General features: G+C 37.4%; 2 protein-coding genes, 1 long non-coding RNA gene and 1 other non-coding gene across 21 annotated transcripts; 3 read left to right on the forward strand and 1 right to left on the reverse strand.

Moving 5' to 3' along the window:
* LOC100622535 (leucine-rich repeat-containing protein 9) lies at positions 15,251 to 130,411 on the forward strand. 14 transcript variants are annotated; one of them, XM_021062222.1, is made up of 34 exons: positions 15,320 to 15,440; positions 21,435 to 21,549; positions 21,898 to 21,962; positions 22,222 to 22,440; positions 31,124 to 31,264; positions 32,097 to 32,160; positions 32,464 to 32,534; positions 36,062 to 36,244; positions 41,235 to 41,390; positions 46,839 to 47,035; positions 47,966 to 48,097; positions 55,356 to 55,532; positions 55,868 to 55,985; positions 60,315 to 60,447; positions 62,281 to 62,403; positions 63,029 to 63,144; positions 66,167 to 66,373; positions 73,225 to 73,344; positions 77,867 to 78,058; positions 79,212 to 79,337; positions 80,989 to 81,123; positions 82,142 to 82,319; positions 84,368 to 84,588; positions 92,310 to 92,432; positions 97,617 to 97,747; positions 102,450 to 102,558; positions 103,227 to 103,366; positions 108,099 to 108,235; positions 114,233 to 114,450; positions 116,292 to 116,360; positions 121,901 to 122,041; positions 126,322 to 126,466; positions 127,964 to 128,132; positions 129,050 to 130,411. In XM_021062222.1, the coding sequence occupies exons 3-34, from the start codon at positions 21,915 to 21,917 to the stop codon at positions 129,087 to 129,089; spliced, it is 4,479 nt and encodes a 1,492-aa protein (XP_020917881.1). In that variant the 5' UTR covers positions 15,320 to 15,440; positions 21,435 to 21,549; positions 21,898 to 21,914; the 3' UTR covers positions 129,090 to 130,411. The 14 variants fall into 14 exon arrangements, with proteins under 14 accessions (XP_020917910.1, XP_020917893.1, XP_020958384.1 ...); XM_021102725.1 differs by lacking the exon at positions 21,435 to 21,549 and having other exon boundaries at positions 15,303 to 15,440; XM_021062226.1 differs by lacking the exon at positions 21,435 to 21,549 and having other exon boundaries at positions 15,303 to 15,440; positions 121,958 to 122,041.
* On the forward strand, positions 159,148 to 200,553 carry PCNX4. 4 transcript variants are annotated; one of them, XR_001306411.2, is made up of 12 exons: positions 159,153 to 159,629; positions 169,662 to 170,406; positions 173,186 to 173,365; positions 173,457 to 173,971; positions 174,218 to 174,318; positions 174,444 to 174,566; positions 178,055 to 178,415; positions 181,061 to 181,164; positions 185,411 to 186,447; positions 187,102 to 187,288; positions 189,387 to 189,530; positions 198,517 to 200,553. It is a non-coding gene; the product is annotated as a pecanex homolog 4 (Drosophila) (transcript). The 4 variants fall into 4 exon arrangements; XR_115698.4 differs by lacking the exon at positions 189,387 to 189,530 and having other exon boundaries at positions 159,148 to 159,629; XR_001306413.2 differs by lacking the exon at positions 169,662 to 170,406 and having other exon boundaries at positions 159,166 to 159,629.
* On the reverse strand, positions 202,261 to 219,427 carry DHRS7 (dehydrogenase/reductase 7). Its single transcript, NM_001244160.1, is given in 7 exon segments — positions 202,261 to 202,492; positions 204,892 to 205,107; positions 206,327 to 206,449; positions 208,491 to 208,730; positions 209,627 to 209,733; positions 212,265 to 212,417; positions 218,957 to 219,427. Coding segments are annotated over 7 exon segments (1,020 nt in total). The 5' UTR covers positions 219,090 to 219,427; the 3' UTR covers positions 202,261 to 202,444.
* On the forward strand, positions 219,264 to 278,960 carry LOC102157689. 2 transcript variants are annotated; one of them, XR_002335512.1, is made up of 6 exons: positions 219,264 to 219,400; positions 232,893 to 232,986; positions 235,798 to 235,964; positions 247,915 to 248,012; positions 256,259 to 256,486; positions 278,868 to 278,960. It is a non-coding gene; the product is annotated as an uncharacterized LOC102157689 (long non-coding RNA). The 2 variants fall into 2 exon arrangements; XR_002335513.1 differs by lacking the exon at positions 247,915 to 248,012.

Genomic DNA, 284,090 nt, shown 5'->3' on the forward strand with positions numbered 1-284,090 from the left:
AATCAATATTGTGAAAATGGCCATACTACCCAAAGCACTCTACACATTCAATGCAATCCCTATCAAATTACCCATGACATTTTTCACAGAACTAGAACAAACAATCCAAACATTTATATGGAACCACAAAAGACCCAGAATCGCCAAAGCAATCCTGAGAAACAAAAACCAAGCTGGAGGCATAACTCTCCCAGACTTCAAGAAATACTACAAAGCCACAGTCATCAAAACAGTGTGGTACTGGTATCAAAACAGACAGACAGACCAATGGAACAGAATAGAGAATCCAGAAATAAAACCTGACACCTATGGTCAACTAATCTTTGACAAGGGAGGCAAGAACATCAAATGAGAAAAGGAAAGTCTATTCAGCAAGCATTGCTGGGAAACCTGGACAGCTGCATGCAAAGCAATGAAACTAGAACACACCCTCACACCATGCACAAAAATAAACTCCAAATGGCTGAAAGACTTAAATATAGGACAGGACACCATCAAACTCCTAGAAGAAAACATAGGCAAAACACTCTCTGACATCAACATCATGAATATTTTCTCAGGTCAGTCTCCCAAAGCAATAGAAACTAGCAAAAATAAATCCATGGGACCTCATCAAACTAAAAAGCTTTTGCACAGCAAAGGAAACCCAAAAGAAAACAAAAAGACAACTTACAGAATGGGAGAAAATAGTTTCGAATGATGCAACTGACAAGGGCTTAATCTCTACAATATATAAACAACTTATACAACCCAACAGCAAAAAAGCCAATCAATCAATGGAAAAATGGGCAAAAGACCTGAATAGACTGTTCTCCAAAGAAGATATACAGATGGTCAACAAACACATGAAAAAATGCTCAACATCGCTGATTAGAAGAGAAATGCAAATCAAAACTACCATGAGATATCACCTCACACCAGTCAGAATGGCCATCATTAATAAATCCACAAATAACAAGTGCTGGAGGGGCTGTGGAGAAAAGGGAACCCTCCTGCCCTGCTGGTGGGAATGTAAACTGGTACAGCCACTATGGAGAACAGTTTGGAGATACCTTAGAAATCTATACATAGAACTTCCATATGACCCCACAATCCTACTCTTGGGCATCTATCCGGACAAAGCTCTACTTAAAAGAGACACTTGCACCCGCATGTTCATTGCAGCACTATTCACAATAGCCAGGACATGGAAACAACCCAAATGTCCATTGACTGAGGATTGGATTGGGAAGAGGTGGTATATATACACAATGGAATACTCCTCAGCCATAAAAAAGAATGACATAATGCCATTTGCAGCAACCTGGATGGAACTAGAGAATCTCATCCTGAGTGAAATAAGCCAGAAAGACAAAGACAGATGCCATATGATATCACTTATAACTGGAATCTAATATCCAGCACAAATGAACATCTCCTCAGAAAAGAAAATCATGGACTTGGAGAAGAGACTTGTGGCTGCCTGATGGGAGGGGGAGGGAGTGGGAGGGATCGGGAGCTTGGGCTTATCAGACACAACCTAGAATAGATTTACAAGGAGATCCTGCTGATTAGCATTGAGAACTTTGTCTAGATACTCATGTTGCAACAGAAGAAAGGTTGGGGGAAAAAATATAATTGTAATGTATACATGTAAGGATAACCAGACCCCCTTGCTGTACAGTGGGAAAATAAAAATTAAAAAAAAAAACAATATTAAGATGTTATTTGCCCTTCACTCTCACTTTCACATGAGGGCATAAGGCTACACGGTCTGAGATTCTATAACATATTGACTGCAAAAGAAGACAGGAGAATCCATGCATCTTCCCTCACATCAGACACTAAGAATTTTCTTTCTTTTTTTTTTTTTTTTTTTTTTTTTTTTGTGCTCTGTCTATAGCATGCATAAGTTCCCAGGCCAGGGACAGAACTGTGCCATAGCAGTGACCCGAGATGCTACAATAACAACACTGCATCATTAACCACTGCACCACAAAGGAACTCTAGACAGTAAAGAATTTTTAAAACATGTAAAACAATGCTTTGTTTCTCATTAAAGTTTTTCTTTCTGAAAATAGTTATTTTTTGGAGTTTCCACCGTGGTACAACAGGATCAGCAGCATCTCTGCAGAGCCAGAACACAGCTACAATTCACCCAGCACAGTGGGTTAAAGGATCTGACTTTGCCCCAACAGCTGCAGCTCAGATCTAATCCCTGACCCTGACCCTGACCCCGACCCCTGACCTGGAAACTCCATTATGTCACAGGGCAGCCAAAAAAAAAAAAAAAAAAAGAAAGAAAGAAAGAAAGAAAATTCAATTATTTTTCATAAATACATGTTGTTTATGTTAACATGAAGTGTTTTTTATTTATTTATTTTTATTCTTATTTTTTTGTTTGTTTTGTTTTTTTGCCTTTTCTAGGGCTGCTCCTGCAGCACATGGAGGTTCCCAGCCTAGGGGTCTAATCAGAGCTGTAGCCACCTGCCTATGCCACAGCCACAGCAACATGGGATCTGAGCCACATCTGCGACCTACACCATAGCTCACAGCAACACCAGATCCTTAACCCACTGAGCAAGGCCACGGATCAAACCCACAACCTCATGGTTCCTAGTTGGATTCATTAACCACTGAGCTACGACGGGAACTCCAACATGAAGTGTTTTTTAAATTATTTAATAAACATGTTTTACATTTCTGAGTTGTAATTTTGAATTAAATGGTAAATATCAATTGGCATTTGATACAAAATAACTCAAAGAAAAGTTCTTTGGGGTCCTCAATAATTTTTAACGGTATAAAGGAGACTAAATGTTTGAGTATAGCTGTCATAACTAAGAGAGTTTTGTGGTGAAATTCTAAATTAAAAGCTTTCTCTGGTAAATTGCTTTGATATTTGAGAAAACTGGAAAATATTGGGAAATTCTACAAGTTAGTCAAATGTATTATTATTACAAAGAAAATAAACACAATAAACTTGTGATTTGAAATACCTGTCACTCATTACCACTGCTCATCAATGTCTGGCATAGCTCTATGTGAGTCACTGTATTTATGGGTCAAATAACATTCCCCATGCTTAGCAACTCATTTAAATTGAACTAAGAAATAAAACTCAAGAGAAAAAAAATGCAAAATCTAAGGATATTTTTTAAAGCCCTGAAAAAATAAGCCTTTTTTTTCTTTAAATGGAATATCCAATAGGAAAAATTGTAATGGCAATTTAAAGAACTGCAGCATTTGAAACAAGGTTTGCAATGAATTCAATGATCACTTAACTGAATTAAGAAGAAGTAAAAAGTAATATGTGAAGAATTAAAGATATAAAGTGCATGTCAGGAAAGGAGAAATGTCTACAATTAAAGAACACAAAGATCTCAACTGCAATCATTTCATTCATCCTCTCTTTTCCATTCACTGATCTACAACTTTAGAAGCTTAAGTCTTTTCTCACTTATTTTCCCACTAAACCCAATCCAGGAGCTGCTGAAATAATTCTAAATGAGAATCACAACCATGATTAAACTTATCAAAAAGAGTTTGATGTGGGAAAGGCAATTGGGATTTATTTAAAGTCATTATTTTTGGCCAAAAAAAAAAATGAAAAGATCCTCAACATTGCCAATTATTAGAGAAATGTCCACCAAAACTACCATCTGGCCGGTATCACCTTATGCCAGACAGAATGGCCATCATCAAAAAGTCTACAAACAATAAGTGCTGGAGAGGGTGTGGAGAAAAGAGAACTCTCCTACACTGCTGGTGGGAATGTAAACTGGTGCAACCACTATGGAAAACATTATGGAGATTCCTCAAAAAACTAAACTTAGAACTACCACTTGATCCAGCAGTCCTACTCCTGAGCATCTATCCAGAGAAAGCCATAATTTGAAAAGATGCATATGCCCACACCCCAAAGTTCATTGCAGCACTATCCACAATAACCAAGACATAGAAGCAACCTAAACATCCATTGAAACAGAAATGGATAAAGAAAAAAAATTGTATTGGAGAAATATCTATTAAAAAATAATAATAAAAAAAGAAAAAAGATGTGGTACATGTATACAATGGAATATTATTTAGCCACAAAAAAGTATGAAATAATTCTATTTGCAACAACATGGATGGTCCTAGAGATTATTATACTAAGTGAAGTTAGACACTGAAAGACAAACATCATGTAATATCACATACACGTGGAATCTAAAAAAAGGATACAAATGAACTTATCTGCAGAACAGAAACAGACTCACAGATTTTGAAAACAAACTTAATGGTTACCAAAGGGGAAAGGTGGGAGAGGAGGGATGGACTGGGGGTTTGGGACTATGTAATCACTATGTTATACCCCTGAAACTGATATACTATAAATTAACTATACATCAATCAATGAATAAATAATTTTAGAAATAAAATTATATATATGGTCCATATTTTAGTTGTACGAAACAGGACTGATCTAGAATATGAACTTTTTATTATGGGAATCAGTAGCTGTCTTCACTGAAGATCAATAAAGACAAAGAAGCTAGCATCTATAGCACTTCAGATTTAGGTCAGGCTTGGAGGTAAACGTTCTGCCAACAGGGATTCTTAAAATGAGACTGGAAGATTGCTAATGTATCTTTTAAAGAAAGACTAACTTGGATTATTTTTAATGTGATTCTGTTTAATGGTCAAGGTCTCTGAAGTACCATAATTTAAAAACTACCTCTGGTAACTCTGATACAAAACCTACTGTCGTAGGTAAATTCTTCTGTATATTTATAAATGCATATATACAAACAAAAATACTTATGAAATAATATCATTATGTATGTATTAACTTTTATCATGCTACTAATATCTTCAAGGGCATGAATGGCTTATTTTTGAGGTCCTGGATCTGATTTAACAAGGTCATTTAAAGGTAATTATAATCTCAAAATATTGTAAATCAACTGTACTTTAATTTTTTAATGTAAAAAAAGGTTCATTAAAATCTAATGTTCAGTTTGGTGTTCATCCTATGAATGCACAATTAAAATTCTGCTTCTACTCAGGTGTTGTTTGCAGGCTGGCTTATATAATGATCATTCTGGTATAGGTAGCAAAATGGTGCTGGCCACAACTAGTAATTATCTCAGTTCTCCGTATTTAATAACAGTGCTACACCTCTTTCCAAGACCTCTTGTCAAGTGCACAGATATGCACATTAACCATGGTCTGTAAAGCAAATCAACTGTTTCTACTAGCAGGCTGCCTCTAATTTCTACAGATACTTTCATTTTTGTGTACCTGTGGCTAAGAGGAAGACCTGTAGTAACAGTATAGCAAACTTTCACTTTTCCACAATGAAGAGTTCCTTTTTCTGAGTAATGGAATACTCTGGCATTTTCAGTGTCAATACACATTTTAAATTTCAAACATTTGGATTATACAAACATACATTTAACCCAAACTACACAATTAGGTTTTAAAAAGCAGGTAATACCCCTTTCTTTCTTTCCCAAGCTTGGAACCAACTGAGAAATAGACATGAGGCAGACAAATGGAGATTAAAATATCAGCTTCAATACTGGAAAAGTCATTGAGAGAATGGATGTATATCTGTAGAGAAAGGCTACTAGCATCCCCTATTTTCACTAGATCTTACAAGAGCCCACCCAGGGAAAGTCTGGGTCTATTCAGGAGATTCACCTAAGCAATTGCTGGGCAAACAGATGAAATGAGGAGCAAATCTCCTGTGGTAGGTTGGCAGTGAGGGTGGGGGTAGGGAGCAGGTTCTCACACTTGCTCTATTAACTGCTCAAAAATTTTATTGTAAAATACTACAGATGGAAAAGAAACGAGGATAAATCTATACAGTCAACGCAGGCCTGGTTTGGGGCATGTGGGGACATGTGGTGGTATAAAGGTTGTGAGGACAGCCACTCTCTCTACACAGTGCATGTCTGTGCACTTTGCCTTCCCAGCATTCAATATTCTGGTAGGAATATCTTCATCTTCCTTCAAGGTATCAATCCTCTTATAGCCCCTGAGATTCTGGTGGGCCTGACCCCATCCCTCAAGCCAGGCCAATTGGGGCATTCTAGTTGAGCATGTGACCCGACTATCTGCCAGGATACTGGAATTTGCATTGAAGCTGCTAGGGAAAGAGGTACCCTCTTTCTGTTAGGGTCCTTGAGCTGGCAGAATGTAAGCCTGGAGCTATGTGGAAATGTTCCCCTCCAAAAAATAAGCAAACAAACAAACAAAAAATGAAGTAGATGAACACAGATCAGAATGATAGAGAAATTCTGAGTCCAGATATTATCATTTGAATGAATCCTGGGTGTAGAGCTTTGCCTAAACCTATTCCTTTCCCTGGACATTTTATCTGTTGCTTGTGAAGGCCAATATTTAAAAAAAAAATTCTTGAACAGTTAAATTGGATTTTCTTCACTTAATATCAAAAAGATATTAAGGTGAATAAACTCTGTTGCCAAAAAAAAAATTTTTTTCCCTAGAAACCTAAAATGGCGCCAGAAGAGGAATCTTTTCCAGATAATTGAAAGAGATTCCAGTTATCCAATTGATAAAACCATCATTCTTAGAGTGAACTATCATCTTACTGTTAATTTGTTTACCAGTTTTTTCAGGGAAGGACAGTGAGAACATGAACATTTTTACCAAGGGTGCTTGTATTCTAAGGAAAATAAAGGGATAAAGAAGCTAATTTCTTTGTCATTGAATTGGCTTGTGGTTAGAGCTTGATAATTTGCCAGGATATCTTAACATGACTGATTACTAACAGAATCTGAAGAACTTTTTAAAATATAAATTTGTAAACCTCACTCTAAACCTACTAAATGACATTCTCTGGACATGTCCTTAGAATCTTAAAAACATTCTACAAGTGATTCTAACAATCAGATAGATTTGCCAACAATCAATAGGTTTACAGTCTATTTTGGTCTAGACTACGGTGGTAGTTCTTTGCCCTGGTGATATTCATTCACTAATTTTTTCATTCAGGCATTATTTTTGGGTTTCTACTTTGTTACAGTCCATAAGAATGCAAGGATGAATGCGATGTAGCCCTGACTCATCAGGATCCCAGTCTGGTTGAAGAGACTCACAATAGATAAAGGTGCTACATCTTTAATGGAAGCAAGAACCAAGATCTGGGTGCAAGCTGGGAAGAGAGAACAGCTTATTCTGATGGGGTACTTAATGAAGATATTGAAAATGATTTGTAGGATAGGCAGGCAGGTAGGGGAAAAGCGCTTTAAGGGCCTAGGAACTAGTGGATACAAAAAAGTAGAGTAGTACAAGGTCACACAAAGTTCGGGAAATGGTAAGGTGTGGCTAGAGCATTGCTGCTAAGTGGGTTGTGGGGATGAGGAAGCAAGAGGTAGTCTGAGCTTGTGTTTTATGAAGTACTAAGAATTTTGGTATTTTCTTGGGTGACCCTACTGATATACGTAAGCCATAGATCCTACCACCTTTATCCCCTTATCTTCCTCATGAAGTCACTTCCTTCCACACCCAGCTTAAATTGCAAATCACTATTAACCTTCCTGTGAATATACTTTCAACCTATCTGACCTCTTTCACTTTCCTGCATATACATTTGGCCAAATTCAGCTCTTCCCATCCTCCATGGTAGCACATACACAAGCTAACACTGGATGGAGAAATATCACAACCACACTGGCAAGTGTCACTTAAATTCCTGATCCCTAAACTCATAAGAAAGTAATACTGTTAGGCAATCATACTCTGTTGCCCCAGTCCACTCACTCACCTGGATCATTAAATCATACTTTTTTCTCTCTCATCAAACCTCAAAATCTTCCCAAATTCTTACACTCAGGTGACCTTCCTTCTACTTCACTGAGAAAACTGAAACCATGAGAATATGGCTTTACACACCTCCATCACCACATACACCTACCTGCCTACTTCTGTGCCACGCTCCTCTACCTGGTCTCCTGTCCAGCTCTTAGCTAGGACTAACCCTGTGACCTGTGCACATCCACTTTCTCTCAACTCCTCAAGGATGTTGCAGCAACCATTCTCCTTCTATCTCCTGGACACTTTTTGGTCCCCATTGGATAGCTCTCACCAGCCTAAAAGCATACTATTATTATCCCATCTTGAAAAATACTTTCACTGACTCTACTTCTCCTCTAGCTCATGCCCCACTTTTCTTCCTTTCATAGCAAAACTCTTTGAGTTTTCTGTAATGTTCATGGTCTGCAATTTCTCTCCTTCCATTCTTCTTAAACCCATTCCGTAGTCTTTTTTGGCAGCTTCGAAGACCTCAATTCTCAGACTTTATCTTCCTTGACATATCATCACTAAATTTCCTTCATTTGGCTCTATAATATCTTAACTTCTGGTTTTCCTCCCACCTTTTTGTCTAAGATTCTTAGTCTTTGCTGTTTCTTTCTTGTCTCTCCTAACTTAAATATTGAAGTGTCCCACAGCTTAGTCCTTTAGTCTCTTCTCTTTTCTACCCACATCTACTCTTTTGGAAATTTCATGCAGTCTAATGACTTTAAATACCATCTTTAGGCTGATAACAACCAAATTTGTATTTCCAGCCTGGACCTCTCCTGAACTCCAACTTCTTACTTAGCTTCTCTACTTGCATGTCTAATAGGAATCTCAAACCTAAAATATCCAAGTCTATGTGCTAATATCTTCCCACCCCCTAAAACTTGTTTTATTTGCAGCTTTTCCGTTTCAGAAAATGTCATGTCCTTCCTACAATTGCTCAGATAAAACCCTTGGAACTATCTTATCTTTCACACCCTACATCCAGTACTGTATCCTCTTCCCCAGGCATCATCATGACTCATGTCTTGCCTCTTTCTAGTCATTACTCAAATATCATCTACTAAGAGTGGCCTTCCTTGGACATCTGATTTGAAATTGTACACACACACACACACACACACACACACTCTCTCTCTTACACATCTTGTCTCCCTTCTCTGCTTTACTTTTTAACTATTTTGTTCACTAATTGTATCTCTAGTGTCTAAGAGATTGCTTGGCACACAGGGGAAGTTTAATAAATATATGCCAAATGAATGTATGCACAAATGAACAGACATTAAAGGATGATGTGAGAGAGGTCTATCCAAGCACAATCTTATCAGATCTGGTTTTTAAGACCACAACCCTGGAAGTGATGAGGAAGATAGGGTAGTGAGCAGAGATTAGTGGCTAAAAAATAATTCAGAGGCTATTGATAAGAGAAATTACATCCTGAACTAAGGCAGTAATGTAGAAATAGAGAGAAGGAAATGAGCTGGACCACCTGGGGTAGGTTCTAGAAAAGACAACCAGTCATGGTGTGTATAGGGATGTTATTATGAGTTAACCTTCCTCATAGGTTTGGTGATACCTTTCTTGTCTCTGCCTGACTCAAACTTGGCTCTGCCCTCAACTCTGATCTTATTTCTAGCTCTATCTGCTCTGGATCACTTACTGTATGTATAACTTTGGGCAAGATACTTTCCCTTCTTAAGAGCACCTACAATTGTTTCCTGGGGCCGTTATAACAAATTACCACAAACTGGGTGGCTTAAAGCAGAAATGTATTCTCTCACAGCTATGAAGAAAGAAGTTTGAGATCAAGGTCATGCTCTCCCAGAAGGGTGTCAGGAAGAGTCCTTCGCCTCTTCCTGTTTCTGGTGTTTGCCAGACATCCCTGGCATTCCCTGGCTCGCAACTGCATCACTGTAATCTCTGCTTCTGTCTTCACATGGTTTTCTGTGTGTTTGTGTCTTTACATGCCATTCTTATAAGGACAGGCATTGGATTTAGGGGCCACTCTAATCTAGTATGACCTCATCTTATTACAACCATAGAGACTGTAAATCCAAATAAGATCCTATTGTGTGGTTCCACGTGGACTTGAATTTTGAAGAAACACTATCTTCCAGAGAAAGGTACTGGGCATTTAGAGTAAATTATCATTATCAATTTGGGTTTTATAAATCACAGTCTTCATACAGCACTTAGTTTGCTTAAAGTGGAAGAAACATGGAATTTCCTGTAAGTTTGCAGACAAAAAATTATTTGCTAACTTCTTGCTTCCCAAAGAAAATGAAGGATGGATAAGATGCTAAGGATGTTTTGGAGGCTTAATACAAGGTGATCAAAATATGAGATTGAGATTGTTTATATAAAGCCCTTAGCATATCACTTGCTATTCAAACATTTCACAAATCTTTCTTGAACACTTTCTGTGTGACAGCCACTAAGTTAGATGCTGGGAAGACAATGGGAAATGAGAGAAATGTGATTCTTGCCCTCACAGAGCTCGAAGTCTAGTGGTAGAGGCAGACAGTAAAAAAAACAGCAAAGATAGGTGTAAGGGTAAATACAAATTCAAAAAGAAAAAATTAATTTTTTTCTGGTATAAAATTAATTTTCTCTGGTTAAAGAGACTTTTCCTCCTCTTTTTTAAGAGCACTTCTTTAGAATACCTGTAATGGCAAATTCTCTCTCTGTCCCTTTTAAAAACCTAAGCCTCTTGTGAACTTTATAGCCCAGGAATGTCTTTCTCAAGGACCTAGGAGCCATGTTTTTGAAATAGAATCATCAAGGAAGATAACGTCAAAGAAAACCAGAGCTACAGAGAAGTTAACGACGGGAAGGTAAATTTTACTTAGGAACTATTGCAATAGGGGAAGAGAGACCTGAGTATAGAGCTCCACTCTGAATACAACAAAGACAAGCGAGGACAAGACAAGGAGCAAGGTTAGGAGGGGTCAGTGGATAAAATATCGCTTAGAGGAAACATCAAGGATAAGGGGGTTTCTGGCTGAAACGACTTAATAGGATTATTAAGAAAAGCAGACCAGGATGGTAAGATATTGAGGGTGGAGGAGGAGATATTTGATCAGATGTCATGGATGGGAGATTCCCCACTAGGATATCCAGCAGGATTCTTGCTAAAACTGGTCTTACAAAGCCAAGAACAGGGCTCAAGGGTGAGGCCTAATCAAAAATGACTCAAGGCAGCCTTACTAAAGTTTAATTAAAGAGTCTTTCTCCATAGCACCCCATCTCCCAGTTTCTGTTAGCGGGTAAGAGCTAACTTCAATGAATATCTTGTTCCAAAACTACCTCTGCTATAATAAATTCATATTATGAGTTTATTTTTCCTTTGGATAAAGCCAGTTGGCTAGCACTGATGATGACCCAATTACCAGGTGAATTTAGGATGAACAATGACTAATGATGCTGCCAAGTCCTCTTGTTTGAGGCATAGTTATCATTTGAGAATACATATGGGATGGGTTGCATCTGCTTGGCTATATAAAAGGGTTAGGTTCCTTTCTGTCTGCCATCTCTGCAGGGAAGTACCTGTGATACAAATCATATTTCAGTTTAATGCTTATTCAGTAATACAACTTTTTTTCTTTCCTTTCTACCTTTGTGGAGAGGTTTTCTGGGTCGCCAGGATATTTTGGTTTTAATAATATTTCCCCAGCAAGGGGAATAAGAATTCTCAAGCACTATTAGTGGGAAGAAAACCTGGGACAGCCATTCTAGAGAGTTATCAGATGGTATTCAGTGAAGTATGTAAGTATGTTTACCTTTTGCCCAATAATTCTATTCCTGGCATATGTCTCAAAGACATTGTCCTTAAGATACCTAGGTGCCCATCACTAGAGGAACAAACAAAAAATAAAACATGGTAGACATACATTATGGAATATTGTACAGAATATAAAAACAATGAACTACATGAACACTCAAAAACAAAGATAGATCCTAAAATAGCACTGAATGAAAAATAATCAGAATACAATTTACAGCACAGTAACTTTTACATAAATAAAAATAGTGCTGCCTGTTTTTCAAAAATAAATGCACAACTCAAGGTTTATAAGAAACATAGATTTGTGCCTATTATTGGGATGGGGGTGGGACTGGATAGAAGATAAAACAAGGGCATTATAAGGATACATGATGATAATGTTCTCTGACCTGAGGAATACAATCAACTTTTTGAGCCTCGGGTATAAATAAGAGACACAAGGAAAGAAGGTACAGGGAAGAATTTTCCCACACAAAGAACTGGTCAGCTCTCTAGTGAATTAAGACCATCTCTGCTTAAATTCGCTGTCTTTCAATGTGCTACCTTAAAGGATAAATCCAAGTAGAACTAGGATGGTAAAATGAGGAGGTTATGTTTTCTAACATGGAGTTAAGTTCCTCTTTACAATTCCATTCTCCATGTTTTCTAACATGGAGTTAAGTTCCTTTTTACATTCCATTCCTTTTAAGAAAAGCTTACGCATTATTTTAACAAATCATGGACAGAGATTAACATTTTTTAAGATAGACTCATTAGACATAGCATTCTGGGAGTTCCCATCATTGTGCAGCAGAAACAAATCCGACTAGGAACCATGAGATTGCGGGTTCAATCCCTGGCCTTGCTCAGTGGATTAAGGATCCTGCATTGCCATGAGCTGTGGTGTAGGTTGCAGACGCAGGTTGGCTCTAGCATTGCTGTGGCTGTGGCGTAGGCTGGTGGCTACAGCTCCGATTAGACCCCTAGCCTGGGAACCTTCATATGCCATGAGTGCAGCCCTAAAAAAGACAAGAAGAAAAAATAAAAAGAAAAGAAAGGAAGAAAGAAATAGCATTCTGTTGGTCTAATTAAGCTTTATTTCATGACAACTCCTAACTTTTAATTGAATAATATATATTCATTGTCAGACATTAGTAATAAGAGGGCCCCTGCTTATATTATAAGCACCACATAATTATCTCTTCCACTACCAAAGTTGTGATGCCTTCCTGTTTTCATGATATATTAAATTCAAACATGTGACGGTGAATCTTCACAGATAATCTAATAAAATCATTAACTGAAAAGTATTAATTTCCATGAGGATCATATGTCAATATGAATATAAAAATTAAATTAGCATTTGAAATCTCCAGACTTTTGGTTCTCCAGAATTAAAGTTGAAGGCATTACAAAGCCAGATTTTAATTAGATGTCTCTACTATTTGCTACCAATAAGAAAAGAGTTTTGGGGAAATCAACTTAACCACCAATTCAAAAGGTTTTAATTAACAAAGATTTTCTTATTTAGGTCTATAAAGTCACCTCTATTTTGTTTAAATGATTCTTCTTTAATCCAGGTGGTGACACAGTAAGTATGCCGTAAACAGTACTGATGTACATTCCCAATTGTTTTCAGGTTCAAGATACATTTATCCATAAATAGAGCGGATTTAAATTTACATGTTTTAGCTTTTTTGTCGAGGAGTATGAACAGAGAGATGAATGAAAAGAAGTATTATTTCACTTAGAATGTTTATTTTGCTTGACGTTTAGTGCCTTCAATTTCTATTATTTCTTGTACAGACACATAACTTCACACCATAAAGAAGTTTTAAAATGAGAAAAGGAGATTAACAAGAATGGTAACTGATTCTGTATTCTTCCTATGGTTTTAACTGTAATCTCCTTTTGCTCCAAACACCACCTGGAATAAACTAACAACAGGCAATTCTTCCTTTAAGAATTTAAGGACAAAGGCTTTAGTTTGGCAATTCATCAATGGCTATCAATCTGTACAGGAACTCTGACTCAACTGCTGACCAAATCCTTGAGCTTTACCTAGAAATACATTAATAGAATTACTCCTTTATATAATATAAAGAAAACTGTGTTACATCTCTTCCCATCTTTTACTGGTTGGGAAAGTCAACGGATTACTAACATCAAAGTAGATAATTTCTATATTTCAATGTAAAAGAGCTGCATCTCTCAAAATGAGAAGATTGATATAGATAATTCACCTAATTGATTTCTGACCTGATTTCTTAACCTAAAAGTTTAAATTTCTAAACCATGGTTTAGACTTTACACTCTAAGGTAAAAATTTACCCGGAGAGGTCGTCTTGTTCAACTAAATTTTCAGAGATGATAATAATAATAGTATAAATATCAGGTTTCTTGGTACTTTTTTAAACCCTAAACCACAATATTAATTTTTAATTAATTTTAGATGGAAATTGAAATTTCTATTTTAAAAAAGGAGATATAAAGTTCGTTTATCTTCTATGTTTACATACATTAACCAACGGTCAATATTACAGATAAAAATTTTGAAATGAAAATATATTAAAAAATCTGCACTCTATTTTTCATGAGCAAGTTTTAAATTATAGTCTGTTGAATGAGGCAGCCATCTGGTGATGGAAAAGAGTACTACAGACATTATTTTGCAGGAATAAATATTCTACACAAATCAACTTAATCTCAAAAAATATAGTAGTCCTGTCCAACGGAAACATAATAGAATCACATATGTAATTTAAAATTTTCTAATCGCTGCTTTTAAAAGGTTAAAAAAACCTGTAATTTTAATGACATTTTTATTTAACCCAGTATATCAAAAACATTATCATTTCAAAACGTAATCAATACTTTTTTTTCACACTAGGTCTTCAAAATACGATGTGTGTTTCATAGCACATCTCAGTTCAGACTAGCTACATTTCACGTAGTTGTGGTAAGCGGATGGCTACCATATTGGAGAGTGCAGATCTAGGGAATGAAACGAAAGCTGGAGATACTTTGATTTGCCTAAGTTCATTGATTTCCCAGCCCTTCTGTCCACTCTTAAAATTTCCTCCCTCTCCCTCTTTTATACTTTATTTTGTAAAATTTTTTTGTCTCCTGTATATTTTGGAATACTTAAATGGCCCTCAAAAGCCTGTCTGTGAAGACAGGAAGATCTTAAGAAGGTCCATGTCTTCTACGCAGGGTACCAGGGCTTTTGTCTGCTCTGCCTTTCGATTCGGCTGGCTTGGAGCTCAGCGACTTCGGGCCACACTCAGCTACTTTGAGGGAGGGCAGAGGAGGCGGCGAGCCGCCAGCGGACGGCGGCACTCGGAGGGCTGGGGTCGGTTCCGGCCATCTGCCTGCCTTGTGACATCACAGCGCCAGGACTTTGGGGTTCAAGTTCAAGGAGGCTCCGCTCTTCCCGGCCACGAAAGTCAGAGATTTTCAATGCGAAAGAGTCAGAACTGGAAGAGGTAACGACTCAAGCCGTTGCTTCAGGTCCGGCGAAGGCAGGTGAAAAGATGCACGCAGGGACCAAAAGACCGGTGAGCGAGAAGCTCCCCACCAATTCCCAGGAGCACCAGCGGGTCTTCCGGGTGGACCCCTACCTCTGCTGATTGGTTGGAGCTCGCCGCCACGTGATCCAGAAGCGGGTCGGCCATCGCTTTCCCCTCCCCTTTCATCCCCTCCTCACTTGGAGGTCGCCGGAGGCGGAGAGTGGGTTTCCTAGGCAACCGCAGCGGGTAGTATGTACACACTAGGCCCCAAGGATACAGAGGGTGTTGTGCCTGCTGCAGCAAGACAGGGATTAAGAGGTGGGAGTGGAGTCTGCTGTCTCGGATTGCTGCAAAATCCATCCTCTCTCTGAGATAAGGTGAGTGATTGTCACTTGGTGGCCTCTGGGCTTATCTCACCTGTAGGCAGGCGCCGGGGGTCCTTTGCTCCCCTCTCCTCCTTCTCTGGCCACACCAGGAGGAAGGCAAGAGAGAAGCAAAGTTAAGGTCAAAAGACCCCGGTAATGGTGCAGTGTAAATGATGATAATGAGATAGTAACGTGGCTTTATCTGAGCCAGTCTAGGTTATGGGAGCAAAGCTGAAGAGGAGGAGGAGAAGGAGGGTGGCCCACAGCCTGTGCAGCCTTTACTGAGGGAATGATGCACTCCTTGGACAAACTTGATACTGCTTACCTAGAGCTGGAAAGGCATTTGTTTGGCCCATCGGTAATAATGGATGGATTTGGATCCCTTTATACCCAAGGGAGGAAATAATTTGACCACACAGGGCTTCTAGTTTGTAGAAAGGAAATTTGATTTTTCTCACAATGACACCCTCCTCAGCTCTCATGGCAGAGAGAAACATGGTCTTGTAGAAATGAATTATTGTTATACTCTAATTGGTCATGTACAGAAAGCATTTCTTTAAGTTGTATCATACAGGACCCTGTGGCATAACAATTAATTCAAACCATTAAAAAAACAAATTTTTATGAAACACCAAGCACTGTGATGGGTCCATTGTCCTTGCCTTCAATGAACATGTAAGGGGGAAAGACCTGGCAGCATCACAATACAGTGGGACAGGTGCTGTATATAAGGGCATATGCAGGCCTTAACTGGAGTTATGGGAGGAAGAGAATTATTATAATACTACTAGAGAGAATTAAAGTCTTCAGAAGATCCTTGACTTAAATCTTTAAAGGTTTTATGTCCATAAAGTCCAGGGAAAGTTAGGGAGGGGAAACAGTATGTGCCAAAGTACAGAAACATCCCAGCCGTTCAGAGAACTATAGTTGTGACCTGAGCCTGAGGTGCTCTTGGGAGTTTGTGGTTGATGAACTTGAGAGGTAGGCGGGAGTTCGAGTTTGGAGACTGTGAATACCTTCCAAGGGGAATAGTGTGAGTGGATTTACCTTTCAGGAGGTGGTTGTCACAGTAGTGTAGAGGATGGATTGGCAGGACGTGGGACTGCAAGAAAGGCATCAGTTAAGTTGAAGTGATGAGAGCCTGAATCAAAGCAGAGGCAATTGGATAGAATGGAGGGGGGAAAAAAAACCTTGATCAACATTTAAGCAGTATATGAAGAAAGATTCAGTGAGTGAGCAAAAGTCGGAGAAAGAAAAAAGAGGGGTTGAGCATGAGTCCTAGGTTTCTGACTTGGATGATTAGAAGAATGGTGCCATTTACCAAGAGAAAACATGTATTAGGAGAAGGAGGCTGGCTGGAAAATATAATGAGTCCAGTTTTGGGCAAACTGAATCTGAGACACTTTCAGATAGAGCTTTCCATGTGGGTAGTGGGACAGTTGCACAAAAAAGAGGAAGATAAAAATTAGCAATTTTTCATCAAGAACGAAACGATTAATCATAAAATTAGGTTTTAAATACAAGTAGAGAGAAGCCAAGGAGAAAAAAATCATACCAAAGAAAGAAAATTTAAAGAGTCACCAGCATCGGCAAATTCCAACTCAACCTCAGATTAAGTTGAGAGCTGACACATGTCCAGTGTCTTTGGCAATTAGATTATCGTCGACTTGGAAAAAGAAACTGCGGTGGCTTAAGGTGTCTCCACTGAGATTGCACTGAGTTGAGAACTGAATAGAGGTACTGAAGTGTTGCTGATTACTACTATCTTCGCTAATGTTTGCTAATGCTAATATGATGCCAATGACTTCTATCTAGAAGTTTTTCTGTAAAGGGATCTAAAATCAGCTATTCATAGAATACAGGATTGGAGAACTTTAAAAAAAAAAAGATAGTAATACTCTAACATTCACATTTGGAGAGAAAAGAGACCCTCAGAGAAGGAAAGATGGGAATAAATGAAAAGGAGGAGGATTTGTCAGACCAATGTTCTGAAAGAGACTGAAGAGGATGAGATAGGTACACAGGAAAAGGGATTCATTTCGGACAAGAGAAAGAATACTTTTACTACAACAAGAATCAGAAAGGGAAAAAAATAGAGTTGACCCTTGAACAACATGGGGGTTAATCCACAAATAACTTATAGTTGGCCTTCCTGTCCTTGGTTCTTCTGCATCCTCAAAGATTTAACAAGGCATGGACCATGTAGTACTCTAGTATTTACCGTGGAAAAATACCCACTTTCAATTCAACCCTCATTGTTCAAGTGTCAACTGTATATTTTAAGAAATAAGGGAATTTAAGGACTGTATATCCAATGGCATAACTATTCTCTGTGAATATGGGGACAAGATCATCTGCTAAGAGAGAGAGAGAACTTGAGAAGAATGGTGAAAGGTTAGAATAGTTCTGATGTCCTGAATCCCAGATCTGTATCTTTGGTCTTACTCTCTAGGAGAGGAAGTTGAAGAAGAAAATATAAGCCTGTTGTTGAATCCAGCTAAAGTTAGACGCCATGCATTTGTAGTGCCTTCAATTCACATGTCTAGTTGGTCATGTGAAATATTCCAGGAGCACTCCAGAGCTGAGAGCAGAGGTGTCTGGATCAGTCCAGGATTTGAGATTTGAAGGGTGAAAGCTATAGAAGTTCCTAGTGGCTCCTGGTTCCCTGAAGGAGCTAGAGAAGACCTGCAGTTACTTACATGGGTGGGCCCTGAAAAGAGCTTTCCCAAGGTGCAGGAGAGTGGTTACAAGCTGAGCGTCAGGACACTCACTTGTTGATGGAATCAAAAGTCACTTTGGGTCCAGTTGTGACTAGAGAAAGCATGTGAGACTTGTAAATACCATCATTCAGATGTAGTTATGCATAATTTCATAACTCAGATGTATTTATGCAAATTATAGAATTTGGGGGTTTTAAATTAAATTTTGTTTTGCTAATTAACTATTGAATTACAATAAGGTTTTTCCTAAGGGCATTGGTGAAGATAAATTGAAGGGAGAGAAAAGGCAAGTATCCCAAATATGCATAATTCTCTATCAAGAAAAAGTAGTCTCCTTGAATAAATGGAGAGTTCTATCTTGTTCTTGAGGAAGACTCAATACTGTAAAGATGGAAGTTCTCCCTAAATTAATCTTTACAATCAAATCTCAATCAAAATCCCAAGTGAATTTTTAAAAACTAAACGCAAAATAGTCATAAATGTTTGGGGAAAATAAATACGAAAGAATAACTTGGAAATTTCCAAAAAAGAAAATGAGGTGGAAATTTACAATATAAATCACAGTGATTAATATAGAATAATGCCACAGGAATAGATAGAGCTAAGGCAAAACACAAAAAGTCCACAGTTAACCTCAAGCGTATGTGATAATTAAATGAGTAATGAAGGGAGCAGTTTGATATCCTTAGATGGGACTAGAAAACTTGGATCATTATTTGGTGACTTTAAGGGTGCTAAAAGGGGGCATCTTGAGTGGTGGTAGGAAGGCTTTTCCTTTGGTGCTCACAGACATTAAATATAGGGGCTTCTCTTCCAATGGGAAGAGGGACTGCAAAGCCCCCCTTTACTTGTGGTGCCATCCAAATGAACCTGAGGAGGGAAAACTGTGCCCTGCTCTCTGTATGGGCCTCTGATGGAATATCTAAATTCCTTCAGGTAGTTCTTTGCTAAGTGCTCCCTTGTTTGGCCACTCCTATGCTGTGAGATCTGGGGCTTGTCCAAGAACAAGGTAAAGACACAGATGCCAACTGGAAGCAGGGAAGGAATAATCAGTATTATTGCAGTACGGATCCATCATCTCACCACCGCTCCCCATCCTCACTACCATCACCCTATTCCAGCCACCATCCCTATGTTTTTACAACTGCTTCTTGACTGACCTTACTTCTGCCCTCAATCCTTACAGCCTATTTGCAAAAGAGTAGCTAGGTTGATCCCTTTAAAAACCTAACACAGCTTGTGTTATTCTTCCATTCAGAATCCTCATTTAGCTTTCCAGCTTACTCAGTGAAACCCAAAATCCTCATGAGAGCTTACAAGATAGCACCCCATCTGGCTGCACAGTACCTCTCTGACCACACATCCTACCAGTATCCACTTCCCTCACTAGGCTCCAGCTACATACATCATTTTACTTGCTATTCTACAAACATGCCAGGTATACTCTCTCCCTACTTTGTTTGCCTTTGTTCTTCCCCCTGCTTGGATGCCTTTCCCTCAGATTCTTCATGGCCCATACTCCTCCATTTCCCACAGTTCTTTTCCATATGCCACCCTATCAAAGAAATCTACTTTTTTCTCCCACATCTATCATTCTCTAACTGGTAGCTATTAGTCCCTTAATGCATAAATGAATGACCGAGTGAATGAGCAGATATTCCAATGTAGTAGGATAATTTTCTGGCTGTACTTTTCTCTGGTGCTAGCTGAAGTCCCTTCCTCAGCATAGTGGGGCAATGTCCCCAGTATACAAAGCCTGAATGCAAATATAGGCTCTTCGCAGTACCCTGATACAGATCTCAAAATCCTTTGATTTGCTCATTCTGGATGGTCCGCAACCACTTTCTTCCCATTTACTCCTGTTCTGAGTTTGGGGGATTTTTTTTAGGATGGTTTTGTAAAATTTTTTTCTCTGGTACCTTGAATTTCGGGCTAGTTTATACTGGTGGGCTTTTCTCTCAATCTAATGCCATCTGCTTTATCTTCATTCTAAAGACCTTTCTCAACATCTTTGGCCACCAGTGCTCTTATCCTAGCACTGCTACATGTCCCTTTCTTATTTGCCTAGCTCTTTAACCATTCTAGCAAGACATGGGGAGAGAAGGTAGGTAAACGCATAGGCTCAAGTCATCATCTTTTTTTTCTTAAAATTTTAATTTATGTATACACTACCACGTGTATATAATTTTGAATAAATGATTTAAAATAAGCAAATACTTTAAAAAATAAACATTTAAGTAAAATTTCCTTAAGTATAACATACATATAGAAATCACATAAATCTTAATTAGATATCTAATTTTTTCTCTCAAAGTGAATTAATTCCTTTAACTAGCACCTAGATCAAAATAGTTATCTTCATCAGCACTCCAGAACCCATTTTTTACCTCCTCCTAGTCAATCATCCCTGAAAGGTAATCACTATCCTGACTTGTAATACCATAGATTTAGTTTTCAGATTTTATAGGAATAGAGTCATGCAGTATATTCTCATCATGTATGTGTCTTTCTTTGCTCTACATTGTGTTCGTGAGAATCGTCCATGTTGTATACAACAACAGTCTCTTTCTCATTCCACTCCTGGGTATAAACCCCAAAGAAATATGTACCTATGTCCTACATGATAAAAAATGTCCAGGGAAACACTATTTAGCTCTAATCTAGAGACAGTCCAAATGTCTACTAGCAGCGGAATGGATAAGTAAATGGTTATGTATTCATACTATACAATACTAAACGTGCTTTTTTAAAGTGTAGGGTTTTTTTTTCCAATTTTTTGCCTAGATCCATTTCTGTGCAAACTCCCATGCCTACTATAACCACACCAGCTTTCACCTGTATCTAAGGTAACTCATGTTAACATCTTGGTATGTATCTTTACATATTTTCTCCCTGCATATACATAATCATATACACACATACATATCTCTCTACCTATATCCACACACACACAATATGCACACACATATTTGTAGGGGAGTTATTATAAAAAGTAAGATCACAATAAACAAATACATACCATTTCTACATCTTGCTTTGTCATGTCTGCATATTAAAACCATGCTTCCTATATTTTAAAATTAGTATATTTCTGGAATAATATAATGACTATATTAAAATTATGAAAAATTAGGTTAAATTTTATTGAAGCTATTTAGGTATTTAGTAGTTCATGTCATCTAAAATGAAGAAGAAGTTGATCAATTCATTTTAATATACATTTATTACCATGCCTATGGTATATCACCAAACCCTGAGGATTCTCTTCTTTGCTAACTGTTCTTAGAGAACTGTGTTCAGATTGGGACACCACAGTATAATAGGAAGAATGAACTGGAGCTGGTTCAAGGGAGAGAAACAGGAATCTTTCTAGTGAGAGAACTAAAGGACATGAACTGGAGGTAAGGTAAAGGTGCAGACAAGAGATGATTATGTTCTTCAAGTATTAAAGGCTCATGGTATGGAAGAAAAATTATACTTGCTTTATTTGAATACAAGAAGTAGAATGACAGCGAATGGGGAGGAATTAATGTAGAGACAGAATTAAACTCAGAATGAAAAATAATTTTCTAACGGAAAACTTCAGAGACAGATTGGACTGCCTTGGGGTCCAGACATAGTTGGTAATATATTGTTGGAAAATTTTAAGCCACGGATGGGTGGTTCCACCTAAGTAGTTTTAAGGTCCTTTACAATGATACAGCATGGCTCTAGTATTTATTTTATTTCAACTTTTCATTTTCCTCAAGAGACATATTAATGGAAGATGATTGAATGTGAAGACCTAAACCAAGAAGAAATAATTAAAGAACTGGTGAGTCAAAGCCAAGTTTCTTTTCAAATACATTTGTAAGAATATTAAATGGAACATTTTTACACTCCTTTCTGGAGCTTATCTACAGATTTCTTCTACTCTATAGCCTCTGGAAGTAGGGGAAAGTCATGCACATACTACTTTTCTTTTTCTAAGTCAAAAATGACGTCAGTGAAACTGACAGTTTATAATTTCTAATGGCAAAAATAATTTTTATTATCTTAAATAGGTAATAACCCAGTTTCTTTTTTAAAAACAGTGTTTATGCAATGGTTTATCTTATGAGATGATCGGACAAAAAGGATCAGACACTTCAAAATTGGAAATGTTTTTCTCAGGGTATCCTCGTATAGTTGGATTATCATTATTTCCTAATTTAACAAGCCTCACAATTGTTGCTCAAGATATAAAAGAAATTTCAGGACTAGAGACTTGTTTACAGCTTAAAGAACTTTGGATTGCCGAATGCTGCATAGAGGTGAGTCTAAACATAACCTTACATGAAGTATTTCTGCTGAATTCTTTGGCTTTAGAAAAATAATTCATTGAAATATATGCTTGAGGCATGGATCAAAGTAGATGAATTCATTCATGATGAATTGCAATAAAACCCTTTGCCCAGTAAAACAAGACAAACAGAAACAGACAAATGGACAAAATATAAAAATAGATTTATACAAAGAAGAAAATAGAAATAAAGACCCAAAACACAGACACTATTTTTTAGGAATCAGAACAGATCAAATAATACCCAATATTGCTTAGGAGTGGAATTGTTCACTATGACACTGTTGGTTGTGTGAAAATTATAATATCTATATTGAAAAGCAATATTAAAAAATATTTCAAGAGCCAGAGAAAGGTACATAACTTTGACTCAGAAATTTTTATTCTAAGACTTTTACCCTAGAGAAGTAATTAAATAGCAGAAAAAAAACGTAGGCATAAGGTTATTTGTTACAATATTATTTATAATAGTTAAAAACTTGAAAATGAATATGCTACCCAGTCATTTCTAAAAAAATTATTATAAACATAATGAAATATTTTGTAATTATTAAATATTATAATTTGAAAGATTATGAAAATACTTTAGATGGCTATAAATTTAAAAAGCCCCATAAAATTGTATAATCATATACAAATAGGTATAGAGTTGAATACAATTTAAAAACAATATGAAAATTGCAAATAGTTGTATTTAGGTGGAAAGATTATATGTTTTTTAATTTTAGTTCATTTTGCTGGGTATTGATTTTGCAATCTACTCTGAAAATTTGATTTTTTTAAATTTATAATGATATTTATTTTTTTCCATTATAACTGATTTACAGTGTTCTGTCAATTTTCTACTGTACATCAGGGTGACTCAGTTACACATACACATATACTTTCTTTTTTCTCACATTATCATGCTCCATCGTAAGTGATCAGACATAGTTTCCAGTGCTACATAGCAGGATCTCATTGCTAATCCATTCCGAAAGCAATAGTCTGCATATATTAACGCCAAGCACCCCATCCATCCCACTCCCTCCCCATCCCACTTGGCAACCACAAGTCTGTTCTCCAAGTCCATGAGTTTCTTTTCTGTGGAAAGGTTCATTTGTGCCAAATATTAGATACCAGATATAAGTGATATCATATGGTATTTGTCTTTCTCTTTCTGACTTACTTCACTTAGCATGAGAGTCTCTAGTTCCATCCAAGTTGCTGCAAATGGCATTGTTTTGTTCTTTTTATGGCTGAGTAGTATTCCATTGTGTACATATACCACATCTTCCTCATCCAATTATCTGTCAGTGGACATTTGGCTTGCTTCCATGTCTTGGCTATTGTGAATAGTGCTGCAATGAACATGCGGGTGCATGTGTCTTTTTCAAGGAAAGTTTTGCCCGAATATATGCCCAAGAGTGGGATGGCTGGGTCATGTGGTAGTTCTATGTATAGTTTTCTAAGGTACCTCCATACTGTTCTCCACAGTGGTTGTACCAGCTTACATTCCCACAAACAGTGCAGGAAGGTTCCCTTATCTCCACACCCCCTCCAACATCTGTTATTTGTGGACTTCTTAATGATGACCATTCTGACTGGTGTGAGGTGGTATCTCGTGGTAGTTTTGATTTGCATTTCTCTAATAATCAGGATTGTTGAGCATTTTTTCATGTGCTTGTTGGCCATCTGTATATCTTCCTTGGAGAAATGTCTGTCTATTCAGGTCTTCTGCCCATTTATCAATTGGGTGGTTGGCGTTTTTGCTGTTGAGTTGTATAAGTTGCTTGTATATTTTAGAGATTAAGCCCTTGTCAGTTGCATCATTTGAAACTATCTTCTGCCATTCTGTAAATTGTCTTGTTGTTTTCTTTTTGGTTTCCTTTGCTGTGCCAAAGCTCGTCAGTTTGATTAGACCCCATGGATTTATTTTTGCTCTTATTACTGTGGCATTGGGAGACAGACCTGAGAAAACATTTGTAAGGTTGATGTCAGAGAATGTTTTGCCTATGTTCTCTTCCAGGAGTTTGATGGTGTCTTGTCTTATATTTAAGTCTTTCAGCCATTTTGAGTTTGTTTTTGTGCATGGTGTGAGGGTGTGTTCTAGTTTCATTGGTTTGCATGCAGCTGTCCAGGTTTCCCAGCAATACTTGAGGAAAAGACTCTTTTTTCCCATTTTATGTTCTTGCCTCCTTTGTCAAAGATTAACTGACCATAAGTGCCTGGGTTTATTTCTGTGTTCTCTATTCTGTTGCATTGGTCTGTATGTCTGTTTTGGTACCAGTACCACACTGTCTTGATGACTGTGGCTTTGTAATATTGCCTGAAGTCTGGGAGAGTTATGCTTCCCACTTGGTTTTTGTTCCTCAGAATTGCTCTGGCAATTTTGGATCTTTTGTGGTTCCATATATAAATCAAGAACATATTGTTTGTTCTGTGAATTTCATAATTTTGTGAAAAATGTCATGGAAAATTTGATAGGGATTGCATTGAATCTGTAGATTGCTTTGGGTAGTATGGCCATTTTTACAATATTAATTCTTCTAACCCAGGGGCGTGGAATATCTTTCCATTTCTTTACATCTTTTTTTAATTTCCTTGATTAATGTTTTATAGTTCTCAGCATATAAGTCTTACCTCCTTGGTCAGCTGTATTCCCAGGTATTTGATTTTTTTGGGTGCAATTTTAAAAGGTATTGTATTTCTATATTCCTTTTCCAGTATTTCATTGTTAGTATACAGAAATGCGACTGATTTCTGAATGTTAATCTCATATCCTGCTACTTTGCTGAATTTGTTGATCAGTGCAAGTCGTTTTGGGGTTGAGTCCGTAGGGTTTTCTATATATAGTATCATGTCATCTGCATCCAGTGACAGTTTTACCACTTCTCTTCCTATTTGGATGCCTTTTATTTCTTTTGTTTATCTGACTGCTGTGGCTAGGACTTCCAGTACTATGTTGAATGACAGTGGTGAGAGTGGACATCCTTGTCTTGTTCCAGATTGTAGTGGGAAGGCTTTCAGCTCTTCTCCATTGAGTATTATATTTGCTGTGGGTCTGTCATAAATGGCTTTTATTATGTTAAGGTATGTTCCCTCTATACCCACTTTGGTAAGAGTTTTTATCATGAATGGATGTTGGACTTTGTCCAATGCTTTTCCTGCATCTATTGAGATGATCATGTGGTTTTTGACTTTTCTTTTGTTAATGTGGTGTATGACATTGATTTATTTGCATACATTGAACCATCCTTGTGCACCTTGGATGAATTCCACCTGGTCGTGATGTATGATCTTTTTTATATGTTGTTGGATTCAGTTGGCTAAATTTTGTTGAGAATTTTTGCATCTATATTCATCAAAGATACTGGCCGATAGTTTTCTTTTTTGGTGGTATCTTTGTCTGGTTTTGGAATTAGGGTGATGGTGGCATCATAGAATGTCTTTGGGAGTGTTCCTTCTTCTTCAAACTTTTGAAAAAGTTTAAGGAGGATGGGTATAAGTTCCTCTTTGTAAGTTTGGTAGAATTCACCTGTGAAGCCATCTGGTCCTGGACTTTTATTTGTAGGGAGTGCTTTTATGACATATTCAATTTCATTTCTAGTGATCAGTCTGTTCAGCTGATGTATTTCTTCTTGATTCAGTTTTGGCAGGCTGTATAGCCTCTAGAAAGTTGTCCATTTCTTCCGGGTTGTCAAATTTTTTAGCATACGATTGTTCATAATATTCTCTCATGGTTTTTTGTATTTCTGTAGTATCAGTTTTGACTTCTCCCTTTTCATTTCTTATTTTGTTTATTTGGGTTTTTTCTCTTCTTTTCTTGATGAGTCTGGCCAGAGGTTTATCAATTTTGTTTACCTTTTCAAAAGAACCAGCTCTTGGTTTTGTTGATGTTTTTCTATTTTTTTTTTTCTGAATCTCTATTTTACTGATTTCCTCTCTGATCTTTATGATTTCCTTCCTCCTGCTGACTTTAGGTTTTGTTTGTTCTTTTTCTAATTAATTCTGGTGGTAGGTTAAGTTGTTGATTTGAGATTTTTCTTCTCTTTTTAGGAAGGTCTCTATTGCTATGAATTTCACTCTAAGCACTGCTTTTGTGGCATCCCATAGATTTTGAGTGCTTGTGTCTTCATTATCATTTCTCTCAAGGCATTTTTTAATTTCCTTCCTGATTTCCTCATTGACCTATTGGTTTTTTAGTAGCATGTTGTTTAGTCTCCATGTAGTCTGTTTTTTCTCATTTCTTTTCCTGTGGTTGGTTTCTAGTTTCATGTATTGTGGTCAGAGAAGATACTTGAAATAATTTCTACACTCTTAAATTTGTTGAGGTTAGCTTTGTGACCCAGGATGTGATCAATTCTTGAGAATGTTCCATGTGCACTTGATAAGAATGTATATTCTGATTTTTTTGGATGTAATGTCCTGAAAATGTCGATTAAGTCTAACTTTTCTGTTGTTTCCTTTAGGATCTCTGTTGCTTTATTGATTTTCTGTCTAGAGGATCTGTCCATTGATGTGAGTGGGGTTATAAGTCTCCTATTATGATTGTATTCCCATCAGTTTCTCCTTTTATGTCTGTTAGTATATGTTGTAGGCTTCTGGGCACTTCTATAGTAGGGGCATATATACTGATGACTATAACATCCTCTTCTTGAGTGGATCCATTAAATAGTGTCCATCTTTTTCTTTATGGTCTTCATTTTAAAGTCTGTTTTGTCTGATATGAGTATTGCAACCCCTGCTTTCCTGTCTTGTCCATTGGCATGAAATATCATTTCCCATCCCCTCATTTTCAATCTATATGTGTCCTTTGCCCTAAGGCGAGTTTCTGGTAGATGGTAGGTTGAAGGTTTTTGCTTTATTATCCAGTCTGCCACTCCGTGCCTTTTGATTGGAGCATTCAGTCCATTGACATTTGAAGTGATTATTGATAGATATGTATTTATTGCCATTTTAAACCTTGTTTTCCAGTTGATTCTTTGTTTCTCTTTTCTTCTTTTTTTGGTTGGATGATTCCATTTGTTTTATGCTTGAGTACTTTTCTTTTCAGTGTTTGTGAATGTAATGTTTGGTTTTGATTTGTGGTTGCCCTGTTTTTTAAGTATGTTAACCCCTTCTTATATCTGCTTGCTTTAGCCTGAGAGTCATATAGGCTCAAACACATCATTAAATAAAAAAAGAATCTGTATTTTCTTACTTTCCTTCCCCACATTGTATGATTTTGTTGTCTTTTTTTTTTTTTAACATCTTCATGTTTAGATGTGTATGCTGGCTTATTTAAGTGAGTGCTTTCCAATTGTGGTTTCCTCCTTCTTAATTCTTCTTACTTTTTATTTTTAAATTTAGAGAAGCCCTTTCAGTATTTCTTTTAGAATGGGTTTAGTATTGCTGTACTCTTTTAGCTTTTGTTTGTTGGAGAAATTCTTTATTTCCCCTGCCATTTTAAATGATACTCTTGCTGGATAGAGTATTCTAGGTTGCAAATTTTTTCCTTTCAGCACTTTAAATATTTCTTGCCACTCCCTTTTGGCCTGTAGTGTTTCTGTAGAGAAACCAGCTAAGAGCCTTATGGGGGTTCCCTTATTATTAACACTTTGCTTTTCTCTTGCTGCCTTTAGAATCCTCTCTTTAACTTTTGCCATTTTTATTATAATATGTCTTGGTGTGGGCCTGTTTGGGTTCAACTTGTTTGGGACCCTCTGTGCTTCCTGTATCTTGATATCAGTATCCTCTAGATTTGGAAAGTTTTCAGCCATAATTTCTTCAAATATATTTTCAATCCCCTTTTCTTTTTCTTTTCCTTCTGGAATTCCTATAATGTGTAGATTGGCCCACTTTATGTCATCCCATAGGTCTCATATTGCTTTCATGTTTTTTCATTTGGTTTTTGGTCTGCTGTCCTGATTGGATGATTCCCATTATTCTATCTTCCAAATCACTAATTCGTTCCTCTGCATTATTCATTCTGGTCTTTATTGCCTTTAGCTCAGTTTGCATCTCTGCAAATGAATTTTCTAGTTTTTCTTGGCTCTTCCTTATATTTTCTAGTTCCTTTCTAAAGGAATCTGCATTACTGTTCATATCCTCTCTTAATTCCTTCATATTTTCACTGTCTCCCTTTTGAACTCAATGTCTGTCAAACTGCAGAGGTCTGTTTCATCACTGACTGCTTTAGGTGAATTCTCTTGTTGCTTTAACTGCGAATGGTTTCTGTGCTTCTTCATCTTGCTTGTGTTTTTCTTTTTCTGTGAGTTTGGGGAAGCCAAACTGTAGTCTTGTAAGGCTACTTCTATGCAAGAGTACTACCCCTTTGTATTTTTCAGGGGGGTTACTATTTATTTTTGGTGTGGGAGTTTGAATGTTTGCTCTCTTTTTCTTTGGTGTGAGCAGGCTATTATCCCTAGGATGCTCATTGTGTTTTCAAGGAGAAGGAGGCAATGGGTAGGGCCAGCAGTCAGTGCCTGGTCACTGGGTTCTCAACAGCAGCAAGGACCTGCAGGAAGGTGGCACAGGCTTCTCCTAGTTGCAGGGCCCTGGGATGTGGTAATGAGCTCTAGGAAGATCTCCAAGGTGAACAGAGCATTTGGCAGTAGCAGCAGCAGGGTGAGTGAGTTCCCAAGGGAGTGAGAGCAACAACAGCTTGTGTTCGATTGCAGTGCCGTCCTCTGAGGTAACTGGAACCATAGGTGGTGCCTGTTCAAGGACCCCTAGTGGTAGCAGGCCACGACTGCCTCTGGCGTCAGTGATAACTGTGGTGGTTTCCCCCTACCACTTGTAGACCATGCATAAAGAAACCCGTTTCACTTAGCCCGCATAAGAGGTGCTGTATAGGCTGCTCCTAGTTGCAGGATCCTGGGAAGTGACAGAGATCAGGTGTGTGGGTATTGCCTGGAGTGTTTGTCAGGGGCAGCAGCAGGGCAGGTGTGTTCCAAGGGGTGTGAGAGCACCAACAGGTGGTGTTTGGTCACAGTGCCCTCCTCTGTGGTGCCTTTGAGGTGAATGGGCTGCAAGTGGTGTCTGTTCATGGACCCCTAGTGGTGGCGAGCCACTCCCACCTCTGGAGCCAGAGATAACTGTGGTGATTTGCCCCCACCTCCTGTAGACCATGCAAGAAGCACCTCATCCTGCCACCCCCACAGGAGGTGCTGCAGAAGCTGCTCCTAGTTGCAGGTTTCTGGGAAGGGACAATGATCAAGCGTCTGGGCACTGCCTAGAGTATTTGGCAGTGGCAACAGCAGGATGGGTGTGCTCCCAGGGGAGTGAGAGCAACAAAAGGTGGTGTTCCGTCACAATGTTCTTCTCTGTGGTGCCCTCTGAGGTGGTTGGGGCTGCAACTGATTTTTGTTCAGGCATCCCCAGTGGCGGTGGGCCACACCCACCTCTGGAGTCAGAGATAACTGTGGCAGTTTGCCCCCACAACCTGCAGACCACATAAGAATTACCCTGTTCCACTTAGGCCACGCAGGAGGTGCTGCACCAGCTGCTCCTAGTTGTAGGGTCTTGAGAAGGGACAGTGACCAAGTGTCTGGGTGCCACCCAGAGCATTTAGCAGTGGCAGCTGCAGGGCAGGTGTGTTCCCAGGGGAGCAAGAGCAATAGTATATGATGCTTAGTTGCAGTGCCCTCTTTTTTTCTTTTTTGTCAACCCCTGAAGTGACTGGGCTCCACTCACAGGCCCCCAGTGGTGGCAAGCCATGCCTCCCTCTGGCCTCTGAGACAACCACTGAGGTTCGTCCCTGCCACCTGTAGATCATGCAAGAGGTATCACATCACACTTAGCCCCCCCATGCCCTTAGCCCACACAAAAGGTGCTTGGCCACCTGTAGCCTGCACAAGGAGTACCCAGTCTCCCCTAAATGAGCAAGAGGCTTCTTGCCAACCGTAGCCTGTGGCAGAGCCACCCCGCCCTCTAAGAGCCCGCAGGCACACTCATGCTCCAGTGCAGGGAGTTTCTTATGGTGGTCCTCCCCACCTCTTGCCTCTCCTGGGGACCCGAACCTTCTTCCAGCTTCCCTCTACCATGGCATTCCCCTCCCTAGCCCATTGTGTACCTTTCCCCTGCCTGTGGCACACTGCTCCTTAGCCCCTTAGGCTGTCTCCATACTGCCAGCACCAGTCCTCTCCCTGGGACTGACCTCTGGAGCCTAAGTCTCAGTGCCCAGCCCCTGCCCGAGCATCTCAGGCTGTGGTGTCCTGGCTGGTGGTTCAGATGATCTGTGCGGCTCTCACTCTGCTTTGCAGTTCTCAGTCCAGCTGCTGCACTTTTCTCGGCAACTTGGAGGTCCCTCTAACTTGGCTGATCTTGCCGTCAGTTAGGTGGCTTCCCAGGATGTGGGTTCCTTTTCTCCTTCACAGCTCCCTCTCAGGAATGCCAGTCCCATCCTGATTCCTTTCTCTCTTTTTCTTTTGTTCTACCCAGTTATGTCAAAAGTTTCTTGCCCTTTTTGTAGGTTTAAGTTCTTCTACCAGTATTCAGTTGATATTCTGTGTCAATCGTTTTACATGTAGATGTATTTTTTTGATGTATCTGTGGGAGAAGGTGAGCACCACCTCTTGCTCCACCCCCGAAAATTTGATTTGTAAAGAATGTAGTTAAAATCTACTTTATTGAAGGGATTAATGCAAAAACATAAGTTAACACTATTCAGTCTCCCCTCTTTCTTTTTACAGAAAATTGGAGGTCTTCAAGAATGCAGAAATTTAGAAAAACTGTATTTATATTACAATAAAATTTCTAAAATAGAAAATTTAGAGAAATTATTCAGATTGGAGGTTCTTTGGCTGAACCACAATGCAATTAAAAACATTGAGGTAAGATAAATTCAGTGCTTTATATGTAAAATCAATTATTCCTATGCAAGTTTAACCACAATGTCCAAGAAATATCTGTAACTAGTTTAATTATTGTTAAGAAGAACTAATGTGTATGTAGCATAATATAATATATAGAAAACTTCAGGTGTTCCCATTGTGGCCCAGTGGGTTACAAACCCGACTAATATTCAAGAGGATGAAGGTTTAATCTCTGGCCTTGCTCAGCTCACAGTGTTGCCATGTGCTGTGTTGTAGGTCGACGAAGTGACTTATATCCCACACTGCTGTCTGTTGCTGTGGTGTAGACCAGCAGCTACAGATTTGATTTGACCCCTAGCCTGGGGACATCCATATGCTGTGCATGTGTGCCTAAAAAGCAAAAAAAAAAAAAAAGGAAAGAAAAGAAAAAGAAAAAGAGAGTGAGGGAGAGAGGAAGGAAGGAATGGAATTTTGTATACATTTTCTTCTCCACCATGTCTGGGAAGTAAGGTGTTATTTCTTCTTTGAAGGTTAAAAAAAATCCAGAGAAGTTTTATATATAACTTGCCTCAGATTATAAACATATTCTGTGTGATATGCTTTGTTCTTCTTCTGTTCTTCCTCCTCTTTCCTCTTCACTCCGCTTCCCATTCCCTCCCCCTTCAGTAATTCTCTCCGGGTTCCAGAGAAACAGAGGTGGCTGCATTGAGACACCCATTTATTTTTGTGTTTGTGAAGTAAATGGCACCAAGTGCTGAGAACACCTGCACAACTAACCAGACAGCTTAGATGATTTATAAATATAGATTTTAATGATTTATTCTAAATTATGTACTGTCTAAATTTTTAGGGCTTACAAACTTTGAAGAATTTAAGCGATCTCAACCTTGCTGGAAATCTAATAAGCAGCATTGGTATGTACACTTTGATTTGGAATATGAGACAGTATTATGGTAATTTTTATCAGAATGAAAAGTACAGTCTTAGGTTTCTTTCTCTTAGACTTTTTTGTATATCTTTGCAAAGCATTTCTAAATCTCTAATTATGGGATGTGAAAGTATTATACATTGATCAGTCAGTAGTTACTAATCATGCAGTGTTACCATTAGTCTTATTTATATGCCAGAAAAGATGGTCATATACAACTAAGAAACATGACAAGATAGGAGCAGGAGGTAAAATAAGAAATTTAATTTTTTCTCATTTTTTTTTTAAGGTCGATGTCTTGATCCCAATGAAAAACTGGAAAGATTAAACCTTTCTGGTAACCAAATATGTTCTTTCAAGGTATGTTTAAGTGGAATAATTTATTTTTTTTAATTTATCAACCTGGATCATAACCCTCTTATTGCAGAAAATGGACTAAATATTCCCATTTTAAAAAATAATTTAATTGTTGTTTTGGACTAATCAGTATTCCTCCCAGAAATTTTAGAATAAGCTGACTAAACTGGCTCTGATGATCTGATACTATTAAAACCAGACAAATAACTATTTACTTGGCTTTTAGGATATCACTTTCTTTTAGTTCTCCTCTCATCATTCTGGCTACACCTCTTCAGTTTTCTTGGTTTTCCTCCTATTCTAGCATCTAAAATATTAATTTTCCCAAGTTAGTCTGAGATCTTTTCTCATTTCTATCTGCATCCATTCTCTAATCACATCATCTTATAACTATAAATACCTTTTATCTACTTATTACTCCTAAATTGGTATCTCTGCTTTCACTAGCAACTACCCAGAATGACAGATATCTCCTAGCCTAACTCAAACTGATTTCCCCTCCACCCTATCTTCATCTCCTACAGACTTCTCCACTTCTCTAAATGGCATCTCCACTCTCCTAGTAACTTAAGCCAAAATCCTCGGAGTCATTTTTGACTCCTCTTATTCATTCACACCCTATATCCAGTCCATCAGCAAATCGTATTGGCTGTACTTTCAGAATATGTCCAGAATCTGACCATTATGTACCACCTGTATCACTATCGGCCTGGTTCATGACACCATCATCTCTTTCCTGCACTAATGGAAAAAGAGCCTGCTAACAGTTCTCCCCTGTTTCACTACGCTCAGTCTGTTCTCCACATGGCAGCCCATTCCTTTAAAAATATGTCAGCTCAAATCATTCTTCTGCTCAAAACGCTCCCTTGGCTTCTCATCTTTCAGAGTAAAAGCCAGTTACAGTGACCCACCAAACTCTTTAATCTAGTCTCCCTAGTGTCTCTCTGACCATAGTTTCTGCCATTCTCCCCTTTGTTTACTCCATTCCAGCCACTTTGGTCTCCTCACTGTTCCTTGAATATATCAAGGACACACACCATAGGGCCTTTGCACTTGCTAGAATATTCTTTCCCCGTACATCTTCATGGCACCTCTCATTTCTTTTAGGACTTTATTCATATGTTATGTTCTTAGTGACACCCTTCCTGCCTAATTTAGGTAAAATAGCAACAGCCTCTCTTATTCTCCCCAACCTGAAGCATTCCTATCACTCTTCCCCTTTTTCACTTCTCCTCTTAGCACTTATCTACAGCCCTTACTAGAATACACACTCCATGAGTACAGGAACTTGGCCTGTTCTGTTCACTGCTATATCCACAATGCTTAAAGCAGTACTTGACTTATAATAAATCTCAATAAACATTTGTGAAGCACATATATGAGAGAGAGAAAAAAACAAATAAGACAATGTTTATGTGGGTAAAAATATTTGAAAGTGCATATTCAAACATTTCCTCTAGACAATATTGAAGAAAGGTAAGTAGATTTACTACTATAGAAATAATTTTGAATTGATCAATATTAAAATAGGCATTCTTTTAACCAGAGAAGAACATAAGAAAACAAAAAGCAACAGAACAAAGCAGAAATGTAATACACACTTTGAAAAGAAATTTAAATAAAATTTAACATTTTTGGTCAAATTCAAGAGGAAATCTTTGATGTGAACACTGAAGGGTTAACAGATTTTCAACAAGCATTGTAGGGGTTTTTTCCTATAACACAGTGGGAAGTAGGCATCCCAAGATGAGAAAAACAATATGCACAAGCATGGAGATAAGAAATCAAGGGATTTATTTGAGTAACATCAGCATGAAAGATCAAAAGGAGCTATGAAAATAAATTCAGAATGCCGTAGGAGGTAACATTTAAGCTAACAAATGAGACATAAGCAGGAGAGTTAACCTAGGGAAAGAATATTTCAAGCAAAGCTGTGAAGGACCTAAGTGGTAAAATAAGTAAAAAAAAAATAGAAATTCTCAGTGTCTGGAACAGTGAGAGAGAGAAACATGAGTGGAGGCTGCAGAAAAGTGCAGAATGCTGGGAGGATAATGTATCGCCCTGCCATGAAGATGTGCTAAAGTTCATCTCATCCTGGCCAGCCATGACAGCGTTGTGGTGGTAAAGAGCACAGGCTGCATAGACAGAAAGGTCTTTTACTTCTGGCCCTGCCGCAAACCAGAGGCAGCACAATACAAAGGTAATATGAAGTCGAAGTGAAATAATACAAAGCTCTTAAAATAATGACTAACACACAGTAAGCACTCAATAGATAAGCTATTTTATTATTATTACTATCAATTTAATTACATTAACCTATTTCAATTTTCTCATCAAAAGAATAGGAATAAAAATGATTGTGAAGATCCACTGTATGGCATTAAATTAGAAAGGCTTTCTGTAATCATAATGGTTACATCTCATAAAAACATGATTCACAACTTCTGTGCCACTTTCCATCCATTCCAGGTACCACAAGACTAATTTTCAGTGAGATGTTGTGGATAATTGACAATAGGGTATAATAAATTCTATAATAAAGGTAAGCCCAGTGGCTAAGAGACTTCATAGAGAGCATCTATGGGGGATGAAGGCCTAGGGGATGAAGATGATACCTAAGTTGAGTCTTGACAGATTAAGAGGTAAAATTGGGGTGAAGTTCAGTCCACTAAAAGGCATCAGCGTGAATGCAGGTCTAAAGATAAAATAGGATCTGGCACATTCTGAAACTTCAGGTTGTCAGGGTTTAAATAGAATAGACAAGATTAGAGTTGAGCAGGGGCCAGATGCCAAATAAAGGAAGGTGTAAACAATGACTTAAACTTCAAGGGAAAAGATGTTAAGGAGACACATTGTTCTGGAAGTGCATTATCAACCCCTACCCTGAGAGGCTGTGAGGAAAATGAAGCCCTCAAGAGAAAGCTAGCTAGCTCTTAGTTGCCCTTAATAGGCAGAAAGGAAATTTACAGAAATATACAAACAAAAAAACTCAAACCAAAAAACCTAAGAATCGGTAGGTTCAGTGGTAATTATAACAGGACAGAGGTCGCATAGCCTTTGGTGAGAGGAGCGGACCTGGAGACTGAGGAAGATAGCAAGCAGTGTTCCTAGATGGTCAGTGTGAAGAATGATGAAGGGTGTTGCAGACCTACAGCCTTGTTACTACTTGGGCTCTTGTTCGCAAAGGGACTGCGCAGAGAAGGAACAGTGTCTTAACGAGTAAATGGGCTCCAAGGTTTACTGTGGAATTCATGGTTTAGCAAGTATTCTTTGGCCTTTTATATTTAAAGGTTATATGCATGGTTATATAGAGTCTGCTGTTTAATTATTGTTGATCTATTTTTCATGTATTTAGCATCTTTTTCACTAGAGAATAACATTTTATGTATTTAAATCACCTCAACATAGTAAAGCACATGATTAGAATGCATTATATTAAATTATGGGTGCTCTTAAAAAGTTCAAATGCCTCCTTAAGAAATGGACAGTTGCAATTAATTAACTGACCATTATTTTTGTTGTTGTTTTAGGACCTCACCAACTTAACCAGGCTGCGTCACTTAAAGGATTTATGTCTGAATGATCCTCAATATAAAACCAATCCAGTTTGTCTGCTATGTAATTATTCCACACATGTGTTATATCATTTGCCTTACCTTCAAAGACTTGACACATTTGATGTATCAGCAAAGCAAATCAAGGAACTGGCAGATGTAAGTGCATCCCTAATCAGATATCTGTGAGCTAACTTTAATTGACTGCTTCTTTCTGGCTGTGTCAACATGTGGTAGGTAGTATTATCTTGTCAGTCTTGTCACCAGTTCTACTTTTGCCCAATGTGCTGGATATTTCATACAAATGAAAACATTAGTACTAGAATCTCCATTTTTATGACAGTACTAGAAGGTGAATAGAAAGCATTTATAATGTACACAGAACTTGAAGAAAGCCTAAAAAATTATCATGAGTGTTAAGAATAATTGAACTAGGAGTTCCCGTCATGGCACAGTGGTTAACGAATCCGACTAGGAACCATGAGGTTACGGGTTCAGTCCCTGCCCTTGCTCAGTGGGTTAAGGATCTGGCGTTGCCGTGAGCTGTGGTGTAGGTCGCAGACGTGGCTCGGATCCCATGTTGCTGTGGCTCTGGCGTAGGCCAGTGGCTACAGCTCCGATTCGACCCCCAGCCTGGGAACTTCCATATGCCATGGGAGTGGCTCAAAGAAATAGCAAAAAGACACACACAAAAAAAAAAAGAATAATTGAACTATTGATATATATATATATATATACACACACTATATACACACTATATATTATATATACTCTATTTAGGCTTTGTTTTCATAATATGAAATCAAATTAAGCCCAAGTAAAGTAGAAATGAAACAAGTAGTAACCTCCTCTCATTTGGAATATTATATATCAAAATTAGCAAGTATCCATGGTTGAATATGCCAGGATTAGCTAGATTTTAATCTAATTAAAGATGTTTTGTGATTCTCTGTAAATATTGATGGATCTACCCACACTGCCAAAAATCTTAAAGAGCTCTGAAATCTTGAGGAGAGCTTTTGCTGGGCTGCCACTAATTGTCAACCTCCCAGTATAGGGGCTACTTTGACATGAGGTCAGAGATTTTATAATTTGAGTATAGAGTTTGCAGGAATCACCATGTTTATTCCTATTCGTTCCACATTATATTTCTACCACTCTTTCTAGTCTGTTGATTCTCATTTGTTCATTCAGTAAACCATTCAGTAAATAGTTTATGAGTATCTAGAATGTGCCAGGCATGTAGATGCCCCCACATGAAGCCCTCTCATCCTTTCCTTGTGACTCATCCATCATCTCAACATAGATAAAGAATGTCTTTATTGGAGTTCCCACTGTGGCTCCGTGGTAACAAACTCGACTAGTAACCATGAGGATGCTGGTTCGACACCTGGCCGCGCTTAGTGGGTTAAGGATCTGGTGTTGCCGTGAGCTGCAATGTAGGTCGCAGATGCGGCTTGGATCTGATATTGCTGTGGCTTTGGTGTAGGCTGGCAGCTACAGCTCTGATTCGGCCCCTAGCCTGGATGTGGCCCTAAAAAGCAAAAAACAAAAAACAAAAAAAAAAAAAAGAAAAGAAAGAAAGAATGTCTTTATCAACTTGTTTCTCTTCTCTTGCTAGCCTGAGCATTGATTCTCAAGTTCCATTCTCTCTTCTATTCTCTCAAAACTGAGACTATCCTCTCTCTTGCCCCAATCTAAGAAGTGAACTATCTTGTAATATTGAGTAAAGGGCTAGGGTTCTTGTCTACCAGCAGGTCCTCCATTGGGGAATCAGAGAGGAGTGTCTTCCCTAACAATATTAAGTCAAAATAATGGCAAAACTTTGCAGTGACAACCATGTCTTTTAAATTTCCATGATCATTCCTATAGTTTTTCATCAGGTACTTTCTGCAAAGGTGCTTCACTAAATTAATTGGCTGATTGATTTATTTAACAAATACTTAATGCCTCATTACATTTGAAGCACAGTTCAAGGCACTAGAAATGGAGTGAAAAAGACAGATAAAACCCTTGCTTCCTTGGAGTTTACATTCCAGTGAAAGAAGACAGATAATAAGCAACTAAATGAGTAAACAACTAGTATGTCAGATGGTGATAAGTGCTGTGGAGAAAAATAAAACAAGGGTGAAGGAAACAAGATTGTTGGTGGGGGAAAAAGAAGGATTATTGGCTCTTTAACATGAAGTTGTTGGGAAAGGATTATTAAGGTGACATTTGAGCAGAGACCTGAAGGAAGTAAGGGAGCAAGCTTTTCAGGGATCAGCAAGTACAAAGACCTTGAGCAGGAGCATGCTTCTCATATCTTAAGAACAACAAGGGCATTAGTATGACTGGAGCTGAATAAGTGAAGAGGAATGAAAGAAGTGAAAAATGAATACTGGAGTGGTGAGGGCAGATCATGTGAGACTACAGAACGTTGTAAGGACTTTGGCTATTCCTTTGGGTGATATGAGGCCACTAGAAAATTTTGAATGGAGAAGGGACAAGACCACTTATGTTTCAAAAGGGATCCTTTTGGATAATGAACTAAAAGGATTAGGGGGAAAAGCTGAAAGCAGAGACCAGTTAGATTCCAGAAACTTGGATGAGAGATGTTGATGGTTTGATAGAGGATGTTATAGACAAGGTAGTAAAAAGTAATCAGATTCTAATAGTAGTTAGAAGGTGGAAACCTTCTGGATTTGCTGATAGATTATGAAGTATAGAGAGGAAAAGTAGAGAATAATTTCAAGTTATTGGCCCAAGTAACTGAAGGAGGGAAGGAGTTGCTATTTGATGAGATGAGGAAGAGTATAAGAGAGGAGTACGTTTAGAAGGAAGAATCAGTTTAATTTTAAACAATAAAGTTTGAGCAATCTTTTAAACATCCAAGATGGATATATGAGACTACTATTTAAGAGAGTTGCTTGGGTTGGAGAGATAGATACTGGAATTGAAAGCAGAAGGATGGTACAAAGCCAAGGACTGGATGAGTTACCAAGGGAATGGTGTTGATAGGGAAGTGAGTCACTTGGATAGGTAGGTCCTGACTAACCACCAGGAGGCAAACAAATCAAGAAACACAATTTGCCATTTCCTTAGTTTTATCTTAGTTGTACCTGAGAAACAATCTCTTCTTTTTTTAATTTTAATTTTTATTAGAATATAGTTGATTTAACAAGTTGTGCCAATTTCTGCCATTACAGCAACGTGACCCAGTCATACTTATACATGTACATTCTTTTTCTTATATTATCTTCCATCATGTTCTACCCTAAGAGATTGGCTATAGTTCCCTGTGCTGTACAGTAGGACCTCATTGCTTATCCATCCTAAATGTAATAGTTTGCATCTACTAACCCCAAACTCCCAGTCCATCCCACTCCTTCCCCCTCCCCCATGGCAATCACAAGTTTGTTACCTATGTCTGTGAGTCTGAAACAAGATTTTCTTGATCAGGACTTTTTAGTCTGTTAATCATCACCCTAAACTGTTCCATGTTATAAATGCCTTATTTTCTGCAGAAGAATTTAGTGATTTCAGTTTCAGAATTTCAAAATATGGGTGGGAAAAGGGATTCTTTTGACTGTTCATCATACCATATATTTGTTTCCATTCCATCTTCCTTTTTTTTTTTTTGGTCCCACCCATAGCATGAGAAAGTTCCCCAGGCCAGGGATCAAACCCAGGCCAGAGCACTGACCCGAATCACTGCGTGATAGCACCAGATCCTTAACTGCTGTGCCTTAAGAGAACTGCCTCCATTCCATCTTTTATACCAAATAATTCTGTTGGGATCTTGACTATCTACTAAATAAATTACATATTATTTTTTTTCTAACTTTTTTGAGGTATGGATATCCTGATAAAAAATGCCTTCATTATTTCAGGTAAATAGTTAAAACTGGGCCACATTATAATATATACTTGATTTGTTTATTTTCTTCTCAGCTAATTCTTTTTGACTAATATAACTCATGAGTGCCATTTACCTGGTGTATTTCTTAATGGCGGGTATAAGCAATTTACCATGATAAACGTTAATAACTGCATGATACACTGGTTTTAAGGAATTCAAGATAACTGGATTAGAATTGACAGTTTACTAATTTGCTCAATATAAAACAAGTTCACTTAGAGCATCCTTTTATAGATTTGAAAAAATTACATGAATTCCTATTTCACAGTCTTGTTTTTAAACAATGAACTGAATAATTTACATTTGCTTTTCTTCCTATTTTTTCCTGGAAAAATTATTTTTCCCTAAATTAATCAAATAGGAATATGTGAGCTTCAGTAGTACTACTGCCTCATTAGCTAAATGATACTATTTTGTAAACTGAATTTTTTTTTTTTTGTCTTTTTGCCGTTTTCTTGGGCCGCTCCCACAGCATATGGAGGTTCCCAGGCTAGGGGTTGAATCGGAGCTGTAGCCACCGGCCTACGCCAGAGCCCACAGAAACACAGGATCTGAGCCTCGTCTGCAACCTTCACCACAACTCACGGCAACGCCAACTCCTTAACCCACTGAGCAAGGCCAGGGATCGAACCCGCAACCTCATGGTTCCCAGTTGAATTTGTTAACCACTAAGCCACGATGGGAACTCCCTGAATTTTATCTATAGTCTCTAAGTTGTCATCCTGGAAGTAAATGTACATATGCATGATGCTTAAACTATTATCTGCAAAGAAAATCTTTGACATTATATATTTTGCTTATTAAATTTAGAGAAATCAGTTTCCCTCATGGCTTAGTGGTTAACAAATCAGACTAGTATCCATGAGAACATATGTTCAGTTCTTGGCCTCACTCACTGGATCCAGAGTTGCCATAAGCTGTGGTGGAGGTTGCAGACACAGCTTGGATTCTGCATTGCTATGGCTGTAGTGTAGGCTGGCAGCTACAGCTTTGATTCGACCTCTGGCCTGGGAGCCTCCATATGCCACAGGTGCAGCCCCAAAAAGACAAAAAAAAAAAAAAAATAGAGAAATCTCCGTAGCCATTATCATTTCAACTAATATCATAATCAGTAAAAATGCAAAATTTTTTTAAGCATGCAAAATTTTAAACTGTTACATACAACATATCACACTCATATATTACCATTACTAATTACCTGTAATGTTTTTTGTTTCAGCTAATGTTCTGGCTTTTTCTCACTTTTAGACCACAGCAATGAAGAAAATAATGTATTACAACATGCGCATAAAAACTGTTCAAAGGCATCTTAATGAAGACCTTGAAAAACTGAATGATCGAAAATGTAAATTACAGAAGTTGCCAGAAGAACGAATAAAATTATTCAGCTTTGTGAAAAAAAATGTAAGATTTAATACTATAAAATTTCAGTGACCATTTAAAATCAATACCAAGTTTCAAATAAGTTTGCCCTGAAAATGTTTTGATTCTAGGTGTTTAACTAAGCTTCATTCTCTGCTTAGAAATCTGCAATTTAAAAAAGGTTTAGGCTTATTACTTTATAAAGTTTTTAAATGCAATATAATTTAACATGATTCAGCATTATAGAATCTATTAGATTTATTTCACCACATTTTTATTTTTTTTAATTTGCTTTTTAGGGCCACACCCAAGGCAAATGGAGTTTCCCAGGCTAGGGGTCTAATCAGAGCTATAGCCACCGGCCTATGCCACAGCCACAGCAATGCGGGATCTGAGCTGCATCTGCGACCTACATCACAGCTCACAGCAACACCAAATCCTTAACCCACTGAGTGAGGCCAGGGATCAAACCGGCAACCTCACGGTTCCTAGTCGGATTCATTTCCGCTGAGCCACAATGAGAACCCCTTATTTTACCACATTTTTATTAGATACCAACAGGCTGTGCTTAAAATTCATTTTCTTGTCTAAAGTGCTAAAATATTCCTTTACTAAGGTGTATAGAAAAACACCTATTAAGGTGTATAACATGGTGGAGACTTTATAACAAGCTAACTTTAGTAGTTATATGTGCTTTTTTATCTAGAATAAATTGATTTCCTTTACTAAAAGTAGATTCTGAAAAATGAAGGATTATTTACCTCAAAACAGAACTTTTTATATATAAGAACCTATTGAATTTTTTAAAAGTATGAGAAAATAATGACTTATTCAAAAAATGATGTTACAAAGGGGAGTAGGGGAACTGGATCCTTAGTTTACTTTACCAAAAGTAAATACAGTAGAGAGAAAAGAATCAAATGTAAAAATGAAAACATAAAAAAGCTAAAGATATATAGATTAATATATTTAACTGATCTCAGCCTGTCAAATAAGAGAAATACTAGAAATCCCAGGGAAGAGGAGTTCATGTTGTGGCGCAGTGGGTTAAGAATCCAACTGCAGGAGTTCCCGTCGTGGTGCAGTGGTTAACGAATCCGACTAGGAACCATGAGGTTGCGGGTTCGGTCCCTGCCCTTGCTCAGTGGGTTAACGATCCGGCGTTGCCGTGAGCTGTGATGTAGGTTGCAGACGCGGCTCGGATCCCGCGTTGCTGTGGCTCTGGCGTAGGCCGGTGGCTACAGCTCCGATTCAACCCCTAGCCTGGGAACCTCCATATGCCGCGGGAGCGGCCCAAGAAACGGCAAAAAGACAAAAAAAAAAAAAAAAAAAAAAAAAAGAATCCAACTGCAGTAGCTCGGGTCGCTACAGAGGCCTGGGTTTGATCCCTGACCTGGCACAGTGGGTTAAAGGATCTGGTGTGGCACAGGTCACAACTACAGCGTGGATTCAATCCCTGGCCCAGAAACTTCCATATGCCTCGAGTGTAGCCATAAACAAATAAAAAATAAATCCGTAAAAAAAAATCACAAGGAATAGAATTTAGATTTGATTGAAAAAAAGTAAAATGCTTTGTACTAAAAAGAATCATTAATTAAAATAAACAATAAATGACAATCTGAAAGATTGTTTTCAGCTAACATGATGGACAAATGTGGTATCTTTCATATAAAGATGCTTATAAATAAAACAGGACAAAAAGTAAATATCCAAATAGAAAAATTGAAAAAAATACATAAACTATCATTTTACAAAAGAAGAAATAAAAACTGACAAACTGACTACTTCATTTGAAACAAGGTATCAATCTGATTATTAATTTCTTAATATGAAATAACATAACAATCAACCATTTTCACCTATAAATTTGTCATAATATGACACATGTTAGTACTTTGCGTGGTGAATGAGTGTGACACTCATTACATCATTGATGGGAGTGTAATCAGGTCATATATATTATCAAGAGCCTAAAAATGCTCGTAGCCTTTGACTCAGTAAATTACTTCTAGCACTCTATTCTAAATATTTGGATAAATATTTATATACAGGGATATTCATCCCAGAACTATTAATAACAAAAAAATTGGAAACTACCTAAATGTTTAAGAAAAGAGGAAGACTTCTTCATTCTTAAAATAGAATAGTATGTAGCTATTAAAAACCAAGTTTTTGGTTTTTTTTTTTAAGAGTTAGGACAATGCTAACTTAATTTTTTTAATTTTTTAAGTTTATATGATTTTTATTTTTCCATTATAGTTGATTTACAGTGTTCTGTCCATTTTACTGTACAGCAAAGTGACCCAGTCATACATATATATTCTTTTTTCACACATTATCCTCCATCATGTTCTATCTCAAGTGACTAGATCTAGTTCCCTGTGCTATACCAGCAGGATCTCATTGCTTATCCACTCCAAATGCAATAGTTTGCATCTATTAACTCCAAACTCCCAGTCCATCCCACTCCCTCCCTCTCCCCCTTGGCAACCACAAGTTTCTTCTCCAAATCCATGAGTTTCTTTTCTGAAAAACCAAGTCTTTTAAATATATTTAATACTCTTTCTAAAATGAACAGGTTTAAATTCACTTTATAATCAGAAAGATATTCTTAAAGTTAAAATACTAACACTATTTAAGTTATTTGAATACAAATCACAGGAAAACAAGTATATGGAAATCATTTTATATCTTCCATTTTCATGTGCAAATGGATTATTAATATGTGAAAAATAACAGCTATAGATTATATAAACTATGGACATTTTTATAAAATATGCTTACTTAGTTTTTTATCAGCTGGATATAACCATTATAGAGAAAGGAGTACAGATACTTAGCAAATTTGTATAAACCTCTCTGTGTACAGTACAATTTATCCTGAATACAAGGCTGGGCTTAGTGTGAGGCCAATGAGGTACCCACCCTGGGCCCAGAATTTAAGGGAAGGCCCCAAACCTCCATAATCAAGGTAAGTTATATACTTTAATATAGTATTTAAAAAAAAAATGAATGCCAAAAAAGTCCATTATGAACAAACCCCCCCAAATATCAAAACTTTAAAAAAAGACACTGCTATGCTGAGCCATATAGGAGACTAAGGCAAAGAGAAAAATGTGCACCCTTATATCCATGTTTTTGTGTATTTTTATGTTAATTTTTCCAAGAATATCAAAGTAGTTGAAAAAATATTGAAAAATTTAAAAGTAGGAGTGATAATAACTTACATTATTTCAAGTTTAAACATTTTCTTTGTACCAAAGCCAGCATTTTTTCTTTTTTTTTTTAGGGCCACATATGGAAGTTCCCCAGCTAGGAGTCAAATTGGAGCTACAGCTGCCGGCCTATGCCACAGCCACAGCAACACATGATCTGAGCCATGTCTGTGACCCACACTGAAGCTCACAGCAATGCCAGATCCTTAACTCACTGAGCAAGGTCAGGGATCGAACCCCCATCCTCATGAGCCATGACGAGAACTTCCTAATTTTTTTTTTAATTTAATTTTATTGGAGTAGAGTTGGTTTACAATGCTATATTAGTTTCAGGTATACAGCACAGTGAATCAGTCATACATATAAATATATCCATTCTTTTTTTCTTTCTTTTTTTTTTTTTTTTTTTTTGCTATATAGGTTGTTACCAACTATTGAGTAGATTTTCCTGTGATATACAGTAGGTCCTCACTAATCGTCTGTTTATACAATACTGTGTGTTATTCTGTGTTCTGTCAATTTTCTACTATACAGCAGGGTGACCCAGTTACACATACATGTATACATTATTTTTTCTCACATTATCATGCTCCATCGTAAGTGACTAGATATAGTTCCCAGAGCTACACAGCAGGATCTCATTGCTTATCCATTCCAAAGGCAATAGTTTGCATCTATTAACCCTAGACTCTCAGTCCATCCCACTCCCTTCCCCTCCCCCTCGGCAACCACAAGTCTGTTCTCCATGTCCATGAGTTTCTTTTCTGTGGAAAGGTTCATTTGTGCCAAATATTAGATACCAGATATAAGTGATATCATATGGTATTTGTCTTTCTCTTTCTGACTTACTTCACTTAGAGTCTCTTGGAACAAGAGTCTCTTGTTCCATCCAAGTTGCTGCAAATGGCATTGTTTTGTTCTTTTTTTATGGCTGAGTAGTATTCCATTGTGTACATATACCACATCTTCCTCATCCAATTATCTGTCAATGGACATTTGGCTTGCTTCCATGTCTTGGCTATTGTGAATAGTGCTGCAATGAACATGCGGGTGCATGTGTCTTTTTCAAGGAACGCTTTGCCCGAATATATGCCCAAGAGTGGGATGGCTGGGTCATGTGGTAGTTCTATGTATAGTTTTCTAAGGTACCTCCATACTGTTCTCCACAGTGGTTGTACCAGCTTACATTCCCACAAACAGTGCAGGAAGGTTCCCTTATCTCCACACCCCCTCCAACATCTGTTATTTGTGGACTTCTTAATGATGACCATTCTGACTGGTGTGAGGTGGTATCTCGTGGTAGTTTTGATTTGCATTTCTCTTAATAGTCAGTGATGTTGAGCATTTTTTCATGTGCTTGTTGGCCATCTGTATATCTTCCTTGGAGAAATGTCTGTCTATTCAGGTCTTCTGCCCATTTATCAATTGGGTGGTTGGCGTTTTTGCTGTTGAGTTGTATAAGTTGCTTGTGTATTTTAGAGATTAAGCCCTTGTCAGTTGCATCATTTGAAACTATCTTCTGCCATTCTGTAAATTGTCTTGTTGTTTTTTTGGTTTCCTTTGCTGTGCCAAAGCTCGTCAGTTTGATTAGACCCCATGGATTTATTTTTGCTCTTATTACTGTGGCATTGGGAGGCAGACCTGAGAAAACATTTGTAAGGTTGATGTCAGAGAATGTTTTGCCTATGTTCTCTTCCAGGAGTTTGATGGTGTCTTGTCTTATATTTAAGTCTTTCAGCCATTTTGAGTTTATTTTTGTGCATGGTGTGAGGGTGTGTTCTAGTTTCATTGGTTTGCATGCAGCTGTCCAGGTTTCCCAGCAATACTTGAGGAAGAGACTCTTTTTCCCATTTTATATTCTTACCTCCTTTGTCAAAGATTAATTGACTGTAGGTGTCTGGGTTTATTTCTGGGTTCTCTGTATGTCTGTTTTGGTACCAGTACCACACTGTCTTGATTACTGTCAAAGCCAGCACTTCTTATCATTTTACTTTGGCTATAGTAGAAGCTAACTCATTGATAATATTTTAAAAATCTTTTTTTTGCTTTTTATTATCAATCAAGAGAATTGCTGTGTTTGAAGTATTTAATATTGTCTTTCACTTAGTCAAGAGAAATTGGCTGACTGAACCCATACCAGTGTCATAATCACATGCTTGCTATGTTTTATGAATTTTAGCTTATTTATTATCTAGATTTCTACTTTACTAACTTAAGTTAATAAATAATATATATCACTAAAAGCTTTTGCTCTCTGGCACAATGATTTCAACAGTTGGAACGGGAACTGGCTGAACTCAAAGGATCTGGCAAAGTGCACAATGACAGATCTAATAACAATAAAGTAACTGAGCTTGAAAAATCAAAGAATGGTGAAACTGTCACAGAAGAACCAAGCCTTCAACAGAAGATAGTGACCAAATTAAATGCCCTGAATGAAAGAGTAACATTCTGGAACAAAAAAATAGATGAGTATGTTCAATGAATTATCTAGTTGTTCAAATCTGGAACGTGAGGGAATTGAATGTTCTGACCATTAGTTGAATTCAGTTCTCTTCTTTAGGAGTGGAAAGAATTACAGTGTGAAGTAAAACATGAAATGTGTCTCCAGTTCTTAGTAGAGATAAGCATCACTGGTTCAAATCTAGCCTACAGTGTTTTGCAGAGGCAATATACTAAGAACAGTGAACTTCCTAGTGGCTTCTTGTCACATCATTACCATCTGCAAACTAAAAACATTTAAGTTTTTTTTGTTTTTTTGTTTTTTTTTAACATTAGCTGCTACTGTTGCAGAAACTCACAATATAGATGAGATTGGGCAAAACACAACAGTTCTTTGGAATCATTTAGAAACAAACTCAGGTTGATTATCAACTAGAAACATAAAGCAAGATGACTTAAAAATACTGTGAATTTTCTTTTATTTACTAGGGCACTAAGTGATAAGTTAGTTTGCCCTATAATAATACTAACAAAATGATAACTAACATTTATTGAGTTTTTACTCTGCCAAACTCTTTGCTAAAAGATTTATATATATATTTATGTATATATATATATTGCATATAATCCTCAAAAAAGCCTAATCAGTTATAGGTAATATCAGTACTGACATTTTTCTGAGAAACTGAAGCAGAAAAAAATGTTATGACTTGTCTAAGATATGAGAGCCATACATTTCAGAGCCAGGAGAGTCTTTTAACCTTCACTTGTTCTGAAGTTAACAAAATTTGAAGTGCTGTTAATTGCCAAAAATAGAATGTCTTTTACTTGGTTTAACTGTTTGGTAACACCAAGCTTTCTCTATTCATTGGCAAAAGCCTTACATTAGCTTAAAAGAAACAATCATGAATTTTAATGTTGTGTTTTTACATCATTTGAATAGCTTTTTTTTTTTAATAGAATTGAAGCAATTTATCGTATTGAAGTAAAGCAAAAGAAGAAAAGTCATAGTTTATTGATCCCATTTTTGTTAATTGAGTTGGAGACTGTGGGAAATATCCACTTTGAAGAAGGCACTCGATCGGATGACTGGTAAATCTGTTTGAAATTTAGTTGTAGCTTTAAAACTAATTTTAATTGCTTAGGATCATCAACCAAAATATCAACTTGTAAAAATCTTAAAATGTCCCATTTTCAAAACACTTTCCATATAGAATATTCATCCACTGAAAACTGGCAGTCACCTACTTTAGCACCTATACATTTCTTTGTTTATTTACACTATTGCCATGAGCTAACCCTTGAAAACACCCTAATAGTATTTCTTTGCTCTTTAGTCAATTTCCCTTTGCCCAATAGCAGAATATAATTTAGAAGTTTACGGCCAAGTATTAATTTTATGTATGTTTATACTGTTTATTTCTGGACTGAATATGGCCCTGGATTCTGAGTAGTGGGTGAGACGTGAGAGCAGAGAAGGAATAGCAAAGCAGGATTGGCAATTGTAGGCTTCAAACACTGGAAGAGGCTGCCTATTAAATTTCCAGGGGAGTCCATGATCAAAGTCAAACCAGTTGTCTAGAGCTAGCTAGAGTCAGGGAGCACACAGACTTAATGAGCTAAAACAAGGCATACACTGAAAAACCAGAAATTCAGTGAAAAGCCCATCTGGATGGAAATGGGGAGAGCCACCCAAAACAGAAGCAAGAAGCAGGTATCCACACTTAAAATCAAGGCTTACTGGTAGGCAACAAAGAAGTGGTTGTGTTGCCTCAACTAGAGGGTGCAACCAAAAAAAAAACCAAAACAAAACAACAACAAAAGATCCTTAAAAAAGAAATCCTTTGCACAAAAAATATCATAATCATAACTTTCACACTTCTGAAATCACTTTCTCCAGATTAAGAGGCCTTAGACTGAACAAGCCAAAGACTGCCCTAGAATCCTAGAAGCATACTGCAAATTTGGGTGTGTGGAAAGAAACCAGGAAACATATAAAGCTACAGAACGGACTTCATATCACCACCCCAGAGGATGGTTTTACTCGCAGTCAGTGTTTTTAAAAAACACTGCTTCTGTGGAGTAAAATGCAAAACTTGCAATAAACTTTTTGGAAAGAAAAACATGTGATTGTAATGGGTTACTTTAAACCAAGCCTCCTGATTCTATTAGATGTGGCTCTAATTCACCTCTGTGAGTAAAGGTTCTGAAGGGCTTTCGGAGTAATTTGGTGGAAAAGTGTAAGGCACTCTGCCCAAGGCAGAAAGGGATCTTTTAAAATACTGTCTTTTGTACCAGTACATCCATTTACCCACCACTTACCACTGTTTGCTTCCCCACTATATTTGATTTTTATGTACAAAGGTATAAAAGGTGTTCATCCCAGTTCTCATGCAAACAAGTAGAGGCCTTGATTTTTCAAGTATAAGAACTGAATGAACTGATTTTTCAAGTATAAGAACTCTCTGCAGGATGTATGCATAATTCTACAGTCTTTCATTCATATTCACTAAACCTACACAGAATTGTTTTTTATCATTTTGTTTCTTTTTAATGCATTGCAAAACAAGTAGATTAGTGAAAAAAATATGTAAAACAAAATAACTAAAAAGTCATTTAAGTAATTATTTCAGCCTGATAGTAGTTAGATATCTTTGATGGACTTTGATAAGCATTAACAATTGTCTACTTGGTTTTAATAAGAATAACGATCCATTTTAAGGTGAAAATCAAATACATGTTGGAGGAATTTCAAGGACTTTTTGTTACTTTTAGCATACTACAAACTTGGCCACCTGAGCTCTGATCTTTTATGTATATTAAGAAATAACTACAAAAGGGCTTTAAATTGCTCTGAGTAGTACATATCTAGTTATTTTATTAAACACTGACTTTAATTAATATTTTTTAAGCCAATGATTTAGCACTTAAATAAAAGTACTGGAGTAAAGCTAGAATTAAAACATAAAGGTTTTCTATCAAAAAAGCCTATGTTTATTTCTTCAGTAAAAGAGTACTGCAGATCTCTAATTGTAAATCACTGAATATTTCTTAGCTTCATTTCTTTTATGAAAAAAAGGGCTTTATTTTTCAGTTTTAAAAAGTCCTTATTTTACAGAGACTTGCTTGTTGCGTAGATTGTTGGCACTATAGCATTTTCATTACAGATCATATGCTTTACCTATGTATTGCCAAATGAGTTATCTATTGACATCAGAGAACATTTATCAAGTGGGGACTCCAAAGCATCAAAAATACTGTCCTTGTGCTTGAAAAGCTTCAACCTGGTTATAGATACATGGCATTTACTATTTAAAGAAAGAACTTTCAATCACCACAAAACAATATATGTGACTCTGCAAGCTCCTTGAGGACAGACAGAATGTTTCATGTGCCTTATAAGTCATTACATCTAGCACAGGGCCAGCTAGATTCATAACTCAATAGGTAACTACTATTGCAGTCTCTATATCACTTTATATAGATACTCATTTAACAGGTTCACTTTTGTCTATAATAACTTTCAGTAATTAATCTGACTTTATATATATAAACATTCCATGCTGTACTGTCTTAGGGAGCTATAAAAATGTAGACTTGTTTTATACTGTTTTATCTTTGGTTTTGATATGGTTTAAGTCAGCAAGTCAGTTAACAGTAGTTATTAATTCTTGTTTAGGATTTTGAAGTGCATTTTAATAGATTTTAGTAAGCTGCAGCCATTTAAAATCATGTGCATTCTACATTTGTTAAATGGGTGCATCACTTGTATATTAATGAGCATTTGTAGGTATCTCTCTGTATAGCTGAATATCTTAGTCAATGATGTATATCACCACTATGGATGCTCACACATTCAGATCTTATTGAGTGAATGAGGACACCCAGTGAAATGAGGGGCCCCCACTCTCCTAACCTCTGCAGTTCTGGATGCTGTTAGCTATCTATCCCTTCCTTGTAACGTCACCTCTCTAATTTTTTGTACTTAGACATTTCCTATTTTCTTTTTACACTCTCCCTGACAATATTTTCTACTCCTGCACTTTCAAAAATAACTTATAGTTATAATCTCTCTCCTTTACCCCAGTCCTAAATTTCTCCCTGTTTGACATTTCTAGGTGAATGTCCAACTGGCAAGGCAAACTCCAACACATTTAACAGGGAACTCAACCATAAAGTAATAAAATTTACAGTGGGGCTAGAGTCAGAAAGCCTAGGTTCAAACTCTATCTGCATAGTCTTGAAACACTTATTTAACCCATCTGAATGTCATCTGTAAAATAAGAAAAATTAAAATCTACCACAAAAAGTTACTGCTAGGATTAGACAAGGTAATGTGAAAATACCTAGTTCTTAATCTTTTTGTTTTTGTTTTCCTCTTTCTGCCCACAGACCAGTCCTTCCCTCTCACTTCTCCATGCCTGTCTGTGGCACTACCATCCTCTTAGTCATGGAGGCACAACAATCACTGAAGCCCTTCTTGACTCCATTCTCTTCCTCATCTCCACATCCAGTCAATCTAAGACTCACAGCTTCTCACCACAATATCTCTTGCATTCATTCTCTCCTTTGTAACCAAAATCACCTGCACACGGGCCCCCATGACTTTTCTTTTAGATTATTGCTATATCAAGCACAGTCTTTGTGTGTAGGAGGCACTGGGAATTCACTGGCCAATGAGCATAGATACCTAAATATTTTCCCATACGGTCCCGTCCTACACAAAGAGAACTCTGGTAAAAACAAAACAAAAGCCTCTGTGGCAACCTGTTACCTTCCAAATTACATTCAAACTCTTCACCCTGACATCGAATGTCCTTCACTGTAGCTGAACTGTGTGTGCCTCACTGCTGTTGGAATATACCTGGAACACCATCACATAAGTGGTTTTATTTTTTGTTTCCTCACTCAGAATGCCTCACATTGTCAACCCTCTATCATTGCCTGTCAAAACTTTATCTTCAAGGCTGACATCAAAAGTCATTCATTGTGAAGAATTTTCTTGTCATCTCTGTCAGCTATAGTCATCACTGTTATTATTATCCTTTTTGAATCTTCATAGCACTGAGTTGTATCTCATCTACATTATACTGTTTTACTTTTTTACCCATTACTTTTTCACTCCGTTGGTTTCAATGAAGATAGATACTGCATCATTTTAATCTTTGAGTCTTTTCAACTTTGTTCACTTGCTCAGCATTCATCCACTGAGCTTCTACCATCAGTTACATTCTATACTAGGTGCTAGTGATAAAAGTCAAATAAGATAGGAGTTCCCGTCATGGCTCAGTGGTTAATGAATCTGACTAGGAACCATGAGGTTGTGGGTTCGATCCCTGACCTTGCTCAGTGGGTTAAGGATCTGGCATTGCCATGAGCTGTGGTGTAGGTCGCAGATGCAGCTGGGATCCCGTGTTGCTGCAGCTCTGGTGTAGGCTGGCAGCTACAGCCCCAATTGGACCCCTAGCCTGGGAACCTTCATGTGCCATGGGAGCAGCCCCAGAAAAGGCAAAAAACAAAACAAAAAAAGTCAAATAAGATATAGTTCCTGCTCTCATCAAGCATGCAATCTGGCATAGAAGACAATGATAGTGAAACAGTAGTAAGTGCTAGGATGACTGTACATGTGGAGAATGTCAGAGGGGCCAGCTATGTGAAGATCAAAGCAGAATGGGGAAGTTAGAGGAAGTTTTCTGTATAGTATAGTACGTTTGAAGAACTCAGGAGTTCCACATGACAAGGGCCTGATCTTTAAGGGTCTTGTAGGTAGGGCTAGGTCATTTGAATTTTGCCCTTAAATCTATGGGAATCCTTGAAAGAAAGTTATAACAGATTTCAGTATTTTTTTATACAGAGTCCTAGAGAGTCATTGTTTCAAGATTTAAGGTTCAGACTAAAATGTGTATACCTCAAACCAGTACTGACATGCTCCCCAGGGCATGTAGCACATATTCAGCAATGCTGTGACAAGTTATTCTCCATGAGGCATTGATAATATTGTCTCAGTACCTCAGCACAGATCTGTTCTCCTTCCTCCAGCAGTATTCCAGCCCTCTGGATGAGCCAGGTGACTGAATGAGTTGCTTTACTTCTGTGCCCCCAGGTAACACAGAGCCCTTGTCCTCTTAGCACTATCTTCAGGATGCTGGGAATTCCATGTAAGGAAGGGATCAGCTGCTGAATTTCCAAAGAAAAGCTCTGTGGAAGGATCACACTACTTGGAGTTTCCTGTGCCATTCCTGGCTCTTGCATTCCTGGGAGACCAGGCTAGAAGCTAGGAACTGTCCATTCATTACTTCAGTCTATTCTTGATTACCTCCCAGGGCAATTCTTACTTACTCTTTTGTTACCATGTAACAAAAACCTTATCTACATAAAATGCCTACAACACTAGTTTCTATCAGAGCACAATAATAATAGTAGCAGCAATAATTATAGTGCAAGCAATAGTGAGAGCTTCAGTGGTTCCAGGACATGTTATTTAGAGGTGACTTGGACTGATTCTAGGCCCATCCAGAAAATGATCCCTCTATATATGAAACTGTAGGTTCCCCACTTCACATGATGATCTGGTTGTTACCCAGACCTCTGAACTAGCTAATGACATCATGCAGGATTACAACACTATTTCTGTCTCCTATATCAGACAATGAGCTCCTCTGGGATTAGTTTGGTTTGGGCAGTTTAAATATCAACTCTAGGAAAGGATTAAATGGGCAGCTCCTAGCTGCACTGGTTCAGTTTTGCTGGTGAGAAAGGCACATGCTCTAAATAAGGAGCGTAAATGTTAGTCTTAGGGGGAGATAACGCATCTGGAAGCTCACCTATGTGATCTTAGCCCACACCCATGCTCAGGCCCTGGCTGATTATCCCAGTGAGGACCAGTCATCTCATTCAAAGGCAGATGTATCCCATATAGGAGCACTTAACTTCATTTTCAAATTGATCCATTTTTTTCCAAAGTTATTTTTATTTTTATTTACTTTCTTTTCATTATGGTAACATTGGTTTATAACATTATATGTTTAATGTGTACATAACACTTCTACTTCTGTATACAGTGGTGTGCTTACCTCTAAAAATTTAGTTTCCATCTGTTAGCATTCAGTTGGCCACTCCCTAAATCTCAAATTAATCTAAATTCTGTGCTACTTTAAAACAGGGCCAGAATTATTGTGAGCATGGTCGGGTGAGGGCAGCAGAGAGTAAATGAGCACTTAAGTATGTTTTCTTGAACGCTTCACAGCAGACTCCAACTTCTTCAATTCTTTTCTCAAATATCTTTTCTGAAAGGTCTTACCCAAGATCTATCTTGTATTCCCCACTCCATTCCTTGTCCTTAGCCACTTTCTTCGGAGCAACTATCAGTTTAGATTTTATGTCTGTCTTGTTTATTTTTGGCCAAGTCTCTTGAATTATATGATCCATGAGAGCAGAGACCCTGCCTCTTTCACTTCTACATCCCTAGTTAGGAAGTTACTGCAATAGTCCCACTGAAAGATAATGGTGAATTTGACTGGGGAATAGCAGTGGCAATGATGAAACAGGGTCATAGTCAGGATGTATTTTAGATACAGAGCCAAACAGACCTGCTAAAGAGTTGGATATTAGTGAGGAAGAGAAGAGGCAAGGTTTATTACTGAGATTTTAACCTAAGCTACCAGTTAGAAGGTGGTGCCATGTACTGAAGTGGAAAACACCCAGGAGGAGAAGGATTAGGGGCATGTGTGCTGTATGAGTTAAAGTTTGAGAGGCCTATCACATATCCAGGTGAATATTATCAAGCAGGTAGTTAGATGATCAAAAGTAGGCATATCAGTTAAGTGGGGAGAAGATAAAACTTAAAAGTAAAATGTTAGAATTTATTAGTGTGATAAATATGTATATATACATATATATAAATATGTACATTATATTTAAAGTATATATTGCCAAAGAGCCAGGTGAAATTACCTAGGGATAGAGTTTACCTAGGGATAGAGTTTATGGAAACAAGAGGAGAGCTAAAGACTGATTCCCAGGGCAATCCAACATTTAGAAGTCTGTCAGGAAAAAGAAGCAGCCAGTAAGACAAAAGCCAGAAAAAAGAAAGTGAAAAATAAAAACTGCTTCAACTTTCAGTCAGAATAAATGTGTAATAATTAGTAAAATAACTATTTTATGTTTCAAAGTTTAGTATCTCTTTTGTTGATGGAATAAGACCCAAAACAGTTATACTATATGACATTGTATCTTTAGCAAAAAACATAAAATATGGGCTATTACTAATTTTTCTTATGTAACATTGTGTTTTCAACATTTTAAAGAAAGCCTATTATCACCTTTGTATATATTTCATATTTCCACATAGGTTTAATTCCTGCTACGAATTAATTCTGTCACGTTTTTGTACGTGGGACTTCAGAACATATGGTATTACTGGAGTGAAAGTAAAACGTGTCATCAAAGTTAATAACCGTATTCTGAGACTAAAATTTGAAGAGAAATTCCAAAAGTTTTTGGACAATGAAGATATGCAAGATTCAGAGTAAGAAGTTAATTTCCATAAGGAGCATTTTTACAATAGTCTGATTTTATTTTGTAAAAAAAAAAAAAAAGTCTTTCTGTTTTAAAAGTTTACAATATTGAAAAATTCCTGTAGTAAATAGTTCCTTTTCATTCATCTTCCTTGACTAGAATGACCTTAGAGTTTAACCACATTGGACATCTTTTTAAGACTGAAGAGGAGTTGAAGTTTAATAATGACACTGAAACATTCAGTGTAAATGGGAAATATCCTGGGCAGGGCATTTGGTCATATTATTTATAACTAAGCCTTTTAGAAATCAATTCTAAAACTTTTTTGTTTCAATTGTTCTTAAGGAGCTATCGAAAGATGTTGGAATGCCTTTTTTATGTTTTTGACCCTGAAGTTACAGTGAAGAAAAAGCATCTGCTACAAATACTTGAAAAAGGATTCAAAGACAGTGAAACAAGCAAGGTAGCATAAAATGTCACTCAGAATAATGCTTTCTGCCTAGTGAAGAAAGCCCTGCCACTGATTAAGCATGGTTTGATTCTCAATCTTTTCATTTATATCTATAGCAAACTTCTACTGTTTCACAAAAGGCTTGGTGCTATCATGAAAGGTACAGTCCCTCGGTATCTGAGGGGCATAGGTTTTGGGACCCCCACAAATAGCAAAATCCAAGCATGCTCAAGTTCCTTAAACAAAATGACAAACTATTGGTATCTAACTTATATACATCCTCTTTTTTTTAATTGAAGTATAGTTGATTTATAATGTGTTAGTTTCTAGTGTACAGCAAAGTGATTCAGATATATAGGTATATAGGTATATAGAATATATATTTCATATCCTTTTCCATTATGGTGTATTATAGGATATTGAATATAATTCCCTGTGCTACACAATAGGACCTTTTTGTTTATCCATTCTGTATACAGTAGCTTGCATCTGTTAGTCCCCAACTCCCAATCCAACCCTCCTCCACCCCACCCTCCTTGGCAGCCACAGGTCTGTTCTCTATGTCTGTGAATCTGCTTGTGTCATAGGTAAGTTCATTGCATCATATTTTAAATTCCACATATAAATGATATTATAAGGTATATGTCTTTCTCTTCTTGCTTAACTTCATTTAGTATGATAATCTCTAGGTCCATCCAAGTTGCTGCAAATGGCATTATTTCATTCTTTTTTATAGCTGAGTAATATTCCATTGTATAGGTACCACATCTTCTTTATCCATGCTTCTGTCCATGGACATTTAGGTTGTTTCCATGTCTTAGCTACTGCAAATAGTGCTGCTATGAACATAGGGGGTACATATATATTTTTGAATTATAGGTTTGTCCAGAATATATGCCCAAGGGTGGAATTGCTGGATCATATGGCAATTCTATTTTTATTTTTTTTGAGGAACCTCTATACTGTTTTCCATAGTGGCTGCACAAATATACATTGCTCCCCCTTTTCCACACCCTCTCCTGCATTCGCTACTTGTAGGCTTTTTAATGATGGCCATTCTGACCTGTGTGGGATGATGATGATACCTCACTGAAGTTTTGATTGGCATTTCTCTAATAATTAGTAATGTACATCCTCTTGTATAATTTTAACCATCTCTAGATTATTTATAATACCTAAAACAATGGAAATACTATGTAAAGAGTTGTGAATACAATGTAAATAGTTGGGAGCAGGGAAAATTCAAGTTTTGCTTTTTGGAACTTAAAGGGATTATTTTTTCAAATATTTTCAATCTACAGTTGGTTGAATCCTGAATTACTTTATTTTCACGATTATCTATTTAATCTTTCTAGGCATCTTATAATTTATATTGTGATCCTTTTGTGGATGATCTTGAAATACACCCTTTAATCTGTTTTAAACTCTCCAAGGGCTTCTCCGTTTTGAAAAAATTCATTCACTTAACACTGCTGTGCTATTATCAACTTCATTTTCCCCGTCTTGATTCAGATGTTGCTTTATCCCTGAGCTCCAGAATACCCAATCAACCTCTGTCAGTCCTGCACCCATTTGATGAAGCAGCTGTAACACAATGGTATAAAGCAGTGTTTCCTCACTCTTCACATCATGGCACACATAAAATGAAAATATTGCTGCATTAGAATTCTGGTTTTCCTACTCACCAGCTGTGTGACCTCACCTCTCTGTGCTGTTTCATCCATTCTGTAAAACGAAGATAATAATTATACCTACTTCACAAAGTTGTTAGGATTTAATGAGATAGGCACAAAAAAAGTTCTTGGATACTTGTATATCAATGATCATAGCATCATTATTCACAACAGCCAAAAAATAGAAATAACCCAAATGTCCACTAATAGATGAATGGATAAATAAAATGTGGTATATATATATATACAATAGAATATTGTTCAGTTATAAAAAAGAATGAAATTCTCATACATGTTACAACATGGATTAACTCTGAAAACATGCTAAGAAGCCAGACACAAGGAGACAAATATTGTATGATTCCACTTACATAAGATATCTACTGTAGGCAAATTGATAGAGACAGAAAGTAGAACAGAGGTTACCAATCAGAGAGGACAGAGGGATGCAGAGTTCTTGTTTAATGAATATACAGCTTTAATGCGGGGTGATGTTCTGGAAATGGATGGTGGTGATGGTTGTACAACATTGTAGATGTACTTAATGCTTATGAATTGTACACCTTAAAATGGTTAAAATGGTAACTTTTACCTGTGCTTTTTTTTCTACAATAATAAAAAAAAAATCACCAAAAAAGCTTTCCAGCCTCTCAGTGGAGAATGGATTGGAAGGAGTACAAACAAATGACGGGTGCATTGTGTAGGGTAAATCCTGTAGCAGCTCAGGCCAGAGATGATGGTGGTCTCAGCAGGGTGGTATAATGAGAGTGCCCTCACTGTACTTTCTGGAAGAGAAGTAGGAAAGAAGTGAAGAATTGAGGGTTTTATGTATCTATGTATGTATGTATGTATTTTGGGCCATGCCCACAGCATGCAGGAAGTTCCTGAGCCTGGGACTGAGCCACAGCAGTGACCCAAGCCTCTGTGATGACAGTGCCAGATCTTTACCCCAGTGCACTACAGGAGAACCCCAAACTTTGATACTATTGATTGCTCTTTCCTTTCTGAAACTCTCCTTTAGCATCCCTACACTGTTATCCTCCTATTTTTCTAACTGTCCCATCTTTGTTTCCTTTTTCCTTCCTCACCTTGCCTCTTAACAAGAGAATACCAGATAGTAAAGTTTAATAATCTGCCCTTCTTCTCCACACACAATCAGTTGTTCTTATTGTTATGATCTTAGAAATGGGGGAACATAATTGGCTAGAAAAATCACTAGGTAGCATGTAAATCAGGTAAGTTAAATTTCTATGCTAAGATGTACACACGGTGAGTAAAGACATACTTATGTTCTGCATCATTTAAGAGATGAGAGCTGATTAAAAAGATGAGCTGTGTAAGCAGTTTAGAAGGAGGATTTGGCTTAGTTTGGCAGTGTCTGGCTGATGCAGAGAGCCAGGCACATATCTTCTACCTAATGGATATTTAGCAATGGTCATTGGAATGAGGTTATACTTACTGGAAGGTGGAATTTGTGGTCATATCAGTCATATTTTCGTGTTTATTTTTTTTAAATCTCTTTATATAACAAGTTTCAATAAGAAAATAGGAAATTCACAGAGTTCCCTTGCGGCACAGAGGGTCAAAGCTGGCATTGTCACTGCAGCAGCTTGGTTCACTGCTGTGGTGTGGGTTCAATCCCTGGCCTGGTAACTTTGACATGCTGTGGGCACAGCCAAAAAATATAGGCAATTCAGAATGCACTGATAGAAAAGATGTAGTTCTATATAATTTGGCTACTAATATTAAACTAGTAATAATTTTCAAAACTCCAAGATAGTGACAAGGAAGAATAAACCTGTGTTCAAATAATGACTTCACCAATTTCTACTTCAGTCCTTGCATAGATCATATAATCTGTCTTAGCTCTAGCTTATTCTACTGCTAAGCATAGAGATTTTTGTTTGTTTTTTTAGATCTGCATTCATAGCAAGTAATATGAATATTTCTTATAAAACACTTTAAAGAAGTAACTCTAGTTAGATTTCCATGCATTAACAAAATCAGATGTATCTGGAGAATTTATTAGACCAAATATACTTTTAGACTATTGATTGATTGTCTTTTTAGGGCCACACCAGTGGCATATGGAGGGTCCCAGGCTAGGGGTTGAATGGAGCTATAGCTGCTGGCCTATGTCACAGCCACAGCAATGCAGGATCCAAGCTGCATCTGTGACCTACACCACAGCTCACAGCAACACCAGATCCTAAACCCACTGCGTCCACACGGATACTAGTCAGATTTGTTTCCTCTGAGCCACGATGGGGACTCCTATTATTTATTTAAATAAGAATCTTCAGTGTAATATCTAATTCTCACAGAATTTTCTTTTGGGAGTTTGCACAATTGCTAGTGGAGTTATCATTGAAAATATGCAAAACTATAGCTCCTACACCACACACTGTCAGTTTTGACTTTGGCTGCTTTTACAGGAACAAATATTGTCCTGTATTACTTTTCATAAATCTATTTGCACATAAATTAAAAATATATAAATGATTTTACAGAATGAAGTTGCACATGAAGGTTATCTACTTCTTTTCAGTGAGTCTGACCTGCATTTTCCTTGTCCAGACACATAAACATAAAATAATAAACTATCTGTCTTAAAGTCGAAGTATTATAAGTCTTGTAAAAATACTCAGACTTTATTTTGTCTTTACAGCTGCCTCTAAGAAAAGAGGCTGTCATTCTTGCTAACAGCCTAAGTATGTGTGAGTGTCCCAGAATTGAATTTCTACAGCAAAAGTACAAAGATGAGAAGATAAACTCTTTTGAGCATGAGCTCTTCAGACATGGTAATACAAACATATAGTGTTTCTGAACTTTTAAGTTCTAAGTCTTCAAATTTATTATTTTCATAACATTTTTGATACTTGGCTTTATCAACCTGAGAGGTTTTTTCAAACCCATTTTATTAGAATTTACCAATATAGTTATACTTACACATGATTTCCTGATGTATTACTTTAGTCAGGTTGTCAACAAATATTCACTGAGTGATTATTTTCAGCAGCATTAATAGGATGAGACTCATTTCTTATTCGTATTTAATCTAATTATATCAAATAAACACTTCTCACAGTCTCCTTTTGTTCACATTCTAAAAATAAACTTAATATGTTACACACACACACACACATCATCCAAACCCCAAATTCATAGGAAAGATAAAAGAAACTCAGCCCATTTCTATGATAATCATCATATAAAGCATTCAGGAAGGTAGGCCTTATTTGTTTTTAATTGTCAAAATATAAGAAGATAAGAAAGGCTGGTTATAAATCTAACAGGGCTAAAGACAAATTGTGATATGTATGGATAGCTTTAAAGTTGCCTAATAGAAGAAAAATGTTTGGTATTTTAATTTATTCACAGCTATTAGTGTTTTATTTGCCTCTTGAATATATATAAATAAAAGTACATGAGCCAGTTTATAGGACACTTCTGAGAGACGTTCCCAGATCCCTACAGATTGAGGATTCACCATGTCTCCTCTTGCCTCAGTCTCTTCCACTGTTCATTCTTCAGCTCCACCAGTATTTATTGAATGCTTACTAGGCATTAGGCACTTGCTAGGTGATAGGGATTTGGTCAGTGCACACTAGATAAAGTTTCTTCTTTATGCTTATAAACATTAATAATCATCCAAATAAATGTAATATTACAATTATCAGAAGAGCTACAAAGATGAAGTATTAATGCATAGTACCAAAGAATGTACAATGAAGAAAACTGGTCAGGAAGTAAAGGACACCAATATTCTTCTGAGCCAATCTACAGAAGATTTTGGTAGTCAGTAATTTGGTTAAATTAATTTTATAAGAGTAATACTCTGGGCTCCAGACTATGGCTCTGCTAAGATGATTCAAGCTGAACTAAATTATGTGTGTTTTGCAGTCTTTCATTCAGTTAATAATAATCAGAAAATTAAGCAGATTATTGAATCTAGAAAGAACTCCTTATTTGAAAAAAAAAATTTGCTCCTTTTTTCTAATTCCTCTCTATTCCCACTTAAGAAATACTTCATGATATTTTTCTTAACCCTTCTGGAATGTACTTTCTGAAACAATTATGTTCTTCCAATTTACATTTCGTAACTTATACATGGTTTTAAAAAGCCATCTGAATACTTTATGCATAGTAATTAGAAGTTACTTAATAGGATTCAATGACTCCTAGAGATTCTTAAGATGTAGTAAATTTCAAGGTTCCCAGTGGTCTAAAAGGAAATGTTTATCCATTCAGTACCCATATACTGAGTGCCTCTTATGATCTAAGCTATGTACCAGGTGCTGATGGTACAGAGATGAATTTTTACCCAGGTAACAAGAAAAACAAATTTCTTAAATTACTTCATAAGAATATTAATTATTGTGTTCTTTCCTTCCTTTTCTGTAAAGCTCAGCTTGATATAATCATGTGGATCCTCTCTTATAACCATTTTATTCAGTATTTATTGAGTACCTAAAGATCAAGCAGTGTGCTATGTGCTATACAGTGGCAAACAAGATAGCCAGGATCTCTACCTTTACAGAATATACAGTCAAGTTTGCAACAAATAAATAAAGTGATAACAGAAAATTACTGAAGTGAATTAGTGTTTTAAATGTTTTGTTTTTTCATACCAGGCATCCTCCTGATTACAAAGGTTTTCCTTGGCCAGAGTGTTCAAGCTCGTGATCAGGATTCCATCAGCCAAGCCAATTATCCAATGCTTAATTCAGTGTTCATTCCTCGAAAATATTTACTAAGTATGTCTTCCATGTAGATGAATCTTTTTTCATCTTTCTGAGTACAAAATGTTCTCATTTAATGCAGATGCTTACAGTTTAATCTCTACCTAACAAAGCTTATAAACGTCCCTATAAAAAACTGTTCCAAGCTACAAATTAACTTCCATATTTCTGTTCCCTACTTCAGTGACATTTATATGTGTGTGTCTGTAGAAATTTTATGTTTGTTTTATATTTTATATACACAGATACATATACATATATAATATATTATATGTATTTCAAAATATATAAAACCCACCCAACTATGAACAGCAAAAGTTTTAGCGGAATACATTTGTCAAAACGGTATGGCCAAGCATTGAATAGAGAAGTGAAAAAGTATGAAAAGGAAAAAGATATGAGTAAAATTAAACTCTACTAGTCTGTGTAGTAACAGGGTGACTAATAAGTATTCATGGAATTAAGAAACTGTCTAGGGTGGTGGGAAGATATAAGAGGAAAAAAATTCAATAACATAGTATTTGGAACTCACCGAGTTTGTTGTTTATTAATCTATGTTAAGAGTGGGAAAAAAGTACACTGTGTTTCATTTTGAAGAATGTTTGTTTGTTGTGGTGTTTTGTTTTTGATTTTACCCTAGATTCTATCATGGGACAAAGAAACTGTGATTGCAGCGTTCGGCAGTGCAAGTGGTTTGTCTTTGATCATGACCTTGTTTTGCCTGAATACATCGTAGAATTTGAGTATATTACAGTGGTATGAATGCATTTTTAAAACTGGAATTCTCTAAATGAGACAGAACAGTAATTTGAAGTCTAATGATGTTATGTCAAGTTTATAATATATATATAGGCATACCTTGGAAATTCTGTGGGCTCAGTTCCAGACCACAACAATAAAGTGAATATTAGTCACATAAATGTCTTGGTTTCCCAGTGCATATAAAAAGTTATTTTTATACCATACTATAGTCTAGTAAGTTCTAAAGAAACAATATACACACCTTAGTTTAAAAGTATTTTACTGCTTAAAAAAAAAAAAGCATTATTCGAGCCTCAGCAAGTCAGAATCTTTTTGCTAGTAGAGGATTTTGCCTCCATGTTGACTGATCAGGATAGTAGTTACTGAAGGTTGGTGCAGCTGTGGCAATTTCTTAAAATAAGACAATAAGACAGCAATGAAATTTGCTGCATGGATTGACTCTTCCTTTCATGAGTGATTTCTTTGTAGCAAGCAATGCTGTTTGATAGCACTTTACCCACAGAACCTTTCACACATGGAGTCAATCCCCTCAAACCCTGCCACTGCTTTATCAACTAAGTTTATGTAATATTCTAAATCCTTTGCTGTCATTTCACCAGTCTTCATAGCATCTTCACCAGGAATAGATTCTATCTCAAGAAACTACTTTCTTTGCTCATCCCTAAGAAGCAGCTCCTCATCCATTAAAATTTTATCATGAGATTGCAGCAATTCAGTCACATCCTCAGGCTTCACTTTTACTTCTCTTGCTATTTCCACCATATGCAAATACTTCCTCCACTCAAGTCTTGAACCCCTCAAAGTCATCCACTAGAGCCGGAATAAACTTCTTCCAATTTCCTGTTAACACTGATATTTTGACTTATTTCCATATATCATGAATGTTCTTAATGGATCTCAAATGGTAAATCCTTTCAAAAAACTTCAATTTCCCTTTGCCCAAATCCCTCAGAAGAATCTCTGTCTATGGCAACTATGAGCTCTGCCTTCAACTAAAAGATGCCCTAACAAGAGAGTTAGCCTGTCCTTTAAGGTTCTGAAGCTGGGCATTGACTTCTTCTTTCTAGATATGAAAGTCCTAGATGGCATCTTCTTTTAATATAAAACTGTTTCATCTATATTGAAAATCTATTGTTAAGTGTCGCCACCTTCATTAATGATCTTATCTAGGAGTTCCCCTCGTGGCTCAGTAGTTAACGAATCTGACTAGGAACCATGAGATTGTGGGTTTGATCCCTGGCCTTGCTTAGTGGGTTGAGGATCTGGCGTTGCTATGAGCTGTGGTGTAGGTGGCAGACGTGGCTTGGATCCCATGTTGCTGTGGCTCTGGCATAGGCCTTCAGCTACAGCTCCGATTAGACCCCCGGCCTGGGAACCTCCATATGTTGCAGGTGGGGCCCTAGAAAAAAGTCAAAAAGACCAAAAAAAAAAAAAAAAAACTTGCTGCAGCTTCTACATTTTTTTTTTTTTTGCCATACCTATGGCATGGAGAAGTTCCTGGGCCAGGGATTGAACCTGTGCCACAGCACTTGCTGCTTCACATTGCATTTCTATGTTATGAAAATGGCTTCACTGAACCAATTTCTGTTAGCTTCAGACTTTTCTTCTGCAGCTTCCTCACCTTCCTCAGCCTTCATAGAATTGAAGAGTTAGAACCTTGCTCTGGATTAGGCTTTTGCTTAAGGGAATGTTGCAGCTGGTTTGGCCTCCTATCCAGACCACTAAATCATTCTCCATATCAGTAATAAGACCATTTTGCTTTCTTATCATTCATGTATCCACAACTTGGGCTAAATTTTTGGAGCAAGTGGCCTAGTTTCAGCCTAACTCTGCTTTCAACATGCCTTCCTTGAAAAGCTTAATCATTTCTAGCTTTTGATTTAAAGTTAGAGGTGTGTGACTCTTCCTTTCACTTGAACACTGACGAGGCCATTGTAAGGTTATTAACTGCCCACTTCAGGAGTTCTTTTGATCTAAAAATTCAGTTCTTTCTTCACTTCTGGGAAATGTCCTTCTCTTAATTCTTTGATCATTTCCTCTCTTCCATTCTTTGTTAAGCCCTCTGGAACCTCTATTTGTTAAACATTGGACATTTTAAACTAATCCTCCATGTCTTAATTTTTTTCTCTCATATTTTACATTTCCATTTTAAAATTCTGTGTTCTGTAGAGTTACCTTGTGGTGCAGCATTGTCACTGCAGTGCCCCAGATTGCTGCTGTGGCACGGGTTCAATCCCTGGCCCAGGAACTTCTCCATGCCATAGGTATGGCAAAAAAAAAAAAAAAAAAACTTATGTGTTTGTAAGATTTCCTCAATATTAGCTTCTACATTGCTAATATGATTTGCTGTCATATCCATTTGGTTTCTCAATACATTTACTTAATATTTTCTATTTCACTAGTTGTTTTTATTTTGACTTTGAAACATTTACCCTATTATTTTCTATAGCAGCCTATTCTTTTATAGATGCTTTTTTCTTCCAAATTTTAAAAAATTATTTTATGAACCATTTGGAGTTTTTCTAGGGCCATTTCTGTTTGTTCATGCTGTTCTTGACCATTCACCCACAATTCTTACTACAGTTACTGATAATTACCTAGAGCATCCTCCAGCTATTTCACTTGTTCACTCTGATCACCAAGTTTCTTGGGATCTGCTCTTTGAAGTGGTTATCTGCTGTGCATGTTTTGGTGCACACATTTCTCTTCCTATTTGTCTGTCAGTTCAGTCCCTTCTGATTTATGTCTCACAATTTCTAGTCTTTTGTTGGTATCCTTGCCACTATTATATTTTTAAATTGTCTTTTGCCAGTTTTAAGGAATTTTTAGTAGGAGGGGATGAACACACCCATTCTTAGCCCACAACTGTAATCCATTCTCATAGACTTGTGATACTTATCATTACAGATATTAACTATATAATGTAAAGTTAATTCATCTTTCCTACATAGCCCATTACTTTTCAAAATGATAAATATAGCAACCAAATTTTCAATATTTTTAATGGATTTTTTAGGTCAAGGCTCACTCTTTATTTTCATTCAACGTTATTCTAGAAGAGAGCAAAAAAAGTTCAGAAAGATCATTATTGTCCCAGGATTTGAAATTTGATGATGAAGTCATAAAAATGGATCCCAGGATCAAGCCCAGACCAAAACTTATTAGTTTGGATGATAAAACAATACTTTCTCTTGCCAAGACTAGCATTTACAGTCATATTGTGGTGAGTATTATGAGGAATAAATTAATTGGGGGATAGAAACGTTGAGTTTGGTCAGAAGCTTTCACATGAAATCTAAAGATACTAAGCCACCTATCTAATGATAACAGTCATCATGCTATTCGTGCTAGGCATGCTTAAGCGCAGCCCTTTTCTTCTATAGATCAGAGTTGTCCAATAATAACATACTATGACCATGTATGTAGGTTTGAATTTTTTATTAGCCATGTTAAAAAACTTTTTTAAATTGCAAGGTAAGATTAATTTTAAGAATATAGTTAACCCAATATATCCAAAATATTTTCATTTCAAGACGCTTTTTAAAAATACTTACTTTTTTCTTCATTTTAGGGGTAAAAAATATTTTTAAAAAGAGATGTTTTTCTTATCCTTATTATACAGATAGAGGGAAGAAAAGGCAAGAACAAGCAAGAAAAAACAGTGTCTTTTTGTGATTTATAAATTTTAACAACCAGCTGCATCTGTTAAATAGCAAACGGTGTTCAAAATTATGGAGGGATAAATCACTGAATGATGCTAATACATTAGATTTTTAATGTAACCATTCCAGCCTAGAAAAAGACATTTAATGCTCTTATTTTCCTATGGAATGTTTTTTCATTTTTAAAAATACATTTTTAAAATTAATGGCTTCAAAACAAAAAATAAAACACGTATTTCAACTTCAAAAAAAAAGGATACAGGCATTATGAAGATTCATTAACAGATAGTTTCATGATAAGTCTTGGAAATCTGGAACATATTTTATACTCACAACACATCTCAATTCAGATTAGCCACAGTTTAGCTGCTCAATAGGCACATGTGACTAGTACCTCTATACAGAACAGTGTAGGTCTAGAGGTAGCCTTCTAATTTGCAAGGACTTTTATCCCTGAATAACACATAAACTCTCTTTAACTGATTAAGATGTAGATGGTAAATTTCAAAACAGTTTCCAGGATTAATCACCATAGAATATGGGAGCTTTATCTTTACAAAATTAATCAACAGAATTTGAGTAATTTATTGAAGCAACTTACTTTACACTGAGACAATTCAATTGAGATATTAAGCCTCCCTCCATATCTTGATTATCTGTCCATTTTAAATCTTCCACCATTCTGTATAAACACCCTTTGTCTATGACCTAAACTATTTCCATAGGACTCCCTCCTCCATCGCACCACTGCACAACGACATGCACATTATATACTTTTAATGTGCTCTTAGGACACCATTCACTATATAACTGAGTATAACTCAACATAAGATGTGTGTGTGTTGGGGAGTTGGGGGTGTGTGTGTTCTAGAGCCCTGTCCTGCTTCCACTTTGAGGCCCCAATCCATTCTCCATGTTGAAGCTAGAGCAGTCTTCAAAATGCAAATCTGATTTGTTACCCATCACCACTCCTATTTGAAATCCTCAAATGATTTTCCACTGTTTTAAAAATAAAACCAAAGTTTTAATAGGGCCTATAAGGCTTTATATGACCTGGTCCCTGACCTATCTTTCCAGGTTATCTTCTCATATTACCCTCCCTTTAGCTTTTGTGCTCAGCCTCCTTTCTCTTTCTTAAATGTACCCTGTTTGCAGCCACAAAGAGCTTCTGCACTTGCTACTCCTTCTGCGTGGAATGTCCTCCCCTGACCCTGCTCTCCTAGTTAACTCCCACACATATTTGGGATCTGTACTGAAGCATTAAAGCCTTCTCTTACCTCTAGGTCTATGTAAGAGTTTAGGTAAGATTCCTTTGTCATATGCTCTGTATCCTTCCTAAACTGTAAACTCCACAGGGGCAGAGCCTATAGCTGTTCTTAATCATTTATATTCCAGCATCAGGGCAAAAATTAGAGATCGTGCAGTGTGCATCACATAGAAGGACCACATCTAAGGAGCAACTTTTACATATAGAGTAGTATATTTACTACAACAATTTTCTGATGACTGCTGCTAAAATTTCTTGTACTAAAAAGTTCAGCTTTTTGTAACCATTTTCTAAAAGCTGGAAATAAAAGGTGTCCTGAGGAAAGGATGCCTTTTGCTAATTTACTCATAAACACTGTGTGGGCTAGCATCAACTCTCCCATTATCTAGAACAATACCATGCATGAAAGACACTCACTGGTTACTTGTTCAAAAACAGAATATCTAAGTGGTTCTTACAGAGACAGTGGGTTGTTTGCCTGAATTTGGCAGAAGTAGTAAACAAATTGATATTAGTTGATAAATTAATATGAATACTTGAGAAGACAAGTTATTCTTATGTGGCACTCTCTATGTATGCATTGAAAGCTAAGATACAGATTAAAAATTCATAAATAACTATCTTGAAAGTCAGTTACATTGCTCCATTGTAACATTTCTAAGTCCATTTTTTATGATGACAGTTTTTTCTCAAGTGCTTGTGCAAAACAGAGAATGCAAAAATATTTTTTAAAATAGTAAGTGAGGTCAGTAGTTTTAAGTCTGCTTATAAAAATATTTTGATAATCTTTTTAAGGAAGTTTATGGGATTGCTTTGGTAAAACTGTGTTAGCATCCACCGAATCTTCCAGTTTAGGATATTAAGTCTTTACCTTAGAAAGTTATTAGAGAGGAAAGAAAACTTCATAACTTGCAGGTAATATCATCAACAGTTTTTTTTTTCATAAGTGTGCAGTGTACTTATTACAGAAGCAATCTTCTAGCAGATAACATGGAGAAATTGTTTCTGACCTAACATGGGAAGATTTCATATTTCAGTAATACATTTTTGATAAAAAGGCCTCGGTAATGAAAGGTTTAATAAATGAATGTGTTCTGATTGGACTGAGCTTCCATAACATGTATGCCTACAGATTTAAAGGCATTAAATAAAAGTGAAAAAGACAGCAGGAGTGAGTAGGTCTTTTTTTCACTATCTTTGGTTTGTAAGATAAAAAGCAAAGAGAAAAGTAAGACTTCAGAATACCTTGGTCAACTGTGACCTCCACCTGACTGTATTAATTTGGTCAACACCCACAATATAAGAATGGATGGGCTTTTTCATCTTAAATTTGCCTGTATTGCTTAAAAGGTTTCTAGGGTTTCTAGTAAGAATACTAGATATTAGAGAAGAATATTCAGATATTACACCCTTTTTGCTCCTTTCCTTGTGCCATTATAGAGAAATTCAGAGTACATACTTCTCATTTTCTTTTCTTTTTTGTTGTTGTTGTCTTTTTTGCCTTTTCTAGGGCCACTCCTGCAGCATATGGAGGTTCCCAGGCTGGGGGTCTAATCGGAGCTGTAGCTGCCAGCCTATACCACAGCCACAGCAACTCGGGATCTGAGCCATGTCTGCGACCTAGATCACAGCTCACAGCAACGCTGGATCTTAACCCACTGAGCAAGGCCAGGGATTGAACCTGCAACCTCATGGTTCCTAGTCAGATTCGTTAAACACTGAGCCATGACAGGAATACCCTCATTTTCTTTTCAATTTTCTCCACTAAATTTTTACCAGGACATCCATAAAAATAAATAAAATATATAGAAATATAAAACCCAGAGTAGGGAGTTCCTATTGTGGCTCAGCAGAAACAAACCCAACTAGTATCCATGAGGATGCTGGTTTGATCCCTGACCTCACTCAGTGTATTAAGAATCCAGCATTGCCACAAGTTGTGGTGTAGGTCACAGATGAGGCTTGGTCTGGTGTTACTGTGGCTGTGGTGTAGGCTGGCAGCTATAGCTCTGATTCCACCCCTATCCTGGGAACTTCCATGTGCCTCAGATGTGCCCTTAAAAACAAACAAACAAACAAAAAACAGTAACATATAATTTTATATTTTCTTACAGCACAATACTAAAAGTTACATTGTCAGTTATAAGTCTGACTTTTGCATTGATTTATTTATCTAGCATTTACTGAGAATTCGCTACATTGTAGGCAATGAGGTTAAGCACTGGGGATTCAATGAATAAGTTATTTTCCCTGCCTCAAGGATATTAATTTAGTAAAGGAGACAGATATGTAAAACAAATATAGGAAGTTTGGAGTTACTGGAAGGAGTCCACAGAAAGATGTGGATTTAGTGTGGATTTGGAAGGCTATGAGAGACTTCGTTGTTTCTGTCTTCGAAGCAGAGTAAATATTCTATCTATAAGCATATGGTTTTGAAAGATCCTGGTTATCTTCAGGGAACACAGAGGAATTCAGTGTGGCTAGTGTATAGTTGGTGTGACGGCTGAAGGAGAGGCCTAGATTGGAATGCAAAGAAAATACATGAGGCTTAGCTACAAGAGCAGGAGATTATAGCCACATTAGGATGGATTTTAGATGGCAATTTTAAAAGTTTAGATTATTTTAAGAATCTGTTTTTAAAGACCCTAACTTTGGTGGCTTGTGGTTAGATTTAACTGAGGTCAGACTGGTGGGATAGAAATCTAGTACAAACTATTGTAGTAGTCCAGAGGACCAATAATTGTTTCAACTAAGGCACTGGTAGTGGTGATGGTATGGAGCAGTTGGTTTGAGAAATATCTTAAGAATCATAGGCAGAACACACTTTGACATAAATCACAGCAACATCTTGTTTGATCCACTTCCTAAAATAATGATAATAAAAACAAAAATAAGCCAGTGGGACCTAATTAAACTCAAAAGCTTTTGCACAGCAAAGAAAACCATTTTAAAAAATGAAAAAAAACACAAAATGGGAGAAAATCCTTGCAAATGAAGCAAGAGACAAGGGCCTAATCTCCAAAATATACAAATAATTCATACAACTCAACAATAAAAAAACAAACAACCCAACTGAAAAATGGGCAGAAGACCTAAATAGATATTTATCCAAAGAAGACATACAAATGGCCAACAGGCATATGAAAAAATGCTCAACATCACTAATTTTTAGAGAAATGAAGATCAAAACTACAATGAGGTACCACCTCACACCAGTCAGAATGACCACCGTTAACAAGTCAACAGATAATAAATGCTGCAGAGGGTGTGGAATAAAGGGAACCCTCCTTCACTGTTGGTGGGAAAGTAAACTGGTACAACCATTATTGGAAACAGGATGGAGGTACCTCAGAAAACTAAATATAGAGCTACCATATGATCCAGCAATCCCATGCCTGGGCATATATCCAGACAAAATATTTATTCAAAAAGATACATGCACTACTATGTTCATCACAGCGCTATTCACAATAGCCAAGACATGGAAAAAACCTAAATGTCCATAGACAGATGAATGGACTAAGAAGATGTGTTACATATACACAATGGAATACTACTCAACCATAAAAAGACAAGGGGGAGGGAGTGGGATGGATTGGAAGCTTGGGGTTAATAGAAGCAAACTTGCTTTTGGAATGGATTAGCAATGAGATCCTGCTGTGTAGCACTGAGAACTATGTCTAGTCACTTATGATGGAGCGAGATAACGGGAGAAAAAAGAATGTATACATGTATACGTAACTGGGTCACCATGCTGTACAGTAGAAAAATAAATTATATTGGGGAAATAACAATTTTTAAAAAATGCAAACTAATGCCATTTGGATGGAACTAGAGATTCTCATACTAAATGAAGTAAGCCAGAAAGAAAAAGTCAAGTACAATTTGATATCATTTATTTGTGCAATCTATCTACAAAACAGAAACAGATCACAGCCAAGGAGAACAGACTTGTGGTTCCAAGGAAGGAGGGGAGTGGGAGTGGGAATGGGTGGGCCATTTGGGGCTTGGGGATGCAAACTGTTATATTTGGAATGGATGGGCAATGGGACCCTACTGTACAGCACAGGGAACTGTGTGTGATTGGGTCACTTTGCTGTACAACAGAAATTGAAGAAACATTGTAAATCAACTATACTTCAATTAAAAAAAAAGAGGGAAAAGGAATAAGCAGCATCTGTTGATGTGAAACTCTTAATCAGGACTTAAAATATAGACCTCCCAGCAGGTAAGGGATGATTATGAATTAGGTTGTAGACATGTTAAATGCATGTGGTGGATCATACCTGTATGTGACCTGTAAGCTATTCCACATAAATTGGCCCTTCTTACTTTTAGCAAAGTTTTGACCACTATTCAACATGTTTAGTTTTGCCCACAGTGTAAAAGGGTATAAGACAGTGGTGGTAAGTGAAGAGGGCTGGGAGGTAGACACCTGATTTTATCATAATACCCATTTGTTATGAAGAATTTGGTCAATTGTATATTTTCTTGTGCCACTGTTTATTTTATAGCCTATACATAAAATCTTCATATAATCTTCATTGGATACCATTCATAATGATATAGTTTTAAAAGAAAAAAATAGGTAGATATCAGGGTCTCCTGTAAATATAAAAATATAATAACAATTCATTTTTATATAGCCTAGGGTCAAGTGGGCAGGGAAAATTTGGGCCAAATTCTGATATAGGAAATGCCTTATTAGATACTCTCTCAATTCCTTCTTTGATGTTCTGTCCTCCTACTTAACACCTCAGCCTTTCTTCCTTTGGCTGGTGCCCTCATGTGACTTCCTGTCATCTGGCTGTATTCTTGCTATCCTCTCTCTTCAGAGCCTACATTGTTCACTAGCTGGCCTGAGAACTAGATCTGCCCTAATGAATATCTTTACAAAATATTTAACTATTTATAAAAGGAATTTCGTGCCAATTATTGATAAACTTAGACCAAGTGAAAATCAAATTAAGAACCAGGTCCAATGCTGCCATTATAAACTACACCTTTTAAAATTAGATTATAAAACCAGACTATACCCTTAAAATTAGATTTTTTTCTCATTGGTTCTCTCTTAATGTTATTTAAATAACTATGATTAGAATATAACCTGTCTTATTTTTTAATTTATATTTTATTTTACTTCAGAGCCTGAATTTACATGGAAACAGCTTGAGTAAACTGAGAGATCTCTCTAAGTTAACAGGACTTCGAAAACTTAATATCAGCTTTAATGAATTTACGTGTTTAGATGATATATACCACCTGGTAAGAACTGTCTTTTTTTTAATTATTTAAGTGAAATAACACTATTAACTTAATGGATAAATTATTTTTGTAATTATGACCTTATATACCATATTCAAGATTACACAGTCCAAGTCAGGAACAGACAGACATACACTATAGTATATTAACTCCTCTAAAATGGGTCTTAGGATTTAGATTCTATTTACAAACCAAATATATACCTGTGGTCACATCTGATTTCTAGCCACTTTAAAATAAATGTAAAACTACTCCAGACTTGTTTTTAAAATGTCATTTTAACGTGTCATTTCCAATTTCTTCTGCTCTTGTTTTCTGACTTCTTTTTTCTCCTTCTTGTGAGTTCTTATTTTTTCACCTTCTAGTTTACCACTTCACAGCTAATGCTGTCAGTTCTTCACGTCTGTTCATTTTCTGTATGTTTTTTTCTCTTTCTCTCTGCCTCGTCCTTTTTACCCAAACACACACATAGGTCTTGTTTGACTTGTGTTTGCCTTCTCATAAATCATAGGACAAATACAGTAATACACATGTACACATAGATATGGATCTTGTCTGGCTTTGTTTTCCTTGCTATATAATATCACATAACAAAAATAATTACATATGGGTTCCAGAACTCTAACCCAGCATCCTCTGTTTCCATAGGCCCCAGGTCACTGACATACCTTTTCAGACTATACCATCATTCTCAGCTCTTGCTCATTCTCTACCCCCTCACAACCTTGTCAGGCCCTTACATTGCTACTTCTGTCACTGTGGTAGTTGTCACTTTGCCTTTTTGGCCATACATTTTAGTATTAAACCTCCTCCTTTATTTCTTTTAGTCAGCCAAAGTCTTTTTTTTTTCAATTAAGGTAACATTGGTTTATGACATTATATAAGTTTCATGTATACAATATTACATTTCGACTTATTTCAGTGTGTTCACCACCAAAACTTTAGTTTCCATCCATCGCCATACAGTTAACCACCTTTAACCATTTCACTCTTCCTATACCCTACCACCCCTCTGGTAGCCACTGCACTGTTCCTTGTATCTGTGTGTTTGTTTTTGTTTGATTTGTTCATTTACTTTGTTTTTTTAATTCCATATAAATCATACAGTATTTGTAGTATTTGTCTAACTTATTCCCCTTAGCATAATACCGCCAAGTCCATCGATGTTGCAAATGGCAAGGTTTCATTCTTTTTTTATGTCTGAGTAATATTCCATTGTATATATGTACCGTATCTTCTTTATACTTTCATCCATTGATGGGCACTTAGGTTGCTTCCAAATCTTGGCTATTGTAAATAATGCTATGAACACAGAGGTGCATATTTTGAATTAGTGTTTTCATACTCTTTGGATAAATACCCAGAAGTGGAAAAGCTGGATCATATGGTAGTTCTGTTCTTAATTTTTTGAGGAATCTTCCTACTGTTTTCCATAGTGGCTGCATCGATTTGCATTCCCACAAGCAGTATATGAGGGTTCACTTTTCTCCCATACCCTCTCTTGTTAATTCTTGCCTTTTTGGTAAAGCTATACTAACAGGCATGAAGTGATATCTGTGATTTGTTTTGCATTTCCCTAATAATTAATGATGAACATCTTTTCATGTGCCTATTGGCCATCTGTTTTGTCTTCTGTGGGAAAATGTCTATTTAGCTCCTCTGCCCATTTCATAATTGGGTTGTTTGCTTTTTGTTGTTGAGTTATGTGAGTTCTTTATATATTTTGGAATATCAGCCCCTTTTCAGATATATGATTTGCAGATTTGCAAACATCTTCTCCAATTCAGTAAGTTCTCTTTTCATTTTGTTTCCTTCACTGTGCAGAAGCTTTTTAGTTTGATATAGCTCCATTTATTTATTTTTGCCCTTTTGTTTTCCTTGCTTGAGGAGACATATCTAAAAAGACATTGCTAAAACCAACGTCAAAGAGCATACTGCTTCTATTTCTTCTAGTTTTAATGGTGTTGGAAAACTAGACAGCCACATGCAAAATGGATTAAAGACTTGCCTATGAGGCCAAAGTCCTTTTCAACAGAATCGCTCATAGGATTTGGTATGCAGCAGAGGAAAAAAGATAGTTTAATAGAGGTCCCAGGATGATATATAAATTGGCATTTTTTTTTAATTTTTTCTAATGATTTTCTAGCAGTTCTAGAAGTTATAATAGGCATTATAATTTTGTTTAGGCACAAAGTTAAAGAGTAAACTCTTTAAGTCATGCAAGATGAGTAAACTTGGCCAGCTGCCTAGTGTGTATTTTACAATGTGGCAGTATTCTTCTCCTTTAATAGAAAAATTTGTTTCATCATCATAGCCTCACAGTCTACTTACTTGATGAATATTACCATGGTTGTATGTATGTATGTATGTATGTATGTATGTATTTATTTATTGGAGTGGTAATATTTTTATTTTTATTAATGTTTTTTATTTTTTACATTATAGTTGGTTTATAGTGTTCTGTCAATTTTCTATCGTACAGCAAAGTGACCCAGTCACACATATATATGTACATTCTACCATGGTCCTTTTGAAGATAAGGGAACTGGACTCATTTTATGCCCAAGTGGTGTCTTTAAATTTCAGGATTAGCAAGGTGGCTAGATATAAACCCCTCAAACATCAAGAATCTGATGTATAAATGTGTCTCTTAAAATGACTATGAGGGAGTTCTCTTGTGGCGCAGTGAGTTAAGGATCTGGCATTTGTCACTGCAGTGGCTTTGGTCACTGCTGTGGCATGGGTTTGATCCCTGGCCTGGGAATTTCCACCTGCTGCAGGAGTATCCAAAAAAAATTAATTAAATTAAATAAAAATGACTCAGGATGTTCAGGATGGTGAGAAAGAGAAGATACTGTACATATGTATCTTTTCACTTTTACCATACTGTACCCCTTATACTCTCTCTTAATTAGTGATTGTATATTCAGTTCTCATTACCAGTGCTTAGGTTTTTATCAAACACATTGATTGTCTGAAAAATATTCTATTATAGATTTCTTCAGGAAGGACTTATAGGAACAATATCCCTTCAGTTATTGCATGTTGATAATGGTTTATCTATGTCCTTATTCTCAAAAGGCAGTTTTGTGAGATATAAAATCCTTGACTCACAATTTCTTTTCTTAGGTATCTTCAATGTTATTCATTTTCTTCTGGCATAACGTGTTGCTGTAGGAAAGTCTAATGAGAATGTGTAATTTTTTCCCTTATAAGTCACAGGCTATTTTTCTTCTAGATGTCCAAAGGACTTTTTAGTTTTCATTAAATTCTCATAGTTTTATGAGACTATATATTGGCATTGGTTGTCCTGGGTAGATATTTCAGATTCACTGAAATCTGAAAATGTAGATTTAAATGTAGATTTAAATCATTTTTTCTTTTATTTCTTTTTGAACTAGAAGTTGTTTTGCAATTTTTCTCCTTCCTTGATTTGGTTTCCTTCTTTAGAAGATTCCATTATCCATATGTCAAATATTTATTCTGTTTTCATTTTTTCTTGAGTCCTTTTCACCTCTTCATTTAAATTTTTAATTGATTTGATTTTTAAAATTTTCATCCATTTCTTTTAAAGCATTAACTAATGTGTTTACTTCATCTGAACTGGTACCAACTTCTTTAAAACTATTTGGCAATATTTATCAAGAGTCTTAACAATGCAGAAATCCTTAAAACCAGTAATCTTATTTCTAAAAACCTTTTTGGAAAAAATATCAGAGTCTCAGTTAAAGTTTTATAACCATGGACATCTGCTGCAGTATTGCCAACAATTAGAAGCCACATAAATATCCTTAATAAAATGTTTAAAACAATCCAAATAATCCACATATTAAAATACTATGCAATCATGAAAATCATTTTAAAGAATATTTAAGGATGTGTGAACATGTTAGAAGAATATAAAAATTTATACAGTAGAATAATAAATCTGTTTTACACAAGAAAAATACATGAGCAAAAAATAAATGTTTTCAGTAGTTCTTTCTAAGCAATATAACTATGGATGCTTTCTATTTTTTCTTTTTATTTATTTACTATATTTCCCAGATTTCCAATAAGAATGTGCTACTTTCATGATTTTTACAAATTATAATTAAAAATCACACACTTTTAAAGAATGAAATAGGTTTAGTTTCTACCTCTGAAGAAGAACCATTTTTAACTAGGCCATGGGTTCAATGGTTTAAACAAAAAAGCCCAGATATAAAAAGGGTAATTCTTTGTTTGCTGGGGACAAATTATCTTGCCAGTTCTACTCGGCCTTCTTATCCATGGAAACAAACACTGCCATTCTATGTCACAAGGGTGAAGTGAGAATTAGAAGAGAATGAATAAAATAAAATATGTGTAGCTCTTTAGGAGAATATGTACATTTATACCATTATTGCAGTTAACTACTCTTTAGGTTTTCTGTGAAGATTACCAAAAAGCATGTAAAGTACTTGGAGAATCAGAGAGAAAAGAACTATGTAAATATAAACCATGATCCTTACAGCATTACTTCTCTTTGTATGTGTTGCAGTATAACCTTGAATATTTGGATGCAAGCCATAACCATGTGATAACTCTTGAGGGATTTAGAGGTCTGATGAAACTTAAGCACTTAGACTTGAGCTGGAATCAACTGAAGAAATCTGGTGATGAAATAAACGTGTTATGCAAACACACTACAAGCCTTCTCACTCTTGATATTCGACACAATCCATGGCAAAAGGTATGCAACACACATGCTTATTAAAAAGCAAACAGTCATTTTTATTTCAAAGCCACTTTCTTGCTACTATTCAATAGTACCCAGAGATAGGCAAACCATCTTTGTCTCACTAGACTTCCTCTAAGTATTTCATAAGTTGAATTTAGGGTAGTGGATCAAATCAATCAAATGTTACTATGAAAAAAGTCTGTAATTTCATTTCAGACTTTTTGTGACCTCTAATAGTTTGAGAATATTATGACTTTAAGACTTTGAGATGCCATTCCATTTGCAAACCTTCAGAGAATTTGTATAGCTCAGTATAGCTCATTGTTCTGGAACCACCCTACTGTAATGAGGCATAGGAATAAAGAAGGATAGAATACAATGAGAGAAACATACCATTAAAGGGGAATAAATGTTTCACATTACCTGATAGACCTGAATTATAAACTTTTATATTCTGTTATAAAAGAAAATTTGATTGAACACTAATTTTTCTCATCACAAAAATATGTAGATACATGCTAAGAATTTCAGTATTCAGTGTTATAGTTGAAGAGTAGCTGCAAGTACTTAAAATAAGCCCTAATTTTATAATTTAAAGAATACTCTTTTCCTTGCTTTTCAAAAATGTGTAGACTAGGTTCAACATTTTAAAAAGGGACTAAAGCATGATTGGTTCTATTAAATTGGCCATCTTACTATGTTTATATTGTTGTATTTTTTCCTTTTTTTGGTCAGTATTTTGAAGGATATTTTCCTTTTGCCAGAGGAAAAGACTTCCCAAATGATCACAGTACAGCTATAGCCCTATTGCCAAATTAAATGTCAGAGGCTAAAGATCTGTATTGGATCACACATGGAGCTGACTAGCTAACTGCTGATTTAGATAAACAAGAGGCACTGCAGTTGTTCTTTAAACGCTTTTCACCACAGTCACTTTTCAACAGCTTATAGGATTTCCTCCCTTTATAAGAGTACAACTATCCACATTCAAATACAACAGATTAATTCTTAAATATAATTTAATTTTAAAGACTTAAGCCTTTATTTTTATAGACATAAATAGGTGTTGCATAATTTGAATTATATGTGAAGGAATGAAGAAGTACTCCTATGTCATAACATATGTAATATTTTGTAAAAATTAACTTTTGTTATTTTTCCCAAGCCAGCCACATTAAGGATGAGTGTTATTGGCAGATTAAAGACTCTTACTCATTTAGATGGAGTCCTCGTTTCTGAAGAAGAAGCAACAGCAGCTACGAAATTTATCGCTGGAACAAAGATTACTCAGGTTGAATTTTACTGTTTAATATTTCTTGTTCTATTTAGAATATACAAATAATATTTCCAAAAAGGGTTTCTGTCATGATTTGCACACATAGGGCAGCTCACTTGCTCTGAGTGCAAACTGAACACACTTTTGTTTTGCCATTGAAATTTTGTATTCTCTTTTAGCGTGCTAATAAAAAAATCAACCTATAAGCATCATATCACTTGAAATTTTTTTTGTTTAAATGTATCTCATTTAAATACCAACTGGTAGTATGGATTCTCTTCCCTGCACACTACCCCCAAAATACCTCTAGGGTAACTGGTTTTTTTCCTTAGTCAACCTGAACTCACCAGAACCTGCATGAAGATTAGCAACTTTCTGTGGAGAAGGTAACTTTAGAGGCCTTGAGAAAGCATTTTGTAAATTATTTACTTAGCATTGATGTTATATGTGTCTGGCTGAAAAAACAAAACCTATTAACTTGAGGGAGGGGAAACAGCTATATTATCCAGCTTAAAAAGGCTACTTTGGGAGTTCTCCAGTGGCCAAGTGGTTAAGCAGCCAGCATAGTCACTGCTGTGGCACAGGTTTGATCCCTGGCCTGAGAACCTTTGCATGCCATAGGCATGGCCAAAAAATAAAGAAGAATGCTACTTTGGTCAAAGTAGCTTCAAGATCATAAAGATCTCCACTCAAGTTATCTAGCTATTTACTTTTCATAAAGTATTTGAATATTAATTCCTTAAAAAATGTAATATTTAATTTTGGACCTAGTCAAAATGAAGGAAAGAAAATTTTTGTTGATAAAAATATAATTAACTCCTGAAGAAGTTGGGGATTTACCCTACCAGAAATTAAAACTTACTGAAGTCCTGTTAAGACAATGTATAACTGCCAGAGTTAGACAAATAGACCAATAGAACAGAATATAAAGGCCCAATATAGACCAACACATACAAGGAAACTTGATAAATAACAGAGCTGCCTGTACAGATCAGGGAGGCTAGTCAACAAAAGGCACCGGACAAGTGCATTAAGGACTTCATTGTGAAAGGCAAAACCAAAAGTGTTTTAGAATAAAAGATCAGAGACTATCATTGGGACCTTAAAAAACAAAAAAACAAATCACAGAATACATACATATTACTCAATTTACATAAAGTTCAAATATGTACAAGACAAATATTTTATCTATGGATAGAAACATAGATCTATAAAGAAAGCAAGTAATGTAAATACAAAGTTTGAGATCATCTGATTGCTTCTCGGGGCACTGACTGACTCACTTGAGATGAGTCAGTTGAGCTTCTGAGGGAGGAAAAGGAAAAGGAAAAGGGAGGAAAAGGACGCAAGGAGCTTCTGGGGTAGTAGGAATATTCTAACTCTTAAACTGGCTTCATGAACGGATTATATGGGTGTTTATATTACAAACACTCCTGTCACAGTTTTATAAATATTATTTTGTAATGATTAAATGTCTGCTAAAACAAAAAATAGGTAAAATATACAAAGTATATCTAGATACTAAAAACATTTTAAGGCAAAGAAAATGTCATATCTTAAAACTGTTCACTGGGCCACTCATCTAGGAAACATACTTTTAAGTATATATAAATGAATCTCTATATGCTATTTCCTTTATTCATCATGAGTTTTTTTATTTTATTAGTTTTCTCTCTTACGGCATTCTAGTACTAAAGAGGAGAGACCACGGATTCTTAGTATATGGCCTTCTGCCAAAATTCTGACACAGATTTCAAAATCAGGACCACATTCACATCTAAATGGAAACTGGTACTTGAAGGTAAAGGCTAATTCTTAAAACTAATATAAAAACTTAATTTCAGTTGATTTTTAGTTGGCTTTGGTCTTTGAATTATAAAGAAGGCACAGATAGGTAATAAGCTAGAAGGGTCAAATTAGAATTAAAAGAGAATCAAGTTGTGAGTAGATATGTCACAGGGGCTACTCCTTGATGGTGGTCACTGTAGAATGGGAAATTTAGGATAACAGTACACTACAAAACCAAAGGGCAGATTCTGATAATACATCAGAATGAGTAAGGAACCTTACTTATTCTCAGAGCCAGAGATCAAGCCAAAAGTTTGGATGGCAAGGTAAAAGGAATCAAGAATCCAGGCAAGGGAACAGGAGAATGGGTCAGAATTCAACCAACGATAAGGGAAAAGGTTACCGGGCACCAGCAGCTTCTTGCTTCATAAAGAACCCTTATACCTCTTGCCAAAGATAGCAACTGAGTTAAGAGATTCTGACTCTTGAAAATGAAAGCTACCTAGTGTCATTATTTTTATTATGGAATATACATAGATACTTAGCCATGAAGCAGGCACAGTGACAGACCTGACTGGCCCCACAGGGAGTTCTGGAATTAGAATGGCTCTTTAAATCTGTCCCAAAATAGTCTGAGATGCATAGGTGTTTCTTTCCCTCCATCACTGGATGTGGGCCAATCTGAAGGAGTGTGACCTTGGACAAGGCAGCTCTCTGCAGCTGATGCTGTCCCTGAAGGGACTGACAGTTGAAGGATTTCTGCCAACAGGACTTCCAGCAGCTGAGATAAGACTTTCACTGCTGGGAATCTGACTGGCACAGCTCAGTGTCTATAATACAAGTCCCTCTTTGAGTAATAATCTTGTCAAATTTTACTTTCCTGTAAACTAAGAGCTTTGTAATATCTTTAGTTCCTAAAGGAATTTTTTTACGTTATTTACCACATTTGAATTAATTCATTAGCCTTTTTTATAAGACTGAATTTATTGATGTTGATTCAGAAGTAACGTGTAATGTTAATTATTCTACAGATAACTGCCTTAAATTTAGATGGGCAACATCTCTTTGAAATCACAAATTTAGAAAAATTGGAAAATTTGAAATGGGCATCATTCAGCAACAATAATCTCACTAAAATGGAAGGCTTGGAATCCTGTGTTAACTTGGAAGAACTCACATTAGATGGAAACTGCATCTCAAAGATAGAAGGTAAGGCATTTGAGAATGTGAAAGTCTTAAAATATGAATGCCTCATTAACAAGTATAAAAAATGAGTAACACTGAAGATGGAATTTCTGAAGAGGAAAATCTCCAGAGAAGTTCCAAGAATGTTTAAAGTATTCTAAACAATTCTTAGTAGCATCTGTGAGTGGCTGCTACATATAATAAGCTCAACTAGCTGACTTTCACCTTCTCTCTCCTGTCTGAACCAGTGTTTACCATCTGTTACCAAACCTCACAGATTACAAACTAGGCAATAATCAATATTTGTGGAACTGAGTAAATACATAAATGAATGAGGCATGCTTTTGAAAAAGATAAGCCAGCCCAGTTCATCTATCAAAATGAGGAATTAAGGTTACATTTGGAAATTTGAAGACTTTTAACAAAATGAACATTTTATTCACTAGAGGTTGAAAATCAAGTATACTATATAACTTTTTATTTAGATCCACGACAAGTACAAATTAAGCAGCTTTACTAATGCCTGGGTAAGTTCATACATACATCATGCATACTTATCTAGGTACAGAATATTTCTGAACGTGCATTTGGGTAACAGGGTTGTCCTTGTCAAGGAGAGAAGGTAAGAATTGAAAGTTGTGCCTGGAAAGAGATTTAAATTATACTTTAATCACTTTTGAATAATTTTTAGCATATATGTATACTATCCTTTTCATAAAATAAAAAATTTTATTTAAAAAAAATTACGTATGTAAAAGCAAGTATTAAATATATTTAAAAGCACCATGTGTAACATTTATTATACTTTATTTTAATGGCTGTTAACAATAGTTTCTAAAACTTGCTTGATCATAAGCATCACTTACGATGCTTACTGAGTATACAGATTCACAGGCTTCTCTGTAAATTTCAGCTGAATAAACTTGAGGGCAGGTAGCTCAGGTATCTGTGTTTGAAACCACCACTAGTCTTCCTTTCTCATAAAACAGGTTGTTAGTTTTGCTTTGTATATACAATTTAGAACCCTATTTCCTTTTTATTCCCCTCCATAAACCCATAGAAGGGAAGAATCCTTCAATCTGTATTTTCCCTATACCCACTTTTCAAAGATAGCTACCCCAGTAAACTTTAACAAATATTTATCATCTTTTTTCCAGAAATAAATAGGCTTAATATCTATTTAAGGATTTTGTTAACTTTCCCTAGATTGATTTACTTACAGCATTTCATGGTCCCATGATAAAGCCTGGTTGAAGGGGAACATGGATAAAATACATTGAGGACTGATTATTTATTTCCCAAAAGCTGTAACTGATAGTTTTCAAATGTCATTCCATTTAATTACATAACTCTCAGAAGTAGATTTCAGTATATCCATGTCATGGATGAGGAAAATTAGGCTCAGAAGTTACATAATTTTACATAAATTACCTATGGTCCCAATCTAGTAATGTCACATTTGAAACCAGCTTTGACTCCAAAGTTCTTATCTCTGAACTGCACCATCCTACCTAGAGTTATAAAATGTCTCCAGTACATAATGTATATAGGGATTAGGCTGTGGTAAGAAGTAGCATTTTCTAAAGTCCTGCCTTAGAGTACTTTTAAGCATATAAAAGTAGAAGTAGACTAAATAGTTCTTTTTAATACAAATGATTCCATGGTAAGGAGTACTTTCCAGAATATATTCTAGTTCCTTGAAAGCTGTTGGTTATTTTGAGCTTTGTGTAGAGCTTTATATTATTGTGATGGTGAAAATCTTAATTAAGCACATCATTTAAAGGTTATTTGAAAGCTTCATTTGGTATTTCCCACACAATTGCTTCCCTTAACACCTAAAAGAATGACCGTACTTAGAAATCCAAAATTGGAATTTAATATATTAGCTAGGACTTAAGAACACATTATATTCTTCTTTTAACAAAGGGAAAACAATCATGGTTGTTGCTATAAAATCCATAAAGCCATTTGAACTTAGGAAAACACAAACAGCAAAACAACTAACCAGTTATTTTTTAAATTAATCTTTCAGTGCTATCTGAATCTTCTCTTAAATTTGCTTATTTTTCTAGGTATTTCCAAGCTGACTAAATTAACCCATCTCAGCATAAATAATAATCTTCTCACTGGTCTGGAAAAGCATACTTTTGATAACATGCTTCATCTTCATTCCCTTTCTCTTGAGAACAACAGAATCACTTCACTGAGTGGTTTACAAAAAGCTTTTACTCTAATTGAATTATACATAAGCAATAACTACATTGCTCTCAATCAGGAGATCTACAATTTAAAGGTGACTATCTGGGGTACTAATGTTTTTGTTTTTCTGAATTTTAAAAAATTTCTTTATACTATGAAAGTAATGCAGGTTCACTATACAGAATTTGGAAAATATAGAAAAATGTAAATGTGAAAATTAAAAATCAAGAAAAACAAGGTTATTATACTGTATTTGCATTCACTTATGTATACATACAAATTATATGTATGTGTAATCATAATGTCCCCAAGTTGATAAACTTGTAAATTTTTTTAGTTCTCAAGTAAAATAATCCAATCCTCTTCCTGCCCAACTTTGCTCTCTTTAATTCTCCCTAAGAAATGTCTAACTCAAGGCAGCTATATAGCAGGTTTTACTAAAGTTTTGAATAAAATGGGAGTTTACTACAGCAAAGAAGAGAAATTTACTTCAAACATAATACAGGACTTCATTGTTCCTAAAGGTCAACAGCCATTTCCTACCACTGGGTCTCTTGCAATGGCCTCTTTCCTTTTACTATAGATACCATATTGCTAGGGCTTTATCTCCTACCAAAAACTTGTGTCCATTTCTTATCTTTCCCTACTTTCAGTCTTATCTTCATCATATTCCCCCAATATAATTACTTCTAGAGCTGCAGAGTCAACCTAATCAAAACTAGCAACAAAATAAACCATTTTACATTCTAGATACAGAGTAATTTTACTCCCTCTTTTTTTAAAATTACTTAATGAATTTTATTACATTTATTAGATGTACAACAATCCTCACAACCAAATTTTACAACATTTCCATCCCAAAGCCTCAGTGCATCCCCCCACCCCCCAACTTGTCTCCTTTGGAAACCATAAGTTTTCCAAAGTCTGTGAGTCAATATCTGTTCTGCAAAGTTCATTGTGTACTTTTTTTAGATTCCACATGTAAGTGATAGCATTTGATGTTGGTGTCTCACTGTCTGACTTATTTCAATTAGCATAATAATTACTCGGTCCATCCATGTTGCTGCAAATGTCATTATTTCTTTCCTTTTAATGGATGAGTAATATTCCATTGTGTATGTGTGCCATTTCTTCTTGATCCACTCCTCTGTCGATGGACATTTAGGTTGTTTCCATGTCTTGGCTATTGAAAATAGTGCTGCAATGAACATCGGAGTACATGTGTCTTTTCGAATCATGGTTTTCTCTGGATAGATGCCAAGGAGTGGGATTGCTGGATCAAATGGTAGTTCTATGTTTAGTTTTCTGAGGAATCTCCATACTGTTTTCCATAGTGGTTGCAGCAATTTACATTCCCACCCACAGTGTAATAGGGTTCCTTTTTCTCCACACCCTCTCCAGCACTTATTGTTTGTAGACTTTTTGATAATGGCCATTCTGGCTGGTGTAAGGTGGTACCTCATAGTGGTTTGGATTTGCATTTCTCTAATAATGAGTGATGTTGAACATCTTTTAATGTGTTCTTTTGGCTATCCGTATGTCTTCTTTGGAGACTTGTCTGTTTAGATTTTCTGCCCAATTTTTGATGGGTTTTTTTTTTTTGATACTGAGCTGTAGGAGGTGTTTATAAATTTTGGAGATTAATCCTTTGTCAGTCGATTCATTTGCAAATATTTTCTCCCATTCTGTGGGTTGTCATTTCATTTTGTTTAGGGTTTCTTTTGCTGTGCAGAAATTTAAGTTTCATTAAGTCCCATTTGTTTATTTTTATTTTTATTGTCAGTACTCTAAGTGTGGATCTGAGAAGATATTGCTGTCATTTATGTCAGACAGTGTTTGTGCTATGTTTTCCTCTAAGAGTTTTGTAGTATATGGTCTTATAGCTAGGTCTTTAATCCATTTTGAGATTATTTTTGTGTATGGTGTTAGGAAGTGTTTTAATTTCATTCTTTTACGTGTGGCTGTCCAGTTTTCCCAGCACCACTTAGCAAACAGGCTGTCTTTTCTCCATTATATATTCTTTCCTCCTTTATCATAGATTAGTTGACTGTAGGTGTACGGGTTTAACTCTGGGCTTTCTATCCTGTTCCACTGATCTGTATTTCTCTCTTTGTGCCAGTACCATATGGTTTTGATGATTGTTGCTTTGTAGTATAGTCTGAAGTCCGGGAGCCTGATTCCTCAATCTCCGTTTTTCTTTTTCAGGATGTCTTTGGATATTCTGGGTCTTTTGTGCTTCCAAACTTTAAAATATTTTGTTTGAGTTCTGTGAAAATTGTACTTGGTAATTTGATAGGGATTGCCCTGAATCTGTAGATTGCCTTGGGTAGTATAGTCATTTTGATAATATTGACTGTTCCAATCCAAGAGCATGGTATGTTTTTCCATCTGTTTGTGTCATCTTTGATTTCTTTCATCAGTGTCTTATAGTTTTCAGAGTACAGGTCTTTCATCTCTTTAGATAGGTTTATTCCTAAGTATTTTATTCTTTTGGATGCGATGGTAAATGGGATTCTCTTTCTGATCTTTCATTTTTAGTATATAGAAATGCAATTGATTTCCATGTATTAATTTTGTATCCTGTGACTTTACCAAATTCATTGACAAGCTCTAACAGTTCTCTGGTTGAGTCTTTAGGATTCTCTAGGTATAGTATCATGTCATCAGCAAATAGTGATAGATTTACATCTTCCTTTCCAATCTGGATTCCTTTTATTTCTTTTACTTCTCTGATTGCCATGGCTAGGACTTCCAAAACTATGTTGAATAACAGTGGCAAGAGTGGACATCCTTATCTTGTTCCTGATCTCAGCGGGAATACTTTCAGCTTTTCACCATTGAGAATGATGTTAGCTGTGGGTTTGTCATATATGGCCTTTATTATGTTGAGGTAGGTTCCCACTATGCCCACTTTCTGAAGGGTTTTTATCAGAAATGGGTGTTGGATTTTGTCAAAGGTTTTTCCACATCTATTGGGAGGATCATATGGTTTTTGTTCTTCAGTTTGTTAATGTGGTATGTCACACTGATTGATTTGTGGATATTGAAGAACCCTTGCATCCCTGGGATAAATCCCACTTGATCATGATGTACAATCCTTTTAATGTATTGTTGGTTGCGGTTTGCTAGTATTTTGTTGAGGATTTTTGCATCGATGTTCATCAGTGAAATTGGCCTGTAGTTTTCTTTTCTTTCTTTTTTTTTTGTGTGCTATCTTTGTCTGGTTTTGGTATCAGGGTGATGGTGGCCTCACAGAATGAGTTTGGGAATGTCCCATCCTCTGCAATTTTGTGGAATAGTTTCAGAAGGATAGGTGTTAGCTCTTCACTAAATGTTGGATAGAATTCACCTGTGAAGCCATCTGGTCCTGGACTTTTGTTTGTTGGAAGTTTTTAAATCACATTTTCGATTTCAGTACTTGTGATTGGTCCATTCATCTTTTCTATTTCATCTTGGTTTAGTCGTGGAAGATTGTACTTTTCTAAGAATGTGTCCATTTCTTCTAGGTTTTCCATTTTATTGGCATATAATTGCATGTAGTAGTCTCATGATTCTCGGTATTTCTGTGATGTCCATTGCAGCTTATCCTTTTTCATTTCTAATTTTATTGATTTGAGTCCTCTCCCTTTTTTTCTTGATAAGTCTAAGGTTTTATCACTTTTGTTGATCTTTTCAAAGAACCAGCTTTTCATTTCATTGATATTTTGTGTGATTTTCTTTGTTTCCATTTCATTGATTTCTGCTCTGATCTTTATGATTTCTTTCCTTCTCCTAACTTTAGGTCTTGTCCGTTCTTCTCTCTTGAGCTGCTTTAGATGTAAAGTTAGCTTGTTTATTTGAGCTTTTTCTTGTTTCCTGAGGTAGGCTTGTATTGCTATAAACTTTCCTCTTAGAACTGCTTTTGCTGCATCTCATAGGTTTTGGAGTGTCGTATCTTTGTTGTCATTTGCTTCTAGGTAGTTTTTAATTTCCTCTTTGATTTCTTCAGTGATCTGTTGGTTGTTTAGTAGCATGTTGTTTAGTCTCCACGTTTTTGTGTTCTTTGCAGTTTTTTTCTTGTTGAATTCCAGTCGTATAGCATTGTGGTTAGAAAAGATGCCTGAAATGACTTCAATTTTTTTAAAGTTACTGAAGCTTGATTTGTAGCCCAGGACATGATCAATCTTATAGAATGTTCCGTGTGCACTTGAGAAGAATGTGTATTCTGCTGCTTTCGGATGGAATGTCCTATAAATATCTATTAAGTCCATCTGGTCTAATGCTTCATTCAGGGACTGTTTTTCCTTATTGATTTTCTGTCTGGTTGATCTGTCCATTGCTGTAAGTGGGGTGTTAAAGTCCCCCAGTATTACTGTGTTATTGTTAATTTGTCCTTTTAATGTTGTTAGCAGTTGCCTCATATATTGTGGTGATCCTATGTTGGGTGCATAGATATTTAAAATTTTTATATCTTCTTCTTGGATTGATCCTTTGATCAATATGTAGTGCCCTTCCTTGTCTCTTAAAATATTCTGGAGTTCCCGTCGTGGCACAGTGGTTAACGAATCCGACTAGGAACCATGAGGTTGCGGGTTCGGTCCCTGCCCTCGCTCAGTGGGTTAACGATCCGGCATTGCCGTGAGCTGTGGTGTAGATTGCAGACGCGGCTCGGATCCCGTGTTGCTGTGGCTCTGGTGTAGGCCGGTGGCTACAGCTCCGATTGGACCCCTAGCCTGGGAACCTCCATATGCCACGGGAGCAGCCCAAGGAATAGCAAAAAGACAAAAAAAAAAAAAATATTCTTCATTATAAGGTCTATTTTGGCTGATATGAGTATGGCTACTCCCAGCTTTCTTTTGATTCCCGTTTGCATGGAATATTTTCTTCCACCCGCTCACTTTTAATTTGTATGTGTCCCTAGAAGTGAAGTGGGTCTCTTGAAAACAGCATATATATGGGTCTTATTTTTGTATCCATTCAGCCAGTGTATGTCTTTTGCTTGGGGCATTTAGTCCATTGACATTTAAGATAATTATTAATATGTATATTCTTATTGCCATTTTATTAACTGTTTTGGATTTGTTTTTGTTTCTGTTTTTTCTTTCCTTCTCTTGTTCTCTCCTTTTGTTGTTTGATGACTATCTTTAGTGTTGTATTTGAGTTGATTTTTCTTATTTGTTTGTGTATCAGTTGTAGATTTTTGGTTTGCAGTTGCCCTGAAGTTTTGACACAGGAGTCTATATATATACACAAGATTGTTTTAAGTTGTTTGTCTCTTAATTGCAAGTGCATCTCCAGTGTCCTGCATTTGTACCCTCCTCTTCTCACAATTTCTGATTTTGGTAGTATCATTGTGCATGGATGATTTCGTATCTTTACTATATATATGCCTTTACTGGTGAGCCTTGTCATTTGTGGAATTTTTGTTTCTGGTTGTGGCCTTTTCTTTTCTGCCTAGAGAAGTTCCTTTAGTATTTGTTGTAAAGCTGGTTTAGTGTTGCTGAATTCTCTCATTATCTGTAAAGCTTTTGATTTCTCCTTCAAATCTGAATGACAGCCTTGCTGGGTAAAATAATCTTGGCTGGAGATTTTTTTTCTTTCATCATGTTAAGTATATCATGCCACTCCCTTCTGGCCTGTAGAGTTTCTGCTGAAAAATATGCTGATAACTTTATCAGGGTTCCCTTGTATGTTATTTCTTTCTTTTTCCTAGCTGCTTTCAAGATTTTCTCTTTGTCTTTAATTTTGGTCAGTTTGATTAATATGTGTCTCAGGGTGTTCCTCCTTGGGTTTATTTTATATGGTATTCGTTACGCTTCCTGGATTTGAGTAAGTGGTTCCTTTCTCATGTTAGGGAAGTTTTTGGCTATTATCTCTATGAATGTTTTTCTGTCCCTTTCTCTCTCTCTTTTCCTTCTGGCACCCCTATATTATGGATGTTGGTGCATTTAACCTTGTCCCAGAGTTCTCTGAGACTCTCATTTGTTTTCAATCTTTTTTCTCTTTATCGTTCTGCATCTGTGATTTCCTCTAGTCTGTCCTCCACCTTGTTTATTTGTTCTTCTGCCTCCTGTATTCTGTTGTTGGCCACTTCTAATGAATTTTTTATTTCAGTTATTGTATTTTGCATCTCTTCTTGTTTAAGTTTTTATCTTGTATCTCTTTTCTCAGTGTTTGCTGTAAGTTATCAATCTTTGCCTCCAGTTTATTTCCAATTTCTTGCATAATCTTCAGCATCAACAGTCTAAAGTCTTTTTCCTGGAGGCTGAGAATCTCCTGATCACTTAGCTGTTTTTCTGGGGTTTTTTCCTTCTCCCTCATCTGAATTATAGTTCTCTGTCTTTTCATTTTTATAGGTTTTTGGTGTGGTGACCTTTTTGCAGACAATAGAGTTGTAGCCTCTCTTACTTCTGGTGTCTGCCCCCCTTGTGGCTGAAGTTGGTATGGGAGCTTGCTGTAGGCTTCCTGATGGGAGGGACTGGTGCCAGCCCACTGGTAGATGGGACTGATTCCTATCCCTCTGGTGCATGGGGCTTTGTCTCTGGGTGAGATTAGAGGCAGCTGTGTGCCTGGGGGTCTTTAGGCAGCCTGTTTACTGATAGGTGAGGCTGTGGTCCCACCTAGATTATTGTTTGGCCTGGGGCTTCTCAGCATTGATAGGTAGGGCCAGATTTTCCCAAAATGGCCACCTCCAGAGAAACACATGCTGACGCATATCCCAAGAGCTTTGCCTCCAATGCCCTTCCCCCACAACAAGCCACAGTCAACCCTTGTTTTCCCAGGAGATCCTCTAGGAACTTCAGTCAGGGACTCAGTGCACTTGAAAGTCTGTTTGCACCTTTCAAGAATGGGGTCTCCGTTTTCCCCAGTCCCATGGAGCTCCTGCACACAAGCCCCACTGGCTTTCAATGCCAGATGCTCCAGGGGGCTCTTTCTCCCAATGCAAGATCCCCAGGCATGGGGATTTGACGTGGAGCTCAGAACTCTCACTCCTATAGGTGAGTCTCTGTGATACAGTTACTTTCCAGTCTGTGGGGCTTCCCACCTGGGAGGTATGGGGTTGCTTATATCATGTAACTGCCCCTCCTACCTCTTAATGTGGGCTCCTCTGTGTTTTCTGGAGTAGGATATCTTTTTGAAAGTTTCCAGTCCATTTGATTGAAGGTTGCTCAGCATTTGGTTGTTAATTTTGTTGTTTTTATGAGTGATGTTGAGCTCCAGTCCTTCTATTCCGCCATCTTAATCCCCAGTTTTATTCCCTCTTGTCTTAACCTCTCCCATCCATACCTACTCAGGGCCCTCCCTTCACAATAAATGAACATCAAAATACCTTATCTAATAAGGAAGTACATTTTCTCTTAAGAGATGCTACTCTTTTATAAGGCAGAAGGACTTCAGTTTTATCCCTCATCTGAAGACTGTGTTTTTAAACTGTTTCATTTCATTGTTACATCTGTATATACATTTGTGTGTGTGTGTATTATATATAATACATATATGCTACTTAATAGACTGTTATTATATAAAGCATAATGTTTTAAACTTTGCTAAGTTCCTCAAGCCTTTATCGCAGGTAACACATTTATCACCAGCATCCAAAAGGGATTCTGATCAAATAAAATAGACCACTGAAATACTGCACAAAATTAGACTTTAAGAGTCTGAAAAGGTAACCCCTGAACTAAAAAGTACACTTTAAAGCACTCAAATCACTATGAAATAATAGAGTAATGCAAATGTTAAAAATTCAAAGCTGATTAAACTCTTAAGGGGAAAAAACTTGTTAGAGTGAGATATATATATATCACCTTAAATGTATGTATTTATGTTACTTAGGGTTTATGCAACCTGGTCATTCTAGACATGTATGGAAACATTATTGTATGGAATCAAGAAAACTACCGGTTGTTTGTAATATTTCATCTTCCAGAACTAAAAGCTTTGGATGGAATCTCAATTGTAAGTTGCCTTATTGACTTACAGGCATTTGGTCCAAGTGCATATTAACATATCCATAGGACATAATCATTTTGAATGTTACTATATCACTAGTATGTTACCCAAACTTACTATGCTTATTAAAATCTAGGTCTCCAAAGCAACGTTTTAGATCTGGGTTTTTTAATTTTTCTCATCTGGCAATTTTTATTGTCTTAAATTGAGGTGGCAGGGGAGGGAAGATGCTGCTTACATTTGCACCCACTGAATTCAGTGCTTAACAGAGAGCATGATTTTATGATAAGGATAGAAAAACTGCCCTAGAGACCTTGCATCCTCCTGGGCCTAAAATAGCTTCCTGTTACCTGGAAACATACAGTTGTTAAGCTTTAAGAAAAAACACATTTGAACCAAAAAACTGTATGCTAACATTATTAGTAAGCTATACTAGTAAAAATAACGTTTTACACTGTGTGAAAAAAAAAAAAAACACAGAACATAGAACTGAATTGAAAGCAATATCTGAAAACTTGGATTCCATAACAAGCAATTTCATACCAGGCTTCTAAGTGCACAACAAATGTGTGAGGAATAAAAAGGTTCCCTGTGTAACATTGCTTAGCCCCTGTCAGACAATAAAAACTCATCAAAGTTTCTAGAAACCTGAGGGATAGTTCGTTATTTGGGACTTTGAGGTATTCTGAGAAGATTACTAATTCTAACCCTGCTTTTTTCAGGGCCTTCCTCAGAATAAAGAATCAAAAACATTCTCCTCTGAACACTAACAATTCTCTAGAATCTTGCATCCTGGGTTTTATTTAGGTATTGGCTTTCATCTGGGGATGTTTTAAAAACAGTCATATGAAACTAGTATTGCATGTACTCCAGTGGTATTGTTGAACATCTTGTCCTTCCTATCTCTCCATGCCCTCATTTGAAGGGCCACCTGAGAAAGTACTTTTAGAAGCAAGTATAGGAACAACTTTTTCCTCTGAGAAAAAGTCATGCTCTCCTCAGGGACAGTATTATTTACCTATTTTCCCTTTCACTTTGACTACCTAAAAGCTCAGGGCCAAATTTATAGTTCAATAATAAAACCCTGTAGGACTTATGATCTATCTGTCCTAGTTTTGATCTATTCTAACTTATATCATTCTCACCCTCTCTCCTTTTTTTTTTTTCATCTGTCTTTTTAGAACCATACCCACAGCATACAGAAGTTCCCAGGCTAGGGGTTGAATTGGAGCTGCAGCTGCCAGCCTACATCACAGCCACAGCAATGCAGGATCCAAGCTATGTCTGCAGTCTACACCACAGCTCACGGCAATGCTGGATCCTTAACCCACTGAGCGAGGCCAGGGATTGAACCCGCATCGTCTTGGATGCTAGTCAGGTTTGTTAACTGCTGAGCCACAACAGGAACTCCTAATTCTCAGTCTTGATCTTCACTATGTATTATTTGCAATTTTCCATTTGATTATATGGTCTTCCTATAAAACAAATCCTTTGTGGAATGAGTTAGAATATAACTAATGGGACAAGAAGGCTAGACTGAATAATTTAGACTTTAATTGAGAGGTAATGGAAAGCACTGAAGATTTTTGAGTTAAGGGAATAATATATTCAAAACTACATAGTAGGAAACTTAACAGTAGTATTTACAGTAATAGGTGCAAGACCAACAGGATGATAAACTATTAGGAGCATAATCTGCATGTGAAGTATGATACCCTGAAATGAACCAAGGGGCATGATTTTTAAAATGGAGAGCTTAAGGTTAAAAGAAGTACTGGGGAGAACTGATAGAACTTGGCAACAATTAAATTTGAGAAGAAGGAAAGGGAAGAATAAAAGATGTCTACAAGGCTTGGTCTATGCCAATAAGAGACATTATAACAAATATTACAAGAAGAAAAGGAGCTTCGGGAATAAGATGACTAGTGTTGGACACACTAAGTTCTATATGACAGTGGATCATCTGACTGGAGATGGCAAGTAGGCAATTGAAAACCAGGACTAAATTTAGATTGGGGCATTTAATTTACATTTATTTAGATTTGGAAGTAATCTGAAGAAAGTTGACATGTATATGTAAGACTGTATAAGGAAAGAGTAGAGAAAGTAAAGAAATCTAAGTGGGGCTTTAATACATCCATTTAGGAAATGTAAAGAAGAAAAGAAGCCACAACAAGTAGGTGCAGAGGAAGGTAGAAAAGCAATTTAACCTAGAGAGTTTGAGAAGTAAAAGGACATGCACTTTAGAAATGACATGGTCCCAATCCTCTATTTTATGGATAAGCACAAAGAACTCAAGAGACTTTAAATGACTTATTCCAAGTGACTTGATTGTTTAATGGTAAAGCATGGCCAGCTGAGTCTCATTCTGTAACTAAGGCTCCATGGATATATAATCATACTGGGAAGGGAGTGGTACTGAAAATACCAACCCTCTATGGAGTTCCCGTTGTGGCACAGCGGCTAACAAATCTGACTAGGAACGATGAAGTTGCAGGTTCAATCCCTGGCCTTGCTCAGTGGGTTAACGATCCAGTGTTGCTGTGAGCTGTGGTGTAGGTCGCAGACGCAGCTCGGATCCCGAGTTGCTGTGGCTCTGGCGTAGGCTGGTGGCTACAGCTCCGATTGGACACCTAGCCTAGGAACCTCCATATGCCGCGGGAGCAGCCCTAGAAAAGGCAAAAAGACGAAAAAAGAAAAAAAAAGAAAATACCAACCCTCTAAGCATTGTTGATTCCCATGGCAACCAGCCTTCATTCTTAGGGACTTTCCAAAAGGTACCTTGTTAAGATAAATTCAGGTGTGGCTGAATGGAGCCTTTTGTGAATATTGAGTTACTCTGATATTGGAGCTATTTCAGGAACTGAAAACAAACAAACCAAAAAACCCCGCAAATACTATAATAAAAGATGTCCCTATGGCTCTTGTATAGAAGAGTTTTAGGAGCTATGTGCCAGGAACAGTAGACAAAGACAAAATATATGTTGCTTATTATAAATCACAGTATCGGAGTTCCCGTCGTGGCGCAGTGGTTAACGAATCTGACTAGGAACCATGAGGTTGCGGGTTCAATCCCTGCCCTTGCTCAGTGGGTTAACAATCCGGTATTGCTGTGAGCTGTGGTGTAGGTCGCAGACGCAGCTCGGATCCCGCGTTGCTGTGGCTCTGGCGTAGGCTGGTGGCTAAGGCTCCGATTAGACCCCTAGCCTGGGAACCTCTATATGCTGTGGGAGCAGCCCAAGAAATGGCAAAAAGACAAAAATAAATAAATCACAGTATCACAGCCCATGCCCTGGTCTCTGAACACAGATCCTTTACAACAAAAATGATCATAAAATTCAAAAGAGACTGGAATATCACTATAATCCCATTTAGTCATTATCCAGTCCATAATCATGGAAATGTTTCCCAGGCTGAGGCCACTCAGACTTGCAGACTTCCACTGGAGACCTTGTCAGATTCTAAAACCAGCAGTGGTCTCAGAAAACATAGCTTTACTCTTTTAGGCATCTGATACAACTGAACTAAAATAATATCATCTCTTGCTCTAAGCCTCTTCATGTGGTAATGTAACATTAGATTTCCCTCATTACATAACCCATTTATTGATTCCTTTATCCATAACTACTCTTCCCCATCCTCTCCATTTATACCCATACACCTTTGGAAGGGACATTAGGTTCAGCCACTATGTTGGTCTAGACTGCAGACAGTGATATCAGACTAACAAATACCTCCCCTCAGCCCACTCCTGTTCAGATAGGGCACAGTTATATAGGGGCAAAACTAGTGGTCTCTTTTCAACACCAGGAAATACAGCTGCATCCATTGTTGACCCCAATTCTGGCAGACCAGGTGAAGGTAAAACCCAGCCTCATCAGGCCCTTAAGAATTCTGACATAAGGTTTAAAAACACAGTTACAGTTTCTTTCTTAAGAAACATCCCTGTTTCTGGCACTTGTAGTTACAGCTGTGGTCCTGTGACCACTACATCAGGTAGGAAAAAAAATTGAAGTGATGTGAGGAAGAAGAGAAAAAAATATATAGATACAATGGTTATATCAGCTTCATCCTCCCTTAGCAATAACTGCATATAGCATCCTTTCTCCCCCAGATCTACCAGAAAAAGATACATATGTCTAGCATGGATTCTCCTTTAGCCCCACTCATGTTCACATGGAGTGCGAGCACTCTCAGGATGGCATACAAGCCAGCCCTTCATGCTTTTATCTGCCACTGTCTGAGATAACCAGCGTTTTAACTGCCTGTTTCAATTCTTTCAAACTACAACTCTGAGGAGATCTTTCTACCCATTGTTGGATATTATGGGCTCAGTGTATTCCTTGGTCTGAAGAAATAACATTAACTGTATAAATTGGTGCAATATCTTCAGTTCCATTTCTTTTACAGCACTATGAGCATTTGCATCTACATTGGGTAAGCAAAACCCAGTCCAGAGTCAGTATCTATTCCTGTCAAGACCCATTTGTGGCCCCCCAGGGCTACCAGCCTCAGTCTGGCTCGTCAGCTATATCCAGGGCCTTCCCACAGGAAATCTGCCACATTGCCATCTGCAGCCTCTGTTTTTTGTGCTGGCAGGCAAAAGAGTTCTTGTTGATATTTTGTGCCTCAGAGGGTGCAAGAGGAACACGTCTAGATTCAGTCCATTTCTTATTGCTGTAGACTCCCAATGTCCACCTATTTTACAGACCCAGGTGGCCACCTTAAGTGAGCATATGGGGCTATCTGCTTGTCGATTCCAATCACCTTCCAAAATTGGAAGGGAGTTCTGATGGGCATCAGTGTGTCCTACTTTAACCTACCCCTCAAATTTCCATAGGGCTGTGTCCCATATGGGCATCCTTTTAATAGGTCAGGTTTCCATTGCACTCCTGCCTGACCATATGGCCAGGTCAGGAAGACTGGGTGGATATTTCTTATTATTATCACAGTAACACACCAGAGAAAACACTACCATCTCATTTCTAAGGTTCCAAGGTCGCTAGCTGGTCTTCCTTCTTCTCTGCACCTTTCAGTCTCCTATGTTTATTTTATATACAATATCCAGGGAATTAGCTGCACTTAGTAGGAAATAGAAATTGAGTCCACTCCACTTTGACGCAGAACGAAAGAATTCATGTCATTTAGTCATTTGTTAGGACATCATTTTCTAAATATCTTAATATATAGGAACCATCAGAGACTGAGTGTGCAAAAGACTTGTTTGGTGGCAGACTTACTTCTGACATGATTGCAGAACGACAGGGACATTCAAACTTCACTCAAATGCAAGAACTAAATTGGACTTCATCATCCATCAGGTACAATCGTTTCATTATATGCTATCTGATATTATCATTAAATATATAGTTATTATTTTTCTAAGGTTTATAATTTATACACCATATCAAAATATAACCAGTAATTCAGAAAATCATCTACCATATCTCAAAAGCCCATGCTAACTTGACCATCTTTGAAATGCATAATAATTTTTATTATCAGGCACTATAACTAAAATGTCATCAATCTCTAAGACCCTTTATTCTTTTTTCTCTATAAGCTAAGCATTTGAAATTAGAATATACTAAGTTTGTTCCTCACATTGTATCACTCTAATCCAATGCTATCTGACTTCTACTGCCACCACTCCTCTGATACTGTTCTTATGAATGTTGTCACTGCTCTCCTGGTTTACAAATTCTTTTCTCTCCTCTCTTTTTCTCTTCTGCATTCTTAACAATCAGACATCTTTAGCCATTGTTTTAATTTATGACAATGACCCCCTGATTAAGCCCCAAACCGAGGCTCCTGATAGGAACATTCAGTTGCTCTCTAGATAGCCTCTAGGAGACTGCAATATTCACCAAGCCAGTCTAGGGTCCATTTCTCTCTCTCCTTTGTCCTACATTTTTAATTAATCACCACATTCTACAGAGTCTATGTCATAATACCCCCCTTCTTTCCATAGTCACTGCCATTGTCCTAAGTAGGGGAATTAACTATTTTAGAAACTTTTCTTATTGTTCTTTGCATATATTAACTACCTGCAAATCCATCCATTATCCATACGGCCTTCTAAGTTTCAAATTTTATCAGATCACTTCGCTTTTCAACATTGTTCAGTGTTTTCTACTATCTATAGAATAAAATTTTAAATCTCTTTGTATGACATAGAAGACCTTACCTTTACTGCCCCATAACTCTTTATACCCCAGGAATTCTAAAATATTCTAGTTTCTTAATCTCCAATCATAAAATGCTATTCATGTTTCTGCTTTTGCTTGCAGGTGTTCCTCTGTCTGGAACTCTTTCTTTCTAATTTGCCTGACAAATGCCAAAAATTCTCCAAATCTCATTTTACAATCTTTCTCCCCTGTGAAGTCATTCCTGACTTTCTCAAATAGGTTTTTCTTTATCTAAAATGCCACCACACTTAACTGTATCGTGGAAATTTCCCTTTTTTATTATAGTTTTTCTGGATCCCATTTTTCGAGGACAGAGACAGTGTCTTTTATGTTTGTGGCAGCCTTTCCAAACATAAACTGTTTGCACTTAGGAAATAACTAATGAAAACACGTCAAAAGAATAAAGGACTTATTAATGGATAAAGGATGACATAATTGTAACTTCAGGAATGAGGATTTGTTTAAAAATGTGGTTAGGCTTTTGCACAGCAAAGGAAACCATTGACAAAAAGCAAAGACAAGCTCCTGAATGTGAGAAAATATTTGCAAGCTATATGATTGACAGGGTTAATATCCAAAATATATAAACTACTCATACAACTCAACATCAAAAAATCCCAAACAATGGTTAAAAGTGGGCAGAAGAACTGAAGAGACATTTTTCCAAAGAGGAAATACAGATGGCCAACAGATACATGAAAAAATGCTGAACACTGCTAATCATCAGGGAAGTGCAAATCAAACTACTATAAGATATCATCTCACATCTGTCAGAACAGCTATCATCAAAGAGAACACAAATAACAAATGTTGGTGACGTGGAGAAAAGGGAATGCTCATATACTGCTAGTGGGAATATAAATTGGTGCAATTGCTATGGCAAACAGTAGGGAAGTTTCTCAAAAAAGACTAAAAATAGAACTACCATATGACCCAGCAATTGTACTCCTGGATATTTAACTGGGAAAAAAAAAAAACTGAAAATAGTTTTTCAGTTTTTCAAAGATACATCCCAGAGTTCCTGCTGTGGTGCAATGGGATTGGCAGCATCTTGGGATGTGGGTTCGATCCCCCGCCTGCCACAGTGGGTTAAGGATCTGGCATTGCTGCAGCTGCAGCTTGGATCCGATCCCTGGCCGGGGAGGTCCACATGTGGCATGGCAGCCAAAAGAAAGAAAAAAAAAAGGGATACATTCACCCCAGTGTTCATAACAGCACTGTTTACAGTTACCAAGATATGGAGGCAATCTAAGTATCCATAAACAGATGAATGGATAAAGAAGATGTGGAATATATATGTATGCCATGTTGCTGGAGGCCAGCTCCAGCGGTCAGGGAGTGTACACTTTTTCCCAAAGGAGAGGGACGGACGTCGGCTTTTGCAACAGAGACAGCCTCTTTGTCCCTTCTTTCAGGGTGCTGGACTGCTCAAATTTTATTGGCATAAGTGGTTGATTATATAGACAGTTTTTCACTACAGATTATATCATAGTGTTAAAAGTACATTGGTTAACTTTTACATGGTACAGCAGCTATACATCATGTTCTAACATCTTTGTCTTAACTAAATTTAGTGAGTACAATTTAAGGGCAATTAGGTACAATACATCATGTGGAAAGGAGACTCAGTACAAATCATCCCATGGCCAGCAAGTCTCCACAAGTTGAAGAGGTCATGGACACAAGAATTAGGCATTCACAAATCTTGTTTTTAGACTGGTGCTTATCTTTAAAGTGTTATGGCAAGGAGACTGTAAGAAAATATAACTAACTATCACTTAAAAGCTTCTATAACTCATAGCTAGGTGTCTTTTGGTCAAGAATAATATATGTCTAACTTCTATGAACCTCATTAAAATCCTCACTCTTAAGTTTACTATATAACTAGTTAATAGATAAACACTATGTTTTAACTAAGTTGGATTAAAATAGGGGAAAGTCCTTTAGGATAAAATTCTTATTATATTATTGTTGTAATTTTGTTAAATCACAAATCACCACAGGAAAACAAGAATGGAAAAGAATAATAATAAGCAAGTAATCAGGAAAGACTGAGGAAAACTGAATAACAAATAAAACAGGAAAGACTAGGTCACCCGAGAAACAATCCATGTTCTCCAGCGCAAACATGGAAATTGCTTTCCCAGGAAAGCCCCAATTCTTCCCCATAAACATCAAAATGAGAGCTGTGTAACCTGAGGCCTGCCCTCAGCTTGTACAGAGCAGGCAGGCTTTTATCCTGACCAGAGGCCCACCTTTGGCATGTACCGTTCAGGCAGGCTTTTTATCCTGACTAGAAGCCCACCTTCAGCTTGAGTCATTCAGGTGAGCTTTTATCCTGTCCAAGAGGCCCACCTTCAGCATGTACCGTTCAAGTGAGCTTTTATTCTGTCCAGAGGCCCACTTTCGGTATGTACCGTTCAGGTGAGCTCCCTTCCTTGGTTAGGAATTTGCCTTCAGGTTTTTCTGCCATCAGGCAAGGTCCTTTCTTTGAGTCCCTGCATCTTCTCAGCTCCCTGCAATGCCACAACATGGATGGACTTGGAGGGTATCATGCCAAGTGAAATAAATCAGATGGATAAAAGATAAATACTGTATGATGTTAGTTATGTATGGAATCTTAAAAATAAAACAAACAAGACTCACAAGGGAGTTCCCACAATGGCACGGCAGAAATGAATCCGACTATGAACCATGAAGTTTCAGGTTTGATCCCTGGCCTTGCTCAGTGGGTTAAGGATCTGGCATTGCCGTGAGCTGTGGTATAGGATGCAGACATGGCTCAGATCCTGTGTTGTTGTGGCTGTGGTGTAGGCCGGCAGTTGTAGCTCTGATTTGACCCCTTCGCCTGGGAACCTCCATATGCCATATGCTGTGGGTGCGGCCCTAAAAATAAAAAAAAAAAAAAAAAGACTCACAGATCTAGAGAACAAATAGTGGTTACCAATGGGGATAAGGGGGTGGGGAGGAGCAAGATAAGTGTAGAAGATTAAGAGGTACAAACTACTATATATAAAATAAATTAGCTACAAGGATATATTGTACAACATGGACTATAGCCAATATTTTAACTATAAATGAAATATAATCTTTAAAAATTGTGAATCACTGTTTTACATCTGAAACTTTAATAAAATTGTACATCAACTATACCTCAATAAAATAAATAAACAAATGAAATAAATTGGTACATCTAAAAAAAAGAAATGCTTAGGATGAAATGATTTAGTTTTATTTTCTTTTCCCTCATAGCTCAAAGAAGGTAAAACAGTTTAAAAGCTATGGGCTAGGAATCAAGCATTCTGACTAATTACCAAAACAGTCTTACAAGGTGGAATGCCATAAAAGTTTTCAGGAGATTCCATAGAAACTGTTTTCAAAGACCTTACCTACTTTCTCCTTTTCTTTCGTATCCCAAACCACTTCCTGGCTTTTCAGAAATAACCTATTTTATATATATCCTCTGCAGCTTACAACCTGAAAATCTTATGGTTTACCATATTGACTTTACTATAATTTCATGAACATGTATATGAATTTATAGAGAAATTGGAGATGTTTATTTTTAAAGTTTCTTTTATGACAGTGCTATGTTTATGTGGGTAATGGACGTTTTTAAGTCAATGAAATTGTCTATCATTTTCTTACACTTATACTCAATAAAAATGTGTATTTATCTGATCATTTGACCCACATATTTTATATTATGGCAATTCTTTCTGATAGAATTTGTCAGATGAGATTTTCTAAACCACCTTTCAGATTATACATGAGGGATTCACCTATATAATTTGCCTATTAAAATTATAATTATATTTACTCTGTCTAAATTCAGAACTGTAGATTTGGTTCCTGTTGACCAATTTAGAAATGTGTGTAATGTGAATCTACAGAACAATAATCTTACCTCATTCAGTGGATTAATTTATCTGCCTAATGTGAAGGTGAGTCACTCACAAATTTCCTTTTTTCCTTTCAAGGTTTTCAACGCAAGCTGTAATCTTTTTACTTTGGATTAAAATGTATATTTGTGTTTTTAAAGAGGATAAATTATTCCTAAAGTATTTTTTCACCAAGAAAAAAAAAGTATTACTTCCCAAAGTTATTTTGGTTGACCTCGTTCTATGTAATTGTCCTACAATATGGGAGGGAAGGTTGCCTCTGCAGTGTGTGAAGTGGGAGGACACTGCGATTCTCCAAGCTGCCTCATTGCTTCCAGTCCTATAACTCTGAGCCATCTGCTAAGACCTTTCAAACTTAGGGAAATCACAATCTCTGCATCTAAAGTATTACGTCATCTAAATAAGACTTGGAGAAGTCAGGAGTACAGATTGAGAAACTGAGCAGCTTTCTAGGGTCTCCATTATTTTGTTAGAAATGATGTCATTTCTCAGAATGTCAGATAATAACACATGTAAAGCCAAATCCCAAAAATTTGGGACATAAAAATTTATGTCAGTTTTAACCATAATATATTAAATTCTGTTGTATAGTCCAAGTTTTATCCATAATGTTTTAATAGGTGTTAGGATGGTGATCATCTCAAACCAAAGCTATACATACAGCATCATTCATATTTTAATAGCTGATTAATAACAGATTCTTTCTGTAGGTCTTATGCCTCAACTATAATCATATTGAGTCAATCATGCCCCGACTAAAGCCTCAGACTCATTTGACCAACAGACAACTACTGTACCAGAAAGTTCCTTCAAGTGGCTATGGGCAGCAAGGAACTGCAAAAATAAACAGGTATTATTCTTTTTTGACGATTATAAATAATTTTGGTTGGGAACTTAAAAAGCAGTTAGTCACATTAATGACAGCAGTGCATACTTTTAGTTTATTTTAATACTTAATTTAATAACTACATGCCAAACTTCACAAATAAAAAGCTACCAAAATACTTACAAAAAATTAAAAAGGTGCCCAGATACTCCTTCGTCATTTTTTTTTCTGCTTCCTCCATTTTAACCCATATTGTAAAAAATGGGAGAAAAAGAAAAAACCTTGTATGTTTTATGACCTTGTTTTTTTTAAATTGAAATACAATTCACATACCATAACACTTACCTTCATGTACAACTCATTGATTGTTTTAGTATACTCAAAAAGTTGTGCAATCATTATTACCATCTACCCCAAAAACAATACCACCCACAAAAATGCCCCCTACTCAGTAGCATGGACTTAGGTTTCTTTTAACCTTCATTTTGTTTTATTTCTAAATTATTTATCTGGTTACTTAATGCCCCAAGATCAATGGAAAAACAACTTATGAAGAAGACATTCCTCCCATCTTCCCACACGTTTTTGGTAGGCAAATATATATCCCCACGTCAGAGTACTTCCATTCCAGTTTTCCCAATGAGGGGCATTCCTTGGGTTTTCATCACCTTTACTGAAGTATAGTTTACATAAAATAAAACTCACCAATTTAAGTGTACAATTTAGTGAATTTTGACAAATTTAGTCATATAACCTTACCACAGTCAAGGCACAAACTATTCCCATCCCCAAAACTTTCATTATATCTCTTTGCAATTCTCTCCCCCGACACCCTGTGACAACCCCTGATCTGCTTTCTATCGCTAACATTTTGCCTTTTTCTAGAATTTCATGATTAGAGTCATATATTAAGTAGTCTTTTGTATCTGGCTTCTTTCACTTAGCATAATTCTTTTGATATTCATCTATGTTGTTGCAAGTGTCATAATTCATTTCATTTTAGTGCTGAGTAGTATTCCATTATATAAATTATACAACATACTGTTTATCCATTTATCATTGATGAACACTTGGGCTGCTTCCAGTTTGAAGTTATTTTTATTAAAACTGCTATGAAAGTTTTATTTATACACATTCTTTATACTGGACTATTTGTATTTGTTTTTTAACAGCTTTATTGAAGTACAGTTTACATACCATATTCACTCATTTTAAATGCATTATTTTTACTAAATTTATAGAGTTGTGCAGCTATTACCTACCACAGTACAGTTTTAGAACACTTCCATCACACAACAAAAAGATCCCTCATGTCTATTTAGAGCCAGTTCTCTTGTCCGACTCTAGCTCTAGTAAATCACTAATTCATTTTTGGTAATTGTGTTTCCTAGACATTTTATATAAATGGAATCATATGTAGTATTTTGAATTTGACTTCTTACACTTAGCATGTTTTTGAGACTCACCCATGTTATAACATCTGTTAGTAGTATATGCCACCTTATGTTTCTCTATTCACCAGTTGGTAGACATTTGGGCTGTTTCCACTTTGGGGATTGGTATGAATAATACTGCTATAAACATTTGTGTAGATGTATTTGTATGTGCTTATGTTTGCATTTCTCTGGGGTAGATACGTAGGAGTGAAATTCCTGAGTCATCTGGTAATTTAACATTTAACTATTTTTTTATGGCCATACCCACGGCATATGGAAGTTCCCAGGCCAGGGATTGAATCTGAGCCACAGCTGCGACCTATGCCACAGCTGCAGCAACACTAGATCCTTTAACCCAACCTGCACCACTGCAGCAAACAAAGCCACTGCAGTTGGATTCTTAAACCACTGTGCTACAGCAAGAACTCCAATGTTTAACTTTTTAAGAAACTGCCACACTGTTTTCCAAAGTGGTTGTACCACTTCACATTAACAAAAGTTTTGAGGGTTCTAATTTCTCCACATCTTCACTAATACTTGCTTGTGTTTTTGATTACAGTCTAGTGGAGTTGAAGAAGTATCTCATTGTGGTTTTAATTTGCATTTCCCTCATAACTAATGTTGTTGAGGAGCTTTTCATATGCTCATTAGTCATTATTATATCTTATGTTGTGACTGTTTAAATTTTCTTATTTTTCAGTTATATTGTTTGTTTTTTTATTATTGAGTTCATTAAATATTGTGGATACAAGGATACAAGCCCTTTATCAAATAAATGATTTACATGTATTTTTTTGTCTTTTTTTTTTTTTTTTTTTTTTTGAGGGCCGCAACTGCCGGCCTACACCACAGCCACAGCAACACCGGATCCTTAACTTACTGAGCAAGACCAGGGATCAAACGCACAATCTCATGGTTCCTAGTCAGATTCATTTCTGCTGCACCACAATGGGAACTCCCATGTATTTTCTCTCAATGTGTGGCTTGCTTTTTTAATTTCATAAATGGTGCCTTTTAAAATAATTTTAATTTTGATAAAGTACAATTTATCAACTTTTTCTCATACAAATTGTGACTCTGTTGTTGTACCTAAGAATGCTGTTTGCCTAACCTAAGATCAAACGATTCTCTCATGTTTTTTTCAAAAAAGTTTTTTTTCTTATGTTTAAGACTATGATCCATTTTGTTTTGGGGTTTTTGTTTTTGTTTTTGTTTGCTTTTTTGGGCCACACCCATGGCATATGGATGTTCCCAGGCTAGGGGTCCAATCAGAGCTACAGCTACTGGCCACACCCATACCCACAGCAATGCAGATCCGAGCCCCACAGCTCATAGCAATGCCAGATCCTTAACCCACTGAACAAGACCAGGGATCAAACCTGCATCTTCATGGATACTAGTTGGGTTCATAAACTGCTGAGCCACAATGGGAACTCCCTGATCCATTTTGAGTTAATTTTTTGTATGTGTTGTAAGGTAAAACATGAAGGCTAAATTCATCTTTTTGCATGTGGATATTCATTTGTCCCAGCACCATCTGTTTAATGTACTATCCTCCTCCCCCATTAAATTGCCCTGGTACCTTTGTTGAAAATCAATTGACCATAAATGTAAAAGTTTATTTCTGGACTCTCTTTTTTTTTTTGGCCACATCAGTCACATACAGGCTAGGGATCAAACCCAAGCCACAGTGGTAACCCAAGCCACAGCAGTGACAACGCCAAGTCCTTAACCACTAGGAAACTCCCTGGACTCAATGGGATTATATTTCATTGATTTATGTGTCAGTCTTTTCACCATTTCCAGACTAGTATGATTATTGCAGCTTTATAAGTTTTGAAATCAAAACTTATAAATGTAAGCCCTCCAGCTTGGTTTTTTTTCAAAGATTGCTCTGGGTATTCTGGGTTATCTGCATGGACTTATAAATGTTAGGATGAGATGGTTATTTTCTGGAGGAAAAACAAAACAAAAACTTTTGATAGAGATTGCACTGAATCTATTGATTGATTTTGGGTGAACTAGTAGGGCCACCTTAGTAGTAATAGTGAGTCTTCTAATCTGTGAATATGGAATATTTCTCCATTTATTTAGATCCTTAATTTATCTCAGCAACATACTCTATTCTTCTGTGCATACATTTTGCACTCCTTTCGTTCATTTTTTGTGACGTATTTAATCCTTTGATACTATTGTGAATGGAAGTCAATTTCATTCTCATTTTATTGCTGATGTATAGAAATTCAATTGATTTTTTTAAAAATTGAAGTGTTGGAGTTCCTGTTGTGGAGCAGTGGTTAACGAATCTGACTAGGAACCATGAGGTTGCGGGTTCGATCCCTGGCCTTGCTCAGTGGGTTGAGGATCTGGCGTTGCCCTGAGCTGTGGTGTAGGTCGCAGATGCGGCTCGGATCCCGCGTTGCTGTGGCTCTGGCGTAGGCCAGCAGCAACAGGTCCGATTCGACCCCTAGCCTGGGAACCTCCATATGCCTCGGGAGCAGCCCAAGAAAAGGCAAAAAGACAAAAAAAAAAAAAAAAAAAAAAAAAATTGAAGTGTTATTGATTTACAATGTTGTGTTAATTTCTGCTGTATAGCAAAGTGATACAATTATACATATACACACCCTTTTTAAATATTCTTTTCCATTACAGTTTATCACAGGACATTGAATGTAGTTCTCTGTGCTGTACAGTAGATTCTTGTTGATTATCCCCTTCATGTATAATAGCTTACGTCTGCTAATCCCAACCAACCTTCCACTCCACCCCTCCCCCCACCCCTCCTCCTTGGCAACAACAAATTTGTTCTCTATTATGTCTGTGAGTCTACTTCTATTTTGTAGATAGGTTCTTTTGCATTGAGGTTCAATTGAATTTTGTAGATTAATCTTCTACCATGTAATCTTCCTGAACTCATTTATTGGTGCAGTAAGTTTTTTTGATGGATTCCTTAGGATTTTATACATACAAGATCATAACATCTGAGAATTAAGACAGTTATACTAATTCCTTTCCAATCTGGATATATTTGTTTTTTCCTTTTCTTGTCTGACTGCACTAGCTTTTGCTTTTTATTTCAGGTAACTCTTTCTGAACTTCTTTGTTCTTTACTACATAAAACTATTTTTAAAGAAGAAAAGGTGATTATGTAAATTATAGAGATAGCATATTATAGTTGAATTCTGATTTATTAGTAAATTCATCCTTTTCTTTTTTAATTTCAATTTATAGTAAGTACATACCAAACTGCCTCTTTATGTTTATACAAAAAGCTGGTTTGAAATGAAGTTTATGGGCTCAAACTTATATGTGTGTTTCAGAGATATAATGAGCAGTGAAAATTTGCCTCCAATAATGCACAGTTTAGAAGTTCTTCATTTGGGCTACAATGGAATTTGTAATTTGATTCAGCTACAACTTAACAGACTAAGAAATTTAAAATTCCTCTTTCTGCAGGGTGAGTAGCAACAATGTTAATGAGTAAGTCTTTATTATTAAAAACTGATTTGATTCGTATCTTGTTTTGAAAGCAAATATTAGAAGAGATTCATTGACAGAAATGTTTTAGTAATCACAAATGGGTTTCTCTTGAGTTATTTGTATAAATAATATAAATGCAACATTCTAGAGCTATAGAGTATTGCATTCTAGGACAATATTCTGTAGCCCTAGAAAATACATTATTCTAGGACTATGTACAGTATTACATAATAATTTATTTTTATGTCATATTAAATTTAAAAAAATTAGAAAGCAACCAGAAAGTAATATAGACGTACCTGTTAACACCAGAACTGTACTAAGTACTAAGAAAGATACAGAAATACTTTTTTTTTTTTCTCTTTCTTTTTAGGGCTGCCCCCATGGCACGTGGAAGTTCCCAGGCTAGGGGTTGAATCGGAGCTACAGCTGCTGGCCTATACCACAGGACAGCAAAGTGGGATCCAAGCTGTATCTGCGACCCACACCACAGCAAACGGCAACACTGGATCCTTAACCCACTGAGCAAGGCCAGGGATTGAACCCACATCCTCATGAATCCCAGTCAGGTTCATGAGCCACAAAGGGAACTCACCAGAAATACTCTATTATTGGAATTATATATAATTGAAATCCTTGCTCTAACGCAGTTAAATATCTACTTAAAATATTAAGTACTAAAAATGAATTAAGTTCTGACTATGTGTTACTAACTTAAGTTTAATAGAAGTTTAGAGAAAAGAGAAACTGAAACATTAACCCTTCTACATAACTAGGACTCTTTGAAAAACTGATAGTCTTTAGGTTAAAGGTAAGCATGACAGAGAGCTTTGCAAGTACGGGAGGAGGAGAAGAATCACAAGGGCACAACTGTGGTGTCCATGGGCCAACACCTGATAGCAGAGAGTATGCTGTTCTCTAAGAATTATGAAGCATCTAAGCATGATCAATATGATGGATAGTGTTTACTTCACAGTTGGAAATAGGGAGGCATAGTAAATTTTTAGAAAAGTAACATAAGGAAAAAACAAGGTTTGGAATAGTAGCCTAAATAGTTATTTAAGGACACAGAAGAAACGTTGTGAGACCCATTAGTGAGACATGTGGAGAGGTATCTGTGTTGATGATCTGAGTATAGTAACTTCTTTCCAGAAAAGACAGTCTTTTCTAGATATTTTGAAAAGTTAAGATGCAAACTATTGCTTTTGGAATGGATAAGCATGAGATCCTGCTGTATAGCACTTGGAACTATATCTAGTCACTTATGATGGAGCATGATAATATGAGAAAAAAATGTACACATGTATGTGTGACTGGGTCACCTTGCTATACGTAGAAAATTGACAGAATACTGTAAACAAGCTATAATGGAAAAAATAAAAATCATTATTAAAAAAATAAATAAAATAAATTTTAAAAAGTGAATGCATCTTTTTGCCTATCAAAAGTGTTGGCTAAAGAACAGGGAGACTTATCCCTAAAAGAACAAGACTTAAGCATAACAATGACAGATCTTTTAAAAGATTCACTGACATTCCAAAAAGCAGACACCTGACTCTGGAAGGTGTATTTTAATCTAATAATGTAAAGGGGAAGCCTGTTGCTAGACATGAAAAATCAGAATAGGGAGCAGACTTATGCAAGAAGCGAGGCAATTTACTCTGACAGTAATGGCTGTCATTTATTGAATCACTGGGCAAGGTGTTCTTCTACAAAGATTATCTCATTCAAACATCACAGCATCCCAACATGATAAGTAATTTTATATGCATTTTATAAAAAAAAGAAACAATATCAGTGGGCTAAATAATTTACCTAAGTTTTGACTAGTAAGTGGTGTGGTACAGAGTCAAACACAGTTCTGACTCCAAAGCACATGCATTTTCTATCCAGCATGAATGATATAATAAGGGTGTAGGCTACAGTAGTGTCAGTGGGAAGGGTAAGAAGCGAGTCCAAATGCAGTTTAAAAGGAGGAACTATTAGAACTTAATGACTAATTAGATACACAAAAAGAGAAAAAAGAGTTCAAGATGTTTTAAGCTTTCAATAAGAGATTGGGCAAAAGGAGGTTCTAAAGCTAGGTGAAGATTAGTTAGTGTTGTGACAGCTTTGAGACATAAAAATGAAAACTTTGGAGTTCCTGTTTTTGCTCAGTGGTAATGAACCTGACTAATATTCGTGAGGATACAGGTTCCATCCCTGGCCCTGCTCTGTGGGTTAAGGATCTGGCATTGCAGTGAGCTGTGCTATAAGCTGGCTGCTGCAACTCTAATTCTACCCCAAGCTTGGGAACTTCCGTATGCCATGGGTGCAGCCCTTTAAAAAAAAAAAAAAAACACAAAAAAATGAACTTTTTTGGAGTTCCCGTCGTGGTGCAGTGGTTAACGAATCCGACTAGGAACCATGAGGTTGCGGGTTCGGTCCCTGCCTTTGTTCAGTGGGTTAACGATCCGGCGTTGCTGGAGCTGTGGTGTAGGTTGCAGACTCGGCTCGTATCCCGTGTTGCTGTGGCTCTGGCGTAGGCCGGTGGCTACAGCTCCGATTCAACCCCTAGCCTGGGAACCTCCATATGCCGCGGGAGTGGCCCAAGAAATAGCAACAACAACAACAAAAAGACAAAAAAAAAAAAGAACTTTTTCAAGCAGTAGTACTGGACCACAAGTGAGAACTAGAGATGTATATTTTAGAATAATCTCAGTGGTGGTGACAGGTGAAGTCACAGCATATGTGCTTACCTAAGAAATAAATAGAGCAAAAGAATGAAAAGTCAAAAAGAGATGTGGAGACACAACCCCCACCCCACTGCCTCCTAACAACTCCCCTCCACATCCCACCTCCAGCATTAAGAAGGCTGTAGGGAAAAAAAACAAAAACAAAAACAAAAAAACCAAAAAAAAAACAAAAAAAACAACAAAGAAGTCATACAAAAAATTTTGAAAGAAAACCAAGAAATGTAGACTTTAAATGTCAGGGAAAAAGAGGATGAGAGGCCTAAAGTCAGATGACAAAAAGAATGAGACCTATGAAAAAATACTGGATGTAGACAATTGGATTCAATAAAAGGGAGACTTTCAAAGTATCAGGTTTGGAAGTCTGGGAAGAGCAAAAACGAAAGTGAACACAACTTAGAAGGAAGTGGTTGGATAAACAGTAAAGACAACAGACTGAGGTTGTATGCACAAGAAACCTGCCCCTGAAAAGAATGTTAGAAATCAGATGGTAGCTAATTAAGTTATGAGCATATCTGAAGGTTTTAAAAAGAGGTAAGTTAGGTTAAAGATACTGAACAGGAGGAAATAATTCTGAAGTCATTCTAAAGGTGGAAGAGGGCAAAAGCCATAGGAGATTACATACATGTAGCAAGTGATAAGATGAGGTATGCCAGCCAGGGTCCACCAGAGAATTTAAGAACCTACATTGCATCTGTTGCATTAAATTTGCAAGATGGTGGGAAAGATAAAGTCTTTGGGAAAGGGTAGGGTGGGACTGTAGGGAAGCAAGTTAGAATCTTAAGAATTAAAGGTCAAATTTATCTAAAATGTAATTATCTAGTTAAATAAGGGGAAGTTTTCAAACAATGGCAAATGCTGAGTTTATAGAAATATAAGATCCCTGAAATTACATTTACCAACATTGTTTTGGAATTTTCTTTCTTAAATATATTTAATGAGCATTCTAAAATGAATAATGGCCAAAAATAAACTACTATAAATAATATTCAGCACCTAAAGCTATCTCATGTGATTTTTAATACCATTGGACCCTTAAATACTAAAAGTGATGGTCCAAGCACATAATTTCATGAAAGTAATACATTAACACAACTGAGTCATTTTTCTCAATATAGCCTGGATAACTTTTTTTCATTTATAAGTCAGGTACTGGTAACGTTTCAAAGTCTGTGACTTAATTCTGTAAGCAATTTTATTGAAGGTTATGATATTACCAACTTTCTCTAAAAAATAAAGTAAATTTCCCATATTTCATTAATTCAGAGACAGTTATTTTTTATATTTTAACGTCTTGAAATCAGATTATATCTTAATTGGTGGCATATCACAGTTCACCTAGCAAGTTTTTTTGGGGGGAGTTTGGGGGTTTTGGCATTCTTGGCATACATACATAAAATAACATATCTTAACAGTTGTTGTTGTCTTAAATTTGATGAAATATGTTAAATTTCACCTCTTCTCATGATTTCTGATTTTGGTGGTATAATCGTGCGTGGATGATTTCGTATCTTTACTGGTGAGCCTTGTCATTTGTGGAATTTTGTTTCCTGTTGCTGTCTTTTCTTTTCTGCCTAGAGATGTTGCTTTAGTATTTGTTGTAAAGGCTGGTTTAATGTTGCTGAATTCTCTCAACTTTTGCTTATCTGTGAAGGTTTTGATTTCTCCTTCAAATCTGAACGAGAGCCTTGCTGGGTAAAGTAATCTTGGTTGGAGGTTTTTTCCTTTCATTACGTTAAGTATATCATGCCACTCCCTTCTGGCCTGCAGAGTTTCTGCTGAAAAATCTGCCGATAACCTTATTGGGGTTCCCTTGTATGTTACTTGTTTCTTTTCCCTAGCTGCTTTCAAGATTTTCTCTTTGTCTTTAATTTTGGTCAGTTTGATTAATATGTGTCTTGGTGTATTCCTCCTTGGGTTTATTTTATATGGTACTCATTGTGCTTCCTGGATTTGAGTGAGTGGTTCCTTTCCCATTTTAGGGAAGTTTTCAGCTATTATCTCTTGGAATATTTTTATGTTAAATTTCAAAAAGAAGACTTCCAAGAAACTGGGATCACATGTTCAATAATATCTTAGTTTGCTAGGGTTGCTATAACACAGTACCACAGACTGGGTGGCTTGAATAACAGAAATGTATTTCCTGACAGTTCCAGAGGCTAGAAGCCCAAGTCCATTTGGTCACTTCTGAGGGCCTCCCTTCTCGGCTTGTCATTGTACTCTGTATCTGCACATGGTCTTCCCTCCATGTCTCTATCCTAACCTCCTCCTCATGTAAGGACACCAGTGATATTGGATTAGTCCTCACCCAGTGACCTCACTGCATGTTATTTACCTCTTTTAAAGACCCAAATACAGTCACATTCTGAGGGACTAGGGATCAGGACTTCAACCTATGGATTTTAGGGGGTGGGGGGTGCATGAATTAGTCCTTAAGAAACAAGGATAAATAGTGGTGAAAGATAGGATGGCATAATAGAAGCAGCATTGTAAATGGTCTGCTAGGCCTGGTGTTGCCACTTTTAGGTCATTGAGCAAGACTATTTCTCTTACCCTCAATTTTTTGATAATTAAAAAATGATATCTTCCCTGTCCTATTTTGAGACTCTAATTGAAAACATGTATAAAAGTACTTGGTCAACTCAAGGGTTCTCTTCTTATATAAGTTATCACTCATACTTATAAAACTATTGATTGATATAGTAGAGAGGAACCATAGATTATAATGAAAAGATGGAGGTTTTAAAGAATGTAATGAATTCTTAAATTTTTAATTAAGTTGTAGTGTAAAAACAAGCTGAGAAAGAACAGCATAATCAAGGTATAGTCTTCTAACTTAACATATTAGTTTATTTTTTTAAATATTTAGATATACTTATTTGAATACCAATTAGAATAATCCAATATACTTAGGAAGCATGTCTTTTGTAGCACTTTTATAAATCTACTTTTGTCAGTATCAACTATTTTAGCATTTAATTGCTGGACAGATTGGTCAATTCAGTACACTGTGTGTACATCATATCTTAATCTTTCACACATAAAGGAGAAATTTTACCAAACATTATTTGATGATGATGCTACTTTCCTGTAAGTTACATCTCTGTTTTTCCTTTAAATGTGTTCTTCTTAATACTTCATTTTTTAAAAACCATTTGATAAAAAATATTTAAATGAAGTTAGGTAACTTTTATTCAGGAAGTTTGGGCTCATTTGACACATGATGAGTCATCTTTTTTCAGGAAATGAAATCAGTCAAGTGGAAGGGCTTGACAACTTAGAAGTCCTTCAGGAATTAGTAGTGGACCATAACCGCATCAGGGCATTTAATGATAGTGCATTTGCCAAACCAAGCTCCCTGTTGGCACTTCACCTGGAGGAAAACAGACTACGAGAGCTGAGTAAATTACAACCTTTGGTAAAACTAGAGAAACTCTTCCTAGGATATAATAAAATCCAGGTAACATTATTTTGATTTTTTGTTGTGAGATTTACAAGACTTATTTCCTTGAACATAAAGCTTCCAAACACTCCAATGAAAATGTCACTCGTATATTACTTATCATTTATATGACATGTAAATACTCTAGAATGCATAAATACTCACCCTGCTTCTAGATATAAACCCAACCAACATCCACCTGCAGATCCTCTAAGAAATCTCTTTTTCATGACTGCTCTTGGTCTAAGCTATTTATGCATCTCAATCCCAGACTGCCTCTGGCCCTTTAAATTTAACATATGTACTTGACATTTGAATCAATTCCTGATAATGGACTTTGACTTGGCTTTAATATTCCATCTCTCCCCACTCAAAGCTTCCTTAGCTAGTATTCTGCCTTTGTTTCACCTGCTCATAATTCAGCCTATTTCCATTAGGCCACTATCCCAACTGAGCTGGCCCAAACTCTCTCCTGAGATAATATGCAGATAAGGGGGTTAACAGTATACACGTAACCTTACACAGCCCTAACATTTCTCTCAGTGTTTTGGTAATGATTTGTTGGCTCTCCTTTCATCAGTTTTGCTATTTCTGCCCATACCTCTAAGCAAGCTTGAAGACAAATTGAACTGCTAACTGCCCTAAGGTCAGGGACCAATTCTTTCTTGACCACATTTGTCTTAGTATATAGCCTCATGCCTTGTACATATTAGATATTTAATCAATTTGCTAGAGTTCAGGAAACCTTTTCCGGAGTGATATAAAAGTTTGTTCAAGGCTGCAAGGAAATCATGTGCAATGCCCCTTTCTACAACCAGCAACTAGGAAATATATATACAGAGAAAATGACACATAACCAATACGCTGAGGTTCATACAATATTCATCTGAGATAAAGTGTGCCAAAACTGGTGATGATTCTTCCAAAGAAATCTAAATTAGGAAAATTGCTATCCTATGGGAACTCCTTCCAGTGATATCACTGAGCTAATACAAAGTATTTGTCAAATTACACTTACATGAATCAGAGACCTTACCCAGTACCAAGATTTACTAATAATTTCAAGGATACACAGGGTTTGGCACATTTCTGTGGCTTCTCAAATTCTACTTCCAAGTGATCTAAAGTAAGTCTAAAAAAGTTTTATAGTTACTAGATGAACTAGCTAAGCCCATTTGACATTCCAAATAGGAATAGCATATAAATAACTTTGTTTTATTACTATGATTAGCAACAACCTTAAGCAGATCTTATTGAATCAATTTTGTTAGAAATAGCATTTTAGAAGTAACTTTGCAAAAACTAAAATGTATTTGCAAACTTTCACCAATGTTATATAAATGATAACAAATAATCCCATACAGTAGCAAAGGCAAGTCATTCAACTAGAGAAATAGTTTTCAACTGTACATATTCCCAGCAAATGTCAGGATGGAGCCCATTCAATATGACATGCTCCTTTATGTTTAAGGTTGTATTTAATATGTACCTTTGAAGTTGTTTACACTGGATTCACCTTCTTTTCCAAGTGACTGGGTCAATCCTCTTGGAAATTAACCAATATAACCTGAGTTTTAGAACAGATCATAATTCATTTGAAAAGTATATGGCCCTTCCTAACAAAATGTATGGCCTATTTCCCATGTTAGCATGTCATCTTTACCAATCATGTATTTGGAATCAATAGTACACAGATTTGTCATTACTCAACAGTATAGAATATTGTCACTCAAGCTCACTTCAGAAGATTCAATCATAAAAACTCCTTGCAATCCATACTTAATATATAATTACTTCAAATCAGCATATAATTTGAAGATGTTGGGTCTAACCAAATAATAACTTATTGCTTAACATAGGATATGACAGAACTGGAAAAACTTGATGGGATCTCTTCCCTCAGAGAGCTTACAGTTTATGGCAATCCGGTGAGTCTGTTATTTTTTTCTAACTTATTAGTTAATTTACTTTAATTTAAATTATAGTTGTATATATTTATTTTTATATAATATGATGATTTAATTTTATCTGTTCCCATATGGAAACAGTTATCCAAGCACAATTTATTGATTAGTCTCTTCTTTTACCTGATTACAATATAAACTGTACTGTTATATACAAGAGGATCTGTTTCTGGGTTCCACTTTGTATTTATTGGCCTAGTTGTCAATCCTATAACAATATTATACTGTGTTAATTACCAAAGTTTTATATTAAGTCTTGATGTCTGGTAGAGTAAACACCTCTAATTTTCCTTCTCTTTCACCTTCTCATTTTATTTTCTTCACTGTCTTGACTATCCTTGGCCCTTTACACTTCCTATGAGTTTTAGGAAACAGCTTCTCAAGTTACATGAGAATCTTGTTGATATTTTAATTGAAATTGCATTGATTTATAAATTAATTTGGGGGAAAATCTGCCACCTTTCCAATTGGAATCTTTGAAGAGATCAAAAACGTAGCACCCTTATTCACCTAACATCTGAACAAATTGAGAAATATGACAGTGGCAGATGGAGAGGTGAGAGTATTTTCCTTAGCTTGGTGAGAAAAACAAACGGGCCTGCTAACAGATGCCAGAAGAGTAATCTGAACACCCAGTAACAGGAAATAGTGACTGAGGCCTTTCCACATGGGAGGAGAGCTTCTCTGGAGGAGTAGAAGGCATTCTCCTATCCACACTCCTCAAGAGCAAAGACAGGAGGAGCTAAACATGCCCAGTTGAATCTTTCCAGTTCTATCAGTTAAGTCACTCCACTTCCCTGAGTGGAGGGGTAAAGGGACTGAGAAAGCCAATAATGCCACATTATAGAGCTATTTTCACCACCAAGGGAATGCAATAAGCAGCTCCCCTAATATTCATAGCATTCAGTCTTCTTATTCATAAACATATACCTCTGCATTTACTTAATGTCCTCAATAAAGGTGTGTCATTTTCTCCTAAAGGTTTTAATCATCTTTGGCTAATTAATTTGGTTTAATAGTTGTTTTAAACAGTATATTTTTACACTGTTCTAGCTGTTTGTTGCTAGAGTATAGAAATTCTGATTTTTGCATATTACTCTTTTTTCCCTCTGTTGGCCATATCTGCAGGATGCGGAAGTCCCTGTGCCAGGGACTGAACCCACACCCACAGCAGCAACCTGAGCCACTGCAGTGACAATGATGGATCCTTAACTTGTTGAGCCACAAGAGAACTCCTTGCATATTACTTTTTATCCAGGAAACTTGCTGACCTTTCTTTTTAATTCTAATGGATTATAAATTTTATTGGACGTTTCTCTTTAGACTATCATAGTCTCTGCGAACAGTGACTCTATTTCTTTCCAATCCCTACGGTTTTTATTTCCTTTACTTCTCTCAGTGTACTGACTAGAACCTCTAACACAGTGTTGAATAGACGCACAGACTTCAAAAGAATGCTTCTGGAGTTCCTGTCGTGGCGCAGTGGTTAACTAATCCGACTAGGAACCATGAGGTTGCCGGTTCGATCCCTGCCCTTGCTCAGTGGGTTAACAATCCGGCGTTGCCGTGAGCTGTGGTGTAGGTTGCAGACTCGGCTCGGATCCTGCGTTGCTGTGGCTCTGGCATAGGCTGGCAGCTACAGCTCCGATTAGACCCCTAGCCTGGGAACCTCCATATGCAGTGGGAGTGGCCCAAGAAATGGCAAAAAGACAATAAATAAATAAATAAATAAATAAATAAAAATAAAATAAATAAATAAAAAGTATGCTTCTAAACTGTCACTATTAAATATGATGTTTGCTGTAGGTTATGGGTAGATAACCTTGGACAGTTTAAGGAAGTTCCTTTTTAATTCCAGTTTACTACTTGTTTTTTAGAATGAACGGAAAGTGGATTTTAACTAATTGATAATGCAGTATTTCTCTTTAATTATTAATATGCAAATTACATTAATAGACTCTGATGTTAAACCATCCTTAAATTCCTGGGATGAAAACTACTTGGTCATGTTTTATACATTATTGGATTCAATTTGCTAAAATTTCATGTAGCATATCTGTATCTATGGAAATAAGTAAAATTATTCCATAATTTTGTCTTCTTACACTATTCAAGTTCATCAAGACTGTTCTTGCTTCATAAAATTAACTGAGAATTTCTCCATCTTTTCCTAGTCTATGAATTAATATATGCGAAAGAAGATTCATATGTTCCTTGAAGGATAATTAGATCTTATCTCTAAAACCATCTGGGCTTAATATTTTTGAAGTTACATTTTAAATTGCTTTTTCAAATTATTTAAAGAATATAAATGTCATTTTCTATTTATTCAAAAGATAATATTGAAAAGTTATAATTTTTAATACAATTGTAGTTTTCATTTAAAGTTTTAATTTACTTCTATCATAGTACTTCCATGAATTTATAGAATCTGTACTATATCTGTGTTTTGTCACCTCTTTAGACCTAAATGTGTTATTTTATTTTATTTTTTTTTTTTGGTTTTTAGGGCTACACCCGTGGCACATGGAGGTCCCCAGGCTAGGGGTCAAATCAGAGTTGTGGCTGCCGGCATACACCACAGCCACACAGCAATGTGGGATCTGAGCTGCATCTGCAACCTACACCATAGCTCATGGCAACACTGGATTCTAAACCCACTGAGCGAGGCCAGGGATCAAATCCACAACCTCATGGTTCCTAGTCAGATTCATTTCCACTGTGCCATGACAGGAACTCCTTTTTCTTTTCTATTCTTGATGAGCCTTGCTAAAGTTTTATCCATCATATTAGTCTCTTCAAAGAAGCATATTTTGGTTTTTTCAAGTTTATATTTCCTTTTTTAGTTCATTAATTTCTACCCATTATTATTTTCTTCTTTAGTTTCTTAGAATTTAGTTTTTAAAAAATTCTGAAGCAGAATTCCTAGTTTATCAATTTTTAATATTTCTTCTAAATGGATAAATTTTAGGTTATAAAATTCTGCTTTAGCAACATCCTGAAAGTTTTATTTATTTATTTATTTTTTGCTTTCTAGGGCCATTCCCAGGCTAGGGGTTGAATCAGAGCTGTAGCTGCTGGCCTACACCACAACCACAGCAATGTGGGATCCAAGCTGAGTCTGCAACCTACACCATAGCTCATGGCAATGCCAGATCTTTAACCCACTAGGCAAGGCCAGAGATGGAACCTACATCCTCATGTATCCTAGTGTCCTAGTGGGGTTTGTTAACCACTGAGCCATGAAAGGAACTCCTAAAAGTTTTGATATGTAGTGTTTTTCCTATCCTTTATTTCTTAGAATCAGCTTTACAAAAGGTTTCTTCAGTCCTTGAATTTTGAGGGACATGTATGTTATTTTCAAATCTATGAGGTATTTTTAGTTATCTGTCATTTATTTCTAGTGTTCATATATTTTTGTCAGTAGATATGATCTAGTTATGTATTCTTTGTATTTATGAAACTTGCTTTGCGGCCTAGAATGTGCTCTTTTTTCACTCAATTTATATGTCTTAGAGACCTCTCTCCATTAATGTATATGCATCTACATTTTTAAAAAATTGCTTATCGGAGTTCCCATCGTGGCGCAGTGGTTAACGAATCCGACTAGGAACCATGAGGTTGCAGGTTCGGTCCCTGCCCTTGCTCAGTGGGTTAACGATCCGGCGTTGCCGTGAGCTGTGTTGTAGGTTGCAGACTCGGCTCGGATCCTGCATTGCTGTGGCTCTGGCGTAGGCCGGCAGCTACAGCTCTGATTAGACCCCTAGCCTGGGAACCTCCATATGCCTCAGGAGCGGCCCAAGAAATAGCAAAAAAAAAAAAAAAAAAAAAGACAAAAAAAAATTGCTTATCCATTCCCTTTTGATGATAATTTCCTTCTTTCATCTCTTTCTGTCATCTCAAATATTGCTGCATACTTCTTCATGTTGTCAGTCCCCCTATATCATCCACACATTCAGAAATTTGCTAGATTTGCTAAAAATCATGGAACTTATCATACAGTTGAACTCATGGCTTAGATTTACTGCAGTGACATAATGAGGATACGCAGCCAAGTGATAAAGGAAAAAAACATGGGCAGAGTCTGGAGGAATCCATGTGCAGGCCTCCTTATCCTCTTTCCCTCACGTAAGGGGTCATACAAGTGTACAGCATTAACCCAACAACAAAAATGCTGCAATAGATGTGTTATATTTCTGCCCAGAAAATCTTATTAGACCTAAATGCATTCAAAAATTGGGGGGGTGGGGGTGGAGTTCTCTTGTGGCACAGTGGGTTAAGGATCTGGTGTTGTCCCCGTCCCCAGTGGCCTGGGTCAGTGCCATGGCATGGGTTCAGTCCTTGGCCCAGGAACTTCCACAAGCTGCAACTATGGTCAAAAAATTTTTTTTGTTTAGGTTGGTCACACAGATACCCTATACCTATCACATACCAAAATTCTAGACTCCCAGAAGAAAGGCAGGTTGAATACAAATTGTATTGTTTATTTAAGTAGTCTGGGCATAATTAACTACTCTTATCAGTTAAGGAATGGTGAGAAAGCTTCCGAAATCCAAGTACCAAACACTTATCAGGAGCTATCCTTGCAAGCAGATTCTTCCTAAGATAACAGCCTCAAGCCTACCATGTAACTCTTTCTACACACTTTATTATGCACATATACAAATTTTTTTAGAGTAGGTTAACACTATGAAGTGATGAATCACACAGTTCAATAGAAGTATATTGAATTAAACTCCATAGTGCCTCTGGGAGATTATCATACAAGTTTCAAATTAATTACTTATAAGTGAACTTTTATAATATAATCCTATTCATGAATTGGGATTGTCTGTAATCAATGAAAATTATTATATACTCTAAAAAGAGACTAAACCTCCAAATGGTAGCTTTGTTTAAAAAAAAAGTTCTGGAGTTCCCATTGTGGCTCAGCAGTAACAAACCCAACTAGTAGCCATGAGGATGTGGGTTTGATCCCTGGCCTCACTCAGTGGGTTAAGGATCTGGGGATGCCATAAGTTATGGTGTAGGTTGCAGATGCAGCTTGGATCTGGCATTGCTGTGGCTGTGGCATAGGCCAGCAGCCACAGTTCCAATTTGACCCCTAGCCTGGGAACCTCCATATGCCACAGGTGCAGCCCTAAAAAGATCAAAAAATAGTTCTTGGTGTTCCCTTCTGGCACAGGGGTTTGAGGATCTGGCATTGTCATTGCAGCAGCTTAGGTTGCTGCTGTGGCATGGGTTTGACCCCTGGCCTGGGAACTTCCACATGCTACAGGCATGGCCAAAAAAAGGGGGAAAAAAAGTTCTTATCTTCATTTGGCAAAACATGGAATTGAGAAATCTTTTAAAAAGGGAGCTCATATTTGTATCATTTAATACTATAAATTAGCTGTTATCTATCATCTTTGCTGTCTATGCTAAATTTCCTTCTCTATAAAGGTTAATCTTTGAAATAAAAAGTTTTTTTAAAGGAATAAATTGTTATTTCTAACTTTATTCAGATTTGTAGAAAAATGCTACATCGCCATGTGCTTATATTTCGACTGCCTAACTTACAGATGTTAGATGGAATCCCTGTGAATTCAGATGACAGGGCAAAAGCTGAATTTCACTTCTCTGAACTACAAGCTAAGAAAAATTTGGTAATAATTATATTATTTACACTTTTCCTTTTAAAATATATTCCTTAATAGTAAATGAACACTATACTATGTCCTGTGCATTTTTACTTAAATGTTTAAACCTCAGCTCTAATGTTTTTAAAGATTATTTTAGTATATATTTAGTGATTACTGTCAAAGGCAGCTTCATCTGGTGAACAGAGCACGTACACACACAGAATAGCCAGAAAAGCTCCCTATTCTAATAATATACTTTGACATAAAGCAAATCATTTAAAACTATGTTCCTCTTGCTCCATGTCAGATAATCCTAGAAAGTAAGAAACTACAGCATAACACTCTTATAAACAAAAACTAACACACTCTTTCCACTTAGGAGATAGGATGGGAAGGAAAGAACACTGACCTCAAACTCTCTAGATGTAGAGTTCATCTAACAAGGGAGGGGCGTGTCTCTTTTCTTGTATATTGGCAGAATAATTGGGTCTTTTGCCCATGAACCCTAATAGGGTATCTGATCATAACAGGGAAGAGGTTAAAGAGAGAAGAACCCACAAAACTGTATCATTTGGAAACTGTCACTGACCACCAGGATTCTTCATGACCATCTTCAAACAACTAAATTTAACACAGAAAAGCTCTCGTTTTTGAACAAAGAAGTAACATTGCTAGAGCTGTGCCTTTGCAAAGTTTGAGGAAGAAGAGGAAGGAGGCAAGAAAACCAATAAAAAGCTTTTAGAATAATCCAAGAAAGAGAGTATGACAACATGGACTAGGGTGGGGCAGTAAGAATATAAGTGAATCACTAACATAAGTGAAAGCCAGAGAATAAGGGCACTAGTCAATGAACGAAGATTACTTTTAAAAGTTATATTGAAGAGGAAAGAGATAAGACAACTGTAGATATTTTCACTTATTTCACTGGATTAACCAACACTCTCCATTCCATTCATGAAACAAACTGATTCCCAGAACACATGGAACGGTTGATACTAGTAGGCTCCTCTCTAGCTCGCTTTTGCCTTCAGCAATAGAGTCACATATTTATTAAGAGTTGACTGTTTTTTCAGAGACTTGTTATGTTAGTCTTTTATTTTAAATAGATACATAAGTACAAACTTTATTATTCCTATGTTTCTATGAAAACTAAATGGGATTCTTTGCAAAGTCTGCATAAAGATCAATTTATACAAACAATGTCAAATTAAGTTGGGAGGAAAAAAACTGCCAAATAAGGGGGAAAATTATAAAAATTCAGACAAAATACATGGGAAAATTATTTTTAAAAATCTAGACAGTTTCTTGTATTCAAATTTCTCCACATGTTAAATTCTTGCTACTTTAAAGAAACTAAAACTGGAAATTATACACAAACCTTAAGGGTGGACTTAGCAGTCAGATAAAATACCCAATCAAGGGACTCTTCCTTACAGAATAGGCCTTGGCCCTTCATCAAAAGACAGGTGAGCATATGTACTTTCATGTTTCAAATTTTCTAGAATTATATATATAATTCTTATTATTCCCTGAATTTTTATTACCCCTCACTTTTTTTAGTTAACCAAGGGGATTCTATTATTGCCAAAAGCTACAGAGACCTGCAAGACTTACAGTTTTACAGTATTAATAAAGATTATCTAGATCAGGCAAAGGAATCTGGTTTGTTTGTGGGTTATATCTACAAATGTTTTCCTAAAAACTATGCTTTGTAAAAAAAAAAAACTTAGCTACTAATCTGTATAACTAAGAGAGAACAGTATCTAATGTCATTTACCAAAATTGTCACAGGCAATTGTCTTTAAAAAAGAGAACAAATAATCAAATAAAATTTAGTTCAATGATTTAAGCCTTCCTTCCCTTTCTCGCTTTTATATTCCATGAGCAAGTCACTTCTTGCTTCCAGAAGTGAAAAGTGAGGGGAAGTTTAGTTTCTTATTACTCTCATAAAAAATTACTTCAAATTTATGTCTTGAAACAACACAAATTTACTATCTTACAATTCCGGAGGTCACAAGTCTAAAAATCAGTCTCACAGAGCTAAAATCAAAAGTATCAGCAGGGCTGCATAATTTCTGGAAGCTCTAGGAGAGAATGTACTCTTTCCCTTTTCAAACATCTGGAGGATCTCTGCTTTCCTTGGCTCCAGGCCCTCTTCCAACAATGCCATCATCACATCTTCTTTCACTCTGACCCTCCTACTTCCCTCATACAAGGACCCTTGTATTGGGCCCACCTAGATAATCCAGGATAATTGCCCCATCTCAGAATCCTTAATTATGCCTGAAAAGTCCCTTTTGCTGTATAAAGCATTCACAAGTTTTAGAGATTAGGACGTAAACATCTTTGGGGAATTAGGACATAGACATCTGCCTACCATACCACATATGTGAGGCCTCCAGTGAGAGACCTATCCAAATTGTCACATTAAAATTTATAAATTCTGTTTTAAGGTAATGTTGGCTACATTTGAAAAATTCCATATAATTTCATAAATACTCATTACATTATATTTAAAGAAATCAGAGATCCCATCATGGTGCAGCAGAAATGAATCCGACTAGGAACCATGAGGTCTCAGGTTCAATCCTTGGCCTCGCTCAGTGGGTTAAGGATCTGGTGTTGCTGTGAGCTGTGGTATAGATCGCAGACACGGCTCTGACTGATGTTGCTGTGGCTCTGGCGTAGACTGGCAGCAATAGCTCTGATTAGACCCCTAGCCTGGGAACCTCCATATGCCGTGGGTGTGGCCCTCAAAAGACAAAAAAAAAAAAAAAAATTATATTTAAAGAAATCACTCAGAGCAACTTTGAAGATCTCACTTCCCATATATATTTTAATTGGATTAATATAGCAAAAAAAAAAAACCATAAACTCAAATTTTAGTCAATGATGGATGAGTATTTCAGAAGCTTTGCTTGTTGGCGATTCCTTTCTATTTCTTATATAGTAAACTAAGATTTTTCCCACTACTATACCAGGATGTTGTTTAAAGTGATTCTAGATACCTAGTCTTGACATGTGAATCAGTATCATATATAAGACTTTATCTTTCCATTTATTCTATATATAAATATTTTATTTTAAAAATGGGGATTTTTTTTAAATTCATCTATACATGGTAGTAAAATAAAGGTGATAAATGAAGTCTTTATCTTATAGAAATCTATGTTAAGATGCACTAATAATTTTTATTTTCCTGGCTAGAACAAAATTAAGCTATTATTTCATTTAGCTATCCAAAAGACATAAGAACAGAATACTTTTCAACTTTATCAGTTCAGTCTAATGTATTTTTTCTTTGTTTTCATTGCTGCTCTTCTTTCTTTTTAAACAGCAAATAAAGAGGGAATGAATGAAATCTAAAGTTGTCCTTTAAACCAGAACATTTTGGTGCTTTGGTTTCAGAAGAAAATCTGACAACATTCTAGATTAGTGACGGGCAGAAATTCCCACAAAGGAATTAGGGAATTGGGGACCAGCTTTAGTAAAAGGCCTGATACCTTAGTGCTCATTAGGAAGCTGCATTTTGGTTACACTTCCAGAAATATGAGGGAAATCAGTAATTTTACACAAATGATAAAAGCCTATATCCCTAAATAAATTGAATCATATATTAAGGATTCATATTTTTTAAAGTAAAAACAAGGTCAGTCTTCCTCAAGACAGAGAAGGCCTATATTTCTAGGAAAACCGAGTCTCCAGCCTAAAATACTTCTCTCCTCCATTTGCTGATTCCTGAAATTCTTTTAAAAGCCTCTTAATCCTCAACCAATTTTAAATGTAAACACTATTTAGAGAGTCAGCACACTGATTAAAAGTGATTGTTGTAAGATGCTTTTCTTAGTCCCCATTTTATTTACTTGTTTTTGAAAAACTAATTAACTGTAAGACACCTGATGAGGTAATGTGAGGTACACAAAAACAAAACTCTTTATCATCTAGAAATTACTGTTCAGAAAAAAAAAAAATTACAAAGGGGGAAAGGCTTAATTCTCATTTTCTTATTTCTACACTTACCTTGTTAAGACCCTTTGGAAAGGGGGAGGTGCCACCACACTAGATTGCTGTAATGAGTACAATGAAGTCTGAAAAAAAACAGAGCATAAGGTTCTAAGGGAGGCTAAGAGCCCAAAAGATCATCTGTTTCCCGGTTTTTGCCTCATAGCAACTCTGAGTTTAGGCAAGTATATAACTCTGACCTAAAAAAAATTTAAGTTGACTATCCAAATGGAGCTGTAGAAAGGCTAAATCTATTGATTTGAGTTTTGGAGGTAAGGCATTCTTCACTTTTATTTTATTAGTTTATTCCTGTTACCAACTCTCCTGTGGATGGTGGATCCTTTGGCCAAGTGAAAGCTCCTCCCATTAAGATAACAAATGTAATTCCGCCTGGTGGATTTAGCCATTACTTGGGATCTGACTTCACTTTAACTCCTGAAGTTGAAGGTATTTCGACAGAATTTCTGAGTGAATGGGAAAAAACAAACAACGGCAACCAAAAACCCACATAATTTCAAACAAAAGTCTCACTTTCATTTCTAATACTGCTTAAATTGCATATTTTAAATTTACGTTTGCTAAAATTGAATATTTGTTCGTTTCATGTAACCATTCTGATTTCAAAGAATCTATAGTATTTTTTAGTTTTGCTCAACTTCCAATATGTTGTAACTAAGCATTTGCTTGCAATTTGAACTTTGTGATACTTGCACAATTATTTCTTGACATTTATTTTATTTCATTTTATGTATTTCATAGCTGAACTAACTGCTAAAACCAGTTAATTAGTATGTCCTACTAAAAGAAATCAGAGGTTTAAAAATATTAGTAACAGCAGAGTCTTGGAGTATGAAGGATATCTTAACAAGGAGAAGGTCAAATTTTATCCTTGAAACCACTAGTAAAATATTCATGAAGCTATCAATAGGGAACAGTTTCAAGAGATAGCTCTCTAAAGGAAGGGAATATTAAAAGGACAGAGCATGGAAATGGTTCATTCTATTATATATATAATAGAATGATATATATATATATATTCGCTCAGGTATAATAGAATTATATATATATATATTCGCTCAGGTTTGGATCAAGGCTATTCCCTTATTCTAGATCTTCACTGGCTATAATTTTCAGGAAACTGGGAATAGCTGCTCCTTCTCTGAGGGCTCATCTCTTCCATTCTTTATAACATTTCACTTGACCTCAGACCACTGTTAGACAATAAAACTGAACATCACAATAGTGATAAAATGATCTAAGAGCCTACTAAAAAAAGTAGATCTCTCTATCCAATTATTTTTAAAAGAAACTCAGTTAAAAGAAACCAAACATAATTTACTATGTTAAGATGTATTTTTTATTTTTCATCCTCCTACATACTTATGGCTTCAACATTTTAATCACAGTGAGAATTTTTATGCTTCTGCCCAATAGATACAACTATCAGTAAAACTGAACATACCAAATTGTTATTGGCCTCCTTGATAGTACAGTGTCATCACTGTCATCTTCAGTAATGTCTTCAATACCTTTTTTCTTGGCATGGATTCATCTCCATAACTTTCTTCTCAAATATCTTTCATTAAGATTCATTGTACAACTACTTTTTAGTATTTTCTGGAAAAGTTCTGTTTCTTTACTATTTTCTGACTGTATTGCCCCAATTTTTGTTTTGAAAAGTATAGTTACTTTCTCTATAAATTTATAATAGCACACGAGCTCTGAACATTTATATTTTTTAATTGCTAAAAAGGTATCAAATTGGTTCATTAGCTCAGAAAAATTTAAGCAGCATTAAGTACTAGAAATGTATTTCAATTCTATATTTTTATTTAAAGTTTTTAATTCATGTTATGAAATATGTATAGCACACATTCAGCTAAAGGACAACAGAAGTTATTAATTTATTAATGCTTTTCATTGGTTCCTAATTCCTAATTTCAGACAAACAAAACAAGAATGCAGGGATTCTGATGAGTAATCCTCGGAGCATCCATGCAGAAATAGCTTTTAGGCAACTCAGAGGGATAAATCTCTCTCCATCTCTTTTATCACATCAGAATATGGCATCTCCAAGTGCACAAATGTACCAGGGCAACCAAGATGAGGAAAGGTAAAGCTATTTTGTGTTTTGACATTGTTTCTCATCATTAAAATAAAAAAGAACTCCCTGAATTTGCCTGTCATGTATAGAAATGGGAAATATTGTTATATTCTACCACATATTTACTCTGTGAGCTGGGAAGAAACTGTCAGATAGCATAAGGCTTCTTCTCTCATATTTGCCAAACCTTTCTCAAAGTCCAGTATATATAAAGCATAATTCAAAAAATGCTTTTTAGAGTTGGCTATCAAAGTAGAATAGTGTTCACCCAGTACTTAGGTAAGGAAACACTAAAACAATTATGGAACTACTATTAATTGTATTCTCTCCCGAGTCACTTCTAATCACTGAATATGCAAATCAGTTCACTTATATTTTGAACAACAGATAAATTCAACTCTGAAATCGCAAAGGCTGAGAACTATGTATATTCTTCAAACTTCTCCTTATAATTCCCACTTGCCTTCCTCCAGTTTGGATCCAAGCCCTAGAGGCAGGCTGAAGGCCTAAAGAACCTGCTACTTCTCATTAAGAATTTGCTCTGCTGCTCAACAGCTGTCATGTCCTCTAGCTTCTTTGTAACCAAGCTCTGGATCATCTATTAAAGGTGATCTAGCAGCAGGTCTAGCTTAGGCCTGGCTCCTGCCATAGTGATTTCCCTGCTATAATCAGTCGTATCCCACTGAGTATATATTTATTGAGTATACTATATTGATATCATATTTTGATATCAATAGGTTATATCCTCATGATAACCTGATTTATAGATAGCCAAAAATAGGATATTTTTCTCTCCTGTGTTGTCTTTTTTAAATTGTACACATATAAAATATAAAAATTATTTACTGAAGAATTACCTTAAATTAGCTGATCCATTAAGAAACCGTCACAATTATCTGACTCATAAATTATTTTGTTTCTGACAGAATTCCCGGCAGCCACTTTCCAAGATCAAATCGAATGTAACTGCCTAAAGAGAAATGAATATACACCAAGAAACCTATTTCTGTTTAGTAGTTGTACAAAAACTATTAGACAGTGTCAGTGAAAAAATATATATAAGACAATCATGTTACTTATGTTACTGAAGCACCTGATCCATATGAAGATAATCTCTATCACCCTTGGTGAATTTTATTTTATATCCCCCCTCTTAAACTTTTTTATGGTTATCCTAATTATTCATTTGAATTTCATGTTTGAAAAATCATGAAATAATATATCATACAATTTGAAAAGATACAAGTGACATAAAACAAAGTCTAAAAAATCAAATATTTAGTGGAAACCATTTAGTTGCAAAAATCTCATTTTGGCTTGTCATATAAAGATACGAAAAAACATAATTGTAGGAAATAAGCATATTTTAATTTGTAGAATATCTGTTCATTTAGGCTTACCTAAAGTTAAAGCATACATTTCTAACAAAACACACTATTACTAATGCAGGTTGAATTTTGCTAGTTGAACTACAAATTAGTTTAGGACTATATTTCAGGAAAAAAAAAATCCTCAAACTGGGTCTGCCCTAAGAATAAATCATAGGCATCAATAGTGAAACTGGACAGGGCCTGTGGGGCTCCTGGGCACAAAAGCCTTTCCATGTCCCCCATTTCTTGTTCTTAGGAAATGGGCCTCATTCGGCCACCATGACCTTTCCTGAGTTCCTAGGGACAGCTTCAGACAGTTGCAGATCAGGGAAGGGAGGAACAGTCGAGCAACAACAGTACAGCCTTGGGGCAGGATCCTGGTTCCCTCTCAAGGATACACATAATAATATAGGCATCTTATACACCTAAGAGAAAAGTTATATTCCTTATGCTTCTTTTAGAAAGGAATACTTTAAAACTGAACAGCCTAGAGTCTTTCTTTGTCCTTCTTCCTGACTTAATTGCACCCTAAACAAAATCACCCGTAAAGATTAGGCACTCTGAGCATAATTGCCTGTGCGCTAAAGATTATTAGCACGTGATGTTTACCAGGAACGTTCTTGGTTTGTTCTAATTTCTGATCAATAGGCCCTTTTCACAAGTCCTGTTGTTCTAGGCAATAACCCAGAAAAACACCATCGTGAACATCTCCTGACTCCAGCTTTGATGACTAAGATTCCCCCAAAGTAGAATGCATGTTTGTTCCAATCCTGATTCCTATCTGAAAACCTGTTTTTCTCCTTTTTACTCTAAAACTCCTCGCAATTTGGGGGGGAGGGGAGCACAGTCTTTAAGGCATTAGCCTGCTGTGACCCTCCTTAGCCTGGCAAAGCAATAAAGCTGTTTTTTTCTCCTTTACCCAGAACTCTGTCTCTGTGTTTCAATTCGGCACTGACAGACAGGACCAAATTCTGGCAACAATAGTACTTCCTAAAGGAAGTGCCAAACTATGAGTGCACCTAGCCATTCAAGCTCTAAGAATAAAAGCGTACTATTTTATACTCAAAATTCATTAAATGTGCCTATAGTGATACAATTTTACAAGCGCATTTTAGGCTAAGTAAAACACATGCTCAAACAGAGTGGACACATTTAAAATTTGGACTCAACTGGAGTTCCCGTCGTGGCGCAGTGGTTAACGAATACGACTAAGAACCATGAGGTTGCGGGTTCAGTCCCTGCCCTTGCTCAGTGGGTGCCGTGAGCTGTGGTGTAAGTTGCAGACGTGGCTTGGATCCCGAGTTGCTGTGGCTGTGGCAGAGGCCAGCGGCTACAGCTCCGATTCGACCCCTAGCCTGGGAACCTCCATATGCCGCAGGACCGGCCCAAAGAAATAGCAAAAAGACAAAAATAAAATAAAATAAACTTTGGACTCAACTGAATTTCACTGTAAATAATTTTTCTAAAATACACTGCATAGAAAAAAATCAATCAAACATGGTATTGAATGTATTAAACACAGTTCTTAATGATGAAATTGCCCATCATATTTTCTATCAATGGGCTCCATGATTCATGAAGTATTCTATTTAAATTTTGCAAGTGGTGGTTCAATACTACATGTAATTTTCATATTATTTTATGTGTTCCCTACATGAAAATAAATTATTTTTACTAAAATATTTGTATTTTATAATTTATCTGGAAATGGTCTTAAGGATATTTTGGAAACTAATTCCAATGTGTATGCAACAATTTTGTATCTTTTCTCTTCTTTAGATACTGTATGTTTGTAATTTAATCATGTAATTTTTAAAAATTCAAACCTGGAGTTCCCATTAGGGCTCAGCTGGTTAAGAACTCAGCTGGTATACATGAGGATGCAGGTTCGATCCCTGGCCTCACTCAGGGGGTTAAGGATCCACTGTTGCCATGAGCTGCAGTGTAGGTCGCAGATGTTGCTCGGATCTGACGTTGCTGTGGCTGTGGTGTAGGCTGGCAGCTGAAGCTCCCATCTGACCCAAAGCCCAGGAACTTCCATGTCGCGATAGTGTATCCCTCAAAAATAAAATAAAATTTCAAACCTAATACAGATTGGTTTTACCCTTCTTAACATGTGGTTTTTAAACAACTATTACTCTAAGGTAGAAAAAGAACTTTGTTTATAAAGCAACTATGCAGTTCTTAAGATGTCCAGAAGATGTCTTTGTTGCCCTTTAATTTTGACAGCTGCTTTTAGTACAGTGTTATGATAAGTATCTGCTCTTCACTATCTGTTAGTAACGTGGCATCATCTTGCTTTTTCTTTCTCTTATGATTATGTGTAAATGAAATACTCAATATACACTACTTTTATAATAAAAAGTGTCTTTGTAAATAATAAACTGGATGGGAAAAATAAAGTAACAGTTTTTTACCAGAGAAAAATTTATAAGAGTAGAAAAGTATAAAGCAGTATATTATCCAGTATCTACTTAACATTTGACATTTTTTTAGCCATTTTTCCTATGCATTTGTAATATATTTGAGAGCCATCATTTTATTTTTATGAACATACTGTTAAATTCTGAAATATCATTTTTATTATAATTTCTTTTTGGCTATGCCAGCGGCATGTGAAAGTTCCCCGGCCAGGGATCGAACCAATACCACAGCAGCAAACCAAGCTGCTGCAGTGACAATGCTGGATCCTTAACCCACTGCGTCACAAGAGAACTATAATTTTTTTTAATCTGAATTTCTTCTTGAAAGCAAATTTGTATTACATAATTTAATAGTAACACTAAGAATAATAATAAACATATATTTAGGTATTGCTAGGTGCTGCACAGAAAACAGACACTGACTCAACCTTAAGAACATTTTAATATAAATATACAATAATTCCATATAAAAGCAATGAAGGGGATGATTTCTAAGATAATTTGACCCAGTAGCTCTGAATTTTTTTCTGCCATGAGAGCAGATGATGCTGACATGATGCACAACATACTCCCCTGGGAATGCCTAGGTAGGTAAATGCCTAGGTAGGTTAAGCTATTGGTTACACACATTTCTTAAAGCAGTAGCTATAACTTCATCCCCTTGCTAGTCAACAAAATAAATGAAAATGTAATTGAACGAGAAGTGTTTTTACAGAAATGACTTCAGATCTGCTTTAAATTATTTTTTTTAGTAAACCATTCACCAACTGCAAAATTTTAAATTATTAATAACACACTTCACAACTGATTATCACAAAACCAGAAAAGAACGCTGAATATATATAAACCACTAGTCTATTTTACATGGTTTATCCTACTAACAAACCTATGAAGAAGATTTGACATGTATTGTCTTCATGTGTCTTTTTTATTTTTATTTTTGCTTTTTAGGGCTGCACCCGTAGCATATGGAAGTTCCCAGGCTAGGAGTCAAATCTGAGCTACAGTTGCTGGCCTACACCACAGCCACAGCAACGCAAGATCCAAGCCACATCTTCGATCTACACCACAGCTCACAGCAACACCAGATCCCCAACTCACTGAGCAAGGCCAAGGATCGAAACTGCATACTCATGGATACTAGTCTGATTCATTTCCACTGCACCAGAACAGGAACTACAAGAAACTGGCTTTAAAAATCTTAGATTTTTTTCAACCCTAAATTCATTGTTTTGATTACTACAAATGAATTGACATTTAATTATTCCTAATGTGTTTATAAATCAGCTGTTATTGAGCCCTAATGTGCATAAAAACTGTAAACTATCCATTCTCTTTCAGTATATCAAGATTAGGGAAAATATATGATTTCTACTGTAAAATTAGTTCTTTGCACCCCCTCCCAGAAAATATCTTGATAAATTTATTTTCCATGTAGTCATATCCATGATTATATGACTTGTTTTAAATTAAAGACAATTCCACAAACAACCTGGAAAGCTAAAAATTAGGGCACTTTAACTATAGTCAAGGAGCCTACAATGCTGAATTGAATATATATAATATCAAAGTGATCTTCTGATCTCTATTTATGAAGACTGACTATAACTAACTGCTTATTAGAACTTTTATTTATTTTATTTCTTTACTACTTACACAAAATTAACTATGGTTGTGAACATATTTTTGCACAGAATAATCAGTGTGGCTCTGTGTATGTGTCTTTGTAGACACTCATGACGTTTTAAAATAATCCTATGTTTAAGTAATGTCATTTTACTATTCTTTCATAAGCTATCATACATTATGAGAAGTATTTAATGTTTTAAAATGATGTATTTTACTGTTATGCTATAGGCTCTTAGCTCCAATTAAATGTTACTTATATAAAAAGTAAATTATTTATGGTTCTATAAGAGTAGAAGCAAGCACTTACAGCCAAGTTCTGCTGGTTATTCAATGAAACTAATCAAATCTGTCTGTTTTTCTATAGAAGCTGGGGTTTTTTTATTATTATTATTATTCCCCTGCCATAAAACCTACAGCTTTGGATGACCTCCAAGTGCTTAACCACTCTTCTTGTTCATCTCTCTGTACTTTCCTCCATTATTGAAATTCTGTCTTTTTCTTAAAATTGAAGTATAGGTGATGTACAATATTATATTATTTTCAGGTGTACTACACAATAATTTGACATTTATATACATTATAAAATGAGCACCACTCTAAGTTTTGTATCCATCTGACCCCATACAAAGTTGTTACAATATTCTTGACCATATTCCTTATGCTGTATATTATGTCCCTTGGCTTATTTATAACTGAAAGTTTGTACCTCTTAATCTACTTTTCTTCGTCTATTTCATCTCCTACCCATACATGCCTCCCCTTTGGCAACCACCCATTCTTTGTATTTATGAATCTGTTTTCATTTTGTTTTGTTTTGTAGATTCCACACATAAGTGAGATCATATGGTATCTATATCTCTAACTTGTATTAGCATAACATCCTCTAGATCCATCCACATTATTTAAGTATTTTTGAAGCAAAATCTACACTAAATTGCAACTTAAGTTTGCAGCTGCCTTTTAGAACTAGGTCGGCAAAAAGTACACAGTTATTTTATTGGGAATATTTTATTTCACAAGTCTTTATCTTATAAAACTATGAATTATTACTTTTTCTTTGATTTATAAATAAAATTGTTTTTTATAAACTACAGAAAAAAACATTTCTCAGGTTCAATCTGCATTTTTAATCTTAAAATTTTGTTTTGGTGATGATTTTTCCTTATAATTAAAATAAAATAAATTATATTATAGCAAAAACATGAAATTCTATAACCTAAAAACAGAATAATATACTCAAAGGAAGTTAGAAGTAGCTTTGATAGTGTTAATTACTTAAAATAAAATTATTTATCATTTATGTGTGATCTACAAGTCCTTACCTTAACTATATACTCTTTTAGGTATATCAAAAAACAAATTCGTTGATATCATTTTCCATATAAAATACTGGTGATTCTGCAGTGCTAATTTTAAAATTAGAATATTTTCCTTATATTGTATTATTAAAAATAAAAGTATTTCTATATGCTCTGAATAAAAATCCATCAGGGTAAAATATTTTGGTAACTTTTAAAAATTAATTGTGTGTGTGTGTTTTGTTTTTTTTTTTTTTTTCAGGGCTGCAGGTGCAGCATATGGAAGTTCCCAGGCTAGGGATCAAATTAGAGCTGCAGCTGCCAGCCTACAGCACAGCCACAGCAATGCCAGATCTGAGCCTCGAGTGCAACCTACATCACAGCTCACAATGCCAGATCCTTAACCCACTGAGTGGAGCCAGGGATTGAACCCGCATCCTCATAGATTCTAGTCGGGTTTGTTACCACTGAGCCACAATGGGAACAACTGTGTTTTGATCAAACAATAAAATGAAAACAGATGTGAAGTATTTTGCACAAATAGTATTCTATATTTTCTTCCAGTTTTTAATTTTATAATTCTAATGATCTTCCAAATGTTTAAAATATTTCATATCAATAGAGTTCCATTTTTAACCATTATGAAAAGGAAAAAAAAGTTAGTGATGATATTAAATAAATCATGTATAGTTTAGGATTTTGTAAACCATTATGGTTACATTTATTTTTAAATAACAATATATTTTAAACAGAAAAATATTAAGGTCATGTGGCTTAAAAGCTCTAGACTTTAATCATGGATCTGCATGTTTTATTTTATATCTTGCTTATTGTAAAATATAATTTTTTTCTAGAAAGTGTTTTAAATAATTTTAGTATTTTGGCTCTACCTTTAGACTATTGACTTCATCTTTAATTATAAGATAATGCCCCCATTCCCTTCCTGTCCCCAAAAGTTTTATGTTTCTCAAAGAACAACCAAAAAAGACTAATCTGTAAAAAATACATCAATAACATTTTTAAGTTTCCAATTATTTCTTATTTCATCCTATTAATTTGATTAAAAACAGGTATTTACAAACACTGGTAGCTTACTTTCTTATGGTCTTTTTTTTTTCTGAAGTTCTTTAAATGATTTCAGTCAACCTTAATGGTGCATTTTTAGTTAAGAAAATAGAATGGGGAGAAGTCAGTTTGAGTGCGCAGAGGAACAAGTGTCTTCAGAAAGAAAAGGCATAAATGGCTTTAGAAAACAGAATAGGAGTAAAATGCCCTGAGCAGAGCACTCAGGGAAGCCAGATACAATGGAAAGAGTAAAATACTGCAGAGCTTTTTAAGCTACATACAATTGGAACAATGGACTTGATCCAGCCATCTATGTTAAACTGTTAAAAGATAGGTGAAAAGCAAGCTGGAATTCTATAGAGTGTTGAAGAACAGTAGAATGAAGAGCTTTAAATCTTAAGAGAATGAATGCAGTCATTCAATAGGATGGAAATGAAGTCAAAATTGGTATATTTCCCTGGTTAATTTACCTTGTGACCAACTCTGTTCAGCTTTAGGTATTAAACCATTATTAGCAACAAAACAGTCTTTAAATTGCCACCACTGGAGGTTTTAAGCAACAATATAGTGTTCATCATGAATTTAATGTATACGTACAACTGTCGGGGATGAGGGGGCAAAATTTCCCTTCTACCTGCCTTGAGTTCTTGTGGCTAGACTAATAAAATTTACACATGATAAATTAACAGTAGAAAAGCATTTTATCTTGTGCACACAGGAGATTATAAAATGATGCTCAGAGAGTGACCAAAAGCAAGCAGCTTTTATATCTTTTTACATAAAGAAAAATAAATTTGTAAGAATTTGGCAGGACAAAGAAACTCGGGCTTGGATGCTTAAATAGTAAGGAATTCAGACAAAGTTTGGGCTTGGGTAGTAATTAGTAAAGAAACAAGGTTTTGCTTATACAAGCTTAGGGTCCCTGAATCCTATGTCTTTCTAACCTCCAGGTACAGCAAGGGCACATTTCACATGGGAGATTTATTTCCTGCCTTCAGGGAGACAGGAGGGAGGCAATGTGTTCCTCTTGTATAGGTCATTTGTTAGGTAACTTTAATTCAAAATTATCAATATCCCATTGAGACATATTTTGGGGTAGCCTCAATACCACATACACAATATACATACACATGCAAGTAAAAATACAACATATAGGTCTCATATAATTTTAACAATTTGACATTATGGTCCATAGCAATCAGTACACTATGTCAAAATTCCCTATCCTCCTACGACAAACCCAAAAAAGGCTAATTTAAAGTTAGTGGCAAAAATACAAATGTATAATTATAAAAACTTGAAAAAGAAAGCAAATCTAGATGACACATGTAACTCATAGAATAGGATACTCTGGAATAATTGAATAGCAATTTTTTACTTAGCTGGAAGTCAGAAGATTTGTATTCTACGTTTTGGGAAAAATTGTGTCAAATGTATTGACATACTTTCCTGCTTTAGTAAGTAAAATAAATAAAATTTTATTTTCAATGATTTACAGTGTCTCAGGTGATAGTTGTGAATGATTTACAATTGTAGGAATGCAGCTAAGAAAATTGTGTAGAATGTGGCCTGAATTAAGGATATAACCTTGGAGATTCCTTACGACCAAGATTCCTGATTTGTGCTTTTGTATTCTGACTTGCTTTTTGTGTGTGTTCCTTCAATTATTAAGATGCTGAAATAATTTTTCAAGTTAGATGAAAGTTGTAACATTTTCATGTATAGTAAACTGAAGCATTATTATCTTGTTATATTAAGTTTTGAATGCAACTATGAGTATATTTTATGGAAATAAATCTAAAACCTCTATAGAGTATTGTTCCCATTGTAGCTCAGTGGGTCGAAAAACTGACAAAGTGTCTGTGAGGATGCAGGCTCAGTCGGTGGCCTCACTCTGTGGGTTAAAGATTAGATGTTGCCACAAGCTGCAGCATAGGTCGCAGATAAGGCTCTGATCTGAAGTTGCTGTGGCTGTGGTACAGGCCTGCACCTGCAGCTCCAATTCAACCCCTAGCCCAGGAACTTTCATATGCCGCAGGTGCAGCCACAAAAAATAAATAAACAAACAAACAAACAGATAAATAAATAAAACCTCTATAGATAGAAACTGAATAAAACTAAAGCCCTGTTAACATTAACAAGTTGGACCATTGGTAACATTCAAAAAGAATAACCATGAAAATGTTGGCTACACAATGTTATCCTTAAATGGTTATTAAAAATTTTAAATACCTAAATATTCTTTAAGCTTTATCAAGAATTTAAACAACAGCTGCAACAGACTTCAGAAAGAGTGAAGATTTCCTAGTATCATGGAACTGTTTTAACACAATGCAATTTTCAGATTTTTTTTTCCCAATGCTTCTTAAGAAAAAGAGTGGAAATATGTACCTACCACATGACTATTTCAGTCACTTCAGAATTTAAACATCACCATAGACAGCTATTGAAGATAATAAAAAGCCAACTTTTTGCATGGGGTAAACAAAAATGAAAGAAATTAGTTTTGGTTTGGAAACCACTTTTCTCTTATAATTCAAAAACAACTTTAAAAAGTGAGGTATTTATTTCTAATATTATATCCCACATATTTTTTGATGAGTTATTTTCAATTATATTCAAAAATAAATAAAGAATACTACTGTTAGGAGTTCCTGCTGTGGCACAATGGGATCAGCGGCATCTTGGGAGTGTTGAGATGCAGGTTCAATCCCTGGACTGGCACAGTGAGTTAAGGACCCACTGTTGCTGCAGCTGCAGCTGCAGCTTAGGTCACGACTGCGGCTTGGATCTGATCCCTGACCTGGGAACTCCATATGCCATGGGGCAGCCAAAAAAAAAAAAAAAAAAGAATACTATTGTGACCCTAGATGGGGAAAATCAAATGAAAACAAAGCAGAATATTAGTATCCATAGTAACTGTATTCATATTTGATTTAAAGAAGCTTGAATTCCCTTAATGGATCACAACCGTTTATTCTGTCTTGAGATCAATTACTGATATTTACCTACTGTTTTGTTTCCCACTGAATTTTGTAATTTCATTCATTATAAAGAGTCTTTTCATGATGATTGTGGAGAGAAGAACAAAAACGATTTTTAAAAAATTATACAATCAAATCTACTCTTTAAATGAAGGTATAAGTCTGTAAAAATATTAAAAATTTATAAGCTTATGTGTTTAAAAACAGGTGCTATTCCATTATAAATCCACTTATACATTTGGATATGTGATTGAGCTTACTGTAGCTAAATGGCCTACGTATTAAAGAGGTAAACACATGAATAATGTTATAGCAGAGCCTAGTAAATACACAAATAACAAAAAGAATGATATAAATCAAAAAGCTGTCCTACTACACACTACATCACTTCTATTTCATGACATCATACTTTTATCATTCTTTTAAATTTATAAAAATTTAAATTTATTTCCTGACCATTTGGAAAACAAAAAAATCAGTTACATATAGTCTCCTATCAAATCTTCAATTGATCAGACTATACAACAAAGCTATAGTAATCAAAACAGCAGTGGTACTAGCACAGAAAACAGACATACTGATCAGTGGAACAGAACAGACTAGAAATAAACCTACACAATTATGGTCAATTAATCTACAACAAAGGAAATAAGAACATACGATGGAAAAAAGACAAGTCTTTTTAATAAGTGTTGCTGGGAAAACTGGACAACTACATGTGAACAATGAGATTAGGACATTTCCTCACACCACATAAAAATAAATAAACTCAAAATGGATTACAGACCTAAGTAAGACCTAAAACCATAAAACTCCTAGAAGAGAACATAGATGGAATACTCTGACATAAATTACAGCAATATTTTTTTGTATCTGTCTCCTAAGACAAAAAAAAATAGAAGTCAAAATAAATGGTACCTAATTAAACTTAAAGCCTTTTACATAGCAAAGGAAACAACAAAATGAAAAGATAGCCAACATATGAGAGAAAGTACTTGTAAGTGATATGACCTATAAGGGACTGATATCCAAAATACATAAACATCTCATAAAACTCAATATCAAAATAACAACATAGTTATAAAATGGGCCAATGACCTTCAGAGACATATTTCTAAAGAAGGTAAAGAGCTGGTCAAAAGTCACATGAAAAAAATGCTCAGTATCGCTAATCATCAGAGAAATGCAAATCAAAACCAAAATGAGGGAGTTCCCTTATGGTGCAGTGGGTTAATTATCTGGCATTGCCACTGCAGTGGCCCAGGTCACTGCTGTGGTTCAGTTTGATATGTGGCCCAGGAACTTCCACATACCACAGGCATAGGAAAAAAAAAAAAAAAAAGAGAGAGAGAGAGAGATAACACCTCACATCTGTCAAAATGGCTGTCATCAAAAAATACACAAATAGGAGTTCCTATTGTGGCACAGTGGAAATGAATCCAACTAGTATTCATGAGAATGCAGGTTCAAACCCTGGCCCTGCTCAGTGGGTTGCGGATCCAGCATTGCTGTGAGCTGTGGTGTAGGTCACAGACACTGTTTGGATTCCGAGTTGCTGTGGCTATGGCATAGGCCAGCAGCTATAGATTCAGCCTCTAGCCTGGGAACCATATGCTGCAGGTGCAGCCCTAAAAAGAAACAAACAAACAAATACATAAATGTATGTATGTATGTATAAAAATAAAAAATGTTGGTTAAGACATGGAGAAAAGGGAACCCTAGAACACTGTGTATGGGATTATAAATTGGTGCAGCCACTATGGAAAACAGTAAAGAGGTTCCTCAAAAAAAACTAAAATATCCATTGCAGGGTATATATCAGAAGTATTTTTATATTAGTAAAAATACTAATTCAAAAAATACTAATCCAATATCCACAATATGTGGAAGCAAACTAAGTGCCAATCAACAGATTAATGAATAAAGGAAATGCAATATATACATATACACACATATGCTTATACATACTGGCTAGAGATTTAGGGAGTTCTAACTCCTTGTTTCTTACATACCTATGGACTAAAAAGTTTTATTCTGCACAAAAGGAAAAGTGAGATTAGAACTACAAGTCAAGGAGTTCTCCTATGGCACAGCAGGTCACTTTGTCACTACAGCATCTTGGGTCACTGCTGTGGCACATGTTCAATCCCTGGCCTGGGAACTTCCATATGACATAGGTGTGGCGAAAACAAAAACAAAAAAACAAAAAACTACGAGTTGACAACAGTAGTTCCTGGCTCCCATCAAGAATCATATTGACTTCCCCCCCCCAAAAAGAGGTAATTGAATCATATTATATGATTTTCTCAGCTGAAGTAGAAAATGCTGCAAATAATTTAACATTTCCACACAATTTTTCCTATGTCTTTCACGAAACATCTCAGTCATTTCTTCAACCTACTAATGAAAAGAATTTCCAATCAGGTTCACATTTACAGATATTCATTTCTAATCAGGGTACATAATTTTCTCCATTCAATAGATCGTGTGGAATAAGAAGAAATATATATTTAGTTTCTCTCTCTGGTTCCAGGCATAAAGCTCCTAAAATGCCTGGGGCTGCCTAAGTGATAGAGGTATCTTTTGTCATTGATAAGGAGCCCCTTAACAGCACCCCTAAGTTTATGCTAATGAGATGACCTAGAATGGTCACCAGAAAGGCCAGGTGATTAGAGAGATGGATCTTTCAACCCCATCTCCTGACCTCTGGGAAGGGAAAGGGATGTAGGGGTTGGAGATTAAAGATCTATAAGAACTCTTGAACAATAAGACTTTGATGAACTTCCACGTTAGTAAATATACCCATGTGATAGGACGGTGGCCTAAGGCAGTTCCATGAGGATAGAAGCTCCTGCTCTTGGGACTCAGACCCCACTCTATGGACCTCTTCATCTATATCCTTTATAATATCTTTCACAATAAACTGGTAAACATAAGTGATTCTCTGAGTGGAATGAGCCACTCTGGCAAATTAATTGATTCTGACAAGGGAGTTGTAGGAACCTGCAATTTATATCCAGTCAGTCAGAAGCACAGGCAACAACCTAAACTTGCAACTGATGTCTGAAGTGCATCCAGTCTTGTGAGACTGAGTCTTTACCCTGTGGGATCTGATGCTATCTCCAGACAGTGTCGGAATTAAGTTAAATTTGTAGTACACCCAGTTAGTGTCCCCTGAGAATTGGAGAAGTGCTTGGTGGTACTATGGAAAAAAAAAAAACAAAAAAAAAAAACACTGACATGTGTAAAGGATACTCATGTCTATGCAACACCACAGTAATAATTGTCACAGGTAAGAATCATATATGGATACTAAAATTAGTGGCAGTAAAAAAAAAGGATATTTGAATGATCTCTAAGAATTTCTTGACAAGATAATTAACATCATCAATAATAAGATATGTCAATATCCTGATATGATGCACTAATAAGGGCACAACATCAGTTCTGTGATAATCTTGCCAAAAATACATAATCTGATCAAGAGAAAATACCAGAAAAATCTAAACTAAGGGACATTCTACATATAACTGGCCAATAACTCTTCAAAAAAGTCAAAGGTACTGAATGATGAAAACTGAGGAACTGTTACAGATTGAAGGAAACTAAGAAGATGTGACAGATACCCCATGTGCTCTTCTTTCCTTGACCTGGACTTCCATTCTCTTCTACCCTGGTGGTCTTACTTCAAAATGTGACATGATTCCTCTTTAGGAATCTTGGTTTCTAGCTCATCTTAAATCTGGATAAGGTCTCCATTTCAGCACCTCCACCATAACTTCCAGCATTCCCAATAAACCCTCCTTCAGGTAACATACAACAAAGTAAAACAGAGGGCTTGCTTCTCCTCACATCCAGCTTCAAGCAGCCTCTATCTGTAAATTCCTCCTATCTGCAAATGCTTTTTAAAAAAAAAAAAAAAAAAAAAGAAGATGTGACAACTAAGTTCAATATGTGAGATTCTGGACTGGATCTTGGACTGGAATAAAGACGTTAGTGGGAAAGCTCATAAAATTTAATAAAGTCTGCAGATTAGTTAACAGCATTTATCATTGCTGATTGCTTGATTTCAACCATTTTTCTGTTATGTAAAATGTTAACATTAGGGGAAGCTGGGTGTACTATTCTTGCAAATTTTCTGTATGTTCAAAATTATTTCTTTAAAAAAATGAATTAGGAATTCGAAACGCAAAATTTCGACAATGTTCCTGACTCAAACTGTCATTTTTTTTTTTTTTCGTCTTTTCTAGAGCCGCTCCCACGGCATATGGAGGTTCCCAGGCTGTAGCCACCAGCCTACACCAGAGCCACAGCAATGTGGCATCTGAGCCGTGTCTGCAACCTACACCACAGCTTGCGGCAATGCCAGATCCTTAACCCACTGAGCAAGGCCAGGGATTGAACCCACAACCTCATGGTTCCTAGTCGGATTCATTAACCACTGAGCCACGATGGGAACTCCTCTCAAACTGTCATTTTACTGATGCCTACGTGTAGGAGAGTAAGCCCAACTACCGCTGTATTTCACACATTCTACATAAAACTGGGAATTTAGGAAGACCTTAGGAATCTTCTCTATTTTATTTTCATAACATAATCTACAAGTAATATAGCTTATTCTAAAATATGCATTCCTTTTATGAGAACTTATCATGAAGCCATATTTTGAAAAGAATAAAATTAAGAGCAATTTTTGGTAAGGAAATGTAACCATTCCACACAGGCAATTGTAATAACTATATAATAAAAACTGCATAATTACCAAAAAAATTTACTACTAAAAAAGCACTATTTTGGTTTTCTGTTCAAAGTTTCTACTATGCTAATTAATTGAACTAGAAATGCATAAAATAAACTATGTCTTAGATGAGAAATTACTTACTAAAGGAATTGATAGGATGTTGAAAAGCTCATACAATCAACGGGAAGGCTGGAAAATCAGGCTCAAAGAATAAGTAATTTCCAAGGAGAGCTGGGTGGTGAGAATCTTAAGCAGTGTCATGTCACAGGAACAACTCAATTAGGATGTCAATGCCTTACACAGGTGTTGCTGGGCCCTGGACATTTCTGCTGCCATCAGAATGAATTCTTACCATTCCTGCTTCTTCACTTCTCATGCTTTACGCTGAAATCTCCAGGAAGATGGCCAAACCTAGGTAGCTTGCCAAAACTTTAATTATGAAAGTTTTTAAGAAACACCTGTATTTTTGAACTTCCACAGTGGGAGATGTGGCCTGCCTTCCCAGTGGCAAATTCCACAAAGGAATGTGATTCAAATGCTAAGCAGCCAAAAGGAGATAAATGTGGAATACATTCAATAATTTAAAATTTTTTAATGGAGTTGAACCAGAACATTGATATTTAATTTATCTGAAGTTTTTTAAGTAGCTTTATATACTACAAAGTGGCTATGGTATATTACGAGAACTGTTTTTTGTCTGCCCAGAAAATTTTCCCACCCTCTTTCTTCAGATTCCTATGAGAAACTCCTTAACTCTGTTACTGTTGTGGCTGCCAGATAAGTTTAGGCATACAGAACCCGAAACTGACATATGGACACCGAGAGAGAATTATTTCCTCCACTGCAGTTGCTTAATAGGGAGGATTTGAGTTTGAAGCCTTTGAAGTTATTTGACTGTCCCTAGGAGAGAATCTATTTGAAGAATAAAATAATGTAAACCAAGAGATGAAGAGAATCCTGACAGTGATATTTGAGTCTCTGGATGCAATCTTTCCTTAAGATCTAACCTTGGACTTCTCAATTACATGAGCTAATAAATCCTTTTAGGGGTTCAACTTCTGTCATTTGCAATCAAAACTGTCCTGGCTTAATGCAATGCATAAGATATATTATTTCTACTTTAAGTCCTTCAATTAGAGGGTAATTTGAAAAAATATGGTTCCCTCACTTCCTACAGTGGGGATAGGAAGGGTCTTAGGCCATCATTTCATAAAATAGATTAGTTTTAAAAGTAAAGAAAATGCATCTTCTCTTAGCATCAAAGGAACTATGACTTGGGAAAAGAAAATGCTGAAGTTTGAGAAGTTTTGCTTGAGGAAATGAAAAGCAGAAGTAAAAGACACAGTATTTAATAAGCCTGCCATAGGAAATTCATGTTTGATATAAGAATTTCTTAATAGAAAATTATTTGTTGAATTATTTGTTTCATAAGATTAATTTTTTAAAAATATTATAATCTGGCCTGCACAATATGGTATAAAGCTTAAATAACACTGTAATAAAAGTCAAGGGATCCATTCTAGTCATATCTGTCATTACCTACTATATAATCTTAACTTCTCTGGACCTCTGTTCTCACCACAAGGCAAACTTCCAGAATGACTGCAGGTTCAATCCCCAGCCTTCACACCGTGCGTTAAAAAGATCTGGATTCAATCCCTAGCCCAGAAACTTCCATATGCTGTGAGTGCAGTCCTGAAAAAAGCTCATTTTGTTTTCAAAATTACATGTTTTCCTACTATCAACATACATGCAGTTAGAAAAGAAAAGCACGAAAAATAAGTAAGACAGATTTCAAATCATTAGTATGAGCATAACACAAAATTGAATTTGGTGATATTCATTTTAAAAATTATCTTTCTGGAGTTCCCGTCGTGGCGCAGTGGTTAACGAATCCGACTAGGAACCATGAGGTTGAGGGTTAGATCCCTGGCCTTGCTCAGTGGGTTAAGGATCTGGCATTGCCGTGAGCTGTGGTGTAGTTGCAGACGCGGCTCGGATCCCGCATTGCTGTGGCTGTGGCGTAGACCAGCAGTTATGGCTCTGATTGGACCCCCTCGCCTGGGAACCGGCCCAAGAAATGGCAAAAAGACAAAAAAAAAAAAAATTATTTTTCAAACTGCTTCATTCATTTAATTTTTTCATTGTTTCATACTCAAATCTATTAACTAGCCCTCTTTTCAACTTTTGAAACATATCTAGAAATCTATCCATAACTTCAGGACCACTTAGTATTTTTTTAATTGTAGTAAAATATACAAAACACAAAATTTACCATTTTTGGAGTTCTTGTTTGGGGGGGGTGTCTTGTCTTTTAGGGCTGCACCTGCAGCATATGGAAGTTTCCAGACTAGGGATCGAATCAGAGCTACAGCTGCCAACCTATACCACAGCCACAGCAATGCCAAATCCCAGCCCCATCTGCAACCTACACACCGCAGCTCAGTGCAAGGACAAATCCTTAATCCACTGCCTGAGGCCAGGGATCGAACAGCATCCTCAAGAATACTAGTTGAGCTGTTTCCACAGCAGGTTAAGAACTTGGCTAGTATCCATGAGTATGCGGATTCCCTCCCTGACCTCACTCAGTAGATCAAGGATCCAGTGCTGCTGCAAGCTGTAGCAGATGCTACTCAAATCTGGCGGATATGGTGTTTCTGTGGCCATGGCCTAGGCTGGCAGCTGCAGCTCTGATTCAGCCCTTTAGCCTAGTAACTTCCCTATACTGTGAGTGCAACCCTAAAAAGAAAAGAAAAATTTACTTTTAACCTTTTAAATTTTTTAATTTTGGTGACATATACATAAAATTTACCATCTGAACCATTTTATTTGTACAGTCCACTGGCATTAAGTACACTTACACTGCTGTGCAACCATCTACTCTAGACCTCTCTTCATCTTGCAAAACTTATACCCACTGTAATAATACTCCATTGTAAGTAAATATCACATTTTCCTCATCCATTCATCTATCAATGGACACTTGGTTGGTCTCCACATTTTGGCTATAGTGAACAATACTGCTATGAACAGTGCTGTAAAAATATCTGTTCAGGTCTCTATTTTCAATTCTTCTGGGTAATATTCAGAAGCAGAATTTCTGGATTATTTGAGAATTCCAAGTTTAATTTTTTAAGAAATTACCGTATCATCTTCCAGAGAATTTGCACCATTTCATATTCCCATTCACAATGCACAAGGGTTCTAGCTTGGGAATACTTTTAGACATAAAAATATTTTATAATTTTTAATACACTGCTTTATGCACTTCATTTACATGTTTCAAAAACAAGCATTGAAATGCTCATCTAAAATACCACACATGCTAATAAAATTATCATTTTATAAAAATCTGAATGCTTTCTCACTTGTGTTTTTTTACAGAATTATACTCTATATAATTTGGGGGTTATTCCACATTATAAATCTAAGCATTTTCCATGATATTAGAAACTCAATATAATTATCATTTCAATGTTTGAATTACATTCAACTTAAGGAAAATATTACTATTTTTTAATCATCAAACATTTGAACATTCAAATTGCTTCCAATTTTAAATCATTAGAAATATGCAACAAACATATGCACAAATCAACTAAAAGGTATGCACTTTTTTAAAGTTGTTGACAAATATCACTAATTATTTTTACAAAGGAATTATACAGATTTGTACTAACCCAGCACTCTGACCAGAAGGAGCTGTGATGGGAGGTATGTTATCCTTCTTCTCTAACAAATTGCTTATCAACCAGTAAACACACAATACATGTTTACTAATTGAATTCATTAATGAACAAATGAGAATGCCATTTCACTGAGTCCTAACTATCATTGAATCTTATTGTTTGCTAATTTAGGAGAGCCAGTGCATTCTGGACTGGCTTAAACTATTTATTTTAAAGCAATTAAAAATTTGGTCCTCAAATTAAGAGGTCAATAAAAATGAAAATATGTAGGTCTTCTTGGTATATAACCTTTTCCTATACTTTTCCAGTATGTAGGTTTTCTTACTGTTTAAACATTTTCCTCATCATTTCCAAATGTAATGTAATTCCATCAATTATAACCTTTCCTTCTAAAGATAAAATATTATTGTGGGACCATTTTCCTAACTTGCCATTGTTTACAACATTAGGTGGTTACTGCCTCTACTTAGTGTTTTATGTATAATAAGTAAATAAAATAGTATCAGCCATACTCAATTTACCACAACCAAAATGCAGCTGGCTCTAAGTTTTCTTTGTTCTTTTTTCTTGAGAATTTTCTGAGTCCTTTGACATTAAATGATGTTTTTCTTTTTTTTTTAAATGTTTCATCAGTGTATCTGCCAAACTAACTAGCACAAAAAAAATTTGCACATAAGTGGCATCAATAAATATTTTAGTATATTTATTATGCTACATATGTATTTTCTATTTGATCTGAGAATACTTTTAAAGAATCATGATAAAAATAAATATTTGCTTTAAAAATACACATTACAAAGATTCCCTTTTTATGTTAAAAGTGGTAGAATAAAATTATCAGATAAAAAAGAAGCTTTAAACCATCCTGATGTTCAATGTAGTATTCAATTCTTCATAGGCTGTAAATTATAATGGGAATGCTACTAGAACTGTCAAACTTCCCAAAGCAATCTCCAAGCTAATCAACATAGACAATCACTCTTTTCATTTCTATAGCAATAAGAAAATTTTAAGCAATATCTTTTGACTGTCTTGAAAATTGCTTAGTTGGAGGCTTTATTTAAAAATGCCAACAAGCCTGAAATATTAAATATAATTTGCAATGCAGCCTAGAGAAAGAATGAAGCACTTGGTACATTTTTCCTAATTGTTTCTGATTGCTGCCTGGGTAGCTTCAGCACTTCTCCAGCTTCAAAATCACCTTTGAGGGTTTCAACATCTTTTGACCACTACTTTTAATCAAAGAGGCTAAACATAAAATAATTGGACTATTACATAGCAAAACTCTTCAACAATCCTGGTTTTGACATTTTTATTTAATTGACCTTAAAGACAGATTCCTCAGAAAGTAAACTGTTGGCACTTAATGAACTCTGATTAAGGTGACACATTACCCTACATTAACACTGACAGAAATCTCTCTCCCAGGAAAAGTGGTCAATACTGCTGAAGTTAGCAGAATTTAGTTTTCTGATGATAGTCAGTTTTGTTTAAGTCTGAGAGTCAGTTTTGTTTAACGTCTGCTTAATAAATAAACCTCACTCTTTATTTTAAAGGATTGTTACTTAGAAAACACCTTAAAAATTTGCACACACAAAAATGTTATAGCCTGTTTTTATTTCCACCCATACCTGAGACGTTTAACACCAAAATAATACAAAAGTAAAAATACAAAATTAAATGGAAATTTAGAGATGTAGCTCAAGTCTCTTAAAGGAGGAAAGTGAAGTCCAGTAAATTTAAGTGACTTGTTCAATGTTAAATTATCAAGTTTGTTGCAGAGAGTAAATTACAATCCAGATCTCATTATTTCCAATTAAATATGCTTTCTCTAATTCTATGAAAATCACCGGCCTTGCCCTTCACACTCAGAGCACTGTTTTCTTAATTTTCCACTATTTTCATCTGAAATAAAAGTTCTTGTGTCCATTTATCCAACAAGGAAGAAGAAAGAAGTTACTGAGTTCATGCTTTGATAGGAGTGAGGAAAATATTGTCTAATAAATGGAGGTTATGAAAAGAGGGCAAAGTATTTCAGAATATTGACAGGTAGAGCTGTTTTTGTTTCTGAATAGAACGAGTCATTCTCTTTGGGAGGAGGTGGTAATGGATGGGATATTGGTGTAGGTTGCAGACATGGCTCAGATCCTGAGTTGCTGTGGCTGTGGTGTAGGCTAGCAGCTACAGCTCCAATTCAACCCCTAGCCTGGGAACCTTCATATGCAGCAGTAGTGGCCCTAGAAAAGGCAAAAAGGCAAAAAAAATAAAAATAAAAAATAAATAGAAGACAAACCCTTCGCTATGTGCATCAGGAGAAAAGGGAACAAAAATTCTCTCTGGAAGAATCTACATCACATTCAGGCTTGCATTTTTGAGATGTATTATAATTTTAAGGAAAATGTTTATTGAGGAAAAGATGAACAAAGGAAGTCTTTTCATAGAGTAAATGCAACTTTTAGATTTTCATAGCCCAGTGTTCTAGCCTACAGTATGTTTGGGCATACTAATGATGAACAAGTTGTCCAGGAATACTGGATTGTGGAATTCAGAGTGCATGCCTCTACACTAATTGGGCCATTGGAGAAAAAAAAAATGTTTTCACTTTCCTGTTGTGGCGCAGTCATTAACAAAGCCAACTAGAAACCATGAGGTTGAGAGTTCGATCTCTGCCCTTGCTTAGTGGGTTTCACTTGATTTTTTTTCAGTAGAGAGTATGAGGTTTGGTTTTATTACATGTGTTAGGCAGGGCATGTACGCCCTTAAAAGAAAGCTTGTCTCTAAAACTTTATTCATTTTTGTTGCCAGGAGAAAAAGTCATAAGCGAAAAAATTCACAGGGAAAAAAATCCATAGGCTTGTTTTATATAAAAACCACAGATAAATATGATTCACTGTTTATTTCTTAATAGATGGCTACTTCCACAGTAAATGTATCTCTTTCTTGCATGCTGCTCTTTACTGGTATATACATTTTCTACTAATTATAATGTCTTTTAAGAGGAAAATTTCTATGTGAAAACATAAATCCAATATTCGGCTTGAAATTTATAGAAATAATTTTTTAATGCGGTAGGATTCATAATTGTTCTGATATTCATTTTTATACATTAGTTTTCATTTAAACTAAGAGCCGAAAAAGCCGTTCTGGTAAACTTTTTTTATAACTGGTATACATTTTATTAAAAATTGTGCTTTTAAAAATTATATTGCTAAAGACAAGCCACATATGAAAATTTCTTCCACTTAATACTTAGACATTGCTGGTCCAATAAAATAGAATTCCCATATTTTTCATTTCATGTGTAATATAAAACATACTTTTAATATGTACAAGTATTTTACATATATATCTATATGAATATATAATCTATATATAATCTACATATATTCTAAAGTGAGGATTTTATATCCAACATTAGAAAGAAATCCTAATAATATTGAGAATGTATACATAAATTCAGTAAGTTCTCATTTAGTATAAAATGAACTAACTTTAAGAATTCCTACTGATGTAACACTGAGGTAGTCAAAATTCTAAGCAGTCTCTGATTACCAGACCTCAAAATTTACCAGCATACTAAATAATGTACTGTAACTTTTAACTGTGATACAACACTAAAAAATAATATAGCATTTTTCTGCCTATGAAAATATCAATACTGTAATCATTTATTCATAGAAACTATCAACTATGTTTTCCAAATTATTATCTGGATAATGGTATTATTATAAAAACAAAAATCCACTATGCCAGTTTTCAGGTTATATAGCAGCTTGGTGGAGTTCTGAAGAGGATAGAGGGAGTGTTTTTGATCGTCAGTTTATTTTTGTTTGTTGGGCATTTTTTGATTTAAAGATTATAAAAGCCACACATACATTGTTAAAAATATATGACCAGCATAAACAACAGACATCACAGAAATACAAAGGATCAGAAGAGACTACTATATACAACTATACGCCAATAGAATGGAAAACCTAGAAGAAATGGACACATTCTTAGAAAAGCAGAATCTTCCAAGACTAAACCAAGATGAAATAGAAAAGATGAATGGACCAATCACAAGTACTGAAATCGAAAATGTGATTTAAAAACTTCCAACAAACAAAAGTCCAGGACCAGATGGCTTCACAGGCAAATTCTATCAAACATTTAGAGAAGAGCTAACACCTCTCCTTCTAAAACTATTTCAAAAAAATTGCAGAGAAAGGGATACTCCCAAACTCATTCTATGAGGCCACCATCACCCTGACACCAAAACCAGACAAAAATACAACAAAAAAAAGAAAAAAGAAAACTACAGGCCAATTTCACCAATGATGCAAAAATCCTCAACAAAATACTAGCAAACCACATCCAACAATACATTAAAAGGATTATACATCATGATCAAGTGGGATTTATCCCAGGGATGCAAGGGTTCTTCAATATCCACAAATCAATCAGTGTGACATACCACATTAACAAACTGAAGAATAAAAACCATATGATCCTCTCAACAGACACAGAAAAAGCTTTTGACAAAATCCAACACCCATTTCTGATAAAAACCCTCCAGAAAGTGGGCATAGAGGGAATCTACCTCAACATAATAAAGGCCATATATGACAAACCCACAGAAAACATCATTCTCAATGGTGAAAAGCTGAAAGAATTCCTGCTGAGATCAGGAATAAGATAAGGATGTCCGCTCTCGCCATTACTCTTCAACATAGTTTTGGAAGTCCTAGCCACGGCAATCAGAGAAGTAAAAGAAATGAAAGGAATCCAAATTGGAAAGGAAGAAGTAAAACTATCACTATTTGCTGATGACATGATAATATACCTAGAGAATCCTAAAGACTCTACCAGAAAACTGTCAGAACTCATCCATGAATTTGGCAAAATCGCAGGATACAAAATCAATACACAGAAATCGACGGCATTTCTATACTCTAACAGTGAAAGAGCAGAAAGAGAAATTAGGGAAGCAATCCCATTTACCATCACATCCAAAGGAATAAAATACCTAGGAGTAAACCTATCTAAAGAGACAAAAGACCTATACTCTGAAAACTATAAGACACTGATGAAAGAAATCAAAGATGACGCAAATAACTGGAAAGATATACCATGCTCATGGATTGGAAGAGTTAATATTATCAAAATGACTATACTACCCAAGGCAATCTACAGACTCAATGCAATCCCTATCGAATTACCAAGGACATTTTTCACAGAACTCAAACAAAATATTTTAAAGTTTGTTTGGAAGCACAAAAGACCCAGAATAGCCAAAGACATCCTGAAAAAGAAAAACGGAGCTGGAGGAATCAGGCTCCTGGGCTTCAGACTATACTACAAAGCAACAATCATTGAAACTGTATGGTACTGGCACAAAGACAGAAATATAGATCAGTGGAACAGGATAGAAAGCCCAGAATTAAACACACACACCTACAGCCAACTAATCTATGACAAACGAGGCAAGAATATACAATGGAGAAAGTACAGTTCGTTCAATAAGTGGTGCTGGGAAAACTGGACAGCCACACGAAAAAGAATGAAATTAGAACACTCCCTAACACCATACACAAAAATAAACTCTAAATGGATTAAAGACCTAGATATAAGACCAGACACTATAAAACTCTTAGAGGAAAACATAGGCCAAACACTCTGACATAAACGACAGCAACATCTTCTCAGATCTACCTCTTAGAGTATTGACAATAAAAACAAAAATAAACAAATGGGACTTAATGAAACTTAAAAGTTTCTGCACAGCAAAGGAAACCCTAAATAAAATGAAAAGACAACCCACAGAAAGGGAGGAAAAAAAATATATATATATATGACCAGCATAAGAGTAAAGGTAAAAAGTAAAAGTCCCCTTCCTATCAAACCTGAGTTAACTTCCTCAGAGGTTGAATTCTATTAGTTTCTTACATGACCTTTAAAAACAAGTATACGCAATGTATGCTCATGCATACATCTAGTTTTCACATAAGATCATACTATACAAACTAATGTAATTTAAAATTTTTTTTACTGAAGTTGGATATCCCTACACAGGAGTCCGTGTACACGTACATGCTTTTTAATCAAATTCATTTAAAACCATTTCCTATTTAAGAATATTTTGCATTTTGCTATTACAAATGTTCTAAGTATATCTTTGGACAAATATAGCTACATACTTAGGTGAGACATCTGTAAAGGGAGATATCTGTAAGGTGTTATTTCTAAGATAAAATTTCTCTATCAAAGGGAAAATTAAAATTTTGTTAGAGCAAAGCTAAATTTCAAAATGTCCCTCCAAAGGGCCATCCCATCAAAGTTGGTTATTATTGATATTATTGTTATTTATAGTTTATGTACAACTTAGTTGCCAAATGTGGCTTCATTTCCCCTAAATTATTTATCTAGGAGTAACGTCCAATTTTCATGTTTCTATTTTTTGCCTTTTTTTCTTTTTTAGAGTTGCACCCATGGCCTATGGAGGTTCCCAGGCTAGGGGTTGAATCTGAGCTGTAGCTGCGTAGCTACATCTGCGGCATATGCCACAGCCACAGCAAGGCTGGATCCTTAACCCACTGAGCAAGGCCAGGGATGGAACCTGCATCCTCATGGATGCTAGTCAGATTTTTTTCTGCTGAGCCACTTTGGGAACCCTCAATTTTCATGTTTTTATATATATTGCCCTGAAGAGGGCCTCACAATGCAAGCTGTAGGAAGTAATTCTAATTTGTGTGGACTTTCCCATTCAATAGCAATGGTATTGTGATCCTGGAGACATTATGAGAGGGTATATAAGCTTTCCTCCATTTTTATGCAAATTACACCTAACTCTCCTCCACTCCCACATTATTATTTAATTACAACTTCAAACAGAAATTTTACTAGGCAATTGTTCATTGCATTTCCTTATATATTCATTCTATAGGAAAGTGAAAATCACATTCACGCAATTCTAAGTGATTTGTACACTTATAAACATAGAAGTTAGCAGGCAAATGCCAGGAAAAGGACACAATTTGAGGTTACTAACCTTGGTTCTAGCTTTATAAATTAGTATTACTAATAATAAGATACTATATTCTCAGCAACACTGTCAAAAGAAGAGGTTAATTGATGTTACAATCTTAATATAGAACACTGGGGATGAATATTATGAAATCTGCATAGTCAACTCTTAATTATATGTCAAAATAAAGGGGAATCATCATAATTTAGATCTGCATGTAACATAATTTTTGTAAAGAGTCAAATTGTAAAATATGCCTGTGGATATTTGCAGAATTTGATTACTCTTAAAACTTAATTTTTCAGTGAAGTTATATTCATAAACTTTTACAAAATGTAATATAACTTTAAAAAATGTAACTCTAGCCTTCAGTGATCTTCAGGCTCTCAATAACTCTACTGTGTTCTCTTTTTAAACTATGTAAAATAAATTCCATCAGTGATAACTTTCTAAAATAATATTAATTGAAATATCCTAAAATTAAAAATCTCATATAGGAACTATTGATATGAAATAATTAAATTTAAAAGCTAGATAAGAAAATTCAAAATTCTTGATCAACACAAAAACCTGAGAAACTCTATCCTTTCACCCTATAATTCTCACAGGTATTACTGTAAGACTTTCAGAGTTATAATTTAAAATATATTGTATTTCATAATGAAGCTTAAAACCAATTAACGGCAAAGCTATGATTATATTTTATTTGATGGTTCTACTTATGTTTGTATGGTATGAGATTTGTCTTCTATATAAAAGGAAGTTTCGGTACAAAACTTTGAGATTAACAATTGGTTACTTCTTATCTTTAATATCATTACCTAATGTCACCCAACCCACATGCCTGTGAATAGACTGGGTCATACTAAAATTCTACCCATCACATGCCCATTCACTTAGCCTTTGTATGCATTTATATGCATATCCTGAACTGTTATATAAAAAGATGAATTTCAACAGCCATATTAAAAATGATTCATTTTATAATCCCTTTCTTCTCTCCTGATGCTTTTCTTTGCAGCCACTAATATCCAAACCTTGGCATTCCCCTCAAATCTTGTGATTTCCACTTTTTTTTAAATGTAAAGTATTATTCCTGTGACTTCACCTCTCTTCCAAGGTCCAGTTGTATATTTCTAACAAGACATAGCCCACAAGCCTCTCAAACACGTCTCAAATTGAATTATCTTTCTTTCCAAACCTATTCTTTCTCTGTGCTTATTTATTTCAGAATACTCTGTGATGACCCTTTTCCTAGGTTGGGCTCATCTTTCTTCTTTGATCTCCTTACCACTGCACCCCACTCCTACTCCAATTCAACCCTTTACCAAATTTTAGCAATTCTATTCCCTTGCCCTGGAAGGTCAGCTTTCTAATTCCTTGAGGACATTCCACCTCCTCTTTAACCCATCCTACTCTGTGCTGCATTTCTGCACAGTTATTTTCAGAGCCCTGTGGTCAAAGATCTCTGAGCAGTGGGGCAAAATATTTTTTTGTAGGTGGTGGCGTTTTTTTCCCCCCACTTTTTTGGCAAGAGTAGTGACTTGGGTACGAACTGAAAATGGACAATGTCATTACATAAAAACATGTATGCCATGATAATGCCTGGAAAACATCTTCTCTGGCTGAAGAAGCAGCTCCAGATTTTTGGTAATGTTTCGTTTTATGAGAATCTGCAGGGTAACAGAAAAAAAACATGAATCCTGGAGACATACAGATATATGCCCTATTCCAGATATTATCATATTATACTTTTCTGAAGTTTGGATTCCGTATTTGAAATAACAATAAGCTACTGCATAAGGTTAGGATTTTAAAAAGTACATACGTACCTGAATATCTGTACGATCTAAATATTTGCTGAATGAGTGAATGAATATATAAATATACCCCTACTTGGAACACTTCCTCTCCCACACTTTCATCAAGCTAATTTCTACTTGTTTTTTAAAACTCAATTGCATTCATCTGAACTTCCTCAGAGTGAATTCTGTGTCCTACTTCTGTGTTTCTATAGCTCAGGTGCGTATCTGCTTATCTCATTCTCAGTAATTACTGACATCTTTATGGTTTCCCAGCTTGTATTTTGGTAAATTTCTTTAGGAGAGGGATAATTTTTTTTTTTTTTTTTGGCCGCCCCACGGCACATGGAGTTTCTGGGCCAGGGATCAGATCCAAACCAAAGTTACCACCTACACTACAGCTTCAGCAATGCCGGATCCTTAAACCACTGTACTGGGCCCAGGGTTGAACCTGTGTCCCAGTGCTACAGAGACCTCACCCCCACATCCCACTGTGCCACCGACTGGGCAGGAACTCCTAGGAGAGGGATCATTTTTCAATTGACTTTGTATCTGCAGCAATTAGTGTGGTTCCTGGCAAGGAACTGTTTCAACAAACACTGAATACTTTACACACAAATAACCAAAAGCTTGTGGCATAAGCTTTACTAATTTTATTCTAAGAAAGTACACAGCACTAACATATTGGGGAAAAAAATTAACTACCAAATACCTACAGCAGGTACTTTTTTTTTTTTTTGGTCTCTTTTTTTGTCTTTTCTATGGCCGGACTCAAGACATATGGGGGTTTCCAGTCTAGGGGTCTAATCGGAGCTGTAGCCAACGGCCTACGCCAGATCTGAGCCACGTATGCAACCTATAGCAAAGCTCACAGCAACGCCAGATCTTAACCCACTGAGCGAGGCCAGGGATGGAACTGGCAACTTCATGGTTCCTAGCTGGGTTCGTTAACCACTGTGCCACGATGGGAACTCCTACAGCAGGTATTTCTACAACAAAAATGTTCATTCTGGTTGGGTCATTTGTAATTCAGGGTGGCAAAAATCGGCATTGTGACTACAACCTCTCTGCATAAAGATAATAGCTTCATCTTCACTAAGCACTTAAACTATGCCAGTTACTTTACTAAGCAATTATTCAATTTAATCCACTCTACACATCTTCCTATAGGGCAAATTCTGTATCTATTATTGGCCTTATTTTACAAGATATGGAAACAAGGCCAGAGATATTAAGTAACTCCAACATGACATAAAAAGTGAACAGTAGTGTCAGGATTCCGTCTGGGAGAGGGAAATTGCCCTCTCTATCCCACTTGAGTTCTTGTGGCTGGACTAATAATAAAATTGACACAAGACAGATTAGCAGTCATTAAGAAATAACTCTTAATTCCTTTGCTCAGAGGTCTCACAGATATAGGCCCTAAGAAGTGGCCAGAGGAGGCAGCTTTTTTTTAAGACACAATAGTTATACATTTGTGAGGATTTAATAGGACAAAGAAACTTACACTTTGGGTGCTTTATCAGTGGAGAATCTAAATAGAGTTTGGGTTTGGGGTAGTAAATTAAATAACAAGGTTTGTTTATACAGATTTCCTGGCCTACCTCTGAAAAGGCCTTGGTCTTCCTACTTCCCAGTACAAGGAGGGTACCTTTCACATGAGATATTTATTTCCTGGTTTCAGAGACAGTTAGATGAAGCTCTTAAGTCCCTCTTGCATTGGCCATTTCTTAAGTAACTTTAATTCAAAATATGCCATTGGAGTGGTCTGCTCTGGGCCCTAACAGTTCCAACTCAAGCTTCCAGGCCCCTGCTCTTAACCATTCTAGGCTGACTTCCTAGTCGTAGCTGATGCTTCAAAGATGCTTAATGTGGAATGGTGACCAATGATGATTGTGGTTATGTTGTCCCCAAAAGACTGGAAAACATTAGGGATGGACTAAGGGCACACTTCTTCTTCACACCCCCAACTACACTGCAAATTGTATCCTTGAAGATAAGCATATACTTACACCATCAATGCTGCCCAGGGTTTTCTTCCACATGACACTTTCCTCAATAAACCTCACTTTTCCTCTGGACAGATTTGTATCTTCTTTTTTATAGGCCTCAGATTTCTTTTAATTAACACCAAAAGGTTTTCCCCATTATGGCTTACAAATCTAAATGCTTAAGAACTAAACCATCACTTTCGATAAAGCCACGGAAAAAACAAAAAGGGGCGCACTCAATAATTTTGAGATAAGGAGATCCAAACAAGACCCCAAGCCAATCAGCAGTCTCTCGCATGCAAAACTAGGAGATTATCAATCACCTGGGGAAATTCGGGTACCTCGATAACTACAAATTGGCTTCCACGTTCCCCTTTTGGCGCCTCTAAATCATCTGAGACCAATTTAAAGATCTCAGGAACTGCCTGGGGAACTCCTGCCAGGAACTTGGAAAGTATCCAGAATTTAGGGGATTTCATGGGAAATGGAGGCAGTGGGTGGACGGACACGTTTACCTTTTAAAGTGACAAAACTAGGGACTTCGTGGTCACCCCATAAAGATTCCCGGATGACATCAATCCCACTAGTTAACAGTCTACCAGAGCTTTTTTTTTTTCCCCAGATGGAACACAGTAACTTTGTCTTACTTTATTACTAAACAGATACTTTGGTGGCATTTTTCACTTACGGATATTTTGGTTCCTGTTATTTTAAAACGCAGTCATAAATCCTCACGGGGGGGGGGCGTGGAATGCAATAAAGGTGCAATTGCGAACACGTACATGTTTAGCTGATACTAAAGAGCATTTATTACCGTCACTGTGTTGGGTGCTGACGGTTAAAGTGAGGCTGCGGTTAACGTAGTTTCAGAGGACCCTGAGCGGTAGGGGTTGCACTATGCCGCCAGGCTCATCTGTCCGATCCCGGGGTACCACACGCTCTCAAAATGGCGGCCGCGCCTCCCGCAGCTCGAGAGCACTACCCCTCGACGGGACGTCGTCACCAGGGCAACGACGCTCTTGCGTAGGGCGCGATCAGGGTCAAAGTTCAGAGATGGTCCTGCGATGGATCTCGGCCGCCCCTCCTGGGCCCAAGGCGAGGCCAGAATCCAAATGACTCTTACGGTCGCCTGCCAGGCGAGCGTTGACCAAGGCCTGGAGCGATCGAAGTGCCCCTTTCCTGGAGCTCGTCCTCGCCTGACCAGCCGGAAGCTGAACACAAAGTCGCGAGCTAAGGCCGGAGGGCGGGGCGAGCCGAGCGCTCGGCCCGCCCGCGAGCGCGCTGGATTCCTATCGGGGAGGCGCCCGCTGGAGTTGACGTTAGCCATGGAAACGCCGCCGGTCCCCAACGCCACCTCAGTGAGCTGGTTTTCCCGACCGCCACAGTTTCTCTGCCTCCACATTCCGACCGCAGGCAGCCTCCCGGCGGGAACGCCCAACGTGGGTTTACCTGCAAAAATGTATTCCCCGGGATGCCTTCGCGTAGCCTCTTCCCTCGGGTGACTCGAGGTACGTTCAGTTCCCGATACCCACCTGGGAACTTCTTGGTCGCCTTAATTTCCAGGCTTGTGCGGAGCCACGTTGTTCTTGCAGCTCTAGTTGCTGTGCATTATATTTTTCATTATAAAACTTTGAAGTGCGATTATTACACTTTTTAAGACAAGAGATAAACCTAGTGGCTAGAGGTATCAATCCGCTGTGTTTTTAACTTTCTTTTGTAAGCTACTTTAGCCTTTTGAGTTTTAGCATTCTGTTTTTTTTGTTTGTTTGTTTGCCTTTTTGCCATTTCTAGGGCCGCTCTGGTGGCATTTGGAGGTTCCCAGGCTAGGGGTCCAATCGGAGCTGTAGCCACCAGCCTACACCAGAGCCACGGCAACGCAGGATCCGAGCCGCGTCTGCAACCTACATACGCCACAGCTCATGGCAACGCCGGATCCTTAACCTTCTGAGCAAGGCCAGGGATCGAACCTGCAACCTCATGGTTCCTAGTCAGATGTGTTAACCACTATGCCACGACGGGAACTCCTAGCATTCTGTTTTTAAGATAACACTTGCGAAATGGAAAATGGCTTTTTCAGTCATGGTTTAGGGTTGGCCTTGTTATCCCAATGAAGTTCACAAACTCCCGTATTTATTCTCTCCTTATCTTCACTTTTGCCCCCAAATTGGTCAAATCATGGGCCCCTGACCATGAACAACTCTTCTCCATTGATCTTTACCCTCTCTCTGCAACCCTCTGTCGATCGAGGACCAGCATTTACTTCAATGCAGTCTACTCCATCAGAAGTTATTTATCAGGCCTCCGAATTGATTTTCTGCACTATACCAATCATTTCTCTTATTCAGCTGTATAATATTAGATTCGTTAACTCATTCTTGCAGTTAGGGCAGAGACCATCCTTTATATTATTGGGTGCCCATTGCCAGCCATGTGAAATCTCCAAACCTTTATCATAGCATCCAAAGCCAGACTCCTAGTTCAGATGTTGCCATTTTAGTAATTTAATTATTTGGGCACCTGTCCATTCCTTTTAAATTTACTACTTTAAGAGCTGCCTACTAGTTATTAACTGTCACAGAAAATAACCAGATTGGGAACCTTGTCTCTTTTTCTTTTCTAAGAACTCTATTGAGATAAAATTCACAATCCATACAATTCAATTTTAGAACATTTTCATTGTCCCAAAAAGAAGCACTGTACCTTTTAGCAGTCTCTCTCCTGACCACCAATTCTCATTATCCTCACCAGCTCTGGGCAAACAGTAGTCTCTTTTCTGTTTTTATAGATTTGCTCATCCTGGACATTTCATATAAATGGAATTATACAATATGTGGCCTTTTTTTGTGATGGCTTTTTCCACTTAGCATTTGTGATTTCAAGGTTCTTTTCATGTTGCAGCATGCCTCAGTACTTCATTCTTTATAATCTAATAATACTCCTTTGTATGGATATACCATATTTTATTTCATCTGTTGATGGATGTTTGTGTTGTTTCCATTTTTGGTTACTAATAATATTTCTGCCATGAATGTTCATGTACAACTTTTTGTATAGACTTGTTTTCATTTCTTTTGGGTAAATACCTAGGAATGAAATTCTAGGTCATATGATAAGTCTGTGTTTAAACTTTTGAGAAACTGCTAGACTGTTTCCAAAGCAACCACCATTTTACAATTATCACTTGAGGCTTCTGGTTTCTCTACAACCTCCTCAGTACTTATTACTGTCAGTCTTTTTGATAGCTAGTCAGGTGGCTTTGAAGTGGCATCTCATTGTGGTTTTGGTTTGCATTTCCCCAGTGAGTAATGTTATTGAGCATCATTTCGTGCTTATATTGGCCATTGGTATATTATTTTTGGAGAAATGTCTATTAACATCCTTTTGCCCACTTTTAAAATATTTTTTCATTATTGAGTTGTAAGAGTTTTTTCTATAGTCTGTGTATAAGTTCCTTATCATGTATGTGATTTGCAAAATTTTCTCCCATTCTGTGAATTATTTTTGCATTCTTGACAGTGAAAATCTTTTCATTTAGACACTTTGCCCTCTTAGGTTTCTTTTTTTTTTTTTTTTTCTTTTTACTGCCGCACCTGCAGCATATGGAAATTCCTGGGCCAGGAATTCCTTGGTCTCTGCCACAGCCACAGCATCATGGAATCCCAGCTGCATCTACAGCCTACACTGTAGCTTTCAGCAGCGCCAGGATGTTAACCCACTGAGCACGGCTAGGAATCAAACACTACGTTGGGTTCTTAACCCACTGAGCCACAATGGGAACTCCCTCTTATGTTTCTTTGTCTTATCAAGCAGTCCTACCTGGCATTGCCCTGCTGGCTTAGCCAATAACAGCTTCCTATTTTGACATTTGTAGATTCCTCTCAGGCCCACCTTTCTCTGAAAACTACTGAAATATAATCTTTAATCCTCGCTGGCATCTTCTAACTGTGCTTCAATGGCAAATTAAAATGGGGCAAAAAGAATTGTAACATATATCAGAGTTAATTTCCTTCATGTGTAAAAGTTTTTTTCAAATTAATAAGAAACATGAAGCAATGAGATCCTGCTGTATAGCACAGGGAACTAACTATATTTAATCACTTGTGATGGAGCATGATGGAGGATAATGTGAAAAAAAGAATGTATATAAATGTATAACTGGGTCACTTTGCCCTACAGCAGAAATTGACAGAACATTGTAAATCCACTATAATCAAAAAACTGAAAAAAAGAAAAAAAGTGAACACTTCAGTAGAAAAGAAGTAAAGGTTATGAAGCAGTTTACAAAAAATAAATGGCATTTATCTACACACACACATGTACATATGAATAATGAGTATTCTCAGAGAGATAGACCATGTTCATAAAATAATGGTAGGATTCTATAAAAAGGAACATTTAGGAATTTAAAAAGTGTTCTTAGAAATTAAAAATATAGGAGCAAAGATTTAATAAAATTTGACAGGTATAGTAGAAGATAGTAAGTTTCTGGAAAGCACAACAAAAATAGTGTTGAGGCACAGTGCCATAGTGCTCAGTAAATATGTGTGGATTCAGTATCACTTCTCACACCTGTAGGATGGCTGTTATAAAAACAAGAAAAGATGGAATTCTTGTTGTGGTGCAGCAGAAATGAATCTGACTAGGAACCATGAGGTTGTGGGTTCACCCACTGGCCTCCCTCAGTGGGTTAAGGATCAGACATTGCCGTGAGCTTTGGTGTAGGTCGCAGATGCGGCCTGAATCCTGCGTGGCTGTGGCTGTGGCCTAGGCCGGCAGCTGTAGCTCCAGTTTGACTGCTAGGGTGAGAATCTCCGTGTGTTGTGGGCGCAGCTCTGAAAAGCGAAAGAGAGGGAGGGAGGGAGGGAAAGAAACGAAGGAAGGAAGGAAAGATAACAAGTGTTGGTGAGGGTGTGTAGAATTGGAACCTTTCCACAGGTATTTGTGGGAATACAAAATGGCACATCTGCTACTGAAAATAGTTTGGAGAGTCCTCAAAAAATTAAAAATAGAACTGCCATGTGATCCAGCAATTCCATTGTGGGTATTTATCCAAAAGAAGTGAAAGCAGGATCTCAAAGATATATTTACACTTTCATGTTCTCTAAAACATTGTTCCATAATAGCCAAAAATAGAAGCAAACTAAGTGTCCATCAGGTGACAAATGGATGAACAAATGTGGTATATACATGAAATGAAATATTAGTAAGCCCTAAAAAGAAGGAAACCCTGCCATATGACACAACATGCATGAGCCTTGAAGACATGGTAAATGAAATAAGCCAGTCACAGAAGGACAAATATTGCATGATTCCACTTACATGAGGTATCTAAAATCATCAGACTCCTCGAAACAGGGAGTAAAATGATGTACCAGGAGTTTTAGTTACACAAGATAAGTTCTGGATATCTACTGTACAACATTGTGTCACTAGTTAATAATACTGTATTGTACACTTAAAAGTGTAAGAGGATAGATCTTATGTGATTTAAAGTTTTGGCAGCTAAGAACTCCTTCCTGGGTAATTGCCAAATTGGTGTTTCCTAGCCTTCTGGATAATGTGTAAGAAATGTAACTTGAATTCCAAACAAAACAACATTTCTCTGGCTGTTTTGTTGGCCTGCTTTCAGAGTAGCATATGAAGAAACCATATGGCTTAAATCATTGTTGTGATGCCATCTTTATGCCTAACTTCTCTTTTCACAGGTTTTTAATTTTTTTCCCCTAATCCTTGAGCCATTTTTCATCTTAACATGTTGGAGGTAGCAGCCATATAAATGGATCAATCTGTCTTTAACAATCTTTCAGAGTGTATGCCAAATTCTCATTCAGGGAATTAGTTTTATTTATTCCGATTGTTTTCATGCTAAATGATCCCAATCAAGATTACAACTTAGAAGATCTCTCTATATAAATGTAACTGTTGCTTCATACAAAGAAAATTTTTTTTAAGTATTTTAGGATCTGTAATTAAGTCTATAGTACCAATTTATCATTTTTGCCTGAATGAATTTCCAGTACTTGTCATGCAATCCCCTTTTATCCTTAAGATACTAAGAAAAAAATACCTGTACTGTAAATCAGTCTGTGCAACCCGATGTACTTGCTACCTGTCAAATTTCCATAATTTTTTTTCTTTTGATCATGACATTCCTCCCTAATTGTTATATCTTTTTAACTCTCCTTCACCTAGTAATTTTGTTTGTTTGTTTGTTTGCCATTTCTTGGGCCACTCTCATGGCATATGGAGGTTCCCAGGCTAGGGGTTGAATTGGAGCTGTACCACCGGCCTACACCAGAGCCACAGTAGTTAAGGATCCGAGCTGCATCTGTGACCTACACCACAGCTCATGGCAACGCCGGATCCTTAACCCACTGAACAAGGCCAGGGATCGAACCTGCAACCTCATGGTTCCTAGTTGGATTCATTAACCGCTGAGCCATGACGGGAACTCCAACACCTGGTAAATTTTTAATGTCCTGATTGAAACCCAGGCTGATGTTTCTGAAAGCAGTTCTCATTAAACAGTGCACACATGATCGTGGGGGAAAAGGATCCCAAGGTCAAATAAGTTTGAAAAACTCAAATGACATGTTTTAGGCAGGTTTGCAGTAGTGTTTTTGGTTTTGGGGGTGGCCACACCTGTGGCATATGGAAGTTCCCTGGCCAGAGATTGAACCTCTGCCACAGCAGCAACCCAAGCTGCTACAGTGACAACACTAGCTTCTTATCCCACTGCACCAAAAGAGTACTCCTGCAGTGGTATTCTTTCTTAACCTAAAGATGTCTCAGAGTCTTTAGTTTGTGGAAATCCTTTGTGACCTTCAAGATGACAGTCTGGTATATAGTTTCTCAAACTTCTTTGACCATAAACACCTTTTCAAGAAACGTTCTGCCAGGCAAACAATGCTATATCCTTCAGCCTTTTAATATCTCATTAAAATGAATCACCATCCCAGTGTCCTCCCCAACACTTTTACACCTTCTTGGGGGAACTTATATTCTCTTCATACTTTTTGCTCTGACCTCACTTCATTATCACTCCTGCCTTGTTTTGCCTCTTGTACCTGCTGTTCTTCCTCTTTTTTTCTCTCCCAGTAAGAACTAGCTCCTTCTTCCTGATAATGAAGGAAATTAAAGTATAGCATGGGACAAGGAGCAAATTAAAACTGGACTTCTGACATGTTAAAGTCTCTCTGGCCATTTCCTCATGGGAAAAACCCAGCCATGTTTCTCCCTCAGGCCCATCCTCTCCAGTATTGCTTTGGGATACTATGCCACTCTAGGCAGAATCTTCTCTGAGCCAATAATATTGTCAATAGATGCCAGTATTTATTCCACAGGAAAAATAAATGAAGATAATTTCCAGATATTTAAAAACTGAGAGTAAAGAGATAATAGATTTGCTGTTTCGAATGGGACAATATACTGAAAGAAGTTTTCAAAAACAGTAAATACTTCCAACTTCCCTTTTTTTAAGCAGCAATATTTAATATTTTCCAACTTTTGATCACCTTATTTAAGCTATGGCATTAATGTACTGTATGCCTTTCTGTGCCACAGTATTTTTCTAAATGTTATGGAGAATCAGGAGTATCTCAAGATTTGACCCGTACTCACAAATAACTTATTAGTAGGGAAAAGAAAAACATAAAAAGAAGCATATAATGAAGTGAACAGTACAATAAATGCCCGCTATTGTTACACGTTACAGGATGAGTAGAATGAACAAGCAGTGTTTTGATATATAGAGAAAAGAGAGGCACAGTTTGGTCTAAGTACTCTGCACAGTTTTCAAAAAAGACTGAATCTTGAAAGTTAACTAATATTCCTAATTATGGAAGGAAGGAAAAGACGTCCTGGGCAAAGGAGAGGGTATGAGCATAGGCGCCCAGAAGGAGAAGCACAGGATGTGTTTGTGGGGCATGGGTCGAGAGTTCTAGAGGATGTTTGGTGATTTGAAGAAGTGTCAAAATGTTATATGTAAAATACATACAAACACAGCCTAATGTGTATGACTTCTGAAATTTTTTACTTATGCACACAGTACGACTATGTATACACACAAATATGCATCCTTGTTTTTAAAAGTACGAAAGAAGTCATCAGTGTGTTTATTTTACTTTTCAATATATTGTGAGCATCTGTCCGTGTTTCTGTAACAACAGTAGATCTTCTTCAGGATATTTCACTGTTTGAAATATAATCACACAGTATTCCATCAAATGGGTAAGAACATTTAAATTAAATTTACAGACGACTCAGAAGTACTCAAAGGTAGATGAACATGAGTAGTAACGTGCAGCCAAATCATAAGTATCTTCAGTTTCTGGCTTCCTTTCCCAGAGAGCTGTCTCACTTGTTCCTGATTTGCCTCCATGGAGAAGGGACCAGCTTTTTTACCTGATGCCCTGGAGAAATTTCAGACACAAAATGCCTAGAAATTTCTAGGTTTATCAAGATGCCCTGGTCATCCATCCAACCTCATTTTCCTGTGTGATAGCATCTTCCCTAGATAATTGAAATCAAAATGTTTACCCACGCCCACAGGAACATACTCTTACTTACCTACTGAGTAGAGAATTGAACTATCAATCAATAAAGTTCCATTTCTGGGTTTTGTTTTTGTTTTTGTTTTGTTTTTTTGCCAAGCACACAGAAGTTTCTGGGCCAGGGATCAAACCCAAGCACAGTGACAACTCCAGATCCTTAACCACAAGGCCACCAGGAAGCTCCCGGCCCTGTGGTAGTATTCTGTTGTACGTACTTGTAGGGCTGTCATATGAGTAAAAGCTATGACTTACTGTGTAGAACTAAGACAGAAGCTAGAAGATACGCGATGGTAAGTTTTTATAGTATAAAGAACTTTCCAATGGTGTAAAAAGAGGTACTTCAAAGTAGTAATTCTTAATAATGACCAAAAACCTTTCGTGATGCCCAAAAGCTCTCTCCAGGACTCATATTAGTTGGGTAGAAGTGAATTGCAGAAAGACTCTTTTAAGAAAGTTTGGAAGAAAGTTTACTTTAAGATAGCTTGAATTTTCTGTGTATGGTAAAATACATACAACATAAATATTATCATTTTAACCATTTCTAAGTATAGATTTCAGTGGTATTCAGTACATTCACATTATTGTGCAAACATCATTACCATCTATTCCTGTGTGACTCTTCTCATTTTGTAAAACTGTATACCCATTAAACAATAACTACCCATTCTTCTCTCCCTTTAGCTTGTGGTGACCACCATTGTGCTTTCTATCTAGGATTTTGACTACTTTTAAGTACCTTATATAAATGGAATCATACAGTATTTATTTTATTGCAATTGGCTTATTTTACTTTGCATACTACCCTAAAGGTTCACCTATGATGTAGCATATTTCAGGATTTCCTTCCTTTTTAGGGGCAAATAATATTCCATTACATGACTATACCATGAATAGATGTTTATCTATTCATCCTTCAGTGGACACTTGAGTTGCTTCCACATTTTAGTTATTGTGAAAAAATGCTACCATGGACATACAAATTGTTTGGAGTCCCTGCTTTCAGTTCTTTGGGGTATATATCCAGAAGTGGAATTGTAAGGTCATGGTAATTTGATTTTTATTTTTTTGAGAAACTGTCATACTATTTTCCATAGCAGTTGTACCATTTTACCTATCCACAAATAGTACACAAGGGTTCCCGTTTGCCCACATCCTTGCCAACATGTATTTTCTATATTTTTTGATCGTATCTATCCTAATGAATGTGAGGTGGTATCTCATATTTTTGATTTGCATTTATCTAATATTAGTGATATTGAGCATTTTTTCATGTGCTTATTGCCATTTGTATATCTTCTTTGGGGAAATGTCTATTCAAGTTCTATGTTAATTTTTGAATTAAATTGTGTTTCTGTTCTTGAGTTTTAGGAGTTCTTTATGTATTATGGACATTCATTTCCTATTTTCTTTCCCATTCTGTGGATTGCCTTTTCATTCTGTTGATAGTGTCTTTTGATACACACAACTTTTCAATTTTTGTGAAGTCCATTTTGTCCATTTTTTCCTGTGCTACGGGTACCTTTGGTGTCATGACCAAGAAGTCATCGCCAAATCTAATGTTAAAAGCTTTATGCTATGTTTTCTTCTAAGGGTTTTTTTTTGCTTTAGGTCTTATACACAAGTCCTTGATCCATTTTGAGTTAATTTTTTAGTTAGGCAAGGATCTAACTTTATCTTTTTACATGTGGATACCCAGTTTTCCCAGCTCTATTTGTTGCAGACTGTTTTTTCCTCATTGAACAGTTTTGGCACCCTTCTCAAGTATTTGACTATATACATGAGAATTTATTTCTGCACTCTATTCTAATCTGTTGGTCTATTTGCCTCTATGAAGATGCCTTTAAACTTAATTTTTCTTTTCTAACTTTACATATAACTCCTGAGACAATGCTTTGCTGGCTGATCTTGTGACAGGCACTGTTTTTCAAGAGTATATCCCAGGAAAGGGGAAACTTGAAGAGAAGAGAATCTATATTATTTGATCCATAGATTTTTATGTCCCTTAAATGAAAATAATGTAGACTAAAGCATTTATGAGTACTACTATGATTTCAGGTTTTCTTGGTTCTGGTAGATTTTGGAAACTGACAACAGAAAGATTAAAAATTGAGTCATGAAGTGGTCTGAAGTAGGCATGTAATCTAACCCTCAGAGTCTTTTGATTTCTAGTTTATTGTTCTTCCGACTACAGGTTGAGCTACCAATGGCTTTTTATTGAAATGCTACTATTTTAGCAGTGTCTGACTTTTTAAATTATCCCCGAATCGTAAGTTTACTGTAATTGTTAAATGCTGTGACTTAGACTTAGTATTTCAATTTTCTACTTCTGTTTCCATTTCAATGCATAGGAATTGTAGATAATATCCTTACTGTATAGAGCAAGGATTGGCAAACTGTAGCCCACAGGCTAAATCTGGCCGACAGCCTCTTTGGGTAAATACGGTAAAGTTATATTAAAACATAATTACTAATACCCACTTATGTGTGTATTAAGTCTGGCTGCTTTTCTGCAACACCAGCTGGGTTGAGTAATTCTTACAGAGACCATATGGTCCACAAAGCCTAAAATATTTACTCTTTGGCCCTTGTAGAAAAATTTTCCTCATCCTTGTAATAGAGGAAAAAGTTAAAAAACAAACAGCAGAAGCACTCAGGGAAATGATCAGTTAAACCACTAGCAGAGTTGAGTTGAGAGTACTGACTTTTTGAACTCTCCTTTGACTTTGAAGTCTGAAAATGTGAGTTACATAAGAAATTGCAAGTTTATCTAAGTTCTAGGTAAATTAATAGTGAATGTGATTTCTTTTCAAATAAAAAACAGCTTAGCAACTGTTAATTTTGTGCCAAGTATGTGTCAGGCAATGGAAAGGAACTAGAGAAGTGAAGTTACAAACCCTGCTCTTAAAGGAACTAAGAGAAATGTGGGATTTTTCTCCCCCATGTTTTAAGTATGACATTTTCAAATAGCGACTTTTTTCTTTTTCTTAGAGACTGCTGTGTTACAGAAAAGGATGTGACTTTCAGAATAATCCTGAATGAGAAGGATGAGTCCAGATGTTCCTCTGCTGAATGATTACAAACAGGACTTCTTTCTGAAGCGCTTTCCACAGACTGTTCTTGGAGGCCCTCGACTCAAATTAGGCTATTGTGCCCCTCCTTACATATATGTTAATCAGATTATCCTTTTTTTGATGCCATGGGTTTTGGGTGGAATAGGAACACTTTTGTACCAATTTGGCATCCTGGAAGATTATTATACAGCAGCACTTTCAGGTGGACTGATGCTTTTCACTGCATTTGTCATCCAGTTCACAAGTAGATATGCCAGAAACAAATCGGTGACAGTAGAAAGAATGCTAACCACAAATATCTTAGCAGAGGAAGACGAGCATGAATTTACGAGTTGTGTTGGTGCTGAGACCATCAAATTTCTAATTCCTGGCAAAAAGCATATAGTCAATACAGTTTTTCATTCTGTTCTTGCTGGGTTAGTGTGTGGTCTTGGAACATGGTATTTGCTCCCAAATAGAGTAACACAGCTGTATGGCAGTGCAGGAGGCACTGTTCTACTATTTGTCTTTGGATGGATGACATTGTGTATAGGAGAATATTCATTAATTGTAAACACAGCTACAGAGACTGCGACTTTCCAAACCCAGGATACTTATGAAATCACTCCTCTTATGAGACCACTTTATATTTTTGTCTTTGTTTCTGTAGATCTTGCACACAGGTAATAAGCTGTCAAATACTTTCAACTTACTTTACTATTAAATTTGTATAGTAAGAGCACTCTTCTTAGTATTAAAAAAACAAAGAGTCTATGAATTAAAAGTAACCAAACTATTGGGTGAATCTGTGAATTGAAAGTAAACCATTATTTTGATGATTAATCACTTAGGACTAATCTCTGTTAAACATTCATCCTGAAGCAGTAATTAAATCTTATTGAAGAGTAAAAAGAAAACTGTTTATAAGATAAATCAGCAAAATTTCAATCCTGTGTTTTACTTTGAATAAGGAGCTATGGCTCTATAAGACATCTGAGCTAAAACCTGTGAAAGGAGATGGAATATCTCTGTGAGGGGAAAATGAAGAATTTAAAATGTTTTCACATAAATACTATACATAGATTGAGTGGATTTAAGATAAAGAGAATACCTTATTTAATTTTGTTATAGTAGCTTTATAGAATAATGATTTTTTTTAAATCAATTTGCTATAGGAGTAAAATAGAAAATAGCAATTTTAAACAGAATTGTTTGGTGACTCCTTTTGCTTGGCTTTTTTTTTTTTTTTTTTTTTTTTTTTAATCATCTTTTTAGGGCCTCACCTGCAGCATATGGAGGTTCCCAGGCTAGGTGTCAGATCGGAGCTGTAGCTGCCAGCCTACACCACAGCCACAGCAACTAAGAATCTGAACCATGTCTGCGACCTACACCACAGCTCCCACAACTCACGGCAGTGCTGGATCCTTAACCCACTGAGCAAGACCAGGAATCAAACCTCCATCCTCATGGATACTAGTCAGATTCATTTCCACTGAGCCACAACGGGAACTCCTTTTTTGCCTTTTCTAAATCTGACCTTTCTCTGTTCTATAGATTGCAGCTTTCTTTTTCACAGGTTAATGTGAAATGTACAGGCAACCTTGTATGTTTGAGCCCTCCATTCATATGTTAAATCTCTGATCTCTGGTGTGGTAGTATTTGGAGTCTTTGGGAGCTAATTAGGACAATGAGGGTGGGGCCCTGGTCTGATGGGATTAGTGCCCTTATAGGAAGAGACACCAGCGAGCCTGTTTTGTCCCTCTGACATATGAGATAAAGTGAGAAGGCTGCTAGCTGTCTGCAAGCCAGAAAGCGTTTTTATCATACCCAGATCATGAGGGCACTCTAATCTCAGACTTCCAGATCCTAGATCTGTGAGAAATTAATTTCCATTGTTTAAATCACCCAGTCTATGGTATTTCATTATGGCAAACTGAGCTGGCTAAGACAGATTTTGATACCACGAAGTTGGGATACTCTCATAACAAGTACCTAAAAGTGTAGAAATGGCTTTGGAACTGGGTAATGGGTAGAGACCGGAAGAGTTTTAAAATGCATGCTAAGAATGTGAACAGTAAAGGCAATTTTAGTGAGGTCTCATGTTATTAGAAACTGGAGGAAAGGGCAGTCCTTGGCGTAAAGTGGCAGAGAACTTAGCTGAACCATTTTCTAATGTTTTGGGGACAGTGGAACTTGAAAGTGATAAAATTGAGTATATAGCTAAGGAGATTTCTAAGCAAAGTGTGGAAGGAACAGCTTGATTTCTCCTGACTGCTTATAGTAAACTATAAAAGAAGAGAGATGGGAGTGCGGCCTACACCACAGCTCATGGCAACGCTGGATCCTTAACCCACTGAGTGAGGCCAGGGATCAAACCTGCGTCCTCATGGATCCCAATCAGATTCATTTCCACTGAGCCATAACGGGAACTCCCAACTCAATTTTTTTCCTAATCGTGCTGCATTTATGGGCCAGAGGACACTATAATACCCCGTGTTTCTTCACCTAATCAAAGATGTAAGAGGAGAATTTATTTTATGAGTGGTTTCTTAGTACCACTACCATTTACTAACTATAAAATATATTACAGTTAAATGCCCGAATTTGAAAACTTAGCAATAATGTCAGGTTTAAATGTGTATTTATTATCAGAAAGTTCATTATCAGAAACTTTAGACTTAAACATTTTTTTTCTGTATAAAATAACCACAGTAATCATCTGTTTGGGGCTAAATTGTAGACAAAAGTAATCACAGTGTTTGGTTACTTCAGTTACGTGTTCTTGTATTTATTTATGATATCCCTGTGTGTAAATACTTGTATATACTATTGCCTGTTGTTTACTTTATGAACAAAAAGATTTAGGGGGAAAGGGTAAAATAGAACTTGTATAAAATATTTCCTGAGTGTGCATTATTTTTGCACAAATTATCCTTTCGTTGAATATGTTAGCAAGAGAAGTGTTGTCCTAAAAAAAAAAAACTGTACAAATCTACATGTTTTCCTTGACCTTCCTATGGCTTATTTTGTGTAGTTTGAGTTTCTTTTTTGTTATGTGAGTGTTTTCTTCTCAGAATGAAAGGAATTTTATTTTAAAACTACACTATAGAAAGTATTATCCTCTGATTTAGCATCACATTTTTAACCTTGTGTTGATTCTCTCTGCTTTTAAAATTTGAAGGACATACATTATGTAATTATGAGTACATTAGCTGGCATCATCCAGGTATCTGTGTGAGCAAGTACATTTATACCATTATTATAACCATTGTTGTTGCTTCTGGGCTATTATACATATTTGTTTGTCTTTTGCAGTTTGGGACTAGGGCCTTTCTGTAAGTGTTCTTTTGTTTCAGGGAGGAGGTGGGGGTAAAGAGGGAGGTGTATGTGTTTTGTTTTTCCTGGAAAGATCCTCTTCTATGTATTGTTTTGTATGATTTAAATATTTTCTTTTTATTGTAGGTTTATGGTAAATATACCAGTTCTAGAACAAATGAATCAGATTTTACACATCTTGTTTGTATTTTTACCCTTTCTGTGGGCACTCGGGACTCTACCCCCACCTGACGCCCTTTTCTTATGGGCAATGGAGCAGGTTTTAGAGTTTGGCCTTGGAGGCTCATCTATGTCAACCCACCTACGGTAATTATTTTAAATATTAAAGTTATATGTAACTTATTCTTAAAAAAACATTTTTTCTTTTCAAGCAAATCTTTTTTCTCTCTCTCTGCAGGTTGTTAATAATGTTCATCATTTCCTCTGGAACAGTGATAACATCATATTTCATCCCCAGCACTGTTGGTGTGGTTCTTTTCATGACTGGACTTGGGTTCTTACTGAGTCTTAACCTAAGTGGGATGAGTTTTCTCTTCAGACACAGTGTGACCAAACACAGAGTTGAAACCAAATCTAAGACTTTACCCAGTGGTTTGGAAAAACAGTTTACTTGGAAGGAATTCCTTTTCTACATCATTGTATTAGTCTTGGCTCTCTTGGAAACTGGCTTATTACATCACTTTGCTGGTTTCTCACATATTTCCAAAAGCAGTCCCCAGGCTATTGTTGGCTATATTTTGATGATATTATTTATAATATTATGGATACTTAAAGAAATTCAAAGTGTCTATATCTTTGGAATTTTCCGGAACCCTTTCTATCCAAAGGATGTGCAAACTGTGACTTTATTCCTAGAGAAGCAAACAAAGCTCGTGAAGATTGGTGTTGTCAGACGGATTTTGATAAATATAGGTAGGAAGATAAAAAATCTGATAAACTTGGATTATATTTTGGAAGTATACAAAAATATTACAGAATTTCTGTATTTGTATAATATATTGCATGTAAGTATTTATTTTATGTTTTGCTTTGTTTATGGGTTTTTTAAGTTAATTGCTTAAATGTAATTATAAAAATATCCATATTGGCCAAAATAAAATAAGGTATAAGGGGTTATTTTGCCTTTGTGTAATTTGTCTCTTTTTTTTCTTGTCTTAGTGTCACCTTTTGCTATGATAGCATTTCTTTCAATGGACAGTGCCTTACAAAGGCTCCACTCTGTGTCTGTCTCCATTGGATTCACAAGAGCTTTTAGAATGGTAATCATAATAGGCACTTATTAGTATTTTCCTTTTCCCAAATTTAATTAGGATTTTGTTTACACTGAGAGATTACTCAGGTTATCAAATTTGGCCTAATAAAGTGGTTAATTTGTGTACTACAGGTATGGCAGAATACAGAAAATGCTTTATTGGAGATAGTCATTGTATCAGCAGTGCACTTGTTGATCTCCAGTACAGACACATGGTGGAACAGAAGCTTAGACACAGGAATCAGACTCTTACTGGTAAATATGTTTTTCATAGCTTTAATGAGATGTATTTCATATACCATAAAACCATTCACTTAAAGAATAAATTTCTGTGGTATATATTCAGAACCTTTTAGCCATCACCATGATCTAATTTAGCACATTTGCAACACTCTCCACCCCAAGAAACCTCATACACATTAATAGTCATTCTCCATTCTACTTTCCATCCCATCCACTCTCTCACTTCAGCCCCAGCAACCATTATCTGCTCTCTGTCTCTAAGGATTTACCAGTTCCGGACATTTCACATGAATATAATCATATAGTATGTAGTCTTTTTTGCATCTCACTTCTTTCACTTATGTGTTTTCCAGGTTCATCCATGTTTTAGTATGTATCAGTATTTTATTCTTTTTTATCACATAGTTGTCCATTCTGTGGATATATCAGATTTAGTTGATTCATTCATTAAATAATAGACATTTAGGTTGTTTCTGCTTTGAATATTACAATAAATGCTGCTATAAGCATTGATGTGCAAGTTTTTATGTAGGACATAAGATTTCGTTTCTCTCAGGTAAGTTACCTAGGATTGGAATTTCAGTTATATATAAACTTTATGTTTTAACACTTCAAAGTATTGCCAAACATTTTCCACAATGATTGCACTATTAATACATTGTGACTAACAATGTATGAAGATTCTAATTTTTCAACGTTCTCGCTAACAGTTGCCTGACTTTTTCATTATAATGTTTTCATGGGTGTGGAACTGCTGTCTCTTCATGGTTTTGATTTTGCGTTTTTCTGAATCCTAGTGATGTATCATTACATAGGTTTTTTTGGCCATTTGTGTATGTTTTTTGAGGAACTATCTATTCAAATTCTTTGTCCATTTCTACCTGAGTTATTTTTCTTTTTACTGTTAATTTTAAGAGTTCTTCATATATTCTGGATACAAATTCCTTGACAGATATATGGTAAGATGTATGATAAGTAAAAATTTTTCCATTCTGTAGGTTTAGATTTCTTTCTTTCTTTCTTTCTTTGTTTTTTTTTTTTGTTTTTGCCTTTTGTAGGGCCGCTCCTGCAGCATATGGAGGTTCCCAGGCTAGGGGTCTAATCGGAGCTGTAGCCACTGGCCTGCACCAGAGCCGCAGCAACGCGGGATCCGAGCCGCGTCTGCGACCTACACCATAGCTCACGGCAACTCTGGATCGTTAACCCACTGAACAAGGCCAGGGGTCGAACCTGCAACCTCATGGTTCCTAGTCGGATTCATTAACCACTGCACCACAACGAGAACTCCAGGTTTAGATTTCTTGATAATGTCTAGCTTTCCTGATAATCTTTATAGTATCTAGGTTTCTTAATAATGTCCTTTGAAGCAAAAAAGTTTTAGTTTTGATAAAAGTTCAATTTATCTATGTGTTTCTTTTTTTTGCTTTTTTTGATATCATTATTGCTTATATTTTTGGTGTCATATCTAATAAACACTGCCTACTCCAATATCATAAAGATTTATCATGTTTTCTTCTAAGAGTTTTACAGTTCTAGCTCTTATATTTGGGTCTATAATCTACTTGGAGTTAATTTTTGTATGCGATGTGGGCTGGTGTTCCAAATCCATTCTTTTGTATATAAATAAACAATGGTTCCAGCACTATTTATTAAAAAATTATTCTTCCCTCAATGACTTTTCTTGGCACCTTATCAAAAATAAAACAACAAATGTAAGGGTATATTTCTGGACTCCCATTTTTTTTTCTGCATTCATCTATATGTCTGTCCTTATGCCAGTACTACATTGTCCTGATTACAGTAGCTTTGTAGTAGGTTTTAAAATTGGTAATTGTGAGTCTTACGACTTTTTCTCTTTTCAAGATTGTTTTGACTCTTCTAGTACCCTTGCATTACCGTAGAAATACTGGCTTAGGCTTTTCAGATTTTGCAAAAAGGCATCTGAGACTTTGATAGGGATGGCCTTGGTTCTGTAAATCAATTTAAGGAATATTGCTATCTTAAAAATATTAGTTCTTACTTATCTACATGACATGTCTTCACATTTATTTATATCTTCTTTAATTTCTTTCAGTAATGTTTTGTAGTTTTCAGTGTATAAGTTGTATACTTTGATCAAACATTACTCCTAAGTATTTTACTCTTTTTTGGAGGGAAGGGGGGCCTGCACCCCACTGCTGCAGTGACAATGCCAGATCCTTAACCTGCGCCACAAAGGAAATCCCCTATTTTATTCTTTTTAATTAGTTATAATGGATTGTTTTCCTGATTCATTTGGGGGGGTTTTATTGCTCAAATATAGAGTGCAATTGACTTGTTAATTTTATGCCATGAAACCTCACTGAAGTATTTTATTGTTTCTAATAGATTTTTAGTGGATTTCTTAGGATGTTCTGTATATAAGATCATGTCATCTGCAAATTAGATACAGTAAAGATTGTTTTGCTTCTTTCTTTCCAATCCGGATGTCTTCTATTTCTTTTTCTTACCTAATTGCCCTGGCTAGAACCTCCAGTATAAAGGTGAACAAAATGCATAAAAGTGTGAACATCTTATGAGGAAATACTATGTTCTCCATTAAGTTGGTGTCAGTCTTTTACCATTAAATGTGACATCAGCTGTGGATTCTTCATAGATGCTCTTTATCAGGAAGGGCGTTCCCTTCCATTTCTAATTAAATCTTTTTATCAAGAAGGGGGTTGGATTTTGTCAAATGCCCTTTCTATGTGTAGAAATGGTCATGTGGTTTTGGTTCTTAAATCTATTAACATGATGGAATATGTTGATTTTCACTTGTTAAACCAATTTTGCATATGTGGAATAAATCTCACTCAGTCTTGGTACATAGTCTTGTCTTTATGTTACAGGATTTAATTAGCTAGTGTTTTGATGAGAATTTTTGTGTGATGCAAATATCTGTAGGTTTCTTTTCTTTCATACCTTTGGTTTAGATAACAGAACTGATTTCATAGAATGAGTTTGGAATTTCATACCAATAATTCTTAAATGTTAGTAGCATTGAGTATGTACTGTAAATATTTTGTAGTATTTCATAGTAAGGAAGCCATCTGGGCCTCAGCTTTTCTCTTTGGGTATTTTTTTTTAATAATTATTTTAATTTTTTTTCAATTATATCTGGTTTACAGTGTTCTGTCAAATTTCTACTGCACAGCATGGTGACCCAGTTACACATACATGTATACATTCTTTTTTCTCACATTATCATGCTCCATAATAGGTGACCAGACATAGTTCCCAATGCTACACAGCAGGATCTCATTGCTAATCTCTTTGGGTATCTTTTAAATAACTTACTCAGTTTCTCTTCTTGTTATAGGTCTCATCAGATTTTCTATTTCAAGTCACAAAGAATCTAATATAAGGGTTATTTCCTCAAAAATATTGGAGCAACAGTAAAATTACATAGGTTTTCTTAATGTGATCTTGAAGATCCATGAAACGTATTTAAGAATTAAAAAATTATTTTTATGTCTCTACAGGTTGGTATCATGCGTGATCGTCTGATTCAGTTTATCTCTAAATTGCAGTTTGCTGTGACTGTACTTTTGGCATCCTGGACAGAGAAAAAACGTAGAAAATCAACCACCACTTTATGTATACTCAACATTGTCTTCTCTCCATTCATGTTGCTCTTAATAGTTTTTTCTACACTACTCTCATCCCCCTTACTCCCCCTCTTCACCCTTCCTTTGTTCCTGGTGGGGTTTCCTCGACCTGTTCAGAGTTGGCCAGGAGTGGTGGGCACCACAGCCTGCGTGTGTGCAGATACAGTGTATTACTACCAGATGGTCCCAAGTTTGACCACTGCACTGCAGTCTGCAATGGCAGCTGGAAGTTTAGGTAAGTAAATGGGTTGTGCTTAAGAAATCCTCAGTAATGTATTTGAAGTACAAAAAAAAAAAAAAACACATAGAAAAGCAGTCTTTTGATCCAACTGTTATACAGATTCTGATACTTTGATGAATAGGCATAAAGACTAAACACAAAGTTGAAGTATATCTCCTTATTTTAAGGTCAATAAAGTTATAAAATAGAAATACTAAGTGAAAATTTTATTAAGATGAATTGACCTTTTTTTTTTTTTTTTTTTTTTTTTTTTTGGTTTTTAGGGCCACACCCGCAACATATGGAAGTTCCCAGGCTAGGGGTTGAATCGGAGCCAAACCTGCTGGCCTACACCATAGCCACAGCAATGCCTGATCCAAGTCATGTCTTGGACCTACACCACAGCTCATGGCAATGCTGGATCTCCGACCCACCGAGTGGAGCCAGGGATCAAACTCACATCCTCATAGATTCATTTCTGCTAGTTGGATTCATTTCTGCTTCACCACAACTGGAATTCCTGATTTGATAATTTTTTAAAAAACATTTTCTTGAATAAAATCAGGTTATAGTCCCACCATGAAACATGAAAACACCTTATCTTTCAAAATTTCCATGAATTTATAATGAGCTATATCAAGTAGATAATAGCTTTGATCCATAAAGAATGAAAATATAATTTTGTGATAATCTTTTAATTTTACCATACACTAACTGTAAATTCAACTATATTACACTTCTCAAGGTTGGTTTTAGATAAGGTACAAGCTGATGACAGTAGTGTGTGGTCTCATTCCATATGCCTTAGCCCCTGAAATTGTTTTAGATATGTCCAATGACTTCCTGGCAGACTGACTCCTGGCAGAGAGTAGCAATTTAAAATTAGAATTTTAATGATATGTTTACTTGGGTTGAGCTTATTATCTATTATGTGAGATAATTTAGGAAAAACTTTATGATACAAATTTTTTTATAACTAATCATTTTCCCTTATAGGAAATAACTACACTTTTAATACTTTTATCCATTTCCAATATTTTTATTATATGGTGCAATGCCACTTTAAAAATAACCTATGAGGTTAAATTCACATCTGAAATAATAAATACCTTAGTAATAAAGTGGTAATTATACTTTATCATCAAAACAATTATATTCAACCAACAAGTGTATTATAAAGTATTTCCTGGAGAAAATAAAACAGTGAGGTAACATGTCACACACATCTCATTGCCAAAAATGTAAAATAGAGCTGACATTAACAAGTATTGGCTAGGGAATGGGGAACGGGAACTCTTAAACCCTGCTTGATGGGAATATGTGAATTCATACAACCACCTTGAAGAGTAAACATAATAGTTTGTAGTAAAGACGTATGTATTCCATGGCGTAGGGATTCCAGTTTTAGAATCCATGATTCAGTGATTCCAGTTGTAGAGAAACTTTCGTACATGTATTTTGGGGGTTCCCAAAACCATTCCTAGGTTTGATGATTTTCAAGGAAGACACATAGGACTCAATATATAGTTGTACTCATAGCTAAGATTTATTATAGTAAGAGGATACAGAGCAAATACAGCAAAGGAAAAGTCACATGAAATCAGACCAGGTGAAAGCTTCCAGGTACCTCTCCCAGCAGAGTTACACAGAACATGCTTAATTCCCCCACAATTCATTGTGACAGTGTGTGTGATATGTTAACTACCAGGGAGCTTATTTGAGACTCAATGCCTAAGGCTTTCATTGAAGGCTGGTCATGTAGGCACCCTCTGCCTACCACACACCAAAATTCCAGACTCCCAAAAGGAAAGCGAGTGTGTTCAGTATAAACTGTGTTCTTTGCACAGGCTAGGCACAATGAGAGACTGTTTACCAGTTAGGGTGGTGAGAACTCTTGAAATACAAGTGCCCAGGTGCCAACCATGGGACAACCTGGTAAGCAGGCCTTTCAAAGGATGGCAGTCAGTTCTGCTATGTTAGCTCTTCTCTACATAATGCATTATACAAACAGACTTGGCACAGAGATCACTTCTACAGCATTATTTATGCCAGTGAAAAATTGGATACATTTGAAATGTTTATTAACAGGAAAATGACTAAATTCAGCTATGTAATGAATTCTCAGTACAGTTACAGTAAATGACTTTGGGCTGTTTGTAGTCAACGTAATATCTCAGAGACAGTATTGAGAGAAAAACTAAGTTTTAAGAGCATTTACACAGTTGGTAGATAGCATTTTATGTAAATTTTTAACACAACGAAACATTTCTATATGCATGTATGTAAAAATGTACAAAATGTTTTAAATAATGTGAAGTTGGCTTTAATATATTTAATTTGTTTTCCTAAAATAGTTAACATGTATTTAGGATTTTATATAGCAGGTTCTAATTTGTTGTTTTTCTGGAAAATATATTCTTGAATTCTTATGTATTATTACGTATAGATTTTATCTTCCAGCTGTTCCTGTAAAGAGCTTAATTTAATGCCCCCTGATATGTAATGAAGTTTTTTGTATTCTTAATATAAAAAGAGGGTAGAAAGAGATATGAATTAGTTCCACATGTGTTATCAATTTTAAAGACTCACATGGTAAAATAAAATAAGCTTGAACAGTCACTCACTTTTTTTTTTTTTTTTTTTTTTCTAATTTGTTTCAGGTCTCATCTTACCCGGATCTCATTACTTGGGCCGTTTTCAGGATCGTTTGATATGGATAATGATTCTAGAGTGTGGCTATACTTATTGCTGCCTTAACATTAAGGTCAGTGTGCATTTGAAACCTCTCTAGTACATGTGTGAAAATTTTATTTGTTTTGCACACACAAACACTTAATAGCTCACTTTGAAAGAGTATCTTTTAACTACCTATTAAAAAAACCTAGGGATTTTTTGGGGGAGTGAAGGAGAAAAAGATAGCTAATAAAGCTTTGCCAGGCAAAGGGAGCCGCAGCAGGCTAGTCTTAGAGACTGTGCCCTCAAAACCTAGGGATTTTTTAAAGTGTATTTCAATATGCACATATTGATAGGCAGACTGGTATTTGACGTGTAATAGAGCATAGTAACAAAATACACTTGCCCCTTTTCATCCAGTCTTATTCTTTTTATCCCTGTCTAGTTGAGCATCTCAAAAACATTGCTCAGTAGTATTTTCTTCATTCCTGTATCGTATAAGCTTTCTCAACTTAGCAAAAACCTTCTTTTGATCCCACTGCCCTTACCTGCTAGTAATCTGTTTTTTTGTTTGTTTTTTTCTTTCCTTGCAGAGCAAAATGCCTTACCAGAGTCACTTTTAATCATGTCTCCCATTTGATTGCTCCCATTTTCTCTTCAACTTGCTCTGGGGTTTTGACTCTATTACTTATTACCCCACTAAAAACTGCTCTAGTCAAGGTCTCCAATGGCTGTCGCATTGCTAAATCCAGTGGTTAATTCTCAGATCAGATCTTATTTGATCTGTCATCAGCATTTGACACAGGTGATCTCTTGACTTGTTTCACGGCCTCCTTTGATGATTCCTTTTCTCTTCCTTGACCTCTTAATATCAGAGTGCTCCATTCCTTGCTAACAACTCCATCCTTCTGGTTGCCCAGCTCAAAAACATTTGGGCTTTAGTCCAGTAGTGTTTGACTCTTTGTTTTCTTCTATACCCTGCATCCAATCCAATAAGAAATTCTGTCGGCTCTGCTTAAGTCATGTCCTGTATCCACCACTTCTTACCACTCTGCTTTCAGCCGCCTTCATCCCTTTGCTGGATAGCTACAATAGCTTCCTAATTGGTCTCTCCATTTCCACCTTTACCCCCCTACAACCTGTTATCAACTGGAATGATTTCTAAAATCTAAGTCAGATCATGTTACTCCCCTACTCAAAATATTCTTCCTTTATTCGGAGTAAAAGCCAAGGCCCTAAATGTTCCCTCTTCCCTCTTTGGTCTCATCTACTGTTTTAACCCTCTCATTCTACTCCAACATACTGGCTGTTCCTTTTGCCTGGAATACTCTTCCTTCGGATCACCACACAGCTCACTCCCTCACCACCTTTAAAGCTTTGTTCAAATGTCACACTTACAATGAGTTCTACTATGGCCATCCTATTTAAATTGCATACCCACTCCCATCCCTGCCTGCATTTTGATCCTCCTTATGTGCTTTACTTTTTCTCCATTTTCATTGCATTTATACCTTCTAGTAAACTATGTAATTTACTTATTAATTGTATTGTCGAATGCCCGTGTCTCTCCACTCTCTAATTTAAATGTCACAAGAGCAAGTATCTCTGTTTTTATTTGGAGGATGTATCTTAACCCCCTGGATCAGTGCTTGGCATATAATAGGCCCTTAACAAATATTTGGCGAATGAGTGAATTTTTTTGTCTTAGTGCAGATTAGATAAAATTGCTGGTAAGTAAAGCGCTCTTCCTTTAGTCCAGTAGTTCTAAAAATGCATCTCCTCAGACTAGTGATTGTAACATCTACTGGGAACTTGTTGGAAATGGAAATTCTTAGGCCTCACCCCAGATCTACTGAATGAGAAACTCTGGGGGAGTGCCCAGCAATCTTTGTTTTAAGAAGCCTTCCACTGATTCTGACTCACCTAATGTTCTAGAACTACTACTCTAGTCGAACATAGACAAGTAGGAGAAAGCAGAAAAATTATGTAAAATTTGGAGGACATTTTCATTGCTTAATTTAGTTCTGTTTTAAATGGTATAGTTTTATAATATCTTAAAATGTGGGTCCTTTTATTGATCTTTTGTGTGCCATGGTATATATGCTATAAAGATATACTTTTTGGTGGCAGTCTTTTTGCTTTCTTTCTTTATTGTTTTGGATACAGGCTTGCTTAACTATACCATCTACTAACATTTATATAACACTTTAAAGTTTATAAAGCACTTTCATTACTTGCTTTAATCTTCACAACCCTATGTGCTAAGATTATTTTTCTTTGAAAGAGAAGCCAAAGGAATTGAAGAGGGTAAGTGGCCTACTTAAGACTGCGTACTTGCATCTGGTAGAGCCATAACTTAAAAGTAGGTTCTGATGTCACATTTTATGTTTTTTCCATGGATAATAATACAACCATTTTACAATCTAGCAGTTTTGTAAAAATGTATAAATAAATAAGTAAATAATAGTAAACAATGACCTTGTGTATCCTCTTCAAGTGATTCCTTCTAGGGGAGTAATCAACTGTGTTTAAAATTTATAAGAATAGGTTTACAGCGTTCTGTAAATTTTCTACTGGTCATGAAGATGACCTGGTCACACATATATTATACAATCTTTTTGTCACATTATCATGCTCCATCATAAGTGAGTAGATATAGTTCCCAGTGCTATACAGCAGGATCTCATTGCTTATCCATTCCAAAGGCAAGAGTTTGCATCTATAAACCTCAAATTCCCAGTCCATCCCACTCCCTCTCCCTACCCCTTGGCAACCACAAGTCTATTCTCCAAGTTCATGAGTTTTTTTTCTGTGGAAAGGTTCATTTGTGCCATATATTAGATTCCAGATATAAGTGATACCATGGTATTCGTCTTTCTCATTCTGACTTACTCCACTTAGCACAAGAGTCACTAGAGTTTGCATCTATGTTGCTGCAAATGGCATTATTTTGTTCTTTTTCATGGCTGAGTAGTATTCCATTGTGTATATACACCATATCTTAATCCATTCATCTGTCTATGGACATTTAGGTTGTTTCCATGTCTTGGCTATTGTGAATGGTGCTGCAGTGAACATATGGATGCATGTGTCTTTTTTTAAGGAAAGTTTCATCCAGATATATGCCCAAGAGTGGGATTGCTGGGTCATATGGTAGTTCTATATTTAGCTTTCTGAGGTACCTCCATACTGTTTTCCATAGTGATTGTACCAACTTAGATTCCCACCAACAGTGTAGAAGGGTTCCCTTTTCTCCACACCTTCTCCAGCATTTGTTATTTGTAGACTTACTAATGATAGCCATTCTGACTGGTGTGAGGTGGTACCTTATAGTAGTTTTCATTTGCCCTTCCCTAATAAGTGTTGTTGAGCATTTCTTCCTGTGCTTGTTGGCCATCTGTATGTCTTCTTTGGAGAAATGTCTATTCAGGTCTTTTGTCCATTTTACAATTGGGTAGTTGGTTTTTGCTGATGAGTTGTATAAGTTGCTTGTATATTCTAGAGATTAAGCCCTTGTCAGTTGGATCATTTGAAACTTATCTTCTCCCATTCTGTAGGTTGTCTTTTTGGTTTCCTTAGCTGTGCAGAAGCTTGTCAGTTTGATTAGATCCCACTGGTTTATTTTTGCTTTTATTTTTGTGGCTTTGGGAGACTGACCTGAGAAAACATTTGTAAAGTGTCTCTATTAGGTGGAGGAAGTTATCTTCTATTGCTAGTGTACTGAGCATCTTTATTATGAAAGTGTGATAGATTTTATCAAATGATCTTTCTATAACTATTAAAATGATAATGTAGTGTTTCTTTCTTTCTTTCTTTTTTTTTGTTTTTTTGTTTGTTTAGGGCTGCACCTGCAGCATATGGAGGTTCCCAGGCTAGGGGTCTAATTGGAGCTGCAGTTGCCGGCCTATACCAGAGCTACAGCAGTGCCATATCCAGGCTGCATCTGCGACCTACACCACAGCTCACGGCAACACTGGATCCTTAACCCACTGAGCAGGGCCATGGATCAAACCCACAACCTCATTGTTCCTAGTTGGATTTGTTTCTGCTGCACCAAGACGAGAACTCCGCATTTTTCATATCAAAAATGCATTGTTCCTAGTTGGATTCATTTCTGCTGCACGAAGACGAGAACTCCGCATCTTTCAATTATTCAATGGCAAATATATTAAGTGTCATTAAATTTGAATTAGGGCGTGGCTCTTGGGTTAAAGAATTTTTTTGCATTTTTCATATTTTTATTATGAGAATTCAATCCATGAGTGTTTATAAAATTAGTTACTTTTCTCTGTGTATTAAATTATCATAAACTGAAGTACTTTCCGTTTGCTCCTTAGGGGTTAGAATTGCAAGAAACATCCTGTCATACTGCTGAAGCTCGAAGAGTTGACGAAGTTTTTCAGGGTGCCTTTGAACAAGAGGAATATGCAAGAGTATGTTCCATTAACGAACACTTTGGAAATGTCCTGACACCCTGTACTGTTTTGCCTGTGAAACTCTATTCTGATGCCAGGAGTGTCTTGTCTGGCATAATAGATTCCCATGATAACTTAAAAGAATTTAAAGGTGACCTTGTTAAAGTACTTGTTTGGATACTTGTTCAGTTCTGTTCCAGAAGATCCAGCATGCAGGAGAATGTTCAAAAAACTGAAAATAAAGGGAAAGCATCTCTAATAATCCTGCCTGCTTTGAATTCTTCACCACAACCTGAATCCCTAGAAGACACAGATAGTTTAAATTCAGAAAATTTGGATGACTGGTCTGATGATATTTTTGGTGAGGAGCCAACTATCAAAAAAGGAAAAGAAGAAAAAGATCAGGTGAAAGTTTTGCCAGTTATAAATTTGCCTATACCAGGATCAGTAGAATCACAGAGGGTAGGTAATCATTCTACAAGCACAGTCACTGAATGTAGTCTTTACCAAGCAGTTGTGTTGGGATACCCTGCTGTTGACAAAGGAGAGCAAGAAGACCGGACATATATCCCTCTCATGGAGTTCAGTTGTTCTCATTCTCACTTGTTAAGCTTACCTGAAGAATGGATGTCTAACTGTTTGCCTAATTCCAAAGTGAAGGAGATGAGATCGTTATTTCCAGAAGACTGGTATCAGTTTGTTTTAAAGCACTTGGAGTGTTTTCATTCAAAAGAAAATGCTTCAAGTATAGTGGAAGAAATTGCAAAGGACAGAGTATTGAAAGAATTTTATGTTCATGCAGTAGTGACTTGTTATTTTAGTTTATTTGGAGTGGACAATATGACTCCTAGTCCTGGTCATATATTGAGAGTTTACAGTGGCGTTTTGCCTTGGTCTGTTGCCTTGGATTGGCTTACAGAAAAGCCTGAACTGTTCCAACTAGTCCTGAAAGCTTTCAGGTAATTTGTTTTGGTTACATACAATTTGTAATATTGACTGAAAAAATATTGATTTTTTTTATAACCTAGAAGGATATGCTCCTCCATTTCTAATTTTTAAAAAGTGATCATTTTAAAAAGTAATTACATTCCCAAAAATGAAGAAAAAAATACTTAGTATATATTATGATTATATCAGGATTGCCCTTTAGTTTGTACTTCTTGGTTAGGTGGGGAAACTGTTTTTACATGCCTTCCTGGATTTCTTTGCTTTAACTCTTATCATTTCTCCCTGATCTTTTTTTCTGAAATGTGTATGATTTTAGTTAAGTGTCTTATAAAATATGGATTGAGGAATTACCATCATGGCATAGTGGAAACGAATCCAACTAGAAACCATGAGGTTGTGGGTTCAATCCCCTGGCTTTGTTCAGTGGGTTAAGAATCCGGCATTGCCATGAGCTGTGGCATAGGTCACAGATGCATATCAGATCTGACATTGCTGTGGCTGTGGCATAGGCTGGCATCTATAGCTCCAATTAGACCCCTACCTGGGAACCTCCATATGCTGTGGGTCCAGCCCTAAGAAGCCAAAAAACCCAAGATCTATCTATAAAGTTGATTTTAAGAATTCTAAAATTCCTTATTTCTCCTTTTTTTTTTTTTTTTTTTTAGGTATACTCTGAAACTAATGATTGATAAAGCAAGTTTAGGTCCAATAGAAGACTTTAAAGAGCTGACTGACTGTCTTGAAGAATATGAAAGTGACTGGTACATTGGTTTGGTGTCTGATGAAAAGTGGAAGGAAGCAGTTTTACAAGAAAAACCATACTTGTTTTCTCTGGGGTATGATCCTAATATGGTAAGGTTAAATATGTCCCATTAAACATTTTCACATATTAACCGTAAAGAATAGGAATCAGTTATAAAGTAATAGATTTAGTGAGAGTGGTAACATTCTAGGTATAAATAAAATTAACTGCAGTATTAAGGCATTTGTAATTATGATTTTATGGCTAATATAATCCAGTCCTAGAATGACTGATTATTTACTTTTGCAAACTTAATAGACGCCAATTAAGAATGCTGTGTGGGGAGTTCCCGTCGTGGCGCAGTGGTTAACGAATCCGACTAGGAACCATGAGGTTGTGGGTTCGGTCCCTGCCCTTGCTCAGTGGGTTAACGATCTGGCATTGCCGTGAGCTGTGGTGTAGGTTGCAGACGCGGCTCGGATCCTGCGGATCCTGCGTTGCTGTGGCTCTGGCGTAGGCCGGTGGCTACAGCTCTGATTCGACCCCTAGCCTGGGAACCTCCATATGCCGCGGGAGCGGCCCAAGAAATAGCAACAACAACAACAACAACAAAAGACAAAAGACAAAAAAAAAAAAAAAAAGAATGCTGTGTGGGAGTTCCCACCATGGAACAGTGCGTTAAGAAACTTACTGTAGCGGCTCCGGTCACCACAGAGGTGCAGGTTCCATCCACAGTCCAGCACAGTGAGTTAAAGGATCTGGTGTTGCCACAGTTGCTACATGGCATCTGTGGCTTGGACTTAGTCCCTGGCTGGGAACTTCCATGTGCCATGGGTGTGGACATAAAATTTTTAAAACTTTAAAAACAGACCAAAAAAAAAAGAATGTTATGTGGCCACTCTGCAGTAACTGAGCTGTAAAATAGTCAAGTAAATGTAATTTGCTATAGCATATTTGACTAAATGAGTCATATTTCCATGGGAAATTCAGGTATATGACTTATCACTTTGGATTTGACTCCTTGATAAAAAGTTAATTCATTAAGTGGCAAAATATTTCTTTTGCTGAAATCTGACTTGTGAAAATTCAGAGAGATTCTAAGGAACGACTTTTTTAAGATTTAGTACTTGTTCTTATTACATTTAAAATGTCATTGAGGAGTTCCCGTTGTGGCACAGCAGAAATGAATCCGACTAGGAACCATGAGGTTGCGGGTTCAAATCCTGGCCTCTCGTTGCCGTGAGCTGTGGTGTAGGTTGCAGACGTGGCTCAGATCTGGTGTTGCTATGGCTGTGGCGTGGGCTGGTGGCTGCAGCTCCAATTGGCCCCCAACCCCGGGAACCTCCACATGCCACGAGTGAGGCCCTAAAAAGACAAAAAGACCAAAAAAAAAAAAAAAATGTCATCAAGTGTACACAATATGAAAGATTCAGTGTTATGAACTTTTTGTGGGTTCCATGTGTGGTATTATTGCAAATGTGCTTCCCAATGAAAAAGAAGAAAGTTGTTTTTAAAAAACAACCATTTAAAGTCTTGGAAATGGGGAGTTCCCATCCTGGCTCAGCATAAACGAATCTGACTAGAATCCATGAGGACACAGCCTGGATCACTGGCCTCACTCAGTGGGTTAAGGATCTGGCATTTCTGTGAGCTATGTTATAGGTCACAGATGCTGCTAGGATCCTGCATTGCTGTGGCTGTGGCATAGGCTGGCAGCTATAGCTCTGATTCTACCCCTAGCCTGGGAACTCTCATGTGCCACAGGTGTAGCCCTAAAAAAACCAAACCAAACAAAAATCAAACAAACAAAAAAGTCTTGGAAATGGTTCTAAGGGCATACAGCAAATAAAGAAACATTTATTTAAGTAAATATTCTAGGGAGTTCCCATTGTGCAGAGGAAATGAATCTGACTAGTATCCATTAGAATGTGGGTTCCATCCCTGGCCTCACTCAGTGGGTCAGGGAACTGGCATTGCTGTGAGCTGTGGTGTAGGTCACAGACATGTCTCAGATCCCACATTGCTGTGGCTGTGGTGTAGGCCAGCAGCTGTAGCTCCAATTTGACCACTGGCCTGGGATCTTCCATATGCTGCGAGTACGGCCCCAAAAAAAGCAAAAAAAAAAAAAAAAAAAAAAAAAAAAAATCTAAAACCTAGGAAGAGTGGTTAGAGTCCACATTATTTGAACCAAGACCCATTCTCTCCCAGCTCAGCAAGACAGAAACTCCACTCAGACTGGTATTGCCAAGAACACAGGGCTCCCTCTCTCCTCAGCTCCCAGTTGAAAGGCTGTTTTCCTACAAGAAGAACTTCAGCATTTCTCTTCTTACTCTGGGCATGTATAGTCAAAAGGTGAGAACTTCTTTCTGGCCACCCCAACATGTTGGATGGAGGCTTTACCCAAACATGGTGCCACTGAGAATGGTGGGGCCCTGATCTCCCTTGCATGTGGAGGTTCCACACTGGGAGAGACAAGTCAGAAAGAGCTGAGTTTACTGCTTCTCTTCTACCAAACACTTATGTCATAAAGCTTAGGTGTCACTCAGAAGTATGCCATTGTCTTAGCTTCCAGTCCCAGAGCTCTAGGTCAGACATTTTGCCCCCCGGGTGAAGCTGACCATTAAAAAAAAAAGCTCCAGATCTCTTCCCAAAGGAGCTGACGGCATTTGCACACAGTGCGGACGTGTTAAAGCTTAAGGTGTTCTCAAAAACAGTGGAGGTTGTGGTAAAAGTAATTAGAGGCAACTGGCAAAATCATTTGAGATCTAAGCTAAACTGTAAGCTGGGTAGATTAACAGAGAGAACTAGGGAAAGAAACAGCAAAGAAGAGCCCTCCTGGGGTCAAAACAAATCACAAACATTGACCTCAAAAACTGTTCTTTCAAAGAATAGTTCTTGTCCCAAATTGAATTGGATCACTCTTTGGAGCAGTTTAGGTCCTGGGATATTGTTGACTATGTAGAGCAACCAGCTGTGTATAAGCATTTCACAAAGAGAGCCCTGCCAAACCATTGCCATCCCTTCTTAACTGTGGGCCTTCACAAGGCTGCACTCCCCGAAGAGCAGTCTCAGAAACTTTACACTTTGCAGGGAAGGTAGGATTAACTTCACTGAAGTCACCAAGCCATTCACTAAGCAAATATGCAAATAACAGTAACAAGCCCTGGGGTTGGGGGTAGAGAGGATCAGTACTCAGAATTGTTGCAGTATTATCGAAAATGTCCAATTTTCAACAAAAATTAGGAAACATGGAAAAAACAAAACAAAAAGACAGGAAAATTTGATCCATGTGCTGGGGTAAGGGATGACAGAAATGGCCTATGAGAGTGACTAAATATCAGATTTAACAATGATTTCATAGTAACCATTCTATGTATGTTAAAAAGACTGAAGGAAATCAAGATTAAAGAACTAAAACAAAGTGAGTATAAAGAGGAGTTCCCTGGTGGCCTAGTGGTTAAGAACTCCACATTCTCACTGCTGTGGCTTGGGTTTAGTCCCTGGCCAGGGAACTTCACATGCCATGGGCATGGCCAAAAAACACTGAAGTGAGAAAGAGGGAATGAACTTCAACATAATAAAGGCCATATATGACAGCCTACAAGTAACATCATACTCTACAGTGAAGAGCTGAAAGCTTTACCTCTAAGATCAGAGACAAGACAAGACAGGATGCCTGCTTTCACTACTTTTATTCAAAATAGTATTAGAACTACAGAGCAGTTTAGTCAAGAAAAAGAAATAAAAGCATCCAAATTGGAGAGGAAGAAGTAAAACTCACAGTATTTGCAGATGATGTGGTATTATACATAGAAACCCTATACACTATAATAAACTATCAGAAAGAAAAATTAAGAAAACAGTCCATTTACAGTTGCATCAAAAAGAGTAAAATATCTAGAAAAAAAATGTTTTGTCACTCTAAGTTCATACCTCCTAATCTCCTTCACCTAATTCTCTTCTTCCTCCTTCCCCTTCCTTTTCCCCCTCCCCTCTGGCAAACCACCTGTTTATGTGTCTATAACTCTGTTTTTGTTTTTTTACATTTGTTCATTTGTTTTGTTTTTTAGATTCTAAGTATAAGCAAATCATGCAATATTTGTCTTTTTCTGACTTATTGTGCTTAGCATAATAGCCTCTAGGTCCATTTGTGTTGTCACAAGTGGCAAGCTTTCATTCTTTTTTATGGCTGATTAATATTCCATTATATGTATATCCCACATCTTCTTTTATCCATTCATCTACTGATAGGCACTCAAGTTGCTTCTATATCTTGGCTATTATAAATAATATTGCACTGAATGTAGGGGTGCATATATCTTTCCTAATTGGATAAATACCCAGCAGTGGAATTGCTGGGTCATATGGTAGTTCTATTTTTAATTTTTTGAAGAATCTCCATACTGTTTTCCATAGTGGCTGCACCAATTTAAATTCTCACCAACCATGTATGAGGGTTTCCTTTTCTCCATATCCTCATCAACTCTTGTTATTTGTTGTTTTTTGATAATAGCCATTCTGAAAGGTATGAGATGATAACTCATTGTGGTTTTGATTTGCCTCTTCCTGAAGATCAGGAATGTTGAGCATATTTTCATGTGCCTGTAGGCCATCTATATGTCTTCATTGGATAAAAGTCTATTCAGGTCATCTGGCCATTTTTAAATCATGGGGTTTTTTTTGTTTGTGCGTTTGTTTTTTTTGATGTTGTATGAGTTTCTTTGTTTATTTTGGACATTAGTTCATTATCAGTTATGTTATTTGCAAATATCTTCTACTATTCAGTATATGGCCTTTTCATTTTGTTGATTACTTTCTTTGCTGTGCAAAGGCTTTTTAGTTTGATGTAGTCCCGTTTAATTTTGCTTTTGTTTCCTTTGCCTGAGGAGACATATCAAAAAAAAAAAAAAAAAGAGAGAGTATTACTAAGACTGATGTCAAAGAACTTGCTACCTTTATTTTCTTCTTGAAGTTTTATAGTTTCAGGTCTTACATTTAAGTCTTTTTTTTTTTTTTTTTTTTGGTCTTTTGTGTTTTTAGGGCTGCACCCATGGCATATGGAGGTTCCCAGGCTAGGGGTTAAATCAGAGCTGTAGCCACCGGCCCATGCCAGAGCTACAGCAGCACGGGATCCGAGCCACATCTGTGACCTACACCACAGCTCACAGCAACACCAGATCCTTAACCCACTGAGCAAGACCAGGGATCGAACCCACAACCTCATGGTTCCGTTGGATTCGTTAACCACTGAGCCACAATGGGAACTCCTAATTTTTTAATCCATTTTGAATTGTGTATGATGTGAGAAAGTATGCCAGTTTCATTTACTTGCATGTAGTTGTCCAATTTTCCCACACCATTTAAGAGGCTGTCTTTTTCCTATTCTATGTTTTTGCCCCCTTTGTCATAGATTACTTGTGCACATAAGTGTGGATTCATTTCTGAGCTCTCTGTTCTGTTCCATTGATCTATGTATTGTTTTCATGCCACTTCCATATGTTTGATTACTGTAGCTTTGTAATATATTTTGAACTCAAGGACTGATACCACTAGTTTTATTATTCTTTCTCAAGATTGTTTTGGCTATTTGGGATCTTTTGTGTTTCTGTACAGATTTTATAATTATATGGTCTAGTTATGTGAAAAGTGCCATTGGTATTTTATAGGGATTGCACTGAGTCTGTAGATTGCCTTGGGTCATATGGTTATTTTAAAAATATTAATTATTCCAACCCATGAACACAGTATCTCTTTCTTTTGTGACATGTGTTTCTTTCATCAATATCTTAGAGTTTTATGAATATAGGACTTTTACCTCCTTACTTGAATTTATTCATAGGTATTTTATTATTTTTGATGCAATTATGAATGAGGTTGTTTTCCCAGAAGAAAACTGGGGTAGCAATGCTTATATCAGACAAAACAGACTTTAAAACAAAGACTGTAACAAGAGACAAAGAAGAACATTACATATCAAGGAATTAATCCAACAAAATGATATACAGTATAACAATTGTAAAATATTATGCACCCAACATAGAAGCCCCTAAATACTTAAAGCAAATATTAACAGACATAAAGGGAGAAATTGACAGGAACACACTAATATTAATACCCCACTTGCATCAATGAAAGATCATCCAGACAGAAAATCAATAGAGAAACACTGATCTTAAGTGACACACTAAATAGATTGACTATAGGTATGTGTAAGAACATTATATCTAAAAGCAGTAGAATATACATTCTTTCCAAGTGCACATGGAACATTCTCCAGGATAGGACACATGCTAGGCCACAAAACAAGTCTCAGTAAATTTGAGAAAATTGAAATTCTATTGGGCATCTTTTCCAACCACAATAATGTGAGACTAGGAATCAACTACAAGAAAAAAGCTGCAAAAAAACACAGACACTGGAGGCTAACCAATACACTGCTGAAAATCCGATGGATCACTGAAGAAATCAAAAATACCTAGAGACAGATGAAAATGTAACTACAATGATCCAAAATCTATGGGATGCATCAAAAGCAGTTCTAAGAGGGAAGTTTATACAACTCAGTATCAAGAAAAAAAACAAAAAACCAAAAAAACCCCAATCATAAAATGGGCAAGAGACCTAGATAGACATTTCTTCAAAGAAGATGTACAGATGGCCAACAGGTACATGAAAAGATGTTCAGCATTGTAAATTATTAGAAAAATGCAAATCAAAACTATAGTGAGTAATCACCTCACACCAGTCAGAATGGCTACCATCAAAAAGTCTACAAACAATAAATGCTAGAGGGGGTGTGGAGAAAAGGGAACCCTCCTATACTGTTGGTGGGAATGTAAGTTGGTGCAACCACGATGGAGAACAATATAGACCTTCCTTAAAAAACTAAAAATACAGTTACTGTGCAATCCAGCAATGTCACTCCTGGGCATATATCCAGTAAAGACAAAAATTCTAATTCAAAAAGATACAAGCACCTCAATATATATGCACATTGAAATATTACTCAGCCATGAAAAGAATGAAGTAATGCCATTTGCAGCAACATGGATGGACCTAGAGATTATCATACTAAGTGAAGGAAGGCAGAGTAAAGACCAACATGTGGAATCTGTGGAATCTAAAAAAAATGATACAAAAGAACTTACATATCAGAAATAGACTCATAGACATATGAAAAAAACCTCATTGTTACCAAAAGGAAAGGGGGGGAAGGATAAATTAGGAGTTTGGAATTAACAGATATTACTATATATAAAATAGATAAACAAGAAGGACCTACTATGTCACACTGGAAACTATATTCAGTATCTTGTAATAACCTATAATGGAAAGGAATATGAAAAAGAACATATAAATGGGAGAAATATTTGTAAAACATGTATCTAATAAGGGGTTAGTATACAGTATATTAGATATATTAAAATGTATAAAGAACTCATACAACTCAGTAGCAAAATAAAAAAAATCTGATTCTAACATGAGCAAGGGATCTGAGTACCCTGAATCTGAATTTTTCCAGAGAAGATATACAGATTGCTAACAGGTACATGAAAAGTTTATTAGCATTACTGACCATGAGGGAAATGCAAATCGAAACCACTGTCACCTCACACCTGTTAGAATGACTCTTATCAAAAGACAAGAAATTACAAATGTTGGCTAGGATGTAAAGAAAAGGGAACTCCCATATACCTTTGGTAGGAATGAAAATGAATGCAGCCACTATGGAAAACAATATTTACAGTTCTCAAAAAATAAAAAGTAGAACTACCATATGATCCAGCAACTTCAATTTTGAGTGTTTATTCAAAGGAAAACAAAAACAAAAAAAACAATACCTGCAGCCCCTTATTCATTGCAGCATTATTTATAATAGCCAAGACATGGAAAAAAACTCACGTGTTCATCTGTGGATGGATGAATAAAGAAAATGCACACAGACTAGAATATTATTCAGCCATAAAAAGGAAATATTATCATTTGTGACAAAATGGATAAACCTTAAGTGTGTTATGCTAAGTGAAGTAGGTCAGAGAGAGATCCATTTGATCTCAATTCCATTTGATCTCTTATATGTGGAATCTTACATGTGGTTACCAGAAGTTGAGGGATGAGAGTGGGTAAAATTGGTCAAACTACAAACTTACAGTTATCAAACAAATAAGTCCTGGGAATGTAATATATAACATGATGTCTATAGTTAATAATACTGCATCATGTATTTTTATGTTGCAAGAAAGTAGATCTTTAAAGTTCTCAAGAAAAAAATAAAAGCTTATAACTGTGTAGTGATGATGTTAATTAGACTTATTGTGATTATTATACAATACATCAAAATACTGAATTATTATATACCTAAAATAAATATATATTTCAGTTATAACTCACTTTAAAAAGGGAAATGAAGGTAAGATGACAATCTCATATCAAATAAAGAATATCAAGAGATAGAAATGATAAGAAAAGAACTAAATGAAAAATTTGCTAGAGGGCTAGACCATAAATAGAATAACTTAACCCAGTATAAAAATAAAGGACTTGTATAGACATTTCTTCAAAGAAAATATGCAAATGGAGCAATAAGCACATGAAAGGACACTCAACATCCTTCATCATCAGGGAAATGCTAAGCAAAACCACAGTGAGATATCACATCATAGTAGGATATCTAAAATCAAAATGTTAGAAATATTAGTAAGGATATAGAGAAACTGAAACTCTGATACAGTATAAGTAGAACTGTAAAATGGCACAACCGCTTTGGAAAACATCTGGCAGTTTCTCAAATTAAACACAGAGTTACCATGGTCCACTCCTAGGAATTAGCATATACCCAAAATAAATGAAAACAGAAATCCACACAAAAATTTGTACATGGATGTATATAGCAGCATTATTCATAATTGTTGAAAGATGGGAACACCCAACTGTCTATCACCTGATGAAAGAATAAACAAATAGTGGTTCATTCATTCAGTGGAGTATTATTTGGCTACAAAAAGTGCTACAACATGAATTGCTGGGAGCCATTCGTGAAGGTCTGTCTGCTGACAAAGTCCAGGAGACTAAGGACCCCAGACTGCACAGCATGTCTGGGAAAGCGATGGTCCTGCTTATTCTTCTCTGCCTGCTTATGCTGTTAATAAAAACTGTGAGAGCTGGGAAATTGCTGTCAAATAAAGTTCCCCAAAAAAAGATCCCAGGCGGGTTGACGTTGGGGCCTAGTGCTTACCCAAAAATTCCTACGATCCCCCTGTTCTATGATCATCATCCATTTCTGAGACTCCCCCTTTTTTCTCTCTAATACAGCCCCTAATAGAATGCTTTCATATTTGGACTGGTACTGTTTAACCTGTGAAAGAATCTTGAAGGCATAATAGAGGCTTGAGGCACAGGTCTCCATGCTCCAGCAAGTAGTTCTTTTCTATGCTAGGGCCTAGTTGATGAATAGGGTAGATATTGGGCCTTAGTTATTGAAAAACTTGTGCGGTTTGCACCATGTAATCGAATTCAGGTCAGGAAATTGCCTACTTTCAGTCAATTGTATATTGCTATGCCAGGCCTATTGGCCCAACCCTAAGGTGTGTCAGTGCTATGGTTTCTAGTTCTATAAGAATCAAAATAACCTTTGATATATATGATTAACCTTTACTAATAGAATATAGTTTGGCCTTAGGTTTTAGACACATAAAAACATTTTTAAAGTTAGTAAGTTCATGCTTTTGCTACCCACAAAATTAGATCATTAACCTGAGTACATTTAATTATGGAAAGCCCAAAAAGAACATTGTGTTCCCAGATGTACCTGGTCATGTACCAGGTCATAAGGTAACATTTGTCAGAGGGGAAAATTAGTAAATATCACCAGATGTATGACACATGCCAAAAGAAAAACTTTATATAAGCTTGGTTGATTCAAACAATAAACGACAGTCCCACACAAACTCTGGGTCTGTGTCCATTCTTTCGCCGACACCGCTCATCCTTCAGGAGGGCCTGGTTCGGCTGGACCAGGACTCCGGCAATGAATGAACCCTAAAAACATGCTGAGTTAAAGAAACCAGTCACAAAAAACCATGTATTATGTGATTTCATTTATATAAAATTTCCAAGAATAGGTAAATCTATACATTATAAAATACATTAGAAGTTGTTTAGGAGTAGGGGAATTAAGGCGTAGGAAGATTATAGCTAAAGAGGACAGGGTTTCTTTTTGAGATCATTAATATGTTCTAAAATTGTAGAAATAGTTATAAATACCTGAATATACTAAAAAAGCCACTGAATTCATACATTTTACAGTAATAAATTATATGGAATGTGAATTAGTCTCAATAAAACTTTTAAAAAGAGACTATTGGATGCTTGTTCACTGGCTAATGTTTGTGACTTACACATTGCTGAGGCTGGATAGGGTGAGGAAATAGAAGAAATGAAAGAGAACTGAGTACAGTGGCTGTCCAGGAATTTTTTTCTCTCATACTTACTCAGAAAGTTACCAAACAGAAGGGATTCTTGATTCAGAAGACAAGCAACTCATGTGTGTACATTTTTTTAATTGAAGTATAATTGATTTACAAAATTATGTTAATTTCTGCTGTACAGCAAAGTAATTCAGATATATAAACATATACAACTTTTTTTGTTATTTTCCATTATGGTTTATCATAGGATATTGACTGTAGTTCTCAGTAGGATCTTCATGTTTATCCCCTCCATGTTTAATAGCTTACATCTGCTAACCCCAGCTTCCTAGTCCACTCCTCCCCCAATCCCTCCTCCCCCCCCCCCCCCCCCCGCCTTGGCAACCACAGGTCTGTTTTTTGTTTTTCTTTTTAAATCTTTTTCGGCCACACCCTTGGCATATTGAAGTTTCCTGGCCAGGGATCAAATCTAAGCCACAGCCTGCAGCAATGCCAGACCGTTAACATACTGTGTGGGACTGGGGGTTGAGCCCTCACTACCTCAGAGAGAACATTGGATCCTTAATATGCTACACCAGTGGGAACTCCTCTACAAGTTTGTTTTTATCCATGTGTCTGTTTCTGTTTCTTAGGTTCGTTTGCATCATATTTTAGATTCCACATGTAAGTGATAACATATAGTATAGTCTTTCTCATACTTTCACTTAGTATGATAAGCTCTGGTTGCATCCATGTTGCTGCGAATGGCACTATTTTCTTTTTTAAGCTTACGTTGAGTAGTATCCCAGTATATGTGTTCATGTGTGTACATTTTGATACACTTTCTGTTTAAGTTTGCCTAATAGCTACAGTGGAATTTTTCTCTAAGTTTTTTTTTGTTTTTTTGTTTGTTGGTTTGTTTGTTTTTACAGGGAGTTTACACAGGGAGAGTACTTACCCTTCAAGAATTATTGATCCAAGTTGGGAAGTTAAATGCTGAAGCAGTTAGAGGTCAGTGGGCCAATCTTTCGTGGGAATTGCTCTACGCCACAAATGACGATGAGGAACGTTACAGTATACAAGCTCATCCACTACTTTTAAGAAACCTTACAGTACAAGCAGCTGATCCTCCCCTGGGATATCCAATTTATTCTTCGAAACCTCTCCATATACATTTGTTTTAGAGCCCACTTTGCCCTGCAAATGTACTGTCATCAAGTGAGATGTTTTTATTTTTTCATTTTAGAAATGTAACAGTGTGATTCCTCATAACTTCACTGAACTTCCTTCTCCTCCCAAGTCAGATGCCTGAAAAAAGCTAAGCTCTATAAAGCTCATTTTTTAAGATATGCTAATGGTTTTAAACAACATCAACTCTATGCCTAACATAAAAGTTAGAAGTAGTTGGCCAATATTTGTGCCATATGGATTGTGGTGGGCTTTGGTAAATATGAAACATTTGTATAAGATTATATAATGAATTTTTTTAATGCTTTTAAGTGTGTGATAAGTGACTTGACTTGGAGAAGTCAACAGCTGTGTAATTTTTACATACTTAAAAGATATACATATCAGTGTTTTTAAGTAATGATAATGGATCATACTGAAGGTTGCATTATGTATCTATATTTATTTAAAATATAATTTATAGTATTTTCAAACTTTGTGCTGTTTTAACATTTAATACGTTTTCATTTTCTTTACATATACTGCAATTTAGAAACCTTAAAAATTTTTAATAAAAGCTTCCCCTTTTTTTTCCTTTTCTTTTTTTTCTAAGTATCCTTTTTATATATCCAAAAGGAAAAGGGATCTTCCCATTCATCCTGTGAATACTCACAGGATTAGCAATGTTAGAGTAATCTGATTATAACTGTTAGAGGCCATTCTGTCGATCTGCCTCCTTTATTCCTTTCTTTTCAACTGAATATACTGCTTCTGAAGAACTACCAGTTACTTGTGTCCTGAGGTGAACTAAAGGCAGGAAGAGATGGAGAAAAGTTTTCAGAATGTGATTAGGATTTTCATTCTCTTACTGCTTAGGAACTATTTACAGGTACTTGTAAGGAGAATGAACAATGAATCTACATCATTTGAGACATGAATTTCCTCTACCCCTTACTTTACTGCCATCTGTAGCACCCTTTATTTGATCTATAGTGGCATCCTAGGTTAGTAGTACAGTAATACATTCTCTTTAGAAATGATTGAAATTACTGGATGTGTACCAATTAGGTTTTTATTACTATTTCATTTATTATGTGGAACAGTTCAATACAGTAATGTTAAAGGATAGCTTTTTGGATTAATTTCAATTAACAAAATCACAAGATTTTTGGTGTTAGTCATTTTGGGGGAAAGCAATATCATTTTGACTGCACAACATCGATAGATACAACGATTTATTAGACTACCCCTCCCCCAAATGGGCATTTTAAGTTGTTTAAAGATTTTCACTATTATAATAATGCCAGGCCATGCTTTCCCTTTACCTTGCATTCTTCTCAAGTTTCCATATCTTTATTGACTTTTCAGACCCTTCCAGTCTGGATTCCTTCTCTACTATCCCCCCAAAGAAAGTTTTTATTAAGGTCACTACCTTCAAATTGTCAAACCAATTACAGCTGATCTTTGAACAACGTGTATTTGAACTGTACAGGTCCGCTTGAACATGGATATTTTCCAATTGTAAATACTAAGGTATTGCACAGTTCAAAGTTGATTGAAATCACAGATGAGAAGCTATTTTGCCCTCACCAACAGCCATCTGTTTGTTCTCTGTATCTGTGTGTTTTTGTTTTATTTTTTAGATCCCACATATAAGTGAGATCATGTGGTATTGGTGTTTATTTCATTTAGCATAACAGCCTCTAGATCCATCCAAGTTGTCTCAAGTGGTAGGATTTTGTTTAATGACTGAGTAATGGTTCATTTTATATGTATATATAATAAACATCTTTATCTATTCATCAGTTGACACGAGGTTCCTGCTGAAAATTCTCAGTCTTGTGTTTTATATCTTTAAATGTATCAAACATAATTTTCTTTTTTGGTCTTCTTAGGGCCACACCCATATGGAGGTTCCCAGGCGAGGGGTCAAATCAGAGCTGTAGCTGCTAGCCTACACTACACTAGCAACACAGGATCTGAGCTGCGTCTGTGACCTACACCACAGCTCACGGCAGTGTCTGCAACCTACAGCAACACCGGATCCTTAACCCACTGAGCAAGACCAGGGATCAAGCCTGTGTGCTCATGGATGCTAGTCAGATTTGTTTCTGCTGAGCCATGATGGGAACTCCAATCAAACATAATTTTTGAGGCTGTGTTTAATAATTTCACTATCTGGGACCCCCTGTGGGCAAAATGAGCACTGTCTTCTATTCACATAAATGTAGGTGTATGTAAACAGAATTGTATTATAGTTCATCATTTACTTTCTTCACTCATAACCATGCTTCTAGGATATACCCATGCTGCCATGCATACACTTGTCCCCAGGGTATCACTCCACCATTTACACCTTCCCTGGTGCCCAAGGATACCCTGGTGGCTGCCAACTTCTCCAACAACTATTTCACGGTTATTTTATGGGTGTTACCTTGGCTATAGGTAATAAGCAAGAGCCATGTTTTTCTTCCCCTGTTCTCCTCTCTTGACAGTAAGTAGTCAAGGGGTATTTATTGATTTTCTGTTGTGGCCTATGCTCTACTATAAGGTGCTAAAGTTTAAAGTTAAATTAATAATAATAACTAATGTGAACAGTTGTCAATGGAATCTTCCTGAGTTGAGTTTAACCAAGGCTTTACCCTTTACTAGTTCTGTGACCTTGGGAAAGTAACACCTATTTGCTTTGGGTATCTCTTTCTTCATCTATAAAGGTAGATAATACCATCTACCTTAGAAGGCTGTTATGAGGCATAAATGACTAACTAAATACAAGGCACCTCATCAGAGCAATGATATATGAAAGGTTTTAAAGGAGCTCCCATCGTGGCGCAGAGGAAATGAATCCGTCTGGGAACCATGAGGTTGTGGGTTCATTGCCTGGCCTTGCTCAGTGGGTTAAGGATCCAGTGTTGCTGTGAGCTATGGTGTAGGTCACAGACGCAGCCCAGATCTGGCGTGGTTGTGGCTGTGGCTGTGGCGTAGGCTGGCAGCTACAGCTCCAATTAGAACCCTAGTTTGGGAACCTCCATATGCCATGGGTGTGGCCCTTAAAAAGACAAAAGGAAAAAAAATTTTTTAATTAAAAATTAAAGGTTTTTAATAAATTACAGTTGCTATGAGTCCTACCTACTGCCTCAAATAGTCATTTGTACCTGTCAACTCTTTTAAGAGTGTAAGCACCTTGGAGGCAGGACCATTTCAGATACATCTTTCTTCGGGGGTGCCGTGCCCATGGCATGCAGAAGTTCCCAGGCCAGAGATCAAACCCATGCCACAGCAGTGATCCAAGCTGCTGCAGTAACAACACCTGGATCCTCAACCCACTGCACATCAAGGGAACTCCTCAAATGCATCTTTATATCTGCCCACTACCCAGCACTCTGCTTCATGTAATATTCTATGCATTTATGTTAAATGCATTACTATAATACTTTGGTTATCATTCTGCTAACCTAGATTTTAAGCATAAATGCTAGAGTATGTTAAAATGCTCTTTTACCCAGGAATGCAGTATGTATTAATATCTTTATTGCAAGGCTCTGATGGTCTTTTGTTACTTATTACATGTTGAAAGCAAAGTTGTATCTGTTAAGAAGTAAAATCACAAGTTAGTCTTCAGTGCATTAAAAGATCACTGTTTTCATGTTTTCCATTTCTTTGTTCAGTAGCTTGAAAAATGCAAATACTCCTTCAGTCATGTTTTTTCTTCCAGATCTTAAAATAAGAGGAATCTGCATCCTAAAACAGAGTGACGGAAACATGAATCAGTCCTTTCTACCCCAGTTTTTGACAGTTAATTCCTTCTGTTTTGAGGAACTATATCATTATGATTCACTACTGGGAATCTATATAAAACCTGGGAAAATGCTTAAATTAGAATAAAAATCACAGTCAGAATTCTAGATCTACACAAAAATCTCTAATGGGCTTAGCATCATTATTTCCTCTGTCATTGGTTAGCACCTGCTTATGCCCTTTCACTAATGCTGAAATCTCTTATTACTCTTCTAGATCAGCACGTCACACCTACACTGACTTGCCTTAATAAATACAAAGAGTAGGTCAGAGCATCTAGAAGTAAATTATTTGACAGATTACTCTCAAATAATTTGTGAACTTTTTTAGTATACTGACAGAAGAGTAAAATAAGGCAGCTCAATAATCTCTAAGAGGTGATATTTCATTTGGGAAGATAACCATTTAGTTTGGGATAATACGGGCATTCTCTTAGACACTTATAAAATCTTAGGAGATGGATATAATAGAAAGTAACAGTGGGGAGAAAAGGAGGAAGAAGAGAATTGAGTAAAAAAGTGAGGAAAAATTTTTTAAAGTTTTTTTTTGTGTGTAAAGGGTTTTGTGTAAAGAAATAGTTTTGGGGAAACAAAAGAATGTCCAGTTTATCATAAAGTGATAAAGCAGTGAGACCACATAATAAGCAATATTTTTAAAATGCTGGTAGAAATCATCATTTTTAGCAAATGTTAGATATAATAAAATGCCTAGGTTAACTGAGTGATGTTTATATTTTACAGTTAGGTATTCTGTAAACAAAATAACCTTATGGACATTCCTGAGAGAACAACTGCTACAGTGGGACTGAAACTCTAGCTCCTGGTTTCTTTCCCTCTGAAATAATTATTTCTATAATGTGTTCTTTCTCTGCCATATTACTTAACTCTTTGATCTTTACTATCTGTTCACTGAACATTCTGCTGCCATCAAAACAAAAGCATTAACAGCTAATACTTAATAGGCATAACACTCCACAGTATGTTTAAAGAGCTTTCCAGATGCAACTGATTTAAGTCCCATAATAATCCTATGACTAGGTGCTATTTTCATCAGCAATGTCCATTTTGTAGATGGGGAGATTGATTTATCAAGAAATAACTTGCTTGAGGTCATGGGATGAGTATGGGTAGAGCTGGGATTTCAACCCAGGTAACCTGGCACCAGGCTCTATGCTCTTAACCAGGATGCTGTGTCACCTTTCTAAAAATGTGGCCTTTCCTTCCCTTATCCATCACTGGACACAATGTCACTATGTCTGTTGTCCTCCATATTTCAAACTCAGATATGGTATCTGATGATCTTTAGAACCATCCCACACGACCAGGTCTCAACCTTACCAAAATACTTATAAACGTTTTGGCCCAAGGCACCCCACATTACAAGTTGATAGTAAATGAATGGCCCCCTTCATGATTTTTCAAGCTCTAAACATGTTAGTATATCATGAAAGTTTTATAACCTTTAAGTCTCTAAGTATTTTGTTCTTTTGCTTTTTCACTAATTCATTTAACTGTCCTTCAAAAAATTGGAACAAATTACATATCTAACATTTTGTGCCTACTTAAAGAGTGGGGGGTTATCTAATGTTACAGGCGGCATGATCCCATCTTATAATTCTCTTTATATACAATCCCTACTAACATTTCTAAAAGAAAGTAGTGATCAATGAAATATTTTAATAAAAACCATTCACAGAAATAACCTTTCTTTGCATAATCATATCTATGTGATCTATAATTTTTGGCTCAACTCACAATTTTCTCAGAAGTAGTTTATAACATTCTTCACTTTTCTGTAAGAACGAGGGCTGAAAGAATGAGTGATCAGCGTATTCTTCTAGTCATGAACAGAGGCACATCTGAGATGTGCAAAATGCTTCTGGAGCAAGACCAAAGGAAGCAGTACTACACATGAGAGTGCATCTCTTTTAATAGTGTGGGAAGTGGCTAAGGTGCACCTAGTCCTGGGGAGAAATGGGAGGAGAGGTCAGGTATCAACCCAAAGAGGTGACACTTGTAGGATATTGAGACTTGTAGGGTGAGTAGGAGTTTGTAGGAAGAAATGGTGGAGAAAGAGCACTGGTGGCACATATACTGGCCCAACAGTAAGTGTAGAAAAAAAAATGGCAGTCTTTGATTTACCTTGTAGAAAACCTTTCTCCAAGACCAGTAGTAATTTATAGTAAACCAGCAGTTATGCATGGAGGATAGAAAACTTTGTATACCTTTTGTACTTATATCATGAAGTTGGTGGAAGATCAATAAGAAATTTTTAAGCACTAGAAACTTTCATACTTTCCTACAAAGTGGATAGGTATTAAGAAATATATAAATTGGTCTTACCACACCACTCTTAAAGTTCTCAATCCTTTTCTTCCCTATTTTGCTGGTCAGCCACCAGGCCCAGGTTGGTATATATTGCCATAAATATGCCATTGACAAAAAAGGCTGCTCCGCAATCCAAACTTCTTTCAAATCATTGGCCATGGCAATTAACATCAGCCGTGCACAGCGGCTGGTTGCCATCTTGTGGGATTGGTCTGCATCACTGCCTAGAGTCTAAGAAAATTTTCAAAAAGTAATTGAATGATGAGTATTTATCCAGGGTATTTCACAGAACTTTTAAGCTAGAAAAGATCCAGAAGACATTGAGATGAGGGTCTCCTTTAAAGTGGCCTCCTGCCCCTTAGGAGTCCCCATGGGTATTAAGATTGTCTATAAGCTATTGGTAATATTTTAAAAAGCCTGATGGAATTGATAACACTTAACCAGATAAGGCTGCACAGACTAAATAAAAGATTAAAGGTTCTTTGCTTTTAGTTGTAATTGTACCATCTTAATATACACATCACTTGAATAATAAAAATTTTTAAGCAAATTTTTAACATATTTAGCAAATGAAATTCTATAAAAGATGTAGCCCATGGGGATGAAATGGAGGGAGATGATAAAAGTGGCTTCTAGGTATTGAACAAATCTGGTACTACTATTCTAGTTAGCCCACTACCATTCTACAAATAAATAAACTGAGGCCCAGAAAGGCAGTAATTTATCTGTGCTCATACAGATCATTCAGTAGTAACCAGGTCTATATTCCAAGTCCTTGATTCCTATAATAGAGTGCTTATTCGATTTTACCATAGTCCCTTCAAAGGAAATGCGAAAATATAAATTGTATATGTAAACATTTACATAGCATATGTAGCTTTATGTCTCAGCAGAAATATATATTAATAGAAAAGAAGGAAAATTTCATGGTCTTTGGAGAGATTTTTTATTATTGAGTAATTCTGGATTCTTCCTGAGACATTTACTATTTATTTGATAGATCACTTACATGTAATCTGTGAACTGCCGGGAGCACAGGCCTGGGTGAGGCTAACCTAAAATTATCAAAGTTCAGCAAGGCTTTTTCTAAGCTTCTTCACCATAATCTCTCTTTAAAATCCCAGTAAGATTTAACGTACTAAAATTCAGCCACACAAAACCTTTCAGTGTTGCTATAATTTGTGAATTTATAGAAACTGGTTTTAAAAATACTGACAACCCTTTTAATAGTGGATTAATATAAGCAGTATGCTGGTGATTTCTTTAGCTTATATTAAAACTGAATGCCAAAGCACTATCAGCCAGCCTAAACAGTTTTCCTAATGCCATGAGTTAAGTGTCATAAATAATTAATAAGCAGTTCTAATGTGAAAACCCTGAGGCATAGTACTATAACACTAATATATAACTACTAAAGCATTCCGATTATTCCCCAACTAGAAAATTTTACCTTTGTGACTTCTTCAGTTAGGGCATTCTTCACAATATTTGATTTTACAGGTCCTGGGCAAACATTAGAAACTGTTATACCTGGGTATGTGGCAAGTTCAGTTCGGAGGGTATTAAAAAAACCCTATCAGGAAAAAAAATCAAGTACAAATACATATCTCATGGTTACTTTTAGCATGAAATTACTCTTTAACTTTTTATGAAGGACAATAGCAGCACATTATCAAAATATGTTCTGAAATGCCTCAGTAAAGGACAGGAAATGGAATTACACAAGATGAGGCATTTTTAACTCTAAGACTGGACGCAATCTAGAACAGGGTTCTCGGCTTGTTCTGGGTATGAATGGTTCACCCCGTTGGCAGTGGCAGCCCATGCCATCAGTGATTTTTATGGAAGGCAAGCGCTGGATAAGTGGAAGGCTCCCCCGGGAAAGTCTGAGACACCCTCTCAGCCAGTCCCTGGCTCTCCACTCTAGGACTGCATGTTCTCCACTGATCATCACCCAGGCTGGGTTTCTTTTTATCTGTCAAAGGGGCCTGAAGTGCAGATGTTGGTGCAAGAGGGGATTGATTAGCACTTAACTGAAACTGTCACAGAGAACAGTTCAACTTTTTCCATGACTATTTTAACAGACAATTAGTTTCAGCCAAGATTTATCTTTCTTAGGGTAGTAAGAGAATACATGGTTAATTAAAAATGTTATATGATTGCTCGCATGACTTTTGTAAAAACAAGCTAGACTCTCAGGACTTCAAAGATACTGGCCATTTCTAAACCAAACAGAGTAAATATCTACTTCCCCTCATCTTTTCTTCTAAATCAGGAAATATTCCAAGACTATACTGTTATAATCTGAGTTAACATTGAAAAGCCTAAATAGCTAACCCAGAGTACATTCATTTATGATCCAATAATAATTTCCATATGCCGCAGAGTGGCCGAAAAAGAAAAAAAAGCCTCCTGGTCTCAGAATTCAGCTACTGGTAAAACTAGAGTCTCAACTTGCCACATAGTATCATCAGACAATCAAATTCAGTAATAAAACAGGGAGTCTAGCAGGATGGAACAAACAACTCATTGTGTGTGTTTGAAAGCTTCCTGCATGTCATGATACTTGCTACCAAGCAGATGAGGTGGCCTCCTTCCCTCTCCTGCCTGCTTGACTCTCCTGACTGCTCTATAGGAAGTAACTGATACCCCATTACCAAGTATGAGGAAATCATCAGTGCAGTATTTTGTTACATCACCCTCTGCAACTGTCTGCTCTTCACAGCACAAAGCAGATTCTTAAGAACCAGAGCTTCAAATTTTCATGAAATTGTGATGACCACTCAGCTATTCCAAAAATGAAACATCCTACTTAAACTGACCTTCAACAGCATTAATTATAAATCAAGTGTCTCTTTTAATCATTCTCTTCCTATTGGTCATGTGATTTAATTTGCTCCATGTTATAGCTTAATACCATTTCTTTATATCCACTCTTAAGCCAACATTAAAAATTCATTTATTTCTAATATTCATATCTCTTAAGGTATACAAGCTAAGTCAAGCTTTCTCCCAGCCTCTGCCTGAACTAGCTTTTCTTCTTCCAATGACATCAGAGTAAATAGAGTCAAAGCTAGTCCCAGTGGGGTATGAAGCCCAGGACTGATCATCCAGTGGGAAGATTCTATTTCTGACATATCTATTTAGAAATGCAGGTAAAATAAACACCAACAACAATAAGGAAGGAAAAAAATCATCACAGAAATGAGAGGGCAAGTAAATCCTGACTGTTTGCAGAAGAAACAAGAGGTAGACCCCAGATTTGCCATGAAGATGTGGCAGAAATGAGGATGAGGTAAAGGGTGATGTCATTTAAATCACACACTTTTGGGGGCAGGGAGCATATCTGACCATCTTTATACTTCCAGGATCTGTTGCAGTGCACAACACAGTGTAGATGCTCAATATGTGTTTGCTGAATTAGGAAGAGGCAGGTGAAGCTCAAGTCTTTTTTAGCATCTTCTGGATAAATCTTCTACCCAAGGTCTCCTTGGGGTTCTCTTTCTGCCTCCTTACATCACTACCCAGTTCCCACAATATCTTACAATGATGGCCATATCCCCCCCATACATATTCAGATCAGTTCTATCAGAGGTGAATTTTGGCAGCCTTACCCGAAGAGCATGTTTGCTGGCACAATATCCACCAGAAAGGGGTGCAGCTATAATACCCATGAAGCTATTCACAGTAATGATTTTTCCTTGCTTCTTCTCAATCATGTGAGGCAGAACACACTTTGTCAAGGACACCGTCCCTAAGTAGTTAACTTCCATTAGCTCCTTGTAGACATCCAGGCTGGTGTCCACACACAAAGAACGCTGGGATACTCCACCATTGTTGACCAGAATGTCGATCTAGTTAAAGAAAATCAGAAAAGGGGCACTTGAGGGATGACCTGTACATGGACAGCTGGAATTCCTTGGGATGGCTGGTTATATGTTAACTTTATGAATCAATGGAACAAATTGATTTATTTCCAGGAGTCAGCAATAAAAAAGATAAAATGAAAACCAGAATCCACCTATGGAATTAAATTCCTTTTCTTTTTTTCTTTCTTTTTTTTTTTTTTTTTTTTTTTTTGCCACACTGGCAGCATGTGGAAGTTCCCAGGCCAGGGATTAAAACTGTGCCACAACAGAGATAATGCCAGATCCTTAATTCACTGAGCCACTAGGGAACTCCTAAGTTCCCATCTTAAGTGACTTTTTATGGCAATAAGTGTCACAAAAATAGAAGGCACAGATTTTTAGCTTCTTTTGTTCTACATGGAGGAGTTAATATTTGTTAAAGTAAAAAAAGTAGTAATTACATAAAGCCACCCACTTTGAGATAAGAGGTCTAACTTATGGGCCTTCATCTCACTGCATGAACCCATTTACCTAAAGCCCTTTGAATGTTAGCACCATAGATGGGAATCTCTTTGCAGCTACTTCAAAGCAAGATTTATCCAGGAGTTCCCAATGTGGCTCAGTGGGTTAAGAATCCAACATTGTCTCTGTGAGGATGTGGGTTCAATCCCTGGCCTCACTCAGTGGGTTAAGGATTCAGCATTGCTGCAAGCTGCAGTGTAGGTTGCAGATGTGGCTCTGATCCAGTGTTGCCATGGCTGTGGCATAGGCCTCAGCTGCAGCTCCGATTTGATCCCTAGCCTGGGAACTTCCATATGCTGCAGGTGTGGCTGTAAAAAAAAAAAAAAGAGAGAGAGAGAGAGAAGCAGCAGCATCACTTATCCAATAAAAATTCTACTTACTTTACCAAACTCCTGGAGAACAGCTTTAGTAGCCACTTCATGCGAACTTCTATTAGCCAGGTCAAGGGGCAAAATTAGTATATCTTTTCCTTTCAAAATGCCATTCTCTAAATAAAGACACTTGAAATTAATGTGGAAGTCATACAATAGTTTACTTTAGCTCCTTGCTACTTAACATCCATTCTACAACCACACTCGGCCATGAACTTATTTCTCGGCGGCCTTGTGGATGAGGTTCTCTCAGTGACCAAGAAGGGGACTGGTGATTATATGGCAACATCTTGAGATAAAATACTGGCTGGGTATATAGGAAGCAGACTGGCTCTCTTTTACATGAATATAAACAGGCTAACATTGGAACAGACTGCAGCAAAAAAATCGAGATTATATTGAAACTAAAATAAGCAAAAATTTTAGATCGATTTATTTAGAAGTACAAAAGTAATCTGTACATTTATTATATGATAGGTTCACTAGCTGATTTTTAAGTACATTAAAAAAAATGCCAAAAATCAGTTCAGAATCTTCCAGTCACATGACACACAGAGATTTCCTTCCAGAGGCTAAGGATTCCAGGAGGAATAAGGAAAAGGACACAATCCTAAAATTCCCAATCAAGAAAAATGTTGGAGTTCCGTGGGCGCGTGGTTAACGAATCGACTAGGAAATGAGGTGCGGGTTCGATCCTGCCTTGCTCAGTGGTTGATCCGGCGTTGCGTGAGCTGTGGTGAGGTGAGACGCGGCGGATCCGAGTTGCTGTGGCTATGTGTAGCCAGTGACAGTCGATTAGAACTGGAATCATATGCGTAGAGGCAAAAATAAAAAAAAAAAAAAAAAAAAAAAAAAAAAAAAAAAAAAAAAAAAAAAAAAAAAAATGTTGGGCTATAATGGCTCCTCTTTCTGTTCACCAAAAGAACAACTGAGGGAGTTTCTGTGGTGCAGTGGGTTAAGAATTTGACAATGGCAATGGCTCAGGTCACAGAGGCGGGGGGTCCATCCCCAGCCCAGCACAGTGGGTTGAAAGGATACGGCATTGGTGGCAGCTGCAGCGTAGGTCACAGCTGTGGCTTGGATTCAATCCCTGGCCCTGGAACTTCCATGTGCCACAGATGCAGCCAATTAAAAAAAAAAAAAAAAAAAAGAACTGAAACTAAATTGTCTTGTAGAGAAAACATAAGAGGTGCAAAGGCTTTATGGGAAAAGAATTAAACTGTGAAAGATTAAGTGTTTTAAAAGAAAAGTTTGGGAGTTCCCAGTGTGGCTCAGTGGTAACAAATCTGACTAGTGTCCATGAGGACACGGGTTCCATCCCTGGCCTTGCTCAGGGAGTTAAGGATCTGGCATTACCATGAACTATGGTGTAGATCACAGACTCCGCTTAGATCCTGCATTGCTGTGGCCATGGTGTAGGCCGGCAGCTGCAGCTCTGATTCTACCCCTAGCCTGGTAACTTCCATATGCTGCAGGTGCAGCCTTAAAAAGACCAAAAAAAAAAAAAAAAAAAAGTTTGCAACAATGATCTGACAGATAAAAGGAAAACAGCCTTACTCCAGCTAAGAAACACTGTTACGCCTCATTTCTGCCAGTGCAAGTCTCAACAGTAGAGCAGCAAGTGTCATGAGAAGTGGCCCAGTGTGAAAACACAGAAGGTCTTGGAAAGCAGTATTGTGAAAAAGGTCTTGTGGCCTTGGCAACTCTACTTCTGGGTGGTTAGTTTCATCAGCAAAGTGAAAGAAAGGTTTTTTTCTTTCACTGACCGAAAACATAGTCTACTGGAAAATTCAAAATTATTTCAGTTTATATACTAAATGTCCCATGAGAAATAATAACTTTATTATTTGAGGCTGCTTTCACTGTGAACATAACCACACCTAAACCCAAACAAAAATTGACATTGTTGTCCTATATATATGAAATATTATTCCATGTTGCATTTTTCAAACTGCATGCATTCCTGTTCATTCATCCTTTATAATAAAAACCTTATGCCATCCCACATGACATTAATATCTGATATTTTAGCAAAACAAGTCCAGATCCTTTCCAATTAAATTTCTATGGTTACATACATGTATGTCATACGTAAGAACCAAACTGTTCTTTCCCTAAGATGAAAATATAAGATATTTACTTGGTCACTAAAAATCGACCAGCGTGTCAGAGCACTGATGATAACTCCCCAATGCCAAGAATCAGTGCCCCAAAAAAGTAGAAAGGTAGCAGAAAAGAGAAGAAAAAGGACAGATCAGCTAACAAAGAAATGACAAAAGAAAGAGGATTCGGATGAAAGCACTTGGAGTATTTGGAACCAGGGTATACTGCCCAGAAGAATACTCCTCTTCCCTCTAAAATTTCCCCCTCCCCCTGCTTTTTTGTTTCTGTTTTTTTGGGGGTTTTTTGTTTGTTTGTTTTTTGGCCACCCGAAGGCATATGGACCAGCTACGACCTATGCTGCAGGAATGGAAATGCCAGATATTTAAGCCACTGTGCTGGGCCAGGGGACCTAATCTGCACTGCAGCACTCTAGGGACACTGCCGATCCTGTTGAGCCACAGTGGGAACTCCAAAATTCCCAAATTTTGACTCTGGGTCCTGATATACTTCTAGGAAGCACTGCTGCTATTTTAGATTTACTTACCAAGGCATCTTCTTTTCACCCTTTCCAGCTCCTGCACTCTTCTGGCTGACAGCACGAGAGAAACTCCTAGTTTAGAGAGCTGGTAAACCAGCTCCTCGCCAATCCCACTGGATGCTCCAGTCACCCACACCACCATATCAGTTAGCTCCCATTCTATTGAAAAAGGAGTGGGGATTGAGGGTAGAAAATAAGCTATGGGTTACAGCCATCAAAGATTAACCAAAAAGACATGCATTATGTCTTCATAGTCCGTTTTAAACAATATCACTGACTATGAAGACATAATGCATGGAGCTTAAAAACTGAAACATCATATGTTCATAGGCCTGATTGTGCGGATGGTCTCACCAGTGTGTGCTTAACCCCAAACTCATCCAGCTGTATACATTAAATATGGACAGTTTTTATATGACAATCATAATTCAATAAAGTAATTAAACTCTTAAAATTAAATATCCTAAGAAAACATTTCCCACAAAAAGCATGGATACAAATCATTAGTAACGGTTAACCAAAACATTATTTTGTGTATTCTAGACTCTACACTTTTGGTGAGTTTTCCAGACTTTACTTCAGGGTAAGCCTTCTAACCATGGTCTGACTCTAAGGCTGTATTTATCTGTATATTTGATAGAGAAAAGGATGGCTAAATAAATAGAAAGTGTCTGGACTCACTTTCCTTATTCATAAATGTGGGATTCAGATAAGATGATCACTAAGAGTCCCATCCAGTCTTCAATTCCATTATTCTCATTTCTTGCAATGGAGGTACTGATAACAAGTCTGAATGTAGCAAGTTCTACTCTGGGGTACGGTAGAAGCATCCTGGATTTTTTTTTTTTTTTTTTTTTTTTTGTCTTTTTTGCTATTTCTTGGGCCGACTCCCGCGGCATATGGAGGTTCCCTGGCTAGGGGTCGAATCGGAGCTGTAGCCACCGGCCTACACCAGAGCCACAGCAACGCGGGATCCAAGCCACGTCTGCGACCTACACCACAGCTCACGGCAACGCCGGACCCTTAACCCACTGAGCAAGGGCAGGGACCAAACCCGCAACCTCATGGTTCCTAGTTGGATTCGTTAACCACTGCGCCACGACGGGAACTCCGAATCCTGGATTTTTAAAGTCACATTCTCCCCATGTGTCAGTCATATCTGATGCCTATTAACTAAAGGTCATTTTGTAAAAGTGCTCTCCAAATGCCTGAGCTTTCATCTTGGGAGAATCTAGTAGTTCACCCAAGATGAAATACATATGAGAGAGAGATAAAATGCACTCTGCCTGCCCAAGTATGATCCTGTTAAAGATTGTAACTATGTTACAGAAATGGTTTCCTCTCCAATGAAAACCTTATTTAGCACTGCAGCACAGTAGTCACTGTCCACTGGAATTTGCAGAGTCACTGTAAGTGCCATCTTCCCGCGTGCCTTATTTATTAAAATGTGTAATTTATCGAAAATAGCAAAGAAGCCTATTATTTAAGATATACATTGCTGGAGTTCCCATCATGGCTCAGTAGTTAACGAATCCGACTAGGAACCATGAGGTTGCGGGTTCCATCCCTGGCCTCGCTCAGTGGGTTAAGGATCCGGCGTTGTCATGAGCTGTGGTGTAGGTTGCAGACACAGCTCGGATCCCTTGTGGCTGTGACATAGGCCAGCGGCTACAGCTCTGATTAGACCCCTAGCCTGAGAACCTCCATATACTGCAGGAGTGGCCCTAAAAATACAAAAAAAAAAAAAAAAAGATATGCATTGCTGATTTTAGATCAGGAAAGTTAAAATTGGGGAACTAGTTTACTGTTTTAAGCAAACCTAAAACCTAACTGTTGGGTTTTCAGTATGAATTCTGGAAACCATCAGGCTTCAAATTCCAGCTGTGTCACACACAGCAGTGAAATGCTCCCATGTGACAACTTCATGCCTTAATTTTCCAAAACTGGAAAATGTAATTAATAATAAAACCTCTGTCATAGGGTTGTTGGAGAGAAATGAGTTAAAACATGTAAAGCACTCACTGCAATGTCTGACACATACTCAGTGCTTAATAAGTAAAATGTCAACTGTAATTGTTGCTAAAATTATTTAACAAATGGACTTTTTGGCAGTAAAACACATTCACTCCATTAACTTGTGTGTTCTAATTTCTCCAGCCAGGTGCAATGGGGTTACTAACTATAATGGCTTAACATTTTTTTTAACTGCTTCTTATGCGCTTTAATGCATTACCTTATTAAAACCTTCAGGAATTATCTGAATTTTATAACAAAGGAAATTGTTGTTTACAGAAATTAATTTGTACCACTAGACTGTACACGTCCTTAAGGCTGCAACCTGGTCTCCTTTGTTCACCTCAGTGTTTCCTCAGTGCCTCACACAGAAACTGGCATAGAGAAAGGACTCCAAAAATCGCTATTGAATAAACACCCAAGAACCCCGGCAGACAAAGAACGTGGGTCCAAGTATATCTAATTCCAAAGCCCATGCTCTGGCCAATAGCATACACTGCCCACATTTTAATATGATCAGTATTTTAGAATCCAACTGTTTCTTAGCCATTCAAGAAAATGCAACTTGTCCTCAGGAAAGAAGTTTCATGTAAGTATCTGAACTAAGGACAGAAATATCCCCAAAACTGTGTCTGGGCTACAATGGTTTCCTATCAACTGGTGTACTTATATGGAAAGCCCCAACTGAGCCATATTCCTGATGGACTTAATCAGAAATATCAGAATGTATAGTCAGCTAGTCATTTATTCATTCATCAACTACTTGTTGCTCCTGCAATACTCAGATTCCACAGTGAAAATAATTTCTTTGTAACCATCTACTAACTAGCACAGAACTAATAAAAGATTTCTTCATTTGTACACCTACATGCAAATATTATTTAAACACAACAATGAAAACCCCCAGGCTGACGTTTAGCTTAGTACGACTGCAATTCTGGTACCCTTCTTCCCACCCTTGGAGAAGAAAACATTTTAATTTAGCACCAACTTTTTTGTTTGTTTGTTTACTAATTCTGCAGAATCGGATACATAATGACCTCCCATAAAGAGCTTCTGAAAGCAGATTCACGGAGTTGGAAGGAAACTTACAGTTCAACCCCCAACCCAGTTTGAGAATGCGCTCCTCAGGCTATTGACAGGCTAGTCTCTAATTAATTCCCTCACAGGATGAGGAAGCCAGTTATCTCTGAGGCACTGGCTCCTTGTTTGGACAAGTCTAATCCTCCCAGGGATTCAAGGATTCTTCCTTATACTAATGTGCTATATCTTTAACACCTAAGGACCAGCAGCCAAGGGTGGCAGTTCTGCCTCAGGGTACGGGAACAATAAATCAAGCCTGTCTTACTCAGGACGGTCCCTCATCTATTTGAAGACAGCTGTTATGTCCTCCCTAAGTCCTTTCATCTCTTGCTTCTCTAAGGTGAAATAAACACTTCCAATTTCTGCTACCTTCCCTCAGATGACATGGCATCCGGTTTCTTCCCTCTTCTGCTTACACCCTCTGCACAAGCTCCAGCTAATCCATGTTCCTATTGAAAGGAGCTGACCAGAGCAGGACACCAGATTCCCATGGCGTCTGGACAGTTCAGAGTAAGGTGACATGACTGAATCATTTCCCTGGTCCTCCAGAAGGGTTGTTTTGTGAGGGCCCATACAGTGACTGACTCAGTCACTGCCATGTCCCCAGTGCCCAGCACAAAGGCCAACACATACAGGCAGGTATTGAGAAGACATCTGTTGTTTGCAGTTTATTCCATCAGACACTAAAAGTCTCCCAGGATTGCCTAATCTTTTCTGGCACTTCCCTTCACTGCTGACTCAACTGAGGTGCCTGTCAACTAAAATCTGAGTTTTCCTCACCTCATTGCTGTTGACACTTTTCCTACTCTGGACTGGTGCTGTAGACTTTTCTGGATCTACATGCAATACCTAAAATTAGTCACTCTTAAATTTCACCATGTGAGACACATGCTTGAAAATGAAGAGAATTTCTCTAGAAGGATACATAAAAGGGAGGAGGAAATGGTGGTTGCCCCAAAGAGGCATAATGGGTGGCCAGGGATAAGGGTGGGAGAGAGCTTTACTAGTCAACTTACCTCCTTTTGCATTTAAAAAAGTTGGCCTTGGGAGTTACTATTGTGGCTCAGTGGTAATGAATCTGACTAGTATCCATGAAGATGCAGGTTCTATCCCTGGCCTCACTCAGTGGGTTAAGGATCTGGTGTTGCAGTGAGCTACAGTGTAGGTCCCAGACATGGCTCAGATCTGGCACTGCTGTGGCTGTGGTGTAAGCCAGCAGCTGCAGCTCTGATTCAACCCCTGGCCTGGGAACTTCCATATGCCATATGCCTGGGTACGGCCCTAAAAAGAAAAAAAAAAAAAAAAAGTTGATCATATGTGAGTCTATTGTCTATTTTTAAAATAACAAAAAAAAATTATAAACCCATAGAGAAGAAAATGAGGATAATCTTTTTTATCCTTAGTAAAGTCTGCCCATCTTTCCAGTCTGAACTATTTTGAGAACCTGAATCTATCTTCTTGTTCGTTTAACTTTTTTCATTACTTAATCTCACAGATATATTGTATATTGTTTATGTATTTAAATGTATCTATCTGAGCTTTATACATAAAAGGAGATCTATAAAGTTTACTCTTTAGTCAATACAGGCTTAAGAATGGTAAAATTTAGTTCTCTTATGGCACAGCAAGTTAAGGATCTGGCATTGTCACTGCTATGGCTCAAGTTTGATCCCTGGCCTGGGAAATTCCACATGCTGTGGGTGCAGCAAAAAAAAAAAAAAAGATGAATTTTTTAAAGTGTTTGGCTTCACCCACAGCATGCAGAAGTTCCAGGGCCAAGGATATAACCAGAGCTGTTGCAGAAACAATGCCATGTAGTTATGCTGTAGGCCCCAGGGGAAGTCCAGAATGGTGAAATTTTAAAATTACGTTAAAAGTTAAATTAGAGTTCCATGGTGGCCTAGTGGTAAGGATTCAGTGTTATCATTGCTGCAGCTCAGGTTCAATCCCTGGCCCAGGAACTTCTGCAAGCCATGGGTGCAGGAAAAAAAAAAAAAAAAGAAAAGAAAAAATTAAAGCTATTAACATTTACTTTACCTTTAAAACTATTTGCTGAGTAACTTGTAGTGTATTTACCTGAACTGTAAGGTATCATGCTTCACATGTAAATTAGCAAATTACATAACTCCATAGCAAAGTAAGTGTATTTTAAAAAATCCTTCAAAGTTGATATTTTTCCAGCAAATGTGAAACACTGACAAAACTGAATGAATTTGTTAAAAATTACCTTTAATCACCTTAACTTTTAACTTTTGTTTGATATGTGAAAATAACTTGTAATTTAACTAGCTGCTAGATATTGTCAACATTTTTTTCCTTTTCAGCACTTGAATAATCAGTTAAATAACTTTCATAGAACAATAAAATATAAAGTATTTCTATGTAAATTTCGAAGTCTAAGTTAACAAAAAAGTACTAAGGATCAAGCACAAACATCCACAAAGCAGCCAACAGGCATATACATTTCATCTGTTGAGATGGAGCAAATGACTAGGAGAAAGTCTGCCAGTCAGAACCATATATTTGCCATAATTTTGTAGCCCTGATCTTGCATATGTTATGTATTTTCCATAAGCTCAATGTCAGAGGTATACTAGCTATACCACCCCGCCCCCAAAAAAGCCCAAGAAAAAATTTGAAATGTTAAGGGATAATATTTTGTCAGGTTGGGTTGAGCTTTGGACGGGCATAAAACACTACACCATCTAAGATTTTTTTCGGTCCCTAAGAATCAATTTTCACCCTTGCAGAAGCTATATGCACCCCTTCCTTCCCTGGCCCCGTTTTTAAAGCAAATTAGTTATCACTTCAAAGCAAACCTTCTTTCATACAGAAAACTAGGTCCGGGGAAACCCCACTTCCCTCCAGCCCTTATGAATCCAAAGCCTAGCTCTGGGCAGGTCACTGAACTTCTCCGAACATGTTTCCCTACCTGGCAAATAAGATTAATAATGCCTGCTTTATAAGTGTCATTGTAAATGAACAGTTCTGTGTGAACACTGTTTAGCACATAGAATGCGTTTAGTTAATGACGATCAAATATGAAGCAGGGCACAGATAAAAAATGAGATAGGCAGGACGCCCTTTAGTATGACAGTCTTGCTCCTGGCAAAACACCAATCCAGTTTTTGCTAGTTATACTTTTAACGCAATAAATAGGCAAGTATGTGGGTGACTGTGGAATATCTCAAATTTTATTTCACAACTCTGACTAGCGTAAGAAATGGAAGATGAACAACCTCACGAAGTAGAAAAACTAGTCCTCAAAAGGAGGTTGGTTCCTTTGCAAACGCAGTTTCGCAAAGTATTATCCTCCAACACTTCATCAAAATCCCTCAGGGTTAGGAACTGAGAAAGCTGAGGGTGCGCTGCCAATTCCAGCGCTCTCGCTGCTCTTTAACTCTGGCTACCAGGCAAGTCCACATGGTCCAGGACAGAAGACAAAACGCCTCGGCCCCTTCCTCCCCAAACCGCAGCCCCCGGGAAAGGCGCAACCTCGTCGCCCGGAAGTTCCACGCACCCGGAGGGACGCGGAGAAAGGCGGAGAACCGACCGCACAGAACCCGGCCGTCCACTCCGGAAAGGCGGCTGCGGGTCCTCACCTGGGCGTCGCCCCTGCCACTCGGCCCACAGCAGGGTCAGGTCGCCATCTGCCCGCAGGAAGCGCAGGAGCTGCACCACGAGCGCGAGCAGCACGCATAGTGCCAGCAGCCAGAGAAACAGCTCCCAGCTCATCACCGCCGCGCACGCCCTGCTTTGCGGAGACAGCTAATAGAGATAGCTAGAGCGACCCACGAACCCTCCGGACCTGGTCTGAGCCGCGCAACTGCGCGAGTGCAACGGCGCAGCCGTCGCCCCGCCCACCCCTGGCCAGGGCGGACCGGGAGTGCAGGCTGGAAGCGGAGCCGCCCTGGGCTCAGGGAGTTGGGCGTGGGGGACGCCGACGCTGTCATCGCTCCTTAGGTTTCGCCTGCCAGGGCTCCCAGTAAAGAGTTGCAGTAGAAGCAGACGGCGTGGATGACAGATGCTTGGCGATACTGCATTTGGTACAGTAATCAAGAACGGTTAACAGTTGTTTTGAGGCCAAATAGTTTTCGAAGATCTAGTTGTGTCGAGAGGAAGAGCACAAATATTACAACGAATAAATTTGGCTTCTTCCTCCCCACTTCTTAACTTTCTTTAGATGAGCCCAACAAAGCACCAATTTGTTTTCCATCCCAGCCCACCCCCTCACCGAATTAGCCCAAGGGTTGAGTGGGATTGGCCTAAATTTGAAAGTGACCCTGGCCCCATTGCTGAATAAGAAAGTGCAGCTTGGGCAGCACTTGACCTTGAGCGTAATGCTAGGAGTACCAGTTGGGGATTTGAGCCAACTCAGTTGGAGTCCAGGTAGCTGGGCCCTCAGCAATCCTGAGTAAATTATTTCTGCACCCATAAAGAATATGTAATTTAAATGAGAAAATGCCTGTGAGGGACACAGTGACTCAAACGCAGTAATCCTAGTAATCCTTTCTTTCGTAATTATTATAACTAATTATCATTATTAATTATTCTTCATTATTTCTATTATACTTATCATTTTTTGGACTCCAACCTGAAAAGCAGGGATTTTGTTTATAAACTTCTACATTCTGCAACTCTAGTTCTCCTTATACCTGAAAGCCATAAGAATGTTTGCATTGTATTGAATTAGAAAATTGACAGAACACTGTAAACCAACTATAATAGAAAAAATAAAAATTATTATGAAAAAATTGAGAGTTCCCACTGTGGCACAGTGGAAACAAATCCAACTAGTATCCATGAAGATGCAGATTCAATCCCTGGCCTCACTCACTGGGTCTGCTGCCATCCAATGTTGCCCTGAACTGTGGTGTAGGTCTCAGACTTGGCTCAAATCCAGGGTTGCTGTTGCTGTGTATGTGGTGTAGGCTGCTGGCTGCAGCTCAGATTCAACCCCTATCTGGGAACTTCCATATGCCTTGGGTGTGGCCCTAAAAAAAAAAAAAAAAAAATTCATTGTGGCGTTGTTCTGGGTTCCTGGAGGAAGATGTGCCCTTAGCTAAACCTTGACTCTGACTAATGGTTTATCCTGATCACAACTTGAAATAATATTGCTCAGGAGTGACTCTTATTAGCTTGCTGCCTTTGCAGTATAGGCTTTTATTTTTTTTTTTCCTGAATAGCCATATTCAATTTTATTTTTTTATTAATCTTATTTTTTATTGTAATTGTTTTACATTGTTCTGTCAATTTCTGTCATACATTTATACACACTCTTTTTTTTCTTATAATTGACTTTCCAAATAAGGTACTTAAAAGTAATATTACCAGCTGGAGCTGGAACCAAACTCAAGTTCAGGTGCTCATTGCTAAAAAGTCAGTGTTTCCAGAGACAAGGGTTCATGGAAAAATAAAGATGCTTTACTCAGGAAGCTGGCAACCTGGGAAGATGGCAGACTAATATCCACCAAACCATCTCCCAGTTGTCAGTTAGAGGGGAAAGGTTTTATAGGGAAAAACTGGGATGTTTCAGAGGTGTGCAGGTGGGGGCTGTGTGCAGAACAGAACACTGGATTCTCCATCACAAACTCCAGCTGTGGGTGGGTGGGTAGGACAGATCTGCAAATAGCTGTTAAGAAGTGGGAGCTGAGACAGCAGGCCCAGTGCTGGGAAAACCCGTCCCAAAGAATATGATCTCTGATCTATCCAGTCCTGGAGTAAGAGGTCTGTGTGAGCTCTGAACATCTAAGACTCAAAACTGTACCTTTATCTTTTAATCTGATAATTTTGGTCTTATTCACGCCAGGGTATGTACTTATTATAAATTATGTACATTTATTAATTTACAAGCTATAATGGTTAATTTTATGTGTTGACTTTGCTATGCCATGGTGCCCAATTTTTGGTCAAACACTAGTCTAGATGTTGCTTTGAAGTTATTTTTAAGATGTGATTAGCACTTAAATCAGTATACTTTGAGTAGAGGCTTTGAGTAAAGGCTCTAGAGTGTGGATGGGTCTTATCTAGACAGCTAAAGGCTTAAAGTAAAAAAGAATGGGGGAGTTCTCATTGTCACTCAGTGGGATAAGGACCCGATGTTGTCTCTGTGAAGATGTAGGTTTGATCCCTGGCTTTGTTCTGTAGGTTAAGGATCCGCTGTTGCTGTGGCATAGGTCACAGATGCAGCCTGGATCAAGTGTTGCCATGGCTGTGGTATAGGTCTCAGCTGCAGCTCCGATTCAATCCCTGGCCTGGGAACTTCCATATGCTGCAGGTAAGGCTGTTAAAAAAAAGAAAAGAAAAGAAAAGAAAAGTTAATTAATTAATTAAACAAAAAAAACCCACTGAGGTCCAGAGAAGTGAGAGAATTCTGCCTCCTAGACTGCCTTTGAACTTGAATTGCAATATCAACTCTTCCCTGAGTCTCTAGCCTGCTGGCCTGCCCTGCAAATTTCAGATTTGCTGGCCCTCACAATTGTGTGAGTCAATTCCTTAAAATAAATCCCTCTCTCTCTCTCTAATGTATGTATATCTCCATTGATTCTGTTTCTATGGAGAACCCTGGCTAATGTATAAGCTGTGATAAAACCACACAGTCATTTCACCTCACCAGCAGTTCTTGCCTTAGAAAATGAAAACAATAAACTATTGTACAAATTTAACATTAAAAAAACTTTTATTTTACCTGAGTAGAGGCATAATTAATTTTGGAATTCAAGTATACATCTAAAGAATCAGTTACTATCATCAGAAAAAAAATAACTGTTATAACTAATATCTTGACAGTACAAAATGTCCTCATTTGTTCTGTTCATGAGTGAGAAAAATCCATCTTTAGAATCTGCTGTCTCTGGTGAAGATACTCAGCAAGTTCTTTTCACAAATAGTGTCCGTCAGGGTTACCTCTTTCCATTTTGCTTAGAATTGACTTCAAAACTTGAAGCCAAAGTGTTCAAAACAAATAAAAGACAGATAAACAAATGAAGGGATTCTTCTGAGGCTGGTGGGGCATAAGAGGTAAAGCAGTGGAAAGCTGGCCCCTTCTGAATCAGTCCATTCATGCGCTGACCAAATTTTAACCATTTAAATATAATATTCCAATAATTAAACAAAACAAAAAAACACTTAGAGAGTTCCTGTTGTGGCACAGTGATTTAATGATCTAGCTTGTCTCTGTGGAGGTGGTTTGTTCCCCGGCCCAGTGTAGTGGGTTGAGGATCCTTTGCTGCTGCAGCTATAGTTCATAGCTCCAGCTCATATTTGATTCCTGACCAGGGAACTTCCATATGCTCCAGGTGTGGCCAAAAAAAGAAAAAAAAATTTTTTTCAAATTAAAAAAAAAAAAAAGTATTCAAACATAAGCTACAGTATTTTCTCTATCAACAGAGAAACTCAAGAGTTCCTGTTGTGGCTCAGTGGGTTATGAACCCAACTAGTATCCATGAGGGTGCAGGTTCGATCCCTGGCCCCGCTCAGTGGGTTAAGGATCCACTGTTGCTGTGAGCTGTGGTGTAGGTTGTAGACATGGCTCAGATCCTGCATTGCTGTGGTATAGATCGGCAGCTCTAAGAAAAAAAAAGAGAGAGAGAAACCTAACTGCCAAGGGTCAAGGAGAGACCCACTGTCATGTAAGCGCCCATCTCCATCCCCACTTGGAAAGAGCAGCAGCCAATTCTCTCCTTAGGTCTCAGTATCTTTTTATGAGGCCAGGACTGCACTGAAGAGTAGGGCCATCACGCAAGGCCCCATGACCTAAAGCAGTGGTTCCTCAGTTGGAACAGGGGCCTTTCACAGTTAGAGAAAAAGACTGAAACCATATACTATAGTTCAGTACCATACATCATGATTTCTGAGAACACACAAACTCAGTCGCAGCAAAAGTATCCCCTTTGGCAAATAAATCCTAGTCTGGTGCTAAATCTCCCCCTACCCGAGCCATGATTCACATCCTGAAGTACACAATGCAGTGAAAACAGAAAGTAATCAAAACCCCTCTGTCTAATTCATAAAATATTAAGATACTATTCTTGATTAATTTCCACTAGAAATATGCTTCAGAGCATTTAATTGCTTCTTCCTAAACACCTACGTATGTCAGACAAGCATCAACAGCAGTAACCTTCTTATCTGTTAAGCATTTAAAAGCAAGAGGGTTTTCAATTCATAAGCCTTATGGGGACCCAGTTAGAGTGCTTAGAAACAAGGTCGTAGCTTGAAGACAATAGAGAGTCAAATGGAGAAAGTTCTAGGTGTTGATGCAACAGAACTTCCATCATCTCTGACTCCTGCAATACCTTGTATGCTCTGATGTCAAAGGCTGTGCTTCAGCGGAAGCCAGATACAACTTTTAAAACAGTCATGAAAGCGAGATAGTGGCTTCCCTCTTCAATGTTTTATTTTCCAGTCTTGCTTACCACACTTCCTTTTCTTTCATCTGGAAATGTTTTGAAGAACGTTGCTTGCAGTAGTTAAATTTCCTTAACCAGCACTTCCTTCTCCCTTTCCAGTCCCATTGCAAACCTCCTCCAGCAGCACACCCCCACTCTCATCCTTCTCTTGAAGGTTTTTTTCTGGCTATCTGGAACCATATCACTTCCTCCCTAGTCTTGCTTCTTTTTACAATTATTTCTGGTAGGAACTATGTCTGAAATCTCTAATTATTTTCAGGATTAATATATTATTGCCCCAAGGAAACTTTAAGCTCTTTAAGATGAAATAGCAAAGCTGATGTTTCTTTGAAAGGATCTACAGTATTTAGCTTAACAAACAATACATTTGAATTGAGTTAAATTCTCCTTTCCTTGAAAGTAAACCTCTGTGACGTTTTCAACTCAGGTTGGTATTAGAATAAGAGTTGTTAGAATTTAGTAAATCAAACTTCTGTATGTAATTAAAGTGCTTTGAATGAAGTCCCAAGCAAGGCATTTTATATAATTGGTAACTAAGGTTTTCAATTCCAGCAGTTGTAGAACGGTACCCGCCTTCCTTGCTTTTAGTCACGGTCACTTTTGATAGTGTGGGCTCAGGTTCCATCAGAGTAGATCAGCTAAGAGGTAAGCAGTTATGTGTAAGAAGATTGTCACCTTCCACAACAAAAGCATATATAAAAATAACCTAGAAAATCCAGATCCTCCAAGGTTGGCAGTCTCTGGGGGCAGGTGGCGGGGGCAGGGGGGTTGGGGAAGGGCAGAGGGAAGAAAGAAAGAGAGAGAGAAAGAGAGAAAGAGAGAGAGAGAGAGAAAGAAAGAAAGAACAAAAGACAGACAGACAGACCATATGAGTGGAAACAGAGACTAAGGGAGTCTGGGGAGAGAATATTCTCCCTCTAGAATGAGAAGGGATCTGTGGCTTTTGGTTGGAGACATGACCCAGCCACTGGATACTTGTGGAAATGTATACCATGTGCTTTGTTTCCATAGTGCCGGGTGGCCAAGGGCCAGATGTGCTAAAGCTCCAGCAGCACTTGAAGACATACCCAATAAAGAACTGTCTGGCCCCAAATGCCCAGGGTGCCTGCTCAAGGGAAGGATTCTCCACACCCTCTGCATCTGCTGGGCCATAACTTCATGTATAGCATTCAGATTGCTGTTCAGTATTCTGATATTCTGTAGGCAGACAAGTCTTATCTGGGGAGTCCTGTTTCTCTTATGTAAGTTTTCCTTCTCTTGAGTAATCTCATGGGATTCCTCAGCAGGAACATCTCAGTGCCCTGCTGGCCTCATGATGTTTTGCACATCACTGTATTGATTGTTTCTTTAGATTAGCTGACTTCAACATTATCTTGCATCTCTTAAACATGAAAAGTTCACAATATGATTCCCTGTCTCTGTTTCTCTCTCTCTCTCTCCCTCCCTTGTTGAAGTCTTCATTTCAAGCTTCCTTTTATGTATCTTAGTGAATGATTTAGCCAGTGGTGGTATTTACTGAAATATACACAGGTGGTAAAATTGCATAGAACTGTGCATGCATGCCAGCATGCACACACACAGACACACACATGTACACACAGCATGTGTAAAGCTGGTGAAATCTGAATCAGGACTGTAGATTGTGACAATATCAATTTGCTGGCTCCATTATTGCTCTGAAATTATGTAAAATGGCATCAATGGAGAAAACGGGGTGAGGGGTTCAGAGAACCTCTCTGTTTCATTTTTTGCAACGTCCTGTGAATCTGTAATCATTTTAAAGTAGGAGTATTTTGTTATTATAAGGTGCTTGCATTACAGTACAGTCTTATTTGAAAGTAGACTGGGATTAATTATAAATGTATATTACAGATGTTCTCTGGTGGCTCAGCAAATTAAGGATCCCATGTTGTCACGTCTGTGGTTAGAGTCGCTGCCATGGAGAGGGTTCATTCAGTCCCTGGCCCCAGAACTTCTGTATGCCAGCGGCGCAGCCAAATAAATAAATAAATAAGTATTACAAAATCTAGGGCAGCTACTTTAAAAACCTAAAAAAAATACGTATTTGATATGCTAATAAAGGGCAGTATATTAGTCAGTTTTCCAGAGAAACAGCCAAAAAGATGTTTGTGTGTCAGAGGAAATTAATTATGGAGAAGCCTGAAAACCAGAGGAGCTGATGGTGCGAGTCCTCACCCAAGCCCAAAGGCCCAGGAGCGCTGATGTCTGAGGGCAGGGGAGGATGGATGTCACAGCTTAAGCAGGGAGCAAGTTCCCCTTCCCCAGCTTTGTTGTTCCATTTAGGTCGTCAACAGATTAGATGATGCTCATCCATATCACTGAGGGTGATATGGATGAGCATCTCCTTATTCAAATGCAGTCTCTTCCAGAAACACCCTTAGGGACACATCCAGAAATAATGTTTTGTTAGCTACTTGGGCATCCCTTTAGCCCAATCAAGTTGACACATAAAATTAACCCTCAAAGAGATAAAATAGAATCATATTAATGCTTAGTTAAAACCACAAAAGGCAGAAAAAGTGTGGAAGACAAAATTAGGAATAAAGAATAAGGACAATAAATAGAAAATAGTAACAAATATGGTGGGTATTAATCCAGTTATATCAATATCAATTTTGAAAGTAAGCAGTCTAAAAGCAAAAACCAGAAGTCACAGATTATCAGACTAGATCAAAAAACAAGACCCAGTTAAATGTTGTCTATAAGAAACTCTATTTTATTTTTTTATGATTTTTAGTTTTTCCATTATAGTTGGTTTATAGTGTTCTGTCAACTTCTACTGTACACCAAAGTGACCCAGTCACACACATATATACATTTTTTTCTCACATTATCCTCCATGATGTTCCATTATAAGTGACTGGATATAGTTCCCTATGCTATACAGCAGGATGTCATTGCTTATCCACTCCAAATGCAATAGTTTGCAACCATTAACCCCAGACTCCCAGTCCATCCCACTCCCTCTCCTCCCCCTTGGCAACTACAAGTCTGTTCTCCAAGTACATGAGTAAGAAACTCACTTTAAATTTAAAGATATAACAGATTAAAAGTAAAAGGATGGACTGGACAATCATTTTTTGGATATGACACCAATAGCACAGGAAACCCATTTGCAGCAACATAGGTGGACCTAGAGATTATCATAGTAAGTGAAATAAGTCTGACAGAGAAAGAGGAATATCATATGACTTATATCTAAAAAAAATGATACAAACAAATTTATTTACAAAACAGAAATAGACTCACAGATGTCAAAAACAACTTATGGTTACCAAAGGGGATGGGGGATAGAGATAAATTAGGAGTTTGGTATTAACATAACATGCTACTATATATATAACAGGGAAAAAACCTAGGACCTACTGTATAGCACAGATAACTATAGTCAATGTCTTGTAATAATCTATAATGGAAAAGGATCTGAGAAAGAATATATGCATATGTATAACTGAATCATTTTGTTGTACACTTGAAACTCACACATTATAAATTAACTGTATATCAATTTAAAAAATAGGAAGAAAAAGAAAGCACAGGTAACAAAAGCAAAAATAGACAAATGAGGTGGCGTCAAACTAAAAAGCTTCTGCACAGGAAAGGAAACCATCAAAAAAATGAAAAAGCAACCTACAGAATGGGAGAAATATTTGCAAACCATATCTCTGATAAGAGGTTAATATAAAAATATATAAGGAACTCATACATCTCAATAGCAAAGATACAAATAACTGCATTAGAGAATGGGCAAAGGACCTGAAGAGACATTTCTCAAAAGAAGACAGATAGATGGCCAACAGGCACAGGAAAAGATGCTCAACATCTCTAATTATTAGAGAAACAAAAATCAAGACTACAATGAGATTTTGCCTCACACTGGTCAGAATAGCCATCATCAAAAAGTCTACAAATAATAAATGCTGGATATGGTATGAAGAAAAGGGAACCCTCTCACACTGTTGGTGGGAATATAAATTGGCACAGCCACTAAAGAAAACAGTATGGAGTTTCCTTAAAAACTAAAAACAGACCTATGCTATGATTCTGCAATCCCACTCCTGGACACTTACCTGGAAAAGACGAAAACTCTAATTTGTAAAAAATTTGCACACCGCAATGTTCATAGCAGCACTATGTGCAATAACTAAGACATGGAAGCAGCCTGAGTGTCCATTAATGGATGAATGGGTAAAGAAAATGTGCTAATATATGAAATGGAATACTCATGGATGAAATGAGGACATATGCTAAGTGAAATAAGTCAGATGGAGAAATAAGACAAATATCATATGATCTCATTTATATGCAAAATCTAAAAACAAAAACAAAAACAAACTTGTAGATATAGAGAATAGGTTGGTAGTTGCCAGAGGCAGGGGTGGGGGTGAGTGAAATGGGTGAAGATAGTCAAAAGTGTGAACTTCCGCTTATAAAATAAATAAGTCATGATGATTCAATGTACAGTATGGTAACTATAGGTAGTTATACCATATTGTATATTTGAAAATTGCCAGGAGTGTATATTAAAAGCTCTTATCACACACAAAAAAGAAATTGTAACTGTGTGGTGGTGGATGTTAACTAGATTTAACGTGGTGATCATTTTTACCATATATACAAATACCAAATCATTAAGTTGTACACTAGAAACTAATGGAACATTTTATGTCAATTACTTCTCAATTTTTAAAAATATTGTGATGTACTCATAAAAAAAAAATGTCTCTGGTGTTCCCACTGTGGTACAGTGGGTTAGTGACCCAACTTGTCTCTGGGGAGGTGCTGGTTCAATCCCCAGCCCAGCACAGTGGGTTAAGGATCCAGCATTGCTGCACCTGTGGCGAAGGTCGCAGCTGCTGCTTGGATTTGATCCCTGGATAGGGAACTTCCATATGCTGAAGACGTGGGAAGAAAGAAAAGGAGGAGAAGGACAAGAAGAAGAAAGAAAAAAAAAAAAAAGATGTCTCTCACCTATAGTTGGGTGTTCCTCCCGAAAGAAAAATTCACATGGACCCATAAAGCAGAGTGGCAGCAACAACCACAATTCATCTGCCCTAATCTTTTGCCTCTGCTCCACTTGTCCTTAATTGATTCCTGCAGAATGAATTGTGGAAAACTCACCTTCTTCCACCCACCATTGCAAGAACATCAAGTCTGGTGTTCCAGGCTTCTGCTCGCAAGTTTTATAGTCTGCAGGATGCAAGACTGCCCCTGGTTTCCTGAAGAAGGAAGGAAAGCACCTCATTCCTCCCCCGTGCCTTATGTACTGTTCTCTGTGCTCAATCTCACAAAATCTATCATATTGTAGCAGCCTCAAACCCTTCTCTCCATAGAAGCTGCAGATCAGCATAAGGACCAGCTCGACACCAAGCACCATTGATACCCTGAATCATCTTCCCCAGCACAAGCTCCTAACCAGTCTTCAAAGGGACCCTGATGGGGGCTTGGACTACAGGAGTGAGATGCGATGTCTTCACTATCTTAGTCTAGTTTTAGCAGTCAGAAATGTTCCTGGGCTGAGGTAGCATAGAAATGGAGCTGTTCAGAGAACAAAGCTGATGACCAGGCTCCTTCTTTTCAGTAAAGGCACTTTTGCTGAATTCAGAACATCTCAGGTATAACTACCTATTGTCTATCTGGGGTTCCTTTAAAGAAAAAAAAAAAAAAGGCTGTTTTTACTAAATTTTTCATCCACTATTGAAGGCATTCATGAATAAATCAGCACCGCCCTCTACTGGATAATCTGTGTTTATGACTCAATTGTGTCCAAGGTGATGTAAATAGAATTTTAGATATTTTTTCTGAATTTCTGTGAAAGCTGCATGGAAACCAGGACATCTGAGCTGTCTGGATATTTCTCCATGCCTATTAATGTAGTCAGGTAAAATGATCCTCACAAAAGCCTTTCTTTTCTAATTTTAAGAATTGCATGTTTTGAAAAAAAATGAATTCCAGTGCATTAAAAACAAAGAGAGTCAGGGAGACAGAAAGATAGATGTGAAGATGAAGGAGAGAGACAGGGAGAGAGTGCCAGAGAATGAGAGTCAGTTCTCTTCAGAGTAAACAGGGACTAGTTTCCTACTTTGGCAACCTCAAAAATAAACTCAAGTACATGCTTTCTTTATGACATCACCAGCTGTAGTTCTTACAATGTGCATGCTAATTCTAGCTCGTAAGTTAAACTTTTTATCTTTTTGAGACAAAATTTAAGCTGTAAGCTTGGTCAACTATCATGATCAGTTTGACTTCTGTGAAAATGTTACACTTCTATTAAAGCAGATTAAACTGTGTTTGGTTGGGAGTCAGCCAGCAAATTGCTCTATCCAGCAGAGTAACAGCATGAAAACCCGTTGATCTAGCCTAAATTCTGACTTACGAGAAAAAAATAAATAGTAATTAAAACCTACTGCTACATGAATAAGTCTTACAAAGAAAAAAAAGGAAGGGAAAAAAAAAAAAGAGAAAAACCTAATGCAAATTAAACTACATTATCCCAACAAGAACACCCACATGTGGCCTTAATAGGACAAATGCAAAGACAGAATAAGCCCTCATTTCTGGGTTAAAAGTTCCAAATTAGACTCCCCAATCCTGACCTCCAGCTTCTCTTCCAGAAGCGGTCTCAGATGCTGGAAGGATCCTGGGCTTTGGCATAAACAACGTGGATTCAAATTTCAGCTCTGCCATTAGATGGCTTTGAGAAAAGACCTTGTTTTCCTTACCTGCAAGGTGGAGATAAAAACACATAATTCACAGAATCTGAGGAAAATTAAATGAAATAAAGCATGTAAATCATTTAATATAGTATCTGGCACGTATTAGGTTTTCCATAAAACCATGGCTTTCTTTTCCATTTCCCTCCAAATTTTTAGAGCTACCTGGTTATCCGACAACTCCAGGTGACACCCAGGCCAAGGAAATGTCTGAAATTCTTCTCCTTCTACATTCTCTTTCCTAATTACTACCACCGTTATTCATCTCATTGTCCAAGTCAGCCACATGAACATCACCCTAGATGCTATCCTCCTGCCCATGTCTGAATGTGTAAAAAACTCCTCTGCCTTCAAGACTCAGTAGATGTTACCTCTCCTGAGAAGAGCCTGAATTTCTCTGGTCCTTTCAGACTGACTTGAGTTCTTGACCTGATCCCATGTTCCCAAGGCACCCCCTAGATATGCCTCTTATACCATGTCGTGACTTGTTCCCTTTCCCACTGGGCTGTGAGTACTTCTATAGCCGAGGTTGTGTCTCATTCAAAATTTTACCCCCAGGTTCTAATATTGTACTTGCCACACGAGGATGCTGAAAAACAGCTGTGGAAATAATGAATTGCTGTATGGATTAATGACTAATTATTGGAGTTTCAGAAATAGTAATATGGAAGTTCCTGGGCCAGGGATGCCGTCTGAGCCACAGCTGTGACCTACACCACAACTGCAGCAATGCCGGATCCTTAATCCACTGCATCACAGCAGGAACTCCCTGAAATGGTAATCTTACCCATTTTCTCTATGGATCAATAGAGTTAGGAGTCAAATGGAGAATGTCACAGGAACCCAAAAGGCTAGGACCAGGCTTCTTATTCCTTCCCCCAAATTTAGATTTCTAGACCCTGGAGATCAGGGAAGATGTGCTGAGCAGCCATCCTCCCACAGGGGAAGTGACTTCTTGGCTGTGCCTATCAGTAATGGAAGGTCTGCCTCTGGAAGCTCATCCTTGGGCTTTGACCAGATCTGCTTATCTGTAGAATCAGAGGCAGAGGAAAATGCATGATTTTTTTTTTTTTTGAGGTACACCTGTGGCATAAGGAAGTTCCCAGGCTAGGGGTCCAATCAGAGCTGTGGCTACCAACCTGCACCACAGCCACAACAACACAAGATCCAACCCTCATCTGTGACTTATACCACAGCTCAAGGCAATGCCACCAGATCTTTAACCCGCCGAATGAGGCCAGGGTTAGAACCTGAATCCTCATGGATACTTCTCGGGTTCGTAACCTGCTGAGCCACAACAGGAACTCCCACAAATACCTTTTCTAAGTTATGAATGAAGGTTAGCTTCTTGGGCTAGCTCACAAAATTCGTTCTAGTGTGGTTTGGAACCTTAAGCCCTGAAATAGAGCTTTTCTGATCCCTGATCCTCTTTGAACATGAAGTCCTGCCGGGAACCCTTGCCAGCTGGGAAGCTCCAATATGGACTGATTAGTTGTACATAAAGGAGGTTTATAAGGCGAGCAGCATAAAATGAAGGGCCTATGTAAAAAGTCCTACAAATAACATTTCGAACATCTCTTTTTCAAGGTTTATCCATCCCAGTGCTATTAACATTTGGGGCCAGATAATTCTTTGTTGTAGGGAACTGTCTGGTGCATTGTAGGATATCCAGCAGCATTTCTGGCCTCAGCTCACTAAATGCCAGTAACAACATCCCATCACCAGTTTTCTATTTACAGCAAAGGAAATGTCCCCTGAGGGACCAAAATCACTCTCCATTGAGGCTTTGGAATGCAGTGGTCTCTGAAAAATGGCTTACAACCACTTCAGTCCTCTGATGCTCTCAGAGACCAGAAACCCAGGCTTCTGTGGATAAACTACTAATATGTGAAAATACATAACGTCTAAAAAAGGAAAACGCAGTTTTGAGGGTAGTGAAGGATTATTTGCAATTCCTTTAAAGATTAAATACCTTTAAAGACCTAAGTATTTTAATACCCTAGAAATATTTAAGACCATTTTCTTAAATAAATAATGACTGAAAATTGTTTCCAGGAGCTTCTGTTGTGGTTAAGTGGGTTAAGGACCTGACATTGTCTCTGTGAGGATGCAGGTTTGATCCCTGGCCTCACTCAGTGGGTTGAGGATCTGGCGTTGCTGTAAGCTGTAGTATAGGTCATAGATGCCCCTCAGATGCAGTGTTGCTGTGGCTGTGGCCTCAGCTGTAGCTCCCATTTGACCTCTGGCCCAGGAACTTCCATATGCCACAGGTGCAGCCATAAAAAGAAAAAAAAGAAAAAAAGAAAACATTGCTTTCCAGTTTCAAATAAAATATACTGTTCCTCAGAACAGTCTAAGATATTTCAGATGAATTATGATACATTTGTTTGCAGGTGCTGATTTGGCGTCAACAATGAGCCTTTTCTTCGGCCGTAAATAGAAAAATGTGGGTGTGGACATAATGAAGCAATTGTATGGCTGGAAATTGTGAGTAACTCACATCCCTCATAGAGAGAGGCTTATGCTACCTTCACAGCACAGGCCAAGAAAATTCCCATGGTGCCTGAATCTGAAGAGCTTCAGATTCCACAAAATACTTTGAGTTCCCTACTTTTTTCTCCCATCCCACTATTCTCTGGTTTCAAAGAAGCAAAAAGTGAAGTTTCCTTCATAGGTCATCAAGCTAATGCCCAAATACCCTCTTGGGGAATTCAACCTCTCTTTTATATGAACATTTAAATTCTTACCATAACATTAGAATCTCCATTCAAAGATGGAAACAGTGGCAGTGAGTTGCTGTAAATCTCTAAAGGCTGCACAAGCAGAGGGGGAATCAAATTCCAGGACTCCTATCCAGGGTTCTCTGTAGACATTATTATATGTTCTCTACTGGAAAGCTGAATTCAGAGAGATAGCTGTTACCATTAAAAACTGACCTCTCTCTTCATCTACATCCTCTATCACCAAAGCTTCAGAGACAGTTGAAAACATTCCTGGTTTGTAATATGATCAGAGAGGAGTGGTTAAGAGTGTGGTTCTGGAGCCAGATCTGGACCTGGACCCAGAATCTCAAATCTGCCTCTTAACTGGTTCATGAGGACCCTCAGTACCTCACCTCAACCTCTGTGCCTGTTTCCTTAGCTATCCAATTGAGATAATAAAAATACCTTCAGGCGTTCCCACTGTGGCAAGTGGGTTAAGAACCTGACTGCTCATGTCACTGCAGAGGTGCTGGTTCAATCCCTGGCTAGCACAATGGGTTAAAAAGGATCTGGCATTGCCATAGCTACAGCATAGATCATAGCTGTGGCTCAGATTCAATCCCTAGTCTGGGAACTTCCATATGCCACCTGGTGAGGCCATTAAAAAAAAAAAAAAAAAGTGCCTTCAGATGGTTATGAGAAATAAACAAGCAAATATTTATAAAGTGCATAGAATAGTGTCTCTAGCAAGTGCAATGAAAGTATCTGTTTAAAGAAAATTATGAAATAAATAAAGCAACATGCGGCTTTGGTCCCATTATTGCAATCAAGCAGTGCCCTAGAAGAAAAATTAAGAAATAGGCTTTTTGTCTTTCCTAGTTGCACTTCTTCTTTCAAGTTCATCTTCCTTTTTCTATGTTCATCTTGAGTCCCCTTTCCGGTTCCTACCAAAGTGTTAGCAGATCACAACTGGTAATGTTTTAAGGTGCTAGTCTATGCTTCTTCTCAGAGGGGACTTTGAATTTCCTCAGAGACTCTCAAAGGCTGAGAAGTCACCAGAGCTTAAAGAAATGAATATCCAACCCTGACACATCAGTGAGGAGTTGTGTTTTCAGGTGGGGGGACCCTTCTGTACCTGGTCTGCACACTTCTGAGGTTGGCCTTGGGGAGAAAGGTAATGCAAATTAATACTTTTGAGCTTAAAAATCAAGTTTAAAAAATAAGCAGCCTCAAATTTCTGTATTTTAGCATATGGCAGTTGTGACTGTCTTGAAATGAGTCATCTTAAGCCCAAGTTAGAAACAGATTTAAGTTTCCAGATGTCAAAAAAAATTTTTTTTAATTTTTCACCTAAATAAAGCAAGCAAGATGCAGTATGATTTTTAATACTGCTTATTTTGCTAGCTGTTAATGTTTACTCCTGATTTCCCTAAGATGATCCCCTTGTAAGCTCTGGCCTAAATGCATTTAAATTGCCTTTGAATATCCCAAGCAGTCCTTACTACCATGGAAACAGAACCGAGGATATGCAAGATGACTCCTCAGGGGCATAATTTGGTGCTTTAGATACTTTCGATTGGTGGCTCCCTTGTCTACCACCCCTTCTGTGAAACACAATCCTGTCGGTTGGATTTATTTTTATTATCCATGGGAGCGCACAGTTCACCAAGTAGTGAAAAGTGCCCTTCATCCCACAAAGGCCTTCCACAGACATTCCCAATCCCCGGGAGCATTAGCAGGGGCAAATCTATATGTGTCAGAAAACATGGGCAGATCAACCCAGGAAGATTTAGGCATTTGTCCAGGGGTCTATGAGGTAGCCTGCACCTTTTATGCTTTTATTGGTAGAGAAGAGATCCTGGCCCAGTGCCCCCAAAGAGTGCCGCCTAATGCCCTGGCTCTTGAGAATGTGATTTGGCTGCTACACAATTCTATGTTAAGGGCATATGGGAATTTAGTTAATAGTAAGGGACCAAAACTGAGAAATAGACAATTCCTGACTCTGTTCATAAAGTATCCATAACCTTAATGAAATAGCTATTTTTCCCCCCATATGTAAAATGGACACTTAGGTAGACTTCAAGCTTGAGACTATTACGTCTAGAATGGATAAGCAGTGAGGTCCTGCTGTATATCACAGGGAACTATATCCAATCAACTGTGATAGAACATGATAGAAGATGATATGAGAAGAAAGAATGTATATATACATATATGTGTGTGTAACTGGATCACTTTGCTGTACAAAAGAAATTGACAGAACGTTGTAAATCAACTATGATAAAAATAATTTTTTAAAAAAAGCTTGGGTTCAGCTAGAGGTCAATGTTTATAAACTAATAATCCCTTGGATGAAAGATTAGACATAAAAAAAATATATTATTTCCTTTGTTTCATCAGTCTATGGTGAAGATGGGAGAAAAATGTCAGGGTCAAATCTCTGTCTTGTTAAAAAAATACCACCTGAGACAGGATGAGAATCCATCTCAGTCACTTAAATACGTAATGTTCTCATGCCTCCTAGAATAACCATGAATTGGGCAAAGGCTTAAAACAAATATTTATGATTTTGGATTCTTTTTTCTTCTTTTTTTAGAGATACTTAGAATTCTCTGGGCACATATCAAGAGACTAGCTGTTTCTTTGAATAAATATCATGGCAATAAAAGGACACAAAGGCCAAAAAGCTGAGCCTACCTGACCTCTGCCTTACATAGAAATGATTGTGACCTTTGGATGTTGGAAAATGAAAAACTTTGGCAGGTAAGGTTAATCTCTATTTATGTAAAATTTCCCATACATCCATGAGAAATATATTAATAACTATATTCACAGGTGTTTCTAAAAGATGAAGAAAGTGAACTGGTTGTTTACGTGAGTAGATATAAAATTAGTATATAAAAATGTGAAAGAAATGTAGTTAGTAATCAGATAAATGAAAAAAGCACTATTTTATTTTTTTACTTCTTTATTTATTTATTTTTTTGTCATTTTGCCTTTTCTGGGACTGCTCCTGTGGCATATGGAGGTTCCCAGGCTAGGGGTCCAATCGGAGCTGTAGCTACCAGCCTACGCCACAGCCACAGCAACGTGGGACCCAAGCCGTGTCTGCAACAGCTCACGGCAATGCCAGATCCTTAACCCACTGAGCAAGTCCAGGGACCAAACCCGCAACCTCATCGTTCCTAGTCGGATTCGTTAACCACTGAGCCACAACAGGAACTCTGAAAGAACTATTTTATAACTGATTAACAAAAAGCAAGTTAATTGTCTCATGCTGGCAGTTATGGAAGGCAAGGCAGACACATATTATATCTGTGGCCACCAGCATCTTTTGAACAATCTTTTTATATTTGAGGAAGTTGTCAAATTGTAAGTCCTACCTCTTACAAAAAAATACAGAACTCATTTTACCAAGATCCTTTGCAGCAGAGATATAGACATGTAACTATCCAATTGAAAGTTTGATATAGAAGAGGAAAACAGGGGGAAACATGACAGAAGTCATTTTCTGATAAAATAACAGCAGAGGTGTCCACCTTTGGGGACAGTAGTTTCCACCATCAAGCAGTGCCCTGACTCAGCAGGTGAGCTGCAGTGGTATCTCCTGATGACGACAACAGAATCTTCTCTAGAACAACCCCATAGTGTGGTGTAGGCATCCTTTATGGATGAGGAGCCTTCAAGACATACTCTCCAGACCTCTGAAAGGACCAATAAATTCCTTGGTTGGCAGTTAAGGACCTTGATTGATATAGTATGTACATTCATGTTTTTGCACTTTTGTTTTTGTAAAGTGTTTTAGTATTACATATCAAGATCTAGGAGTTCTCTTGTGGCGCAGTGGGTTAAGCATCTGGCATTGCCACTGTGGCCCGAGTTCATTCCCTGGCCTGGAACTTCTACATGCTGCAGGCATGGCCAAAAAAATATATCTTTTAATTAAAAAATTTAAAAAGATCCAGGAAAAAACATTCATCTCTCACTCATTAACCCTCTTCTAAGAATTTATGCTAAGGGAAATAGCCCAAAGGAAGGAAAATAGCCCTATGAATGGGCATGATTTAAAATTTCAGGATTTCCCATCATGGCTCAGTGGAGACAAATCTGACTAGCATCCATGAGGACGCAGGTTCGATCCCTGGCCTTGCTCAGTAGATTGCTAGTGTTGCTATGGTTCAGCAGCTATAGCTCCAATTCAGTTCCTAGCCTGGAAACCTCCATATGTTCTGGGTGTAGCCCTAAAAAGACAAAAAAAACAAAAAAACAAAAAAAACAAAAACAAAAACAAAAAAATAATTAGGAACAATCTGAAGGCTCATTTACAGAAGAGCAGTTAAGTCAGTTATGGCATACCCTTGGTAGTCAGCAGAACCTCAGCTTTTCTTCATGGAAGGGGTTTGGGATACACAATTTTGTTGGAGGGAGGCCAAGGGGCCTAAAGCTGCATTTAGACAGAGTACACTCTTTTTCCTTACACTGAATATTTATTTGAGGCTGGTTGCGGGGAATGAAGAATAGGACTGCCTCAACTATCTCCTCCAGAACTACCACTATCAGCAGAATATTGCACAGTAAATAAAATAATTATTAGAAGCTTATTAGCAAGGTAGGAAGAAATGCTCATAGCATCCTTTTAAGGGAACAGAGCAAAACATAAAATTATATCTGTGACTGTACTTATGTCAAGAATTGAAATAGAAAATTGAGCCAGGTCTGGAAGGAAACACAGAAAAACAGTATGATTCATTGAGTAACAGAATTGTTGGTAAATATTTTGTTCTTGTTTTCTGCTAATGTCATTCAATGCAACAAATATTTTTATGCTTTACAAAATTATCTTGTGTTCCAAATTATGTCTTTTCTTTGGCAACACATCCATGATATTGTGGTAATATAGCCACCTGCTCAGTGAGGATGACTTTGATACCTGTTGTCTTTGGGGAGAGTTAGACTCAGTCCGGGGTCTAGGTAAGTTGGCTACTTTTGACCTGCATAGATCTATAGGAGCAAAGGAAAAGGGTGTCACTCTATGAAAGCATCAGCCACATAGGTCTTTCCACCAAAACTCTAAAAGCATAACTGCTCCCATGGAGTAATGGGACTACTCTTGAGACAGAAGAGAAACTCTTTGGCATTATCTGCTAAAGTTGGAGGTAACCATACACAAGGACCCAGAAATTCCATTCTAGGTACTTAACCTGGAGAAACTATTGGCACATTTGCACCAGTAAACACATGCAAGAAAGTTTATAGTTTACATTTCTATTCACTAAAAACTGAAAGCATTATCATTGTTCATCGACAGTAAAAATGGATTAAAAAATGGGTTAATATATGGTGTTATCATATATATATCAATGAAAGCATACAAACTACATTTAAACTCATCAGAATTTGTGAAGATCATAAAGATAATGATGAAAGAGGCAAGATATATGGTATGACTCCATTTATAAAATGTTTAAAAGTAGGTAAAATTAAACTATGCTATTTAGGAATCCATACAGAATTGGTAAAACTAGAAGTAAAGGGAGTTCCCATTGTGGCTCAGTGGAAATGAATCCAACTAGTATCCATGAGGACATGGATTCGATCCCTGGCCTCACTCAGTGGGTTAAGGATCCAGAATTGCCATGAGCTGTGGTATAGATTGCAGGCGTGGCTCGGATCTGGCGTTGCTATGGCTGTGGCGTAGGCCTGCATTCTACTCCTATCCTGGGAACTTACATATGACACAGGCGCAGCCCTAAAAAGACAAAAAAAAAAAAAAAAAAATGCTAGGGAAGTAAAGTAAGGGAATGATGAACTCATATGTCAAGATAGTGGTTACCTCTGGGGATGGAGAGAGCTGTGTTTGGAGAGGGAACCTTGAGGCTTCTAGTCTGGCAATGTTCTTCCTTGATGAAGGGTGTTTGGCAGGTCTTCACTCCACAGTTTCACCTTTGTATTTTACACTCCTTTCTTTGCATACGTGATAGTTTATATTGAAAAAAGAAAGAGAGGAGACTCTAGTGTGTCAGGGCAAGAATCACCCTTTCTAGAAACAGAAACTCTTTCAGTTTATTGAAGTAGAACGTGAAGGCTGGAGAAGTTAGTTGAGTCCTTGGTTAATGAAATGGACCCACCTCTAGGATCTGGTGATCCAGGAGCATGGTTCGGAAGCACTACTTTATGAATAAATGTAATCTTTGAATTCCCCAAAGCAAGGTATTAAATAGACCACCAGCAACTTTGCCTTTGAAAGGCTCCAGGCAGTGGAAAGGACAGCTCTCTGCAGGTCCTGGATGCTCATGCCCCCTGCCCTGGGAGAAGGAGTCCTCTTTTAGTTCATATCATTGCCTTCTCTGGACAACAGAAAAGTCAAGGTTGTAGCTTCTGGATCCGAATCAGAGTTGTCCATCGCTGTCATGAAGAGTCATGAACACAGGCATGTGTATTACCTGGCTCATAGAGATTGGTGCCCCATGAGTGTGCTCTGAGAGGAAGGGGAAACTGCCTCAGGGACTGCTCGCCTGGAGGAAGAACTCCATCCATTTTAAATGGAATCTAGAATGACAGAGTAGAGAGTTGTTGCTCCATTTTGCCATGACCAATGAGGACACCTGACTCACCATCAGAAATACTTAGTTTCTCAAATACTCTTTGGACAGGTTTTTAAATCAATGAGAATTTCAAAAGAAAAAACAAACAAACAAACCAACCTTGGCTCTGTGACAGAGCCTATGTGAATGGGTTAAACAAGCTACAAACTGAGAGAATATTTGCAAACTACATATCCAGCAAAGACTTCTATCTAGAATCTATGCAAATAAAACTGCACTAAAAATATCCCCCAAATAATCTAATTAGAAAAGGGGTCAAAGTCATGAACAGCTTTTTCACTGAAGACGGTTAATAAGAACATCAAAGGATGTTCATCATAACTAGCTATCAGAGAAATTCAAAATAAAAGCACGAGTTATTACTGTATACCTATCAGAATGTGAAAATAAAACTTAATGACACTAAATGCTGGTGAGGAATGCAGAGAAACTGAATCACTCTTACATTGCTGGTGAGAATGTAAAATGAAAAAATAAAAATAAACAAAATTTTTTAAAAAGGACTTCCCCTCGTGGCTCTGCAGTTAATGAACCCAACTAGTATCATGAGGTCAGGGGTTCTATCCCTGGCCTTGCTCAGTGGGTTAAGGATCCGGCATTGCCGTGAGTGGTGTAGGTCACAGATGCAGCTTGGATCTGGCATTGCTGTGGCTGTGGTGTAGGCCAACTGCTGGAGCTCCAACTCTACCCCTAGCCTGGGAACCTCCATATGCCATGGGTGCAGCCCTAAAAGGACTAAAAAAAAAAAAAAAAAAAATGTAAAATGACCCAGCCCTCTGGAAAAACAATTTGGTAGTTTCTCAGAAAATTAAACACAAATACCATAAGATGTGGCAATTCCATTCCTGGGCATTTATCCCAGAGAAATGAAAACTTATGTCAAAATGAAAATCTGTACACAAATGTTCATAGCAGCTTTATTCATAATAGCCTCAAACTGGAAACAGTCCAGAGGTCCTTCAGCAGTTAGGGTTCAACAAACTGAGACACAGCCATGCAATGAAATACTACCCAGAAAAAAAAAAAAAAAAGTAGAAGAAGAAGAGAGAGAAACTATTGATACACAACAACTTGGATTAATCCCTAGGGAATTATGCTGAGAGGGGGGAAAAAAGCCAGTCCTGAAAAGTTACATGCAGTATGATTCCAATTATTTAACATTTAAATGTTAGCATTTAACATTCCAATATTCAACACATGTTTTTTAACATTTGAACATTTAACATTCCATTTACTTAACATTCCATGTTTTAAATTATTTAACAAATTGAAACATTTATTTAAAGGATTTAATGTAACATTTTAGAAATGAAGAACAGATTAGTGGTTTTCAGGGTTGGGGATCAGGAGGATGGGTGGGAGAAGAGGGCAGTTGGTGTGGGGAATAAAGGAAAACAGAAGGGAGGCTTCTTAACAGTAAAGAAACTCTTCTGTATCTTGCTTGTGATGGTGAATAGACAAACCTACAGATGTGATAAATTAGATAGAACTAAACACACACACACGTGTGTGTGCAAATGATTACAATAAAATAAGAAATTTGCACAAGATCCATAGATTGTAATCAATGTCAATATCCTGATGGTGATAATTGCATGTGAGAATACAGTTATCTCAACTAACATTTCAGCTAAAATAACACATGCTCTCCGTAGAAGATATGTAAAATTTTAAAAAGTATAGGAGTTCCTGTTGTGGTGCAGCGGAAATGAATCCAACTAGTGTCCATGAGGATGCAGGTTCAATCCCTGGCCTTGCTCAGTGGGTTAGGCATCCTGCATTGCTGTGGCTGTGGTGTAGGCCGGCAGCTGCCACTCCGATTAGACCCCTAGCCTGGGAACTTCCACATGCTGTGGGTGCGGCCCTAAAAAAGAAATTTAAAAAATAATCAACTTTTAATAAATTATATTCCTCATTTATAGTCCAAAAAAGCAATAAAATTTAATATAGTATCTCATTTAAAACTTTTAGTCCTTGACGTATTAATTCAATTAATATATATTAGCCACTAAAGTGCTTCTTTCGGGAATTAACCTTCCATGTACTTTATCCATTTTTTATTTCATTGTGCACTGTATTTTCCTACTGATTTGTAAATGAGCTTTATATATCAAGGCTCTTAACCTCATTATTTACAAATCTTTTCTTTCTTTCTTTTTGGTCTTTTTAGGACCACACCCACAGTATGTGGAGGTTCCCAGGCTAGGGGTTGAATTGGAGCTGTGGCTGCCAGCCTTTGCGAGAGCCACAGCAACGCCAGATCCAAGCCACATCTGCAGCCTACACTGCAGCTCATGGCAACGACGCCAATCCTCAACCCACTGAGCAAGGCCAGGAATTGAACCCACAACCTCATAGTTCTTAGGTTCGTTTCCACTGTGCCACGATGGGAACTCCCAAATCTTTAATTAGAAAAAATGTTAATCTACCAATACATCTTTGTGTATTCAAATCAAGTCATTTCTTTGTAGCTTCTTCCGTTAATTTCAGGCTAAGTCCTTTCTCACTCTGATGGTTGATTAATAATTAAGATCCATAATTTACTTTTGATAACTTTATGTTTTCATTTTGTTTTTACATTTAACTCTTGAATCAACCTGGGTTTGGTATAAATTATAAAGAATAGATCTGGGAGTTCCCATTGTGGCACAGTGGAAAAGAATCCTACCAGTTTCCATAAAGATGAGGGTTCTATCCCTGGCCTTGCTCAGTGGGTCAGGCATCCAGGGTTGCCTTGGGCTCTTGTGTAGATTGCAGACACAGCTCAGATCCCTCGCTGCTGTGGCTGTGGTGTAGGCTGGCAGCTATAACTCCAATTTGACCCCTAGCCTGGGAACTTCCATACAGCACAGGTGCAGCCCTAAAAAAGAAAAAAAAAAAAAAAAGAGAGAGAGAGAGAGAAAGAGAGTAAATCTGACAACTTTTCTTAATTGTTTACCATTTTTTATCATCATGGTGTCTCAAAAAGTTACCATCACTTTTTTAGTGGCTAAACTTTTTCTTCCCAAATTTTAAATGTCAGCAATTTTGTCAAATACTAAATTCTTGTGTGTTTGGGGATTGCTTTCAATGATTTCTATTCTGTCCCATTGTTTTGTTCACTGTTGCATTAAGTCTCACTTTGTTTTATTGATTGTATTAATGGATTGTATTTCTATATTGTAATTATATGTACATATTACAGTATATTATATCATATGTTGCCTGGAAATGCAAGCCTTCATTTTATTACTGTTCTTTTAAAAGTTTTCCTATTTTCAGGAGTTCCTGCCATGGCATAGTGGGTTAAGGATCCAATTGCAGCGGCTGGGGTCGCTGTGAGGCTGCAGGTTCAATTCCCACCTGGTTCAGTGCCCATCCAGCACAGGGGCTTAAAGGATTTGGTGTTGCCCCAGCTGCGGCATAGGTCACAGCTGTGGCTCAGATTCAGTCTCTCGCCCAGGAATTTCCATATGCTTCAGGCCATAAAAAAAAATAAATAAATAAATAAATAAAAGGTTTTTTTGACTATTTTCACAGATTTTTTTCGCTGACTTAGGCATCCAACTAAATGTATATATACATGTAACTTAGATTTCTTCAACTGATTTTAATACGGAATATCTATTGAGTGCATTGTGTCAGGCACTGCTCTGTGTTTGTTCGTTTGTTTGATTTTTCTTTTTTTAGCTGACCCATGGCATATTGGAGTTCCCAGGCCAGGGCTCAGATCCAAGCCACAGTTGGGACCTACGCAGCTAGGCAGCCCCAGTCCTTCAACCCACTGGGCCTGGCTGGGGTTCGAACCTGCGTTCTGGGGCTGCAGAGACACCACAGAGATGCTGCAGATCCCATTGCACCACAGCAGAAACTCTTCTAAGTGTTTTTATTTTTATTTTTTATTTTTTGTCTTTTTGCCATTTCTAGGGCCGCTCCTGTGGCATATGGAGGTTCCCAGGCTAGGGGTAGAATCGGAGCTATAGCCACTGGCCTATACCAAAGACACAGCAGCGCGGGATCCAAGCCGCGTCTGCAACCTACACCACAGCTCACGGCAACGCCAGATCCTTAACCCACTGAGCGAGGCCAGGGATTGAACCCACAACCTCATGGTTCCTAGTCAGATTTGTTAGCCACTGAGCCACGACGGGAACTCCTCTTCTGAGTGTTTTTAAATGCACCAACTCACTTAATGCTAGCAGTGACCCTATCGGGTAGGTATTTTTACTGTCATGTTTTATGGAAGAGAAAATGGGAGCACAAAGAGTTGAAGTAAAGTTGCCCAAGGTCACAAAGCCAGTATGTGGCTCAGCTAGCTGCTGCGTATGATACACTCACTAAATCCAGAGATTTTGGCTCCAGAGCTCACAATCTGTCAAACAATGTAGCAGGGATTCACATTTTGATTTTTTTGCTTTAAACTGGAAATACCAGTATAATATGATAAGCCGTTGAGACACCATGATGACTGAAAACACTGTTCAAATCAGCTTCGTATGCATCTTCTAGAGCAATATGTTGTTTCCCTTTAAAGTGATGAAAGATGGAATTTTCTTTAGATTATAAAATAGTGCTAAAAGTGCTGAATCTTAACATAGGAGAAAACAAGAGGCTATTATGGGAAGGGTCCTAGACTGGGTGACAGGGAAACAACAGCTCTTGTCCTTGTTTTATGGCTAACTAGCTTCCTCCTACCCAAAATATCTTCCTAACTAGTCTGTACCTCTGGCACAAATTCCACTATTATAGATTTCATTACTCCAGGTTAACTCTCTAAGGCATAAGTAGCTTTAGTGACATGATACTTGTCAGGATGTTTATTATCTATACTGTGGGGGTGATTTCACTTGCTCCTAACCAAGAGACTAGCCCCAACATAACAGGAGGTACTGTGGTCCCACAGGGAGATGAGGATAGAAGACAATTCTGTTCTGGGGGCTGAAGAGAAGGAGGGCTGTGAGAGGAAAGTCACGGGGCGGGGGACCTCAACTGACAAATGCGGGTAGTTGGAGGGTAGCCTCGGGTGACAGAGGGTGATGGGAGGAGGGTGGGAGGAGGTAGAGGGTCCTGTGGACAGGATATGGGGAGGGCCCCCTCTACATAAGGTTTTCCCAGGACTGGTGCTGGGTGCAGCTGAGCATTCTAAAAGGAGGACTTCCTCTGGGGATCAGCGTGGGAGGAAGGGAATGTGAAAAGAGTTGGTACCCTTGACATTCACCCAGAGGCTCTGAGGTTCATTGGAAAAGATGCATGAGAAGCTATGTCTAAGGGCATGCAAACACACACACAATACCATAAAAGGAGACAGCTTTTTAGTCTTTCCCCTCATCTTCAGGCTTATGAATTTCTTCAAAAAAGTTCTTGAAACATCATGTCTACCAACCCTTCCCCTACTTGTCACTGGCACAGTGATGCTGACCTTGAATTCCAATACCAGGTGGGAAAGGTTGTGGCTCACCTTTTACATAAATGCTTGCTGGCTCACTCAGACCCTTTTTATTTCTTATTATGAGGATTATGAGTGGAACAATTTTAGTGGGTCTTCTGATTATCAGAGCAATGGATACTTACTGTAAAAAATTAATGACCTAGAAAAAGGAGAAAGTGGGAGTCTCCTCTCACCCTACCACATCGTAAGGGGTCTCTTCCAGATTTTTCAAAGTTGTATCACAGTGTTCTGCCATTGGCGTTTTTACTTAACACAGTATTGAGGACACCTCTTTGTGTCAACAAATGTAGCACTCCATCTCATCAAGTAAATAACCATTTATTAATGGTTCCATAGCATTCCGCTCTATTTGCTGTACTATAATTTATTCAACAAACTCAGATGATGGATATTTAGGTCATTACCGTTTCTATCATACGTCATCCTTGAACTAATTGCTCTCAAGAGTATTAATATCCTAGGAAAAGATTTGCTGAGCCAGATGACATGTATATTAAATTTTACTACATGTTTTTATATTAAGTTCTTATTTATATCCTTTGCCATGTCTTTTGGTGGTGGTCTGCTTTTATCAGGAATCATTTTAAACTTCTGTTGCTCCTGATTGCATTTCACAATCAGTCGATCAACTGTCAGGTTAATAGGGAACTCAGAGATTCTCAAATTTGGGGGCATCCTTTATTCTTTAGATCTTAAAGAAGTCTTTCTAAGAGCATCAGACCTCAAGATACTGGCACATGAGAAATCTACATGAAAAGACTACCACAGCAGTGAGGCTCTGTGTGATCGGTGTTCATTGCCATATAATTAAATCTTCCTCAAGACTGTTTTGGTGAAAATGAGTGAGGGAGAAAAGTGCACTTTTTTTTCTTGGCTTCATTATCTTGAACCACATGAGAGAATCTGATTCCAACTTCTGAAGCCAATGACAGCCTTTTGTGTTGAGCACTGTATGGGGGGATCAAAGTCTTGGGTGTAATCTCTTCGTGGGCAACGTGGCTGCATCTTCTTCCTTAGTGCCTGTTGTACCTTTAAACCTTGCCAGACTTAATAAATGAGAGCTGGCAATTAGAAGCCCAACCAAGATCGTATGGATGGCACCTGGCCAGATATATTGGCCCCACTCACAGAGTAGCAGGAAAAGTTTAGAGCAAATTAGGATGTGTTATGCCCTAATGTGTTCAGGACTGCAGGCCAAGTTGGACTGGGCTGAGAATCAGGTCATGGTGCCCACAGTAAAATCAGTAGGAGAAGGAAAAGAAAAAGGGAAAAAGAGAAAATGTGCTGAGTCAGGGGAATAGGGTCTTCAAAATCTCAATCAAAAGACTGATCGTTCTTGACAGTGTTCAGGTGTGGCTGCTGAAGAATGGTACAGATTCTACTGATGGGAACTCAGCAGATACTTGCTTAACATCAACTGCATCTTCTCTCTTCCCAAGCAGACTTCACAAATCTGTTCGTCTTTGTTTTCTTGTGGCCTTCTCTTTCTCTCTCCTTCTTGCTCTTTCTTCCTTCCTTCATTCTTCCTATTCTAGGTGCTGAAAATCTAGTGGCAAATGAGACCTGTATCACTTCTTTTTGTGAATACCTGTTCACATAGATCCTTAACAGTGACTGGACTGGGTGCTACTTAAAAGCAGCTTCATATTTTCAACATATTAAGTATAATTGATGACTGATTTGCTTAGAGTCCTCCAACATCAGTGACTCCTGGACCACATGCATTAAAAACTACCTATTGTACCTGTTACAATGTAGACTTTGTGACCTTGTCCCAGAGCTAGCAAATCAGAATGGGACGAGAGGCTGAGGCCCAGGAATCTGCATTCTAACAAGTCTCCCAAGAGATTTCTACATTCACAATTGTCTGAAATCTCCACTCTAGCCATCATTTACCCTGATGAAGATCAGCAGCTTTCCACTGTAAACCACAGGAAGAACTGTGTCTAGCTCTGAGCAAAGCAGAATGGCTCCCATTCATGGCCAAAGTGAATGTACACCTCCTGTATCTGGCCCTTGCCACTACTCTGGACCTCACAGTCCATATGCCCTATCTTCACCATTGCCTGTGAAGAGACGCTGTCGGCTTTCCACATGCTAAGAGTAGCTGCTGTTGCTCATGGCACTTTTGCAATTGTATCAAAAGAGAAAAACCTGAGAATGATAATGCCATGAGCTCTGCTCCTGGGCTCTAAACAATGATGGGAAACGGTCAGCCTTGCACTCCACCTCTGTAAGGACCAAACACAGACTTTGTGGCTTCTTAGTGAGGTTCCAAGGAGAGCAGGTGACTGGAGAGAGAGAGAGAGAGGGAGAGAGAGAATGTGTGTGTGTGTGTGTGTGTGTATGTGTGTGTGTGTACAGGCCCCATCTGTTTCATGCAATATAGATGGGAATTCTCCTGTGACATAAGCTGTAGCTTGGGCTTTATGGCACGGATTTTCCACTTTAGCTGCTCATTAGACTCACTTGGGCGGTTTTTCAGAAAATCCTTTTGCCCAAGCTGTATCCTGGACCAATTAAGTCAGAATCTCTGGAGATGAGATCTGGCATGGAAGCTGTTTAACAGCTCCACAGCCATTCCCATGTGCAGGTAAGTTGTAAAGCCTCTGCCCAAGGAAAAGTTAATGTGTTAGTTAATCCACAGAAATTAACTTCCTCTCATTGTTATGGTAATCAGGTGGAAGCCAGGACATCTTATGGTGAAGCACCTATTAGCTGAAACATGGCAAAATTCTGACACTGTCGACTGTGGACTAGTGGCTTTTTCACTCCCAGGTAAAGCATCTCACCAGTGGAATTTTAATTCTGTTAGACAACTGGATTTTACTATTGGTACTCTGAACAGCTCATTCTGGAAAAAGCCTTTTGTCAGGTTGCATGAAGCCATTGGGCTGTCAGGCTCCACTCTGCCTGTGGATTCACAGATTTGTGTATGTACAGTCTGTGTGTGCACATATGTGCATTTTCATATACTTTATTTTCTAAGTGCTTGCTTCTGAAGTTGACAGTGATGAGGACAAGGAAGGAGTGATGGAGTGATGGATATATAGTCTTGTCTGTTTCTTTCTGGTTTTTTGGCTGCGCCTGCAACACGTGGAAGTTCCCAGGCCAGGGGTTGAACCTGAGCCACAGCAGTGACAACATCGAATCCTTAACTGCTAGGCTACCAGAGAACTTCCAGTCTTGTCTGTTTCTACTTGCCTTAATAATAATTTTTCAATGACATTTAGTAAGTACTTTTTTGCTAAGTACTATGCAGATATTATCTTGCTGAATTTCAACCACTGTGAGATAGGTGTTATTCTCAACCTATAGATGGGAAAATTGAAGAGCATAGAGATTAAATTTGCCTGAAGTCCATTTGAATCCAAATCTATCTGACTTCAGATAGATCCAGGTTCTTGGCCACCTTACACTGCCTCTTAGCATTTTTGTGTAAAATGTGCTTTTTACCTTAAGGAGTACTGTAAATTATCTTTATTGTTCAGACTCACAATGATAGTTTATAGATCCCTGTAGATGCACAACAATCAAAGTGGCTAAGGCAGTGCTATGCCCAAATTGCATGTGGATGGAGGGAGGGATGGATGAATGGATGGATGGGTGGATGGATGGATGATGGATAAATCAGTGTATGGATGGACAAATAAATTAGTGAAGTATCTGGAGTTCCCACTGTGGCACAGTGGGTTAATGATTTGGCTTGTCTCTGTGGAGGTGCCAGTTTGATCCCTGGCCTAGCACAACAAGCTAAGGATCTGGCGTTGCTACAGCTGTGGCATAGGTGTCAGCTCTAGTGCCGAGGAGGAAGCCAAAAAGAAAAAAAAAATGATGAAGTATCTAATGGTAATGTACAGTATCTTTTTTAATCAGTTAAGCTCTTTGAGGGAAGGATTGTGTATTGTTAGCCATTGACCCACACCTACCATAGTACTTGGCATTCGCCGAGTGTTCATTTAAGAATAGGAAGAAGTAGGTACAGGCCACTGAATCCACAATTATTCTTCTGGTAGGAATTGAAGAAAATAAGTTGTATTTCACTATCTCTGAGGGAGAAGGCCAAATCTCACCTAAATCTAGGAAAAAAATGTGCAAAAGAGGTGGCTGAAAGTTGGCAAATGTAGGGAACTCCTTCAGGTTTTCTCTATAAAATAAGCATCTGTACATGACATTTCCATATGTCTCTCTACATTTAGAAAATGTGAATTTTCAAAGATCTTTTCCACTTTGATTTTATTTCTCAGTGTTCGGGATGCAAACTTTCAGGGTGAGCCCCATGAGGGCTACCAGAAATTGCAGCGTACAGCATCTTCAGGAAGGGAGGTGGGATTCTGTTTAGCCTAGGGACGTTTATGAAATCTGATGAGCACCATACCCCTCAGGGTTGGAAAGTGGACACTTACCTTTTTTGCTCTCCAGGGCCACTTTCAGACTATTTCTTTCCATCCTATACTCTAAGAAAAAAACCCTTCTCTTAGGTTCTCCCTGCTCAGGCTACAGCCTGCCCGCCCACCTTGGAATAATAATCTGCTGCTCACCCCTTTGTTTCCTGCTCACACTGTGAGGGCCTGGCTCACAGCCCTCCTCGCCACGTTGTTCCCACCGTTACCTTCGAAGATCTCATTGTGCAAGGGCACATCGATATCCTTGCATCCTACTTCCTTGACCTCCTGATTCCTGAAGATCTCCTCCATTCCTCCACAGCCACCCATGGGCACACCCTGCTCCTCTTTACCACCAAAAACTCATCACCTCGCAAATCACAACTTTTAACTGCCCTTTTCTCATCCATAACCTCCTCCTTCCAGCTCTCCTGCTTAGGCTCATCGAACTTTACCAATCCTAAGTCCCTTTCATCATACCCTTTGCCCTCCTTCCCCCCACACCAGCTTAGATTCCTGGACCCACTGTTAGAATGATCCTGCAGCAAATGCACTGGTTCACTTGACCTCTTCTTTCACAGCATCTGCCTGCAGGACCCCATCTACCTCCCATGTCAATGTCTGAGCAACTGAATATTGTCATAAAAAAAAATCTCCAATCACTCCAGACTGGTATCACCAAAAGATCTCATTACAGATTTCGGAGGGTGGTCTATGTGGCCCAGCAATCTTACTTTTTGCTTTCTAGAGGACTTAATTCCCACTTTCTGCCACTACTGTTTCTCTGACTCCCTTCCCCCTCACTCTCAGAGGCCCTCCTGTTGTAAACATTGTAGGTTTGCCCTCGTTCACAGAATTCTACTTTTATTTCAGTGACAGGGAATCACATTTGGGCTAAACCAGCAGCTTTTAACCTGTGTTATGTGAACCTTCAGGGGAACACAAAGCCCTTCCAAGGGAATATCATCGCAGATTCTCAGCTATTTTTCATAAATAATGAGATTTATGAAATCTCGGAAATGCCCTAGTGTGCTCAGTTCTTGCCTTCTGTCTCGCAATTACCCTTCTTCAACTGTGCAAAAGAAATTCATATGTTTAAAAAACCTTACTGTGGGGAAATGCACAGCAGTAAAAGTGCTGATATACTAAATCAAGGGCTGTTTCGAAATGTTGATGTCAGAGAAGCTTTCTCTCTCTCTCTCTTTTTTTTTTTTTTTTTTTTTTTTTGGTCTTTTTGTCTTTTAAGGGCCGCACCCGCAGCATATGGAAATTCCCAGGCTAGGGGTCGAATCAGAGCTGCAGCTGTCAGCCTATGCCACAGCCACAGCAACACCAGATCCAAGCCACATCTGTGACCTACACCACAGCTCACGGCAATGCCAGATCCTTAACCCACTGTGTGAGGCCAGGGATTAAACCCGTGCCCTCATGGATGCTAGGCAGGTTCGCTAACCACTGAGCCATGACGGGATCTCCCAGAGAAGCTTTCTTTAGTTAAGGCACCATAAGCCCGTAATAGAGATTCATGTCTTTATACCATATTTCCATTAACAGTGAAGCACAGTTTTAGAAATGGGGCATTTGGCCTATATTGGGATGTTTGGAATTAAGATACATTGTTGAGTTTGGCAGTGGGAGTAATGACAATTCTTATTTGACAATGTAGAAAAAATGTTGGAGATGGTGTACCTTATTTTATCCATGGTAAATCTCTGGGATTTCTGTCCATCTTGGAATTCATATATTCAGGACTGTAAAATGCATGCTAGCAAATACCAATCTGCGTCAGAGCTAGTCTCTCTGAATCCTCATCATTCAGAGTAGTAAGGAAAGTGTCAGGTGAATACTTTCCTTTATCCATGTCTCAAAATATGCCTGGCTTTCATCTTTTGTTGTATTTTAAGGAGGAAGAGGTGAAAAGTTCCATGCTGACTTATTACTAAGGTGAATGATACAGTTCAGAGTAAAAAGAACATGGATCAAAGTTCATGTTTTATTTTTTTTTCATTCACAAAGACCTAACATTTACCAAAAGACGATGGGATATTATAAATCTACATTCATTTTTCCTTAAGTGAACATGTCCTACTGGCTGTCAGTAACAAACAGTTCCTGGCTAGTTTATTTATACCTCCCCCCTCCTCTTAGATGTTCTAGACAATCCCAACTGGAGTTTATAGTGAGTTCTACTATGCACTTAACAATTAGTGCTGCAACAGTGCATAACCGCAGGAGGCACCATTCCTAGCCAGTCCTGTTAACCATAATCAGTAATGATCCTTGTGTACACTCACTATCTCATGCCCCTCTTTCTGTCTTACTTTCTGTAACTTTTCACAAAGTACATTCCACTGCCCTCTGAAAAATACAAGTTCTACTTAATAGGCAAGTGTGGGACAATAAGTTCATTAAATGCAACTTAGGATGTAAAGCTGGCTTCATCATTTCAGATGAAAATATTCTTTTTTATTATTTTTTTAGCTTTTTAGGGCCGCAATTGCGGCATATGGAAATTCCCAGGCTAGGGATCGAATCGGAGTTCCAGCTGCCGGCCTACACCACAGCTCACAGCAATGCTGGATACTTAACCCACTGGGCAAGGCGAGGGATCAAACCCGTGTCCTCATGAATATTAGTCTGGCTCAGTACCACTGAGCCACAACAGGAACTTCCCAGATGAAGACATTCAAGTCTAACAATTCTAAGTGATCAGTCCTGGACTTTATAGTAAGGGAGAAAAATGAGCCTTTATTTGTTTAGGCCACTCCGGGCTGTGTGTTCTGTGTCTTGCAGCCAAACCATCCAAAACTGACTCACTTTGCATCATCAGCCAGTAACTCCCCACCATCAATCCCATGGGATTTCCCAGACCTACACACACTCTCTCCCTCCTTTTACCACAATAAAGGAGAATATCCTTCCTCTGACCCGAAGCCGTTCAGCCATCTGTGGTTCTCCTTCCATCCGAGGACTTGGCTCTGGTGGCTGTCCTCTATGTTTTGCATCCCTAGCCTCCGATGCTCCACCCACACCTTATAAACAGCATTCAAACATCCTCAGACCAAAAACAAACAAAAATACTTCCCTTGATGGGAGTTCCCATCTTGGCTCAGTGGTTAACGAATCCAACTAGGAACCATGAGGTTGCCGGTTCGATCCCTGGCCTTGCTCAGTGGGTTAAGGATCCGGCATTGCCGTGAGCTGTGGTATAGGTTGCAGACATGGCTCAGATCCCGCGTTGCTGTGGCTCTGGAGTAGGCTGGTGGCTACAGCTCTGATTGGACCCCTAGCCTGGGAACTTCCATATGCCGCAGGAGTGGCCCAACAAATGGAAAAAAGACAACAAAAAACAAAAACAAACAAAAAAAAACTTCCCTTGAAATACATTTTCTGCCTGTCTTCCTTTTGCTCGTCTCTCCTTCTCAGGCCATGGTACACAAGTTATTGGCACTCGCTAACTCAATTTCTCTCATTTCCTTTCATTCCTCTACCTCACCAATCTAGAAAAACAACTTTTGCTAAGGTCACTGTGACGTTTATGTTACTAAATCTAACAGATGATTCTCAGTCTCATCATATTTAACCTCTTAGCAGCATTTGACACTGTTGATTACTGACCAATTCTTTTTTTTTTTCTTGACACACCGTGGGATGTGGAAGTTCCTGGGCTAGGGTCTGAACCTGTGCAACAGCAGCGACCCAAGCCACTGCAGCGACAATGCCAGAGCCTTAACCCACTGTGCCACTAGGGAACTCCTGGCCACTTCTTAAATCATTCTCTTCATTTGTCTCCTACAAGACCACACACTCCTGGCATATTAAGACCCCTGTGGCCGTGGCTCCACAGACTCCTGTTCTGATTCCTCCTTCTCTAGCTGCTTCTGAATGATGTTGGGCCTCCTCATGACTCCATCCTGGGCTCTCTCCTCTCCTGTGCTCTGCTCTGTCATCCCAAAATGACCTCATCTGTATGGACCGCTGACTCTCAAATATATATCTCCAGTCTGATCTCCTTGCTGAGTTCCAGCTTTGTATAGATAACTGCTGACTTGATTTCTCTACTTGGACAGTTCACAGGGATTTCAGACTTAAGATTTACAAAACCAAACTCTTACTCTTGACTCACTCAAATGTGTTTCTCTTTTGGTCATCTGCATCAATATAGGACACCATCTACTCAGATGTGCTTTCTAGAATACTGGGTGCATCACCCTTGACATAGCCCTTATCTTCAAACTCAACTTTCTCCTTCAGTCCCAAATAAGTCATCCCTGGAGTTCCCATCGTGGCTCAGGGGTAATGAACCTGACTAGTATCCATGAGGACATGGGTTCGACCCCTGGCCTCATTCAGTGGGTTAAGGATCCAGTGTTGCCATGAGCTCTGGTGTAGGTCACAGGCGAGACTTGGATCTTGCATTGCCATTGCTGTGGTGTAGGCCAGTAGCTGTAGCTCTGATTCAATCCCTAGCCTGGGAACCTCCATATGCCATAGGTGCAGCCCTAAAAAGACAAAAAATAAAAAACAAACAAAGAAATAAGGCATCCTCAAGTCCGTAGATGACACTTCTAAAATAGCCTGTGTATCAATCCACTTCTCTCTGCTTCCACTCTAACCAAAATCCAAACCACCAAAGACTTTTGCTGTAGTTTCTTCACTGATTTTCTCTGTCCTTTCTCTAATCCATTCTTCATTCAAGAGCCAGGGCAATGGTTGAAAAGATAAACTTAATCATGCCATTTCCCAACTTAAATCCTTCAATGGCTACCCGCTGCAGTGGATAAAAATCCACTACATTAATATTGCCTTCAAGGCATTGCCTAATTTATCTCCAACTTACCATCCCTGTCTCATCATGCATTTCTGCCCTTGGCTTTGTCCTTGACCCAACCACATTAGCCTCCTCCAATTCCTTGAAGGTGCCAAGTCCTTTGCTTATTCAAGGCCTGCTCAGTGTACAGTCGTCTTTGCCAGGCTTTGTCTTCTAGTCTGAATGTAAATGTCATTTCCTCAGAAAGTCCTTTCCTAATATTGCAATCCAAGTTAAACCCCTGCCATTACTCTATACACAATGTCGATCATTGGCCATATGCATTTTACCACTTTTTGGCCATTTCTAACAGTGTTGCTATGAACATTCTTATATACATGCACACAAGAGTTTCTCTAAGACAGTGTTTTTAAAACTGTGGTGGTTAGTAATAACAATTTTTTTAAAAAAGAAGAAAGAAAACATAAATAGAGAATATAATAGAAAATATTAGAGTACTGCATGTAACAAGAATAAGTTTTATTTTATGAAACTTTGATTTCAGTTGTGTGTGTGTGTATTGGATCATGAGGTAAAATCGATTTATTATGACAGGTCAAAGTCAAAAAAGGTTGGAAAGCCACTACTTCAGGGTGTATTTTTAGGAAGGAATATCTTGGGTCACAGTATTCAGTTGTAGTTTTAAACACAAATATAGGCGATCAAAAGCTCCAATGGGGGAAAATTAGAATAAAATAAATAGTATATTGCACTTTGCCCTTGGTTTACTCATGTTAGTTTCCATAAACTTGGGTTCACATTAACAGTACCTCTTTTTTAAAAAAAGAGGGAAATTCTTAGAGTAAAATATCTTACAAATAGTGCATAAGAAGTAAGTTATTTATGTAGAAATTGGTGTTGTTTAAGCACACAGAGCAGTGACAGGAACCAGGAGGTCTGAAGTTTTAGCATGGATTCTCTTTTCATAACTTTCCATGTCACTGATTTACATTATGTCTAGAAATAAATCCTCCATGTTTATTTAAACACTGAAAGTACAGAACACATTTATTTTATTGTATAAAACTCTACTGGAAAAATCCTGGCTGCCTAGGCTAGTAGTCCTTCATCCATGGACAAAATACCATCTCTGTGTGCTGTTTTCTATTCTCGGTTCCATTTGGTGCCCTGTTGCCCTTTAACCTGCCTTTACCACACAGCAAAGATCTGAAACTGCGCCAGTCCTACAGAGCCAGAGAAGACAGCTGTGTCTGTGTCGGGCTTGAAAGGAACTGAAGGACAAGTTGCCCTGAAGTATCTATCCTTCTGCCTGACTTCCCACCACTAGAGTGACTCGCCTGGTTTTGGCCAGAAGACTCTTGTTAACATCCAAATACTTTATGTAGGAGAAAGTCACATGTTTAAAGCACTAGTTTTACAGGCAGGATCAGGACCTTGAATGAATAGGATGGACATAAGTTAGCTGCCAGGGCTGAAATGGGACGTACCTATGGCCCCTTTAGTGAGGGAGCAACCCGAGTTTCCCACTGGATGTGGAAAAGAGGGGCTGGAGACAAACTCCTCCTGTTTAGCAGTTTTGCCCTGCCTATGAATACCCTCCTCAATGCCGAGGTGACATCCTGGAAGCACCAGCGGTCAGAGCCAACATCTCAGCTCTGATCTGTTCAACCTCATTCACATGCTTGCATCCATTGTGAGGTTTCAGGCATTGGCCCATGCTCACAATCAAAATCAATATTTGCGCTGTAGAAACCAATCAGGTTTTGGATACCCATCTGGTTTACATGTCACCCTTTTATGTCTATTGTAATTATCTTTAGGTCTGGACTGACCCTTCTTTTAGCCAGTTTTGTTTTTTTTTCTGTCAGCTCCGCAGAGATACTCCATTTGAGTGAAACCTGCACGGCCCTGTAGCCTAAGCCAGCAACCAAAAGGGGAATGCCGGATTTCAAAAGCAATAAAAGAAAACAAAACCAGACAGAGAACAGGTCTGTTTTCTAGGACATATCAACCTTACACCACGTTGCCAGAATCACATTTTATTGAAGATGACAAACAGATAAAATCCCGCCATTGCTGATGGAAGACGTCTTTTGGTAAGAATAGCAGTAAAGAGAACTTGGGTCCAGGTTGAGATTTCTGGGCCAAGATTCACTTGCAGGGCGTGAGTTGTGAATGGCCCTGTTGACTCAGTTTCATGAGACTTGATTTGATGTTGCTCCCAGGAGCCCAGGGGCCCTGTGTTTGGAGGCAGGCAAGCGATAGACCCGAGCTCCTTGCCTTCAGAGCCCACAGCCTCTCTTCCCCTTTACTCACTCCCTGAGTAAAGGTTTTGTTTAAACTCATTCACAAAGGGGGCGTAAGTGATTAAATGTGGCTGCTTGTTCAGTTTTGACCCTCTTCCTACTGGAAATTCACAACCCACATTAGCATATTAAGGCATAGAGAAGTCCCACAGAGAAGGAACCCAACTTTGTTTTACCCCAAGTGTTTTACCCAAACTTATTTGACCAATGACCTCTTTATGCCCTCAGAATAACGTACCGTATTCAGGGGTGCTAGCACTGTGACAGACATGTTTCTTTAAGTGAATGCATCTCTCATTCATTCATTCTTTCAACGAGTCGTTATTGAGGCCCAGAGTGTGCCAGGTACCAGAGAGTGAATCAGTCACCTTCATGAAGCTTATATCCTTTCTTCAGTTTTTTGGCCCTACATTTTGTTGTAGAATTTATTATAAGCATTAATAAAATAGGCACGCAAGCAAGGCCGAGCCAGGGCATCCCTGAAAGGTTCTCTTTTGGATGACTGAGGATATCAAGAGGCAGATGCTATTAACCAGATGAATGGGGAGGAGGTATGAAGGGAACAATGTTCTAGAAAGAGGGGACACGGGAACAAATATTAGGTGGCAGGAGAAAGCACAGTGCTATGCAAGGAAGCAGAATGGGAGTTTTTTCTTCTGGTTGCAGTTGAGGGGGAGAATAGAGCCCGGATCGTGGCAGGAAGTTGGCTGGGATGGGATTTGCTTTGGCCCAAGGCTCCTTGTCAGTGCCCCACCTCAGCTGGGCATTTGCCAGGTCTGGGCCAGAGGCTGTGTTGAGTCCCTGAACAGCAGGCATCAGTGCCCCCATTTTCCAGAGAAGGAAACAAATGTCAGCATGTGACCTTCCCAAGAGCTACTGAGGGACAGAATCAGGATTTATTTATTTATTTACTTTTTAGGGCCACACCTGTGGCATGTGGAAGTTCCCAAGCTAGGAGTTGAATCAGAGCTCTAGCCTCCAGCCTAACTCACAGCCACAGCAACTCTGGATCCGAGCTGCATCTGTGACCTACACCATAGCTCACAGCAACGCTGGATCCTTAACCTACTGAGTGAGGTCAGGGATCGAACCTGCATCCTCATGGATACTAGTCGAGGTTCCTTAGTCACCGAGCCACAGTGGGAACTCCCAGAATCAGGATTTAAACTCAAGGCTGTCTGAGTTCAAAACTTCAAGCCAAACTATCATCCTCTTGAAGACAGCTGTCTGCGCAGAAGGCCTGTGACATCATTCCTTTCCTCCCAGAGCACCTAGTTCCCATAGGCTTCCGCGCCCTGGGGAGGGCACAGTGGAGGATGACAAACACAGATGTCATATTCAGGGCTAGAAAGCATGGGAGTAGGATACCCAAAGACATCTTCCAAGACCCGAAGTACAGTTCTCTGTACCAAGAGTGGACGCAGTTTGTGCTGTGTGCTATAAACTAGACCGCTCCCAAGTGGGATGAGGTGGGGGGGTCAGAGTACCCTTTGAAGGTCTTGACCTCCCTACAGCTCTAAGCCTGTAGGCTCCAGACCTGCCCAGGAAGCTCTAGGGCCCTCAGAGGTGGGTTGGTGATTCAGATGTGACCTGAGAGTGTCTGCCAAAGAGGCTCAAGACTGGAGGGTGACTAGCTCCCCCACCTAGTTTCAAGGCTCTTTAGATCTCAGCGTCTGATGGCCTGTCTCATCTGTAGAGTAAAGCATGTCCTCAAAAGGCCCTGGTTCTTCTTCCTCTTTGGACTGTCTTAAATGTAGAGTGGCAATTGGGGCCAGAACTCTATACCATACACTCATATGCGTATGTGTGCATGTGCATGAGTACACACGCGTGTGCACACACACACACACGCACACACACACAGCGTTCTTTCCATCTCAGCACATTGTACCTTGTGCCTGCTGTGACTATATCAGCCAGTTAAGTTCCAGGAATCCTTAAACTTTTTATACCTGGTAATGGGTCTGGTTGGAAATGCCCCAATGATATATCATCTTTGGAGCTGAAATAGCCTTGAGAATGGTCCCTTGGACTAACCATGCAAATATCCACTGGCCTATACAGGGAGATAGTGGGAGCCTCCAAGGGTGCAACTAATTCTTTTCTATCCTACCTGCCCTTCAGAACATCACCACCCCAAAAGCAACCCTTCTGCTTTGATCGTGCATACATCTGAGTTTGATTCCTGGTCTTGCTGTGTGACCCTGCGCATGACATTCAGCCTCAGTTTCCAGGGTTAGGGTTAGGAAAACCCTGTAAAATGGATCTAACATCTTCCCACTGGGATCCTTGTAATGATTAAATGACTTCATGTAAGTCAGTTTGCAAAGTCCTGGGCACATGGTAAGCACTTAGTAAATGAGAGCAGTCATTTCCTTAGTGACCGCCAAGGAGTCAAGGGTCTGAGGTGGGTGAGTAGGAAGGACTAGCAAAGAAAATCTGCAGCATTATGTCCCTGGCTCTGGTGACTCCACCCTTTCCCAGGATGATCTCCATTTAAATCTCAGGGTCTCTGAATGAACTGACACGTGGCCTCTGCTGTCAGCCACCTTCCTGGGCCAGAGCTTGTCTTCAGAATTGAGGCCACATGCGGTAGTTGATCAGGAATAATCCTCACAGTCCTCCTGCCCTCATCTTTTTTTTTTTTTTTTTTGATACTTCATCTTAGGCAAATCACTCCCTGCATCTCACTTTTCTCATTTGCAAAATGAGAAAAATAATGACCCATATCCCACAGACATTTGTGCAGATTAATGAGGCAATGTAGAAAGTCGCTTTTGGGTATAATTATGTTTTATGACAATGAAAGAGGAGTAACTGTTCATAAATTTGGTAGCTGCCAGAAAACTTCCAGTAACATTGAGTTTACAGAAAGGATTACACTATCCATCTGTTCTAATTGTTTGAAGTTTTCCCTTTACATTAAATGGATGCCTACTCACCTCAACCCTGACACATAGAGGGGTTTTTGTTCGCCGGGGCGGGGAGGTTGTTTTTTGGGTTTTTTTGGCCATGCATAAGACATGTGGAAGTTTCCAGGCCAGGAAGCGAACTTGTGCCACAGCAGTGCCCAGAGCCACAGTAGGGACACCTGATTCCCTAACCCACTGTGCCACAAGAGAACTCCTGAGATTTTGCAGGACAAGCCTCAGACTCCCTAAATCAGCAACTCCAAAGACAGGAACTGGGACTGTATCGTTAAAAACCCCTACAAGTGACTGAGGGATGGCCAGGGCTACCCACCACTGACCTAGGGACCAAGACTAGCCCAAGTTGGAGCAGAACTCTCTGAGGCTTATGCTGATGGGATCAAGCTCTATGGATGGAAGGGGCTGAAATCTACCCATAGAGCTTCAAACTTTACCCTTGGACAGGAGTTTGGCTGGAGTGAGAAAAGACACATTAGGAAAGTCTTCAACTGGATTAGACCTTCCAGATTTAACTGATTTACCCTCCAAATGACCCAGACTCAATTTGTTCCTCTAATTGTTACCCCCAGGTGTTTTCAGCATATGCTGGGGTGGGGGTGGGAGAGATCAAGGAGAATGGCCAGAGCGAGTCTGGCTGATGGAATGGAGAGATGGAGCACTCCCAGGCTCAGGGGCTATCCAATAACATTCTCAAAGTGAGAAGCAAGTGAGGAACCTTCTCTGCTGTACCTGCCTTAATGGTGCCCGTATGTACTTGGAGTAAAATGGACATTCTAAAGCAATAGGAAACTTTAGCCGTTATTGGTTTGTGGGTACATGAGACATTCAGCTCATAGGTCAAGAAAGTGTCTTGCCACATAATGTGTTTTGTATATTAAGTTATTTAAAGTGTAGAATATAAGCAATATAGTCACCCCTTGGTATCCTCAGAATGTTGGTTCCAGGACCCCTGTGGATACCAAAATCTGCAGACATTCAAGTCCCTGATATAAAATGGCATAGTATTTGTGCTTAACCTACACACGTGATCCTCTATACTTTAAATCATCTCTAGATTATTTAAGTACCTAATATAATATAAATTCTATGTAAGTAGTTGTAAATACAATGTAAATGCTATTATGTAAATAGTTTCTGGGGTATGGCAAATTCAAGTTTTTGCTTTTTGAAGCTTTCTGATTGTTTTTTTCTGAATGTTTTCAAATCCATGGTTGGTTCAATCTGTGGATGTGGAACCTGTGGATATAGAGGATCTACTGTAATCATAAGAAAAATGGACCGTATTTCCAGGCTCTTCATCTTGGAACATATGTATACATGTTCTTGCATTGCTTTTTCATTAAAACATTATGTTCTTTTCCCAAGAAGATTAGGAACTCCTTGAAAAGAGATTTGGGCCTAGGCAAACTGATACTGAATTGTGGGTGTTTGGTAAGGGTCATCAAATACTTGATGAAATATTGAACAAGATAGGACTTTGTACTTTATGCTGCTAGTCCTGTGCCCTATTAATGCTGGCTTCTTTGGAAAGTACCACGTAGTACCTTACATCAGACTATGACAAAACATCACTGGAAAGCCCCCAGAAATTTCTCTGGCAGCTTTCCATTGCTGCTACCACCTAGGTAACAGGATACATGGGTCTCCAGAGACCAAGCTGATGGGATTTGTTTTCTCTTCCTCTTTCCTCAGTGCAGCATGCACATTGTTGACTGAAGGGTATATACTTTTTTCAGAAGGTAGGTTAAGCTACAGACAGATGCTGTCTCCATTACTCAATATACTGGGCGCTGGTTTGGGGCAATAAGCAGTCTCCTTACTGCTACCATGAGTGAGATCCACCTTACCTCAAACATTTAACTCCCAGCCTACTTTTCTTTCCTCCTCTTATTTTTCAATTGGTGTATAATTGATGTATAACATTATATTAATTGCAGCTGTAGAATATAATGATTCAATATTTACATATATTGTGAAATGATCGCCGCATTAAGTCACTGCAGACAGTCTCTGACTTATGACGGTTCAACTTAAAATTTTTCAACTTTACGATGGTGAGAGAGCACTATGCGTTCAGTAGAAACCATACTTTGGATTTTGAATTTTGATCCTTTTCCTGCATTATGATACTCTCTTGTGATACTGGGCACCTGTGAGCCATTGCACTTTTCACTTTCAGTATAGTATTCAATAAATTACATGAGATATCCAAAACTTTATTCTGAAATAGGCTTGGTGTTAGATGATTTTGCCCAACTGTAGGCTAAGTATTCTGAGCACATTTAAGTTAGGCTACGATAAGCTATGGTATTTGGTAGGTTAGGTGTATTACATGCATTTTCAACTTATGATATTTTCAACTTATGGTGGGTTTATTGGGATAAAACTCCATCGTAAGTCGAGGAATACCTGCAGTTAACATCTATCTTTCCAGCCAGCTATGCCCACATACCATACATAGTTACAGATTTTCTTCCTTTTTATGAGAACTTTTATTTTATTTTTTATTTTTATTTTTTTCATCTTTTTGCCTTTTCTAGGGCTGCACTCGTGGCATATGGAGGTTCCCAGGCTAGGGGTCTAATTGGAGCTGTAGCTGCTGGCCTCCGCAAGAGCCACAGCAACTTGGGATCTGAGCCATATCTGCAACCTACACCACAGCTCACAGCAACACTGGATCCTTAACCCACTGAGTGAGGCCAGGGATCAAACCTGCAACCTCATGGTTCTTAGTCAGATTTGTTTCCACTGTACCACGATGGGGACTCCCACATGACCAGCTGTTAACAACACCAACAACATGGGAGAAATTCAGAAGCAACATCTTCAGGGTTAGTAGAAAGTCGTATTTGAGTATTTCTTTTTCTTTCTCTGGCAATATTAATGTTCTCCAAATCCTCTTCAGGGTTTTAATACACCCATCCCACCACCCCAAGGGTCATCCACACCTATTCTGATAGGAAAGGGAGGTTTTGCCATGGAGACTCAAATGTCAGGTAGTTAGATAGTAGTATACCTTTAGAAAGTTCCACTACTCTGAATGAGAAGCCACTTACATTTTTGCTTTCTTGTAATACGTAAGCTGACTAAAATATAGTTACAGTAGAATGCATTATTAACTGAGCAGTTTACTTCTGTGTGCAGTTTCTGCAGTGAGCTTTAACATGCCCCCAGGAGCAACAAAAGAGAATGAATATCCCTCCTGTGCTGCCTCTACTGAATTTTGATGGATTCCTTCCACATTCTAGGATATAGATCTCATTTCTGCAACTTTATGACAGGTTGACCAGTTCACCTGAAGATTGAGAACTCATATTTATTTGGATTATCCAGGAAATGTAGGTAAATCTAACTACTCCTGATTATCTAACTCCTGATTTTGGAAGGCCTAAATTTGAAAGCAAAGTAAGAAAACATAATGGGAAAGGTGATAGATTTAACTTTATAAGATAGGTAAACTTCTAAAAGCTAACATTAAAAATTCCTAAATGAAGTTAAAGGTCAAATAGGGGAAAAGATGAAACCTATATGGCTGTTAAAGAGTTGACAGTCTTACTGTTAAAGAAGCACTTACAAAAAAAAAAAAAAAAAAAGAGAGAGAGAGAGAGAGAGACAGCTGTATGCCCCATCAGGAAGCTAACTATTCCAATAGAAAAGTCATCAAAAGATACAATTAGGCAGTTTAAAAAAGAGGAGTCACACACTACCAATAGTTTGATCCAAAATGTCCATCCTTTCTAGCAAACAAATAAATGCAAGTTATAAATAAACAAATCTAATTTTTGCCATCAAATTGGCAGTGAGTGGACTCTCCCACTTTCCAGATCTTGGTGGAAAGCAGGGCTCACCTCTCTGTAAAAGGTGAGAACACCAGATACTCTCATTGCCAGCCCCTAGGCCGAGGCACTCAGATGTACTGACCCAAGACTGTGTGTCTGTTGCTTATCGTGCTGAGAAGCTGGGACAGAGCAGAACTCCTTCTGGCTGCAGCAGCAATGTTCAATTTCCAGGAGCTTTGGGGACAGTGGTGCCAGCATGGTGTCTGATGTCCTGTGTCCAATGTGCAGCCTCAGTGCCAGCAGTGACAGCAGAGCAAGTGCAGGCTTCCATTCAGCCTCAGTGGCAATGGCAGAGGAGTCCTCACTCACTGGCTCAGTGGGGACTCTTTGGCTGGAGTTGTGGCTGCACAACCTTCCTCAGCTCCTGACCATTGTTTAACCCTGAGGCTCTAGCTTTTCTGACAAGTTTGTGGGCTGCCCAGCACCTTGTAGTAAATTCCTGCAGTGGTTTCTGCTGCTTGACTGGTATAGTAATGTATGAAGAAATCTCTCCAATATACTAATTTCACTTCTCTGGATATATCCAAAGTAAATAATTAGAAATGTGCAGATTTAAGTAAAAGAATATTCTTCTAAGCCCTGTTTAGAGTAGCACAAACACAAATGATTGAATGTTCTACCATAGGGAGTTGGTTAAATGGGTAACAATACATCTGTAATATGGAATACTGTATAGTAATTAAAAGTCATGTCCTGGAGTTCCCACTGTGGAGCAATGGGTTAAGTATCTGGCATTTCTGCAGCTGTGGTGTTGGTTACAGCTGCAGCTTAGATATAATTCCTGGCCAGGGAACTTCCATATGCTACACTGTAGCTGAGAAAGAAAAAAAATCATTTTTAAAGAATATTAAAAGATGTAAAAATAGTACTGATATATTATACTATTTAAAAGAAAAATGTTCAGCGAAAGTCCAATATTTTGTAAATAACCATAGTTCAAACGATTCATTTTCTCTTGAAAAGAAATATGGGATGTGGGATTATTAGTGAGGTTTATTTTCTTTGCACTTATTGTATATCTTTTTTTTTTTTTTTTCTTTTTTGGCCATCATGCAGCATATGGAGTTCCTGGACCAAGGATCAGATCTGAGCCACAGTTGTGACCTATACTGCAGCTGTGGCAAAGCCAGATCCTTTAACCCACTGTACCAGGTTGGGATCCAACCTGTGTCTTGGTGCTGTAGAGAAGCCACTGATGCCATTACACCACAGCAGGAATCCCTAGTGTGTATCTTCTAATCCTTTATAATGAAGTGTATTTTGCCAATATCAGAAAGGTAAACAAAGGTTAAATATAAAAAAGAGGAGTTGTTCCCATTGTGGCTCAGTGGTAGCGACCCCAACTAGTATCCATGAGGACAAGGGTTCAATCCATGGCCCCACTCATTTGGTTAAGGATCCCGCACTGGCATGAGCTGTGGTGTAGGTTTCAGATACAGCTCGCTTCTGGTGTGGCTGTGGTGTAGGCTGGCAGCTGTAGCTCTGATTTGACGCCGAGGCTGGGAACTTCCATATGCCATGGATGTGGCCCTAAAAAAAAAAAAAGTAGATTTATGTGAAATTCTCCAGTGGGTTAATTGGTCTTTTGTTTGACTGCGATGTTTGCTTTTAGCACTTTGGTAATAGATCTTCAACTTGCAAAGGTCAGGAACAGTTCTAACAAGAGACCTAAACTCCATTTCTCTATGCTATAGACTAAATATTTGCAACCTCCCCAAATTCATATGTTGAAATCCTAAGTCCCAAAATGATGATATTTGGAAGTGGGGTCTTTGGGAGGTAACTTGGTCTTGAGAGTGAAGCCCTTATGAATGGGATTAGTACCTTGTAAAAGAGACCCCACAGAGCTCTCCAAATCCTCCTGCCAGGTACGACACAGTGAGAAGGTGACTGTGAACCAGGAAGCAGGCCCTCACAGTTAATATGCTAACACCTTGATCTTGAACTTCCCACCCTCCAAAACTCTGAGAAATAAATCTCTGCTGTAAGCTACTTTGTTGTAGCAGCTTGAACTAAGATACTGTATTTTTTCACAGTTGTTGAAAGATCTGTTTCAATAAAACAATAGTTTTAACTTAGGAAATTTGGTTTAAAAAAAGAAAAAAGCAACCTGGAATTCACTTAGCTACTCAAGGCAGGAAGTCTGAAATGGGGGAAAGATCAGAAGACAGGTATGTGGTCTGTTGCAAGAACCACACAGGGAGGATGGATGGTCATAAAAGCAGCATAAGCTCTAGAAACCTAGAGAAAACAAATATATCATCATTCTCCACTGAGAACAAGTTAATTATCTTTCCCTTGTGCTGATGTTGCTCTTAATAACATTTATTACAGTTGCAGAATGCTTTACAGTTTATGAAGTATTTGTACTTCCCCATATATTATTATTAGGCTCATTTTACTGGAGAGAAAACTAAGCCCTAGAGAAGTTAAATGATTTATTGAATGTCTTATGCTCATTATGTAGCAGAGCTGAACCTAGAAACCAGGTCTTCTGCTCTTTTGACTATTCCTGGAAATCAAAGCGAATCAAGCAGAGCAAAGCGATTAAAAGCTTGGGTTTTGAACCCAGGCAGACCTGGGTATGCTCCCAGCTCTGGCCGTCTCTAACTGCATGCACTTGGAGAAATTACCTAGCCCCTCTCAGCCTTAGTTTCATCATGTCTGAGGCAGAGCTAAAGATACCTACTTTGGAAGGTCCCTATGAAAATAAAGATACCTATTATTATTATCCTGCCCACCTCCTTGTCAAGCCTTGTTTCTAGTCTCCTGGGACCTACATCCCTGTTACAAGTTGAACGGCATCCTCCTGAAACTCATATGTTGAAATCTTAACCCCCAGTAGCTCAGAATGTGGCCTTATTAGGAAATAGGCCAAATGTAATGAGTTGAGATCATCCTGAAGTAGAGTGGACCCCTGTCCAATATGACTAGTATCCTCATAAAGAGGAGAAATTTGGACACAGACACATACAGGGAGAACACCACGTACATACTGGAGTTATGCCGCCACAAGCTAGAAGAAAGGGCCTGAAACAGATCCTTCCCTCTGCCTTTGGAGGGAGAATGGGCCTGCTGACACCTTGATCTTGGACTTATGGTCCCCAAACTGTAAAACAATAAATTTTGGTTGTTTCAGTCAGCCTGTCTGTAACACGCTCCCCTCTCCAGTGTGGCCCTGGTACTCCTGTGTCAGTACCTAACCACAATCCCCTCAAGGTATATTTTATCATCACTGGATTGCAATCAGCTGCCCTCAGTGATGCTTTCTTGCTGCTAGGTCACTTATTAGAGAAAGCTGATTATAAGGAAAGTCTGTGTATGCTGGAGAAGTCCAGAGCCTGGGTTTTAAAATGTCTCATTAATTTTAAAAGTCTCATTACAAATATACCCTAACCAAATATGAGCTTAAAGTTGCCATTTACACTTTAACCATCATCCTATGAGAGTGGGCTCTCCCTTCAATTAATGCTTATTCGGGAACAGTAATTCTCAGCCTAGAATCTCTGGGGATGAAGCTCAGGGAAATGTGTGTTTAAAAAGCTTTCCAAGTGATTTTGATAATCAGCTGGTTTTCTGTAATAAAATGACACTGTTCAATTAGATTTGAAAATATCTAACCTCCTTCACTGTTGGTAGGAACGTAAATTTGTACAACCACTATGGAAAACAGGATGGAGGTACCTCAGAAAACTAAATATAGAACTACATTTTGATCCAGCAATCCCACTCCTGGGTGTATATCTAGACAAAATATTCATTCAAAACCCACATGGTCATTGCAACACTATTCACAATAGCCAAGACAAAGAAACAACCTAAATAGTCATCAACAAAATGAATGGATTAAGACGATGTGGCACATATATACAGTGGAACCCTACTCACCTATAAAAAGGAACAAAATAATGCCATTTGCAGCAACATGGATAGAACTAGACACTCTCATACTAAGTAAGCCAGAAAGAAAAAGACAAATACCATATAATATCACTTATTTGTGGAATCTAAAATATGGCACAGATTATCCTATTTATAAAACAGAAATATATTGCAGCCAAGGGGAGCAGACTTGTGGTTGACAGGCAGGGAGGAGGGAGGGAGCGGGATGGACGGGGAGTTTGGGGTTTGGGGATGCAAACTGTTACATTTGGAATGGATGGGCAATGGGGCCCTACTGTACAGCACAGGGAATTGTGTGTGATTGGGTCACTTTGCTGTACAACAGAAATTGAAGAAACATTGTAAATCAATTATAGTTTAATTTTAAAAAGAAAGGAAAGAAAGAAAATAGCACCTGATAGCAATAAAAAGCAAGCCAGTATCCTAAAGAAGTATATGTATTAGTTCCCTATTGCTGCTGTAACAAATAACCATAAACTAGTGGCTTAAAGCAACACAAATTTAGGGAACTCCCGTTGTGGCACAGAGGAAACAAATCCAACTATTATCCGAGAGGATGCAGGTTCAGTCCCTCACTCAGTGGGTTAAGGATCCTGCGTCACTGTGAGCTGTGGCATAGGTAGCAGACACGGCTCGGATCCCGCATTGCTGTGGCTATAGTGTAGGCAGGCAGCTACAGCTCCAACTGGACTCCTAGCCTGGGAACCTCCATATGCCATAGGTACAGCCCTTAAAAAAAAAAAAAGCAAAAAAAAAAAAATACATATATGTATATATGTGTGTGTATTTATATATATATATTATGGTTCTGTAGGTGAGAAATACTAAGATCTGTCTGTAGTGCCATGTTCCTTCTGGAAGATCCAGGGAAGAATCAATTTCTTTGCCTTTTCCATCTTGTAAAGGCCACCTGACTCCTTGGCTTATGACCCCTTCTTCCTATCACTCTGACCTCTGCTTCCATTATCACATCTCCTTCTCTGATTCTGCCCCTCCTGCCTCCATCCTGTAAGGACGCCTGCAACTACATTGGGCCTAGTAAGACAATCCATGATAATCTTCTCATCTTATTACTCTTAACTGAATGACATCTGTGCAGTTCCTTTTACTGTTTGAAGTAACATATTTGCAGTTTCCAGGAATTAGATGTTAACATTTCCACAGGGTCATTATTCTATTTATAAGCGTGTGAGAATGTTTACTTTATATGTGTATACACACACACACACACATACATATATACACATACATACATATTCATATTATATGTAATTAAAGAATTATTTTGTAAGACACTAATGGCACGCCCTCCTTATTCACAATTCTGGACTTTTTAGGCCTATGGTAACTTGCAGGGCTGTCCTCTCTACATTCTGATTTTCAGTTAAGAGCTGGCAATTCACAAGTAGCAGTTTTGGAATAAACTTTCTAGTTAGTTGGATGTCTTTGGAAAAGAAAAGAAAATCTCTTTTCAGTCCATTTTAGTTTTTGATTACAGAGCCTCAGTTTGAGACACTGCAGGATTTCTCAAACTACATCAAAGAATGTAGTTAAATTTTCAAAACTGTATCAAGATGAATTTATTTTTCTTTACATTGATTTTTAAAAATGTCATATATATCTGGGAGATAGAAAGAACTGTGTTGCAAAAAAATTTTTCAAGTACCAATACATTATAATATTGCTGGGAGGTAGGGTAGAAATCATAGGCTTAGATACTGTATTTGTTATCTATTTCCGCTTTAAAACTACCCCAAAACCTTGGGCTTAAACCAACATACATGTCTTATCTCACAGTTTCTGGTCAGTTAACTGAGTGAGGCTTAGCTGGGTTCTCTAGCTCAAGGGCTGTCATGATCTTCAATCAAGATGCTGGCGGGAGCTGCAGTTATCTCAAGGCTCGACTGGGGATAGGTCTCCTTCCAAGCTCATTCATGTGGTTGTTGGCAGGGTTCAGTTTCTCACAGACTGTTGGACAAAGGGCCTCAGTTCCTCGCTTGCTGTTGGCTGAAGCCTGCCTTTAGTTCTATGCCAAATGGAGCTCTCTATATAGAGGACAGTGTGCACCATGCCAGCTCTCTTCTTCGGGCAAACAAGCTAGAGGGTGAAAGAAAACTCCTGGAAGACAGAAACTCCAGTCTTTTGTAACCTAATCTTGGAAGTGTTATCACATCATTTGTGCCACATTCTGTTTGTTAGAAAGGAGTCCCTAGATCCAGCCCACGCTGGAGGTGGGGAGATTGCACAAGGATGTGAATACCAGGAGGTGGTGATTGTTGTGGCCATTCTTGCAAGGCTGTCTACTACATATGTTAAGTTCAAAGATAGGGATCTACTTCAGATGGCTTCTTAGGCTCCTCCTATTTTATTACTTTATGACTTTTTCCTTAATTCCAGCTGTTAGTCACACTGGGTTTGTCATTATTGCTACAGGAATGGATGCAACTAGCTTTTTGACCCTGTCAGTTTCCAATTATGTTTTTAGATACTGATAAACTCCTCAGTGACTTCCAGCTGTGTGCATAATGCTGCACCTCCTGGATTGCTGCCTTCCAGGACAAATCCCACATTTCCATCAGCATAATCTTTCCAAAATGCTGATCCAAACCCATCACTTCCCTTACTCTTGCATGCCTCATCGATGTCCTTCAGTAAAATTTGGACGTGGCATGCAAGGACCTCAGTTACCATCTGAGGCCCACCTCTCCCCCATAATTTTTTTTTTTTTACTACTTTACCCACCTTCCCACACAAAATAACAATTCACTATTGAATTACTTTAAGTTGCCTGAGAACTTCAAATCTACCCCTCTCCCACCACCAGCAGCTTCCTCCCTGTTAACTTGATTCAGTCTATAGTATTATGTGCATATTTCTGTCATGGCACTTTATATAATAATAGTCATACACTTATGTGACTGATTTATTCTGATCTCAGAAGAATCTGCAATTTATTTTACAATCTCCTATAGTACTCAGTTTCCCCCCATCTTATCATACTGGGTATATTGTAGTTGCTCACTTATTCATTAGTTACTCCTCCCAAGAAGGTTTTACAACTTATTGGTGGGTTGTAAAATCAAATTAGTAAATTATAACCAAAAGTTTTAAAAATACTGATATATAAAATCAAAGTTCCATTTTATATCAAATATACTTCAATTAAAAAAAGAAAAAAATGAAGAAAATCAAAGTTCATCTCATATAGTAAGGGTGTCAATGTGTTTCATTTTTCTTCAGTTTATTTTTTATATAAATGTATATAATATACAAATTGATATATTAAAAAATGTCATATATTTAGGAGTTCCCATTGTGGCTCAGTGGTAATGAACCCAGCTAGTATCCATGAGGATGCGGGTTTGATCCCTGGCCTTGCTTAGTGGGTTAAGGATCTGGCATTGCCACAGCAGTGGTGTAGGTTGCAGATGTGGATCAGATCCCTCGTTGCTATGGCTGTGGTGTAGGCCAGCATCTGCAGCTCCAGTTCAACCCCTAGCCTGAGAACTTCCATATGCCACTTGTGTGACCCTAAAAAACCCAAAAAAAGTCATATATTTATGTGTAAATGAGGCAATTTTCTCTCTCTGTCTCTGTTTCTCTCTTGCTCGCTCACTCTCTCTCTACATACACACGCACACACACCCGTTTGTGCTAGGGCATGGTGAAAAAAGTTTGGAAAAACTCTAAAATGTAAATGCCATTGGTCTGGGACTATGTCTTGCTCTTGATTATTTCCTGGCCCTAGCATATAGTAAGAGTTTAATAAATATTTGTGACTAACTCTCTCTAAGAAAATAAATGAATAAAAATTATATACAAAAACAATTAATCTTGGAATTTTGCATTTGCATGTGATTCTTAAAATTAGGTATATGTCTTATTCACAGGATCAGGTACATAGTTTGCTGGGCCCAGGACAAAAGTGAAAATGTGGGGCCCTTGTTAAAAAGTTGTTAAAAATTCCAAGTCAATGACAGCAAAGGATCAAATCAAGCTCAGAGCTTTTTAAAAAACGGCACCGGAAAGGGTGGGGGAAAAATGTAATTGTAATGTATACATGTAAGGATAACCTGACCCCCTTGCTGTACAGTGGGAAAAAAACAAAACAAACAAACAAAAAAACAAACAAACAAAAAAAAAAAACGGCACCGCAGAACTGTGTGACCACACAGCTCCACATGGTCATGATGCCAGCCTTGCTTGCACAATTTATTGGACCACATTTGTAAGCAGATACAGAGAATTTAATCAGGATATAAAGATGCTCATAGATTGACATAGATGGTTGCCTGTACTGGATTGCAAATGCAGCCTTCCCTTGATGCCAGCTGTTCACTTTAAAGTACCTAGAGCCAAAAACTGGCATAAAGATACAGTCTTTTAGGAACTCCACTTCAAGAGCAATGATATTTTGTGTTTTATAATAGTGCTTTTCCTCTCAGTAACCTCAAAATGTTTTATCAATGTGGATTCTCAATTAATAAAACATGCTTGCAGGAGTTCATGTTGTGGCTCACCGGGTTGAGAACCCAACTATTATCCATGAGGATGCAGGTTCAATCCCTGGCCTCGCTCAGTGGGTTAAGGATCCAGCGTTACCACAGCAACAGTGTAGGTCTTGGACATGGTTTGGATCTTGCATTGCTGTGGCTGTGGTGTAGGCGTGCAGCTGCAGCTCCAATTTGACCCCTATCCCCTAACATATGCTGCAGGTGCATCCCTAAATACAACAATAGAAACAACAACAGCAACAACAACAACAACAACAACAACAAACATGCCTGTGAAGCAGAGTGTTAGACACCATGGAAACATATATTGTCTCCACTTTACAAAAGGAAAAATGGAGGTGCAAAACCAGGGAAATAATTTGGACTAGCATTAGTATTTATTAATAATTCAGAGTTCTGCAAGTATGAATCAAATTGACCAATCTATGTCAACTCTTCTGCCAGAGGGGACCTGGCCCTTAAGCCTCTGCAGCAAGAGACAAGTACTTCTTCCTGCCTAGCCTACACCAAAGCTTCCCCCAAAGGGAGGTCAAGAGCTGTTGGGAAGGAGGTGCTATAGTAAATCAAATTATTTTCTTAATTTCATTTTAGTATTGTTCAGTGCTGGTGTATAGAAGCACAACTAATTTTTTTCTTGATCCTATAACCTGCAACTTTCCCGAATTCATGTATTTGTTCTGGTATCTTTCTTAAGGATGTGGGATTTTCCATACATAGGATCATATCATATTTTTTAAAGTTTTACTTCTTCTTTTACAATTTGAATGCTTTTATTTCTTTTTCTTCCCTAATTATCCTGTTTAGATCCTCGAGCACAATGTTAAAGTGTCAAGAATGGATTTCCTTGTCTTGTTCCCCATCCTAGAGACAAAGCATTCAGTCTTTCATCATTAAATTTGATTTGAGCTGTGGGTTTTTGTAGATGTCCTTTATCAGATTTAGAAAGTTCACTTCTATTACTAGTTTTAAGTTTTTATGCCATAAAAGAGTGTTGGATTTCTGCCAAATGCTTTTTTCATGTTTTTTTGAAATGATAATGTGGTTTGGAGCCTTTAATTTGTTAACGTGGTGTAATACATTGACTAATTTTAAGCTGTTAAAACAAACTTGCATTCTAAACTATTATAACTATAATAATAATGACTGACTTTTTATTTGGTGCTGGATTAGGTTTCCTAGTATTTTGATGAGGATTTTTTGACTACTCATAAGGGATGTTGGCCTGTAGTTTTCTTTCCTTGTGATGTGTTTGTCTAGCTTTTGTATCATGGTAACATTGGCCTCAAAGAATGAGCTGGAAAGTGTCCCAGCTATTCTCTTTTTTTGGAAGAGTTTGTGAAGGATTTGTGTTCATTCTTCTTTTTTTACATATAGTGATTTTTATTTTTTTAAAATTATAGCTGATTTACAGTGTTTCATCAATTTTCTACTCTACAGCATGGTGACCCAGTTACACATACATGTATACACTCTTTTTTCTCACATTATCATGCTCCATCATAAGTGGCTAGACATAGTTCTTAGTGCTACACAGCAGGATCCCATTGCTAATCCATTCCAAGGCAACAGAGTGCATCTATTAACCCTAAGCTCCCAATCCATCCCACTCCCTTCCCCTCCCCCTTGGCAACCACAAGTCTATTCTGCAAGTCCATGATTTTCCTTTCTGTGGAAAGGTTCATTTGTGCCATATATTAGATTCCAGATATAAGTGATATCATATGGTATTTGTCTTTCTCTTTCTGACTTGCTTCACTCAGGATGAGAGTCTCTGGTTCCATCCATGTTGCTACAAATGGCATTATTTTGTTCTTTTTTATGGCTGAGTAGTATTCCATTGTGCATATATACCACATCATCCTAATCCAATTATCTGTCAGAGGACATTTGGGTTGTTTCCATGTATTGGCCATTGTGAATAGTGCTGCAGTGAACATGCGGGTGCATGTGTCTTTTTCAAGGAAAGTTTTGCCCGAATATATGCCCAAGAGTGGGATGGCTGGGTCATATGGTAGTTCTATGTATAGTTTTCTAAAGTATCTCTATATGATCTCCATAGTGGTTGTACCAGCTTACATTCCCACCAACAGTGCAGGAGGGTTCCCTTTTCTCCACACCCCCTCCAACATCTGTTATTTGTGGACTTCTTAATGATGGCCATTCTGACTGGTGTGAGGTGGTGTCTCATGGTAGTTTTGATTTGCATTTCTCCAATAATCAGGGATGTTGAGCATTGTTTCATGTGCTTGTTGGCCATCTGCACATCTTCTTTGGAGAAATGTCTATTCAGGTCTTTTGCCCATTTTACAATTGGGTTGTTGGCTTTTTTGCTGTTGAGTTGTATAAGTTGTTGTATTTTTTAGAGATTAAGCCCTTGTCGGTTGCATCATTTGAAACTATCTTCTCCCATTCTGTAAGTTGTCTTGTTTTCTTTTTGGTTTCCTTTGCTGTGCAAAAGCTTGTCAGTTTGATTAAGTCCCACTGGTTTATTTTTGCTTTTATTTCTGTAGCATTAGGAGACTGACCGGAAAAAAAATGTTTGTAAGGTTGATGTCAGAGAATGTTTTGCCTATGTTCTCTTCCAGGACTGTGATGGTGTCTTGTCTTATATTTAAGTCTTTCAGCCATTTTGAGTTTATTTTTGTGCATGGTGTGAGGGTGTGTTCTGGTTTCATTGCTTTGCTTGTAGCTGTCCAGGTTTCCCAGCAATGCTTGCTGAAAAGACTGTCTTTTTCCCATTTTATGTTCTTGCCTCCTTTGTCAAAGATTATTTGACCAAAGGTACCTGGGTTTATTTCTGTGTTCTCTATTCTGTTGCATTGGTCTGTATGTCTGTTTTGGTACCAGTACCACACTGTCTTGATGACTGTGGCTTTGTAATATTGCCTGAAGTTTGGGAGAGTTATGCCTCCTGCTTGGTTTTTGTTCCTCAGGATTGCTTTGGCAATTCTGGATCTTTTGTGGTTCCATATAAATTTTTGGATTGTTTGTTCTAGTTCTGTGAAAAATGTCATAGGTAATTTAATAGGGATTGCACTGAATCTATAGTTTGCTTTGGGTAGTATGGCCATTTTTACAATATTAATTTTTCCAACCCAGGAGCATGGAATATCTTTCCATTTCTTTATATCTTCTTTAGTATCCTTGATTAATGTTTAATAGTTCTCAGCATATAAGTCTTTTACCTCCTTGGTCAGGTGTATTCCCAGGTATTTGATTTTTGGGGGTGTAATTTTGAAAGGTATTGTATTTTTGTACTCCTTTTCTAATATTTCATTGTTAGTATACTGCAACTGATTTCTGAATGTTAATCTTATATCCTTCTACTTTGCTGAATATGTTGATCAGTTTAAGCAGTTTTGGGGTTGAGTCCTTGGGGTTTTCTACATATAGTATCATGTCATCTGCATCCAGTGACAGTTTTACCTCTTCTCTTTCTATTTGGATGCCTTTTATTTCTTTTGTTTGTCTGATTGCTGTAGCTAGGACTTCGAGTACTATGTTGAATAACAGTGGTGAGAGTGGGCATCCTTGTTTTGTTCCAGATTGTAGTGGGAAGGCTTTCAGCTCTTCTCCATTGAGTATTATATTTGCTGTGGGTCTGTCATAAATGGCTTTTATTATGTTAAGGTATGTTCCCTCTATACCCACTTTGGTAAGAGTTTTTATCATGAATGATGTTGGACTTTGTCAAACGCTTTTCCTGCATCTATTGAGATGATCATGTGGTTTTTGACTTTTCTTTTGTTAATGTGATGTATGACATTGATTGATTTGCATATGTTGAATCATCCTTGTGAACCTGGGATGAATCCCACTTGGTCATGGTGTATGATCTTTTTTATATGTTGTTGGATTCCGTTGGCTAAAATTTTGTTGAGAAATTTTGCATCTATATTCATCAGAGATATTGGCCAATAGCTTTCTTTTTTGGTGGTATCTTTGTCTGATTTTGGAATTAGGGTGATGGTAGCATCATAGAATGTCTTTGAGAGTGTTCCTTCTTCTTCAACCTTTTGGAAAAGTTTGAGGAGGATGGGTATAAGTTCCTCTTTGTATGTTTGGTAGAATTCACTTGAGAAGCCATCTGGTCCTGGACTTTTATTTGTAGGGAGTGTTTTTATGACATATTCAATTTCATTTCTAGTGATTGGCCTGTTCATTTGATCAATTTCTTCTTGATTCAGTTGACAGGCTGTAAAGTCTCTAGAAAGTTGTCCATTTCTTCCATCTTGTCAAATTTTTTTAGCACACAATTGTTCATAGTATTCTCTCATGTTATTTTGTATTTCCGTAATATCCATTATGACTTCTCTTTTTTCATTTCTTATTTTGTTTATTTTAGTTTTTTCTCTCCTCTTGTTGGTGAGTCTAGCCAGATGTTTGTTAATTTTGTTTACCTTTTCTAAGAATCAGCTCTTGGTTTTATTTATTTTTTTCTATTGTTTTTTGAATCTCTACTTTACTGATTTCCTCTCTGATCTTTATGATTTCCTTCCTCCTGCTGACTTTAGGTTTTGTTTGTTCTTCTTTTTCTAATTTGTTTAGGTGGTGGGTTAAGTTGTCAATTTGAGATGTTTCTTCTTTTTTGAGGAAGGCTTGTATTGCTATGAATTTCCCCTGACCACTGCTTTTGTGGCATCCAATGAGTTGTTTTATCTTCATTATCATTTGTCTTGAGGTATTTTTTTAATTTCCTTCTTGATTTCTTCATTGATTCATTGGTTTTTTAGTAGCATGTTGTTTAATCTCCATGTAGTCAGTTTTTTCTCATTTCTTTTCCTGGGGTTGATTTCTAGTTTCATGCATTGTGGTCAGAGAAGATACGTGAAATAATTTCTATATTTTAAATTTGTTGAAGTTAGCTTTGTGCCTAAGGATGTGATCAATCCTTGAGAATGTTCCATGTGCACTTGAGAAGAATGTATGTTCTGATTTTTTTTTGGATGTAATGTCCTGAAAATGTCAATTAAGTCTAATGTTTCTATTGTGTCCTTTAGGATCTTTGTTGCCTTATTGATTCTCTGTCTAGAGGATCCGTCCATTGATGTGAGAGGGGTGTTAAAGTTTCCTACTATGATTGTATTCCCATCAATTTCTCCTTTTATGTCTGTAAGTATTTGTTGTAGGTCATTCTTTAACTCTTTGGTAGAATTCATCAGTGACATCATCTCTTCTTGGTCTTTTCTTTGTAGGGTATTTTAAAATTACCAGTTCAATCTCGATCTATTCAGATTCTCTAATTCTTCTTGTATCAGTTTCATTAAACTGTGTCTTTCTTGGAATTATCTCATGTCATCTAAATCATCTGTTTTAGGAGTTCCCATCATGGCTCAATGGAAATGAATCTGACTAGGAACCATGAGGTTGTGGGTTCAATCCCTGGCCTCGCCCAGTGGGTTAAGGATCCGGTGTTGCTGTGAGCTGTGGTGTAGGTCGCAGATGCAGCTTGAATTTTGTGTTGCTGTGACTGTGGTGTAGGCCAGCGGCTACAGCTTTGATTTGACCCCTAGCCCGGCAACCTCCATATGCCACAAATGTGGCCCTAAAAAGCAAAAACGAAAAACAAACAAAAGAAATTATCTAATTTATTAATCTACAACTGTTCATAGTATTCCTTGATAATCCTCTTTATTTCTATAAAATGTTCAGAAATGTCTCTTTCAATCTTTTGCTTTTTCTTTTTCTTTTTTTTTTTTGTTTTTTTTTTTTTTGCTTTTTCAGTCAGCACCTGTGGCACGTGGAAGTTCCCGAGCTAGGGGTTGAATCAGAGCTGCAACTGCCAGCCTACACCACAGCTACAGCAACATGGGATCTGAGCCACAACTGTGACCTACACCACAGCTCATGGCAATACCAGATCCTGAACCACTGATTGAGGCTAGGGATCAAATCCACATCTTCATGGATGCTAGTCAGATTTGTTTCTGCTGAGCCACAATAGGAAATCCCTCTCTTTCATTCTTTATTTTAATAATTTGAGTCTTGGTTAGTCTACCTAAAGGTTTTCAATTTTGTTGATCCTTTCATTGAAACAATTTTTTGATTTTGTCAGTTCTCTCTACTGTTCATCTGTTCTCTATTTCATTTATTTCCATATTTTCTTCTATCTACTTGCTTGGGCTTAGTTTACTTCTTGTTTAACATGGAGGAGCAGGTTATTGATTTAAAATTTTTCTTCTTTTTTAGTATAAATAAGCTTGACAGCTCTAAATTTCTCTATAAGCACAGCTTTAGTTGAATCCTATAGTTTTGGTATATTGTACTTTGTTTTCAATTATCTCATTGTATTTTCTAGTTTCCTTTGTGATATATCTTATTTGAACTACTGGCTGTTTGTGAGTGTGTGATTTAATTCCCACATATTTGAGAATTACCTAGATTTCTTTCTGTTGTTGAATTTAATTTCATTACATTGTGGTCAGAAAACATTATTGGCATGATTATAATCCTTTTAAATTTATTGAGGTTTGTTTTATGGCCTAATATATGGTCTATCATGGAGAATGTTCTGTGTGTACTTGAGAAGAATGTGTATTCTGCAGTTGGTAGGTAGAGTATTCTATAGATATATGTTAAGTCTACTTGGTTTATAGCATCTTTCAAATCTTCTAGTTCTAGTTTATAGTGTAGTTCAAGTCTTCCATTTTCTTATGCTCTTCTGTCTAGTTGTTTTATGCATTATTGTGAGTATTCAAGTCTCCCTTAATTCTGTCAATTTTTGCTTCATGTATTCTAGGGCTCTGTAGTTAAATTTACACTTATTTATAATCATTGTATCTTCTTGATAGATTGACCCTTTTATCACTATAGAATATCTTTCTTTTTCCCTAATAATATTTTTTGTCTTAAAATCTATTTTAGCTGATATTAGTAGAGACTTTTCACCTTGCTTTCCCCTACTGATTGCACAATATATCTTTTCCATCCTTTTATTTTATTTTTTTAATTTTTAAAAATTTTTTTGTCTTTCTGTCTCTTCCAGGGCCTACACTGCCAGCTTACGGCACTGGCCTATGCCAGAGCCACAGCAATGCCAGATCCAAGCCACGCCTGCGACCTACACCACAGCTCATGGCAATGCTGGATCCTTAACCCACTGAGCAAGGCCAGGGATCAAATCAGCAACCTCATGGTTCCTAGTAGGATTCGTTAACCACTGAGCCATGATGGGAACTCCTCTTTTCCATCCTTTTAACTTCAACTTATTTGTATCTTCAAATCTTTTGTGTGTTTCTTATTGACAGATATAGGTGGATCATGTTATTTTGTTCTATTGGCCAATAGAAATTCTGCCAATTTCTATCATTTCGTGGACATGTTTAATCAAATTAATTTATAAACAAAAAAAATACACTGTCTTTTATGTTTACCTATATAGTTACCTTTACCAGTGCTCTTTATTTCTGTATATGAATTCAAGCTCCTGCCTAGTGTCCTTTAATTTCATAAAGGACTCCCTTTAGTATTTCTTATAGGGCAGAGCTTCTAGCAATGAGTTATTTCAATTTTGTTTTTTCCTTAATCTGAGAACACCTTAAAATTTCCTTCAGTTTTGAAATATGGTTTTGCTGGATATAGAACTCTGGTTGATGATCTTTTCTTTCAGCACTTTGATTATGCCTTCCACTGCCTTATTGCCTCCAAGTTTTCTGATAAGGAATCAGCTGTTAATCTTATTGAGAATTCCTATATGTAACAAGTCATCTCTCTTGCTACTTTCCAAACTTCCTCTTAGTATTTGGCTTTTGATAGTTTTATCATACTCTGTCTAGGTGTGGATTTCTTTGTGTTTTTCCTATTTGGAATTTCCAAATCTTATTAATTGTGCATATTAATATTTTCACCAAGTCAGGGGAGTTTTAGATCATCTTTTAAATTTTTTTTTTTTTGCCTTTCTCTCTCTTTCTTCTTTTTCTTTGGCTACCACTATGAATATATTCTATGTTTGATAGTATCCTACAGGTATCTGAGGCTCTGTTTCTTTTTTTTTTTTCCTTCCTTTTTCTTAGACTGGATAATTTCAATTGACCTATATTCAAGTTCACTGATTCTTTATTTTGCCTACTGAAATCTGCATTGAAGCCATTTAGTCAGTATTTCATTTCTGTTACTGTATATTTCAAATCCACTATTTTAGGTACATTGTCTTTTATATTTTCTGTCTCTTTATTAATATTCTCTGTTTGGTGAGTCTTTGTTCATACACTTTCCTTTAGTTACTTTAGCAGACATGATTTCCTTTAGTTCTTTGCACATGTAAAAAAAAAAAAAAACTGATTCTGACAGTTTTCTCAGGGTTTTCATTGCTTTTATGGAGGAGAAGATTTTCAGAGGCTTTTACTCTACCATTTTCACTGTCATCTTGTAACACCTTCTGAGACCTAAGATTATCATTTTAATCAATAGACTTATTGTCACTTCTGCCATATTTTCTTATTAAGGCAGTTATAAAAGCACTCCTAATTTCAAGGAAATAGAGAATCTTCATTGGGGAAATGGTGAGGTTCAAGAAGAGGATATGGACTAGAAGTATTGTCTTGGTCATTTTAGGAAAATACAATTTGCCACAGTCTATCCTCTAACCAAAATAATTCATGACTCTCCCACATGTGAATCCTCTAACCCCTTCCCCAAGAACCCCTAAAGTCTTATACCATTAAGGCATCAGCATCAGGTTTAAAGTTCATAATTTCATTATCTAAATCATCTGTATGAATGGATAATGTTTCCTGTGTATTGCTTCTTGGGCATGCCTCCTTGAGTATCATTTTTTTTTTTGTCTTTTTTCTATGGCCAAATCCATGGCATATGGTGGTCCCCAGGCTAGGGGTCTAATCAGAGCTATAGCTACTGGCCTACACCAGAGCCACAGCAATGCCAGATCCGAGCTGTGCCTGCAACCTATACCACAGCTCACAGCGATGCCAGATCCTTAACCCACTGAGCAAGACCAGGGATCAAACCCACAATCTCATGGTTCCTAGTCTAAGTCGTTAACCACTGAGCACGATGGGAACTCCTCCTTGAGTATCTTTGATCTTTTGATCTAAGGAACTATAAACTAAACAGTCAAATTATCTTCCCTACACCCCTCAAATACAGGGTTGTCTAGGGCCTCAGTTAGAAGGCTCAGAGGTAGGAGTAACTAGATGGCTAAGCACTGAAATCAGCTAAAGACTTATTCCCTCACATGTCTGATGGTTGATTCTTGCTGTCAACTTCGACATTAGCTACAGTTATGCAATGACTTCTGATGCCAGCTACCCAGAATTGGGCCAAAGTTACAGGTTAAGGGTACAGTTCTCCATAAGACTACCCTCACTTCAGATAGTAGTCATAAGTTTGGGGATCTTTAAGCCATCCTCACTTCTGATAAGCTGGCTACAAATTCAGGGGTTACCACCAGCCCCTCAGGCTGTATGACTCAGTAGTATGACTTGAAGAATTCAGGAAAGTGCTATATTTGTGATTAAATTAAAGGATACAAAGTAGAATCAGCTAAAGGGAGAGACACATAAGGTGAGATTGAGGAGAGTTCCAAGTGTGAAGCTTCCTAACTCCTTGGAGTTAGTACATGTCATTCTCTGAGCACATCACTGTATGAAGATATGCAGAGTATTTCCAACTCTGGAAGCTTACCCAAGCTTCAGTGTCCAGAGTTTTTATTAGGATTCCACAACATAGGCATGATTAATTAAACATCTGCCATGTGACTCAATCTCTAGCTCTCTTCCCTTCCCCTTAGGTTGGAATAATGTCACCTAATTCAAAATTCTAACCCTCTAATTACGTGGTTGGTCTTGCTGGCATGGGCAGCTTCTATCCTGAGTCATTTAATTTATTTTAACTGTGTAAGAGCCCACAATTAGTCACCACATCAGCAAAAGATATCAGGGAACATGACAAATAACAAAGACTCTCCTATTACTTGGGAAATTCCAAGGATTTAGAGGCTACTTCACAGGAACTGAGGACAAAGGCCAAATTTTTATTACATAGGCTGTCAACTGGACACACGTGTCATAGCTACACATTGCCTTTCCAAGTTACTTGGGCTACTTTACAACATGGTAGTGTGGTTCTAAGGGTAAATGTTCTGAAAGAGAATCAAGTAGAAACTGTATTGCCTTTTATGACCCAAGATCTTGATAGGAGAATGGCAAGGTTTGAAAGAGGAAAGGGAGAACTTTTCAAAAAATAAATATCATAAAGGCCTTTTTTGAAAAATAAGTCTGCTATAACCATCAAGTCTAAAGTCCTCCTGGCAGAGTTCCCACTGTGGCTCCATGATAACAAACCTGACAAGTATCCATGAAGATTTGGATTCAACCCCTGGCTTTGTTCAGTGGGTTAAGGATCTGGCGTTGCTGTGAGCCGTGGTGTAGGTCACAGATGCAGCTCCAATTCGGCATTTCTGTGGCTGTGTTGTAGGCCAGCAGCTGCAGCTCTGTTTCAACCCCTAGCCTATGAAATTCCTTATGCTGCAGGTTTGACTGTAAAAAGAAAAAAAATTTTTTTTCATTAAAAGCAAAAATCAAGTCCTCCTAGAGTTTTTCAAAATCTTTAACAATTTGGTCTCATACTACTTTTCCTTCTAAATACCTAATTGTCACTTCACACTTCACTTCCAGTTCAGTTAAGGAAGTCATTCCCATCTCAAGGATCCTGGGCATAGCTTTCTCCCCACTAAGAAGCAGCCTACTAATCAAAATCTAACCCATCTTTCAAGGATTACCCCTATCATGATGAAACAGGAGGGAAGGGGGAAGGGTACAATTTTTAAAAAAATGATGACATAGCCATTAAGGATACAACAAAAACTGGTTGAAACCAACTAGGTCCAAGATGGCAAAGATTCAACTTCCAGTGGATCTTGAGCCTCATTATATGCTCATTGTAGTACATCAGCAGCTAAGTAACATGCCCTTAGGTTCCATGACAGTTCCGAGGCCAACCATCAAAGGGCAAAAAGTGGGTGGTGGTCCAATTCCTGGAAATCCCCACCCTTTCTCCCCAAATAGTTGGAATAATCCTCTCACTCATTAGCCTATGAAGTTATTCATCCCATTAAAAACTCACCCTACTCCACCATCACCCCCATTTCAGGGCCTCTCTGAGATGGCCCATACTTGGTCTATCTCTCTTGATAAATCTACTTCTTACCTACCAATTTACCTCTTACTAAATTCCTTCTGTGCTGAACCATAGAGAACCTGAACTTCAGTAAATCCTAAAATTGGGTATGTGATTTTAATTTAAAAAACAGTGAGTTCAAGTCCCAATCTGGGTTTTGGCTGTGTTAGAGTCCAAGCCCATGGGTTCAAGTCCTAATGTGAGTGTGAAATTTCAGTGCCATCTATGAACCAACAGACTGAAACCCAAATTCAAACTGACTTAGTGGAACAGAGAAGGTATTGCCTCAAGAAACTGAACATTCCAGAAAAAGAGCTGGCTTTGGGCATACCCTAGAAGCTCGAAACACTCATCACCATTACTTCGAGCAATCATAGAGAAATAGGGTATCTTTCCTCTGTTGTCTCCCAAACAATTCCTGGGATTTACTCTAATTGGTCCACTTAGGTGCCCAAACTTGCACCAGATTCTGAAGTCCGAGGGGAGAATTACACTGAGAGAGAAGTAGTAGTTCCCCCAGAAAAAAATGTGGGTTACTGTTACCAGTCTGGGGAAAATAGTCATCTGTTTCCAGAGTCAGGATTTTTCCTTGCTAGAGTGGTGGAATATTGAAGCTGGAAGGGACTGTAAAGATTATTTTGCTCACCACCTTTGTTTTACATATGTGGAAACTTGAAATTCAAAAAAGGAATGACTTTCCTGAGTAGTTCATCATGGCATAGCATCAGGGCCAAGGCTAAACCCTGTGTTCTAACTCCCAAGGCAAGAGGCTCTTTGTATAGCCTCATATCTGAATAGACACCAAGATTATATGTTAATCTTTGGTTTTACATTTTTAAAAATAGCAAGAAAACAATAAAACAAACAAACAAAAAACCCCACAGTCACATGCAGTCAAATTTTATCTACTCACTTGCTCTGTGAATTAGGACAAGTGGCTGTACTTGGTATTTGACTAACAATTCTTTTCACAGGTGGGGGTTATGATTTACATCACCTAGAACATTTTATTGAGAAATCAGTGAAAGTTCTTGTCTTCATAGGCTTCAAACAAATATTAAATAGCCAAGAA

The sequence above is a fragment of the Sus scrofa genome, chromosome 1 (assembly GCF_000003025.6).
Source record: "Sus scrofa isolate TJ Tabasco breed Duroc chromosome 1, Sscrofa11.1, whole genome shotgun sequence".
Taxonomy (NCBI): Eukaryota; Metazoa; Chordata; class Mammalia; order Artiodactyla; family Suidae; genus Sus; species Sus scrofa.

Coding starts and splice junctions, on each gene's coding strand:
- LOC100622535 (XM_021102725.1), top strand. CDS start 21,915: ATGATTGAATGTGAAGACCTAAACCAAGAAGAAATAATTAAAGAACTG. Junction 21,963..22,221: donor AAGAAATAATTAAAGAACTG/GTGAGTCAAAGC, acceptor TTTTAAAAACAG/TGTTTATGCAATGGTTTATC. Junction 66,374..73,224: donor GCATTTACAGTCATATTGTG/GTGAGTATTATG, acceptor ATTTTACTTCAG/AGCCTGAATTTACATGGAAA.